Below are 216,167 nucleotides of genomic sequence, written 5' to 3'. Positions count from 1 at the left end.
CCCCAGGAGTCAGAGCCCAGCTATGAGCTAGAGCCCGGCAGTAGCTATGCCAAAGGACATGACCAACAGGTGGGAGCGCATGCGCAGTTGCTCTCACAGTTATATAACTTGCCACCTTCTATATAATTTACTTCAGCAAGAGGGGGTCGCACATGCGTAAATCCTTCTGCACCGTATGAAAACTGGCCTTGAGAAATAAAGTGTATAGCAGCTTCTGTAACTGTCTCTCCCTCATGTCGACTTCTCACGCATTCTTTTCCCTCAGTGCCGCCACACCTCCCAAGGGACCTCTTGACCCTGGCACCAGTTGTCAAGAGTAGCACCAGCATCCACTAGGCATTCAAATGGTTGCCAGGTAACAATGAAAAAAACATCCTCAGAAGGTAGCAGTTACTATTCCTATTTCACTGATAAGAAAATGGAGATCCAGGGAAGTTTTGTTACCTGCCCAAGATCGCATGAGTTGTAAGAGGTAGAGCTAGAATTTAAAAACAGATTTGGCTCAAATCAGCGTTTGTTGGTTTCCTAGCTCTTCTCCCTACTCTCCTCCCCTGTCCCACTCCTGCGTGCACCATCATCTGCTTTGGGACTCCTTGAAAAACCCATGCATCTTGTCATAGGAGCCAAAACAGCAAATGTTTCACCTGTTGTGCACATACACCACACATACAGACCTGTATACTCAGACATGTGCAAACAGACACACACATACACAAATAAAAATCAGTTCTTTTCCTAATATAGGACTAACTGCATTCATCCAGATAGTTGACAAAATACAACAAAATTAACACAGCTATTGCAATAATCGAATGAAAATAATTGGGCTGTAGGTGAAGAAAATGTTCATTCATTTATTCATTCATGCATGCACAACTTATTTATCATGCTCTGGGGGTGCCAATGGCTGAGGGAAAACAGTCCAGGTAGAAGCACTCACCCACTGCACTGAAGCACATCAGGTGTGCTGCACTTCAGTGCTTCTCAGAGTACCACCTGCACCCACTCTCCTGTGGGCGCCACCGTATCCCTACTTGACAGGTGAGAAAACAGTCAGATAGGCTAAGTGAATTGATGAAGACCACACAGCTAAACTGTAGCAAGAACACAGGTGTAACTCCCAAACCCACTTTCTTCACTCAATTTTTATATTTCATTTTTGATCATTTTTAAGTTTTTTCCCTCTGTCCTGGGACATGCAAGGCCTCTCCTTGCTCCTCAAAATGTGGTGTATGGGTCAACATCCTCAGCACCACTAGGGAGCTTGTTGGAAATGCAAGTTCTTTTTTTTTAAATACCTCCACAACTTTTATTTTACTTTTTAGATATTATTTATTCATTTTAGAGAGAGGAGAGAGAAGGGGGAGGAGCAGAAAGCATCAACTCCCATATATGCCTTGACTAAGCAAGCCCGGGGTTTTGAACTGTCAACCTTAGCATTTCAGGTCAATGCTTCACCCACTGTGCCATCACTGGTCAGGTGGAAATGCAAATTCTTGGATTCCACCCCAGACCTACGGTATGAAATCTGCATTTTAATAAGACCCCAGGTAATTTGTGTGCACAGGAAAGTTTAAAGAGCATGCTCAGCTTACTGATGAGTACAAACACAGAAAGCAGAGTAATTTTTCTATCTCCCAACAATTTTCTAGAGTTTTCCTTCTTAGCATCCAGTTAGTTCCGACTGAGAAACTCAAGCACAAATGTGTAATGGGAATAAATCCTAGTGTCTGCTGCCACCTTGTGGTGGAAATTTTCAACCCAGCCAGAATTTGCTCTTTTCCAATAAAAAAATGGGGAAAGGTTGGGAAGCGTGGACCAAGTACTCAACTTTTTTAGCCATGTGCTTTAAGAGTCAATTACAAAGTTCCAAGATATAATAAAATAGTCCTTGGGGTGTACTGTGAGAAGACGAGGTAGCAACTGGCCTTTTCATGTGTGTCCCCAGGACAGAGAGTATCCCCAGCTCTAGTTGAAAGACCTGTCAAAAGCCGGGACCATTGGTATTGCTATAGTTTCTTTCCTCTTTGGACTTCAGCATACACAGATAAATGTGATAACTAATTGGTGTGTGACTATTTTATTACCAACCCAAACGGGGGTGGTTAAGATGATCATGTCAGCTTTTCTGCATTTGTCTTGCTCAGGAAGTTACAACGCATATTCCACAAAGTGAAAAGGAATTTCCCATTGCTCTGCCAAACACGTCATTGGGATCTCTGTGGAATGGTAAACCCGGTCAGTCCATCAAATGGTGTTTCTAATGCCTAGAAGGGAATAGAAAAGGATTTCAAAAAGTTCCTACATACTTATCCCAAATAGCCCAGAAGTTAGAAGTGCCTCAGTCACTGCATCATTTTGTTTTAAAGTTTGTGAGCTCAAGAACTAAAGAAATTCCAAACAGCTACCACAAGTGACATTGACAGCAATGGACCACCCTCAACTCCATCAACCAGAGCCCCTGAGTTTGGGTATGGAAGAGTTGGCCGGTACCACAGGTTTCAGCAGCCCAGAAAGAAAAACGGCTCATTCAAAGGAAGGGGATCGAGAGGTAGGAAATTTTTTTGCATTAACTGTGTTCACTGTGACATTTGAAAAGGCAGCACCTCTTTTTAAGCATTGCATTTGGAAATGAAGGCTCTGTGTGGGTTGGAAGGAGAAGGCACTGCATTTATACATTGGATCAGGAAGCCTCATGATATGATCAGGTAAGTCTTCATTGTAGTGAGGAAAACCTCCCCTTCCCCCTGAATTTGAGTTTGAATGTGGCGTATGACACCAAAGCAAGGACTAATACTAGCTTCAGTCTTAGAACTTGAAACACCACACATCCCAGGCAGGAAATAGTATTTTGAAAATTCAGTAGAACACTCTTCAAGAAAAGTCCAGTCAATGCTGTTCCTTTGCCCATCAATTTTGCTGCTGAAATAGGTAACTAACTGTAGTTCATCTATGTGCATGCTCTTTAATACACCCTGAAAACTGCCTTTCACCTGATATTTCTTGCCAATGGCAAAACCATAAACACAGACATGAAATATCAAAACATGATACATTTTAATTTGGGAAGTCAGGTAGATTATTTGTTTTCCAATTTCTTTGGCTTCTTTCTTACCAGGGTCATTAGCAATAGGTCAGATCGTAGAAATGAGGTGTTTTCATGAGGCTGGAAGAGTCAAAGATTGAACTTATAAATTTTCATGAACAAAATTAAATTTTGCATATTTCCACTTTTAAGAAGAAATAGGGGTTGAAGCAATACAACCAAACAAATTCACTACTAACCAAGAAATTAAAAAACTTAAGAAGGGTAGTATTCTTTTCATAACAGAAATTGCAGTTCTATTCCTAGGCCCTGAAGCAAAATCACCTTTGTTAATTGTTATAAATAGTTTGGGAATGGGCGTGGGGCAGTGGAAGCGGGAGACACCCTCTAGAGATTCAGAGAGACTGCTCAGAGCTGGGCTTTTCACCTGGGGGGTTGCATCAGTGGCCTTCAGGGTTGCTGGACCTCCTAACGTGTATTTTCATTGTTGTTGTTGTTGTTGTTGTTGTTGGTGTGTGTGTGTGTGTGTGTGTGTGTGTGTGTGTGTGTGTGTGTGTGGTAGTAGAAAAAAAACAACTTTTTAAAGAGATTCTCAGTGGGGTGTATGGGAGATTAATCCTGGCCCATAAGTGACCTTTGGGCAAAGAAGAACATGACACTCCTTCTTCATGACACTTTATTGCCATCTGCTGGAAAGTTGTTAGTGTACCCATACACAACTATAACAGCTACATATGAATAGCAGCCCCTAGACCTTGTGTGTGTTAACTGGCAGAACTACTGACCCAGGAAATCTCCCTTCTTGTGACCTCTGCCTTGTGCTTACCTCCTTGCCTTTCACATTTTTCCCACAAAGATCTGACCCACATAGTATGAAAAGCTATTGTTCACCAAATGTTTTATTAGGTTCCAAGCACATAAGTTTTCTTTTATGTGCACATTTCTGAGAGTAGTATACCCATTTTCAAGTCAGAAAACTGAAGTTTACAGAGTTAAAGAACATGCCCAAGATCATACAGCTGGGAAGTGTGGTTCTGGGTTGAGCCAAGATTATTGATCTCCAGCTCCTGGGCTCTTAGACATACTTCTCATGTAAATGACAGAGAAGCTGAATAATTTAGGTCCAGTTTGGAACAGGGTTTTCCTGGAGTATGGCATATGCCAGTGTTTTTCAACCAGTGTGCCACGGCACACTAGTGTGCCATGAGACATGGTCAGGTGTGCCGTGGGGAAATTAAACATGGGTCCCCAAACTACGGCCCGCGTGCCAGATATGGCCCCTGGAGGCTATTTATCCAGCCCGCAGCCAGCCACCTCCATCCAAACATAAACATTCCCCTCACAATCCCTCCAGCTATCAGCAACAGGAAGAGGGGAGGCACAGGGAATGCTCACTGACCAATCACCTTCTAGGATTCATCCCGACCACTAGCGATGAACCAATAGTAGGCCACCTCTCATCCACACCCAGGAAGGTCCCCTCTCGGGCTGCCACGCACTTGTCATTGTGTGGCCGTGGCGAGTAGTTGAAGCTGCTACTCCTCCCCATGGTCCCGATTTCTAATCCTGGTCAGGACTGGAGGTAAATGTTGCCACCACTAGATGAAGCCTCAGCTTCAGCTGGTTATGTCTATCCTGATGGTGTATATAGATATTTGACCTTTTTCTTTTTAAAAGAGGCCCCCGCAGAGGGTGATATACAATGCATCATAATGTTATCTATATTGTATACGGCCTCCTGAAGGGTCATCTTCTTAAAGAGCTCAAATCTCTATATACACCATCAAAACAGACAGAACCAAGGCCCCTGCACCCAGCTGACCATGGGATTTGAACCCACAACCTCAGGGAGAACTCTAGTATTTATCAGAATCCTTACCTAGAAAGCAAACTTCTCAATCTGACAGTAGAGATGCTCTGAGGACTTATGATGTTACACAAGTACCCAACATTCTCTAAAATTAATTTTGTCCAGTCTCTATATAGAGAGTATTTGCCAAATTGATTTGAACCCACAACCTTGATGAAAGCTCCAGTATCTATTAGCGCTCCGGTTTTCAACCACATATCTATGTGAGCTGAGCTTCTCAAGCTTGACTGCGATAAAAACTAAAAACAGAGAGAGACTGAGAACTATTGAGGAAGAGCTTCGTGTGTGTCTTTCTACCATTCCTGCCAGGACATCCCTTTTGTGTTCATCGAAACAGGCCCAGGTTTCACACTGAGTATAAATACATTTAGAAACTATATTTTTAACTATATGTATAATATGTACTGTGTTAGAGTGTCATTTTGTGTCATTTTGGTGGGTGGTATGTCCTAGGATTTTGTAAATGTAAAAAATGTGCCGCATCTCGAAAAAGGTTGAAAATCACTGGCTTATGCTCTACTGGTGGTAAATGAGATACTTAAGGTAGTATATGAAGAATATTTTTAATGGTTATGAATTTATTTATATCTACATTAGAAATACATATGACATGTGTTATACATATAACATGATAGAACATAACTTAATATAAAACCTGGGATTTCACCCAAAGAAATATTTATGTTCACACAAAAACCTATACACAAATGTTTATAGGAGCTTTATTTATAGTAGTCCAAAATTAACAACCCAAATGTCTTCCAATGAGGGAAAGGTTAGGCAAAGCATGGTACATCCACATCATGAAATATCAGTCAGCAATAAAAAGAAACACATTATTGACATAAACAACATGCATGAATCTCCAGAGAAATATGCTGAATGAAAAAAGTAAATCCCCAAAAGTTATATACTGTGTGATTCCAATTATATAACATTCTCGAAAAGACATAAATAATACACATGACAGACAACTTAGTGGTTACCAGGGGTTAAGAAAAATGTGGAGTGGGAGGTAGGTGTGGCTATAAAACAGGAAGGACCCTGGTTATGACAGATGTATATGGACTGTAACTTGATAGCATCAGTGTTAATATCCTGGTCTTGATAATGTGTTATAGTTTTGCAAGAAGTTACTATTGGGGAAACTGGGTAAAAAGTAGCAGAGAATTTATTTATTTAAGTCAGAGGAGGAGAGATAGTGAGGAGACTCTCCCATGTGTTCCAACCAGGTTCCACCAGGCCACTTCCATCTAGGGCCAATGCTCGAATCAACCAAGCTATTTTTAGCACCTGAGACTGATGCTGGAATCAGTAAACTATCCTCAGTGCCCAGGGCCCATGCTGAACCAATTGAGCCACTGGTTGAGGGAAGGGGAGAGAGAAGGAGAGGAAGGGCGAGAGTAGATGATTGCTTCTCCTGTGTTCCCTGGCAAGGGATCAAACCCAGGATGTCCATACACCAGGTGGACTCTCTATCCACTGAGCAAGATGATGAGGGCCAGATAATTTCATTTTTAAATAGGTGTAAAATATTATTTTTTACAACTGCATGTGAAACTACGATTATCTCAAAATAAAAATTTTAATTTTTTTAAATCCCTGGGATTTTATGGATATTATTGCTTTGGATAAGACTAGTAAAAAAAACTGTGTTTTTAAAGATTTTTTATTTATTGATTTTAGAGAGAGGAGAGAGAGAAAGAAAGAGGGTGGGGAAGGAGTAGGAAACATCAACTCATTACAGAGTTGATTCTCGTATGTGCCTTGACCTGGCAAGCCCAGGATTTCAAACCTGTGACCACAGCATTCCAGTTCAACACTTTATCCACTGCTCCACCACAGGTCAGGCACAGAAAACTGTTAATTGAGGAAGAATATTAGGTAGATAGTGGTATCATGGAATGGATGATGCTCACTCTAGCACAGAGGATAACAACACAGAACTTCAGATCCAACTGCCTAAGCATAAGTTATTTAATCTTTCCCAGCTTTAATCTCCTCATTTGTAAAAGGTAGATGACCATATGAGGGTTACATTATGTAAAACACATGAAGAAAAGCACGTGCTTAGCACATAGAGTGCTATGAAGAAACTTTATTTTTATTACTAAAATAAGCCAAAATAATGAAGCTGGTCTATTACTGTTTGGAGTTTTAGAACTATATGTTTAAGATTATTCTCTCTAAATAAATATTCTATGTAAATGCAGCAGTATGGGACCTTGGAGACCACATTCTTTATTGACTACCCTAGCAGACTCTCTTGTCTCTCACCACTATAGTCTTAGAACCACCAAATCTAATAAAAACTATCTCAAGCCATCATTGAAATAAGATTGCCAATTTGTCAATATGAGGTAATATATTGTAATAGTCACAAACCAGGATTAAAATCTGCATTTATTCTTTTTTTTTTTTTTTTTTTATTTATTTATTCATTTTAGAAAGGACAGAGAGAGGGAGAGAGAGAGAGGAGAGAGAGACAGAGAGAGAAGGGGGGGAGGAGCAGGAAGCATCAACTCCCATATGTGCCTTGACCAGGCAAGCCCAGGGTTTCAAACCGGCGACCTCAGCATTTCCAGGTCGACGCTTTATCCACTGCACCACCACAGGTCAGACTGCATTTATTCTTGGTCAATTAATTTAACCTTTCTGTGACTCAGTTTATTCATTAGTAAAATGAAGATAATAATTTAACCTGCCTGCTGTGAGGATTACATGAGATAGTGGTCAGAATGTACTTAACTAGTTAGATGAAAAGACATTAAGCCATTGTTTTGCCTTCATTGTTTGTGATTTGATTCTTGAAATTCTTTAATTTGTTCACACTTGCCACTTGGATTTTATATTTCAATTATTTGTCTTCAACTTTTCAGTTTCCTGATTACAAATTATTTTTATTTTGTTTAGATGGCATAGGACTGTGTCTACCAACTTAGTGGAACAAAATGAACTGGTGCCCAAAGAGGAATCATCTAGTGTTACCAAAGTGGGTCTTCATGAAAACCAGCAAAATCAGAAGAAAGTTTGATGAAGAAAGTGAAGACTTTTGTCGGGAGGATGTTGTACAAGTACAAACACAAGCTAGCAAGTATCAGTGGAGAAGGTGCCACTAACCATGAGAAAAACCTCATTTCAAACACATACGGCCTTCTCCCTAGAGTTGTCAAAGAGCTTCCATTGCCAGAATTATCCACCATGCCAACAAAGAATGAGAAAGCATCACAGAATGTGAACACAGGAGTATATGATTAAGTGTTGAGTCCAACAGGAGTAATGAGTGAAACTAGGGTGGATTTTTCTGCTATGCCCAAAGTATGGCATCTCATAGGAGTTTGTCCGAAATACAGACTTCCAGGCCCCACCCAGGTCTGCTGAGTCAGTATCCGCATTTTAGAAAGATCCTCAGGTACCTCCAATGTATATATGTACATTTTGAAAAGCTCTGAATTAGATTGCCTGTGAGGTCTCTCTCAGTGCAATTAATCAGTGGTTTAATCAAGTTAAAGCCCCTTTTTATTTAAATATGTATGTATGACAGAGGTATATATATGTGTATATTCTTATATACATATAATATACATAAATTAGGAAATCAAACTAAAACGGGATTTTTGTTTTGTTTCTGAGAAAGTAGAGATGCAGTCTTTCAAATGGCTAATTCCAACAGTAGAGGGTGTGGTGAGAATTCTATGAATAAAATCTATGATTGGTAATTCACAAAGGATATTTTATTCTATTTATCTACTTCCCCTGTACTTTATGGAAGAATCAACATTTGAAGAAAACATTTTTCTTTTTTGCAAGGTAGTAATGCTGTTTTAGAGGGTCCTATAAGTGATAATTCACAATACCTCTAATATTTTCATTCTCCTCTATAGCTTTTAAAAATTAGTAGATCTATTTTTAGAGCACTTTTAGGTTTAAGGGAAAAATTGAGCAGAAAATACAGAGAGTTAGTTCCTAGGGACTCCCTCTCCTTACCTCACCCTCACGATTGATGAGCTCATATCAATACAGTATTATTAACTAAAGGTCAGTTCTATGGGTTTGAAAAACCCATCATGTCGTGTCATGTGTTCACCTTACAACATCATACAGAATAACTTCATGTCCTAAAGGGCCTCTGTGGCTTTATAACATCCTTTAGAACAGTGGTCCCCAACCTTTTTTGGGCCACGGACTGGTTTAATGTCAGAAAATATTTCCACGGACCAGCCTTTAGGGTGGGATGGATAAATGTATCACATGACCGAGACAAGCGTCAAGAGTGAGTCTTAGACGGATGTAACAGAGAGCATCTGGTCATTTTTTAAAAATAAAACATCATTCAGACTTAAATATAAGTAAAACAGAAATAATGTAAGTTATTTATTCTTTCTCTGCAGATGGTACCAAATGGCCCATGGACCAGTACCAGTCCGCAGCCCGGGGGTTGGGGACCACTGCTTTAGAAAACAGATACAGCCCTTATGTATATGTAGGAAATCCACATGCAAGTTCGCATTTCACGCAGCTAAGGCTGGAAACCTGGGGGTATTTCTTCAGAAAGAAAAACATTAATAACAAAACTAATGGCTTTGAGTTCACTGTCCTTTCAAACAAACTCTTCTGAAAAAGCCGTCAGTAAGACCAGCATCCAAGCACCTAGCAATTACCTGGTATGGATTGACCTGCCTCTTTCTGCTGAAAATAGCAGAAGACATGCTTCCATGGAGATGGAGTTGGAGAGTTTGGCAGAAAAGAGAACCAAATTCCTTCTCCTCATCTGTGTATATCAGCTAATTTTTGTCTTAGTTGGAGGAACAAATCCCTACGCAAAGAAGAGTCCTGGCTGCAGCTCACGTGTTCTGACCCTGTCTCAGCTACGGCCTAGATGCCACTGCTCTTCCCTGCAGACCCTCAGAACAGTTTTCAACAAATATTTGCTAACTACATATTACATGTCAGTCAACGTTAGGAGTAGAGTAGTAGAGAGAACAGACATCGTCTAGAACTCCATGCCTTCGTGGCGTTATAGCATGGAATAGGACATTCCAGCGTGATACAAACAATTACATCTGATTCAAAGTCAAACAGAGGGTGCTATGAAAACTCATCGTGCATGCTAGCTTAGGGCAGGGGGCTCCAGAAAGGCGGCCCTGAGGAAGTGACCACTCAGTGGAGATCTGAAGAACACAGAGTCACACCAGGAAAGAATGAGGAGAACATGTTCAGGCCCAATATCAAGAGGGTACCAGACGTAATTAAGAAATGAAAGGAATCCTGCCAGGGTTGAGGTGGCAAGGGTGTTGTAAACCTTGTAAAGAATTGTTTTTACTCTTCTCAAGGGTGATAAGAAACCATCAAATACTTGCAGGCTGGGGTTATATAATCTGATTTGCATTTTGAAAGGTGGCTCAGGCTACAGAGTGGAGATTGGATCGGAGGAGGGAAGGAGCGAATGCGGGGGAACGGTAACAACACTTTCATGAAGGCGAGTGATGACCGGCATAGTGAGGGCCGCTGGTGACAGTGGGGATGCGGGTGAAAGGCGAAGTGTTCACAGACATGAGGTATAAGATTTGCGGACGAGCCTGACCAGGCAGTGGCGCAGTAGATAGAGCGTTGGACTGGGATGCAGAGAACCCAGGTTCCAGACCCCGAGGTCACCAGCTTCAGCGCGGGCTCATCTGGTTTGAGCAAATGCTCACCAGCTTGGACCCAAGGTTGCTGGCTCCAGCAAGGGGTTACTTGGTCTGCTGAAGGCCCGTGGTCAAGGCACATATGAGAAAGCAATCAATGAACTACTAAGGTGTTGCAACGCGCAATGAAAACCTAATGATTGATGCTTCTCATCTCTCTCCATTCCTGTCTGTCCTTCTCTATCCCTCTCTCTGACTCACTCTCTGTTTCTGTAAAAATAAATAAATAAATAAAAGATTTGCAGACGAGCTGGATGAAATGGAGGGTGAGGAGAAGGATGAGTCCCCGGGCTGAGCACCTGATTTAGAAGTGGAGCCCCATTCACGGAGAGTAGGAGCATGGCTCCCAGACACACCCTTCTCCACACACCTCAAGAAGGGCCAGGTGCCTTTAGGTGCTGCACACAGTAAAAACACTGCAAACCGCAAACCCGTTTCCCATTGGCCCTATTCGTCCCTTTAACTACCTCACAGAGAAGTCTCATTTCCTGCCTTTTTCTCTGTCTCTTAAAAAAAAAAAAAAAAAAGTAGAGTAGCCTCAAGTTTAGTGCCTTCTGCAGCCAATAACATGGTTTTGTTTTTACCATTTTAATGCCTATTTGTTATACTGGTTTTTTATTTATTTTTACAGAGACAGAGAGTGAGTCAGAGAGAGGGATAGACAGGGACAGACAGGCAGGAACGGAGAGAGATGAGAAGCATCAAACATTAGTTTTTCATTGCGTGTTGCAACACTTTAGTTGTTCATTGATTGCTTTCTCACATGTGCCTTGACCGCAGGCCTTCAGCAGACCGAGCAACCCCTTGCTGGAGCCAGCGACTTTGGGTCCAAGCTGGTGAGCCTTGCTCAAACCAGATGAGCCTGCACTCAAGCTGGCAACCTCGGGGTCTCGAACCTGGGTCCTTCCACATCCCAGTCCGATGCTCTATCCACTGCGCCACCGCTTGGTCTGATTTTTGATTTATACTCGTGTGTTAGTTTTCTTTATAAATATATTTATTGTGTTAAGAATTGAATTGATATAAAAAGATATTAGAGTTCACATGGATCCTGAATTATGGGAAACGCTGTAAGGGTGGTATGTGAATGTCTGAGCCTTGGGCCACATTGTTGGAATACATTTAAACTGCTTCCACCAACAACCAATATTGAAAGGATCATTTTACACATTAGAGGTTGCTTTTTCTAACTTCACAACTGTTAAAGGAAAAAGCAACAAAGGGCAAACTGAAGCCTCATTGATGAAGAGAAAGACAGAGAGGTGACTAACCACTTTGTCAAGGCTGGCCAGTGATCATCGAGATCATGACCCCAAGAAAAAGCAAGTAAGTGCAAGAGAAAGTATATGATACAGAATGGGAAATTCATGTTTAACGTTTAACCCCAAGGAAAAAAGCTACTGAGGATGCATGGGATGCCATCTTTTCAGAATACTTTTTAATGGGAAGAATATGTTTATAACTATAATTATTATAGGTTCTTCCCCCCCCCCCCTTCACTCTAAGCAACTATACAACTTGATGTTGTAGAAGCAGAGACAGAGGAGCTGACCCAAAGGAACACACTCCTCTAGGCCAAGAGGACCACCAAGCGGTTATCTGTGATGTCCCTTCCTTCAGGGCTGCAGAAGGTAAAATACCAAACAAATTTACCTTTAAAAACTTCTGCAGCGTTCATGTTCAGGATGTCACGAACACCAGGACTTCTCCTGCCTTGAGTCCCTCACTTTCAATCTGCTGCTTGGGTCTCCTCCTTGGAAATTTAGCATCCAGAAAACAGGCAAATCTTGTCTGATTCCTCCACTTCTAAGCTCAAACTCTTCTGCTTCTACTATATCTGGGCAACAGTGGAGTTTAGAGCTTTATATTGAATGTTTTAACAGTGGCCAGTGCCACTGAAGAACTGAATTTTTATTTCATTTTACTTGAAATTAAATTGTAAACGGCCACTTGTACAGGTAGAACAGTGCAGCTCTAGACCATCCAGAACTCTCCAAGTCAAAGCTTGTATTTATCTGTTGGTATGTAAATTTGAGCCTAAATTTCTCAGGCTACTTTTAAAAATAGCCTAAACTACTATTATTTTAACTATAGCAATATACCCACATAAAACTGACTGTGTTCCAGGCCCTGTTACATGCACTTTAAAACTATCATCTATCAGATGACTCTTACAACGGCCATGTAAGTTGGCAATGCCATCCTTACTTTAGTGATGGCACAGAAGCTGAGAAATTTGCCCGGATAAGTGGCAGTCAGGCTTCAAACCCAGGAAGATCTGGTTCTAGAGTCCTTATTCTTTAATTACTATGCTAAGTACTAACTGTATTATCCAATAGCCAAATAGCTACATGTGAGCATTTAAGTTAATTAAAATTAAGTTAAAAGTTCAGCCCTTTCATTGCACTAGCTACATTTAAAGTATTCAATAACCACTTGTGGCTTGTGGCTGTTGCATTGCACAGCACAGATAAAACATTACTGTATCCACAGAAAGTTCTACTGGACAGCACTGCTCTAAGGCACCACTTAGTGTACCAATATTAGTTTTGAATCTTGCCTGTTCTGTGAAGGATTCATATTTATTGTACTCCTACTATGTGCTGGGCAAGTCCTAGGTCTGGGGCTACAAAGGTAATCCAATAAACATGGTCCAGCTTTTTGAGATTTATAGTTTACTAGAAGGGATAGAACCTTAAACGATGGCACTGCAGACTAGTGGGGTAAGGATAATCACTAGAATAAATGGTGCTGGGACAAGTGAATATGGGGGAAGAGATGAAATTTGATCCATCTTTCACAATATACAAAGCTTAGCTCCTGTTAGGTTATAGATCTATATGAAAAAGGGAAACCCTTAAAGGACAATAAGCATGTCATCATGATTTCAATAGAGAGACTTCTTAGAGCACGTTGCTGACCATAAAGGACAAGACGGATGCATTTGGCTATATAAAAATTAAGTATTTCTGTTCATCAAAAAACATTAAATCAAATGTTCTCTACTGGATTTTATTTAGCTCTTGGAATGTTCTCAAAAAATATATAAATTAATAGCCCATATTTAAAAACTAGAGTATTTGAAAGAAAAATCTGGAATTTTCAGCTTCCTTTTGAAAAATAGGAAGGTCTGGAAACACAAGGTCCTCAAGTACTCATGGCAGCAATTAGAGCTGTGCAAAGGCTGCCCCTTGGCTGGAGGCACGTTCTCCCCAGTTCACACCAGCCCCAACTGCTTCTGTTTTATAAAGCCTGCCTGGCACTTCTAGGCACTTGACTTTCTATTAGTGGTATTCAATAAACATAGAAATAACTTAGCAGTTACCAAGAATGGTAAGTGCTTAGTAGGAAAAAATACTGAATTTTATGAGAAAGAGGGGAGTCCCACTATAGACAGATTGGGTAAAGTTCTGCAAGTGACACTGGAGCTCAGGCAGGCTGGCAGGGCACAGCAGTCATCCTGCACTTTTGTAAACTTCATCAGGCAACGGCTGGAACTCACAGATGTGATCTCATATTCTACTTTATGTAGATCCACAATAGTCCTAATGCTATTTATTAAGCTCAAGGGGAAGGAAGAGTGAGCCCAATAAGACCAGAAAAGGGCATATTAGCCAGGAGCCATGACCTAGGAAAGATTTTGAATAGCAATATATTGAATAAGTACTTGTAACCAGCACACCAGGGACGTGAGGATAGGTATCAGGCATGCAATGAAAACAACCCAGAGCTCATTTTATGTTTGGAGACATGTCCACCAGGAAAATAAAGAAACCCATAGAAAAAAAAAAAAGACCAAATTAGCAACTGGACCCAGTGATAACGAGCTTTCTGGGGCATACAACAGCTCCACACTCACTGCGCTCAGCTGCTGCCTGGGCAATTCCTCCATCTTCCACTCACGAGTGCCCTGCTTTATTCCTGACATGGTATACTCTTTAGAACCAATCTCATTTCTCTGCAGCCTATAGATCTCTTCAAAGAGAACTCTGGTCACAAAGGAGACACATGGGGCATGGAGAATAATATGAATCCTGTCACCAACTCAACATTGTCATGGGGCAAATGTTCAGTTTATCAGCACTGTCACAAAAATAATGTTGGTACTTCCTAGTCTGATGTGTTTGTGTATTTTTATGATTGGTTCCATTTGCCTCAAAAAAAAACCAAAAAAAAACCCAACAACCCCCACATTTCCCATCACTTAAAAAGAGGAAACACGGCATGGAAACCATCCTCCGAAAATCAGATTTGACTGTAGGAAAGCTTCAAATGCAGGTAGTGAACAAAGGCTTTTACTTTGATGTTTCAGGAGCATCAGAAGGCCAGGTTGAACTGAAGGCACAGCCCTGCTGGTCAGCATAAATGTGGGACAAAATTAATGATTACCATTAAGAAATAATGCTACAGGGGTGTATTTTGAAAGTGGCAAAAGGCTTGCTAAGGGCACCTAGGATGATGTGTGCCTAATAAATGCTGAGTGAATTCAATTAAAATAAAGGCAGGTACACAGGGTTGAGAGGAAATGAGATCATTCTTACCACTGGATGGTAAATGTATGTTTTCAAACTGTGTGCTCTGACTTGAATTAGAATAATGCTTTGGGACTTGCAAAATGTCCACCAATTCCAAAACTCATCTCCCAAGAAAAACCATCATCTTAACACTTGGCTACATTTCTTTGTATTTATCTGTCACAGGTGGATGACCGCATAGAAACAATGGCTGGTAAGTCCATGAAGTTACTGGCCCAGAGACACGCTCAGCTTCAACAGTGTGAATTTCTAGGGAATGAGATTCTTCAGTCAGCTAAGCAGTTCCGGAGGATTTCCAAGAGAACCCTGAGGAAGTATAAACTGAAAAATGTGTGCTTCCCATGTACCTGCTGCTGCTGCTGCTGATTTCATTCCTGACTGCATAGGAGTTCTCTGCACAGAGAGTCTTCACTTTTGTACATAATCATGAATAAATCTCTCTAGTGAATTAATCACTGGGGTAGGGGGATTTTTTTTAATATTCTACTCAATAGTCCTTAAATAACAGGTTTTCAAAAATTGATATTGAATCCTGAGTCAATAATAAGCAAAATTTTCTGTCATAATTCTTACTAATAATGGAAAATAGAAACATTTTTTGATGCAAAAACAATTCTGCAAAAAAAATGCTCCTATGATTTGCCAGATGAAATCAGAGGAAGCCTTTAAAGGTATCATGATACTTTTAATATGACTATAACTAAGTTAATTTTAAATTTTCATTTTTTTACAGATAAGCATTCTTACTAAAATTATAAAAATGTTTTTAAGGGATGATTCATGCAAAATCTCATGTTTCTTTCTCCCCCTCCCCCCCCCCCCCCCCCCCAGAGAGTGAGAGAGGGAGAAGGAAAGACAGGGAAAGACAGGAAGGAAGAGAGATGAGAAGCATCAACTCAAAATTGTGGTATGTTAGCTGTTCATTGCTTGCTTCCTATATATGTGCCTTGACTGGGGGGCGACAGCCAAGCCAGCAACCCCTGGCTCAAGCCAGTGACCTTGGGCTTCAAGCCAGGAACCTTTGGGTTCAAGCCAAAGACCATAGGATTTTAGCGCTCAAGCTGGAGACATTGTTTCAAACCTGGGACCATAGCATCCCAGGTCAATGCTCTATTGACTACATCAGCAACAGTCAGTCTCAACTAAAATAAATGAATAAGGATGGACCCTAACAAGTACTGAAAATGTAATTTCAATACTTAAGAAAATTACAGGTGATTCAGCCTTAGCTTAAGTTTTAAAAAGGTCATGATCCTTTATGCAAAAACTATCTTTGTAGACTATTTATTTCAAACTACTCTTCACTTTATCAAATTTTTTTCCATTGAAAATGATTTCTAAAGAACAAAACAATAGAGAAAACATGAACAAAATATTTAACACTCACATTGCTTAAGTATGAAGGAGAGAGATTTGGACTCGCTTTGGCTCTTATTACCTTTCACACCAGTGATTCTTAGCATCATGGAACCTGGCCCACAATGAACGCACACCACAAACATTTTGCACATAATTTCACAAGTTCACAACCCTCCTGAAGCCTATTCAAGTAATCCATTTTCGAAAGTGATAACATTTCCAGAAGTTGATTTATCTTCTCATGTATATTCTTAGAAACACCACCTTCTCACAATCTTCAACTTATGTAAACAAATCAATGTTATATACTTATGAATACTAGTGAGTTATATACTAATGTTATTACTCGTGAATACTAATGAGCACAAACATCTAGCTTGAAAAAGTTTTATTAAACATTTTTGGATATTGCTTGCTACCTTTTAAGTTTAAGAATGAAAAAGGTATTTCAATAAAAAGAAATCAATACTGAAATCACTTTCCCTTGTGTGAAGAAATATGAATGAACTGTATATTAATATTTAAAAGCCAAGTAGTTCACTGTCAAAACTTTATCTCAAGAGCAGAGCAAGCTCTAAACACATGAAGATCACGTTGCTACTTCGACAGTCTCGGGAATGGCGAGCCTTAGCCTGTCTATGGCTTAGGATCTGCTTCCAAGCTTGTTTCCTGAGTTTCGTCCGCCTCTGAGAGCTTTTCGTCATCTGGAATTGAGAAAGAAACATAAAACCTTAATCAAGTTTGCTTATATTATATGTTTAATAAATACATGAAAATGTTTATCCTTTATTAGCCAATATATTTAAAATAAAGATGGCAAAATGACAGCTTTCAGCACACACAGGTATTTGGTTTTAAAAGTTCTGTTTTGGTTGTTCTTGCGTATTAGATGAATCAAAATGTAAATTTTATGTAACAGACTTCACTACTCCCCCCATCACCTGCTCAAATCTAGCTCAGATAACACAAATTTCCAGTTGGCTACAGTCTATACCAGTGGTCGGCAAACTCATTAGTCAACAGAGCCAAATATCAACAGTACAATGATTGAAATTTCTTTTGAGAGCCACATTTTTTAAACTTAAACTATATAGGTAGGTACATTCCTTACTGAGGTAGCGCCCGCACGTGGTATTTTGTGGAAGAGCCACACTTAAGGGGCCAAAGAGCTGCTTGTGGCTTGCAAGCAGCGGTTTGCTGACCAGGGTTCTATACAATGAGCAAACCTCCAGTTCCCCCAAGAACCCACTGTTTATTAAGTGTGCAAATATGTTTATCCCTAATTACTTCCCTTACTTATCATGGCCTACCTGGGTCTTGAATCGTTACTTTATAACAATAAACTATAATAAACAAAGAAAAACATTCAAACTTATCATCCTTGAATTTCTCCACATAAACTACTGGATATGGGTTTATGCGACCTATTACTACAAATTCAGATCTTTCTGCATATATCCAGAAAACAGAACATGAATACCTTCTAACACCATCCAGCTGTACTGCTGTTCTAAAATTGATGGTGTACTCTCTCTTTAAGATGTGTATTTTAGAAGGCACGCCCCTGGATCATTTAACAATCTTCATTAACATTTGTTATGAAACTCTTTTACTTACTTTCCAGTGTTTGCTGAAGTTCATGAATGGTACTAAGAAGAACATGAAACTGTTTCCGTCTCAGTTCCAGCTGTGTTAACGAGAAAGAATTTAATACACATTGATCTATAAACATTCATATCATGAAGTTTAACATATATATCCAAATACCTTGTCTTCAACACTTTCTTTGATATGTGAAAGATGCTCTAATTCTTTGCCCAGAGCCTCTAGTTCCCTGAAAAACAATAAAATAGTGTTACATTTTGCTAACTGGGGGAACAGAATTCACAACATTTAACTTTCTGGTATTTAAGAAACATTTTAAAAATAAAAAAGAATGAGTTATAACACTATTATGATGAAACTTCTAAAGCTAAGGATGATTTACTTGTAAATATGCACTTATTGTCATTAAAATAAAATTGTTAATTTTTCAAGTATAGAAAAGCATAGATAACACTGGAGCACAATTTTTTTTTTCATTTTCTGTTGCATGAGGTTTTAGAACCGTTTCTATATATTTCTGCATTGCTGATTCCAAATCTGAAATCCGTTTTTTGGTGCATGCTCTAGTTTTTATGCAATTTTAATTTCTTTTTGTTACAGTTAATGGCATGCATTGGTTTTTAAATTGGAGGAGTTAAAGGGCAACGACTCTTGGACTGAACATAACCACAAGGCAATTAATGTTTTACAAACATCACTTTTACATAATTGTAGTTGTTCTTAAATGTAAAAAAGTATTATCTGATAAAAAACAGCCTCTTATTTTAAGATTGAATCATGGCTTCTTCGAGTAGGCGTAAATGTAAGAACAGTCCTGACACCTTCTGTTATTGATATATATGTGGCTGTTACACACTTCAACGTCAAAGGCGCAATATTTCATCATTTGTAACATGTGCATATATTACCTATTTTCAAGGTCCCCTTGGCGATCAAGACAAGAATTGGGCTCGTCAGATTGTGTGTCATAATTGTGAGGAAATGCTTCATGACTGGACAAAGGGAAAACACAAAGGAATGCCTTTTGGTATTCCCATGGTTTGGTGTGAACCTAAGGACCACAGCAGTGACTGTTATTTCTGTCTGATCCATACAAAGGGCATCGGCAAGGAAAAACGGCATATGATCGCATATCCTAATATTCCTTCAGCAATACGACCCATCCCACACTCTGAGACACTCCTGGTTCCAGTTTTCAATGGTTTTATTGCTTCTAAGGATGAAGAAAGTGAACATGGTGATCAAGTGTATTTTGATAAGATGCATGAGGAAATGGCTGTAGAATCTGAAGGGTCTTCTTCTGATGCCAAGCAGTCATTAACCCCTCAGCAGTTTAGCCAACCCGAATTGAATGACTTAGTAAGAGATTTGGGTCTATCAAAGAAAGCAGCTGATTTATCAGCCTCCAGGCTTCAAGAAAAGAATGTACTTCACCAGTCTGCTAAAGTATCCCATTTCAGGAAGCGTGAACAAATTTTGTGGACTTTTCCCCCAAAGACAAACACTTTGTTTACTGTCATGATATCAGTAGTCTTCTCAGCCAGCTAGGTGTTACCACTTACAGTCCAACAGAATGGCGGCTATTTCTTGACAGCTCTAAACGGAGTCTGAAATGTGTTCTCCTACACAACAGTAATGTTTATGCAGCTATTCCAATTGGTTATTCAAATCATCTGCGAAAAGATTATAATGACACAAAAATTGTCCTCGACTTTCTGAAGTATGAGGAGCATAACTAGATCATTTGTGTGGATCTTAAAATGGTAAATTTCCTGCTAGCACAAACAACAGAGAGGTTTCACGAAGTATCCTTGCTTTCTGTGTTTGTGGGACAGCCAAGCTCGGGAGAAACACTGGACACAGAAGGAGTAGCCGAAACATGAAGCTCTGGAAGTAGGGATGCAAAATATTGTGAATGAACTTGTAGTTAATCAAGACAGGATCATTTTTCTCCCACTTCACATCAAACTTGGCTTAATGAAGCAGTTTGTTCAGGCTTTGAATAGAGAAAGTGAATGCTTTCAACATATTATTTCTGCTTTTCCTGCCTTGTCTTTCGAGAAGATAAATCAGGTGTATTCGATGGACCTCAAATTCGAACCCTCATACGTGACGAAGAATTTGCCAGGAAGATGAATAAGGAGGAGAAAGCAGCATGGCAGTCTTTTGTGGCAGTTACAAAGAACTTCCTTGGCAACAAAAAGCAGAAAAATATGAACTTCTGGTTCAAAGGATGCTGTTGGCTTTCCGTGACATTGGATGTAACATGAGCATTAAGATCCACTTCCTAAACAGTCACCTTGATAAGTTTCCCGAAAATCTTGGAGCTGTTAGTGATGAGCAGACTACTGCTGGAGCATCAAACGAGATTGTCCTCAACAAGTACACAAATGCAAGAGCTACAAACACAAATTTTTGCCTGAATAGAATTTAAATAAGTTTTACACAAATTTTATGATTAAAATAAGTGTTTTAATATGTTCTATTTTGAAATTGTAGATAAATTCTGATGCAATCATATCTTTTAGTGTATTAGTATATTTACTGCATTATATAAATTATTATATTTTCACAAAGATGATGCCCAAGAAGACATTCTACTTCATTATGTTAAACTAAATGTTGAAATTTTACAATAAGATGAAAACCTAAAATCTTGAATTGCAAAAATACTGTAGCTTACAGAGAAAAACTAATGTCAGATTTGAGATCAGCACACTTGAATTAGATAGGAATAAGTGTTTTTGTGGATGCAACAAAAACTTTGTCCCCCAGTGTAATAGAGTATCCAACCCCAAGAACTGGTAAGTTTTTGGGGTGGGTTTTCTTGTATGTTTTTGAAGTGAGAAGCGGGGATGCAGAAAGACTCCCACATGCACCCGACTGGGATCCACCTGGCAAGGGGTCCCTCACTCTGCTGTAGTCCCAGCACATATGAGAAAGCAATCACTGAACAACTAAGATGCTGCCCATCTGGGGCGTCGCTCTGTTGCAACCAGAGCCATTCTAGCACCTGAGGCAGAGGCCATGGAGCCATCCTCAGCACCCAGGCCAACTTTGCTCCAATGGAACCTTGGCTGCAGGAGGGGAAGAGAGAGACAGAGAGGAAGGAGAGGTGGAGAAGCAGATGGGCGCTTCTTCTGTGTGCCCTGGCCAGGAATTGAACCCAGGACTTCCACATGTCAGGTCAATGGTCTGCCACTGAGCCAACCGATCAGGACCAAGAACTGATAAGTTTTAACAACATTTTGTCATAGTTATTTTGTCTTTTTTGTGTGTGTGAAAGAAAGAAAACATTGCAGATTAACTTGCAATACACTTTTAACCTTACCCCAGTCCTTTATCCCAAGCCATTTTTCTTCCTTTACCTGTTACTTAGGCAATCACTATGTCATTCCAATTATTTTTTTTAAGAGAGAGAGAGAGAGAGAGAGAGAGAAGGACAGACAGGAAGAGAGAGAGATGAGAAGCATCAATTCTTCATTGCAGCATCTTAGTTGTTCAGTGATTGCTTTCTCATATGTGCCTTGACTGGGATCTACAGCAGAGTGAGGGACCCCTTGCTCAAGCCAGCGACCTTGGGCTTCACACCAATAACTTTTGTGCTCAAGCTGGCAAGCCCACACTCAAGCTGGTGAGCCCACACTCAAGCCAGTGACCTCAGGGTTTCAAACCTGGGTCCTCAGCATCCCAAGTCAACACTCCATTCACTGCACCACCAGGTGGTCAGGCTCTAGTGCTTTATAAATGTATATGTTTGTATCTCTAAATAATATACAGTGTTACTATATAATATTTTGGGGTGCAATAACTTTTATAAATGGTTATAATTCTATAAATACTTTAGAAACTTAAGAATAATTTAACATTTATTGTACTATATGTCTTCTGTTTTCTCTGATTATGTTTTTGAGATCTGTGTTTCAAGAATGTATACCTTCTTCATCTTTTTAACTGCTGTTCAGTATTATACAATACAAGTAGATCATAGTCTATTTATTCATTTTTGTATTAATGCATATTATATGCATTTGTTTTAGAACTGTATGCAGTAAGACAGGAGAAATAAAATTCTAATCAACAGTATTAGAATATGTCACATTGACTATCTGATCCCTCTTTTTGGAACATATTATGTATTCCTGTAAAAATGGAATGCATAGGCCATTATGTAAACATTTATACATAAAGATTAGTTACTTTCAAGTAAAGCTCTAAACTTACTTTAATGTCTCATGCCTGTCTGGATGATGCTGAATCACTTTTGCCAAAGCATCATATTCTGAAAGATATAAAAATATTTACCAAATTAAAGTTTTTTTGAACCTATATATCAAAGCAAAATGAATACTATCATAAATCTCTTCTAATCACTCCCTAGAACATAAAAAATGAAAATACTGTAGGATGGAAAGAGTGTTGCCAGTTTCACTTGATTCAGCCACAACTGTAATGACACATGACTTCAAATGTTACAAACAAGGACTTCAGCTCCCACTGTTTTCCACTTACCTATTCATGGGCAGAATGTAAGAGGCCAGCATAAGTGCTCTTTAGTCATTACTGATCATCAAGCAGACTGATTCTGAAGAGGCTTGTATTTACTATTTGCCCAGCAAATAAAATATCAGCAAGGCATATGTATCATTCCATTAATTTCAGATCTTAGACAATAGCAAATTATACCTGTCACTCATTCTAAAGGTAAAGATTTCAGTAACTTAGAAATGATTTAAAATTCAGGAACCTTGTTTCTGTTCTACTGAGACTTCCAGAATAAGTCATGTATCTCCTGATAACCTTCCTTATAAAATAATAAATGGCTGCATTCATTTAAAGCCTCATTCGTCAACTAAAACAATAGAAAATATTTTAAAATAACTTAGAATTGATATATATTGCTATAAATTCATTGCTGAAACTTGATCACATGCATTTTAGACTGGATTCAAAAAACTTTTAAAATAAACAATTAAATATCATTTAAATTGGTTTATTAAAATGTAAAATTCATTGTTTTGGAATCTGCAAGTTACTTCAATAAAAATGTGATCTTTTATAAAAATATTTTGGATTACAAAATAATACCTTCTGAAGTTAAAAAAAAAAGAAAAAAGATTTTAAGCCATAAAAACTCACAACCCCCACCTAACCATTAACATTTTCCATTTTCTTTTGTTTTTCACATATCACAATTCTAATTATACATTATATTTTTGTTTTTCTTTCAATTTACATTATATGCCATTAGAAATTGTTTTGAAATAGTTTTTATGGAATGCAATAATAACATACCCTAATTTAAAAACAAAGGAGAGCAAAACAAAAGAAAACGTCAGCCTTCCTCTTATTACTCAGACAGGCAGCTTGTAAATGTTTGCTTGCTTCGCACTTAATAAAAACTCAATGGGCTTAAGTTTATTTTTTTAAGTAGCTCGTTAATCAAACAAACAAATGACAAACAAAACCCTAAATCTAGTGTACTTGTGTAAACAGCCTTTGCTGATTAACCCTAATGGTATTCAGGCAAAGGGGTCTGAAGATAAAAAAAAAAAATCAGCATAGCCTTCCTTTTCTGCTATTTTAAAGAATAATATAATTTAGTTTGGCTCCTGGTTATTTTTTATAATTAAGGTTGATTCTAGCTGAAGATTTTACATCAAAACATTAAGAACAGTATGAAAGTACTAGTCAGTATTTGCACACTAAACCCCACAAAATCCTTACCTTGACGATTTTTTCGTATTCGTTTTGCCTGAAGAATTTGCTTTTTGCACTCAGCAATTTTTTCATGTGCTCCAGCAATGCTACATTCTATATAAAAAGGTTCTTTTAAAAGATAGTTGTAACAACACGTATAATCTCCATTTTCAATTTTAAAATGTTTTAAAATTAAGTTCCATTGCTAATAAAATAGATGCTGACATTTAAAAAATAGTTATAACTTAAAATACTGTATCATATTAAAATACATTTTTGTGAGCTATGTTTTTCTATTAATATTGTTATTTTTAATAATTTAATAATATTTTACCACTAATCAGAGAGAAGTGTTAGCAGGTGTTGTTTCCTCTAGGCCATACAAATTAAAATTAATAAAGAGAAACATTAATTACTTTAGCTTTCTTTACCTATTTCTTTATAAATTTTTTCATAATTTTCCATTTCTCTGAGATTCATATCATACACCAGCAAAGTTTTGCCCATTGAAAATTCACATTGGGACAGTGTACTCAGCATACGTTGGTACTGGCTATATCTAATAAAAAAGAGAAAAATAGAATAAAGATTTTTATGAATTGCCAAAGTTGAACTATTTATAGTACAGGCAAAGATTTGCTAATTACATAAAGTTCCAAGAGACTCCTTTGCTTTATTTACTTAAAGTAATTTAGAATATCTGTCTCTTACATTTTCTTTCTCCAAATGTACTGTACTTGAATTCATAAACTGCTTCAGTTAAAAATGCAAAGATGTGATTGCTGTTTCTATCAATATAAGCTTAATTCAAACAGCTACTTGTTTTAAATATATTTTTTAATGTTTAGATCAGGTTTTTTATTTTTTTTTATCTTTAATTCTCAGTGTTTCACTCTATACAATTCAAATGAGAAAATTTTTTTTATTTAAAAAATTATTAAATAGATATAAAGCCGTGCAGCAATCTATTAATTTATTTTTAAAAGGAATATTTCATTTAGATAGTTAAATTCTTATCTGCTAAAACATACCAAATAACTAACCTGGATTTAATTTTCATTTGTTCTTACCACTATGTCTTCTGCATATTTTAATAAACATAAAATAGGGCTCTCCAGAAAGTTAGGGCCAGAAAAAAACTACTCTTGATTAACCAAGAGTTGGCTCAGTTGGACATTGAAGGCAAGTGAGTCTGTGCAGTATTAACAGGACTGTGCACAGTCTAAAATCACATCAGGACACTGGCACAGAAACAGGGAAAAGAAGTACCCCTCTTCCTGGGATCCGGAGTTGCACCATTTAATGAAACTTTTCACGAGCAGATTAATTCTGCGATCATCTCCTGCGCCATCCCCATCAATTAGGAGACGCTTCCGTATGACTTCATCTGGAGGAAAGAAGAACAATGTGAATTAAATGATCATCTGGCTCTTGTTAATTTCAGGAACAAATAATATCACCACTCATTCATTCACCCAAAGAAAATTACTGAAATGTAAATGTCACTGAGCTGTACACTTAAAAAAGTTGTTAAAATGATCAATTTTGTGTTCTGTAGGTTTTACTACTATATATATTACATGTATATATAAAGTTATTGAGTGTCTATTTCTGTCAGGCACTCTTCTAGGGCCTGTGTGGTTATATCAGTGAAAAACCCTGCCCTCACAGAATTGTGATTTTACTGCTGGGTTGTTAAGCAGAAATAATTTTCAGGTCCACCAAGGAAATAAGCCAATAATTCTTGGAGAACTTTTTTGGAAAAACCTGTTCAGAGGAAGACGGATGTGCTCATGTCTCTGACTAGTGTGAGATCCTAGTAAAAGGAATAGAAAGAGAGTGCAAATATTGATCGACTTACGACCTATGCAACTTATGACCATTTGACTTTACGACCACAATCTCTAGCCATGACTGCTCCGCGTCTGGCAGCGCAAGTGTTGCCCAGCTGGTCATACAACAGTGCGGACCAGCTTCTGGCAGCACTACCATCTCCGCATGCACCATTTCAACTGTTATCCCAGATTTGGTACAGCAATTTGTGTTTTGTGTCTTGGATATTTTTCATCAAACCCCTCCCAAGATGTCTTCCAAGAGGAAATTGTCTTTGCAGATATTAAACCAGTTGTACTGGTAATGCAGTGTTTTACTTAAACCTGACGAATGTAAAAATAAGAAACAAAATGGTGTAGAGATGATACAAATGGCATAAAATAAACAAAGAAAATTATGATATATAATAATGAAAGAAAATTATGATAAAATATGACTTAAAGATTTTTATAACATCATTTCACAGTACTGTACATTCTAGCCTACTCAGCTTACGACCCAATCGTGTTACGACCGGTCTGTCGGAACCAGTCGTGGTCGTAGTCGAGCACTAGCTGTATTACAGATGTAGGGGCAGACTAGGAAAGAGATGAGGGGTGGGTCAGAGAAAAAGGGACAGGTTTGTTTTATTAAAAATGTGTAATTCAGTTATTATATCTGAATGTTCTTTTTTTTTAAACAAATCCATCTTGCTTTTGCTCCAAGGCAAAAAGAGGAATTAGAAAAGCAGCATAGATGATTGTGATGAGTAAGATGTGGCCTGGCAGCCCTGAGTTAGTGTTCTGGACAAAATCACGCTGGATCCTAACAAGAAAAAGGCAATTTGAAACCACAATATGATATCATTTTTAGCTATCAGAGTAGCAAAGAGCAAAAGACTTGATAATAAAAGTGTTAGCAAGGTTCTAGAACTGCTCTTCCACACACTGATGGACTGTGAACTGTACACTTATTGTAGAGCATCTGGGAAGAAACAACAATATTTAAAATGCACATTCTAAAAATTCCTACTACAGAAATATGTGCACCCATGTACAAAGATAAATGTAAAGGGGTGTCCGTAACAGTACTGTCTGTAGAGAAAAGGTTGCAAACTGAAACATTCACCAGGAAGAAACTCGTTAAATTATAAAGCATATTATGCAGCCAAAAGAATAGTGTGGGTGTATATACTGTTGCCAAAAATCTACTTAGATGTCAAGTAAAATGAAAATAAAACAGGTGCCGAGAACATAGTTTGTAGCCATTTGTGTGGAAAAGGGGGGAATGCTTGGTGTGTGTCTGTACACATCACACATGTGGTGTGTTTATGGATTCAGAGTATCTTCAGAAGGATATATAAGAAACTGGTAATACCTGCTGTTTCTGGTAAGAGTGATGACAAAGAATGAGAAAAGATTTCATTTTCTAAATGGCTCTGAAGAACTGTGTTTATTTGGTTTTCAAGATGTACATGCATTTTTTATAATAAATTTTAAAGTGTAAATAATTCCTGGAGAGCCTGCCTGATGAATCAACAGCAAAATCTGTAAACAATAGTTCCTGTGTGTAGGCAGAAGTATTTTTAAGTGCAGGTGCAGCGGAGATAAATTTTAGAAGGCAGATGGCTCACTTAAAACTTGTTCTGGATAGTTTGTTTGTTTATTGTTGAGTTTTATGAGTTCTTTGTATATTTTGGATATTAGGCCCTTATCTGAGCTGTTGTTTGAAAATATCATTTCCCATTTAGTTGACTGTCTGTTTATTTTGTTATCAGTTTCTCTTGCTGAGCAAAAACTTCTTAGTCTGATGCAGTCCCATTCATTAATTTTTGCCTTCACTTCTCTTGCCTTTGGAGTCAAATTCATAAAATGCTCTTTAAAACCCAGGTCCATGAGTTTAGTACCTATGTCTTCTTCTATGTACTTTATTGTTGCAGGTCTTATGTTTAGATCTTTGATCCATTTTGAGTTAATTTTAGTACACGGGGACAAACTGTAGTCCAGTTTCATTCTTTTGCATGTGGCTTTCCAGTTTTCCCAGCACCATTTATTGAAGAGGCTTTCTTTTCTCCATTGTGTGTTGTTGGCCCCTTTATCAAAAATTATTTGACTATATATATGTGGTTTTATTTCTGGACTTTCTATTCTGTTCCATTGGTCTGAGTGTCTATTTTTCTGCCAATACCATGCTGTTTTGATTGTCGTGGCCCTATAATAGAGTTTGAAGTCAGGTATTGTAATGCCCCCAGCTTCATTCTTTTTCTTTAGGATTGCTTTGGCTATTCAGGGTTTTTTATAGTTCCATATAAATCTGATGATTTTTTGCTCTCGGATCTTGATAACATTATACGAAGTGAAATAAGTAAACCAGAAAAAACCAGGAACTGCATTATTCCATACATAGGTGGGACATAAAAGTGAAACTAAGAGACATTGATAAGAGTGTGGTGGTTGGGGGGGGGGGGGAGGGCGGAGAGGGAGAGGAAAAGGGGGAGGGGCACAAAGAAAACTAGATAGAAGGTGACAGAGGACAATCTGACTTTGGGTGATGGGTATGCAACATAATTGAACGACAAGATAACCTGGACTTGTTGTCTTTGAATATATGTATCCTGATTTATTGATGTCACCCCATTAAAAAAATAAAATTATTTAAAAAAAACAGAAACAAAACTTGTTCTGTAACATCAGATAAACATTTTAGAATCGGGTTTTTCTCTCAAAGTAATGGCTTTGACAGACTGCTCAAACTACAGATTCAAGAGGTGTTTTAACTTTATATTTTAAAATATAAACTAATGCTTTCTGTCTTTGACCACCAAAAATGTTATTTGAAGAAACAGACAAACCACAGGATATTAAAATGCAGAAAGTGAATTGAGTTTTCAAAAACTAGAATCATCTTTTAACTTTGTTAAAATAAAAGTAAACATACAATGGTTGAGTAGTCTAGTGTTCAATTGATAGTTCAATCTCTTTGCCAGTCTTAACTTTGCTCTTCCAAGCTCTCCCGTTCCCAAATCCCTTCTTCCTCTCATATGCCTGGACATCCTACTTTTTTGTTTTTTTAATATTTTATTTACTGTCTTTTAGAGAAAGCAAGAGGCATGGAGGAAGGGAGATAGAGAAAGGGGAGAAGGAGTAGGAAACATCAATTCATAGTAGTAGTTGCTTCTGGTATGTGCCTTGACCAGACAAACCCAGGGTTTCGAATTAGCTACCTCAGCATTCCAGGTCGAGGCCTCATCCACTGTGCCACCACAGGTCAGGCTGGACATCCTGCTTTATTGAGGACTGGGGATTTCAAATGTAAATGCATCCAGGGAATAGGAAATAGGAATAGAGAAATTGGGAGAGTGACTACCCAGACTAACGAGACGCTATTACCAGAAATAGTTTTTCAAAAGACTTTTTTAAAGTTTGGTAACTAACAAAAAATGTTTCAAATAGATTTTATAATCATTCCACCTGTATATTTAAAATCTGTGTACTTTTGTATATGTAATATCCCAATTATAAAAGTTCTTTAAAAAATTGTTTAAAGCACTGCAAAGGCCAAATAAACTTGGGAAAGGGGGTCATGAAGGCCAGTCCTGTCTTACTTTTTCCTCCCTAGCCTCTCACACTGTGTCTACATTTCTGATGCTCAATCAATATTTTTAAATTGGATTTGTGGTGCCTGCCTGGGACCATCTGCCTTCCAAAGAGAGCTCTGTCTCAATAAAACACTAACAAAAAGTAGCAGGCAACTATCTTATTTTCAGGTCCACAGCAGAGATTTCTCTTCTTGGACAAAAACATGAATATTTGATCAATAAGCAGATGTGTCTCTAAGTTACCAGAGTAAGTTCTGAGGATGTAAAATAAAAGATCTCAGTTCTTTCACTCTAGTTGGAGAAATAACACACATATGAATACACACACACAGAGGAGGCTGTGATTGTTAAATGAGTGACACAGACACACAGTAGAAGAGTAGGAGAGCTCCCTTTGGCTTGGGGCTTCAGGGGAAATGGAATTTGAGCTGCTCTTTTGATATTTAAAAAACACCAATCATCAGAAATCAGAGGCATTTTTATACACTAACAATGAACTTGAATTTCTCAGAAAGAGAAATTAAAGAAGCAATCCCCTTTATCATTGCAACCAAAAAAATAAAGTACCTAGGAATAAATTTAACCAGAGAGATTAAAGACTTGTCCTCGGAAAATTATAAAACATTGATAAATGCCTGACCAGGGGGTGGCGCAGTGGATAGAGTGTCGGACTGGGATGCGGAAGGACCCAGGTTCGAGACCCCGAGGTCGCCAGCTTGAGCGTGGGCTCATCTGGCTTGAGCAAAGAGCTCACCAGCTTGGACCTAAGGTCGCTGGCTCCAGCAGGGGGTTGCTTGGTCTGCTGAAGGCCCACGGTCAAGGCACATGTGAGAAAGCAATCAATGAACAACTAAGAAGTCGCAACGCGCAACGAGAAACTGATGAGAAACTGATGATTGATGCTTCTCATCTCTCTCCGTTCCTGTCTGTCTGTCCCTATCTCTGCCTCTGTAAAAAAAAAAAAAAAAAAAAAAAAGAATCATGTTAAAAAAACATTGATAAAAGAAATCAGGGAAGATACAAACAAGTGGAAGCATATACCATGCTCATGGTTAGGAAGAATAAACATCATTAAAATGTCTATATTACCCAAAGCGATTTATAAATTCAATGCAATACCGATTAAAATACCAATGACTTACTTCAAAGATATAGACCACATATTCCAAAAATTTATATGGAACCAAAAGAGAACACAAATAGCCTCAGCAATCTTGAAAAGGAAGAATAAAGTGGGAGGTATCAAACTTCTGGAGATCAAGTTATATTATAAGGCCATTGTACTCAAAACAGCCTGGTACTGGCATAAGAACAGGCATGTAGATCAATGGAACAGAACTGAGAACCCAGAAATAAACCCACACTTTTATGGACAACTGATATTTGACAAAGGAGGTAAGAGCATACATTGGAGTAAAGACAGCCTCTTCAACAAATGGTGTTGGGAAAATTGGACAGCTACCAGCAAAAAAATGAAACTAGATCACCAGCTTACACCAGTCACAAAAATGAACTCAAAATGGATAAAAGACTTAAATGTAAGCCATAAAACCATAAGCATCTTAGAAGAAAACATAGGCAGTAAGCTCTCTGACATCTCTCGCAGCAATATATTTGCAGATTTATCTCCACGGGCAAGTGAAATAAAAAACAGGATAAACAAATGGGACTGTATCAAACTAAAAAGCTTCTGCACAGTTAAAGACAATAAGAACTGAATAAAAAGACAAACTACACAATGGGAGAATATATTTGACAATACGTCTGATAAGGGGTTAATAACCAAAATTTATAAAGAACTTGTAAAACTCAACACCAGGAAGACAAACAATCCAATCAAAAAATGGGAAAAAGAAATGAATAGACACTTCTCCAAAGAGGACATACAGATGGCCAATAGGCATATGAAAAAATGTTCAACATCACTAATCATTAGAGAAATGCAAATTAAAACCACAATGACATATCACCTCACACCTCTCAGAATGGCGCTCATCAACAAAACAACACAGAATAAATGCTGGCGAGGATGTGGAGAAAAGGGAACCCTCCTGCACTGCTGGTGGGAATGCAGACTGATGCAGCCACTGTGGAAAACAGTATGGAGATTCCTCAAAAAATTAAAAATCAGGCCCTGGCTGGTTGGCTCAGCGGTAGAGCGTCGGCCTGGCGTGCGGGGACCCAGGTCGATTCCCGGCCAGGGCACATAGGAGAAGCGCCCATTTGCTTCTCCACCCCCACCCCCCTCCTTCCTCTCTCTCTCTTCCCCTCCCGCAGCCAAGGCTCCATTGGAGCAAAGATGGCCCGGGCGCTGGGGATGGCTCCTTGGCCTCTGCCCCAGGCGCTAGAGTGGCTCTGGTCGCGGCAGAGCGTCGCCCCTGGTGAGCGTGCCGGGTGGATCCCGGTCGGGCACATGCGGGAGTCTGTCTGACTGTCTCTCCCCGTTTCCAGCTTCAGAAAAATACAAAAAAAAAAAAACTAGATAAAAAAAAAATCAAACTGCCTTTTGACCCAGCTAACCACTTTTAGGAATATACCCCAAGAACACCATAGCACTGTTTGAAAAGAAGAAATGCACCCTCATGTTTATGGCAGCATTGTTCACAATAGTGAAGATCTGGAAACAGCCCAAGTGTCCGTCAGTGGATGAGTGGAATAAAAAGCTTTGGTTTACTTATTTCACTTCGTATAATGTTATCAAGATCCCACCATTTTGCTGTAAATGATCCGATGTCATCATTTCTTATGGCTGAGTAGTATTCCATAGTGTATATGTGCCACATCTTCTTTATCCAGTCATCTATTGATGGGCTTTTTGGTTGTTTCCATGTCCTGGCCACTGTGAACAATGCTGCAATGAACATGGGGCTGCATGTGTCTTTGCGTATCAATGTTTCTGAGTTTTTGGGGTATATACCCAGTAGAGGGATTGCTGGGTCATAAGGTAGTTCTATTTTCAGTTTTTTGAGGAACCACCATACTTTCTTCCATAATGGTTGTACTACTTTACATAAGTAAATCAGAAAAAACCAGGAACTGCATTATTCCATACGTAGGTGGGACATAAAAGTGAGACTAAGAGACATTGATAAGAGCAGGGGTCCCCAAACTACGGCCCGCGGGCCGCATGCGGTCCCCCAAGGCCATTTATCCAGCCCCCGCCACACTTCCGGAAGGGTCACCTCTTTCATTGGTGGTCAGTGAGAGGAGCATAGTTCCCATTGAAATACTGGTCAGTTTGTTGATTTAAATTTACTTGTTCTTTATTTTAAATATTGTATTTGTTCCCGTTTTGTTTTTTTATTTTAAAATAAGATATGTGCAGTGTGCATAGGAATTTGTTCATAGTTTTTTTTATAGTCCGGCCATCCAACGGTCTGAGGGACAGTGAACTGGCCCCCTGTGTAAAAAGTTTGGGGATCTCTGGATAAGAGTGTGGTGGTTACGGGGGGAGGGGGGAGAGGGAAAGGGAAAGGGGGAGGGGGAGGGGCACAAAGAAAACTAGATAGAAGGTGACAGAGGACAATCTGACTTTGGGTGATGGGTATGCAACATAATTGAACGACAAGATAACCTGGACTTGTTATCTTTGAATATATGTATCCTGATTTATTGATGTCACCCCATTAAAAAAATAAAATTATAATAAATAAATAAATAAATAAATAAAGCTTTGGGACATATATACTATGGAATACTACTCAGCCATAAGAAATGATGACATCGGATCATTTACAACAACATGGATGGTCCTTGATAAAATTATACTGAGCAAAATAAGTAAATCAGAAAAAACTAAGAACTATATGATTCCATACATAGGTGGGACATAAAAATGAGACTCAGAGACATGGACAAGAGTGTGGGGGTTACAGGGTGGGGAGGAGTGGGAGAGTGTTGGGGGAGGGGAGGGGCACAAAGAAAACCAGTTAGAAGGTGAGGGAAGACAATTGGACTTCAGGTGATGGGAATGCAGCATAATCAAATGTCAAAATAACCTAGAGCTGTTTTCTCTGAACATATATACCCTGATTTATCAATGTCACCCCATTAAAATTAATTAAAACAAAACAAAACAAAAACCACCAATCAAAAAAAGCTAAAAAGCAGTTCCTTGTGGATTGACTCCATGGTAGAGCATCAACTTGGCATGTGGATGTCCCAGGTTCGATTCCCAGTCAGGGTACATGTGGGAGTCTGTCACTGCCTCCCCTCCTCTCACTAAATAATAATAATAAAACAAAAAAAAAACACCTAAAAGGCATCTATCAAAATTTCAAACAACATATACCCTTTGAACCAATAATCCTAGATATTCTTGCACGCATGCAATAAGACCTCTTGTTAAGGTGAACAACTTTTTTACAATGAAAAGTACAAAAATAAATTGAAAACAATATCGTAAATAAAAGAAACATTGCAACAATACACTATAATATGATAAATGCGTAAAACATTTGTAATATTTTATATTGTAATTATGCTTACATGCCTATTAATTTTTAATAATAATTGTAGGAAAAAAGCACTCATTTAGATACAAATACGTCACATCACACACAATGGATCGACTGCATCAATCGAATAGACATTTACATATGTCTTCCAATATCAAAATGGAGGACATGTAGGAGGACCCTAGAGCAAGGCTTCCCAAACTATGGCCCGCGGGCCGCATGCGGTCCCCCAAGGCCATTTATCCAGCCCCCGCCACACTTCCGGAAGGGTCACCTCTTTCATTGGTGGTCAGTGAGAGGAGCACTGTATGTGGCAGCGCTGCAAAGCGTGGCATCGCTCACGTACAGTACTACTTCCGGTGATGTGGGACACATGCGTCACGGCTCCGGAATCATGTCATATGACTTGTTACGGCTAGCAGTGACAAATATGGAACCGGACATTGACCATCTCATTAGCCAAAAGCAGGCCCGTAGTTCCCATTGAAATACTGGTCAGTTTGTTGACTTAAATTTACTTGTTCTTTATTTTAAATATTGTATTTGTTCCCGTTTTACTTTAAAATAAAATAAGATATGTGCAGTGTGCATAGGGATTTGTTCATAGTTTTTATTGTATACATAAATTTTTATCATAGTTTTTTTTATAGTCCGGCCCTCCAACAGTCTGAGGGACAGTGAACTGGCCCCATGTAAAAAGATTGGGGACCCCTGCTTTAGAGGGAGGACAGTACTTGCAAAAGGAGTATCCTCCCTAAAGGAGGACTATTGGTCACCTTACTTATGTCCATCAAGAGGGGACTACTTAAATAAATTTTGCTACAGGGATATGATTAAGTTCTATGGAGTTGTAAAAAAGCAAAAAAAGTTAATGTACTGATACAAAAAGACCAAGAGAGCAAGATGAAGAACTATATGTTTGGCATGTTTCTCTCATATAAAAATGAGGGTAAATAAGACTATGTATTTGCAAGTGCTTATATTCACAAAGATACCCTGGAATGATACACAAGAAATTAACAGAAGAGGTTACTGAGAGAAAGGGGCAGTATAAGGGGAATAGATGGGGAACAGGCTGGAAGTTGGGGAAATATCTTTTTATACTATCTGACTTTTGAACCATATATATACTCAAAATCTGTTAGCTGTGACTTGAAAAAAGAAAGCAAGCTGTGACATGGTAACGGCATGACAGGTGTTTACATATGTCCAAAATGCAACAAATTGTACACATTAAATATGTGCAGGTCTTTGTAAATCAATTATGCCTCATAAAGCTGTTAAAAAAGCAAACAAGCTCAAGTCCTCTCCCTGCCCCCACTCCAGGCAGGGCGGAAGCTGAGCTGCAGCAGGGGTCGGCGATGTGACTCCACTGCCACCCAAGGAGGTTGGTGAGGAAAGAAGAATATTGGGGCCGTAAGCACAGAAAGGCCGTCTGGATCAGATTGTGGGAGTCTGCACTAGTAAAGGCCATAGTGTAGATTTAAACCTTGCTGGTAGGCAACTGGGAATTCCCAAAGATCCATGGGCGGGACTTTTTAGCAGGATTAGGCTAACAACAGTGTACAAAATGGACTACAACTGGGAAAAGGCCAAAAACAGGGAGGCTAGTTAAGAGGCTACCAAAGCATATGCAGTTAGGAGCTAAAACGGCATGAATTCAAGTAGAGATTAGAATCACAGGTCTTGGAAGGCAGGTTAGAGCTGAGCAGAGACTTGGACAGGTAAAAGGCAGGGGCCAATGCCAACACCAAGAGGAATGAGGAGTCTGGTATTTTCAGTTGTGGCAGCGCAGAGGATTCCCCATCAAGACCATTTCCTGGCTTCAGCCCTAGCCCTCTTTCTTCTAAGGGCAGAGCATTTCTTCACAGCCAAACTCCTGCGCCAGAAGTCAGAAATCAGGGCCAATGTCTGGTTAGACCTCATAGTGTTTACTTTGGGTGTGTGCATGTATGGGACCAATATTCCAATTCATCTGCAGAACAGGAATAAAACTATCCCCTTTGTAGGACTTCTGTGAAACTTCATGGAAATAAAAGTGATACAAAGGAGCATAATTCCTGTTCATAGTAGGAAAGCAGGGGGGGGGGGGGAATCCTTATTTTTATGATAAATTTAATCCATAACTTGTTTTGTCCAGAAAATGATAAAAAGTGAATAAATGTTGAATATATATCTATAGCTGAATCAATATATTTAAATAGATATGTTATGCATTTACACATACAAAGGTTTGCCCAGTTGTGTCTCTCACAGATTGGCTTCTGTGTCAAGTTTCATATTGCAAAGTCATAAAGTTTCTAGTTTAAACTCCATGGAATGGACAGTTGCTGCTTAAAAAAATTCTCTGGGGATAAGAATTATTGAAATACCATATAGAAAGCAGAGCACAGCTCCAACAGCAACAAAATAAAATAAAGTGTCAGTTTGAAAACAAGCTCTATTCTTTTCCAATTTGAAGATGGCCTGCTGCTGACGATTCCTAACACATGGACATGAGCATTGTTATTTTTAATACCTCATCAATTAGTTCTAGATTGAACACACCTAAAACGTGTCTTGTTTACTATATATACATTGACTTCATAAATTATTATTATGCTTGAAGCTCTTTATAAGCAATTTGAATGCTAATATTAATAATTCTGGTGGGCATTGGTCTGCTCTGAAAAAACAGTACAGAAGGCTTAGGAATTATTTTATTGATGTTATCAACCTCATTCCTTCGTTGTCATAATTATTTTCTCTACTGACTATGAGGACCAATGCCAACTGGAAAGAGCGTTTAAACCAAAATGCTTAACATCTTCCCTGAGAATGGTGGTTTTCGCTTGACTTAAGGCTGGATTTCCTACTGCACTCAGTTATAAGTTGTACAATAATTATACCTACAAAATGTTTGGCATTCAAAATCACTTTAAAATCAGTCATGACACCTGTATGCTGATTAGCAAATATTTCCTCACAAAATTGAGATGCATTTTACACCCATTTCCTCTCTTATCTGCCAACCTATACCTAGAAGAAATATAAAATTAAGACACTAAGCTTCACAAAGTCCTTTCAGTGGGTTACATTTTAATACCTATTTCCCATGACCAGAGAGAGAGGCAGGAGGAAATAAGTCCTTTACAGTCACTAGACAAACTCTCCATTTCCAAGCCTCTGGTCAGGTAACACAGCCACTTTAACTATGTTCTCATTTTAATGTGGAAAGACAATCTCTCATAAATCCAGACTTTAATATTCCTTCCAAAGCCAAAGTTATTTCCCACAGTTGTTACTAAAACCTTCACTACATAACAACTTTTCAGAACATCGAAGAGCAAATATTCAAAAAAGGAAAGAGGAAAACAATTTGGAAGATAATAATGGTGGGCCAACTTTCAAAGCACTTACTTCTTCAGGGACAGGTCAAGGCTTGACAACCAATGGCAAGAGCCTCGTTGTCAGGTAACCTCCACCCAGCATCAAGTGGGACTCCCACACTGGAAGCCCGACAGCACTGCAACCTCATCTGCTTCTAGCAAATAGCCATCCTGACACCTACCAATGAAAATTAGCATTTCCCTTCAAAGGCAATTTAGCAAGGAATTCTGTAGGCATGCAAACCCACCACTGGCTCTTTCTTGATGTTCCTAAACCCTCTGGATCCAAACTGAAAACCATTGGAAGAGATAACAATTTGAGACAGGATTACAGTGGAAAAACAGCTGGGACTAAGGCAATGTAGTAATATGTTTCAAAATTAATACATATACCAGCCTGACAGGTGGTGGCGCAGCGGATTGAGAGTCGGACTGGGATGCAGAGAACTCAGGTTCAAAACCCTGAGGTCACTGGCTTGAGCATGGAATCATAGACATGACCCTATGGTCACTGGCTTGAGCCCAAAGGTCACTGGCTTGAAGCCCAAGGTTGCAGGCTTTAGCCCAAGGTTGCTGGCTTGAGCAAGGGGTCACTCACTCTGCTGTAGGCCCCCAGTTAAGGCACATATGAGAAAGCAATTGATGAACAACTAAGGTGTCGCAACAAAGAATTGATGCTTCTCATCTCTTTCCCTTCCTGTCTGTCCCTATCTGTCCCTCTCTCTGACTCTTTCTCTGTCTCTGTCAAAAAAATTATAGCCTGATCAGGCGGTGGCACAGTGGAAAGAGCGTCGGACTGGGATGCGGAAGACCCAGGTGCGAGACCCCGAGCTCGCCAGTTTAAGCGTGGGCTCATTTGGTTTGAGCAAAGCTCACCAGCTTGGACCCAAGGTCCCTGGCTTGAGCAAGGGGTTACTCAGTCTGCTGTAGTCCCATGGTCAAGGCACATATGAGAAACCAATCAATGAACAACTAAGGTGTCACAACGAAAAACTAATGATTGATGCTTCTCATCTCTCTCCGTTCCTGTCTGTCTGTCCCTATCTATCCCTCTCTCTGACTCTGTCTCTGTAAAAAAAAAAAAAAAAATTATATATAATATATATATGCCATATGACCTGCATTCTAGAAATTATTTCCACAAGTGCCCAAAACATATATACAATTATCTCCATTGTAACACTATTTACAAGAATACAAAACTGAAGCTTGTTTCATAGATTAGTTTAAAAATAATAGACTACTACACATTGATACAAAAGAATGAGGTAGAAAGAGCTCCAAGTTCTATCATTAATGATAGAAAACTGTAGAAACACGTATAAAAAATTTAAAGTGTATATATATATATATATATACATACACACACACACACACACACATATTGGCATATAAACAGATACATAATGCTTGCAATAGGCTAAGTACTGCTTTAAGTGGTTTTTACATATAAATACTTTTCATCTGCACTATAACCCTATAAAGTAGAGCTGGGACTCAAACTGAGAAGTCTGGTACCAGAGAAGGTGCTTTTTACCTTTTATGAGCATTTAAAAATCATTCTGGAAAGGCACACAAAAATGATTACGGTGATTGCTTTTGGAGAGTGGGATTAGTAATGGAAGGTGTTTACGCGTCACATTTGATCTTGAATTTTCAAACATGCATTACTTTAAAATATATATATATCACCTGTGTTTACCTAGGTAATGAACTTAATGGTCATTCTGAGGTGTTTTCCTTCACTTCTTTTGTATTAAAAAATTCTAATCAATGTTCTTTAATAGATAAATCTAGGATGTGTTAACAACATGAAGAAAACTGGCTTGACCTGAGCTGTTTACAGAAGGAGAGACCACGGTCATGTAAAAACAATGTGTGTGCAGATTCCTTTCAGATTTACCATTAGCTCACCATTGCTCGAGTTATTAAGCTGAACTACATATATTCCATGTGTCAGATTCCTTCTGGTAAACTAACTCCTAGCCTCTCCTTTCAGGAAGCTTAAAATCATTAAAAACAATTTTTAAGGCCAACACTATTATATTAATGACATAAAAATGGAAGGTGGAAAAAACAGTAACTTGATTGCTTCATGTAAATACTGATCTTTCTTGAGATACTTAGGACCAGTCTAAATAAATTGCTGATGCCAAAGTAAATTACTTAAACCAAAATTAAATTTAAAAAAAAGCAAAAATAGCCCTGGCCGGTTGGCTCAGTAGTAGAGCATCGGCCTGGTATGCGGGAGTCCCAGGTTCAATTCCCGGCCAGGGCACACAGGAGAAGCGCCCATCTGCTTCTCCACCCCTCCCCCTCTCCTTCCTCTCTGTCTCTCTCTTCCCCTCCTGCAGCCAAGGCTCCACTGGAGCAAAGTTGGCCCGGGCGCTGGGGATGGCTCCATGGCCTCTGCCTCAGGCACTAGAATGGCTCTGGTCACAACAGAGCAACGGCCCAGATGTGCAGAGCATCGCCCCCTGGTGGGCATGCCGGGTGGATCCTGGTAGGGCACATGCAGGAGTCTGTCTGACTGCCTCCCCCCCCCAAAAAAAGGAAAAATATTGTGTTGAGGTCTTTTGTTTTTCTCTAGATTTATTAAAATATTTATAGAGTATGGTGCTAATAAAGTCAAGGTTGAAACTCCACTCTTGCTTTGAAAAACCATTTATTTTCGTTAAAGAAACCATATTAAATAGTTGAACTGTAGCAGTAATGCCCGTGCTGGGGTCATAGCTAAGGGAACAAAGTGAGCAAGTTCACTGGCACTAGTTGAGAAAACAAAACAAAACAAAAAAACCCAAAAAGCCCTGTACCCACAAGGGTCTCATTAACATTGGATCAGCAACGGAAACAGGACTAACAGCAGAAACAGATACTTCTACAGTGTTTATACACTCCTATGATTACTATACATCTTGTTTCCTTTTGCTCTGAAAAGTGTCCTGGTTTGGACAATAAAGTAAATGGTCATTCACCTTCAAACTGCTTTATATACAGATTTACTTTTTATGCTTGAAACAACCCTATAAGGGTGTGTATTATCTTCCTTGACAGATAGTGTGCTATCACTTTCAGTCATAGGAAAATGTAAAGTTACATTATTAGAATGTTGTAGTACAGTTCCATTATTTTGTCACATTGTTCATAGGCAGATTTAATTACATGTTCTAATTAAAAAACAACTAAACACTGTCAAAACCAACAAGCTCTATTAAATGGAATGTACAGCCACATCCAGCTCCCCCCCATCTCCCATCTGTTGCTCTGGCATATCAATATATCTATCTAATGTTCTCTGTGCAGCAAAAAGAGCTTCTGAGATGATTCTGAGGGTACTAACATTGTTTAACACCCTTTAAATTAACACATACAAAATACAAACTGTGAACATAGTTTAAATTAGTGGTAATAACATTTAAACTGCTTTTCAGTCAGCCCAAATGCTGGGGTACAACAGGACAAGAGAGATAATGGCTTCACCGATAACTAGCTCTGGGACAGTCACTGACTTCCCAAGATCTCCATATTTCCATCTGCAAAATGGCTGTGCTGGTGACAATATCCACAGTTCAGTATCTGTAGATAACAATATGGTGCTTCTCTTTCCCTCTGAGGCAGGGTAGTTTCTCAAATTAATCACTGTGTTCTTGTGCTGGATGCAAGAAATAAATAGCTGGTCCTCCAAGAGCCCACAGTTCAATTAGATAGACTCATACGTAAGGATCATATGAAGGCACAACACATTGCCAGGCCTCTAAGATTCAGAGTCGTAAGAGGTCATCTACCCTCTTCTCTGCTCTGAAGACTGGCACTAGTACTCCTCCAAGAACCTTCCAGAATGACTGAGATATCGAAGCCGCTCATTTCTCATCTGTCTTCTCCAGTGCCCTCCTTATTATTAATTCAAGCCCACCTTTGTGTCACACCCTTCATGGCCCACCTGGATCCAGACCAAATGCCTCTCTTATCTTCCATAGAGGGAGGAAACCTTGTTCTCACCTCAGGTCTCACATTAAATACCATTTTTGAGAGTGGCCATACCTGATCACCCTGTTTTAACCTAGTTGTTGGCAATCCTTCCCAATTATTCTCTTACGTTCTACCTAGTTCATTCTCAGAACTCAATTAACTTCAAAAAGCAATTATGTCCTTGTTAATAAGTTCTTATTTACTGATTGATTGCACATAATTGCTTCTCTCCCCCAAAGTAGGAATCAGGCCTTCCTTTGTAGCTTACTGCTGTAACCAGCACCTAGTGTTGTACCCAGGTTTGCGATATCGATACTCGTTAGCTATTACACATATCTCTCACTTCTGCTTGATTTTTACCAAAATCTCAAGTGAAGAAAACTACATTCACAGAGAATTTCCTGAAAAAGTTATAGTTCATCCTTTCCTCTATGGCAGTGGTCCCCAACCTTTTTTGGGCCACAGACCAGTTTAATGTCAGAAAATATTTTCACAGACCGGCCTTTAGGGTGGGACGGATAAATGTATCACGTGACCGAGACAAGCGTCAAGAGTGAGTCTTAGACGGATGTAACAGAAGGAATCTGGTCATTTTTTAAAAATAAAACATCGTTCAGACTTAAATATAAATAAAACGGAAATAATGTAAGTTATTTATTCTTTCTCTGCGGACTGGTACCAAATGGCCCACAGACCGGTACCGGTCCGCGGTCTGGAGGTTGGGGACCACTGCTCTATGGTATAGATGTTCTTAAAGCAAACAAGAAAAATAAAACAACAACAAAAAGAAAACAACAAAAAACTTTGTTCTGAAATAAGGAAGACCAGCAAAGCTATTCACCTAAACCATATAATCTATTGGCTTTAGAATGCTTTCAAACTTGTGATTTAGCTTTCTTTGACCAAGTAAGTGATGTGCTAAGAAATGCCCAATGATCCTTACTGCTGAAATGAAGTTATGACACTGGCTTTTTCTGTACAAGCACCCCAAATATAAGCTTTTTAAATCACAAAAAATTGCTTGTCCCGGTTATCTAATGTTGCCTTCTTTCAGACAAACTAGATCACAAAATGGACAGCTTCTGCATCTTAGTATGGACTGCTAGAAAAACGAGAGCCACTGCAGATTTTGTAACAAATGCACCAGACTTTACCCTAGCATTTCCAGGGTCATCTCCACTTCTTAACTTCTGTTTGTTTTTCCTAGTTCCAGGTTCTTTTGGTCCTGCTTCCTCATCCATTTATTTTATGTTTACTCATTACAGTGAGTTGCCTTAAATATTTTCTAGAATAAGCCAAATAAGTTAAGTATTAAGGGATACAGTAGCAATATATATAAATAATATCATTACAGGTGAAAGATTCATTGGTCCTAGGAAAATGAAAAGGGGAATAGATGAGGTAGGTCTTGAAGAAATGGGCTGTCGCTAGGTAGAGAAAAGAAGTGCAGATTAAAGAGAGGAAGAAGGCACAATTCTCATCTAAGAAAAGTGGAGGACTTGGTGAAAAGCACTTTATAACTTTTACTACATTTACTCCTCAGAACCTATGAGGCAGTTATTATTATTATTATTATTCCCACAGAATGAAACTGAAGCTCAAAGAAGTTAATTAACCTGCACAAAGTCAGACAACTTGCAAGTGGCAGTTCCTGTGGTCTCTAAGGATGTGGGGGGCACACCTGACTGTAGTCAGTAACTTCTTTTTTGTAGATTGTATTTTATTTATTTCAGAGAAGGGGGTGGGTGAGAAGTATTTGCCTGTGCCTTAACTGGGCAAGCCCAGGACTTCTAACCAGCGACCTCAGCATTTTAGGTCGATGCCCAATCCACTCTGCCACCACAGTCAAGCCAGTTAGTAACTTTACTAGAACTCATCTTCCCTCATTTCCTATCTGACTAAACCTCTTTCCTCTCTTTCCCCTTAAAGTTCTATACTTCAATAATTAGAAAAGTAGCACTTAACAAGCATACAGTCACTCAACTCAGAAACCTGGGATAATCCTTGACCCCTCCCCCCATATCCACTCAATAACTGAAGTCCTGACACTCTCCCTCATAAATTTCTCTCCTCTTCTCCCCCCCCCCCCCCCACTTCTTTGTGATTTCCTCTTTGTTGGCACCATGAGCTCTTATTATGACCACAGCAGTAGTAGTTCCAAGACAGGATGAACAATGGTGAAGGGCAAGAAATCTAGAGCAGACTGCTTGCTTTGAGCCCAGGCTCTAGTACCTGTGCAACCTTGGGTAAGTTATTTAACATCTTTGTGTCAGTTTCATCTGTAAAGTGGTGATGATAATTAGAACACTGTTTGACATACAATAAATACCATATAAATGTTAGAAATGAGGGAGGGAACTTAATTCCTCACTTCCCCTTTTCTCTTCATTCTTCACATTAGCAGAGTATAGTGGTCACTTTTTAAAAATGTAAATCTGATTACACCAGAACAAGGTTAAAAAACACACACACACAAATAAAACTTTTAATGGTTTCCCATTGCCCTCAGAAATCTCTGGCTCATAATTTTCTAAATTCTAGCCAATATTTGTCATCTTTGAGTTCTTCTAACCCTTTGGAGCCTTTGCACAAGTTGCTTCTCACCTGGAACACCTGTTCAACTACATCTATTTATCCTTTATAATGGATTCAGGGTCACTTTTTCAGGGAGGCTTTCAAATCTCCAAGAATGATTCAAGAAATCTTGCTTCTTGAGTTCCCAACCTTGTACTTCCCCTATGGTGACATTTACCATGCTTAAAACTATCTAGTGTCTTTTCCACCAAATTGTAACATCAGAGGGGCAAATTGTAACCACCAGTTGGTTCTAGGCTGTAATCCCTGAAGCCTACCCCAGTTGGGATGAATAGCTACTGAATCATTAAAACTGGAAGAAAGTTAAAATTTCCCATGAAGTTCCTGAGTCCTTAAGATACCCCTCTCCATTCACTACTACTTATCACACCCACAAATTTGGGTCTATTACCCTTCTTCCCATTGCCTGGCCACTTAATGTGGAGACTCTGTCTACCCCCAATTCTTCAGAATTGTCCTCTCCACAGGTATCCATGGCTACTAGTCACTCTCTTCATATACGCCCAGTGTCCTAGATGTCCCCTTTCCTAGATGTCAGAGAACTTCCTTCCTCCCTAACTAGATACCTTCATAGGATTTCCTTTCAGATACCCATCATGCTTACCCACCTTCCCTAAGGAGTCAAGCTATTTTATTTCTGCTCTCAGACCACCCTCTGGGCCCCTTCTCCAGTAGGTCAGCTTCCTAAATTGCCCTCACAACTTTCCACAAACCTAGCCTCTGCCTACCCCACCCCTCCCTTCCACACCTGCACCAAGCCATACACACACTCAAGCAAATCGCTCATTGTCCTGATCTACCCTAAGGTGGCCCCATTCCCCTACTGGCTCCTTGCCTCATAATCTCCCACGCACAGTCCCCTACTGACCTTCAGATGCCCGGTGCACATCGACTCCGCTCAAACACTGTCCCAGCGCCTCTCCCCACCCCCAAGCCAGGGCCAGTTCTGCGCCTCAGACGAGGCACCCCATTATGCGGGGCCCGCTGCATCCTGCCCGGAGGGCTCCTCCAGGTGTTAACCTGTGTGAGTGCACATCCCCGGGGCACTGGTCCCGGCCCTTCCCGCCTTCCGGGCCGGCCCGAACCCCGCCCCACCCCCGGAGCCCCCGCGGCCCTCCCGCGCTCCAGGCCCCGGTGCGGGCCTTCCCCACCTCCTCCCCGTCGCGGCGCCCCCGGAGCCCAGCGCCCCGCCGAGCGCTCCCTTCGCACGCCCTCCCGCAGCCCGCAGCCCTTCCGGGTGCCGCCCGCCCGCGTGCGCGCCGGCCGCGACCCCCGGCCCCGCACAGCCTCCGGGCAGCGGCGGGGAGCCCCGGGGGCCCCCGGGCTGTGCGCGGGGAGGCCAGCGGCGCCGGGGTCCCGGGCGCCCGGGCTCGGGGCCCGCCTCACCGTCAGTCACAGCTCCCATGGCGTGCGCGGCGGCGGCGGCGCAGGCCAGGCGGCGGTTGGCGGCGGCGGAGGTCAAACTCCCACAATGCAGCCGGGTAAACAGCCATGGAGGAGGAGGCGGCGGCGCCCGCGGCCGCCCGCTCCGACGCCTGAGCCGCGCCGCCCTCGCCCCCCGCGCGCCCCCCGCACTCCCCGGGGGCGCCCGCGGCGGCGCGTGTGGGAGCCCGGCAGGGCGGCGGAGCCCCCCGCGGCCCCGGCCGCCGCCCCCCTCCGGCCCCCGCCCGGAGGCCGCCCGGAGGCCGCCAGCCGCCAGGTGAGCTCTCCCGGCGCGCCCGTGCGGCGGGCTGCGGGTCTCCGGGCTCGGGGCCCCGCGCCTGCCCGGGGAGGGGACCGCGGCCCCGACCGCCCCTGCGGGCTGCCGCGGCCGGGGGTGCGCTCGGCCCCCGGGGTGCGGAGGGCGGCGGCGGCGGCGGCGTCTGGACGCGGGACAAGGGGCGCGGCGGGAGGGACCCCGCGGAGGGAGCGCCCACGCGCGCCCGGGCGGGTCTCGAACGCGCGCTGTTGCGCCGGGCGCGGCCGGCGTTCGGAAAGGCCCGGGGCTCCAGGCGGCGCGGCGCGGGCCGGCGGCCGCCCCCTCCCCCTGGTGCCGGCGGCTGCTGGGTGCGGGGAGCGGAGAAACTTGGCGACCTCTGAGAGCTCGGTGCCCGCCGTCCTCAACCGGCGTCGGGTCCCCGCGCTGATCGGGGATGGGGCGCTTTTATTTTCCTCTTTGATTTTTTTAAAAAAATGTCTATGTGACTGTCCCCATCTTAAGGGGAAGTTGAAAGTAAAGGGGGAGGGAGGTGCTTAATGAGAATCGTTGCCCTGTCTGTACAGTTACACATTTCCGGAGCATGCTGCGGATTATGTTGGCATCTCTTCCCAAAAGTCACTTGGATTCAATTTCGATGAGTTTCTCGCAAAGGGCAACCTTTAGGTGGTGAGAGGTGAGGGGGAGCCAGCGCCGGGACAGCGGAATTGATCTCCAGTGGGATAGACTCAGCCACAAGCAGAATGTCTGAGTTTCTTACACAGGTTTGATATTTTATTGAGCATGGAGTTATTTTCCAATTTTCCTGTCCCCCAAATATCCTGCCTCTTCCTTTCCGGGATGAAGCAATTATATAGGATGGATCTGGTTGTTATAGTTTCCTTACTTGAAGTTGGGTTCATCCTTCCTGTTTCTCCCAGTTCTTTCAAAGGGAAAAAGTTGTAAAAACAAGTGCATGACAGTGAAGTGTTTAACCTACTAGCAAGAAACCAGTATATATAAAATTTTATTCGTGTATATGAGGTCGAAACTTCGACAGTACTCTTCAAGAGTACCCTGAAGTATTAACATTGACTTTTGACACAAAGGCCAAAAAAAAAAAAGTTACCATGAGTGAAGGTTCTGAGGAATAACACCCTCCCCCAGGGTGTGAAACTCCTCTGGCTTTTAAATAATATTGGCCTAAACCCTCTGGCTGCTATCTGCCTCAGTGTAGCTCATTTTCTTGGTATTAGAAAAAGATACCCCAACCAAAAGAATTACTGTTAAATCTTAACTACTACAGATTATAAATTGAAAGTATCAATTGATTGTCTATCTCATGCGGCACTTTGGTGGGCATCGTAATTGTTTAAAGCAGGGGTCCCCAAACTATGGCCGGTGGGCCGCATGCGGCCCCCTGAGGCCATTTATCCGCCCCGCTGCACTTCTGGAAGGGGTACCTCTTTCATTGGTGGTCAGTGAGAGGACCATAGTTCTCATTGAAATACTGTTGTTGATTTAAATTTACTTGTTCTTATTTTAAATATTGTATTTGTTCCCGTTTGTTTTTTTACTTTAAAATAAGATATGTGCAGTGTGCATAGGGATTTGTTCATAGTTTTTTTTTATAGTCCAGCCCTCCAACGGTCTGAAGGACAGTGTACTGGCCCCCTGTGTAAAAAGTTTGGGGACCCCTGGTTTAAAGGGTGATTGTCTAGTGTTGAATTGTTTTGTTGTTGGGTTTTTTGTGTTGTTTTTTTTTTTATATTTCTGAAGTGAGAAGTGGGGAGGCAGAGAGATAGACTCCAGCATACGCTCGACCAGGATCACCGAGCAGGCCCGCTAGGGGGCGATTCTCTGCCCATCGGGGGCTTCACTCCATTGCAACCGAAGACATTCTAGTGCCTGAGGTGGAGGCCATCCTCTGCCCCAGCGAAATTTGCTCCAGTGGAGCCCTGGCTGCCCAAGGGGAAGAGAGAGATAAGAAGAAAGGAGAAGGGGAGGGGTGGAGAAGCAGATGAACACTTCTCCTGTGTACCCTGGCTGGGAATCAAACCCAGAACTTCCACACGCTGGGCCAACACACTATCACTGAACCAACCCTGCCAGCGCTGATTTTTTTTTTTAAGTTATCTGTTACTTGGTCTTATCATCATGGTGCTGATTTTGAAACAGTATCTAGTGATTAAAAATAATTGTTAATGTTGTTTATAGGCAAGTATCACTGTCCCCTGCAACTGTTAAATTTTCATGAGATATTTCTATTCATAGATAGAGACCTTGATGCTTTTTAAAGTTCCTTTTGTAACTTAAACTTTGTTGGACAATGCTAGAAATGTTTTAAAGTTGCAAGACCAAGAGAGATTGAAAAAACTTTATAGTTCGAGATATACCTGAAAATAAACATTTCTGAAAGTTCTTGACTCAAATGCTGGGAAACACATCAAAATTTGAGCCTTTATAAACTTTTAAAAAATCGGCTTTGTCAGATACACAATTTAACTCCCAATTTTATTGACACAGATCTATGTGTTGAACATTTAAGAATTATTCTAATGGTCTTTTTTTCATATCATGTATATAGTGAAAGAGCATCTTTTGATAAATTTTAGAAATGGTCTCTTTTTCTTGTCATCAATGATATATTAACATGTTCATGAACATTAAAGTAGAAAAGACTCAGCTCTAGGCTATACTAACATTTCTTTCTTTTCTAGGGAAATCTCTGAGCAGAAAGAAGTAGCAGATTTTAAGCTATAACAAACTTTGAATGTTGAACTTATATGACCTTAGATTTGTGATTTACTCAAGTCATTAGATTTCCTGGGTTTTTAAAGACTTTGAGAGTCATTAGCTGAGAAAGTTTGAGAGTTTATTTAATTTTAACTTTCTGGAACTCGAAAGAATAATGAGAGAACTAGGTATGTGGTCTTCACCTTGTTTGTTTGGTTTTTTTTTCTTTCTTTTTTTTAACCGAGAGAATCAGAGAGAGGGACAGATAGGGACAGACAGACAGGAAGGGAGAGAGATGAGAAGCATCAATTCTTCGTTGTGGCTCCTCAGTTGTTCATTGATTGCATTCTCATATGTGCCTTGACGGGGCGGTGGTGCTTCAGCAGAGTGAGTGACCCCTTGCTCAAACCAGCGACATTGGACTCTGGCCGAAGACCTTGGGCTTCAAGCCATTGACCTTTGGGCTCAAGCCAGCGACCATGGGGTCATGCCTATGATCCCACACTCAAGTCGGTGACCTCAAGTTTTCGAACCTGGGTCCTCTCAATGCTCTATCCACTGTGCCACCACCTGGTCAGGCTTCACTCTGGTTTTTTAAAGTCAGGTACACATGTCTATAATGTGTTTTTGGAGCAGGGGTTATCCTGGGTTCTGTGGATCTCTAGGGGATCCATTCAGTAGACTTCAAGAGACTTCTGAACCCCTGCCATGGCCCAAATTTTTGTTTATGGGTATTTTTCCGGGGAGGAGATCTATAGTTTGGTTATAAAAGAGATACAGGGCCCCCAAAAGTTTTATATATATATATTTAAAATTGGAACTAAAATTATTCTTAAGAGGAAAAAGTAGATCTTTGTATTCAATACTTGCCTTTTAAAGTTTTCTTTAGCCCAGTTCATGTGGTCTTAGAAGTGTGAAAAAGCACTTCCATTTTGTTCTCACAGAAAAGTGCTGCCAATTAGTTGATAAACCACACACATAAATGGCTTGACATGCTATCTTGAGTGCATTGTGGCTGTTTTTAAATTATATTTAAAAATTTAGAACAGAAAGGTTGATAGTCTGTAAGCAGAAACTTGAGCTTGACTATGAGCCCCTGGAACAAACATTTCATTCAACCATTCAACTTCACTCTCTTATTACTCTCCAGCAGATCTGAAATTTGACTGGAAGGTAATCACTCTAAGAAAATGTGTTTGTGCCTTGGCAAGATAGCAGGGCATGATGGGAAACACACACACACACACACAGATTTTAAATTAAAACAGACAAGTTCAAATCTGGATTCTTTAATTTACTGTGACTACTTAACTTGCCTGACCCTCGAGTTCCACATCTGGATAAAGCTTATTTAGTAGAGATGTTGGGAGGCTTGCATGAGATTTTTTCTATAACCCTCTGAGCTGCTCGGTAGTCCCACAAGAAGGACTTGGAAGCTAGATGTAGGTAACAATAAACATTTGAGTAAACATGTATAAACATATATGGTGTATTTTAAAGTAAATATAATGAAAATATTAACAAATTGGAAGTTTTTAAAAATCAAGTTTTCAAAAATGAGCTAGGATTTAGTTGTCCTTATATAGTGGAAATTTGGGGGGAAATTGAAGGAAAACTGCGGTTCACAAAGCTGAGGACATGGACACTGGGCAGAAAAACAATAGCTGCCCACCAACATATAGCTCTCTCTTTGGGTGAGATTCCATTTACGTTTTGCTCTTCACTTATAATTTAAATGAAAAAAACACATGTGTACTTTCTAGTCCATCACCTCTAAAAAGGTTTGCTCACCCCCTCCTTTATGGGACCCTCGCAGGTACCCCAGGGGTTTTATTAGTGGAAATTACACCTATAACTTTAGCTATCTAATTCTGACATCTTTAAAAGGCCTACACAATTGGGTACCTGTATCAGTTTTCCTCAGTAGGGAAAAAAATATGGAAGAACTGAATTATATTAGGATATGAGTAAAAAGTGACATATATAATGCCTGTGCTTTGGCTATAAAAATATAACTTGCTTGTGCTATTTCTGTGATCTTTCCCTTTTCCTCTCATCTAGTCATGGTGAGCATTTATGCCTTCTGCTTTCAAGTGGGGTGTGGTTATGAGCACAGCTTTAGACTTCTGGGTTTAGACAACCTGGCTTTGACTTCCATTTCCTGAGCTTTCTGGTTGTGTTCAACTTGAGCCAGTCAGCCTCACTGAGTCTGGAAGAGATGACTGTTAAATAAGATAATGAACTAAACCAGGGGCCCCCAAACTTTTTACACAGGGGGCCAGTTCACTGTCCCTCAGACCATTGGAGGGCCAGACTATAAAAAAAACTATGAACAAATCCCTATGCACACTGCACATATCTTATTTTAAAGTAAAAAAAACAAAACAGGAACAAATACAATATTTAAAGTAAAGAACAAGTAAATTTAAATCAATAAACTGACCAGTATTTCAATGGGAACTACGGGCCTGCTTTTGGCTAATGAGATGGTCAATGTCCGGTTCCATATTTGTCACTGCTAGATGTAACAAGTGATGTGACGTGCTTCCGGAGCTGTGAGGCGTGCATCCCACGTCACTGGAAGTAGTACTGTATGTGAGCGATGCCATGCTTTACGTCTTTCACTGACCACCAATGAAAGAGGTACCCCTTCCGGAAGTGCGGCGGGGCCGGATAAATGGCCTCAGGGGACCGCATGTGGCCCGCGGGCCGTAGTTTAGGGACCCCTGAACTAAACTTTAGTTACTAAAGGCTTTGCTCAGTGTTAGGCTCCGAGTAAGTGCTCAGAAGCCCTAGCCATTTTGAGGATGGTTTCATTCTCATCTTTAGAAGGAGATAGCTAATACATTATTTCAAAGAAAAAACCTTTAATTACACTCATTCCTATTTAAACCTTCTGGGACCATCCTACTTTCAACTCAGAAAAGCCTTTACTTCTTTCTGGTTTTCAAGGGCAGGTACCCCCACATTATAGAACCTATTAGATCTGTCCAGTGCATTTAACATTTGGGTTGAGTTCTCTGTTAGACTGGCAGGTTTTGTGTAAATTTTGGTTATATAAGGGGCCAAACCAACAAGAATGCACAGGTTTGAGGCTGTGATTCTTTCAAAACAACATGGTTTTATGGTGCTGAACAGAGGTCAGCAAACTTTATGTACAGGACAAGATAGTATTTTCAACTTTGCAAGCCACACAGGTCTCTCTTGTACTCTGCCAGTGTGTCTCAAAAGCAGCCATAAGCATAAGGGAATGAGCATGGCTGTGTTCCAGTAAAATATTGTGGACACTATGAATTGCATGAAGTTTTTATATGCCATGAAATACCTTTTTATTTTTCAACCATTTAAAAGTGTAAAAGCCATTTTAGGCTCGTGGTATGTGTATGGGCAGCAGCTGGATTTGACCCATAAGCTATAGTTTGCCTAGGACAGGGGTCTCAAACTCAACTCAGCATGTGGGCCGCAGAGCAAGATCACAGCCATTCGGCGGGCCGCACTAGGTCTACAAAAGGCAACTGTTATGCAACACTTTTCTCACTGCAGTTGAAAACAAAAAAAAATCAGTACAACAAGCACAATCGTACATGCAGTTTACTCAGTGTCACAAAACGACCAGAAACTGTAGTTCGCATCACAACTGCTGTTAACTAAGCTAATATCTAGCTAGGATGCTAGAGAAATGAAAAATACAAGTAGACCCCTAGGCTTACTTAATTTTATCCAAAATATTTTGAACTTCGTGGATTAGTCTGCGGGCCGCACGAAATTGTTCGGCGGGCCGCGAGTTTGAGACCCCTGGCCTAGGAGAATGTTAGACCTATAAGTCTTATAGGTTCATGGCATCACCAGGCAACATCCCCCCCCCCCCCCCATACACACACTGCCATTTGCCACTTCAAGTATTTCATGCATAATCTGATGTCCCATGTTCCTCAGTAGGATGAAACTCCAGTAGGTCAGTTAGTGTGTGGCCTACCCTTCTTAGCACACACAATATACTGTATCACCAGTGATTTTATTTATTACTAAATAAATTCTCACCTTGCCTAGTTTTCCATGGAGCTTGATTGAACTCTCCTGTGTGGTGGCTTTGAAGGGAATCAGTGCCTTTGGAGCGGCCTTATATTGTACTTCCAAGTTCCTTCTATTCTCCCCTTGCCCTGGAAGGGATGTAATTGATATTAGGCCCTCAGGTTGCTAACTAGACACTCTTCTGTTAAGGAAATCTGTATCCGGCCTTCCCCACCCCCTTTCTGCATGATGTTTGGTTAAATAAAGCACACAAAGATTCCTCTTGTGCTCTAACCCCTGGAGATTAGCTCTGGGATTGGTGTATACAGAGCATGTAGATGTATATGTCTGTGTGTAATTTCATCCAGCCCTCACTGAAGCTCAGGACTGCTGCTTCTGGTCTCACCTTTAATCTCTCCCTTGACCCTTCTCTCATGGCCATTGTATGGGATGCAGATTTGGTGACCTGGTAATTGCTGGAAATGATTGGTCTATTCGTTCCTGCCTTTTAACATTCTCTACTAATTTGCTTGTTTTGAAGCAAGTATGTTCTTTTTGGAGTTTAGCTTTTTAAAACAACATTATGCTGAAAGCAGAAACACTAGAAGTTATTCGGTATTTTTGAATTTTCCTCCTCCAAATGTAAACCTAATATAATATCAGAGGCATGAATCGATATTTTAGCTAATGAGGAATAAATTGCAGTTTAAAATATTTTTGCTATTTTTATCTAGATAGGAGAAGTGTAAAATATATGACCCTTAACATTTAAGGGTTTCCTCTTTTTTTGAAAAGGTAAATTTGGTACATATTTTCTGGATATACTTGGGGCAATTAAATAAAGGCATAAAATAAAATGGCAGCAAGCCAGCATTTAGGAATTTATTTTGCAGGAACCGTTGGTCAGTTGCACATAGATGTAAGTACCAGACTGCTCTCTGCCCTATTTCTTATCATAGAAAAATGTGGAAAGGAATCTAAATGCCTATTGATATAGGATTAAGTCAGGGCCTACCCATACAGGGACATTCAATGGAGTCTTCAACAGGGATGATGCAGCTGGATATTTATTGACATGTATTTAGAAAAAAGAAGCTAGCATGTGAATATGTGTAATGTGTGATTTTTAAGGTGTATATAGAAACCTAAAAGAGCCTGACCAAGCGGTGGCTCAGTGGATAGAGCGTCAGACTGGGATGCAGAGGACCCAGGTTCGAGACCCCGAGGTCGCCAGCTTGAGCGCAGGCTCATTTGGTTTGAGCAAAGGCTCACCAGCTTGGACCCAAGGTCACTGGCTTGAGCAAGGGATCACTCAGTCTGCTGAAGGCCCATGGTTAAGGCACATATGAGAAAGCAATTGATGAGCAACTAAGGTGTCGCAATGAAAAACTGATGATTGATGCTTCTCATCTCTCTCTGTTCCTGTCTGTCCCTATCTATCTCTGTCTCTGTAAAAAAATAAATAAATAAAAAGAAAGAAAGAAAGAAACCTAAAAGAAGGTATCTGAATATACTACACTGAATAATAGAAACTTGTTATTTCTAGGTAATAAGATTGTGGATGGTCTTTTTTTTAAAATGTATTTCCTCAATTTTTTTATTTGGCATATGCTTTTATAATCAGGAAAAATAATAAAAAAGCTATTAAAGAATAAATGTAGTCATTGAAAACATCCCCTATTTGTTGCTAATTGAGCCCTCATTGCTTAGATGATTAATTCCCTTCACTGTCTGTGCTATATTGAATGAGAAGGTGAAATACATTTTGTCATATCTTTAAAACTATTTTTCTGTTTACTAATAATGTTTTCAGACTCTTCCAACAAAAAAAGAAAAAAAAATCCATACAGAACTAAACAGTTTTCAGAAGAAACTCCCTGAAAACACATACACACACACACTTAGATTGATAAAGTATTATGTTGTGTCTCATTTAGAACATTTTCACATATGTTATTTAGGCTTTAGAACATGTTCAACACTCTGCCTTATACCCTGAAGTACTGATTTAGATACATTTCTGTGTTTTTATGGACTTGGAAATGTTAACCTTGACCCTGGCCGGTTGGCTCAGTGGTAGAGCGTCGGCCTGGTGTGCAGGAGTCCCGGGTTCGATTCCCGGCCAGGGCACACAGGAGAAGCACCCATTTGCTTCTCCACCCCTCCCCCTCTCCTTCCTCTCTGTCTCTCTCTTCCTCTCCCGCAGCCAAGGCTCCATTGGAGCAGAGATGGCTTGGGCTCTGAGGATGGCTCCATGGCCTCTGCCTGAGGCGCTAGAGTGGCTCTGGTCACAGCAGAGCGACGCCCCAGAGGGGCAGAGCATAGCCCCCTAGTGGGCGTGCCGGGTGGATCCCGGTCGGGCGCATGTAGGAGTCTGTCTGACTGCCTCCCGGTTTCCAACTTCAGAAAAATACAAAAAAAAAAAAAAGAAATGTTGACCTGGTTATGAAAAATGAGCAGTGTAACTACACCTGGCTGTGACAGTTATTTGGTGACATTCAGCTTTGAGTTTGTTCATAGGAAATTTTGGGAAGTGCATGGAATAAAAATAAGTAGAAATGTGATTCATGAGGCATGTCTGTCAGTTTATCTATAGCTGAGTAGCAACAACCCACTCCAGAACTTCGTGGCTTAAAACAATGTCCATCTATTTGCTTACAATTAGGGCAGGGCAGTTTCTGAGGTGGTCTTGCCTGCCCTGAAATCTCTAATGTGGCTGTTGTCATTTAAAAGCTCCAGTTGGGGCTTGTTTGTCTAGCAGTGGTCGGCAAACTCATTAGTCAACAGAGCCAAATATCAACAGTACAAAGATTGAAATTTCTTCTGAGAGCCAAATTTTTAAAACTTAAACTATATAGGTAGGTACATTCCTTATCGAGGTAGCACCCACACGTGGTTTTTGTGGAAGAGCCGCATGTGACTCGCGAGCCGTGGTTTGCTGACCAGGGGTCTAGGGCCCTCTGGCTGGGACAGCTCATCTGAGCTCTACTGCATGTCATCTTCCAGCAGCTAGCGCCCATGTGTTCACATGGAGGCACGGTGTTTCAGAAGGGCGAGAGCTTCAAGGCTTCTTGAGACCTGGGCTTAGAAGACATAGTGTCCCTCTGCCACATTCTCTTGGTCATGGCAAGCGACAGGACCAGCACACATTCAAGGGGTTGGAAATAGACACCACCTCTTGCTGGGAGATGCTGCCTTGTGTGTTTCCTGGGTTTTGCCTACAGGAAATTGGGTGGGGTTGGAGTGGGAGTCATTGTTGAGGCCATCTTTGCAAACAGTATGCCCCCTACTTTTGTTATATTTACCAAATTCCCTTTGTTTGGCATAACTGTTAAACTGCTGCGAGGAGCAGTACTGTCTCCCTGTGTTACCTTTTGGGGTAATAGCTGTATGAGGTGGGTACCGGCACAGTTCCCGTTGTAAACATGTGAGGAGTGAGCCTCAGGGAGGTAGTAACTTGCTCTAAATGTTTTACCTAGTTAGGGGCAGATCCTAAAATTTAGGGAAAGTTATCCCTGTACCAGTGCATCTTAAACCCATGGATGAAGGAACATTCATCAGGGAGGAGAGTGAAAAGTAGAGAGAAGCATATTTTTTTTAATAATCTCAGAAAGATATCTGAATAAAAAACTCCAATATCTTAATATTTTCCATGAATTTTATATTCTATTCCAGGATACATTCTTTCTTACCATCAAATTAATTTAAATTGCTTGCTAATCAAATTAAATTTTATTTCCCAAATCTTTGAGAAGATAGATTTTTTTAGACTTGAAAATAAAAGCTAATCAGCTAAAGGTCATTGGTTGTAAGGAGGAGAAACTAAATCTGGCTACCATAAGCCAAAAAGGAGGTTACTGGAAAATGTGACATGGCTCCCAGAAGTGGCAGGGGAGCGGAGGCAGGAGGCCTTGCAGTAGAGCGAATCTGGGGCAGCTTCAGGGGTCCGACTGGCCGCCCTCACAGGTGGTCTCGGGACTGACTGGGCTTCCTGACTTCTCCAACTGTTTTCAATGCACCCTGTACTGAAAGTGTCTCTCTCAGGCTCAGACTGGCCCTTGACTTGTGACTGCCTTGCCCAGAAAGTACCTACTGGGGCACTTGTCATTCCTCAGCAAGGGGAGTGGATGTAGGGCTGGTAAAACCAACAGATGTCAGCTGTCCAAACACTTGTGGGATGCAGTGTGAGAATTGCCTTGTGTCTTATCTATCACATTTAACATTCGCAACCCCCTGATGACTCCTGCTTCACCCTTCTCCCTGCCAACACCACATGCCTCCAAGGTTTTTGTTTCTGTATTTTTCTGAAGTTGGAAACGGGAGGCAGAGAGACAGACTCCTGCATGCACCCAACCGGGATCCACCCGGCAAGCCCAGTAGGGGGCGATGCTTTGCTCATCTGGGCCGTTGCTCCATTGCAACTAGAGCCATTCTAGCGCCTGAGGTGGAGGCCATGGAGCCGTCCTCAGCACCTGAGCCAACTTTGTTCCAGTGGAGCCCTGGCTGTGGGAGAGGAAGAGAGGAAGAGAGAAAGGAGAGGGGGAAAGGTGAAGAAGCAGATGGGCGCCTCTCCTGTGTGCCCTGGCCAGGAATCGAACCTGAGACATCCACATGCCTGGCCAATGTTCTACCACTGAGCCAACTGGCCAGGGCTGCCTCCAAGGGTTTTGAAACCCCAGTTTGAGAAGCACTCTTGTGACTCTGTGCTATCCATTTCTACTCTTGCTGATCAGCACTTAACATAGTAACTGTGATAATATATTCATTTTTTACATGGTAATCTTTTCTAAAGCATATGCATTTCCCTGATTTTCAAAGAAAAGCATAGGGACTGTAATTTAACCATTTATTGGTAATAGGGTCTCGGTTAAGAACATTTTTACCCAGTGCATAGTGATCCCCTTAGGACACAGTGAGATAAATTGGCCCTGGCACTGAACTTCAAACTGCCCTGCATTTATTTTTCTGTCTTTTACTGGTGTCTAGTTGCTTTCATTATAAACTTGCTAATATACTGCTCACAAAAATTAGGTAATATTTCAAAATGAATATAAAGCAACAAAATATCCCCTAATTTTTGTGAGCACTATATTTTAAGCATTTTAGACCTTAACAGCTCATAAGCTAAAGAGCCAACTGACATTAGGTAGCCTTTATTGTGTAAGTTAAAGCATATTTCAAATAGTAAAATGTGCAGATCCAATGTGATTTTATTCAGTGTTTTCACATATTACCGTGTTTCATTTTATACTCTTGAAGTCAGAGAAAATCAGACTTTCCTCCATTTTTCTGAGGAGCATATGATTTAGCAAAGGCAAGCTGTTTCCCCTGCACCGTAGGACTGCTGGCTGGAGGACCTGGGTGTTTGAACAGCCCAGGCCTTTGCTGAGGGAGGCTCTAGAACAGTGGTTTACCAACTGCAGAAGCCCCTTTTCTGGTTTCTCAAGGTTCTGGGTTGAATTGGAGATGTGTCCCTCTGTGTTTGAGCTCTGTCACCCTGGGGAAATTGGGGTGTATCAAGCAGTCACCTTGGTCATGAAGCACCTTTGTTTTTTTTTTCGTTGGAGGCTCAGCATCTGCTCATTTCCCAAGACCCACAGGAGGAGCTGACTTACCCCACCTCTTCTAGCGGTTATTAGCTGCTTTTGAAGCACCTCTTGGAGCGCTTCAGTCCTGCCTGTTTTACTCCCCAGGGTGTAGTGACCACCTTGCAGCATAGGCACTTGTCCTCTCAACCCCTGGACTCTTCTTTTAAATGGTCTGCTGTGTTTTCTGCTGTTCGGGTCCACCACTACAAGAGATGTGGAGTGGAACTCTTTTCACTTTGGTTTAATTAGGGTCTCCAGGCAGTTTTCTGTTAACAGTAGTGTTGTGTGTTAGGCTCTTTCCCCTGTGCTTTTCAAGTTTTCATTGTCGTCTGAAGCATCCAGGTGCTCACAGTGATAATGTGGTGGTTCCATTTGACCAGACTTGATGGTAAATAGAGAGCTTCGGTGCCATCCCCTACCTTTTAGAACCCTGACCCAACATTTAACACTAGTTTTTAAATTGTCTTTTTCAATTTGTTTTAGTTACTAATTTCTACAGCTTTTCACCATGTTCTATTAACAGAACACAAGTTAAAAAATTGCCTTTTTTTTCCTCTTGCATTTCTAGTTTGTCTTGGTCTTCTTATTTTTGCAGACATTTTGAACTCTCAGAATTCTGAACTTAATCCTGAAAAGAGTGCTAGCAAAATTTTACATTGAAAAATGCATACTTTTATTTCTTTATATTTCATTCATTGGTATCTTCAAATTTTAATATACTGAATATAAAGGAGTTCTTGGTGGTCTGGCACATAGCTCCTTTTAGATGCTAGATGAGGAAATATTTAAGACTTCATTCTCTATTCCTTCCCCTCCCCACCCTGTTGTTTGTTTATTTATTTATTTATTTATTTGTGACAGACAGAGGGACAGATAGGGACAGACAGACAGGAAGGGAGAGAGATTAGAAGCATCAATTCTTCATTGCAACACCTTGGTTGTTCATTGATTGCTTTCTCATATGTGCCTTGACCCCGGGGGCTCAAGCCAGCGACCTTGGGCTCAAGCTGGTGAGCCTTGCTCAAACCAGTTGAGCCTGCGTTCAAGCTGGCGACCTCAGAGTTTCAAACCTGAGCCCTCCGTGCTCAGTCTGACACTCTATCCACTGTGCCACTGCCTGGTGAGGCCCACCCTGTTGTTTATTATCATTCGATAGTTATAACTATAAATCATTTGGAAATCAAAGTTGGAAAAGAGACCCTTTGCAGTTACATTAGGACAGTTTAAAAGGAATCACTTGTTCAAATTTACTAGCTCCCTGAAGCTAGTAAAGATGTTAATGGTTTCCAAGATTCCCTTTTAATATTGTACATCTCAATACTACAAGACAGTGAATAACATAGGATTAGCTACCGTATTTCCCCATGGATAAGGTGCACCCTTTTCCAAAAAATTTGGGGTGTAAAAACTGGGTGTGTCTTATACAGTGGTTGTAAATTTTTTTACTTGCATTTCCCACGTTTTGCACTTGTTTTTGTGCTTGTTGTAGATTTTTTTACTTCCATTTTCCGCTTTTTTACACTTGTTGTCTTTGCGCTCATTGTACTTGGGTAAAAAGATCCTGGAATAATATCAAGATTGAGATTGTTGTCAACTCATTTAAAAAGTGTAGCATTTCAGATGCCATAAATGGAACTGAGGACAAGACAATATATGAAGACAGTGATTCATCAGCAGACACAGATGAGGACAAGCTAATGGATGGGAGTTTTGACAGTGATGAGGAGTTATATGAATTTTATGATGAATAAAACTTGAGTCCAATAACTATATAATACATTTTTTTTTCAAATTTCAAATAGAGCTAAACTGAAAAATCAGTTGTCTTAGTAAACAGCAGTCATGAATTGGTAGTAGGCAGGTTTCTTAGTGTGTATGTTGCTTTATCTAATAGCCAGCAACAATTAGCTTTTTCTTCCATAGATCTAGTGTCAAGTATTAATCAACTGTAGACTGGAAAGTTTTTATTGGCTAGCATTTGTAGTGGAAGAAAATCAGTGTTTTTCTGTTGGTTTTTTTGTGTGGTTTTTTTGTATGTAGTCTCTTAGCCATATAACTGCATATGAATATGCCTTTGTGGTGCTCTTACAAAGAGAAACAGTTCCATTCCTTTTCATGTGTATTTGGAGTACTTCAGAGTAGGAAAATAGTAAATTTTGACTAAATTATCTCAGTTTCAGTTGTGATGTATATCAGAGAATAATTTATACATTAAATCCAATTTAGCATTATTATTTTTCATATTTTGAATGATTTCTTAAGTAAAAAGATCATAAAATTATTATATTGCTGAAAATCTTAAAATACACAAAAGCTAAGAAATATAATTTGGATTTTGAGTTTCAAGAATTACATAAATTTGGGTCATATGGAAAATGAATTCCTGAATACTTAGAGTTTTCATTTAATAATTTTTCCCTGATTGCAGAAATTATACATAGGTGTTTGTAAAAAGTTGGAAAATACACAGAAGGAAATGGAAATTACACATACTTCTATTTCCCAGACATACCACTTTTAACATTTGATGTATTGTTTAGCCAGCTGCTTATAGAGTTCCTCAATAAATTATCCTTTGAAATGAATGTTTAGAGTAAGGGTAAAGAGTGGTAGAAATAAATATATTGTGTGAACTCACTTTTGTGAATCCTACTGCCTCTCTCAGGTATTGCTCTCGATTTGAAGAAAAGGGGCTTCCCCACCAGGATGGAAGACAGCCCCACCCAGCCGACCACGGCTGGAGGGGAGTAGAGCATCTTTTCTGCTGACTGCCATTTATCTGCCTGTGTCTTTATTTTAGCAACTCTGTAAGCTGTGAATGCCTGCTGGCTGCAGAGGGAGACATTTGAGTTCTTGTTGGAATAGCTTGTTGACATAAGCCAATTCAGTTCCTATCAGCTCCCTGGAAGAATTCTTTAAATCAGCTTTTGTTTAAAAGACTGCGCCAATATTGAGAAATATAGTCATCTCCAGGATACTTGAGCCAAGTGAAAGCAAGGTGAAGTGTTTAGAGACTCCCAGGTGAATTCCAGTTAACATCTAACCTTAAACCCAGTCACTTCAGTAAAAGAAAAATTCGAAGAAGCTCAGAGCAGATTATGGTATAAGCATGTGCTAGTCCTCTCCTGTGGAAAAGAAAAGTGTTAATCTGTTAAAGAGACAGGCAAGGCTGAGCAAACAGAATTTTCTCATTCTGCTTATCTTTTACCTTAGTGCAGAAGAAAGATTTATTCTGGGATGAAAGAGAGAAAGAAGGAAGGATCACAGGCAGGTGGCTAGTAATAAAAGATGGTTGGCTTTCTGTGTGCCTTGGCTAGTGGTAAGCAGAGGTCCTCAGGTCTGAGAAAGTCAAATGACACAGGGCAGCTTCCCTAGGCAGTGATACAACTTTCTGGTATTGAGGGTGAAAATACCACGCTGACTTTGATTCCAACCACTCAGCACGAGGAAACTTGGAGAAGTAGGAGGAAGTGGCATCTCTTTGTTAACGTTTTATTCCTAACATGTAGCAGACTCCTGCCACTAGAGAGTTGGCCCCCCCTTCTGCCTTTCAGGAGTACCTCCTGTGTTCTCCTGCACTGACCAGGTTAAAAGGTATCATTTCTGCCTGTGAGCTATAAGAACTTACATGCAGTGCTTGGTGTGAAGGAGTTGTTTTGGAAGATGAATAACTGTTGTGATAACTGCTCACAAGCAAAGGAGGGAAATTGGTGATTTTACAAGTCTATAGTTTGAATGCTTAGGTCTGGAAGGAAATGAGTCCAATGCAGATGGTGCAGGAGACTTTAACAAATTATTATCAAAGGAATAGGCAGAGTTAAGGGTGACATGGGGTTCCTTCACCCAGAAACTACCAACAAATAGGAAGCTGTTATTACTGTTAGGTCCAAAGGAGCAAAGAAAAGAAATAGCATTTATTTCTGGAGTCCAGGGAGAGAGCCGGAGCCACTGAGAGGAGGGCAGTGCTGGAGGAACTCAGCCTCTGCCGGAAACACAGCCCAGCCGGGAGGGAACAGGAAGCACGTCCCCCTCCCCTACTTTCCTCCTTTCTCCTTTGACCTTCAGTGCCTCCTCTTGGCCAAACCCATGGGGAGCCTGCCTGCAAGAACCTAGTGGGACTGCCACCCCTAGAGGGTCAGCCTTTGGGGCACAGGTCAGGGCCAGGATGGTGGAAGATTGGTCTGGAATTGAATAGAGGGATGAAACAGAAAATTATTAGCATACCCTAGTATCATAGTCATCATCTCACTTTCATCGTTTTATCTCATCCTCCTCGTCTCGTGAAATCCCAAAACTTAAAGCATGTGAACTATTGATTGGGACTGTTTTAATCTTTTAATATAAATAGTCCAAAGAGTTATCCTACCATCATCAGAATAATTGTATATTCAAAGACGGAATCTGAACAATTCTCAGAAAAATTGGGAAATCATTGGAAGGCTGTCTATTGGAGCAGTTTATTCTTGGTTCTAGTTCAACCAAGATTTTTTTTTAAAGTATGCATGTGAACTGTACAAGTGATTTACCCTAAAATATAAAAATTATACTTTTAATCACATTTGTGAAAGGGTTTTTATTGTTAAGGTGCAGGAGGAAAGTGGAACTTTTTCTATGTCCTTTCATATTATCCCTTCAGATCCATTTAACTGAGGGGTGAATTGGCAAGAAGAGTCTTAGCCAATCTAAATAGAAAAAGAGCTTTTTAGTTTTTAAGAGCAGTCTATTTCAATTCATCACTTTATTGAACAGTTTGTTTTGAGATGGAAAGATAAGACATTTATTCTGCCTTTCAGAAAGTTAACATGTAGTGAAGAGAGGTCCAAATCCAACTGTAATAATTGGTGATGGGTACTTTAATGGAAGCATCAGCTGTGCGATTAAAACAATGTGGTTTAATCTGTCTTTACCAGAGACTCTTTCATATGGCTCTCACATTGTATCAAAAGTCTGCATTTGCCTTGGCCGGTAGCTCAGTTGGTTAGAGCATTGTCTGATAACGCCAAGTTTGAGGGTTTGATTTCTGATCAGGGTACATACAAGACTCAATCAATGAGTGCATAAATGAGTGGAACAACAAATCCATGTTTCTCTCTTTCTCTCTCTCTCTCTCTCTCTCTGTCCCTCTCTTTAAAATCAATAAATAGAAATTAAAAAAGAAAAGTTTGCAAAAAAAAAAAAGAAAAAGAAAAGTTTGCACTTGCCATGCCCAGCTCTGGTCACAATGAGGCTTTGACTGCTGTCAGCAAGGATGGCCGAGCTTTTGGTGCTTTCTTATTACAGCTAGTGCTTGACTGACGACCACGACTGGTTCCGACAGACCGGTCGTAACACCATTGGGTCGTAAGTTGAGTAGGCTATATGTACAGTACTGTGAAATGATGTTATAAAAATCTAAGTCATATTTTATCATAATTTTCTTTCATTATTGTTATATATCACAATTTTCTTTGTTCATTTTATGCCATTTGTATCATCTCTACACCGTTTTGTTTCTTATTTTTACATTCATCAGGTTTAAGTAACACACTGCATTACCAGTACAACTGGTTTAATATTTGCAAAGATAATTTCCTCTTGGTAGACATCTTGGGAGGAGTTTGATGAAAAATATCCAAGATTCAAAACACAAATTGCTGTACCGAGTCTGGGATAACAGTTGAAATGGAGCACGCGGAGATGGTAGTGCTGCCGGAAGCTGGTCCGCACTGTCGTACGCCCAGCTGGGCAACACTTGCACTGCCAGACGCAGAGCAGTCGTGGCTAGCGATTGTGGTCGTAGAGTCAAATGGTCGTGATTGCATAGGTCGTAAGTCGATCAATATTTGTACTTTGTGGATGGGTGACATCCAGAACCTTACCAGTCCCACAGTGGGCCTCCAATTGGCCCACCTCCACTCCTGCCTCTTCTGGCCTCAGTTCCTCAGATTTCCGTGCTTCCTCAGTCTTTCTCTTGAGACTCCCTTTGCCTGAGCACCTGCTGCCACCCTCATCTCGGAACTGCCTCCTGGTCCCAGTTTAAATACCACTCTTCACAGCAGCCTTTCCTGACCTTCCAGACAAAATCCAGGGATCTTGTTACCTGCTCTAAAACCCACATGGGTTCAGGTACCACACTTTTCTTCTGCAAGCACCTTTCAATTTGTGTAAAGTTTTATGTTTTTTTGTAATTATAACTTTTTTTAGATTTTATTTATTCATTTTGAGAGAGAGAGAAAGAGAAAAAGAGAAAGAAGGAGGAGCTGGAAGCATCAACTCCCACATATGCCTTGACCAGGCAAGCCAGGGCGACCTCAGCCTTCCAGGGCGACACTTTATCCACTGTGCCACCACAGGTCAGACAATTTGTGTCAAGTTTTGATGGCTGTCTTCCCTGTCAAAATACAAGCACCACGAGAACCAGATTGCACGTCTGCCTGTTCTCAGCTGTGTCCTCAGCACCAAGCATGATGCTTAATAGTGTCGCTCCACAAAGAATTATAGAGGAAAGTGACCTCTAGCACGCACTCATTAATTCTGTGACCTTTGGTATCTGGCCACTTGGAGTCTCAGTCTCTCATCTGTATAATGGGGGAATAATGATAATGGCACTTAGTAAGTGCCAGGCACTGTGCTTGCCTTATGTAGTCGCTTCAGTTAATCCTCACAGAGCTAAAATCACTTGAGGTCACACATTTTGTAAATAGATAACAGGATTTCAATCCTGGTCTGTTTAATTCCAGAAAGGGATTGCTCTTCTCCAGGCCTTTAAGTGGTTTTTCTGTGGTATAATGTGCAGGGGAGATGCCCATGCTAAGAATGTGGACATCAAAGAGGAAGCAGAGCCCTGGCTGGTTGGCTCAGCGGTAGTGTCGGCCCAGCATGTGGAAGTCCAGGGTTCGATTCCCAGCCAGGGCACACAGGAGAAGCATCCATCTGCTTCTCCACCCCTCCCCCTCTCGCTTCTCTCTGTCTCACTCTTCCCCTTATGCACCCATGGCTCGATTGGAACGAGTTGGCTCTGGTGCTGAGGATGGCTCCATGGCCTCCACCTAAGGCATTAGAATGGCTCCAGCTGCAGCAGAGCAACGCCCCAGATGGGCAAAGCATCCTCCCCTGGTGGGCGTGCCGGGTGGACCCTGGTCAGGCGCATGCGGGAGTCTGTCTGACTGCCTCCCAGCTTCTAACTTTGGAAAAATACAAAACATAATAATAATGATAAAATAAAGAAGAAGCAGGCTGGAGATCTCTCTTTTTTTTTTTTTTTTGTATTTTTCTGAAGCTGGAAACGGGCAGAGACAGTCAGACAGACTCCCGCATGCGCCCGACCGGGATCCACCTGGCACGCCCACCAGGGGCGATGCTCTGCCCACCAGGGGGAGATGCTCTGCCCCTCCGGGGCGTCGCTCTGCCGTGACCAGAGCCACTCTAGCACCTGGGGCAGAGGCCAAGGAGCCATCCCCAGCGCCCGGGCCATCTTTGCTCCAATGGAGCCTTGGCTGTGGGAGGGGAAGAGAGAGACAGAGAGGAAGGAGCAGGGGAGATGGAGAAGCAAATGGGTGCTTCTCCTATGTGCCCTAGCTGGGAATCGAACCTGGGTCCCCCACACGCCAGGCCGACGGTCTACCGCTGAGCCAGCCGGCCAGGGCCTGGAGATCTCTTAAATCATTTTTGGGAAATTGTGGAGTATGTGATTCATTTTATTTAAATGAAGTGACTACTAACCTGAGTAATGAAGATATTAGCTGGGTCTAGAGCAGTGGTTCTCAACCTTTCTAATGCTGTGACCCCGCAATGCAGTTCCTCATGTTGCGGTGACCCCAAACCAAAAAATAATTTTGGTGGCTACTTCATAACTGTAATTTTGCTACAGTTATGATTCGGAATGTAAATACCTGATATGCATTATGTATTTTCCGATGGCTTTAGGCGACCCCTCCGGGGTCACGACCAACAGGTTGAGAACCGCTGGTCTAGAAGCAGCCTGCAGTGCAAATATCCTTAGGCAAGAGCTGGGACCAGAGAGTGAAGAGCCCTGCCGACTGGCTGGGCCAGAGAATTGCCACTTTCTGTAAAATGCTCCAAGGAAGCCATTGAAGGGTTTTATTTATTGGAAATATTGTGGAAGCAGGAAGTCCCAATTTGGAGTTCTTGGTGGGGCAGAAGTGTGTAAGGTCCTTCTCCCAGTTTATATCTGTAGAAAAGGAAGCATTTTAGCTGATTTTTTCTGCTGTAGCACCCAGTGCAAGGGTACAACAATGGATTTACCTGTGTGAGGGTAAGGAAGGAATGGGTGTACAGTGGTACCTTGAGATACGAACAGACAAACATATTTTTTTAAGGTATGAGCTGCAACTTGGTTCATATTTTTGTTTGAGATCCGAGCGAAATTCTGAGATACGAGTGGTGATTTGAGAAGCTGTCACTAGTTGGCACATTGGTGCACAGGTCCAATATCGGCAGTTTGACATACGAGTTGACTGACTAATGAGCTGGGATACAGAACAAATTAAATTTGTATCTCAAGGTACCACTGTATATATTCAGTTGTTTGGTATAATTCTGTTGTTTGTTCTTGTTTTTTGCAAGAGTAGATTGCCTAGCCCAGACGGATAGCAACCTTGCATAAGTTACTTCACCTCTTTGGCCTGTTTCTCATTTGGAAATTAGGGATAATTAAAATCTCTATCTCCTAAACTTGTTGTGCAACATCCATACAGTGCCTAGAACAAAATGAGCATTCCAGCAGTGTTAGCTGTATTGTTGCTATTTCCTGTGCAGTCTGACCCAGGCCTCTTGCATGAATGTTCATTGCTCACTTACCAAAGGCAGGTTGACTGGACTTAGGAATCAACGTATTTTTAAGATCACGATTTTAGGGTTTACAAAGATAGTAAAATTGGCAATGAAAAAAAGACAGTGAAACACTTAAGTGGGGCAGTTCTAGTGTTTCTTAGATGTGTTTATGATGAAATGAAAATGTGAACATGGGCTAATCCTTCTAGAACCATTGTGTGGGCCTGGACTAAGTGTTCCATGTGCTCTCCCTGAGGAGTAGGTTTGGTTTATCTACTTTACAGATAAGGGAGGTATGATCTTTTCTTTCTACAATGTTATCAGACAACTGTAGAGGTTGAGGTTAAACCACATGCTTCTCCAAACCCTTTGTGTCCTCAGCATCTTAAAGGCTTAACTCGTCTTCCATCACCTTTGGCATCTTTGCCAGGATGGAAAAATGGAAATGGGGCTCTTAATTTTTTCTAATCTGTTAGATTAATTGGAAGCACCATAGTGTGTTGCCTAGTACATACTAGAGGCTCAGGAAATATTTATTGAATATCAATATTAATCAATAAAAGGGTGACAGTCTTACCAGGCGGTGGCGCAGTGGATAGAGCGTCAGACTGGGATGCCAAGGACCCAGGTTCAAGACCCCCAAGGTCGCCAGTTTTAGCACAGGCTCATCTGGTTTGAGCAAAGCTCACCAGCTTGGACCCAAGGTCACTGGCTCCAGCAAGGGGTTACTCACTCTGCTGAAAGCCCATGGTCAAGGCACATAGGAGAAAGCAATCAATGAACAACTAAGGTGTCGCAATGCGCAACGAAAAACTAATGATTGATGCTTCTCAGCTCTCCGTTCCTGTCTGTCCCTGTCTATCCCTCTCTCTGACTCTCTCTCTCTGTCTCCGTAAATAAATAAATAAATAAATTGAAAAAAATTAAATTATAAAAAGGGTGACAGAGAAAAGGTGCCAGGCTCAGTTTACTTCCTATTAAAAAAGAAGATCTGAGGTCACTAAAGATTTATTAGCATAGCCCAGCAGTTTTCAACCTTTTTCATCTCATGCCACACATAAACTAATTACTAAAATTCTGTGACACACCAAAAAATACATACTTTTTGATGATCTGAAGAAAATTGGTATAATTTTGATTCATTCACACCAGACAGCTATTGCTGTGTTAACTAAGAGTGCAGTGCCCCTGACTAAGTAGTCATGTATTGCATGTTTTAAAAATGTATTGTGATATACTGGCTGAAAATGGCTGGCGCTGCCTGTTTACCCAGACTAAAGGTTGGGATCTGAGGACTTGGGGTGAAAGATTTTCTTGTGTGTGTTGCAGGGGATTAACTCCAATCTGTGCAGTTTAGTGATGTACAGAAATCTGCTTCCCACTAGGTACCCTCGCTGCCCGAGAGGCTCCTGGCTCTGTCCTTGGGTGGGACTGGTCACTGTAAGTAAGGAGGTGTTGTAGTTGCTGCTCTTAGTCACCACTGTTGGATTTCAGAGCCTGGTCTGACTGATACATGGTTTGTCCTTTAGCTCATGTAATTATGAGTTGGCATAAAGGAAATACATTTAGTGTTAATGAGGGGAGAAGGTAGGAAACTGATTGTATAGGACGTCAAGCATGTGCATTTAATTCCAGATTTTCTCTCCCTTTCCCAAACAACAGAAAAAAATTTATTTCTTCTGGAAGAACTTCATTATGATAAACATTTATTGGCCATATCAAACCCAAAAGATGACCAATTGGGCAGTAGTTTGATTACCAAGTATCTTCTTCATGGTTTGTCATGCCAGAGGATGAAGATACTAGGCCTGACCTGTGGTGGTGCAGTGGATAAAGCATTGACCTGGAACGCTGAGGTCACAAGTATGAAATCTTGGGCTTGCCTGGTCAAGGCACATATGGGAGTTGATGCTTCCTGCCCCCTACCCCTCTCTTTCTCTCTTCTCTCTAAAATGAATAAATAAAATCATATTTAAAGAAAGATTCTTTAGCCCCAGCCGCTCGGCTCAGCAGTAGAGCGTCAGCCCAGTGTGTGGATATTCCAGGTTTGATTCCCAGTCAGGGCACACAGGAGAAGCGCCCATCTGCTTCTCCACCCTTCCCCCTCTCGCTTCTCTCTCTCTCTCTCTCTCTCTCTCTCTCTCTCTCTCTCTCTCCCCCTCTCCCTCCCTCCCTCTCTCTTCTTCTCCCCTTATGCAGCCATGGCTTGATTAGAGTGAGTTGGCCCTGGGTATTGAGGATGGCTCGATGGCCTTTGCCTCAGGCACTAAAAAATGACTTCAGTTGCAACAGAGCAAGGGCCCCTGATGGGCAGAGCATCGCCTCCTAGTGGGCTTGCCGGGTGGATCCCGGTGGAGGTTCATGCAGGAGTCAGTCTCTGCCTCCCCTCCTCTCACTAAAATTAATAATAATAATAATAAAAAGATACTTAAAGAGGTAATTATAAATAAAACACACACTATACTATAAATATAAATAAAATATAAAATGTGCATATATATAATATAATAAAATACAAATGTGAACATATAAAATTATGTACTCTAAATACTGTGTGTTCGTAAAGTCATGGTGCACTTTTGACCAGTCACAGGAAAGCAACAAAAGACGAGAGAAATGTGAAATCTGCACCAAATAAAAGGAAAACCCTCCCAGTTTCTATAGGATGATGTGGCAGTATGTGCACATGTGCAGATGATGACGTAACACCGTGTATACAGCGGAGCAGCCCATGGCCATGCCAATTGAGATGTGGATGGTACAGAGGAAAGTTCAGTGTGTTCTGTGGCTCGCTAAATTTGAATCCGTGACCAAAGTGCAACGTGAATATCGGCGCGTTTATAACGACGCGCCACCACATAGGAATAGCATTACTCGGTGGGATAAGCAGTTGAAGGAAACCGGCAGTTTGGTGGAGAAACCCCGTTCTGGTAGGCCATCAGTCAGTGACGAGTCTGTAGAGCAGTGGTTCTCAACCTTTCTAATGCCGTGACCCCGCAATACAGTTCCTCATGTTGCGGTGACCCCAAACCAAAAAATAATTTTGGTGGCTACTTCATAACTGTAATTTTGCTACAGTTATGATTCGGAATGTAAATACCTGATATGTATCATGTATTCTCATTGCCTCTCCGCCTCCTAGGCTTCTGTCCTCCCGCGCTTGCTGCACCCGCCCACTGATGACGTCCGCACACACGTAATGCGCTGCTATGGACGAGCAGCCGTGCTGCTATGGACTGTGGAGCGTCCAGTCCCGTCCCCCCCCCCACTTCCCCCGCTTCCCCCGCTTCCCCCCCTGCCCCTTAGGCCCCGGACGGATGATGCAATCATGTCTGCGCATGACCGCAGGCATTCAGTTTGGAACGCACATCCATAACGGCGTGCATTCAAACTGAAGAGCGCTGCTGCAGATGGTAGCGCAGCTTCTTAGCGGCTAAAGCCATCAGAACTGTGTATTTTCTGATGGCTTTAGGCGACCCCTGTGTTTTGGTCGTTCGACCTCCGCCGGGGTCGCGACCCACAGGTTGAGAACCACTGCTGTAGAGGCTATATGGGATAGCTACCTAAGGAGCCCTAAAAAATCTGTGCGTGAGCCCACATCGAACTGCACTGAATAGGTATGAAACTGGGAGAGTTTTCCTTTTATTTGGTGCAGATTTCACATTTCTATCGTCTTTTGTTGCTTTCCTGTGACCGGTCAAAAGTGCACCATGACTTTATAGACACACTGTATAATAAAACAGTTTAAAACAAATATCCATGAATCTATACTGATATAAATGATTGAATAAGTAAGCAAATGGAAAAGAATAAACTTTCCATATAGAGGAATTTTAAATGATTTACTTATTTTTAAAAAATTTTATCTATTGATTTTAGCAAGAGAGGAAGGGAAAGAGAGATACAGGAACATCGATCTGTTCCTTTATGTGTCCTGACTGAGGCTCAAACTGGCAACCTCTGCACTTTGGAGCAATGCTCCAACCAATGGAGCTGTCTGCCTAGTGCCTAAATGATTTATGTCGACTTCCTGAAAGAAAGTGAAATATAACTGCCCAGTCCTTAAATGTGGACTGTGCATAGTGACTTCCTTTCAAAAAGTATAGTATGGAAAGGGGAAAAAATAATAAAGTTACAGTGGAGACACCCGAGCCAGATGATCAAGTTAGCACAGTGATAAATGTGACCTTGACGTGATGTAATGAGAATGACTAACTCTGTGGTCTTTGTCCCAAAATCCCATAATCCCATTATAATCATGAGAAAAACATTGAGCAAAAAGTTGGAGACAAAACACCTAACTAGTACTTCTCAAAACTATTGTCAGTCATTAAAAAGTTACAATCTGAAGAACTGGTACAGTCTAGAGGAGTAAGGAGACATGACAGCTAAATGTAATCCTGGAACAGGAAAAGGACATTAGGCAAAAACTAAGGAAATTTAAAGTACGGCCTTTATTTTATAAAAATGTATTGATATTGGCTCATTAGCTGTGACAAATGTAGCAAACTAATGTAAAAGGTTAATGATAGAAGAGACCAAGTGTAGGGTATATAGGAAATCTGAATAATCCTAACTTCTCTGTAAACATAAAACCATTCTAAAATTGAAAGTTTTTTTTTTTAAAAAGGGTGATGACAAAGATAAGTCGATGGTTCAAGTTTAATTTTTGTCATGCTGGGAGCCTGAAGTAAATAAAGCAGCACTTGGTGCTCTGCACTGATTATGGTGGAAAACTGGGGCAGCTCTTCTTGCTGTTGTCTTGTAAAGCCATGGCAGTTTGTTTGCAGAATCAGAGAATGCAGTATTTCTAAATGTTCTCCTGTGGAATTTCCAACTGGCATGACTTTCTCTCCCTTTGCTTCTGCCCAGTAGCAGTCCCTTGAGTTGCAATTGCTGTCCTAGTTAATCAGAGGGTAGGATAAATGAAAAACTCTCCTCTTCCCCCTCCTAAGAAGTTTCAATGGGCACTGGAAATGTAGGTCAAATTGCATCACTGCAGAAAGGAGCGAACAGGAAGGTATGTATGAAGTGCTGCCAACCTCTCTTTAGATTCTGAGTCACAATGAACCGGTATTGAGCAGCTTAGGTGTGAGATACAGGGAACCAGAGGTCATATTTTTTAAGTAGTCCCAGAGTGTTTACATATTCATCAGTGATAAAAAGGTCTTTCTCTAAAGCCTTAGTGAAAATAACTTAAACTGGCTTTGTTTAATTTGCATCTCCCAGTTTCTGAAATTCTTTTTGTTTCTTATGAATTACAGGCATACTGCAGCAGTTTATATGAATTCATCCAGAGAGATGTTTGAATTGTAGAAACTATTGCCACGTGTACATAAAAATATCATTTTTGCTAATCACATAACTCTAATAATGTATTTTACAGTTACATATAATCATACGCTCAGTGGAATTTTGACTAGCTTATATAAATCACAAAATATGTTTTTATTTTAAAGTTTAAAGAATGCTGTTCCTTGGTTCTCTCTCTTTTTTTTTTTTTTTTTGGTATTTTTCTGAAGTTGGAAACAGGGAGGCAGTCAGACAGACTCCCGCATGCATCTGACCGGGATCCACCGGGCATGCCCACCAGTGGGCGATGCTCTGCCTATCTGGGGCATTGCTCTGTTGCAACCAGAGCCACTCTAGCGCCTGAGGCAGAGGCCACAGAGTGATCCTCAGCGCCCGGGCCAACTTTGCTCCAATGGAGCCTTGGCTGCGGGAGGGGAAGAGAGAGACAGAGAGGAAGGAGAGGGGGAGGGGTGGAGAAGCAGATAGGCGCTTCTCCTGTGTGCCCTGGCCAGGAATCGAACCCGGGACTCCTGCACGCCAGGCCAACACTCTACCACTGAGCCAACCAGCCAGGGCGGTTCTCTTATTTTTGATGGCTAAATCTTGCAGATTTTAAGATATAAGAAGTTTCTAAATACTTGTTTTTATTTTTACATAGTTTACACTACCTTACCTTTGTAAGACATCCAGCTATTGGCTGCTCAAATGGCCCCTGTGGCTGACATTGTCATGAACAGTTCATTGTCATGACCGCTACGGCATTTTCTCTCTTTCCTGGCCTCCCTCACAATCATTGGTCATTCACCTGTATACACAATGGGAAGTCATAGAAAATATATTTGTGAAGATTTGGGTATTCTTTAATCTTATGGATTGAATACATTCTGTGAAATATATTTATAATCCAGTATACTTTTAGCTAATTCTAACTTTTTAATTTTGAAATAATTGTAGATTCACTGGAATTTGCAAAGATAGTACAGAGAGGTCCTGGTTACTCTGCAAGTTTCCCCATTGATTACATTTTACCTAACTATAGTACAATATCAAAACCAGGAAATTGACATTGGCAGATAGTAAGTGTTTAATATGTCATTTTATCTTTTGTAGATTCGCATAACCACTGCCATAATTGAGATACAAAACTATTCCATCACTGCATAAATCTCCCCTTTACCACCCTTCTGTAGTTACAGTCATTCCTGTTATCCTCACAGTCCCTAACTCCTGGCAACCACTAATCTGTTCTCCAACTCTATAATTTTGTCATTAGGGGAATGTTACATAAATGAAATCTATTTTATTTTATTTTATTTTATTTTATTTTATTTTAAATGAGATCTTTTAAGATTGGCTTTTTTTCACTCAGCATTTTAAAAAGAATTTTATTTTGAAAATACTATTTATGTTAAACATTTAAAAAGAATATTTTTAAAAGAAGCTGTTATTCAGAGTTTGATTCACTGATTTTCACACCCTCATTTTTCTAGCTTGATGTTCTTTACTCTAACAGCCATTAGAGTTGTATGTGCCGATGTAATATCTGATTATAGCAGTAACCTCTGCCTACTGTTAAGGTTGATACCTGAAGTTAAAGGGAAAATTACCTCAGGAAAGCCATCAAGAAAACAGGTATTACAATTGATTACTGAGCATGAGTAGCATGCCTAAATGTGTATTTAAAGCATACCAAATAAAGTAACTGACCCATATTAGTGTTCCATTTCATCACAAAAGAACTATTCAAAGAAGAGTCTTTTAGGAACATATTTAAATGTGCAGCAGTTACAATATTTACATTAATTGGTTAATGTAAAGATTGTGTCAGAAAATTGTCTGTTATGTGGTTAGTGTGAAATATCAGCATATGAAAGCCAGTGTCTTCATCCTCTTAATCAGATTCTTTGAATGTCTTAGGTAGGAAATGGAGCCCTGTGGTAGATGAGGGTTGGAAACAGCCTCCGAAGGAACAAATCTGCCTCAGATGCCATTGTGTTGTTTTCTTACAAAATATAAAAAAGACTCTAGATGCAGTAGGAGGGCAGTTAGTGTTTGGCTATAAATGCCACTGGTGCTCTAGGGAATCCACGTGGCCAGACCTGCAGAACTGCGTCCCATGGCGCCATTCTGCACCTCAGTAGCAGTGAAGGCAAGTGTGAGCACTGGCTCCTTGGCTTGCCTAGAATCCGTGTTCCTGACAGTTGTGTTAGGACAGGTGTTTATGAATGGGATAATCTTGTAACTCTGTAACTGGCAATTAGTCTTTGCTTGGCACTGGCTCCTACATTTTAGATGGTTTTCCTCACCAATAGTAACATATTCTTTGTAATTAAAATTAACCTCAATGTATAGGCTTAACCTCTTTCTATTAATCATCTTTGTTTTTATTCAAACAGCAAATGATTATACTTGAAGTAGCTATTGGTATAGAGGAAAGGGGAAATGATCATTTATTGATCACCAAATATCTGACAGATACTGTTCTAAGTGTTTAGTATATTCACATCTGTAATTACAATATTGAAAAGCTGCACTAATGACACTCATTAAGTCATGGATCTGAAGTAAACAGCATACTAAGTAACTCTTCCTAGGCTAATTTTCTTGGTTAGGTTTATTTAAAAGGTCTATTTCCCAAAACACTACGTATTGTATATATTTATATATATATAATATATATTATAAATATAATTTAAAGAATATATATCTGTTAATTATTTTGTATATTCATGAGGCAGTGTGTAAATAACATGAAATACAGACTTACCCCTTCTCTTAACAGCTTTCTATTCAGGTGAGGAAAACAAATTACAACTACAAGAAAAATCATCTCACTACAGGAGTGATAACTCCCCTGGTCGGCAAACTGTGGCTCGCGAGCCACATGCGGCTCTTTGGCCCTGTGAGTGTGGCTCTTTCACAAAATACCATGTGCAGGCGCTACCTTGATAAGGAATGTACCTGCCTGTATAGTTTAAGTTTAAAAAATTTGGCTCTCAAAAGAAATTTCAGTTGTTGTACTGTTGATATTTGGCTTTGTTGACTAATGAGTTTGAAGACCACTGGTTTAACTTATCAATGTACTAACAGGTATAACAAGGCAACCCATAATTCATTATCAAATAACTCTTGCAGACTGTAAATGCTGTAAGTGTTCAGAGGATGAAGTGGTTATTGATCTCTGACCCTTGATTTTGTCACCTGCAAAATGCAGATAGTACTTATTACCTCATAGTGAGAAATGAACCAAATATGTATGTGAAGACTTAGTACAATGCCTTTTACTTAGTAACCCTCAGTAAACTACTTCTATGTTACTGATGATGAAAACTTTGATCGTATTTAGGACAAGAGGACTGGACTGGGGTAGGCTGACTGCTGATGCTACCCCAGACCTCAGTGGTTTACACAATCCGTGTTTCCTATTGACTCAGGGCACAGCTCAGCATGGATTGGCAAAGAGGATCTTGCTTTGCTGGTCATTCAGGGGTGAAAATTTGTGACTCTGTCCACCCCTCAGGGCTTGAAGTTCTCTCTATATGACTGGCAGAGAGACTGAGGATAAAGACAAGAAGGTTTGCATGGGCAAAGCCTGGAAGTGGCACCCAACCTTTCTGTTTACATTTTAGGACTCCGTCATAGTACCTTACCTCAATGAATACTGGAAAATTTAGTCTTAATTGTGTACTCAGGAAGATAAGAATTGGATGTAGGTGAGCACTAGCAATTTCTATCATAAATATATTTAGAAAAGCTTAATAGAAGAGAAGGGTTTTTTCTTGGCTCTTTCAGAGACATGAAATTTGTCATTGGTTGCCCATCCTGCCTTTAAGTGGCATTATTGCCCTGGCCATTTGGCTCAGTGGTAGACATCAGCCCAGCATGTGGAAGTCCCAGGTTTGATTCCTAGTCAGGGCATACAGGAGAAGTGACCATCTGCTTCTCCACCCTTTCCATCCCCCTTCTCTCTCTCTCCCTCTCTCTCTTCCTCTCCTGCAGCCATCGCTCAATTGGTTCAAGCGCATTGGCCCTGGGCACTGAGGATGGCTCTGTGGAGCCTCCACCTTAGGTGCTAAAAATAGCTCAGTTGCTAGCATGACCCCAGGTGAGCAGAATATCAGCCCCAGATGGGGGTTGCCGGGTAGATCTCAGTCAGGACGCATATGGGAGTCTATCTCCACTGCTCTCAGTTGGAAAAGAAAAAAATATGTGGCATATTTAAGGTTTTTAAAAACGCTGCAAACATAATTAATCAAATTAGACATTTATTCCCCTAGCCACTGCCTTTACTGTAAACCATTTAAGTACTGTAGCCCTCCATTTCCTCACTTACAAATATTCTTCATAGGGCTGTGGTAAAGATTACCATGTTTTTTGCTCCATAAGATGCATGGGCATTTTCCTCTCCACTTTTTTGGGAGGAAAAATGCATCTTACAGAGTAAAAAAAAAAAGGTAAATAGGACAGTGCATGTAAAGTTTTTTTTGTTTTGTTTTGTTTTGTTTTTCTGAAGCTGGAAACGGGTAGAGACAGTCAGACAGACTCCCACATGCGCCCGACCGGGATCCACCCGGCACGCCCACCAGGGGCAACGCTCTGCCCACCAGGGGGCGATGCTCTGCCCCTCCGGGGGGTCGCTCTGCCATGACCAGAGCCACTCTAGCGCCTGGGGCAGAGGCCAAGGAGCCATCCCCAGCGCCCGGGCCATCTTTGCTCCAATGGAGCCTTGGCTGCGGGAGGGGAAGAGAGAGACAGAGAGGAAGGGGGGGTGGAGAAGCAAATGGGCGCTTCTCCTATGTGCCCTGGCCGGGAATCGAACCCGGGTCCCCCGCACGCCAGGCTGACGCTCTACCGCTGAGCCAACCCGCCAGGGCTGCATGTAAAGTTCTTAACACAGCATCTGGCCCAAAGTAAACACTGAGGAAAAGTTTTTATTATTATTGGTAGTATTATTCATAAATATGATCCCAGAGCTGAACCCTTACTAGCTGTTCATTTATTTGGCATCTTTTTTTTAAAGGACCATATTAGACTAGCAAAGAATGACTCAATGGAGGATGTATATATGAGTTCTAGGATTCTGTAACCCCAGGCCAGTAATAGGAGATTGATGTTGCCCCAGCCGTTGCTGTCTCCCAGGTTCCTCTCCCCTTAGTCAACTCCAAAGACTCAATTTCCTGTTAAAAGAACAGGAGCTCTGCACTTCAGGTTACCTCTCACCCTTCTTCCTCTTTCTCAGTGTTGAAGTCTATAGGTGAGCTTGGCTGGGACAAATGAGAATAAATGCCAGAACAGCTGCTTACTACTGCTCAGGCCTAACAGCAACTCCTTAGCAAGTCAAGAACATTCCACCCCCGATGCATGTTAACCCAGATGAAGGTAGCTGGGAAAGCCTGTGGCTCCATTTAACCCATTTCTGTTAAGCAGGCATTTATTAACCCTGGGGATACAGGGTGAAATTAAATGTTTCAGACACCACCTCTAAGAAGTCCACTTAAGGAGGTAGGTGTGTTGACCTGAAGAGATTTCATCTGAGCTAGGTTTTCAGGGCTGGATGTGGGTTACCTACAAGGTGGCAAGAAGGGAGTTCAAAGCGGCAGAATAGGTGTGCAGGGGTAGAGGTGGGAACGGCTGTGGTGGAGGCAGTCCGGGGAGTGGTTTTATTCAGCTCTAGTATTGACTGCCTCACTTCCGCCCCTTACTGGCCTCATCCGACAAGCCTCAGCTTTCTCTCTGTTAAAGGCCTATAGAAGGGTTTCTGTATCATAGACCTGGGAGGATTGAGACCATGTATGTGTTAATACCCAGTACACAGTAAGTGCTTAATAAATATTAGCTGCTGTTGTTATTAGTGTCATCTGCTTTTGTAAATCAACCTAAAAATGTTCTGAATTGACCAAGGATTTTTGTCACAGAAACAAATTGGAGAACCACTGGGACTTTTAGTATATTTTTTGGTTCTTTTTTAGGCTAATTGTGAAATAGTATACTGTAGCCACACCTGATGAAGAAGTGGCTTCTGACTCCTGAGCCAAAAAGAAAAGGAGCCCAGTTAACCTCAGTGAAGCCTGGGGGGAGAGGATTGAGATGGGAGCGCTGTGCAACCGGAAACGGCAAAGGGGAGGGTGGGATGGCGGCGTCGAACCCTTTGGAAAGAGGAGAGGTGTGAGTGTGTGCAGATAGGGAGATGCTGTCAGGAGACGGAGTCTCCTTTAGAAATGTTAAGACAGGAGTTTAATGTAGTGTTGGGAATGTGCTGAGACTAACTGCAGGGACTAAAAGGTGCCCATGAAACCTAGTCCTTCGAGTAGGTGGTTTCATCTCTCTCTACCAGTTGTTATCAAACTTCACTTGGTGTTCAGTGGCATGACCCTGAGAGCAGTGTCTGTAGCTTGGTAGCAGGTGTAAAAGCTCCAGCTGAGCTTTGAAGAGGGGGATACCCAGTAGCATGACCGAAAAGACAGGTTGTGTCGAGTATAGAAGTTCATTCTGAAATTTGCAAGGTGGAACTTGGGTAGGAGGAGTGTATATAAACTAGGGATCCTGGTCATTCTGATTTCTTTAGTACATGCCAGCTGTTGACATGAATCTAGCTTTTAAAATTTGTGGTTTGTGGTTTTTCATTTGGGAAAAGACGCTTAGGAAAACAATGCGGGCTCAGAGTTGCAGGCTAGACCGCCTGCAGGAGACTGACGGAAGGAGAGTAAGTGATGCAGGCAGGTGGGGGCCTAAGGAAGAAGTGCCCAGTGACGAGAGGCGGCACGGGACACGGCATCCGCTGGGGGCCTAAGGAAGAAGTGCCCAGTGACGAGAGGCGGCACGGGACACGGCATCCGCTGGGGGCCTTCTGCGGGGGAGCTGGCCTTAGTTGCCAGATTTTTGGATATTCTAAGAGAAAATGGGAACATGAAATTTTTGTGAATCTTCTCACCGTTTAAATATTAGCAACAAATTTCAAAGAAACAAAATGGACTTTATAAGGCCTCTGGACTTGCTGTTTGCAGTGAGGGTCAACAATTGGAGAGAAAAATGCATAAGGTGGCTCAGCTGAATACACTGCTGATTCTTGTGCCAGGCACAGTACCTGTCATGGAGCGCATGCTTAACATGGTTTTATAGAGTAAATAAACCAGCTCGGGTAAGCCTTGCTTGGCTTTCAGTTTTTTCCTGTGTCGAGTGGAGTGATAGGCAGTCCCGTTCCCTCAGCCCTAACTTAGGAGACAGAACCCTGTGTGCCCTCCCTGCTGGGCCCAGCTCTCCAGCCCTTTCCTGTCACACCTCTGAGCACCCACAGGGCCATTCTCATGCTCAAGACTCATGGTTTAAGAAAGTTTAAGAAATAAAAGAAAGTTTGTACTGTTGTGCTTCAAAATAAGACTGACTCAGGTTAGCCTGTTATTTTCTTCCCTTTATCATGGTTAGTAAGTTTTTGCATAATTTTTACAGAATGTTTCAAATTATACCATAAATTGCAACAAGGCCCTCATAGTCTTAAAAAACATAAAAATATTACTCCTAGAAAGTAAATAATTTTCTCTGTAAAAGTTGCTATAACACTAACCATGTACCAGTGTGGGCTTTTCTTTGTTAAAGGTAATGAGAGGTTTTTTCTGAACCTTTGGGCATTCCACCAAATCTTTTAAAACACATTCTAGTGTTATCTGCTATTTTATTTTATTTTTTAATCTTGAGTGTTGAGGTATACCACTTATACCTATGCCTGAAATATTTCATTATGGTAACTGTTGTTATTATTATTATTATTATTATTATTATTATTTGTGTGTGTGTGTGTGTGTGTGTGTGTGTGTGTGTGTGTGTGTGTGTGTGTGTGTTTTCCAAAGTGAGAAGCAGGGGGGCAGCAGACAGACTCCCGCATGCGCCCGACCAGAATCCACCCAGCATGCCCACCAGGGGGCGATGCTCTGCCCATCTGGGGCATTGCTCTGTTACAATCAGAGCCGTTCTAGTCCCTGAGGCAGAGGCCACAGAGCCATCCTCAGCGCCTGCGCCGACTTTGCTCCAATGGAGCCTCGGCTGCGGGAGGGGAAGAGAGAGACAGAGAGGAAGGAGAGGGGGAGGGGTGGAGAAGCAGATGGGCGCTTCTCCTGTGTGCCCTGGTCAGGAATCGAACCCGGGACTTCCAAACACCAGGCCAACATTCTACCACTGAGCCAACTGGCCAGGGCCCTTTTATTTTTTATTAAAAAAATTTTAACTGTCTTGAACAAGATTATTATCGTTGCTATTATCAGAAATTAACTCATAAAGATTTAAGTTCAGAAGAGGGGAGCCATTTTTCCTACAGGTCCAGGGGATTCTTGAATGCCCAGGGAAGGAAGTGCTTTGGACCTCTTGGAGACTGGACTTGACCTAGAACCCCTGGGCAGAAACTGTTTTTCATTCTCTCTTGATGCTGCTTAGCCTCTTGCGTCCTGTTCACTCTAAGTAACACATTTTTTCTTTCCTGTTGCTGACTGGCTCTTTCCTAGAGACTGAGAACAGAGGTGCTTGCAGTCTAGACCAGAATTGACCCTCTTTATTCCAATTTCTAGTTCCAAGGGGAACAAATTGAATTTCACTTTGGGTCATGTGTCCAGCTTTGGTCGAAATGGGAAGAGTTTGGAGTCCCATAGTACAAATATGACTTGGCATGGGATTGAGAATTATAAAGTATAAGAGAAAAGAGTCACACTGGGGTAGACAGCAACTCCAAAAGAGTGACATCATCTACAATCTTGCCCCCCCAAAAATGAGTAAATAAATTAAATATATTCTTCTCATGGCTCTGGAGAACATTTAAGTTATATGCTTTCTATTTTTTCCTTTTCCTTCTCTCTCACCTCTGTCATTAAAAAAAAAATCTTTTGGCCCTGGCCGGATGGCTCTGTGGTAGAGTGTCGGCCTAGCGTGCAGGAGTCCCGGGTTCGATTCCCGGCCAGGGTACACAGGAGAAGCGCCCATCTGCTTCTCCATCCCTCCCCCTCTCCTTCCTCTCTGTCTCTCTCTTCCCCTCCCACAGTCAAGGCTCCATTGGAGCAAAGATGGCCCGGGCGCTGAGGGTGGCTCCATGGCCTCTGCCTCAGGTGCTAGAATGGCTCTGGTTGCAACAGAGCAACGCCCCAGATGGGCAGAGCATCACTCCCTGGTGGGCATGCCGGGTGGATCCTGGTTGGGCGCATGCGAGAGTCTGTCTGACTGCCTCCCCGTTTCCAACTTCAGAAAAATACAAAAACAACAAAAAATATCTTTTAAAAAATTATATTTATTGAATGCTGGTTAAATAGTAGGTGGTGAATGAATAAAAGCTATCAAGTTTTATATTTCTATTCTTAGACAATGTTCCCTGTTCTAGCTTTTAAACGCTTTCTCTTTGCAAAACAAAACTAAGTTGCTGTTTAGGCAGTTGAGTGTACTGAAAAAGGAACTAAATAGCACCAAAGGCCTCCCTCCTAGCTCTAATTTTAACTCGTTTATTTGTTGGATAATCTTGAGCAAATTATGATTTCTCTTAGTCTGTTTGCTCACTAGTAGAATGGAGATTATAATAACAGCACTTTTGAGCATGTCATTGTGAGGATAAAATGAGAGAATGTATACAAACGTGATAGTTTTCTTTTCCTATGAAAGAAAGATTTCTGACCCCTATTCTAAGTAAAGAAGTTACTGTTTTTAAATGCTTATTTTTAGTAACTGCCACTACCATTTTCCTCTAAGAAGAGGGTTTCCCTTAAAGCATTTTTAAGGTACGCAGGCTACAAAATGGTGATTTTTTTTTAATGGCAGAGACTATCTTGGGAACAATTTCATAGCACCCAAAATCTGATGACTTCCTTGGATACTTTGGAGATATAGCTGAAATGTCCTGATGAAAAACTGAAAAATAGTTTGACCCAGTGAAATAAGATCAAGTACAGAGTCTAATATTTTTTTTCGTTTTACAGAGACAGAGAGAGAGATAGACACGGACAGACAGACAGGAACGGAGAGATGAGAAGCATCAATCATTAGTTTTTTGTTGTGCATTGCGACACCTTAGTTATTCATTGATTGCTTTCTCATATGTGCCTTGACCGCGGGCCTTCAGCAGACTGAGTAACCCCTTGCTTGAGCCAGCAACCCAAGCTGGTGAGCTTTTTTGCTCAAACCAGATGAGCCTGCGCTCAAGCTGGCGACCTCGGGGTCTCGAACCTGGGTCTTCCACATCCCAGTCCGACGCGCTTTACCCACTGCGCCACTGCCTGGTCAGGCACAGGGTCTAATTTTTTTTTTTTTTTTCACAGAGAGAGAGTGATAGACAGGGACAGACAGATAGGAACGGAGAGACGGGAAGCATCAATCATTAGTTTTTCGTTGCGACACCTTAGTTGTTCATTGATTGCTTTCTCATACATGCCTTGACCGCGGGCCTTCAGCAGACCGAGTAACCCCTTGTTCAAGCCAGCGACCTTGGGCTCAAGCTAGTGAGCTTTTGCTCAAACTGGATGAGCCCTCGCTCTAGCTGGTGACCTCAGGGCCTCGAACCTGGGTCTTCCGCATCCCAGTCCAACGCTCTATCCACTGCGCCACCGCCTGGTCAGGCACAAGGTCTAATTTGATGCTGGCTTTGTTCCACCCTCCACCTCAAGTGTACTCTGAAGGAGTCGCCGTCAGTGAGGTGGATGGTTATCTCCAATGTAACATCTTTACTGGCCATCTCTGTCCCGGGAATTTGTAGCTTCCTTTGAATGATTGTTGCATAGCTATTCAATATTTAGGATGCAAAAGCTCAGGATAGACATATTAAACAAGATTGGAAGTTTTTGTTGGAAATAAGGCAGAAAAGAAACTAAAATGGAAATCAGAAAAAATTTAAAAGATATGGGACTAGGAAGGAAGTACAAATCTGGGGAAGAGAAACATCTGGCGTATAAAGATTGTAGGAATGATTATTGAATGATTACATTACTGGATAACATTTCGTGGGTGAATAAAACTGAAACCATCTAAAAAAGGGAGAATGGAAGGATGTGATCCAGGAATAACTTAAAAGCCAATAAAGATAATTATGAGTAAATGTTCAAAACATGGTATAGAATTTCAGCCACTGACTTTCTGAGATGCTTTATTAGTATCTCAAACCATAGAAATATAAATATTTGGCTTACCATCTCTGTTATGAAAATAAAGAAAAGTTGATCAAAGCAATATTTCTGTCACATGACATTTGCGATAGCCAGTGAGGACTATAGGAAGAGAAGTGTAACACTGGTGAGTTTTTCGTATGAAATTAGCTTGCCTTGTGCTTACTTCAGCATCAGCTCCATAGCTGTGTCATTGCTCATGTTTGCTGTTCTCTCTCTTCTGCAAATGAAATCTGAAGACCAGTTAAATTTCTAACTCTAGTTTGTTAGTCTCCAGTTCCTTGACTCTTTAACTGAGTGATCCTCCCCAAATTAATTTGTATAGTAGCCACATTCTGCTTGAAATGTATATGTACACATTGCACAAAAATGCATAGATAATGGAGCACATAATTTTCTTGTGCTCTTTTGAAAGATGGTTTGAGTTTTTGTTTCCTGTTTGTAGTATTATGAATTGCTTTCATAAACTGTCAGATGATAAAGGCAAAGCGAGCTTTATAAATAATAATCTCATTCAATGTGTGTGTTTTTTTTAAAATCTGTGATTCTGACAGGCTTCATAGGGGAGCAGGATTTTTAAATAGCCATTTTAAAAATTAAGTGAAAACTCATTAGTGGCAAATTACACACAATGACCTGAAGCCCCAGGAGCTTTCTTTGTGTACATATTGAATTGTCATTTGTTCTTAGTTTATTATAAATATAGCCGATTAAGTTCATTATAGAAAAGAAAAACTGAATTACATTTGTTGTAAAATTTAAAGTGCCTCAAGTTTAACACTTTGACATTTCAAAGCACATATAATAATTTTGAAACAGCTGGTAACTAATTGTATATTTCCAGTGAGCTTTACCCAGTGTTTCATCCCTTTGCCCCCTTCTCTGTTTGTAGATCTGATCAGATTTAAGAAGAAAGCGCCTCCACAGTCATAGCAGATGAAGATCCACTGGTAAATCAATCAGGAGTTTTGGCCTACCCTCCCAAAAAAGGTAATTCACTGTTCCAACATAGCACAGCCAAGAAAATGTGACACTTCCGAGTATAACAGAGCAAGTTTTACCAAAGGATGATAGTTTTTAAATTTAAGGTATCTGAGGAGTAAGATTTCGAATTTTAAACATAACTCTGTGTATGATCTTACTAACATGAATGACAGTGAATTTAAGAGTACAGTATTATTAGGTGTTTGTCAAAATAAAAACTGGAAATACTGCTCACCATCCCCATCCTTTAAAATTACAGGGAGACTTTGGAAATAGGGACCCCCTCCCTCAATAAATCCATATTCATTTGTTCTTAGGAAGATGTCCAAGATATGCTCCTGTGTTTCTATCTGACTCTAATTTCTCCAGCTCCTGTTTTTCTCTCTCCACAATTGACAAGGACCTAGCTGCTCAGGGTTGGGAAGATCCTAAGCAAGTTCTTCAGACACACGTTCTGGGCCCAGTGCTTCTGCCCTGCCACCAGATGGCTCTATGCTCACAAACAGTCCCACATCATTACAGAAATAGCAGCCGCCATTAGTTGGGGAGGAGGGGTGGTAAGTTCCACATAATGTGAAAAAGAAGAAAAATTCCTGGAAGAATTTTTTTAGTTCCATAGATTTTTTAAATTTTGTTCTATTTTAAACTTTATGGACACTGTTTAAAAATAACATTAAGCTTTCAACTCCACTTCATAAAGTTACAAAAGCCTGATTTGTAGAAATCCTGTCCAGTTAAACCTTTGTGGACTCCCTCTCGCTAGCCTTGTCCAGTGTCAATCTGTCCTACCCCACCAGACATAATGGCAGTTGAGCTGTCCTGAGCTAGCTATGCACATGTGGAAAACTGTCAGATCAAGTGGCTTTTCTCCTGAAGGGATATTTATTTTAAAAAAACAAAACAAACAAACTTCATCCTCCCATCTTCTAAAAGCAGTGAAGGGCTTACATGTTAAGATGAGGGTTAAGATGGATCATTGAAGTATAAAGCTGAACAGAATCCAAATAGAAAAGACCAAATGATTTTTAGCCTCTGAAATTGATCAGTTTACATATTTAGGCAACAACTGCAATGCCTCAAGCAGATTTTAAGCAACTGTAGCAAAGATGGAAACATTTTGGACAACATGAACATTCATCTGCAAAGACAACATTTTTTTCCCTTACCAGACAAACAGGAGCTTCGGGAAGGATGAGGCAGTTCTAGTATGTGTTTAGAAGAACATAGTACTTAGCAGCTCTGAAGTCTCCACCTTCAAAATAGGCCCTTAACATTTTCTGGCCTAAAGCCAGAAGGCGGCAGTACATAGGCATCCTTCAGTGACCTTCCACCTTTGTGACCGTGACCACAAAGGATGACATTCATTGTGGAGTGTCTGGAAAGTACCAGAGAAGAAGAAGCAGGACTCTCCTAGGTGGTAGTCAGCAACTGGCAGTGGTGATATTTGGGGGGAAAGTAGGGTGAAAATTCTTGAAAGAAATACCAACGGAGCACTGTAATCTGTACCTGTTTATTGAGCTTCTAGTGTGTACGAAGGGATTGTCTTTGAGGAAGAAAAGAGAATAGTAGGTGATGTCCAAGATTATAATTATGACATCCTTTTTTTGAATACTGTTCTGATGAAAAGATTAATATGATACTACTAGGAAGTCAACAACAAGGGACAGGGAAAAAGAAGTGTCACAAATTCACATCTGCAGGGACCAGACAGGTAGAGAAATGAAATGGGCCTGGTGGAATTAAGAAAGCATCAAATTCATGACCAACCTAAAAGGGCTGCCCCTTTTCAACACCAGCCGATTGTAAGCCCAGTATCCATTCAACAAACAGTTACTGCATCCCTACCTATGTCTGTGCCCATCTGGGCACAGGGAATTTAATTAGTAAATCAAAGGGACAAAGGTCTCTGCCATTGTAGCACTTACCTTTTAATGGAGAGAAACAGTTAATAGACAGCAAATGCAGTAAGTAAGTACATTATTTATTATACTAGATGGTGCTAACTGGTTAGAAATAGCAGGTCAAGATAAGGAAAATCGCCTGACCTGTGGGTGGTGCAGTGGATAAAGCGTCGACCTGGAACGCTGAGGTCACCAGTTCAAAACCCTGGGCTTGCCTGGTCAAGGCACATATGGGAGTTGATGCTTCCTGCTCCTCCTTCCCCCTTCTCTCTCTCTCTCTCTCCTCTCTAAAAATTAATAAAAGAAAAAATTAAGTATTAAAAAGAAATAAAATACTAGGTATTAGAAAATATTAATAAAATAAAAAAAGATAAGGAAAATCAGAACAGGTGATGAGGGGTGGGGCTTATAATTTTTAATAAAGGTGGTAAGGGTAGGATTTTGTTAGGTGAGATCATAGCATTAAGAGTGAAGGAGAGGACCACTGAGCTGTCTGGGGTTAGAGTGGACGTCCAGTACAAAGGCCACTGAGCTGTCTGGGGTTAGAGTGGACGTCCAGTACAAAGGCCACTGAGCTGGCTGGGGTTAGAGTGGACGTCCAGTGCAAAGGCCACTGAGCTGGCTGGGGTTAGAGTGGACGTCCAGTACAAAGGCCACTGAGCTGTCTGGGGTTAGAGTGGACGTCCAGTACAAAGGCCACTGAGCTGTCTGGGGTTAGAGTGGACGTCCAGTGCAAAGGCCACTGAGCTGGCTGGGGTTAGAGTGGACGTCCAGTACAAAGGCCACTGAGCTGGCTGGGGTTAAGAGTGGACGTCCAGTGCAAAGGCCACTGAGCTGGCTGGGGTTAGAGTGGACGTCCAGTACAAAGGCCACTGAGCTGTCTGGGGTTAGAGTGGACGTCCAGTGCAAAGGCCACTGAGCTGTCTGGGGTTAGAGTGGACGTCCAGTACAAAGGCCACTGAGCTGTCTGGGGTTAGAGTGGACGTCCAGTACAAAGGCCACTGAGCTGGCTGGGGTTAGAGTGGACGTCCAGTACAAAGGCCACTGAGCTGGCTGGGGTTAGAGTGGCCGTCCAGTGCAAAGGCCACTGAGCTGTCTGGGGTTAGAGTGGACATCCAGTGCAAAGGCCACTGAGCTGTCTGGGGTTAGAGTGGACGTCCAGTGCAAAGGCCACTGAGCTGTCTGGGGTTAGAGTGGACGTCCATTGCAAAGGCCACTGAGCTGTCTGGGGTTAGAGTGGACGTCCAGTACAAAGGCCACTGAGCTGTCTGGGGTTAGAGTGGACGTCCAGTACAAAGGCCACTGAGCTGTCTGGGGTTAGAGTGGACGTCCAGTGCAAAGGCCACTGAGCTTTCTGGGGTTAGAGTGGACGTCCAGTGCAAAGGCCGACAGCAGAAGCCTGCCTTGGCGTCGTCCAAGCAATGGAAGGAGAAGGCCAGAGCTGAGTGAGCTGGCAGGAAAGTGGTAGAAAATAATGTCAGACAGGCACAAGATCAGTGTGTGCTACCTCATAGGCAATCCAGTCCTTGGCTTGTACTTTGGAAGAAGTGGGAGGCCACTGGAATGTGAGTGGAGGAGATGCTTGATCTGATTTTTTTTTTTTTAAGCAAGAGAGAGAGACAAGGAGAGAGATGAGAGCATCAACTCATAGTTGTGGCACTTTAGTTCTTCATCGATTGCTTCTCCTATGTGCCTTCACTGGGGGGCTCCAGTTGAGCCAGTGACCTTGGGCTGAAGCCAGCAAACTTGGGCTTTAAGCTAGCGACCTTCGGGCTCAAGCCAGCTGCCATGGGATCATGTTGATGATCCCATGCTCAAGCTGGTAACCTTGAGGCTTGAGGTTTCCAACCTGGGACCTCAGTGTCCCAGGTCCACACTTTGTCCACTGTGCCTCCACCAGCCAAGCCTGACTTTTTTTTTTCCAGTGCCTCCATGTAGTATTTGTTTAATAAACTAGAGCAAATATTCCTTGGGGAGGGGCATCCTACAGGGTGGGAGCTCAAGGGTTATTATTTGAGCATTAAAGGTAACAGTGGCCTGACCTGTGGTGGCGCAGTGGATAAAGCATCGACCTGGAAATGCTGAGGTCGCCGGATCGAAACCCTGGGCTTGCCTGGTCAAGGCACATATGGGAGTTGATGCTTCCAGCTCCTCCCCCCTTCTCTCTCTCTGTCTCTTCTCTTTCTCTCTCTCTGTCTCTCCCTCTCCTCTCTAAAATGAATAAATAAAAAATTAAAAAAAAAAAAAAAAAAAAGAAAAGAATCTTTAAAAAAAAAAAAGTAACAGTTACTGTGAACCTTAGGAACATCTGGATTGGCAATTTGTTTTCCCAAGCCAGTTTACTTCTATTAGTGGGTTTTGCCCAGAAGTCAGCCTGCAGAGAGGGAAGTTCCTGTCTGAGATGCTAGAGGCTGAGAACTGTGTTTCTGTAGCCTGTTTGAGTTCTTTTTTTTTTTTTGTATTTTTCTGAAGTTGGAAACGGGGAGGCAGTCAGACAGACTCCCGCATGCACCCAACCGGGATCCACCTGGCATGCCCACCAGGGGGCGATGCTCTGCCCATCTGGGGCGTTGCTCTGCTGCAATCAGAGCCATTCTAGCACCTGAGGCAGAGGCCACGGAGCCATCCTCAGCACCCGGGCCAACTTTGCTCCAATGGAGCCTTGGCTGCAGGAGGGAAGAGAGAGACAAGGAGAGGGGGAAGGGTGGAGAAGCAGATGGGCACTTCTCCTGTGTGCCCTGGCCGGGAATCGAACCTGGGACTCCCGCACGCCAGGCCGACGCTCTACCACTGAGCCAACTGGCCAGGGCCTTTGACTTCTTTTTGAATGAAACCATTGTAGGTACTATATTGAGATAGATTGGGGGTGTGGGTGGGGGTGGGGGCAAGGGTAAAAGCAGTGAGACCAGCTAATCTGTGGTTATTGCAATAGCCCAGGCAAGAGATGATGATGTTGCCAGACCTAGATTTTTAAGGGAACTGAAATCTTGACTTGAAGGATTTTCCTTGAGTTTTCAGTGTTAGTGATAATTTAAGAAAAGCAAACAATTTAAGTTAACCTAAATAAGTCTGTGGGATTCTGCCATGTGTTGACAGTTTGCTACCTTGGGTACAGAAGTGGTTAAGGAATTTAGAGAAGGCTTTGGACTTTGGGCCAGGCTAAGTTGGGGAGGGTAAGAGTTGATTTGAAGCTCATATGAAAGTTTGATGTTGATTAGCACATGAAACTGAAGTAAGGGAAAAGTAATGGCATGAAACTATTCTATTCACAATAGCCAAAAGGTGGAAATAACTCAAATGTCAGTCAACTGATAAACGGATAAAAGAAATAAAAAATTAAAAATTGGGGTATATTCACATAGTAGAATATTATTCAGCTGTAAGAGAAATTATAGCTATATGCTTCAACCTAGATGAGCCTCAAAAACATTATGCTAACTGAGGAAGCCAGACACAAAAGTCTACATATTGTATTATTTCAATTATGTGAAATATCCAAAATAGGCAAATACTTTGAGATAGAAGACAGAAATAACTTCTAGGGACTGGTGGAGGGATGGGAGATGGTGAGTAACTGTTTAATGGGTACTGGGTTTCCTTTTGGGGTGATGAAAGTGTTCTAGAATCAAATAGTGATAATGGTTATATACCACATTGTGAATATATTAAATGTCACTAAGTTGTACACTTTAAAATTGTTAAAATGATATATTTTATGTTATGTGAATTCTATCTCATTTTTTAAAAAATGCATGTGGAGCCTGACCAGGCAGTGGCACAGTGGGTAGAGCATCAGCCTGGGATGCTGAGGAGCTGAGTTCGAAACCCTGAGGTTGCCTGCTTGAATGTGGGATCACCAGCTTGAGTGTAGGGTCGCTGGCTTGAGCATGGGATCATAGACATGACCCCATGGTCACTGGCTTGAGCCCAAGGTTACTGGCTTGAGCAAGGGGTCACTTACTGTGCTGGAGCCCCATGGTCAAGGCACATATGAGAAAGCAATCAATGAACAACTAAGGTGCTGCAACTATGAGTTGATGCCTCTCATCTCTCTCCCTTCCTGTCTGCCTGTCTGTTTGTCTGTCTTTCTCTCTCTCACTGAATACACACACACACACACACACACACACATCACATTTATTAATCTATTCATCAGTTGATGGACATTCGGGTTGTTTCCACCTTTTGGCTATTGTGAAGAATGCTGTTAGGAACATTGGTGTATATGTGTCTCTTTGAGTCCCTCCTTTCAGTTCTTTTGAGTATATACCTCGAAGTGGAATTGTTGAATCATATGGTGATTCTGTGTTTAATCTTGAGCAACTACCAAAGTGTTTTCCACAGAGGCTGTACCATTTTACATTTCTAACAGCAATGTATAAGGATTAAGGATTTAAATTCCTCCACATCCTTACCAACACTTGTCATTTTCTGCTTTTGTTTGTTTTTATTTACTTCACAGTCATCATGTTGGTTGTGTAGTGATATCTCATTGAAGCTTTGATCTGTACTTCTCTATAACAAATGGTGTTTGAGCATCTTTTCATTTGCTTGTTGGTCATTTGTATTACCTTCTTTGGAGAAGTACCTATTGAGATCTTTTGTCCATTTTGAAAATTGGATTATTTTTCCTTTTGGGGGGGGATGTTTGCTTGACCTATGATTGTGTTTAGAGATGGAATATTGCTGAGGAGAGTGGGAGGGAAGATCAGTGTATTATAGTTCCTTCCCTCTTGTACCAACACGCCTGCACTGTTAGCTGAGGTTTCAGCCCTCGTACGTTTTGTGGACCAGCATGGGGACCTGCCCTATACAGATCTTACGGTTTGTGGGGAAATGAGTTCCAAGTTCCAATTGACATCCTTGTGTTGGGAATGCAAACTATTGATCCCTGGGAGAATAAGCGTATATCTCAGTCTTGATTTCTGAACATGTATATACTCTTTTATTTCTTAAGATTTTATATATTGAATTTACAGAAAGAAGGGGGAAGGGGAACAAGAAGTATCAACTCATAGTTTCTTCACTTTAGCTGTTCATTGCTTGCTTGTTATATGTGCCTTTACCCAGCAAGCCCAGAGTTTTGACCCAGAGACCTCAGCACCAGTGTTCCAGGTCTGTGCTCTATCTACTGCACCACCACAGGCCAGGCATGTACTTACTTTTAACCCCAATTCATGAAGTCCTATGATTTAGGGGTGGGGATGAGTTTCTATGTGCTTAGTGCAAAGGATCAGGAAAGATTTTGGAAAAGAAATAGACTTTGTGCCCTGGCCAGTTACCTTGGTTGGTTAGAGCATCATCCTGAAGGTTAGAGGTTGCCAGTTTGATCCCTGATCAGGGCACATACAGGAACAGCCAATGTTTCTCTCTCTCTCTCTCTCTCTCTCTCTCTCTCTCTCTCTCCCTCCCTCTCTCCCTTTTTCTCCTCCCTCCTCTGTCTCTCCCTCTCTCTCTTCCTTTGTCTCTTCCTCCTCTCTCATTGATATCAATAAATTTTAAAAAAGAAAGAAAAGAAAAGAAATAGAGTTTGCCGAGGGACTTGATTGAACAGTGAGGTTTCAGCCAAGGAAAAGAAAGTATTGTAGGTGGAGAGACCTGTACGAACAAAGGCTCGGGAGCTGGGAGCTGGAGTGAGGAACATCCCTGAAGCTATGAGTGGCCATTTGGGCTGGACTGTAGAGTGCCTGCTAGAGGGAACACTTACATGTGGCATTGGGCTGGAGCACCCCTTAGGAGCTAAGAGAGAAGTTTTATTGAATTCAGTGGTTATTGGGGAGCCCCCAGAAGTGTCAGTGCAAGGACTGACATAACTAATGCCATGCTTCATGCTGCGAGACTGATCTGGTGTGTAACAGGGGTAGATTAGAATTGGGGCTCTCTATGTGACAGAGGCATGGCACTAATAGCAGCTAACACAGGGTGCTTTTGCACTATTAACTTTCTTAATATGCTCATTAAGTCTGTTTCACTCATTTACAGATGGGAAAACAGGCCCAGAGAAGTTAAATTATTCCCCTAGAGTTATACAGCTAGTAAATTGTAGAATTGGGATGCAACCTGACAAGATTAGCTCTAGAGCCCATGCTATAACTGCTGTGCACATCAGAAGTGATATTTACAGTCACTTCCTGAAGTCTGTATCTGTACAAAGGGTGACATAAGGAATTATTTTTAACAGGCATTTAATTTTGCACCTTATTGTATTTGAGGCAGTGCACTAGAACTCAAAACAGTCAACCTGTCTTTATAGCCAAATGTCGGTCCAACTTTCCATTCCTATTCTATAACTTAATCCTTTCTTTCTTTTTTTTTTTAAAAAAACTACTTTACCTGAAGGCTTTCAACGAAGATTTTAAATCAAGCTTGTCAGTAGTTAATAAAATATAGGCTGGTATTAAATTTCTAGAAACATGTGGGCATTATTCAGTTTAAAGTTACAATTTATTACATTTTGTGTGTGTATTCTTTTTTCTTTTCTTTTTTCATTTTATGTGTGTATTTTTAAGTTTCTCTCTTTCCAAACGTTTTCTATCACTGGTGAATGGTTTATTTTTTGGGGGGGGAGAATTTGTATGTAGCTACACACATGTGATTAAGAAAACTAAAACTTCAAAGCTTGGCACTTTAGGTAAAAGATACAGTATAGAGAATGAATACATGCACATGTTTTAAAGAGACAATTACCCTCATCTTTAAGTCTCCACTTTTGCAGCTACTCATATTATTCACAATTTTGCACTTGATTGTCAGCAATTCCAGCCTCTGAGCTGATGAATTCAATTTCCTTCTTCTACTGTTCTCCCCCTACTAGAATACTGATGCATTCACAACAGTCTGGCAGGCATATATTTCAATACAAGGAGCACAGTTAAGGAGGGCCTTGCCTTCCGTGTACCCCGTGTACAGAGGAGAGCTTGGTTCTTCTGTCTGGAGAAGGAAGAAAGAGGTGTGGGCAGAGGAGAGAGCAAGGATACAAACACAGGCTCAGCCCATTTTAGGAGGAAATAAAACCAAAGCCAACACATTTCTTTTTTTTTTTTTTTTTTTTTTTTTGCGTTTTTCTGAAGCTGGAAACAGGGAGAGACAGTCAGACAGACTCCCGCATGCGCCCGACCGGGATCCACACGCCCACCATGGGGCGACGCTCTGCCCATCCTGGGCGTCGCCATGTTGCGACCAGAGCCACTCTAGCGCCTGGGGCAGAGGCCACAGAGCCATCCCCAGCGCCCGGGCCATCTTTGCTCCAATGGAGCCTTGGCTGCGGGAGGGGAAGAGAGAGACAGAGAGGAAAGCGCGGCGGAGGGGTGGAGAAGCAAATGGGCGCTTCTCCTATGTGCCCTGGCCGGGAATCGAACCCGGGTCCTCCGCACGCTAGGCCGACGCTCTACCGCTGAGCCAACCGGCCAGGGCGCCAACACATTTCTAATTCAGTTTATCTGAGTTTCTTGTTACTCAAATGAAGGCAGTCCTTGGGGATTAATAATGGAGAATATCTGTTACTGACCCTGTAATTTGTACAGATAAATATACTGTAAACATATAAATCTAAGTATGCTGGTTTTCAAGTTTATTAAAATGTTGTATTGGGACCAGTGTTTGTTTGTTTGTTTGTTTGTTTATTTATTTCAATAAAAGGGCTGGTTGTGTGGGTTCTTGCATCTTAGAAATTTTTAAGAAAATTTCAGCCATTTTATATTAACCTGGATTTAAAAACTGGAAAGATCAACTTTTTTTTTTTTTTTGCTTAGTGATGCTTTTGGTGTTTGAACAAAGCATTTTATAAGTGAATCTGTTGTGCAAAGAATCATTCTTGTTAAGAGAGACCTTGTTACCCTTGGCACTCCTGGGAACATCCCTAAATTTGGATGGTGAAGTAAGGCTATATTTTAAATCCATCCCTAGACAGGATGACATGCTCAGAACCTGGCAGCACTTCACTTCTGACGGCCCAGTTCTTAAGCCACAAACAATCTAATTGGTGGTTACATCTTTTTCCATAAGAGTATTTTGATGAATTAAATGTTTCCCCCTACTCCTTGCTCTTGTCATGTCCTCAACGAAATGCGTATATTGTGTTCACCCTGGTGCCTAGCAGAGTGGGTGGTATGTGGTAGGCAATCAGGAACCATTTGATAACTTCAATCCTCATTGCTCAAACCTTATAAAACATACCACTTACCTGTACGGACAGATCCTGAAGATCCTCAGGAGTGCAGACAGGAAGACTGATTGATTGTATGCAAGGCACACTGCTATATTAAAATACTACATTACGTGAATAAAAATTATACTAGATCTTTCTTCTTATATTTTTTAGTATAGAGGAGGGGTATTCAGGTAAGAAGTCATCAGGTTCTTTCTTATGGCCTGGTAGATAAAACCACGTTTAGGTTTCTGTTGTACTTGTTTATAGACAGTGCCCTTTGTGTAAAGAACACTTTTTAAAAATTGCCAAAGTAGGCCCTGGCTGGGTAGCTCAGTTGGTTGGAGTGTCCTCCTGATTCACCAAGGTTGCAGGTTCAATCCTCAGTCTGGGCACATACAGGAATCAACCAATTAATGCATGAATAAATTGAACAACAAAAGCAATATTTCTCTCTCAAATCAATATATAAAAAATAAAATGTTGCTCAAATTTCAGTATCAGAGCACTGTTCTTCCTCAGCTAGTAGTTTTTTTGTTTGTTTGTTTTTTTCTGAAGCTGGAAACGGGGAGAGACAGTCAGACAGACTCCCGCATGCGCCTGACCGGGATCCACCTGGCACGCCCACCAGGGGCGATGCTCTGCCCATCTGGGGCGTCGCTCTGCCGCGACCAGAGCCACTCTAGCGCCTGGGGCAGAGGCCAAGGAGCCATCCCCAGCGCCCGGGCCATCTTTGCTCCAATGGAGCCTCGCTGCAGGAGGGGAAGAGAGAGACAGAGAGGAAGGAGGGGGGGGGTGGAGAAGCAAATGGTGCTTCTCCTATGTGCCCTGGCCAGGAATCGAACCCAGGTCCCCCGCACGCCAGGCCGACGCTCTACCGCTGAGCCAACCAGCCAGGGCCTGTTTGTTTTGTTTTTTACATACAGAGAGTGAGTCAGAGAGAGGGATAGACAGGGACAGACAGACAGACAGGAATGGAGAGAGATGAGAAGCATCAATCATTAGTTTTTCATTGTGCGTTGCAACACCTTAGTTGTTCATTGATTGCTTTCTCATATGTGCCTTGACCGCGGGCCTACAGCAGACTGAGTAACCCCTTGCTGGAGCCAGTGACCTTGAGTTCAAGCTGGTGGGATTTTGCTCAAACCAGATGAGCCCGCGCTCAAGCTGGCAACCTCGGGGTCTCGAACCTGGGTCTTCAGCATCCCAGTCCAACGCTCTATCCACTGCGCCACCGCCTTGTCAGGCCAGCTAGTAGTTTTGATTTTTGTTGGTGACTCATTCAAAACTTTAGGAAACCCAGACTAACTCTGGATATCAGAAACTGCCTGATCTAGAAAAGTAGGGTTTCTAGACGAAGAGAGTGGTTAAGTGTATTAGCTGGTGCAGAAGAGATTGGTGGAAAGAAGTCAGGGATTGCCTGCCATTCTCCACTTGGTAATAAATTCCACATCTTCAACTTGATAATAAATTTCTCAGATAAGATTTGATCTGAATTTCTTTGGTGTGATATAGGACACTTATTTATGGTGTTTATTTTGTATTAAATGTAATACCAAGTGCTTTTTAAAAAATCTTTTCATGTAATCCTCAGACGCATCCTGACTTGAAACTGTGGTAGAGATAAGTTAGGTAACTTGCTCAGGTTACACAGCTTTCAAGTGGAAGAGCCAGTACGTATATGAACCCAGAAAGAATTCATTGGGACTTGCTCTAGAGCCCTCCTTCATCTTCCTTACCTGCAAAACTTAAGTAATACAACTTCTCCGTTACCCTTTTGTAAATATTGAGATGATGCAGTAAAGTACCAGTGGCAATGCTAGTAGGTGCTCAATAATTGATAACCGCTGTTAGTAATAATTTTTTTTCATAACTACCACAATGCTAACAGGATACTTAGTATTTTTTTTAATTTTTAGCCCTGTTGTGTTTTCTTTTATTAAACCAATCAAAAACTTTGGAGGGGGAAAAAAGTTAGCAAGCAGGGATAAGGACAGTAGTTGAAGTATTACATAAATTGCCATGTTGATCCCCATTGGCTAGATATCATATTGGTGAATTTTGAAGTTCTTTTCACATGTAAAAAGGGAGAAATCAAGCAGTGTCTTGAGGAAGTGGGGTTGTACTTCATGTTTGCCATTGTTCCCCTTATTTTCCTTCTCACCCTGTACTCTCAGGGTTCAGAAGGGTTTATCAGTAGACAGGCTCCCTGTGGAGTCCATAATAGTTGGGTGGCCTTAAGCTTTTCTTTTTAATGGCAGCTCCAAATGCCACTCAAATTCTAATTTTCAATTATCTTAAGTGTAGAATTACAGAATTTGGTATAATACATAAACTATTTTACTCTAGGAAAACAGCCATTGAATGTTCTTACATAATTTTACAGTTTTTCTGTGATTTTGGAAGAATGAAAAATTAAGTCTGTGTATTAGGGACATTCAAGATTGAGGTCCTGAGTTAGGAACCCTAGTGTTACCCAAGGCAAGTATGTTTTACTCATGCATTTTCTTTTTTATTGGTAGTCTTACTAGGTAATAGCTTTAGAATTTCAATTGTTTCCATTATTTTTGGTTATTTTGTTTTTACTACTTGTTAGATAAAGACAGGGAACATCCATACTTCACTTTTTTTTTCATAGTTCACTTTTTGAAACTTCTGTTTACAAGCAATCCAGAAAATATTGACACCCTTATTTTTAAATCTTTTTAAAATAAAATAAACGAACATGTAATTTTCTCTAAGCTTTTACAGTTTGAACCTAAAATTTAAAACAAATTCTGTTCACAAGAGCCCTGTGTTGAGTTTAGGTGCAATATAACATTTCCTTACTAATTTTTACTCTTATTTAAACATTTTTATGTTTCTGTAAGTTGGACTTCGTTTCTTTAACAGAGAAGTTGGCCACCTCTATCACACCAGATGTCCTAGATAAAGGGAAAAAAAACAACAAAAAAACCCCCAACAAAACATGAATTAACCCTACCTAGAGAAAGGGCCTGTGAGCAAGCAGCCCAGACACACTGTCACAGGAGTGCTGATATTACAGCCATGTGGAACATGACCAAATCCTTGTTTGTCTCAGGTTTCGGATTTTCACATCTTCATATGCTCTTGTTCATTAAGTAGCCTTTTACTGTCTTTACTTCTCCCTGAAGCAGAGCTTTGGGCTTTGTGTGTATGTGGTTGGGAGGGTTGTTAAGTTTTGTGGGTCAGTGCTTAATTTAGTGAACTAAATCTATCAGAAAACAGTATCTTCTAAACACATTTTCTAGGAATGCTGTATATATCATACGTTGCCTGGGTGCCATCCCTGGCTAAGCAAAGAGGTAGAGACTAATAACTCTAATTATTAATGAATCATGTTTTTAAATTAAAAGATTTTGGGTGATAGGGTGGGGGGCTGAAAGCAATAGAAAGGGAAATAAGAGAAATTTAGGGTAGTATCTCCAGAAAATGTCAACGGATTCGCCTCGGTCTCTCTCTCCTGCACCCCATCTTACACTGATTTCATGGTCTCCTCTTTACTGGGCTAACAGTTCAAGTCCCCCAGGCGCACGCTGTGACCTCCAGTGGTGGGCCACCGGCAGACACCTGGAACGTCACCTGGGCCGCATTTCCTTGCAGGCCAGTGTTTCCCTGCACGCCAGGCGTCCGCTCGGCGGCGGCGGCTTCCCATTCATGCTTTTGACAGCTGCGCGGCCGCCCACGAGCGGGGAGTTTAGTGCTCCCTGCACCCCCCACCCCCCCACCCACCGTCCGGACCCCTGGGCGGGAGAGCCCGACGGCGATGACTCTCGGCCAGGCCGCGGGGTCGGCCGCCCGGCTACTCCCTAGGTGGCTGCGTTTCCGACTTCGCCCTGGCTCCACTCCGGGGGCTTGACGTGCAAACTTAGCCTGAGCGAGCTGAGAGGGAGGGACCGGCGAGGGGGAGGAGGCGGCGGGAGGCGCCTCGGCTTAAGGGAGCCGGCCGGGTGCCGCCGCTGGGACGGACGCGCGGACGGAAGGAAGGAACGGGGCCGCTGGGCCGGGGCCGGGGATGCACGCGGCCTCAGGGTGGGCAGCCGAGGGCCAGCAGTGTGTTTCGGGCCTTTGGGGCGCGGGGCCGGGACCCCTGCGGGCGCCGGCCTCCGCGCCGGTCTGGCGGCAGAGGCGGACAGCAGAGCCTGCGCCGCGGTGGCGGGCCGCCGGGGCTCGTTCCCTCCCCCGAGGGCCGCGGGAGGCGAAAGCGAAAGCGAGCCCGCGCCGCGGACTTTGCGCCCGGGGCGGGGGGTGGCGCGGGAGGAGGCGGGCCGCGCGGCCGGGGGCGCTGTCAGCGCGCCCCACCCGGCCCGCGGGCCGCGCACGCCGCCGGAACTCCCCGGCGCCTCCTTAAAAGCGGCCTCCGCGCGACTCTTTTTCCCCCTTTTTTGTTACATTGTAGGAGCGGAAAGAATGTCGGAGCGGGCCGTGGATGACGTCAGGGGGGAGCCGCGCCGAGCGGCGGCGGCGGGCGGAGCAGCGGCCGTGGCCGCCCGGCAGCAGCCGCCGCAGCCACAGCAGCAGCCGCAACAGCCCCAGCGGCAACAGCAGCAGCACCCGCCGCCGCGGCGCCTACGGCCGGAGGACGGCGGCCCCGGCGCCGCCTCCACCTCGGCCGCCTCCGCAATGGCGACTGTCGGGGAGCGCAGGCCCTTGCCCAGTCCCGAAGCGATGTTGGGACAGTCGTGGAATCTGTGGGTCGAGGCTTCCAAACTTCCTGGGAAGGACGGTGAGTGTCCACGCCCTCCTCTTTCCCACGCCCCCCGCTCCCCTGCCCTCGGCCCGTCTCTCCTCCCCTCCCCGGTCCGTGACCAGCCCCCTCGGGGGTCAGAGATGCCATCGCTCGGCTGGGTAAGGAGCGGTGCCCGCACCTACTCCGTGCGTGCGTGAGCCTGCGTCACACTCCTGGCCACTGACCTGCCTCTCCCCTCCTCCTGTGTGTGTGTATCTCCTAGGGACGGAATTGGACGAAAGTTTCAAGGAGTTTGGGAAAACCCGCGAAGTCATGGGGCTCTGTCGCGAAGGTGAGTCCAGTCCCCTGAAGGAGTTTGTGCAAGCCCCGGGGAAGTTTCCTTGCCGGCTTTACCGGGGCAGGGAACTCGCGTCCACCTTACCCACTCCTCCCCGCCGCGTGAGGATACAGCTGGAGGAGGAAGAAGAAGCAGGAAGATGGATGGAGAGTTTGGAAAATCTAGTTTTCGGGGGCTTCCTGTGATGGGGAGCGTTCTGGAACCCTCCAGTGGAGGCCTGGCTCGGTGAAGTGTGCCCAGTGATGAGCGCTGGGCACCTGCTGTGAGTTCAGGTTTGATTCCCTTGTGGAGAAACCCCAGTGGAGGAAGGAATTCTCCGCTTCCGAAAGCATTTCCTTAAATGCTTTGAGAAAGGAAACCTTGCCACCTGCAATTTTCTGCTGGAAATCAATATGAATTTTGAACTTCGAAAAAGACGCTTTACCTGTGTAGCCTTATTATGGAATTTAAGTTACAAAGGTTCAATAGGATCATCACACCGAGGAGTGGGTTGGTCAGATTTGTTTGTGAGATGCATGTCCCTGAAAGGGAAATCATAGTCTAATTATTGGCCAGTTTTTAATAAAATTGTTTGATAGAAGGATACTCTAGGCTAGGAAAATATCTGTAGCTAAAGGTGTGCCTCCCAATGAAAGGTCACCTATCTAAACTGTCAGACTTTCCTTCAGATTTTCTTTTTCTTTGAAAAGTCACGTTTGCTGTCTAATTTATGCCTGTGCCAGACCTGAGGACACTGTTCCAAAAGGACTTCTGGAGGCCAGTCAACTTCGGGTTCATTTCAAGTCCTTGAGTGAAATTTGGTATCCGAATGATTGAGTTTATATTCCACTATGCAATTTTATTTCTCATGTGTAGCCATTTTTTTTTTTCTGGCATAGTTATTGTCCAGGACCCAAGAATAGGTAGAACTTTGGCAAGTGGAGCATATTAAAGGCTAGAGTTGGCCCACTGTTACTGTCTTCACGTTTATTGTTTTTAGTGCATTTTTTTCTTCACATTCACTGTTTTGGTTTTGTGAATTGGCTACTTGTTAGCCTCTTGGCACTAGGAGAACTACCAATTCCGTTGGTAGTTCTTTGAGAGTTTCCAATTGGAACACATTATAGAGCAAATTAGTTGATTTTGAAAATGAGAATTGCTGTTTGCAAGCAAAGGAAAGAGGGAAAGCACAGGACTTGCTGGTGATGTTGCAATAGGAAAAGTCAGTTGTTAGTCCGGTTTTAGTGTTGAATTGGCAGCTTGCCTGGGCTTAAAAAATTAAAATCACTAGGTGGCAACTCTCATAGGAAGCAGTTGGAGTAGACCTTTAGAGGACCTGACCTGCTCCTGTTCTTGGTTTTCTTTCTCTGGAAGTGGATACGTTTCTCCTAAAAATTTCTAAATCTGTGTGAAAACAGCATGCTGATTATGGGTGATTTCCCTGTAGAGGATGAGTAAGTGTATTAGTGTTTCACTGGGCAACTAGGTCTGGACTGAGACACCATTAATTTAATGGCCTGGACCCAGTTTCTATTGTATTTGTTATTTTCTGCTGGGACATATTCATTAGCAGGTCTTACCATGAAGATTTAAGACCTCTTAAATACCTTCTTGATGCACAAAGGGGTAATAGATTTGGTTGTATGTGCTTCTGATCTATCAATTTATTAGTGATTGTTAGGGGGGTGCCGTTTTTAAAAACTGCTCTAACCATTCAGGGAATGCCAAAGTGGCCAGCGTATCTGAAACTCTGCCTTCTTGTTTGGAGTAGAGTCTGATGTTTTGAATTCTGTGTCAGTTTTTGATTCATTTTTGACTGGATTTTCTAGGTGCATTTTAAAAATCTAAACATGAGAAGGTTCAGCATTCACGCAGTGGACTTTTTGTTTTTGCTTAAGAAATGAAAATACATTTTAGATGTATCAAAAAAATTAGACAGTTATCCCTTTTCTTTGATTATGATTATTTCCTATGAACTAGACTTATTGAATTCCCCTCTAGCTCATGATGTAGGGCCTGAATGTGAGAGGAAGATGTGTTTGTTTTTTTCTTTTTCTTTTTCTTTTTTTTTTTTTTGGTGGAGGATGCGGGCATCGATTAATCATGAAATAGTTATTTCCCGTCTTAAAATCTAGCTTTCCCTCTTTGTTAAAAGAGATGATAATACCTACTTCCTAAGGTTGTTGTAGGGGTTGAAATTAAATTAGGTAATGTACTCAAAATCTACATCCTTCTTTTAGCTCTTTCAGCTGCTGATAATCTGAGACCTGATTTCCTAATTCGATATTTATCTAGGTCAGGGGTTTTTAACCCAGCGCTTGAGTGGGCTTCAGGAGCTCATAGTGCTCCTGGAATTGTATGTAGAACAGTATGTATGCCTGCTTTCTAGGACAGATGACCACAACGTGTCTTGGATTCTCAAGGAAGCTTCACATTCTCTACCCCCCAAATTCAAAACTGCTAACCTCAGAGCCCTGTCTTTTTTTCTTTTCTCTCTTTTTCCTCTTGTCACTTATTTTGGCCAATTTCCTCATGGCAAGACTGCTTAGCAGTTAATGCTGTGGGAGAGGTTGGAATTACTGGTTTATGCAGACGTGAGATTATTTGTGGTTTAGCATAGACAGGCAAATGTCAGGGTAAATTTCAGTTACATCTTAGAGGTCAGGCTGCTTTTTCATCTGCATCGCATACTTTTATTGCCTTATTGTTTTTCTTCTTTAATTTGTAGCATTTGTTGATTGCACAGTTGATTTTGATGGAAAAGATTGGTAATACATGCAACTTCTTTTAATTTCTTTATTTTTATTATTATTATTATTTTTACAGAAACAGAGTCAGAGAGAGGGATAGACAGGGACAGACAGACAGGAACGGAGAGATGAGAAGCATCAATCATTAGTTTTTTGTTGCGCATTGCAACACCTTAGTTGTTCATTAATTGCTTTCTCATATGTGCCTTGACCACGGGCCTTCAGCAGACCAAGTAACCCCTTGCTCAAGCCATTGACCTTGACTCCAAGCTGGTGAGCTTTTGCTCAAACCAGCTGAGCCTGCACTCAAGCTGGCAACCTCTGGGTCTCGAACCTGGGTCCTCAGCATCCCAGTCCGATGCTCTATCCACTGCGCCACCGCCTGGTCAGGCCATGCGACTTCTTTTAAATGACCAAACTCAGAAGATGAATTACCTTTTTGCTGGATGATCTGTGAAATTCTAGAGTTCACAAAATTATGCTTAGATGAAATTGCTGAGTAACTTGATTAGGTTTCCATATTTTGCCTGAACATATAGGGAGACTTTAAAAATGAAACCATTAAATGCCTTAATTTCATGGCAGTCTAAAAAAACTATGGTGTCCCTGTGGGAGTCAACAGTGTAATTGGAAAATAACATAAAAAACATTTTGTTTGGGATGCCATCCCTAACTTTCTTAAGCCTGTTGTATAATATCAAAGTAGCCTGTCCATTTCCTTTCTCCAAACACTCTACCTGTCCTCCGTGTGAAAGCATGTATTACGTGATGTCTTTTCATTAAAGTGTGAGCTCCCAGAGGAGAGAGACATGGCTGATTGACATGTACAGGCTGGGGCAAAAGAAGGTTTGCAGTTGTTCATATGAAAAAATAATACAATAAGAAATACAATACAAAAATAAATTTTGTGTGTGGAATACTCACAGCTGTAAACCTACTTTTGCCCCACCCTGTATTTAGCTCCAGCATACTTTTGTGTTCAGTAAATATTTGCCTCCCAAAACAAATTAATTGGACTATAAAGAAGATTGAACTGAGTCACTCAAAGAAGATGAGGGGTTAAAGTGACCAATTTTCCACTGTATATGACTGGACACAACAAGAAGGAAACCTGCTCCTGGAGAGATGCGCTGTATGTCCCCAGGGAGGCCAGGGGCTGTCTCAGCACAGCCTGTTGCTCTCTGGCCTGAGGTTATCACTCCATCTACACTTTCCAAAAAGAGTGCAGACAGGACATCACCTTTTATCTCCCATATTTAGGCAAGGGTGGCAGCCCGGGATGAGGTCCATACTTAAGGACAGGTGATTTTTTTGTCATAAAAACAGAGACATAGTTGAACCTAGTGCAAGATGGGAAAGAGACTGGTTGGCACCCACAGTCAGTGAAGGTTAGAGAGAAAGACAGGCTAAGGAGGTGTAGGTAGCCTCTATCAACACAGTTCACATAACACTACTACCTCTTTCTTATATTAAAAAGTATTTTATAGTTAACACAAATAGTTGTTTGGGTGAAGTACTATTAAGGGAACTACATTATAGGCATAAAACCCTCCCCCTGAAGTTAAGAGCATTTTTATTTTTCTCTAGGGTTTCTCTCATGTTTTCCCTCCAGCTTTGTTCTGTGTGGAGAATTTGAAATATACACAAGTAGATAAAGTCCTTGGATGAGCGGCTTCCTTGTACCCACCATACAGCCTAAGCAGCCGAGTCCCGGCCCGGTCTGGTTCCATCTCTGCCCAGCTCCCTACACTGAATGAGTTTAAAGCACATCCCAGACATATCATTTCTTTAAGTTTTCTTTTGTATGTTTCCATGAACTGAAGCTTGTCTGCTACAAACAGCTGGAGCCTTAAAGTGCTCCGCACCTTTCGGGGCAAGCCAGGCTGCCGCTCTGATCTCCTTGGTGGGTGCATGAGGGTTCAGTGGTGACAGTGCTTATAGTCTGCCCGCATTGCAAGTGGAGTTGGAAACAGCCTCAGACAGGAGTCAGCAAGATCCACATTCACTGCATCTGTCAAATTAATACACATTTAAGAGATACTCAGGTGATTCTGTTGCATATTGCCCACATTTGATGCTCACCTGGTTGAGCGAAGGTCTACAGTGAGGGGGTAGCATGCTTGCTGACAGTTCCTGTAGGTAATTCTCTACTTGTACAGTCTGCACTAACCCAAGAGTCAAAGCTCCCCTGGAGACCTAGAGACACTGCTGTAGCAGAAGCCTTTCTTCTGATTGTGGCACCTTTGCCATTTTGATGTAGACTATAGTCTGGGCCCAATCCCGCCTGCAGGCTAGCTAAGAAAAGTTATTACATTGTTGCATGGTTGAAATAAAAATTCAGAAGAAGATGATTATTTTCTGAGGTGTGAAAAATATGAAATTCAAATGTCTGTGTCCATAAGTCATGTTTCATTGGAACATAGCCACGTCCGTTCAATTGCTTATTGCCTATGGCTGCTGCCCCCATAGGACAGAGACCATCCCAAAACGGACTGTCTGGCTCTTGAATGAACAAGTTTGCTATCCTTGTTCTGATGGGTTCCTTAGTTAACAAAGGGAAACTCATTCTACAGAATATGATTCTAGTACTTCTTGAACTTACTGTTTTGAGAGGAAGCATCTTTAAAGTAGTAAAATCTATTCTTAAACCAGAAGGTTATTCAATATTGAAGACGTATGTTAGGCTAGAAAGAAATATATGGAGAAAAGGTTTTGTTTAAGAAGGCACCTATCCAGTCTGACCTGTGGTGGCGCAGTGGATAAAGCGTCAACCTGGAAACGCTGAGGTTGCCGGTTCAAAACCCTGGGCTTGCCTGGTCAAGGCACATATGGGAGTTGATGCTTCCTGCTCCTCCCCCCTTCTCTCTCTCTCTCTCCCCTCTCTATAATGAATAAATAAAATCTAAAAAAATAAAAAAAATAAAAAGGAGGCACCTATCCTTGTTCATTTTTGTCATTCACTGCCACTTTCCTGAGCCATATATACTTGTTTCAGGGCAATTTCAAATACGAGCATGAGTGGAGCTGTTACTGTCCCAGTTTCCAAAAGCCTTGGGCTGTGAGGATATTGCTTGGCTTCTATTAAGCTGCTGGATGGTATGTAAATATAGTAGTGTAAGCATCTTCTAGAACTTCTCTGGGCCATTCAAAATTTGGACTCAAATTCTGCCCTTGAGCTGGCTTAGAGAAGCGGAAGCCCTGTTGGAGGTTTGGGAATTCCTACTACTAGGAAGCAAAGCTGCGTTTTGATTGATGAAGCAGGCATATAGTGTCCTTAGACTTGCTGGAAAGTGCCACGCCTGGCACAGTCCATGCCGAATCCCTCAACCCCATGGCTCCACAGTTAATGGAAACCATGCGCTTTACCTGTAGTGGGATGGGGTTCCTAACTGTATTCCATTTAGTTTTGATTAGTTCTTATAAACTAATCTTAGGAGGGAAGTGCAAGGAATTTATGCATCACTATTGAGAATGACTTTCATCTTATGTGGTGATCTCATTTCTTTCTTCTAAGAACATCCTGTTTTCTTGTGTCCACATCTTACAATGTGCCTTCATGTATGGACGGCTCAAATTGGTGAGAACTTTTATTCTGGGCCGGTATAGGATTGCCCTCATGCATTCTTCACAGCCTCCTTTGATCTAAATGGTACAATTATTGCCATTTTACAGAGGAGAAAACTGAAGCTCAGAAAAGTGAGGCACTTCACTAAGAGGCCCCGTCACCCAGATCTGTCTAACTCCACAGCCCACATGCTTACACCTTGCTGGACCGACCCATTCCAGAGTGTGCACCCACTTCTCATGAGCTCCAGCAGTTGCTGTGGCCTTTTTCTTATCCTTGGCTAGAAATGCTGACCTTTAGCAAAAAGCATTTTTTTTGTTAAGTAAAAATATCAGCTGTTTCCTTGCTGTGCCTTACAACAGTCTATACATTGTATTGAGCAGTTCTATTAGAAAATCTTTTCTTTGAGGGGGAGGGGAAGCGTACGGTTTGCATTAGAAGTAATTGGCTTTAAAAATAAAGATTAAATGAAAGCTAAGGTTGCATCAGATAGCAAACAGTCATCTGGGATTTGTGCCATTAAAAATCCTTTAAAAAAGGAGAAGTGAAATTTCACTATTTAAATATCATTTCAGTACAAGATTGCTTTTAATCACATTGATGTTCAAAGTTTATGGCAGTATTTCTAATAAATGTATCCCTCTGATTATTAAAGTATTTTTTGATTCCACTTCTAAGGAGAAAAGGAAGCCTGTGAGTAGACTTAACAGTTGGAGTTACTGTACTTTTGAGAAAAGGCAGAGGATTGCATTTATATTCATTTCGTACAGCAGGGGTTATCATAAATGAACAAGAGACAGAGAAGAATGGCTTATGCATTTCAGGCACTCATAACATAAAACTAGATTAAATGTGCTTGTTTCTCTTCGTAATGAAGACCCGGCTAATGTGAAATGCTTTTTCTCTTACATGTAAGCTTATGGCAAGGAAAAAGTAATAGTTTATTATCAATTAGATTCACAATATTGAAACAAAATATTCCCTCCCAACTTTTTACAGATATTTTTATAATTCTGAACTCAAAATATTGCCTTAGGAAAAAAAGAATTCTTTTAGCCAATAGTCCTTAGGCTTTTATATTTTAAGTCAGGAAGTTTCTGTGACAAATTGAGGACCAAACAGGGTTGCTGGCATTTTGTAGTAAATATAATTAGACCCACATTTAAGTCTTACCCCCAAGGACAGTCCTATAAATGTGAAGTTTAGGTTTAGGAAAGACTCATTGCATTGTCCTGATTTTTCTCTGTCTCTGTTTTTTGTTTGTTTGTTTGTTTGTTTGTTTTGGAGGATTTTCTGGAACTCAATATGTATTTTGGTGTTTGAAAACTACTGCTTTAAATCAGTTTCCCAAAGCATCTTCCATGTAACCCTGCTTCTGAGTAGCTGTTGCATAGAAAAGGAGTTCCATGTGGTAAGTTTTCAAGATACAACTTTAAGAGAGAGGCAGTACTAGTCAATAGGCTTGGGTTCACATCTTCTTTAATAGGTGAATAACTCAAGGAAAATTCCACAGCTTTGCTAAGTCTCAGTTAACCTACCTGTAAACTGGGAATAATGGTGGTACCTCACAGTGTTTGGGAGAATGAAATGATATAATGCAGATTCAGTACTTTGTACTGTACTTAACAGAGTAACTTTAATACATGTTAGTTGCTAATTTTATCATTGTTATAAATAAGAATACAGTGTCGGGGCATGCCTGAAATGCAGCAGTCGGCCAGGACTCTTGGGAGCAGCAGGAATGAAATGCCAGTTTCCCTTTAGCAGGCACTGTGTAGACAGTGCCAGGAACTCAGCATGCTCAGGGCAGTCGAGAGGAGCGAAGGAACCCATTTCAAGCTTTCTTGGATTCTAGTAAAAATGAGAAGTGGGAATTGACATTTTTTATTTCCTTCTGTGTCCTCTGTTTGGATGTGAAGAGAAGCCTGATGTGGATAGTCAGCTACCTTCCCCTGACTGTGGAGTTGCTCTGCTCCTCTTCTGCAAGCCTGTGGGTTGTGTTTCTTTATAGAGAGCTTCTCGTAATGTTTTACAAACATCTTTTCTGGACAAGAACAGTAAATGACAGCCAACAGAGTAAAATCATTCTTACTAAAGTGGGTACTGGGTCGGAGATAACTGAGGCTACTACTGCCATCATTTATGTGACCCATGGTTACAAGGAATTTTCACAAGCAGTCACTGCCTGATGAGGGAATTTAGAAAATTTCCTTTTCAATTCTTGGAAATTTCCATTTTAACATGAAGCAGTTCTCCATTTAAGTGACCTTGTTCTGCTTGGAAACTATATAGATAGGTATGTTTTAGTAAGAAAAAATATTATTAATTATTATTGAAGTTAATACATACTTGTTATAAAGATATTGCTACTAATGGAAGTAAGGAGTATGGAAGCCATCTTTCTCTATAATTCCACTCTGGGCCCATTTAAAATCTTCAATTACAGGACTTAGACTTAGGGCATTTCATAGTTGATCAGGGAAACCCATGTAAATACTTTGAGCACTTGTTGACAAGCAGGACTCAAACTTGCCAACTTGGTTGTTTCAATTCCTGACAAGCTCTGGACCCTGTCATTGGGCAGGCCTCAAGATATTTTGTGCAGTGTGATTCCTGCCTTGAGAATTCTCTTTCTGTTTCTCATCCATTTCCATTCATTTAGATTTTATCCCACAAACATTTGACAGGCACCTTCTCTGTGCTGCTTGCTGGCCTAGAGACTGAGGGCACAGCTGCAAACAGGTAAGAAGGCGCAGCTCCATCCCCAATTCAGGCTGTTGGTTAGCAAATATTTATGGAGTCACCCACTAAATGCCAGGTTCTCTGATGGGTATTGGGGATAGAGTAACACAGGTCAGAAAGAGACGCTGCCCTCTAGTGAAATGAGACACAGTAAATACACAAACTTTTTCAAGGACTTTGAGTGCTGTAAACTTCAATAAATAGGCTAATTATTTGGGAGTGGGGAGGTGGGGTTCTAGCTAACAGGATCAGGAACACTTTTCTGAGAATTAAGTGTTTGAGTTGAGATCTGAATGCTGAGAGAAAAGTGGCCATTTGATCACGTGGAAGAAAGAAAAAGTGTTCCAGGCAGAAGGAAAAGCAAATATTGCACATGGCCTCTGAGATAGGACTGGACAAGAGGAGCGAGAAGAGACTCACTCAGACCAGGACTTCATGATCAAAGGTCAGAAGTTTGGCTTTATGCTAAATGTAACAGGAGCCTGGAAGGTAGGGGTGTGTGTGTGTGTGTGTGTGTGTGTGTGTGTGTGTGTGTGTGTGTGTGTGTGTTGGGCAGGTTGCTTCAGCAAGGGAATGGCTATATCTCATTCGTAGTGTGTGAAGACCACAGGCTACTGGATGGTGAATGGGTTGGGGGGAGGGTATAGAGTCCCAGAGACTAGGTGACAGCTGATGGTGGTTTAGATCCTGGTGAAGGCAGTGGCAGTGCAGATAATATCCTGTTAGAATATGTTTTGGAGGTGGAGTTTACATGATTTGGTGAAAAATTCATGTAGATGAAAGAGAAAGCTAAGGATTGGGATCTAAGGCTTGAGAGCCGACTTGGTACCATTTCATGAGTGGAGATATGGCAGAGAATGTGGAGGCTTGGGGTCAAGAGCTCTATTTTGGCCACACTGTATTCATGTGCAGCTTTAGAGTGGGCATTTGACTACAGTGTGGAACTTGGTGGAACAGCCAAAGACACGGAGTGAGTTTGTGTCATCACTGTACAGAGGGCCTGGACAGCTGTGATAGGGTGAGTTCCTCTAAGTATGAGTGCCAGTGAAGAACAGAAAAGGGCCAAGGCCCGAGCCCTCATTAAGGGGGCTGTGGTGAGAAGGAACCTGCAGAAGAGGTGGGGACTCTCCAGTGAGGTGGGAAGGGAAACCAGGTGGGTGTGGTGGTATGGAATTTGAGAAGACACTGCTTTAAGTGAGTGATTGCCTGTGTCAGAAGCTGTTATGAAGGGACTTGATCTGTGGCTTTGGCAGTGTAGAGGTCATTAGTGACCTCCAGTTGGGAGGCAGATGCCTGACAGGAGGCTGTAAGAGCTGGTGCTGAGGAGGTGGGGAGGGCCTGTGTAGGCAGCTCTTCAGAGGGCTCTGCTTCAAAAGAGAATGGAGAAATGAGGCACTAGCAGGATGGGAGCATGGATGAAGGGAATAAAAGGGAGGTTTGTTTTGTTTTGTTTAATTTTATTTATTTTGGGTAGTATTAGGGCATGTTTGTCTGCTTCGGAAATGATCCAGGAGTGAAGAATAATTGAGCACATTTGTCAAAGTAAGTCGTCAACCACAAGGTTAATACCTTGCTTAGGGAGGTCGCTGGCTTGAGCAAGGGGTCACTCACTCTGCTGTAGCCCCCCCAATCAAGGCACACATGACAAAGCAATCAATGAACACCTAAGGTGCTGCAATGAAGAATTGGTCTTCTCATCTCTCTCCCTTCCTGTCTTTCCCTCTCTCTCTCTGTCTCTGTCACACAAAAAATAAAACAAAAAAAACCCTTGCTTGGGGATAGGATGCAGAGCCCAGGTGAAGTGTCAGTTTGGGGTAGAATCAGAGACTTCCTTTTGCTGTGATGAGAGGCAAGTGTGTGGATCAGTTGCAGGTCCAGGCGGGGAATTGTGGGAAGATAAGGTAGGTAATTCTTTCCTGTCATATCTGTGAACTAAGAGAGAAGTTAGGTCATCAGTTGAAAGAGGGTAGGAGGATGAATTTTGTCTGTCTTCTCCAGACAGACAGAGGGATAGCAAAGTAAACCGGTTGTCATGTACCCTTTAGAGGCCTCCCATTGCAATTAGAAGAAAATGAAAATTTCCTACTAAGGCCCATGAGGCCTTGGATGGTAGTAGTAGTGTGAACCCAGAAAATTGGGGTTCTCGGCAACTAGATTGCTGTCAAGCACAGGAGGGGAAGCAGAGAACAGTAAGGAAGGCCACCTGGAGGAGGTGAAGGGAAAAGTTGGAGCTTTTCTTAGCCTTGGGGACTGTCAGCCAGTGCAGTATGGAAGCAGCTGTGAGGCGGGGACATCTCTGGTGTATGAAGTGTGGTGGTGGCCCTTTGCACTGAGGAGAGGAGGCGAAGGAGGGAGCTGCTTGAAGCAGGAAGGAAATCGTCCCAAAAAGAAGCTTGTGCTTTTGGTGGGTTTTGGGAGGTCACCATGGGAGCAGTGTGAATCTTGAGTGGGTGGTGGCCAGAGTAGAAGCTGGAGGCCAGTGGGACATGTGGCTGCCTCCTTGATGTGAAGCCTTCAAGTGTCTAGGTAACGATAACTGAGGAAGGGAGAGGCCAGTGGGACATGTGGCTGCCTCCTTGATGTGAAGCCTTCAAGTGTCTAGGTAACGATAACTGAGGAAGCAAGGATTGTTTCTTCCTGATTCAACCCTTTCATTGTTTCTGTTTGCATTCATTTATTCAGCATATATTTATTGATCACCTAATTTGTGCTAGGTAATGTTCTAATTTTCAGAAAAACAGCAAACATTTTAGAATTGCCCTCATAGAGCTTCTATTTTAGTGAGGGAGACAGGCAATAATTTGAAAAGAAAAGGGAAATATGTATATATATATATTTTAGTTGGTGATAGGTGATCTGGAGAAAGATAAAAGGTAGAAGAATATGATTTGAAAGTAGAGTGACTTGGTAGTGTCCTAAGAACAGCAGCAGTCGGGCGGCTGGAGAAGTGGAAGGGAGGAGAGGAGCAGAAGTCAGCGCTGCGAGTTTGGGAGTGTGTTCGAGAGGCAGATCGCATAGGGCCTCATAGCCCATTGAAAATCCAGATTCCTTTACAGTGGTCCACAGGCTCTGCTCAGTCTGGCCTCGACTAGGTTGTCCAAGTCGTATTCCCCTTTCCCTCTGTGCCTCAGGCACCCTGGCCTCCTTCCCGCTCTCTCCCCACACTGGGCTTTTGCCCGCTCTGAAGCCTGGCAGGGTTGCTACCCCACCCATTCCTTAGGTCAGATGTCACCTTCTTAAGGGAGTTCTCCACATAGGCCTTATCAAAAATCACTCATTAGTATCTTGTGTCAATGTAAATCAAGCTATCACTTTTGCTAAAATGTGTTATTACTATTAGATTTGGGGTATAAATGCTATAGGCTGGAGGAATTAGGACAAGTTTTTACATAGGTCTTGGCTAAATTTGTGAAATTGACTTGGAGTGGGAAAACAGTATAGGTAACTCCCTAATGGTATTCTTCAGCTTTCTGTTGGGGAGTGGTGGTAGTGTACACTCGTTCACCTCCTTTCTTGTTGGATGTAAAGTTTGATAGAGCATTGTTTTTCTTTGTTTCCAGTGTTCTAGAACCCTCCTTTTGGTTGAGTACCGATGTGCTGTGAAGAGGAAAATGGTTTTGGTTTTGGAATAACTGGTAATGATGTACGAATAAACAGCAATGTGCCTAAATCCCTCTGTTACATCACCGGGGTTTTCTTTCCCAAGATAAACTGTGCATTTTTCAGCCTCTGAATAGGAAATTTATTTTCTCCCTTCCCTTTATTTCTATTTCTAGGCCTTTTTCTGTCTGGCCTGGTGAACTTCTGTACTGGAGGCAGGCTGAGTTTGCTGTGGATGCTGTGTGCTACACTTTCCATTCCTCTCCTCTGCCTTGGCCCTGTGTCTGACGAGCTTTTCACTGTTAACTGACAGCTGCGATGGCTGTTTCTTTAAAAGATCTTGTGTGTGGTTGATTGGTTGATGTTTTCTCAAAAGCTGGTGACTGTTCTGAAAATAATCTTTGTTGTGTGAGTTTATAATCTATCCATGAATTGTAAACTTCTCATTAAAGAGGTAGTTATGCCAGGGAAACAAATCAATCGACTAATTTTTTTTATAATTTAAAAATCAAACCATCCTGATGAATAAAGTTGGTAAGCACAAGTATTCATCAATTGCTGGGTAAGTCTTTTTAGAAATTTCATAAAGATCCTTCTTTTTCCTCACCAATAATTCTGGGATTAAAACAGCTCCTTAATACAGATTTTTTTTTTTTTTTTTTGTATTTTTCTGAAGCTGGAAACAGGGAGAGACAGTCAGACAGACTCCCGCATGCGCCCGACCGGGATCCACCCGGCACGCCCACCAGGGGCGACGCTCTGCCCCTCTGGGGCGTCTCTCTGTCGCAACCAGAGCCACTCTAGCGCCTGGGGCAGAGGCCAAGGAGCCACCCCCAGTGCCCGGGCCATCTTTGCTCCAATGGAGCCTCGCTGCGGGAGGGGAAGAGAGAGACAGAGAGGAAGGAGAGGGGGAGGGGTGGAGAAGCAGATGGGCGCCTCTCCTGTGTGCCCTGGCCGGGAATCGAACCCAGGACTTCTGCACGCCAGGCCGACGCTCTACCACTGAGCCAACCGGCCAGGGCTTTAATACAGATTTTGATAGATGCCATTTAAGAATTATGAAAACATGTCCAATCCTGATAGCTATGTGCTTTGCATACCCTTTTTATTTGAGTGGGAAAATACTTTACTTTGAGTATTTGATAACTTGAAAAATTAAGCATCATAGCCAGTACCTGATAGTGGTAGTAGTAATAATAGTTGCTTTCATTATTTGAGTCCTTCCTGTGTGTCAGCACTGCATGGAGAGGTTCACATGGGCTGCCTCACTTAATCCTTTACTACAATACTGTGGAGCAGGTGCTTATAACATCCCCATTTTAAAGATGAGAACATGAAGGCTAAGGGAAGTCAACTTGTCCCTAATCACACTACTGATAAGTAGCAAAGCTGGGATTTCTGGTCAGATGGTTCTCTGATTTATCCAATTAGCAGCTGCTAATTGCAGCTTGTTGAGCTGCCATATATGAGGGGACACTTTGAATAGGCTTTAATATATTAGTGAATAAGTCAGATATCATCAGTGCACATTCCAGGGAGCAGTGTAAACTCAAGGAAATTGCTTGGTTGATGTTTTAGGGGAAAGCAACAGCAGTGAAGTTCTGGACTTAAAATCCTGGAGCTGTGTGTCTGTGTTTGTGTCCATGCAAGTATTCATTTAAAATCTATAGTGAACATAATTCATAGAATGTATGATGAAGAAATGTTTAAGTCTCAGGAACTAAATCCTAATAGCTTGTTAGCTGAAACAGATAATTTAGAAATTTCTTACACGTAACAGAGAAGCGATATATATGCTAATCTTTTAGCACAGTTTCTTCATTTGAGAAGATAAACATAGCTACCTAATACAACCTTTTATAATAATGCACAGAGATACTTTGTAAGCCAGGATTTTCTAAGAGTCTTTCTTTTGAAAATTGAAGTCACTAACTTTTACTGTCTTAGGTACCAAATCATGTTTTGGTTGATATTAAGTAGCTAAATTGATTGATCTAACCTCTAATTCTTTTTTCCCCATCTTTGCTTGTCTTGGTGGTTGTTCTTCCCAACGGGGAAATAGGTTACAACAAAACTTTCCACCAGATACTTTGCTTTGCTTTGGCTGTGCTGCATGACTCTGGTCTTGTCTACCTGTTAACGGGCCTGGCACAAAGCAAATGGGCGTTTGCTTGAGAGCCAGGCCAGCCTGCACTTCTGGCCATAGGAACCCCGCCCCACATCCCTTCTTTGCTCTGCACATGGTGCGTTTACACTGCCTGTTAGGGAAGCAGCTGACAACTAGTGGAGAGATGATTGGCAAGCTCCACATCCATCCAGAGCAAGTGGGAGTCACCTGCTCAATGGTTATTAGTATTGAACATAATTTCTTTTCAAACAGGAAAAATAGATCTTAATATATATCTTAATGGTTTTTCAAACAGTACTAATTACTTTGAGAGGTCAGACTTTCATGCTTGATTTTGGTGAAATTTAGCAGCCCTTGCTCAGAGCTTTTCCTTCCATTTTTTATTTTTATTTAGTTTTCCTTTTTATTTCCAGATCCCCAGGAAATCTTAAGTGCTGTCAGTTTTACGTAAAGGTAATTAGGGAGTGAGTGGGGAATATATCTTGCAAGTGGTTGGTTTGGCATCATCACTCAAGCTTCTGTTTGCCTGATGACGGGCTCGTACGAAGACCCCTAGTGTGCAGCCCTCTGCAGCTTTCCCTGGAAGACCTTGGCCGTGACTGTTGTCGACGGCTGGGTACTGTCAACTGAGGAGAGGAGCCACAGTTTAAAATTTGAGGTGGATTCTAACGTACCCCTATTGCTAAGGATTTTTGTACTAAGTTTTAAGACACTGGGCAGGTGGCTGCTTCTGTGGAGACATAGTAAGAGCTTGTTTGTGCATTGATTTTGTTATATGTGGCTGTTGAGTATCATATGGGGCTTGAGAGAGTAGAGCAGTGCTATTTCAGAGAACTGCTAAGGAATTAAAGTGCAACACAGGAGTCTAGAACAGGCTGGCCCTTAAAGCTGCATCAAGGGTATGAATAGTGGAAGTTCCAACTTCCTGTTTCCACTGATGAGCAAGTACCTCCCAAAAACAGAGTAGAGGGGAAAGCATGGAGCTCAATTGCTCAAAATTGTAACTTAGCTCAGTAAAGGTTTTGTGAGTAATAGCTGTGGATACCCCACGTGTGGAATCTATATGCTTGTAGGGTATCTGGCCTTGACCATGGTGTCAGGAAGGAAGAGCCCCTGAAGACGAGAGAGGGCGCTCGCAGACTTTCTGTTGCTGCAGGGCACAAGCCCAGCCCCTGCTTGCAGGCTGTGAGGGCCTGCCCCGCGTTCCCTTTTCCTTAGGCACTTTTTGACCTTTTTTTCAGAAAGAAGGTGTATCATTGCCATCTCTCTTTTTGCTTTGTTTCCGATGCCCTTGGTGATATTTCTTCTGGTTTAGGTGGTCTCTTTTGTACACCCACACCTTCTTTATATGGCCCTACCTCTCTTACTCTCTCTTCAGGTGAAGAGTTCACATTAAATCCTGCTCTCTTCTAATGGCTCTTGACCTCAGGCTTTGATATGGGTGATGGATATAAATTGTGACTGTAATGAACCAGGAGCAGAGGAGAGAAAAGCCTGGGTACAGAAGTTGAAGTAGACACATGAAGAATTAATGCATGGGCTTTGAAATCGGGGGTTCTCAAACTAGATTTATTTGAGCAATGAAAGATCCTAGAGCCCCTTCATAGATACATGCAAAATATTGTCTTATTTGAGTAAGTACAGTTTTCTAGGAGGAGGGAATATTCTTTTCAACAGATCTTCAAAGGACTGCATGACCCAAGTGTTCAGCACCACCAGTGAAAATATCCTAAAGTTTTTTACAGATCGTAGCAAGGCTGTTATAATTGTATTTGTAGTTAAAGCAGGTTTTATTGTTCAAGTTCCCATATTGGAGATAAGTAAAAACATTTTTCTATTTATTTTCTAACTTTTTTTGTTTTGCTTAATTAATGCTTTCACAGCAATATTTTCTATAATTTTCATTAGTAATATATAGCATTAAAGGTTAAGGGTTATAAGTGGGCCAGTCTGAGATGACCATTTTTTGTCATAGTGATACCGTGTGGACTTGCATCCTTTCAGGAAGACAAATAGATTAAAAATTCAGTTCTACTTGAAATTTTGCAACTGAACCTACTCATAAATCAAGGACAAATGAGGGGACACATTGGATGATCTTTCTGATACATCCAAAACTATTTATTATTGCTTTAATGACTTGCTCTGGCTTAACTGACTTCACTGATTTCCATAGTCCTTAGGGTAAAACTAAAACTATTTGCCCAAGGCCACCACAGCTCCTTAGCTCTTCCCTTCAGGTTATGTGCTGTCCTCATGGGGGACTCTTTTCCCTAGACATTCACCTCCTCCCCTGCCCCCTTTTCCCCCCAACCTCCTACCCCAACAGAAAGAAAGGTTAATCCTCATCTCTGAGGTGCAGACTTAGACATTGGCTCCTAGGCTGAGTTCCTGGGCCTCTGGTCCAGCTTTCTGTCTGCAGTGTGCTTTTTGTGTTCAGCCCTGAGATCTTCATATGTCACTTGTATAGCTCAGCCTGAGTTTGTTTTTTTAAACTACTGCATAGTATTTTATTTTATTTTTTATTTTTTTGTGACAGAGACAGAGAGAGGGACAGATAGGAACAGACAGACAGGAAGGGAAAGAGATGAGAAGCATCAGTTCTTCGTTGGAGCACCTTAGTTGTTCATTGATTGCTTTCTTATATTTGCCTTAATGGGGGGCTACAGTAAATCGAGTGACCCCTTGCTCAAGCCAGCGACCTTGGGCTTTCGAACCTGGGTCCTCTGCATCCCAGTCCAACACTCTGTCTACTGCGCCACCACCTGGTCAGGCCTGCATAGTATTTTTTATAGTGAATATTACTATGGTTGTTTAAACTCAATTTCTGGGCCTGACCTGTGGTGGTGCAGTGGATAAAGCATCAACCTGGAAACGCTGAGGTTGCCGGTTCAAAACCCTGGGCTTGCCTGGTCAAGGCACATATGGAAGTTGATGCTTCCTGCTCCTCCCCCCCCTCCCCTCTCTATAATGAATAAATAAAATCTTTAAACTCAACTTCTGTGGGTGATTATTTAGGCTGTTGGCACTCTTCCTGCTTTTACCCACCATGCTGCAGTTAAAGTACTTTTTTACAAACTTTTTATCACTAGTGAAATTTTTGTCTGCTTGTTTGTTTTTACATAAGCAGACAAATGGAGGCTATATTTGAGTAGGTAATGCCAAAGTGCCCTCCAGAAAGGCTTTTCAAGTATTGGAGATCCATCTAAGTGACAAAATATGTTGATGGCTGTGGGCATAGCTCTTCCTCTTGGAGTCTCTCCTTCAGGAACTGGAAGGATCCAGCTCTTCTCCCTAAGTTTGGGACTGTTGAAATTGCATTTTTCGCCTGACCAGGTGGTGGTGCAGTGGATAGAGCGTCGGACTGGGATGCGGAAGGACCCAGGTTCGAGACCCCGAGGTCGCCAGCTTGAGCGCGGGCTCATCTGGCTTGAGCAAAAAAGCTCACCAGCTTGGACCCAAGGTCTCTGGCTCCAGCAAGGGGTTACTCGGTCTGCTGAAGGCTCGCGGTCAAGGCACATAAGAGAAAGCAATCAATGAACAACTAAGAAGTCACAACGCACAACAAGAAACTAATGATTGATGCTTCTCATCTCTCTCTCCGTTCCTGTCTGTCTGTCCCTGTCTATCTCTATGTAAAAAAAAAAAAAAAAAAAAAAAAGAAATTGCATTTAACTGCTCTGGAGAAACTTAGAGCCCTTTGATTTCAAAATGCAGTCTGACCTTCAAAGTGTTATTGTTAAAGGAAGAATTAATTATAGGCTTCTTGGTTATAATAATCTTCATTTGAGAATCACAAAGAACCTAGGATATTTGCTCCTTAATCCCCAAAAAGTTTGGCGTACAGCTTTTTGCCACTTTATGGTTGACTTTTCTCTTAACTACTCTGCAAGCCCTGCCCTCCACAGTCTCAGATAAAAGCAAACGCTGTTTCCAATTCCCTGGAAAAAGTCCACTGTGAATGAACTGTACATTTTATAACAAATTTTGGGTTGAATAAGGATAGAATGGTAAGTGGCTGTAGTCTCAGCTACTTTTCTTTTATAAAAAAGCAGAAATAGAATTTTCCTGTGACTGTGGTAATCTCTCTAGACCTCCCTCTTGATAAAATGATAGACTTTATTGGATATTGAAATAAACCTGTGCTAAGTAGATTGTTATCTACTCTTTCTGAGGAGGGAGTAATGGTTCCTGCTGACGGGATAATAAACTTGCTGCCTCACAGGAACCTAGTAGAGGGAGTGGCTAGTTGATTTTTTTACTAGTATTTATTCTTTCAAGATAAAACCTTCAGTTTTCAAAGAAAAATAATTGGAAGTTGGGTGGTTGATTTCATTCACCAATTTTGCACTTGAAAGGCTACTGATGTCCATCATGTTTTCAGAAGTACCAGTTGCCCTTGCAGCTGATGGCCAACATTAATTACATTCATTGGTATTGAGAGGCCAGGATCTGGGGAGTCTGAAGCCTACACCTGGTGTCCTGTCCTCTCAGGCGTGCCTGCCATCTGGCAGCCCTCCTCCCACAGCCTCTTCATCCTGCCTGCTCAGAGGCTGTGATTCAGTCTGGCCTCTTTGGCGCACCATGTGCCCAAGTTTCACCACTTCTAAGAAGAGAATTCTCACAGAGAAAGAATTGCCTGGTCCTCTGGATTGTTGGGAGCAGGGGATGTTTTTGTTTATGCTTAGGGATGCCACTCTGAACAATGAATAGAGAAATCAGACAGTCATCCTACTTTTTTCACCTCTCTCCAGAGGTCAAAAGGGGCTGGGAGGAGCTGGGAAGAGACTGCTGGCCTGTGTGAGAGGCAGAGAGGGAATACTCTGGGCTGAGAACTGAGAGAAGAGGTGTGAAGCGAAACTGTGTGCTAATGACCCAGTTTTTAAGTACATGTCTGGGTCCTTGTACTCACATCCAGAGTTTTACAAGAACAGAGCAGCATCAAGTTCCTGCTCCATCACTTCCCTGCCAACCTTGGTCAAGTTATTTAACACCTCCTAGCCTCAGTTTCCTCACAGGTGGGTGTGTGTTAGAATAGTGTTTCCCCCATAGGGCCATTTTGAGGGTGCTAATGAAAGGATTTATCAACTTGTGTTAGTGGCATGGGGCCAGATAATTCCTATGGTGGGGGGATTTCCTGTGCATTGTAGCATGTTTAGCAAGATCTCTAGCCTCTGTCACTGGATGCCAGTTGGTACCACGCCCTCCAGGTGATACAAGCAAAAATGTCTCCAAATATTGTCAGTGGCCAGGTGGGGCAGGGGGGCTTTGTAAAATTGCTCCCAGTTGAGAACCACCCCTCTTATGTATGTAAAGCCCCTCAATCAGTGCTTGGCCTATGGGAATGTTCTTCAGCGTTTGCATGGGAAGTGCCCGATACGTGTTTGAATGAGTGAATGTTGGTGTTGCTGGTGCTGCCCTGCTGAAGGAGTGCCTGCTCCGCTCGCGGAGTCTCATGGCTTGCAGTGGCTGGGGTCTCACGTCACACAGCAGCACCAGTGCTTGGAAGTGTCAGGGTAGTTATTTCGGGGGTGGGGGTCCTCAGGTTATGACACAGTTTCGTTCCTACAACAGTGACGTAACCTGGATTTTGGTGTAAGTCAAAACACATCCTAGTCTAAGTCACTTCCCTACCCTAATACGGTTGTAAACTCATAATCTAGATTAGAACATAAAAACACAAACATGCCACATTACTGCGTATTCTTCTGCCACGCGCAGCCAAACTAGTTCGCCCATAAGTACAGTGCTAATGGTGTAAGTTGAAACACTGTGTCTCAGTTTAAAGTTTTTATGGGAGTGAATGTCAAACTCAAAACATCATGTATCGAGACTGTCATAACCCAAGGACCCGCGTACTAGCTTTGATTCCAAGATGCCTACTTCTCTCTTGTTTTAATATTTCTGAAGTCAGAATGGAGTATAAAGTTCAAAGGTACATTATTTTATTCTTCCCCAGAGGCTGATACTGACACACACTTAATAGCGACTTTGAAATAAAGGATGGTAGTATTCTGCGAATGTTTGGACTTTGCAAACGGATCAGAAGCTCACTGTCTCAAACATTTGAACAGCCTGCACTTTCCAGTGTTCTGTTATGATGCCCCTAAACTGCCTTTCACAGGGTTTTGAACTTCATACAACTCAAGACAAAAAACCCTGCGGCTTCTCACGTGATATCAGAACCAACAGTGTATTTTTAGTAGTCCCTATTTTGCTCTTTCGGCCCTGTTTCAGTGGCTATTTGACTATTTTATTGCATTATACTCACTATAAATATGAGTGCACAGTACAAACCATTGTCAGAAACACTGGTGACAAGAAACGTGTCTCAGACTTTTGCAGGTCTCTTGCATCATATTTGCTTGTTAATTTACGCAAATTATACTATGTGACGGTACAAAAGGGGAGAAAAATGTGTGGCTATTTTCAACAGTTATTTAACGTATAATATTGCCCTGAAATGTACTTGAAATGGGATGTGTGACTCATCTAAGACGTAAGGTCCACGAGGACAGGATTTTGCTCAGTTCTATCTTCATCCTGGAAGAGTGAACATAGTAAACACTCAAATAGTTAGAAAATAACAATTCTGTGCCTTTTCCTTTATTTGGTCTTAGTTCCCTCAAGTATCCCAAAGTGTAAGCATCTCACTGTCCTGTGATTCTGGTGTTTAATTATATGGATTCTTTTTTATACAAGGCCCCTTAACACACAAGTCAGCTGTTTCATCTAGTAGAAACGGCCATTTGTTCTAACATCAGTGACACAACTGGCTGTGTAGGACTTACTGGTTGAACTCTATGTAGTGTTTGAGAAATTTTTAAGGATGATTTCAGCTGACTTGAGAAACTAACCAACCATATCCTCTCTTAAACTAGAACTCCACTATCAAAATCTAGGGAGTGTTCTCCCTCCTGGGAACACGCCCACCCTTCCCCATGACACGCCCATGACAGATGAAAATCATTAGTCATGCAGAAAGCTATGACATCAGTTGTATATTACGTGATCCTAAACTGATCAAGAGACTGTTGTGTTTACCTTTGAAGTGTTAGAAATATATCCCCAGAGACTGAGTTTCAAAGGTGAGGTCTAATTAGAAATTTTGTGATTTGTGGTGCTGAGTACAGGATCGCAGAAATCTCCTGTTTGAGTTTCTCCCGTATGGTTTTGTGTAGGAATGGAAGAGACTGCCTATGATAGGTTCTAGGTAAATACTTGTTGTTAGATTAGCCTCAGATCTAATGTAATGAAAGAGACAAAGGTCTGTCCTGGAATAAAGCTAGATTTTTTCTTCATCCATAATTCTACTCAGCCCATACTTTGTGCCTTTGACTGGTTCCTCACTTTTCCAGTCTATCCCTTTCCTTCCTGATATGCTATAGTGAAGAATGGAAACTTATCATCTTCTAATGACCTTAATCTGATTTGCAAGTGTTCTACAACTGAAACCCATTTAAGAAAAGCAACAGGCCCCGGGATAAGAAATCTCAAGAAGTGGGAATGTTCCTGCTTTAGTCAATTGTAATTGTTTTTGCTGTTGGGTTGCATAGGCAGTCTGCCAGAAGATAGGCGTACAAATTAATTAGCCAGCTGCAGAGATATGGCCATGTCATTACTGATAAGCACACATGTAAATAAGGTAGTGTGTTAGCTGTTTTTCTGTAACGAGGGCGTACAAAAATATGTTAACTAAAATAAAAAACCAAAGGCTTAGTTGAGGGAAAAGTATAGTTTCTGTTAGTTTCCATTTATTAGTACATAAAATTCTTTTTCTCTGTTGACTTAAGTGATTCCTAGTATGTTGAATTGGGGGAGGAATGAGTGGATTGTCATGTTAGTCTTTTAAAAATAGAGTTGAATGTTTCGTATCTCAATCGAACATGTTTCAATTCCACTCCCACCCACTAAAATAATTTTCAGTATAAATTTTTATACACCATAATTTAGGATAATTGGACTTTATTAGGATAATTGGACTTTATTAGGCCAATGTTGAATTTTTAGTAGTCTGTATAATAAAATAATGTACATGAATCATTTTGCCCATACAAAAGTCTTAAAAGTAAACAATTTTCATAATCTAAGAAGTTGTTTCAATTCTGTAAGGAATCTTTGTATTTCTTGTTTACTCTTCCTCAGAGGTGATACTACCAGGTCCCTTAGTAAATACTTGTTAGAGAAAGGAATGAAGTGACATGTGACATGTCATTGCATGCTGGTTAGGAACTAGAATCTAGAGTCAGCTAGCTTTAACATTTAACCCCAGCCTCACCTCTTGCCAGCTCGGTGATGTTGGGCCAGTTACTTCATCTTTCCACACCCATTTCTTCATTTGTAAACTTGGACTAATAATAGTGCCTATACCACAGAGTTGTTGTAAGTATGACATAACATAAAGCATGTGAAGCAGTTAGCACATTGGTCCTGTAAGTTCTCAATGTTTGATAAGGTGGCTGTTATTAAATAGCATTTTAGACATTCACCTGACCTTTTACTTTAGAAGCACTCAAAAAACAAACAACTGGGGAGAAATGGTGTTTAACCCAGGCATCACTTGGACCTGTGGCACACAGGGAGGGTGCTGTCTGCTGTCACATCTGTTTGCACGTGGTTGTGGTTCAGTTAGCTTTGAGTACCTGGTGCAGCATGTTGACCCTGGAAGGACAAGGAGTGAAACTGCAAAGTCGGAAGAAGTAAAACTGAGATAAGAGAATGTGTAAAACTTTCTTGTGAAAGTATTGCCCATTAGGTCTTCTGGTTATTGAAACAGAAATAAGCAAATGAACTAACAGTCAAAAGAAATGTGAAATACTTTAATGTTTCCCAGTGGTAATAAACTGTACCTAATCTGTTTAAACAGAAAAGGCCTTTGTAACACTGAGAGATTAGGAGAATTAATTAACCAGCAGTCAACAGTCTGCTTTCACCAGTTCGTGTTTCCTTACAAATCTATTTGTCTCCAAACCAACCAGAAAAAGCAGCTGTACAGGTGAGCTTCGTGCATGAAGTGAAGCCTAATGGAAATGATTACAGAACTAAAAAAATATATAAATTCAGAGAAGTTGGTATTAAAACCAAAAAACAATGAACACTTCAGGGACCTATTCTGACCTGTTATTCCAGCTGTCACCTAGGTCTGACCAAGTGCTGTCAACTGGAAAGCACTTGAATATTTATGGAATGAGTGGAGACATGAACGAATCTGATTGATTTGAGTTGTCTTTACAGGAATCAGTGAGAACATTAAGTTGACGTGTGTATGAGTGCAACAGAATCTTTTTAGACACAGAAAGATTTATCTTTATTTTTATTGTAACTCCTCTTTAAATGAAGCTGCCTGTAGGGAAAACTAATTCACTTGAGTGTAAGCAGTGAGTAGTTTTAGACATTTTTGCAGGGTTCTCATTGTTACTGGAACCATGTTTTTTTTTTTTGTTTTTAAAGCATTTTAATTTTAATTTTATTTATTTATTTATTTATTTATTTATTTATTTTGTGACAGAGACAGAGATTGACAAACAGGAAGGGAGAGAGATGAGAAGCATCAATTCTTCATTGCGGCACCTTAGTTGTTCGTTGATTGATTTCTCATATTGTGCCTTGACCAGGGGCTACAGCAGACCGAGTGACCCCTTGCTCAAGCTGGTGACCTTGGGGTCTCAAACCTGGGTCCTCTGCATCCCAGTCAGACACTCTATCCATTGCGCCACCTCCTGGTCAGGCTGGAACCATGTTTTAATTCCTGGGTGACTTTGAATTACTGACACTTAGTATGTATGCCTTGCCTATTTTTCCTTTTGTTATTTTATTTTATTCATATGGAAGAAATAATGTTTTAAGACTTAATTTATGAAGTATTTCTCTGAAATTAGGAGAGAGTTTTCAAGGTGATGGCTTCCTGCGGGATCTTCTGGGAAATCTCAGAGGCACCTGGATTCCAAATGTCCCCATGTGTATTTCTCTTTCTCAGACCTGGTGTTCTTCTGGGATTCCTTCTCAGAGACTTGTACCACCTCTCTATACTGTTCTGCAGGATGGGAAACTTGGCATCATTTTCTGCACCACCCTTTACCAAATATGTCAACAGTTCCTTCTGAAAATCTTAATTTTTTCTCTGCCATCTCCAAGTCCAGGCTACGCCATTCCCCTCACCTGTATTATTGCAAACAGCGACTGACTGGCTTTCTCTCTTCTGCTTTTGAATTGTGAATCTCCCTTCTCCACACTGCAGTCTGAGTAATGTTGAAAATATATAATAGTAATAAGCAATCTGATATTATTCTTCATTAAAATACTTTCAGTAAACATTTCCAAATGGCAAAGTAAGGGCCTCCAAAAATCTTCTCTATAAAAGCAGTGAAAACACTAGCAAGAATTGTCAAAATTAACTTTTTCAGAATTTTGAAAATTAAAGGCTTGCAGGATCTGTTTAGCATTTGTACAAGAAAAATGGGTGAATCTCTGTAAACACTGCAAGCTCTGTGGTGTTTTAAGTCTTCCCTGTTTCAGCCACCTCCCAGCTCCACAATAACTTTTAATAACCAGCAGCCTCAGCCCTGGCTGGTTAGCTTGGTTTGTGTTGCACCAATATGCACAGGTTGCTGGTTCAGTCCCAGGTCAGGGCACACACAGGAACAGATCGATGTTCCTCTCTCTCCTTTCCTCTTTCTCTAAAATCAATCAATAATAATAATAATAATAATAAATGGCCTCACCAACTGTGGTAACTGCAAAAAAATAGCAGTTGATAAGCCACCAGAGCGGGTAGAAGGGGTTTGGAGCTCTCCCCAAAGCCCAGCCCAGATATCTCACCATTTGAACTGCCTGATAGCTCCCTAAAAAGCTCAATTCTCAGAACTTGTCTTCATTTGAGATGGCTTAGAGCTCACTCTGTTGTCTATCCCTAGGGTATTTGTCAAAAAAAAAAAAATAGGGGCAATTATTGAACATTGAAGTTGTAGAAGGTGGTGATATCAGCTGGACTAACAGGAGGCTAACCAAAAAACTACGTAGGAAATACTGGGGAATGAGGTGTTGAGTGGAGGTTTTAAAGAGTTCCAGCACATTACTGAGAACCTAGAAAAGCACATGCATGTACACATGCCCAGGAGTGACCTGAAAAGCCCTTAATTGCTCACCCGTGGCTGACCTTGAGTCTTTCTGCAAGGCTCTAGGAAGTGAAGGCTAAGGGAAAATTGTAAACTGCTTGCTCGGGAAGCTTACCCCAACGGAGACACAGAGCATCTCAGCAAAGGCTGGGAGACTTCCTGGTGCAAGACACTTAAGAAAATCCCTGTGCAGTAATTACCTAACCAAGCAGAGACCTGAGTCAACCCAACATGACAAAGAACACAGATTTTACACAATTGCCAAGTAAATAACTGAATTAACAAAAAGGATAGGTGGATCTGATTTCCAGAATTGGCACATATTATTCATATCCAGTTTTCAACAAAAAAAGAATCATAAGAGGCAAACAGCAAATATAGGTCATATGCTGGGAAAACCATGAGATGAAGTTGTGTTCAAGCAGATCTTTTATATACTGTTGAAATTAAGTTGGTTTTATTCAAACTATGCTGTTTGAAGTTATGCTGTTAATTTTAATCCCCAGTATAACTGCTAAGAAAATAACTTGGGGGGAGGGGAATGTAAAAGAAAAAGTGAATTAAAAAGATGTACTGGAGCCTGACCTGTGGTGGCGCAGTGGGTAGAGCATCGACCTGGAGTGCAAGGTCGCTGGTTCTGAACCCCGGGCTTGCCTGGTCGAGGCACATGTGGGAGTTGATGCTTTCTGCTCCTTCCACCTTCTCTCTCTCTGCCTCTCTTTCTCTCTCTCTGTGTACCTTCTCTCTAAAATGAGTAAATAAAATCTAAAAAAAAAAGAAAAAGATGTAGTAGAATATATCAGTTTAACATAAAACAAGACAGTAATAGAATAGAGGGGAAAAACAAGCATAAAAAGGAATAAAGCAAATCACAGACATAATTCTACCTTATCAGTAATAAATATTTAATGTAAATAGACTAAACACTAAACAACAAGGAAAAATTAGGAGAGTGAATTGAGAAAGGTTATGATCCAACAATATGCTATCAACAGGAGACATACTTCAGGTTTAAAGTCAAAAGCATGTTAAAGGTTAATAGAAAAGATAAACCATGCAAACAGTTATTAAAAGGGAACCAAACTGGCTATACAAATATCAGACAAAATAGATTTTTTAAAACTGTCATTAGAGATAAAGGAGGACTTTTTTTTTTTTTTTTTTACAGAGACAGAGTCAGAGAGAGGGACAGACAGGAACAGAGAGATGAGAAGCATCAATCATCCGTTTTTTGTTGCGGCACCTTAGTTGTTCATTGATTGCTTTCTCATATGTGCTTTGACCGCGCGCCTTCAGCAGACTGAGTAACCCCTTGCTCGAGCCAGCGACTTTGGGTCCAAGCTGGTGAGCTTTGTTCAAACTAGATGACCTGTGCTCAAGCTGGCAACCTCGGGGTCTCGAACCTGGGTCCTCTGCATCCCAGTCCGACGCTCTATCCACTGCGCCACTGCCTGGTCAGGCCATTTTTTTTTATTTTAATAATTATTTTATTGATTTTAGAGAGCGAGGAAGGGAGAGGGAGAGAGACAGGAACATCAGTCTGTAAGGAGGATATTTTAAAATCATGAATGAGTCTATCAGGAAGAAGTAACAATTGTAAGAATACATGCACTTAACCTAATAACAGAACTTTTACATACATAAAGCAAAAATCTGACACTAAAAGGAGAAATGGACAGTTCAACAATAATAGAAGGAGACTTTAATAACAGATATAGAAATCAGGCAGAATATCAAGAGGAATATGGAATAATTGAAAATAATAAACCAACTAGACCTAACCACCAACAGCAAAATATACATTCTTCTGAAGTGCACATGGAATATTCTCCAGAATTATACATTAGGCCAAAATAAAATAAGCCTCAATAAATGTCAAGGAACTGAAATTATATAAGTACAAAGTACCTTCTTTAACCACAAAGAAATAAAGTTATAAGTTAAAAACAAATGTTTGGGAAATTCACAAACATGTGGAAATCAACACACTCCTAAGCAGTGGGTCAGAGAAGAAATCCATCTTCAGAAACTAGAAAAAGAACCTGGTTAGGCAGTTGTGCAGTGGATAGAGTTTCAACCTGGAATGCTGAGGTTGAAACCCCGAGGTCACCAGCTTGAGCACAGGCTTATCTGGCTTGAGCATGGGATCATAGACATGACCCCTTGGTCGCTGGCTTTAGCTCAGAGGTCATTGGCTTGAGCAAGGGGTCACTGGCTCAGCTGGAGCCCCTCGGTCAAGGCACATATGAGAAGTAATCAATGAACTACTAAAGTGACACTACTACTAGTTGATGCTACTCATTTCTCTCCCTTCCTATCTGTCTCTCTCACCAAAAAAAAAAAAATACAAAAAACCCCAGAAATAAACTAAAAGTAAATTAAACACAAAGCAAGCAGAAGAAAGAAAATAATAAGCATTAGAGTTGTTATAGATGAACTAGAGAATACAAAAACAAGAGAGGAAATTGATGAAAAGTTAGTACTTTGACAAGATTAGAGTACTTTGATTTTGATAAAATTGACAAACCTTTAGCTCGATTTTGCCATATTACTCATATTACTAAAGTCAGGAATTAAATAAGTGACAGTACTTACCAACCTTACAGGAATAGAAAGGGTTATAATAGAATACTGTATGCCAACACATTGGGTAACCTAGATGAAATGGACAAATTCTCTAGCAAGACACTGCCCAACTAGCAGACTAACTAGAAAATCTGACTAGAGCTAGTGGAATAATTTGAATTTGTAACTTTAAAACGTCCCACAAAGAAAAGCCCAGGCCCAGATAGCTTCACTGATGAATTTTACTAAATGTATAAAGAATTAGAACCCTTCCTACAGGAACTTTTCTAAAACAGAAAAGGAGGGAACACTTTCCAGCTTATTCTATGAGGCCAGTACCATGACACCAAAGCCAAGGACATCACAATAACTGAAAAAAGCAGACTAGTACACTCAATATATATTGCAAAACATACATTTGAGGCCCTGGCCAATTGGCTCAGTGGTAGAGCATTGGCCCGGCCTGTGGATGTCCCAGGTTCAATTCCCAGTCTGGGCACATGGAAGAAGCGCCCATCTGCTTCTCCACCCTTCCCGCTCTCACTCCCCCCCCCACCCCTGTCTCTTCCCCTCTTTCCTTCCTGCAGTCATGGCTGAATTGGAGCAAGTTGGCCCAGGCACTGAGGATGGGTCCAGGGCCTCTGCCTTATGCACTAAGAAGATCTCGGTTGCTGAGCAACAGAGCAACACCCCAGATAGGCAGAGCATTGCCCCCTAGTGGGCTTGCCAGATGGATCCCAGTTGGGGTGCATGCAGGAGTGTGTCTCTTCCTTCTCTCCTTTCACTCACTGAATAATAAAAAAGGAAGAAGAAAAAATCTATATACATTTGAGCAAATATCCCCAATATTCATTTGATAGATGGGTAGGTTTGGAAGAATCTGGATTACTATGATATGAATAATTTCTCTAGTTTTGGTAACTTATAAGTTTCAGTCTAGACTGTATGAAGCACTGTTTTCAGTGCTTCCTAAATATAGAAGTCACCTGGAAATCTTGTTAAAGAGCAGGTTCTGGCCCTGGCTGGTTGGCTCAGCCATAGAGCGTCAGCCTGGCGTGCGGGGGACCCGGGTTCGATTCCCGGCCAGGGCACATAGGAGAAGCGCCCATTTGTTTCTCCACCCCCCACCCCCTCCTTCCTCTCTGTCTCTCTCTTCCCCTCCTGCAGCCAAGGCTCCATTGGAGCAAAGATGGCCCGGGCGCTGGGGATGGCTCCTTGGCCTCTGCCCCAGGCGCTAGAGTGGCTCTGGTCGCGGCAGAGCGACGCCCCGGAGGGGCAGAGCATCGCCCCCTGGTGGGCAGAGCATCGCCCCTGGTGGGCGTGCCGGGTGGATCCCGGTCGGGCGCATGCGGGAGTCTGTCTGTCTCTCCCCATTTCCAGCTTCAGAAAAATACAAAAAAAAAAAAAAAAAAAAGAGCAGGTTCTGATATGGTAGGTCTCAAATGGGCCTGAAATTCAGTAATTCTAACCAGGATGTTGGTGATACAGAGGCTCTTAGTCCAATGCCTCCCTTCAAGAAAGGCTTTATTTTGAGGGTGAACAGAGTTGGGTGTACCTCCTTTTCCACTGTGACCAGTAAGGTAGAAGAGCTGAAGAGAATTTTCTCTCTGGCTTGGGGAATCTGAACCAAACTCAAGACACTTACTGTACTTTCATTACCTATTAAAAGTCCTGAACCTTCTGGGACATATTTTTGTAAGATATTTAGAGACTTTACAAATATGAGCTAATTATCTCCTCTTAAGGTGCTTATGAAAATTCAGCTCTCTAGTTTGTTACATTCATCACAGCCACATGGCTCGTGAAAAATACTCAGCTATATAACATAAAGCAAATAACATGCTTAACATGTATCAACTGAAGACTAGCCATTTTCTGTTTTCATGTGCTCATTACTAGTGTATAGAAAGACAATTGATTTTGACCTTATGTATACACTGAATATTTGTGTCCTGTCTCCTCCCCCAAATTCATATGTTGAAACCTACTCTAGAATGTGATGATTTTTGGAGACGAGACCTTTGGGAAGTGGTTAGGTCATGAGGCGCAGCCCTTGTGAATGGGATTGCAGGGGTCTCAAACTCGACTCAGCATGTGGGCCGCAGAGCAAGATCACAGCCATTCGGCGGCCGCACTAGGTCTACAAAAGGCAACTGTTACGCAACACTTTTCTCACTGCAGTTGAAAACAAAAAAAAAATCAGTACAACAAGCACAATCGTACATGCAGTTTACTCAGTGTCACAAAACAACCAGAAACTGTAGTTCGCATCACAACTGCTGTTAACTAAGCTAATATCTAGCTAGGATGCTAGAGAAATGAAAAATACAAGTAGGCCCCTAGGCTTACTTAATTTTATCCAAAATATTTTGAACTTCGTGGATTAGTCTGCAGGCCGCACAAAATTGTTCGGCGGGCCGCGAGTTTGAGACCCCTGGATTAGTGCCTTTATAAAAAAGCAGCCCAAATTGGTAACTTTGTATCCTGTAATCTTGCTAAACTGATACATTCTAGGAGGTTTTTTTTGTAGAGTCCTATGGTTTTCTACATAAATCATAAGGTCACCTGAAAATAGTGGCAGTTTTACTTTTATCTTTACAATCTGTAAGTCATTTGTTTGTTTGTTTGCTTGCTTGCTTGCTTGCTTGCTTGCCTGTTTCTCTGGCTAGGACATCAGTACTATGCTGAATAGCAGTGGTGGGACTGGCTATCCTTGCCTCACTGCTGACGTTAGGAGGAAAGCATGCTGTCTTTCTCTGTTAAGTACGTTGTTAGTTTAGGCTTTTGGTTAATGGTTGGTTGGTTGGTTGGTTTTTACCAATTGAAGGAAGTTCCCTCTATTTCTAGTTATCTGGGGTTTGCTTCTTTTTAATCATTAATATTTTTTCTGCATCAATTATTATGGTTGTATGATTTGTCTTTTTTAACCTGTTAATATCATGGATAATTGGTGCTGTCTTAGCTCAGTGGTTCCTTTGAGTCAGGTTTGCTTGTTACCATGGATAATTGGTTATGGATTATATGGAGCATCTTGTTTGGTTTCCAAGTATTTGGAAATTTTCTTGTTAATCTTTCTGTTTCTGATTTCAAATTTGATTCTGTTCTGGTCAGAGAACATACTTGATATGATTTCAGTTCTTTTACATTTCTTGAGGTTTTACAGTATGTTAAAAGGTTAATTTTAAAACAAAAAGGTCACTAGGCAATGCATTCCATAATTAATGCTATTCTTAGTTATATGAGGGCTGTGATTTTTCTGCATATGAGACCTGGCAGATGTGGTGTTGCTGTACTGACTGCCTTTTGTACAAAAGAAGGAATGTTGTGAGATTATAACCATAACAATAATAATAATAATAATAAAATCAACACTACTTTTTATTGAACCCTTATATACACTGTTTACTGTGTTTACACAGAAACTAAACTATTTGTGTGAATTGTGTCCTTCAACAATCTTTTCAATGGAATAACTGGATATTTAGAAGTTAGAGATTAAATACTAAACTTCTTGAGGTTAGTGTACCAGTGAGGTGGTGGACTCTCTTACAGCCCATGTTTTCCCATAGACTCCCTGCTTAGCTGAGTGATAGTAGTCAGTGACTTTGGCAGGCACTTCAGATTTAGGATACATGGCATTTCAGATTTGGCCTCTGACTTGAAAGGCCAGAATTTACTGACAGTATTTTGAGTACACACGAGACAGCCTGTTATGTATAATGCCATGTTTCTCACCTTTACAGCCCTAGATGCCTTCCCTAACCCAGATTCCCTAGGATTTTGAGATTTGCCGCCTCTGTTCTATCGCAGGTGCTGTATTTCAATTTCAGTTTCAGTACAAGCAGTAACAACAACAGCACTTTTGACTTTCACCTGTGGAAAGTCACTGTGAGGTTGGCCACTTGTAGTTAGTGATTAACAAATATTAGACAGGATTGTTTTCTTCTCACTTTTTAGTCCACTGGTATTAGGTTGGTTACTTTTTTGCTTGAAACATCTCATTTTTCTTTTCCTTTTTTTAAGTCCAATTTTAATTGACTACCGGTACTTTAGTTCACAAAAGGCCCCAAACCACATACCTTATTTTTTGCTCCGTAAGACACACGGGCATTTTCCCCTCCACTTTTGGGGGAGGGGGGGAAGGTGCATCTTACAGAGCGAAAAATATGGTATATATTTAGCAGGTTGTTGCTTGGCATTTTTTGTCCCTGGTTTGTTTCATCATTTAACATCTTATAGTCAAAGAAAAACTGAGTTCCCTTTAATTATTGGAGCAGAGGATATGAACTTGGTTGAAATGTGGGTGAAGGGTAGAAATAAAATTCTATTTTATTGAATTGAGATGTTAAAGCTTAACAGCAATTTAAAACTTCTTTGTATCGTTAATACTACTTTTGATTACCCAGAATTGAAAGTTACCATTTTGAAATAAAGCCCAATTACATGCAAACCAGCCTCCCAGGTCCAGCAGGTTACTCAGAAGTGCTTCAGACACCAGTGGGGCTGAATGCCCTGGTCTCGGAGGCAACCTTTGAGTAGCAGTGAGAGCAGAGAGTCTAGGGGTAACCTCAGTAGTCTCCTGGTGATAGGATGTTTGGTTGACTTTGATCAAATAAAGTAGAAGAGGAGAGATTTGGGGGAGAAGCAGTGAAGAGGCTCATGTAGTGAAATGTGAAGAGCATGTACGTTGAGGGAGTAGCCTACCTTCAAATCTCAGCTCCTACACATACCAGCTCTGTAACTTAAATGGTAATCTCCTGTGTCCCACTTGCTTTATCTGTGAAATGTGGAAAGCGGCCTGCACTGTACTTGGAACGTAGAAAGGACTCAGTAATTGTAAACTTGTATTTTTAATATATATTAATGCTTCTCAGGGTTTGTATTGTTGTGATTTTTGTTCACTGATATATGCCAGTACCTAAAATAGCTTCTCAGCACAGCAGGCATTTAAAACATGAATGAATGGCATATATAGTACTTGCCATGATACCTGATACACAGGAAGTACTTGATACCTGGTGTTATAGAAGGTGGTGACTGTAGACAAGCAGAGATTTAAAGCAGCGGCCAGTGTAACCCAACATTTTAAGCCAGGGAGCCATCTGCCACTAAAGGTCACTCGGCATGAGTGTGGACCCACTCAGGTAAGAGGAGGAGGGTGACCCCTACGAGCTGATCTAACGGTCAGGATGACAGAAGTGTCTGTGTGATGAAGATGTGCTCCAGAGGATAGTGCAAAGAGCTCGGGAGACCATGGATGTGGGGTGAGGAACAGTAAGAAAGCCAAAGAGACACAGATGGAAAAACTTGGTTTGCTATGGCAACAGCACCTATAGTTAAAGGCAAAACCTCTGAAGCCACACTGGCTATGTTCAAATCCCAGCACCACAACATACTGTACAAGCCTGGACCTCACTTTCCTCATGGTTAAGTGACAGTGCCTCCCTTATAGGCTGCTGGCAGGACTAATGAATACATGTGCCTAGAACAGTGGAAAGTACTCTGTAAATATCAGCCAGTTTTTATCATTTTTCCCATCACAGTCCTTGCCGGTCTTTAATCTAAACAGTGTCTGGGCTACCCTCTACCTATTGCAACCCTCCCACCCCCCCAAGCAATGATGTTTTTAAATCATAAATGTTACCGGTTGTGACTAAACCCTTTTATGGTTCCCAGTGTAGTTAGAATGAAAACCAATGTTTAGAGCAGGGTTCGGGACCTTTTTGGCTAAGAGAGCCATGAACGCCACATATTTTAAAATGTAATTCCGTGAGAGCCATACAATGACCCGTGTACCTTACGCATTATCCAGTAAAAATTTGGTGTTGTCCCGGAGGACAGCTGTGATTGGCTCCAGCCACCCGCCACCATGAACATGAGCGGTAAGAAATGGATTGTAATACATGAGAATGTTTTATATTTTTAACATTATTTTTTTATTAAAGATTTGTCTGCAAGCCAGATGCAGCCATCAAAAGAGCCACATCTGGCTCACGAGCCGTAGGTTCCCGACCCCTGGCTTAGAAGGTCCTGCCTAGAGGGAGTCTATCTCACTATCTCCCCTTCTCTCACTTAAAGAAGATCCTGCCTGACCTCTGCAACTTCAAGACACAGCTCTCTCTGCATACTTGCCACTCCAGAATCTGATCTCCTCGACAATTACGCCTTCATGCCAATCACTTTTCCACCTCTGGACCTTTGCTAATTCTGTTCCATCTGTACAGAATGCTTTGCCTGGCTAGCTCCAGTTCTCAGCTTACTTCCCATCAGAAAGATCTTCCCTGATAACCCAATTTATAGCAGGACCCTCTCTCTTCAGCCAGTACTCTCACTCCTTAGTTATTTATTACTGTGTTTCGGCTATCTTCCTCACTGAGACAGAAGGTCCATGAGGACAGAAGCAGTGTTTGCATAATGGCACAGTGCCTGCACACAGTAGGTTGTCAATAAAAAAACTTGAAAAAGGCCTCTGGATTAGACCTCCTGAGGTCACATCCCAATGCCATCACTTACTAGGAGTATAATCTTGGACAAGTTCCTCTTCTTGGTATGCTCATTTGTAAAATGGGAATGACCTAGACAGACCCTGTGCTAGGTCTGTCTTACCTACTGTGATTATTTGTACTTCTACAGAGTACTTTCCACTGTTCTAGGCACATGTATTCATTAGTCCTGCCAGCAGCCTATAAGGGAGGCACTGTCACTTAACCATGAGGAAAGTGAGGTCCAGGCTTGTACAGTATGTTGTGGTGCTGGGATTTGAACATAGCCAGTGTGGCTTCAGAGGTTTTGCCTTTAACTATAGGTGCTGTTGCCATAGCAAACCAAGTTTTTCCATCTGTGTCTCTTTGGCTTTCTTACTGTTCCTCACCCCACATCCATGGTCTCCTGAGCTGTTTGCACTATCCTCTGGAGCACATCTTCATCACACAGACACTTCTGTCATCCTGACCGTTAGATCAGCTCGTAGGGGTCACCCTCCTCCTCTTACCTGAGTGGGTCCACACTCATGCCGAGTGACCTTTAGTGGCAGATGGCTTCCTTGCTTAAAATGTTGGGTTCTCCTTGGCTTGTAGGGTATCCCTTAAACTCGAGCATGGGCCTGACCCTCTGCAGGCAGAGCACAGGCGGCCCTCCTCTGCGTCCCTGCCTTGCGTGGCTTCCAGGGAGGAGTCAGCAGGAGAAAGACACTCCCTGAGAGTTCAGCCCACCTTGTGAAATAGTTGCTGTTTGATGTACAGAAGGTACTCAAGTAAGTTTCCTTCAATGGCATTTTGTTATAACATTGATAAAATGCCCTAGGAACTTAACTCTTGTTTATATATTAATTTGTGGTCAAGTCCACTCCATTCTGGTTGTTTGGCCGCGGTTCCAAGAAACTGTCAACAGGTAAGGACTTACAGTATATATCGATCTCCAGTGAGTTTAATCACAGCAGGCACATTAGTGTGTGTATATTTTGTGTTTTTGTTTCTTTTGCTAACATTTAGTGAGTGTTTACTACATGCTCAACACTGAGTTCTCTTCATGGATAAGTTCATTGAATCCTCACAATATAACACTATGAAAAATAGACTTTGGGTGATGGGTATACAACATAATTGAGTGTCCAAATGATGTGGAGATATTTGCCCAAAATCTGTGTACTTTAGTTGACCAGTGTCACCCTGTTAAATTTAATTGTCTAAATAAATTAAAAAAAAATGATTCTGTTCACTACATGTTATGGATGAGGAGAATGAAGTTCATAGAGTTAAATAATTTAACCGTGTTTGCATAGGTAGCAAAGGGAGAATAGGGATTTGACTCCAAGTAGTCTGACTCCAGAATTGCCCTTAGTTACTACACAGCTCACACTAGTAAAAGAGAATTTGCCAGTGTACACATTTAAGAATCAGACCCTGAAACACGAAATTTTACCAGAAACTGCCTCCTAGAATGGGATCATGTGTTCAGGGAAACATTCTCATTCTCACTGAGTGAATTACCCAATTCTAATGGATGACTATATGTCATTAAATGACATAAAGGCACAATTACAACCTTGACTGATGGTGACACCACAGGGACCTAATCTAATACTTCAGTTATTATCCATCAAATAATATTTAACACTGCTGCCTTGTATCGGTCCAATGAGGCATGTTAGGCACTGTCACTAGAGCAGAAAATAGGACAGATGTGGAACCTAGTTTAGTAGGTAGAGATTAAGGCTCACACAGCTAGATGGATACTTACAAACAGGGGATGTTGCCATGTGGAGAGGTTAAGTCAGTGCCCTGAGAGCATGTGACAGGGTCCTACCTGGCCAAGTCTCCAAGGAAGTGACATTGAAACTGAGACTGAATGAAGTAAAGCAACAGCCAGGTAAAGATGTGGAGGAAATGAGTTCCAGGCAGAGGAAAGAGCAAGCACCAGGGTGCTGTGACAGGAGAGAGCATGTTGTGTTCCAGGAACACGATGGTGGCCAGAGGACCAGGTGCAGAGAACCAGCAGCAAGAGAGGCAGATTTGGGCCGTTTGAGGCCTCATGGGCAGGGCAGGAGTCTTGGTTTTACCCTCAGAGCACCTGGGAGCTCAGAAAGAGTTTCAGGTGCCAGTTGTTACTTCATGAACACACAGAGAGAGGGCTCTTCTCAGGATGTGTGCTAGGTAAGGCAAGGAGTCTGCTGCCAGACGGGACTACAGAGGTGGCCGCTTATAAGTTGCCACTGATAAGTCACTAGTCAGTGAGTGAAGGACTGGAATGGAGGTTTGAATGGTATGAGAAGGGCGCAGCACAGAGGACCGTGGAGCTGATTCTTGTTGAATGGTGGGAATTCCAGAAAGCAGAGGGAAGAGCATTTTGTACTACAGAATGGTTCTGCCAGTGGGTTGAATTGGGGGGCACAAGGCAGGCTCTGAGGAGGCCAGGGCAGTATTGAAACTGGAGCGGGTTGATGCACACAGGAGAGATGGGAGGAGCCAGTGCTAGGAGCCTTGATTTCAGAGTGATAGGTCAGGGGTCCTAGCCCCACTTTAGAGCCCACACGGGTCTTCAAGGAGAGGAAGTGCGTTATTGCTTTGTAGGTTGGTGGCTTTGGCAACAGAGTGAAGGAGGCTGTGAAGACAGAAGAAACTCTGGTCCTATGAGGAGATCTGTCCTGGGTATGTAGTACATGTGGAGGCCACTAGGCCCTGACCTCAGGGCACTGGCAGTGGGAGGAGCATGGAGGAGACAGATGCTGGCAGTGGATTAGGGAGAATGTTGGGAATTGCCTGGGCTTGTGAGCCCAGCAGATCTGGGTGTGAGATCTCACTGTCTGTTGCCTTAGCCATACAATGGGGTGCGTGCCTCCTGTCACACAGGCTGTGGTGGGAACTCTGAGTGAGCTGTTCCTAGGGCCTTCTGTGGCTTCGTAGGAATCCATTCTCTTAATCTTTCTGCCCTTTGAAGTGCCTGGTGATTTAGGTACTGTGATCTTCACCATTTGACGAATGGAAGAGACTGGATGTTTCGAAGAGGTTACAGAATTTGCCCAAGGTCACATTGTAGTTAGAGTAATAGGGAGTGGCCCACACTGTTAGCTACTCTGCTTAAAATACTGGTGACACAGAGCAACTAATTGGGGAGGGGAAGGGGGCAGCCCTTTAAAGAGATGACAGCTGAGCTGGAGACCTGATGTGTAAGTGCACCAGGCCTTCTGCAGAACAAGGGCAGTCTGGCTGCGAAAGAGCTTTCAGTGTCTAACGAGAGAATGCAAAACTCATTGTGCCTGGAGCAGCGTGAGTGAGCCAGGGAGAGGAGGAGCAGGGGATAGGCACAGAGAGGGAGAGGAGGAGCAGGGCATAGGACAGAGAGGGAGAGGAGGAGCAGGGCATAGGCACAGAGAGGGAGAGGAGGAGCAGGGCATAGGCACAGAGAGGGAGAGGAGGAGCAGGGGATAGGCACAGAGAGGGAGAGGAGGAGCAGGGCATAGGCACAGAGAGGGAGAGGGAGAGGAGGAGCAGGGGATAGGCACAGAGAGGGAGAGGGAGAGGAGGAGCAGGGCATAGGCACAGCGAGGGAGAGGGAGAGGAGGAGCAGGGCATAGGCACAGAGAGGGAGAGGAGGAGCAGGGCATAGGCACAGAGAGGGAGAGGGAGAGGAGGAGCAGGGCATAGGCACAGAGAGGGAGAGGGAGAGGAGGAGCAGGGCATAGGCACAGAGAGGGAGAGGAGGAGCAGGGCATAGGCACAGAGAGGGAGAGGAGGAGCAGGGCATAGGCACAGAGAGGGAGAGGAGGAGCAGGGGATAGGCACAGAGAGGGAGAGGAGGAGCAGGGGATAGGCACAGAGAGGGAGAGGAGGAGCAGGGGATAGGCACAGAGAGGGAGAGGGAGAGGAGGAGCAGGGGATAGGCACAGAGAGGGAGAGGAGGAGCAGGGCATAGGCACAGAGAGGGAGAGGGAGAGGAGGAGCAGGGCATAGGCACAGAGAGGGAGAGGAGGAGCAGGGCATAGACACAGAGAGGGAGAGGAGGAGCAGGGGATAGGCACAGAGAGGGAGAGGGAGAGGAGGAGCAGGGCATAGGCACAGAGAGGGAGAGGGAGAGGAGGAGCAGGGCATAGGCACAGAGAGGGAGAGGAGGAGCAGGGGATAGGCACAGAGAGGGAGAGGGAGAGGAGGAGCAGGGCATAGGCACAGAGAGGGAGAGGGAGAGGAGGAGCAGGGGATAGGCACAGAGAGGGAGAGGGAGAGGAGGAGCAGGGCATAGGCACAGAGAGGGAGAGGGAGAGGAGGAGCAGGGGATAGGCACAGAGAGGGAGAGGGAGAGGAGGAGCAGGGCATAGGCACAGAGAGGGAGAGGAGGAGCAGGGCATAGGCACAGAGAGGGAGAGGACAAACATATGGCAGGGCCTTGTGGGTGGGGCGAAGGGCTGGAATTTCTTCCAAGAGGAGTGGGAAGCTGCTGGAGAAATTTTAACGGTTGTTGCATGATTTGTTGGAAGACTTCAAAGAATCACTCTAGCAGCTATGTGGAAGGGATTTTACATCACCTGGGAGACTTCTTCCATAGTCCATTGGAAAGGTACTGATGACAGCAGTGTCCAGCGATGGCTGTCCAGCAGTGGCTCAGATATTAGAGAAAAGTGAGTAGGGGTTTTGGAGTAGAGCTGATCAGATCTGCTTGTGGCCTTATGTGATGAGGAACAGGGGAGTCATACATGTCATCTGGGTTTTTAGGTTGAACCTTTGGGGGGGGGGGGATGATTAATGTCATTTACCCAAAGGGGGAAGAGTTTTGGAGGGTGGGAAACAGGGCAGGGTGGAAAGTGAAGTTCTCTTGGACATCCTTGTTCCATTTGAGATGAATAGAAGACATCAGATGGCAGTGTTCAGTAGGCAGTTGGGTATGTGAATCTAGACAGAGCTCAGGAGCCATCCAGTTAAAGAAAGAAATGTGGGAGTTGTTAGCATGCAAAAGTGTGGATGCATGGTACAATAGAAGGGACACAGTCCAGGGTACAGCAGAGGTGACGTGAATTACTATAACACTTAAGTCTTTTTGATGGACACAGTCCTCAAATAGAGAGTAGCACTAAAGCAATTGAATACATTTGCTCCTGCTCGGAGTCTAATTTCAAGACGAAGGCCTTTGTTCTGCATGAGATTGTGCCGGTTCTGCACACAGGTGCTCACACGTCCATGTGCTTAAACCCAGTTCTTTCTACTGTGCTGGCCTGGGGTCTACAAAGTATATGATGGCCTAGATATGGGTGCTGAGCCACTTGCTAAATTGGAAGATTGGGGTGACCTGAATCTTGAGAGATTTAGGGCTTACATACAATAAAATCTAGTCTTTGAAATTAGTTCAGAGTCCATGGGGTCAAGTACAATTTTAAAACTTTTCATTATTTTTAGGTTTAAGTTGTATATTTAAAGTATATTTTTGTAAGCCTTTTTAACTTACTAGGAAGTTGTTTTATCAACTCTTTTTTTTAGAAGTAAATCAAGCATTTCCCTCCTTTCATTTTACCAATGTCCATTTGTTAATTTGTAAGTGTGCTGATTGTGAATTTATGCTTTAAAAATATTTGGAAGCATGCCTGACCAGGCGGTGGCGCAGTAAATAGAGCATCGGACTGGGATGCGGAGGACCCAGGTTCGAGACCCCGAGGTCACCAGCTTGAGTGCGGGCTCATCTGGTCTGAGCAAAGCTCACCAGCTTGGACCCAAGGTCACTGGCTCAAGCAAGGGGTTACTCGGTCTGCTGTAGCCCCCCGGTCAAGGCACATATGAGAAAGCAATCAATGAACAACTAAAATGCCACAATGAAAAATTGATACTTCTCATCTCTCTCCCTTCCTGTCTGTCTGTCCCTATCTGTCCCTCTCTCTGACTCTCTCTCTGTCTCTGTCAAAAAAAATATATTCGGAAGCATATATACTGTTTCTGACAAAAGTTATTTTATTTTCTCTATGTTGCCACAACATTCCACACTCTGTTTCTGTTGTTAAGGCCTCTGGAATGTCCCAGTGCAGAAAAAGGATATAGAAGTTTTTCTTTTTTTCCTGAAAATTACATTTTATTTAAATTATTTTGCATCTTTTAGCTCAGTGGTCGGCAAACTGCGGCTCGCGAGCCACATGCGGCTCTTTGGCCCTTTGGCCCCTTGAGTGTGGCCAGCTTAGGAGTACCCTAATTAAGTTAATAACAGTGTACCTACCTATATAGTTTAAGTTTAAAAAATGTGGCTCTCAAAAGAAATTTCAATCATTGTACTGTTGATGTTTGGCTCTGTTGACTAATGAGTTTGCCAACCACTGTTCTAGCTTACTTCCAGATATGGATATCTGAAAGTAAAGAATTTAGAAAACTAAAAGTTACTTTAGATTTCCATAACTGGAGCTTGACTTCCTAGGTAGCATGGACAGGATCTAAGTACACCATCTTTCTTTCCACAGCGATTCTGTGTGTGCACAGGGCAGGCTTTTTAGGAAGATAGCTGTGCTAGTCAGAAATGAAGAACTGAGCTCACAGGTAGTGCAAACCTGGGTTTTCATTCTGCTTGCACTTTCTTGCTGGGTGATATTAGACAAGTTCACATGCCCATTGGTAAAAGGAGGATTATATTCTATGATGAAACGTAAAAGTGTTTAGCATAGGGCCTGGCCAATAGTCCCACTGTTTTACCATTATGGTTTTCATCATTACTTCATCATCAGTTGCAGATGATCTTAAGTAATTGAGGAAATTGAACTTTTTACAGAAGTACAGACTCCTGGTCCCTTACAGGATGACCCCTACTGTCTTAGTTTTATTAGTGTTTCTGAGTTTAACAAAGGATCAAAAGAATCAGAGCAAAAAAGAACAATTTTCTACATAACCATCGTGGCCAGTTGAATTCCTATGACTTGCAAGAATTTGTACAGGTTTTTTTGTGTGTGTTGTGTGTGTGTGTGTGTGTGTTTTGTGGGGTTTTTTTTTTTTGTATTTTTCTGAATGAGAAGCAGGGAGGCAGACAGACAGACTCCTGCATGTGCCTGACCAGGATCCACCCAGCATGCCCACCAGGGGGTGATGCTCTGCCCTTCTGGGGCATTGCTCCCTTGCAACTGGAGCCATTCTAGCACCTGAGGCAGAGGCCATGGAGCCATCCTCAGTGCCGGGGCCAACTTTGCTCCAATGGAGCCTTGACTGTGGGAGAGGAAGAGAGAAATAGAGAGGAAGGAGAGGAGGAAGGGTGGAGAAGCAGATGGGTCCTTCTCCTGTGTGCCCTGGCCAGGAGTTGAACCTGGGATTTTCACAAGCCAGGCTGACACTCTTCCACTGAGCCAGCCGGCCAGGGCCAGAAATTGCCTTATTTATAAAAGGATTGAGGGGACAGGTTGTCCTCAGAAGTATGTGGTATTTGGCAAAGTGGTCTATCTTAAACAGCATTGTTTTACATTGTATGTGATGGGAAACCATGCCAATCAGCACATTGCAGAGGCCTCAATGTACACTGAGATTACATGATTTAATGCTGTGTTAACTATTTAATAAAACTGATTGAGTTAATATCATTAATAAAACTGGTGATTTCATATTTATAGACATTTCATACTTTTCAGCTATAAATTATGAATATTGTGCCATTTCTGCAATTCAGATTTTTCTTCTTATTTATTCTGTATTGGAGGTATTTAGCTCAGGGCTGTATGGAACTTAAGGTAAACTACTTTGAATTTTTCCTTTATAAACGAAGTGTCAAGAAACTATAGCAATGGAAAATGGCTTATTATATGTTGATCATTGCATGGATGTAACCTTTCCTTTTCTCTCCCATATCTCCTATTTTTTATTCAATGTGGGCATGCCTTCCAAAGAAAATATCGCATTGTTTGGCTCTTATTTTTCATTAAATTACTAAGCGTCGTCACAGAAGTCAGCTGTCTACTAGACTTATGTTTTCTAATTAGTTTATACAGTCAAAGGAGTTCAGCCCTGACATCCCAAATTATTGGAGTTGGAATCTGGAAAGAATTTCTAGAAATCATATTCTTCTGTTCTTCAAGGGACCAAAGCCAAGCCATTGCAGTGAGTCAGAATTGAAACCCAGTTCTTGATTTAAAGTACTTCACCTCTCTGTGAATCAATTTCCTCCTCTTTAGAGTCGGCTTATAATGGTACCTACCTAGGAAGTTGTGAGGTTAGAGTGAGACAGCAGAATGTATACGCTGCTCAATGCTGCCACTGCGGCCCAGAATCATGGTGGTCCCTGGTATAGTTCAGATTAGTAGCTAGCTGTCTGTGCAGTTCACGGTGACAGAAAATGTTTAAGAAAATCTGAGCTTTAGCCATGTGTTGATAGTTGATCAGTAATTTTATGTAGAGATTATCATCACTTTACATCTCCTCAGGACATTTTCTTTTTCCTTTAACACCACCAAGATCACCCAAGCTGGTAAAGTGTGAAATTAAATCTTATGTGAAAGAAAGCAGCCTGACCTGTGGTGGCGCAGTGGATAAAGCGTCAACCTGGAAATGCTGAGGTCGCCGGTTCAAAACCCTGGGCTTGCCTGGTCAAGGCACATATGGGAGTTGATGCTTCCTGCTCCTCCCCCCTTCTCTCTCTCTGTCTCTCTCTCTCTTCTCTCTCTCTTTCACCCTCTCTCTCTCCTTTCTAAAATGAATAAATAAAATTAAAAAAAAAAAGAAAAAGAAAGCAGATGCTGATCAGATTTTTAGATCTTTCCCCCTTTAAACTTGGTCTAGCCTGACCTGTGGTGGTGCAGTGGATAAAGTGTCGACCTGGAAATGCTGAGGTCGTCGGTTCAAAACCCTGGGCTTGCCTGGTCAAGGCACATATGGGAGTTGATGCTTCCAGCTCCTTCCCCCTTCTCTCTCTCTGTCTCTCTCCCTCTCTGTCTCTCTCTCTCTCCTCTCTAAAAATGAATAAATAAAATTAAAATTAAAAAGATAGTTTAAAAAATAAATAAATAAACTTGGTCTAAAGTATTTGCCTAATTGACGTGCTAATTATCTATTCATTGCAGTTATTCTAAATAGGGCATATAGTGTAAAATACTTGGTTAAACTCATCAATTTTGAAATATTTAAAAGATTTAGATCTGGATCTGAACTGTTAGCCCTGTTCCCTAGATTTTTGGTAATTATTCATGGTTAGTTAACCATATAATACCAGTATTGTTACTTTCACTTTTCATGTCTATAGAAGATAATTGAGTTTTATATTTGTCTTAAGTTTAACCTCCTTACTTAAGATCCAACTTGTATTTTACCCTGTTCTAGTAACTGAACTGAGATTAAAGTTTGAAATGCTGTGTTTGTACTGAAGTTCTGTCTGTCTGGTGGCATCACTGTGTAAGCAAAAAGACTAGGAAAAAAGAATATAAAAATAATTTTCTTTGTATTGTATACCAATGAAAACAGCAGTTTTACTCTTTGGAAAGACCTCTGCTTCCTTTCTTAACTGTTCCATAGAATTCAGAGGTCAGGTATGCATAGTTAAACAGATAAAAACCACTAGATGGTCCAGCTCTATAAATTGCTAAGCATTTTATATGGTAAAAATTCTTCCCCATAACTCTTGGTAGAGTACAAATGTATTCATTGTTTATATTTTAATTTATTGATTTGTTAGTTTTACCTCATACTAATGATTTTGGGTGCATTTTATTTTAACCCTTTGTGTTTTTCTAAGCCTGGTTCGATTTCTCTCTTAATAGTCATAGTGTGCCAGCTTTGGTTACTTTTAAACAGGCCTAACACTTATCCTAGTGCACTTTATCTTAAGGCTGCTCCTTTAGAAAATATTGCCACCCCAAGTGGTTTCCTATTGATCAGAACCAGATGAGTGAGTGATGCTCTCTTTCTCTGTTGTAGACATGCCAATATTTGGTCTCTGTCCAGCCCACGATGATTTCTACCTGGTGGTGTGTAATGATTGTAATCAGGTCGTCAAACCGCAGGCATTTCAATCACATTATGGTAAGTGCTTAATCATTTAAAAATTATTATTAGAGGGTAAAAGGTAAAACAGGATTAAACTGAAGGTCATCAGCCACCCAGGTTGGATATAATATTCCTCCCCTTGTCAGGAAGTAGGCTTTCTAATTTATTGAATGGGTTAATGTCTATCAGATGTTGGTGATTTTCTGAATTTTATGGAAAGTGATGTGCATTTTCTGATTTTTATTGAAATTGGAAAATGCCTTTTATAAAATCTCTTTTGAAATTGCATCAGTATAGTAAAAGGTTTGTTTCTTGGGAGTTTAGTGGGTGGTAAAATTATAAATGCACACACAATATGGAGACATGGCCTTTCATTTGTTTGTTTGTTTTTTAAAGGAAATATGATTTTGAAATTTCTAGGTTCAGTGGTTCTAAATCTGTCTTGATGTCATGTCTAATTTGTGAATATGTTGAAACTGCGGCATCTTTCCTGTCAAAATTGCACATGTACTTAGAGTGACGCATTGTAACTGCAGGGGTGTCATGAGCCCCTGAGCCATCCCTGGGCTTTAGCCTTTAGGCCTGTTACCTGAATGTTTAGTCATGAAGGTTCTTTCGCATTGCCATAATGTCACCTAATATCTTTAACATAAAGTTCTGATCATAAAGCTTAGTTTTATATTCAGTTTGGTTCAATGAAAACTCAAAAGGATTTGAATACCGCCTTGTAGTATGATTCTCACCTCCATGAAGTTTAAAATCTAGCTAGAGAAATAAGAAAAACTAATTAGAAAGATTTTCAAAGTGACTGCAAGCTGTTTCCTCATTTTCCTCACTGCCACAAATGTAAGCTTGAGACAAAATACCAGTGGGGTACTCTCTACACCTCTGAGGAGGTGACCCTGGGAGCTGAGCCCTCAGTGATAAGAAGGGAGCCACCCACGTAACCATCTGGAATAAGAGCATTCAATACAGAGAGAAGAGCCGATGCACAGACCTGAAGAAGATAGTTCATGAAAGGAAGCAGAGAAAGGAAGTCTGGCCATGTAGGCAGGGACCCCGATCATACACAGCCTTCTAGGCCAGAGTAAGAAGAAGCTTTTGGGCTATTCAAGGGCCAATAAGGGAGGAACTCAGCCCCACCTCAGTCATACATTTTGGGAGAAGAGTAGAAGCAGGGAGAACAGTCAGAGGCAGGAGATGATAATAGACTAAGGCTTAGGTCAGGCAGTAGTGCTGTGGAGACAGCGTAGCTTTGAGATGCATCTTAAAGCTAGAACCTACAGAGCTTGCTGTCAGGACAAAGTTAGAAGCATACCATCATAGTCAACATCCCACCATTTATTCCAAAGAAATAAATATTCTATATGATCATAAGATGGTTCTTCGAGTGTCTGCTTCCGGATGAGTCCCTGGGAAGGCACAGAGAGTGAGTGTTGAAGATGAATAAGATAGTGTCTTTCTCCTTAAGACTCAGGCAAGCATGGGAAAGCCAGTTAGTCAACTGCCAAGTATTTTGGAGTTAAGGTTTTGAAGCCAGACTAGACAGTTTAAATTTAAACTTGCAAGAATCAGAGGTTAATCCTTTGCTTTGAGCAAGTGTCCCAACCTTGGCTTCCTCTGTTATTCTGTGGGAATGGTAACAGCAACCTCCTAGGTTCTCTGTGAGAATTCGGTGGAACAGCATGGATAAAGCTCCTCATACAGTGCCTGACACAGACTAGGTGTGAGCAAGATGAAGGCCCAGCTGTGTGGGTGCAGGAAGGTGTGTATCTAAAGTCATAAAGAATACAGACCAACACACATGCTTCTCCTTGAGTGACTCAGGGAAGGTTTCTTAGAGCAAAAGCCTTCACCAGGGCTATTCTGAAGAGTAGAATTAATTCTTTGGCTCATGTGCAATTTCCACCCCTAATTTTTAGATATATAATACCTGTTCATTGTGGGAAATGTAGGAAATGCTTTTTAAAAATCACTTATAGCCTGACCTTTGGTGATGCAGTGAATAAAGCACTGACCTGAACTGCTGATGTCACCATTTTAAAACCCCAGGCTTGCTCAGGCAAGGCACATGCAGGAAGCAACTATGAGTTGATGCTTTCATTTTGCGCCCCTTTCTCTCTCCCTCTCTCTCTCTCTTCTTTCTGTAAATCAATACATCTTTTTAAAAATCACCTGTAATACCCTATAATGGGGAGTGTTTTGATGGAGATAGACAGGGCCGCCACATACAGCTACACAGTTTATGCACTGAACAAACTGTGGCCTCTGGTTGGGAGCAGGGGTGACACGAGCAAGTGCAGAAGCAGGAACTTCCAGGCTGTCTGGAATGTGCTGCAGAGACTCCGTGGGGCGGAGCTGACGGACCTGCAGATGCAGGAGCTGTGTGCAGAGGCATGCGGGGCTGGCGCAGACAGCCCGTGTCCATCTGACGCGTCTCTTCCCTGCGTCATTGGGGATCTCTTACCAGTGTTTAGCGCCAGAGTGATGTGACTTAGTGGTCCTTCAGGATTGATGGGCAGAGTGGACTAGGAATGTGAAAAGTCAAGTTTAAGTCAAGGCCCACTTAAAGGTGTATCCTCTTCCAGGTCTTCCTGAGGCAGAAAGGGCACTTCGTGGTCCCTTCTCCCAGAAACACTTCAAGACAGTTGTGACAGCACATCTTACGGAGATGATTTCTTTATCTTCCTCTGTTTCTCTTAGACCATCAGTGTTAGCAGGTGGAGGAGGGGTCTTACAATCATATTTCTCCCCTTTTTTCTACCAGTACCTAATACACATAGTGTCTAAAGATACTCGTTGAATAACAAAGGCATTGTGATAACTTCAAATGTGTAAATGAGAAGGTGTGAATTTCAGGTTTACACACTCAGATGCCTTCTATGGCTGGCTATTCAGGAGATGCGACTGATAAAGCCACTGGGTGGGTGTAATGCTGGTAGCGAAGGCCAGGCAGGTTCACATTGAATTCAGCAGATGGTAGAGGAACTGTGGAGCCAGAAAGCATCAGGCAGGCCATTCCTGTTTAATGGAGGCTCTCAGAGACAGATGAGCAAATAAACAAAGGAAAACCTGCTTTTCACAATGGAGGGCAAGGGATCAGGAAAACTGCACCTCCTGATGGCAGGAGAGGGAATCAGGGAACTGCACTTCACCTCACAGTGGCTGGAAAGTACCCATAGCTTTCCATGGAGACACACACGTGGCAGACCACTAATTGTGCAAAGTGCTTGCAGCCGGGAAACCAGCGAGCAAGCCTACACAGCTGTTTTCCCCACAGTGGGAAACATTAAAGTTGTAGGAGAGAGAAGAGTCCTTGGCAGAAAAATAAAGGCCAAGTGCAGGATTCAGCTGGGAATGTGGAAGGACGTCCATCTCTGAGGCAGCAGCCAAGGAGAAAAGGCTGATGGGATAGAGAGGCAGTTTGGAGATGGATAGGTAGGAGGGAGGGCTGGGACAGATGCTGGAGCGTGAGGCCCTGCAGTGGTTGAGAGTGATTTGCATGCTCCCCAGCACCAGGAATCATTCCAAAGGGGACAGTGTCTTCTTTCTTTGGGGCAGAAAAATGTAGTTTGGGAACCCACTTTTTGTTGTTATTGTAATTTTATTCTTACTTGTTTGATTTTCAAAGTTAACACCAAAAAATTTTTCAAATTCAAACTCTTTCCCAGTGGTCATGGCTGTCCCCTTTTACCATTTTAAGAAAAACCTGTACCTGCCGAGGAAGAAATTCTGCTTTCTTATCTTTTGGTGAAAATGTATGGGCAGTCTTCTGTGAATTCATGCATTGCTGGTATTCACCTGTTGCTTTTAGGAACAAATGAGTGGTTGCTATGAAATCCAACAGGCCGTTCCTTTAAAACCACTTCCTCCAGGCCAAGGAAGGAGGGGGCCGTGGCCACAAGGCTTGTGAGCGGTTCATGTTGGTGGTAGTGTTCTGAATTGGTGAACAGCTTATTATCCAGAGTAAGAAGACGCTGTATACTTTTTTACTAGCCGAGCTGCCTTTTTGGGAGTCCACAATTAACTCGTATTTCCACGTGAGCAATGATGGTAAGTGAGGTAATGTCATTTAGGCATTTCCTGTTTCATATCATCTTGATTGCTTTCATAGTATAGATTGCCTTTTTTCTTGGAAACTGCATAGTTATACCATGCTTTCCTGATGTTGTTTTAATGTTTTGAAATAGTCCAGCATGCCTCAGACTTCCTCTTTTGTTACTCAGTATTTTTAAGAGCAAAGTGTGCTTACTACTAATAATATAATCTGAATCAATGGATCTTAAACCTGCTGTGCTTCTGAATCAAAGGGAAGCTTTCTAAGTAGGCTGCTTCTCCATGCCCATCCTAATTGACCAGCTGACTGGGAGTCTCCCAGGATAGGACTCAGGAATCCGCATTCTGAACTGCTCCTGAGGCTGATTGTGACCCTCAGGCTGGGAGGGGTGGCTTTGTGTTCCCAGTGCCTGGTGTAGTGACTGACGCAGATCAGATCAGCTCTCAGAGATTTGTTGAGTCTAGCAAGGGTGGCACAAAAGGAGGCCCCTATTTTTTTTAAAACTGATTTTTAACTGTTTGTATTATGTGCTGGAAATGTCACATTAATCATCTGTAAAACTTTTAGTATGGAAGAGGGCTGAGATGGTGGCATTCCTAGAGCCAGTAGCACCTTTTTTTGGAGTTGTTTAGTAAATTGGGGGTGTCAGTTGATCAGTTAGTAGTAAATGTGTCCTGAATTGACTACAGAATAGCATAAAATGTGTAGTCCTATTTACATACATTTACTGTGGCTCTGAATAGGTAGAACTAGCTGGTGACTTGTGGATGCCTCCTAAACCACTGGGGGGGGGGGGGGTTGAAAGAATTTCCCAGGTGATTCTGATAAGCTTCCACTGCTCTGTGCTCTGCTACTTCTTTAAGTTTGCTTATGAAGAATACCTTCATCTCTCTCAGCCTGTCTTATGCAGACATGGGGTGGTGGTCTTTACCTAGGTGAAATAAATGCGGGATGTTAAGTCAGCTCAGACAGGTGCCATATTTAGACCCTCTGTGATTAATTTAAAGCCAGCTCGAGTATCAGCCATTGAAATACTTTGCCCCAGATTACTTAGGCTGCCCCACTTGTTCACCTTTTGGCTCAGGCCTGAGTCCCAGAGCAATGCCTCAACAGTGCCTCTGCTACCTTTTCCCAGCGTTAGTCAATTGGGTTCCATTTTTATGATTTGCTTACTTTATTCCACTTAGTATTTTTCTTTGAATCTAATCACTTTTATTTAAATAAGTTTTTGATGAAGAAAACCTTACTAGAACCATCAACAGGAAAATTAATGTTGTTTGCCCTAGATGGTAACTGTAAAAATAAATACAGAGAAAAGATAATTAAATTCTTTGATGCTCTTGCCAGTGCTGGCCCTGAGCCCTGGGGCCTGCTCCCTTTGTTGAAAAGGAGATAACACATTTTAGGCAAGTGTTATCCACATGGTGGTGTGATGTTATCAGAAAAATTGAAAGAAATTTGGAAAGGGAGTCAGTTTTTACTGGCAATTCAATGTTATTGATGTTGGAATGTGCTGGCTACTCCAGGTTTTGGGAAACACCAGTTCAAGCTGTTGGATTTGGTTTCCTCTTACATATAGGGAGCTAGGTACTGAGCCAGCCCTAGCCCTAGCAAATGCCGTCCATACCTAGGAAGCAGAATTCCTGAATCTTATGTTAATCTGCAAAAGGAATACAGATAAACAGCCCTTGCCATTTGTCAGTTGATTTAATGTATCGAGCCCCTACCACTTGCTGTCAGTGGCATGCGAGTGGCCTCAGTATAAAACAGCTGCCCCTCCCTCAGACTTCTGTTCACAGGGAGGGCTGTCTTAAATGTGGCTCTTACGTAACATTGTGACAGAAGCTTTCACAGAAACACTGCTGCAATCTTATAGCTTTCTCCGCTTGCATACACTCTTGTTTTTCTAAAATGTAAAAAGAAATTACTCATACTTTTTTAAGTTAATTAATTGGGTTCAAAGAACATTAGTATAAGAGCAAAAGGAGCCTTAATTCTGTGAGATCCGCCTGCCCAGGCGGTGGCGCAGTAAATAGAGCATCGAACTGGGATGCGGAAGACCCAGGTTCGAGACCCCAAGGTCGCCAGCTTGAGCGCGGGCTCATCTGGTTTGAGCAAAGCTCACCAGCTTGAACCCAAGGTCGCTGGCTCCAGCAAGGGGTTACTGGGTCTGCTGAAGGCCCGCGGTTAACGCACGTATGAGAAAGCAATCAGTGAACAACTAAGGTGTTGCAACGCACAACGAAAAACTAATGATTGATGCTTCTCATCTCTCCGTTCCTGTCTGTCCCTGTTTATCCCTCTCTCTGACTCTCTGTCTCTGTAAACAAACAAACAAACAAACAAACACAACTCTGTGAGATCCAGTGGGCTGGTTCTGGCACAAGTGCTGATTCCCATTGTTGACAACTTCACATAGTTGCCTCTAATTAAGCTCATCTCCATCACAAAGCAGGGGTTTTGTTGTTGAATAAATAACATCCTCTCGTTTTTGCCATCTGATAGACTTAGACATGGAGTAACAGCTTCAGCTATTTTGAATGAGTTATTTTATTTGGTTATTAAGTAACTTTGTTTTGGGATAAAGAACCATTTTTTTTCTCTCCAGTGTGCTAGCTACATTTGGTCACTGAATTTTTATAATCTAGGTATTTTCTACTTGGAAACATCAGTGATAGTTAATCTTTTTAGGATTGCCATTCATTTAAAAGCTTATAGACTAATGATAATTTTTAATAGCACTTGATTTACAAAGTGTTTTGCATGTATTATCTCATTTCCTATTCTTAGAGACCGACTGAATGAATGATTTTATTCCCAGTTTACAGATCAAACTCCAAATTAAATTTTGTTCACACAAATAAAATGTGCCAGGCTGGTTTTTCTGACTACTTGTGTCTATTTCTCTTGTGTATAATAAGAATGTATAGAGTTAAAAGAAAATCTAGAGAGGATATATGAATTCCACCTGTTACAAAACTGTCATTAGTGACATGTTCTAGTTCAGGTAGAATTTTAATTTTGCTTAAAGTAGCTGGTCAGCATTGTAAACCCATTACCTCAGAGAGAACATTTAGTAGCTTGAAGAGGTAATGGTAGTAGGTAATATTTGATTTACAACAGTCCTTGGGTTTCTCTTCAGACTGTTCTCCTACTTTATTTAACCCCAAATCATAGTAGCGAGCCAAAGCCAAACTCCTCGCCTTCTTGTTCCAGCCTCATAATATTTTGTAGGAATTGGTTGGCATATTTATTTCTGCATTCAGTATAAGAATTGAAACTTGTTGCAGAGCCAAAAAAAAAAATACTTCACTCTTCACTTTTGGAGACACATGCCAGGCCTTCCTCCAGCAGGCGGGGGTGGGCCAGGGAAGGGAGCTCCCCAGAGCAGGCACACCAGAACGTGCAGCATGTCAAGGTGGACAGTAGTTTCACTCTCGGAGGAAATTCCCAGTTGGCCATGTGACCAAAGTTTCTTGTCACTGAAATAAATAGCATGATGTAAAACACATGCAGTGAATTCCATTCTTCTTTGCAATAAGCCAAGTAGTGCTAATGTAATTTTATCCTTTTTTTTCTGCTATATAATAGGCACCTTTAAGTGGTGTTATGCCATTTATAGGAGCAGCATTATCATATCTACATAGTTATAAAATGTATTGGTTTTTCCTCATACTTAAATCTGTGCCTTTATTTTTTTATCTTATTTTTATTAATTTTAATGCAGTGACATTGATAAATCAGGGTACATATGTTCCAAGAAAACATCTCCAGATTATTTTGACATTTGATTATGCTGCATACCCCTCACCCAAAGTCAAATTGTCTCCCATCACCTTCTATCTGGTTTTCTTTGTGCCCCTCCCCTCCTCCCACTCTCTCTCTCTCCTTCCTCACCCCCTCCCCACCCCCCCACCCCACCCCCACCCCCATTACCATCACATTCTTGTTCATGTCTCTGAGTCTCATTTTTATGTCCCATCTATGTATGGGTTCGTATAGTTCTTAGTTTTTTCTGGTTTACTTATTTCACTTCGTATAATGTTATCAAGGTCCATCCATGTTATTGTAAATGATCCGATGTTATCATTTCTTATGGCTGAATAGTATTCCATAGTATATATGTACCAAAGCTTTTTAATCCACTCGTCCTGTGACGGACACTTGGCTGTTTCCAGATCTTTGCTATTGTGAACAATGCTGCCATAAACATGGGGGTGCATTTCTCCTTCTGGAACAGTTCTATGGTGTTTTGGGGGTATATTCCTAGAAGTGGGATAGCTGGGTCAAAAGGCAGTTCGATTTTCAATTTTTTTTTATGGATTATATATATATTTTTATTTTTCTGAAGTTGGAAATGGGGAGGCAGTCAGACAGACTCCTGCATGCGCCCGACCGGGATCCACCCAGCATGCCCACCAGGGGGCGATGCTCTGCCCATCTGGGGCGTTGCTCTATTGCAACCAGGGCCATTCTAGCACCTGAAGCAGAGGCCATGGAGCCACTCTCAGTGCCCGGGCCAACTTTGCTCCAGTGGAGCCTTGGCTGCGGGAGAGGAAGAGAGAGACAGAGAGGAAGGAGAGGGGGAGGGGTGGAGAAGCAGATGGGCGCTTCTCCTGTGTGCCCTGGCCGGGAATTGAACCCAGGACTCCCACATGCCAGGCCAACGCTCTACCACTGAGCCAACCGGCCAGGGCCTCGATTTTCAATTTTTTGAGGAATCTCCATACTGTTTTCCACAGTGGCTGCACCAGTCTGCATTCCCACCAGCAGTGCAGGAGGGTTCCCTTTTCTCCACATGCTCGCCAGCACTTATTCTGTGTTGTTTTGTTGATGAGCGCCATTCTGACCAAATCTGTGCCTTTATTAATGTCAGTGTCTTTCAGTGTATTTACACAATAAACTGGCCATGATATTATCCACGGAGTTAATAAGGATTTCTTGAGTAGCTGCTGTCTATACTCTGGGCAGTGCTCTGCACTGAGCTGGACAAGCAGAGTCTTAGATTTCATGCAGCTTACATTCTATTTAGAGAGGGTGGAACAAGAAAGACAAAATCAAATAAAATAAGATTATTGCAGGTACTGATACATGCTAGGAATAATATGAGAAAGAACGGCCAGGGCAAGACATTTTAGATAAGGCTAGTCAAAGAAAGCCGCTCTGAGAAGTTGATACTTAAGCCCAGTAATGAAAAAGAGCCAACCATTTGAAGATCTGGAGAACCAGTGTTCCACACAGAAGTACAGAAAGCCTGAGGGGAAAATGGGTTTGGCAGAAAGGCCAGAGAGGAGGTGGGAAAGCAGTGTGCAAGGAGAAGGGGAGACCAGGGTAAGGCTGGAAAAGAAACGCTGGTGCCAGAGGATTCTGGGCTCTGCGGGCCACAAGAGAAACCAGGATTGGACCATGCAAGCAAGGGGGAGGGCAAGAAAGTGTCCTGATCTGACTCGGGATGGTCTGTGGAACACAGGGGTCAGTATTCCCAGCAGGGAGGCCGGCTGCTGGGCTGCGTAGCACTAGCGCAGGTGAGAGCTGGGTCAGGAGAGAGCTCAGGAAAGGTGGTGGTGGCAAAGGCAGAGAGGCATGGATGGAGTAGGAGTCTACAGGGACACAGAAAGCCAGCCCGCAGCTCTGCTGCTGACCTGGGGGCAAGAGATCTGGGAAGAGAAAGGATGAGGAGTGATTCATGGAGGCTTTGCCTTGGGCAGCTGGATGGATTTACTCAAGTTGTGGATCATGGCCTTGTTCTTTCAATTTGTAATGACTTTTTTTTTTTAAATGAGGTGTCCCGAAGCCTTGATGTATTATATTTAGCCTATAGACATTTTCTAAATATTGTAAGGGTAGAAAATAATTACTGCAGAGATGCCAAAATTTGGGGTCATTAATTCTCTTCAGATTATTTATTTATTTATTTATTGTAGAATAGTAATTTAGTCATATAAGCTAGAAAACAAAAGAGAATGTGTACACTTTTCTGGGACTTCTCATGCTCTCATTTGGGTAACAAAAAGTTACTGATTAAAAAACAAAAACGTGTATTTTAATTTTTTATTAACACTAGTAATATGCATTGTGAAAAAAGTAACCAACAACAAAAGAGGATAAATATGCAATCACAATGAATAAAGTTCCTCCACCTTATTTCAGGGGATACAGTTTGGGACAATCCCTTGGAAGCTTTCTAACCCTGAGCAAAGCAGTATTTGGCTGCATACATCTTGTTTCCTAACACACATGAAAAACTAGATTTGTTATAAACCTACTTTTTAAACCAAATAATCTGCCTTATTGTCCTATGTTACGGTATATTACTCGACTTCCTTCTTAAACTGCCTATTATTCCACTTTATTAATGTATTTAAGTTAATTTCACCAGTCCCTTATTGATGGGCATTTAGATTTTTAGTGTTGCCTTAATACACATGGTGCTTTACTGCCCATTCTTCTTTGGGAGTGTTTATTGGTACTCCGGCACATTGACTCTCCACGTGGAGACGGGTCTCGTCTTCTTTGGGAGTGTTGATTGGTACTCCGGCACATTGACTCTCCACGTGGAGAGGGGTCTCGTCTTCTTTGGGAGTGTTGATTGGTACTCCGGCACATTGACTCTCCACGTGGAGACGGGTCTCGTTGCCTCCAGGTTAGTAGAACTGTGATTTAATGAACTGCTGTAACTTGTGATTTGTGTCACCAGGTTGAGGCAGTGAAAATATGAGTTTGTAGCACCATCATTAAATAAATTGTAAATATTTACCAGTGCCACTCTTGACTTGCCTACTACAAAAAGAAAACATTAGGATGGCTGTGCTTCCAATTTTAAGGGGGACATTTTAGGATATAAACCTGTATTTTGGTAATATTTGGTAAAAGATGTTTTTCCTGACAGTCAGTTCAGAATACTAATTTGTATATTGACTAGTTAAGATACATACACACCTGCTAAATCAACCCTGTTAAGCTGTGGTCTTATATTTGACCAGATGAGGGAAGTTTTATTGCTTCCTGGAGCACGTGCTTGGCTGGGATAATTCCTCTCATGCATACTCTGGACCAGGGGTAGTCAACCTTTTTATACCTACTGCCCACTTTTGTATCTCTGTTAGTAGTAAAATTTTCTAACCACCCACTAGTTCCACAGTAATGGTGATTTATAAAGTAGGGAAGTAACTTTATAAAATTTATAAAGCAGAGTTACAGCAAGTTAAAGGATATAATAATAATTACTTACCAAGTACTTTATGTCAGATTTTCACTAAATTTGGCAGAATAAATCTTTATTTTTATTTTTATTTTCATTTTTCTGAAGCTGGAAACAGGGAGAGACAGTCAGACAGACTCCCGCATGCGCCCGACCGGGATCCACCGGGCACGCCCACCAGGGGCGATGCTCTGCCCATCCTGGGCGTCGCCATATTGCAACCAGAGCCACTCTAGCGCCTGAGGCAGAGGCCACAGAGCCATGCCCAGCGCCCGGGCTATCTTTGCTCCAATGGAGCCTTGGCTGCGGGAGGGGAAGAGAGAGACAGAGAGGAAAGCGTGGCGGAGGGGTGGAGAAGCAAATGGGCGCTTCTCCTGTATGCCCTGGCCGGAAATCGAACCCGGGTCCTCCGCACGCTAGGCCGACGCTCTACCGCTGAGCCAACCAGCCAGGGCAGAATAAATCTTTATAAAACAACTTACTATAGTTAAGTCTATCTTTTTATTTATACTTTGGTTGCTCCAGTACCACCCACCACGAAAGCTGGAATGCTCACTAGTGGGCGGTAGGGACCAGGTTGACCACCACTGTTCTAGTCCAGTCCCATGAAACAAACTGTTTGGGGGCAAGGAGTGGCAGTGTCTGTATCTAGCTATTTCCTTCCTGATTCCAGGTTGTGTCTGGAATCCCAGACACAAAATCCCACTCTTAGCCTGACCTGTGGTGGCGCAGTAGATAAAGCATCGACCTGGAAATGCTGAGGTCGCTGGTTCGAAACCCTGGGCTTGCCTGGTCAAGGCACATATGGGAATTGATGCTTCCAGCTCCTCCCCCCCTTCTCTCTCCTCTCTAAAAAATGAATAAATAAATAAAAAAAATAAATAAATAAAAATAAAAAAAAATCCCACTCTTAGGTTTACTTCTACATTTTGTTTTAAAGACAACAGTTCTCTAATTGAACTTCAAAGACATTGTATACCCTTTTCTCTTGTGTGTTTGAAAGTTGAGAGGGAAAGAGAACAGGGAAGATAATTATCTTATTTTAAAATAAGTTAAAACAGTAAACCCCCAATCACACATGATAGAGTTCTTGATTTATAGTTTTCCTAGGGTCAGAAATAAACTCTTAGACTGAAATTTGTTTCATTGTTTTTTCTTTATTTAAGATTTCATTTATTGATTTTACAGAGAGGAGAAAACAGGGTGGGGGCTGGGGAGCAAGAAGTATTAACCCCTGGTTGCTTCACTCTAGTTGTTCATTGCTTGCTTGTCATATGTGCCTTGACTGGTCAAGCCCAGGGTTTCAGACTGCTGACCTTAGCATTCCAGGTCAACACTCTGTCCACTGTGTCATCACAGGCAAGGCTGTTTCATTGCTTCTTATGCTTGATATTTTTTAAAGATTGTTAGAGTTCCTAATACTAGATTTGTAATGAGCTTTTGAAAGTTAAATAAGATGTTATTTCACCAGCTTGGCTAATAGGCTGTTTTCTGTGTGATTCTTACTGGGCTCAGTTGTGCCAATTGAATCTCTTTTCCTTAGCTGAACATATGAACTGGGTGTCTTAATCAGGATAACTTCTTGATTCAATACCAGAATTACATACTGTTTAAATTGTTTTAACTCCCTTCACAGTGCATTTTTTTTAAAACAAAAACTTGCTAAATAACTTTCTCTATGGATTATTTTTATCGGCACATGAATATATGAAATATATATACCCAACATATATTTTTACATAGATACACAAATAGAATAATCTCAAACATGCTATTTTCAGTTAAGCCTATTTTTTTTCTTACTTCATTGGTCTTTCTGCCACCCCACCTTCTCCAACTATAACAGTCCCTTTTACTGTAAGCCATCTATGTAATCTGCTATATTCTTTTTTTTTTAATTTTTATTTATTTATTCATTTATTTTTTTACAGAGACAGAGAATCAGAGAGAGGGATAGACAGGGACAGACAGATAGGAACAGAGAGAGATGAGAAGCATCAATCATTAGTTTTAAAATTTTTATTTTTTATTATTGTTTTTTATTTTTCTGAAGCTGGAAATGGGAAGAGACAGACAGACTCCCGCATGCGCCCGACCGGGATCCACCCGGCACGCCCACCAGGGGGCGATGCTCTGCCCCTCCGGGGCGTCGCTCTGTTGCGACCAGAGCCACTCTAGTACCTGGGGCAGAGGCCAAGGAGCCATCCCCAGCGCCCGGGCCATCTTTGCTCCAATGGAGCCTCGCTGCGGGAGGGGAAGAGAGAGACAGAGAGGTAGGAAAGGGGGAGGGGTGGAGAAGCAAGATGGGCGCTTCTCCTGTGTGCCCTGGCCGGGAATCAAACCTGGGACTTCTGCACGCCAGGCCGACGCTCTACCACTGAGCCAACCGGCCAGGGCCTAATCATTAGTTTTTAGTTGCGCGTTGCAACACCTTAGTTGTTCATTGATTGCTTTCTCATATGTGCCTTGACCGCAGGCCTTCAGCAGACCGAGTAACCCTTGCTGGAGCCAGCGACCTTGGGTTCAAGCTGGTGGGCTTTTGCTCAAACCAGATGAGCCCGCGCTCAAGTTGGCAACCTCGGGGTCTCGAACCTGGGTCCTCGGCATCCCAGTCCGGCATCCCACTGTGCCACCGCCTGGTCAGGCATCTGCTATATTCTTAATACTTAACTTAATAGACATCCTTCTGTATTTTTTCTCATGCTCATAACTGTATACAGGCATGTATAATCCCAAGTTTTATTAGCAGGGGTTTTGGATCATAATTTTACAAGAAAATGGGTCCTATTATTGCACACTTCTGCTCTTTTTCTATTCAACAATACCACATGGGAACCCATTGACATCCCAGGATAACACTAATACCCTCTTTTTAATGGTCCCTTAGTGTTCTCAGGTGTGACTCTGTGGGACCTTCCTTAGCCAGGCCCTCTGTGACATTAACTTTGTTTCCTGCATTTTGCTTTTATGAACAAGGCAGCAGTAACTAACCCTCTATATGTGTCCTTAACTGCTGGTGGCTTTGAGTCTCAGGTAGGGATTCCTGGATCAGAAAATATTTATTTATTTATTTTTTTGCATTCACAGAAAGACTGTAATGCAGTACCTTTATGTCGCTGTTGGCCGTGTATGAGAATATCACTATAAGGAATAGATGTTCTATTTCTTTTTCTAGACTTCCATTTCTTTTTCTAAAGCTTCTTACATTATTTTACATTTACACAAATGTTATTAATTGTAATCTGACTTTGAAGTAAATTCCTCTAATAAGTACAAACTTTACTATCAGAGTGGCATACGTCTTCTGAGTTTGAGTAACATTAATGATACAAGGCAAAGAGATCTTTCAAAATGAGTGATGATTTTTTTTAAATGTTCATTTAAACAATTATAATCACAGACACATTTCCTAGTATCTGTGGAAAATTTGTATCCATTCTGTGTGGAATCTGCCTTCAGGGAAGAAATCTAGTTGTGTTAGGCTGGTCTGCCTCTCTGCAACATGTGTAGTCTTCTAAACTAAATCGGAAGGACAGCAGCTTTTGGTGAGAATAATTGAAGGGCCAGTGAAAAACTATTGTCAGTTTTATTTCAGATCTCATTATCCTTCTCTCACATTTGATGTGATTGGTCACCTTTTCACAGTGTTCACTTTGCCCTGGCTAGCTGGCTCAGTTGGAGCATTATTCTGACGCACAAGGGTTGAAGATTTGATCCGTAGTCAGGGCACATACAGGAACAGATCAATGTTTCTCTTTCTCTCTGCCCCCCCTCTTTCCTCTTCCCTCTTCCTCCGTCTTTAAAACAATAAGTATTTTCAAAAGTGTTCACTTTGTCTATCAAATAATTACTGGGCTGAGGTCAGACTGTGCTTAACACAGAGCCTAAATAAGCCAGGCGAGGTTACTTGCCTGCCTTTGAACAGTTGAAACAGTTGAAAAGGGACTCTGGTGAAAGGTCAGGTGATGGCAGCAGAGGAAGACTTCTGTGTGCTCTTAGTCTCCATGGGAGTCATCCCCATTTCAGCCTTGTGGCCCGCCTCTCCTCATCCAGGGTGAGGACCTAATGAGCCCCGGGTAATAACATAGCACCACTCTGGATGACACTAATCTGATTCTGGATAGCAGGCTTCCAGGCCCACAGCTGAATGAATTGCTTGGTATTTCTAAGTTTGAAATACTTTCTTCCCTTTCAAGTGCTCCTTGGCAGCAGGTAAGGAATGTTAAAGCTCCTGTAAGTGCCAATTAAGGCCAATTATAACTAGCCCAGCCTGCTGAGGCATGGGTTAGTGGAGATGTGGTATGCTCCTGTCAACTGGAGAACTGGTGCTGCTGCACCAGGGACGGGACTCGGCACTTCTCACTGCCAGCAGCTCCTTTGTTGCCTTGCAGAACTCCCAGTGATGCTACTCCTGGCTTCTCAGGGGTTTGATATAGGAAATCCCAAGATTGCAGGGGAGGTCACTGATACCTGTGATCAAAACTGCTTTCTTTCTCTTCCTCTTCCTCTCTTCACACAATGTCCACCATTCAGTTTCCTTGTTTTTAATCATGATAGCCAACATACTGAGGAGGTACTGGGCCCTGCATCCAGGTGTTACTCCTTCATTCCACACACACATAGCCATGGACGGGAGGACACAGGCCATGAGGAGCCGAAGTCTCTGCCGAGGCTGCAGAGCTGCGAGTGCTGAGACCGCAGATGGGCGGCTGCCCTGCACCCTCCGCCCTCTTAGCTTTGGCTGGTCTGCTCCAGTCCTGTGCTACGAGGGGCTGCATTCACAGGAGAGTTTGTGTCAGTTCAGGACTCCCTTTGTGCAGCCAGAGTAAAACTGATGAGTGCACACCAGCCACACCACAGCCATTACCTGTAATTTTTGGTCTGTAAGGCATGGATATGATTCTATTAAAATGTTATTTTAATCTGTAGTTCTTTTTTAGTCTGTAGTCTGTTTATTTTTTCCACAAGAAATAAGAAATGAGATCCTGTCCCCGGACCTAGACACTTAATATGAGCCATTGATCATTTAGTATCAGTAGAAACTTTATTTGGATGGAATACTGGGAGATGGTTTGAAGAAAATAATAACAGTTCTTTCCAAACAGAACAGAGCTGTGTTTGCTTCAACACTTTACTCAGGGCATTGAGAGAGTTGTAGGGGTACGTGTGTATATTGTACAAAATTATATTTTCCTGCAGTACACTGTCATTCTTCATTTTTTCGATGGAGATCTTAAAAATAAATTTGTTTCTCTCTTGTTTACAGATAAAATTAAATGTAGACATGTGTTTATAGCATTTAGGAACATTTGCTGAAAGTCACCCTGGTTTTCGTCAGGGTTATAGAAAGACTTTGCTCCCAGAACTGGCGTGGATTGGCTGGTTCTTATAATAATTGTTTTCCCCACCCGCCACCATCTACAAAAGGGACCATTAGAAAGGCAAGCATTAGTGCTGGGAGATGCAGGGAGGTGGTGTCAGGTCGAGAGCGCAGCAGTGTGGGACTGAGGCCCTTCTGGGAGAAGCCCTCTGTCACTTTTGCTCTGCATTCAGTGTCAGCAGAGAGACCCCTTAGCTGCCGGTGGGGGTGGATGGGGGCCACCATCAGTCCTGAGACCTGGTGCAACCTGTTAGCACAGCAATGGTCTTTTCCTACTAGGTTGAGAAGACCTCAGTGAATTAACCCCAAATTCTTATTTTTGCTAGTTAACTTTTGAAAGATTTGCTCTTTCTGTCCTTCTAAAGCCTGCTGATGGCTTTGTTCTTATGTTCATCTGGTGTCTTTTAAGAACCACCTTAGTTTGTTTGTTTGAATGTGACTAAAAATTCTGAAGAAAAATAAGAGTATGTTTCAGAAAACCCTCTGGATTTTAGTACTGCCACCGTAGCTGGGGTCGCTGGGGTCCGAGAACTTGCTATGAAAACAGCCGTGTGGCTGCTGTTCTTCTGCTTTTGAGTCAATTTAGACTCGTTTTTGGTCTAAGAGAAGCTGTTTCCTATGTATCAAAAAGTCTTTCCCACCCCTTCCAGGCTAAATCTTTTCCATGCATGTAATTCATGACTTGTTGCCAACTATTCTGCATGGGGTGATGGGATTCTTTAGAGCAAGGGTCCCCAAACTTTTTACACAGGGGGCCAGTTCACTGTCCCTCAGACCATTGGAGGGCCGGACTATAAAAAAAACTATGAACAAATCCCTATGCACACTGCACAGATCTTATTTTAAAGTAAAAAAACAAAATGGGAACAAATACAATATTTAAAATAAAGAACAAGTAAATTTAAATCAACAAACTGACCAGTATTTCAATGGGAACTACGGGCCTGCTTTTGGCTAATGAAATGGTCAATGTCCGGTTCCATATTTGTCACTGCTAGCCATAACATGTGATATGATGTGCTTCCGAAGCCGTGACGCGTGCATCCCGCATCACTGGAAGTAGTACTGTACGTGAGCAACGCCGCGCTTTGCGGCACAACCACATACAGTGCTCCTCTCACTGACCACCAATGAAAGAGGTGCCCCTTCCAGAAGTGCGGCGGGGGCGGATAAATGGCCTGGGGGGGGGCCCGCATGTGGCCCGTGGGCCGTAGTTTGGGGACCCCTGCTGTAGAGGAGCCCCTTCCTCGACATTTAAAAGTGTTCATTCTAAACTATCAGGCATCTGAGTCTGTTTATGTGTGCAGCCTTTACTATCACACAGCTCAGATCAGTTGGTTGTTTTTCCATATCTGTTTGACAGTAAGATTTGGTGATTGACAGGAGGGGAAGTAGTGGTGTGGGAGTGTAATAGGGCCGAGTGAGGAAGCAGCTTAAACCAGGAAGACACTGTTTACAGAGAGCCACTTACAGAATGTTTTGATTATGAATATGAAAGGTAGCCAGCTTAGTCAGTTATCCAGTGATTGAAACTCTGGACAATCAGTTGTATAGTCTTCTGAAGTTAGACATATTTTACAGATATGCACAGGAAATGGGTTCAGATTTTTGTGACTAGATTTAAAAAGAAAGGTTTATTTCAGATATGACACTTTTATTTTTTAAAATATAGATCATGAGGAAGTAAAATGTGGAGGAAGGTTTGCTTATATTGATAGAAATATATAACTTTAAAACTTCTAGGTCTATCAAAGCTAAAATGTAGATTGCATAATGAATTGTGTGAATTTTCTAGTGTACTTGGTAGTAGCAGTATCAGTTTAAAGGTATTCAGAAAATCAGCGTGTGAATAATTCACATTTTAGCAGGTTAAATTTATAAATTTCATCTTCCCCAGTTTTGGCAAATTGCCTTTCAAATAGAAGGATTAATTTACACCAGCCAGGACGCCTTGTATGACCATATTAAATGAAATTAGACTCCACCCCTTGTTTTCTGTTGATCTGCCAGGACCTTTGTGTAATTCAAGTGCTTTTTACAGTAGTAGCAAATGTTACATAAGACCAAACATGGAGCATATTTGTAGTTGGTGGGCAGACCCAAATCATGATGTAAGCCTGCAGTAGCAAGCGTGCAGCGAAGCACAGCCAGATTATGTGAATGGACGGTGACCAGAAGTTTCTCCGGAGCAGCCCTTCCTCCGCACCGGAGCTGAAAGCTTCGCTGGGTAAGTTTTCAGAGCAGTTTTCAGAGGCTGGGCTTGGCTCTGGGCCCAGGGCTGGGAGTGCGGAAGGTGGGTTAGGTCTCTGCTAACATTACACAGAACCAAGCAGAGTGGGGAGAGTTCATACAGGCCTCTTTCCTCCTGGCCTGTGGCCTGGCCTGCCAGCAAGGCCCAGAGCGCTGCGCAAGTGGTGGAGAGTGAGCTCTGCAGAGCCAGTGGGTCAGAGGGAGGAATTGCAACAGGATTAGCTGCTGCTGCCGTCCACAGGAGTGATTCTGAAATGTCATTTGAGTGATCTGGCCAAAGTTCAAATGCAGACAGGAGTTTGCTGTTAACTCCAACAAAATGCTGAGGTTTGCACCAAACAGTTTCCATATCTCAAAACTGAGAGCATCGGTTACGTCCCTCTCTAAAAATGGAGGAATGCTGTAGCATGCTTTAACTGTTTGTTTTTTTTATCTCACTTGTGGTGAGGTTTCATGACAGGCAGTTCACATTGTTTCCTGTGAGAATGTGTTTGAAAGCTGTTTGGTCTGGTACTTGAAATCCACAGCAGAGTTTCAAACAGAACACTGTGTCAAGAGGAAAAACAACGTTGAAATACAAACAGTAACCTGGGAAGTCATTCAGTAACTTAAATTGAGTGTATAAAAATATAATTATTGACACTGCCAGAAAAGACAGTTATTTTTTAGTTGTTGTTGAGGTAGACAGTACAGCTAAGCTGACTGGGTGAGCCGGGAGGGTGCTCCCGCCCCTGGCTCAGGCTCTGCCTGCAGCCGGAAGTGAAGTGACAGGTGACTTTCTTACCTTTCCTGGATGCACATCTCATGCCGTTTGCTGGACCAGATGGTTTTCATTGAGATTGAAATTTAGCTACCAGGTTGGAGGACTTTAAATACAAACAGATCTTGAAATTTTAATCAAATTGCTGTTAATTCTATAAAATTGATTTTTCTAAAAAAACTTTGTTGTCAGGCAGTTTTAGTTTTGCCATTTCTGGTTTTGTTTTTGAATATTGCTTTGGTCTTTATTAGTTGACAGCCTATATAGGTGGGGCGTATACTGTTCAAAAAAAACCAAACACGTGCTGCAAACTTAATAAAGAAAGCTGCATTGTTGAGTCATGAATCACCCATTCCTCACTAACAGAGTGCTTACTGAAGGAGGCTTTCTAAAACTGTTCCAAGTTTGAGGTTTCTGTTCATTTCCATGTTCACGGTCTTCTCTGCACCACCCCCTCCCCACCCAGAACAAAGTGAAATAAAAACCAAGGCAGTGAGGCTGCGCCCTGCCCTGCAACCTTGGCCGGCACTGAGCCGCAGATGGTGCTGGCGTTCTGCTGCACCTTGGGCTGGCCGGGCCCTTGCGGCCTGGCAAGACGGTCCCGGGCCCCGGGGGGCCGGGGGGGTCTGCACTGAGCCGCAGATGGTGCTGGCGTTCTGCTGCACCTTGGGCTGGCCGGGCCCTTGCGGCCTGGCAAGACGGGTCCCGGGTCCCCGGTCCCCGGTCCCGGGGGGGGGGGGGTCTGCACTGAGCTGCAGATGGTGCTGGCGTTCTGCTGCACCTTGGGCTGGCCGGGCCCTTGCGGCCTGGCAAGACGGGTCCCAGGTCCCGGGGGGGGGGGGGGGTGTCCTGCACAGAAGTTTTCATTTAAAAAAATAAAAACAAATAAAAGAAGAACTCCTCTAATCTGAGTTTTACCAGGTTCCTATAACTCTCTTTTCCTCCTACCCTGTATGCATGTGTAAAAACTGGATTGGAGTGGTAGAGATACACTGTTTTTCTTCATTCTCCTTGCATTTTGAGGGTACCTTTATATCTTTTATTTGGGAAAACTCTGACCCAGACCCAAAATATGACTACAGAGATGCTTTTGTAAAGACTTTGTTGATGCTTGAATGGCATCTGGTCTACTGTGAGGCTAAACTTAAAATAATAAATCACTGAGTTTATAGGGTGCTTTTTTCCCTAACAGATAAAGGATTAAATCAAAAAGTAGCTGGAAAGCTGTAGATTTTATATTTTGTCTTTCATTCTCTTCTTACATGTTGGAATACAAAGCTGAGGAATACAAACACCGCAAGTCAGTGATGGGTTGGGAGGGAGACAGAGGAGCGTACCTAGGGGACATGTGTGCATCGCTCAGATAGGGAGGTTATGTTTGTTTCAGGCAGGGTGATGGCTTGCTGTATTCTGTCAGTACCATTTAGGTGACACTGTGCTTCCTGGAGACACCAGGGAGAAGTCCTTATGACTGTTAGCAGAGATGTGTCAGCCAGCATTTTATGATATCCTGTAGCCAGAAGTGGTGACAGTAAGATCACAGAGGTAATATAGTTCTCTGAATCACAGAACCGTTTAGAGGTGGCTGTGTATTGCTCAAAGCAGCAGCAGCCTTTGCTTCAAAGGCACTTTCTCTGAAAACATCTGCGTGAGTCTGAGACCCTGCTGATAACACTCAGGTCAGAGTCTGCACCCTGAACAGGGTTGCAGGAGCAGAGGGGGGGCCACCTTGAGGAAATGAACTGGTTACTCAGACCACTGTTTTCCCTAAACCACGCCTTCTTTTGACCATGGTTATGAAGAAATGACATTATACTTACAGCTGAGATGATCAACTGTTAGACCATTGAGTGCCCCTCATTTCATTTCTTTAATAAAGTATTTGAATTTTTTAAAAAGCCATTTTTAAAATGTTTGCAAAGAGCCAAAGGTTAAGATGGCAGAGGAGGGATCCCCTCCCCCAGACAGTCAGTTTTCCATATTTCTGACATACTTGAAAGCAAAGTCTAGAAAGAACAGCCCCCGTGGGAAGAATTCCTGGCAAGAGAATTGTTTGAGGTTGCCATATTTCTGCTCCTTTCTTAGCAAAATTATTTACAATCCATTCACGCTGTCCCTGCCCCCCCCAGGAGTCTTTCTCCCTTGTAATCTGCCCTTTGTGATCTGTTCTCTTTCATGCAGCCTGTGAGTGGGGTGCTGCAGTGCACCCTGCCCGGAGATGTGGAAACACCTAAAGACCTGGAGTACTTTAGCAGGCTCCGTTTCCGCCCGAAGGCACTGTCTTGAAGAGCTTGGTAAATTGATTATAGACTTTTGGCAAAAAGTTGTTTCAAGTGGCCCAAGTGCTTCAAATGACTTTTTCTGCACTTGCACTTATGTTTTAATTTTAAAACATCTCTGCATTCAGGAGAGGAGAAATGCAGTTGGCAGAAGTCGCAGTTGGAGACTAATTTGTTAGGGCAGCCAGGGTTGAAATCATTCTTTTCAGTTCAATCTCTCTAGTGGAAATGATGCCGAGTGCTTTGTGCTAAAGACTTTTTCTTCCTCGCTGTTTTCCAGTGCTGTTAGTGACCCTCCTAAGCACGCTCTGAGGCTGCCTTGGGCCCTAGTTTTGGCTAATTGTCCTTTGAGGCAGTGCGTCTCAGAGAGCAGCTCTGGGTTCCCCAACTTGTGGTTGGCGTCTTATGGGGACAGTCCCACTCATTTGCTTCCTTGTTAGCATGAGACTACTAATCAAGTGCTTGGGGACCCTAAAGAAATTGGATGGAAGAAAAGCAGACTTAGGCTTGAAAATGTATGTGACAAGAAGGGAGTGGAGTAGAACTACGTTTGCTGGTCAGGACACATGAGTGCGTTTAGAAAAGAGGAAGCACATTCACAGGGAAAATTTGACAGTGAAAGTAATGAGAAGATGTTATTAACTGGATCGTGTCCATGCATAGTTGATGGTATGATTTAAAATGGTATACTAAGTGTTTAACAGTTAATAGGAAAAAAATAGATGACTACTATGTCAAACCCAAAGTCCTGGTTTCACAGATATTGCTTCTAGAATGCCATATTGGGTAATAATCCTTGTGAAAGACAGCCGATGCCAGTTGACATCTCATGACCTGTGTTTGGTGTCCTGAGGGTGAAGTATGACAGTGTGGGTCCACAGGGAGCTCTCTAATAGCACATGGCAGTTATTTTCAACCTGGATATCAAAATAAGCAAGTTAGCAAAATCTGTGAAGGGTTGCTTAATAAATGGCCCAGAGTTTCTAAACTGAGCTTTCTGGTATATGCAGTTATTCCTTGCTGTGCCCAGACAAAGGACCTGTACATTTTTACTTGTGTTTTACATCTTATAGCCATGTGTAAGCTTGATTATTAGAAATCCTTTCTTTAAATGGGAGTAGTTGTAGAGTCTTAGTGAAATGGGGCTGTCAAAGACCCCATGAAATCATACATTGCTTGAAATATGGATTGGTATTTCTCATTGGGCCTTTCCTTACAGAGTATGCACTCTGTATTAACCTTACCTGATCGAATCCATCCAAAAGTGTGACTTTTATTTAGAGAAATATTTGTGAACTTTAGGAATCATTACTTTGATAATCTACCTAAAATTTCTACCCTTGGACTCAAACTTGATCTTCACTTTTTTCCACTTTACCCAAAATTGATTCTTCCAGAGTGACTCAATTTTGTCAAGAAAATGAGCCAATTTTTTATTTATAAAAATACCTTTAGCTTGAACGAGCATCCTTTTTGGTTGGTGTGAATTTATTCATTTAAAATGAATTCTAGAAGTTATTCCTCTAGTTCTTATCTGAGAAGAGCTTAGTATCTTCCTGAACTGACATATAAACTAAATATACTAAATCTGTACCACACTGGAGAAGATAACTGTGTGTGGGTTTGTTTTGTTTTTAAATGATTTCTGCCTGCTCTGATAATCAGCAGGCCTTTCTCACTAAAGTCTGTAACTGGCATCCACTGAACTAACAGGGAACATCTGTCTTACTTCCTATGGAGTTACCAGTGCCTGGTCCATAGTCCGCCTGGGATGCAGGCTTCACAACTGTCATTGAATCCCAACAGCCCTGCAGGGAGGTCTGACAGAGGGGATGCCAAGGTGGATGGAGGCCCTGATCACTCGCTTAGTAAGTTGCAGAGTAAGCATTTAAACTCCTGTGTCTCTCTGACTCCAAAGTTCTTACCCTCGCAGGTGACCTATACAAGAGTATTTTTATTTTACTTTGGATTCTGTGCAGGCTGGTTTCTTAGTCATTCCACGTCTAGACTGTGCCCGACTGCACTGAGTCTTGTGGGAGGGCCACCGGGACCAGACTGGCTGGAGAAGCATGCGTCATTGCGCTGGTCAGCGCAGCCTCATCCCATAGTATGGGCGTTCGCTGTTCCGCCTGGGGCTTCTTTGTAAACATACTTATCTTGGAACTTTGTAAGGAGATTCTTTTTAGTCAAGTCAGAAAGATAGCCCTACTGACTCTTTCAACCAAAATTCACTCTTCAAATCATCTTTGATGTTTTAAGGCCCGTAGGGGAGGAGGGGGATAGCTATACCGACAGCCGTCGCTAATCGTTAGGATACCAACCTCCAGAACAGAAAGGTGAAATCCTGGGGTTTTTACACAGATTCAGACTCTCCACCCTAGATATACCATTCCGTCTCGACCCTGTTTTATGGTCAGCCCGTGTAGTCTTTTGCGCTAATAATTCGCCTGCCTTTGCTGAGCAGTTGGGAAGATGGGCTTCTTACTGATGAGTACGCTCCCTTCCCCCTCCATCCTGCCTGCCCGAGGACCGTATATAAGGGCTTGCTAAGGGCTGGTGGGTTAGAGTGTGGTTTAGCCTGGGTGCTAGAGTCCATCTTCCTGGGATCACATTGCTACTCTGCCTCTTTTAAAAAGTTTGACATAGTTCTTTCTAGATTTTTCTCAACCATGAATGAAGTTACAGTTTGCTTAGACTGCTTTTTATGTTTGTGCCCTAAGCTTGACACGTGTGTATTATAAGTTATTTTTAGTTCATTTCAAAGCAATATTTATTTTTTACTTAAAAAGATCTAAGTATTTGCTTTAAGCTCTTTGCTGAAGTGAGATACGCATTTATATATTTAAATCTCAGCATGATTCCAAAATTACAGGCTTAGTATTTTTTGGTTGCTTTCCACTTTGGAAGACTTAGAGAAAGCTGGCTATCCCTTCCCCGCTGTCGTATCCTGCCCTTGGCTTCAGTGGTGTCACATGTTTAAGCCACAATGGGAAAGAAAGCCCAACGCATCCATACTCGCTCTCCCTTTCTACCTTTATCTCCACATCTGTCTGTCTGCTAGGTCACCCCCACACACACTCACACTCACACTCACTTATCCATGTATCTTTCTGTCTTTCCTGTGCCTTTCCGGGTATGTGTATGTGTTTGTCTGTCTGCTTGCCCGTCTTCTCCCCTTGCTGGAGCCACTCACAGTGCCCTCGTCACTTAGGGACAGAGGGGGCTTTCCCTGGGCTGCTGCCAGACCCAGGAGAGAGGAGTGCTTTGAAAATTCAACTTGAACTCCTCACCAAACCACATTGCAGTTATGCTTAGCATCTGGCCACCAGTTTGTCCACTTAATATAAGTTTCCTAACATTGCCCATAGCTTTCTCACTCCACTTTTGATCTAGGAACACACACTTTTTAAGCTGAAAGCTCAGTTTAACATCTTTTGAAAAATAAGTGTCCACAATGAAAGGATGAGGAAAGTCCAACTCAACTGTAATTAAATTTGGTTTTCCTCTTTGCTCTCTTGCAAAGGGAAAGCAGATGCTGCCCTTTCCGGAGAGGAAGTTACCAGACCATGATGTGAAGGAACAACTCGCTTCAGCACCGGGATAAGGATTTCAGTTGGCACTTTTCAGCCCAAATCTCAGAGAGAGACACACATATCCTGTTTCAAGTTTTAGTAAATGAAAGAAGTTTACATGATAGATTGCCATTATCAATTTTTAAATAACTTTTATTGTTGAAATAGAAAATACAAATTTTTTTGGAAATGCTATTGATACATCAGCTGACTTTTAATGTTTGGAAGCTTTGAATATTGATTTTGTAGTGCAAAATTCCATTTTAAGAGTTAATAGATGCCTGACCTGAGTGGTGGTGCAGTGGATAAAATGTTGACCTAGAACATTGAGGTCGGCGGTTCGAAACCCTGAGCTTGCCCTGTCAAGGCACATATGGGAGTTGATGCTTCCTGCTTCTCCCCCTTCTCTCTTTCTCTCTCTCTAAGATGAATAAAGTCTTTTAAAAAGTTAAAAAGAGTTAATAGACAAGAAAAGCATTAACTAAATAAAAGCACCTTGGCCAGTTGGCTCCGTGGATAGTGTTGGCCTGGCGCATATGGACACCCCAGGTTTGATTCCTAGTCAAGGCACACAGGAGAAACAACCATCTGCTTCTCTCCCCCTACCCCCCTTTCCCTTTTCTCCCTCTTCCTCTGCTTACCCTGTTACCCTCATTTCCCTCCCATAGCCAGTAGTAGCTCAGTTGGTTCAAGTGTTGGTCCTGGGCACTGAAGATGGCTCAGTTGTTCTGAGCACATTGGCCTCAGGCACTAAAAATAGCTTGATTGATTTGAGCATTGGCCCCAGACAGGGGCCGCTGGGTGGATCCCAGTTGGGGCGCATGCAGAAGTCTATCCCCTCTTCAAAGAAGGAAAGGGAAGAAAGAAAGAAAATGAAGAGAATGGATGATTTGACTAGAAAATTTAAAGGACAAGCTCAAAGTTACAGTCAGTTCTGCTATAACACAATGCACGTTCCTACAAAAATTACTGCACTATGCAAAATTATGCACTAAAGACCACATGAGACTTATTGAGAATATTAAATTATGGGCACAACACTCAAAAACTTCTTCAGTGACACACAGAAAAAGATAGGAACCTAACAAAAAAAATATAGCAGTTTTTTTTAGCAGCAGTTTTATATAGATTAAATGGTTAAAAGTACATATACTAGAATAAATACAACAATGTACATTGAAAACTACTTGTCATTTGCTTCTAGAATAGGTTTCAAGAGGATGGCAGCTTGCGAACTGTTGTGTAGTGGTGGGAGGAAGGTGCTCTGAACTCAGTGGAAAGCTATAGTCCCAGGTGTGGGTGAGTGTGGCTCCTTACATGCATGGTAGACTGGGGAGGTAGTGAGTGCAGGAGCGTTCTGTGTGTCCCCACAGGGCTCATTTCAGCCTCGGGGGGGGGGGATGGGGTTCTGCATTCATCTATCTAGTGCTTCTTGCAGATGAAATCCTGCAAAAGTGAATGTAAAATTTCATTATGTTCAAATTGGGGTTTTGTTTATGTTTTTGTTTTTTAGTTTATAATTGGCTTTGGAATAGATTTACATTCTCAAAAAAAGCATTGTAACAGAACTGACTGCATTTAATTAGATTAAGAATGTTATTGATATCATTTGACATCAAGAGAAAATATATCACATTTACTTGAGACAGTTGGCTTGACAACTCTGATACCAGAGGATAGAAAAAGGAGTGTACTTCCTTCAAGTCAAAGTCCTGGGAAGCTGGGTTTCCCCTCAGCCACAGACGTGGTATTGAGCCTTTAGTACACTGCCACAGCCATACACAAGATGATCTGTAAACATGAACATGAACATTTTAAATTTAATATTTAATTATTTTAATGTACATCAGAAAAATATATATAGTAAGCTTACCAGACCTATTGTTTTGGAAAAATATTTCTCAAGCAAGGTACCTTGCTTTAGGCCACCTAAAAATGGATTGGGAAGTAGTTTAAAGTTTGCACCCCTGGTGATGAGGGACGGGAAACCAGGAATTCTAACTCTTGCGAAACCTATGGAAGAATTGTCCTGTCCAAAGTAGCAATGATGCGCCCATGAGAGACTGGTTCATGTTAGACTGAGGAGGAATGGGGAATAGTAGAGTTGATCATTTAAATTAAAATGTTGAGCACAAAGAAGTATTTTATGTGGCTTTGGTAAGAACAGTTGATAAATGTTTGAAAACAGTTGAGAACAAGTAGCAGCCGAGAGCTTTAACAAACCCTCAAATATATATAGTGCCATGTGCCAAGCAGTGTTCTCAGCACTATACAGATGTTAATTTGGCCATGGGTAAGGCTGTTTGAGGCATTAGCCTGGTCTAAGACAGGTTCTCTATCTTGGCTGCACAGGGGAGCTTGTAACAGTCTGGATGCCCAGGCCACATCCCAGATCTGTCCAATCCCAATTTCTGAAAGTGGGATTTAGGTATCAGTATCTTTTAAGCTCATTTGGTTATGCCAATTTATAGCCAAGGTTGAGAACCACTGGTCTTGGACCATTTGAAAATCACTGTTCTCCAGGAAAATCTCTAAGGGTCACGCAGATGCGAATTGGAGGCCTCTGCTGTGCCGTGCCTTACAGGGGATGATCAAGATGTGGCTTAGGGAGCCTTTCCAGCCAAGGCCGGCAGCAGAATGGAGACAGAGTTCTGGCTGGCAAGGGCTGACCCTTGAGAGTCCATTCAGAGCAGGGGTCCCCAAAATTTTTACACAGGGGGCCAGTTCACTGTCCCTCAGACCGTTGGAGGGCTGGACTATAAAAAAAAACTATGAACAAATCCCTATGCACACTGCACATATCTTATTTTAAAGTAAAAAAACAAAACAGGAGCAAATACAATATTTAAAATAAAGAACAAGTAAATTTAAGTCAACAAACTGACCAGTATTTCTTTCTTTTTATTTATTTATTTATTTATTTATTTTTAATAATTTTATTTTTTTAATGGGGCGACATCAATAAATCAGGATACATATATTCAAAGATCAACAAGTCCAAGTTATCTTGTCTTTCAATTATGTTGCATACCCATCACCCAAAGTCAGATTGTCCTCTGTCACCTTCTATCTAGTTTTCTTTGTGCCCCTCCCCCTCCCCCTTTCCCTCTCCCTTTCCCCCCTCCCCCCATAACCACCACACTCTTATCAATGTCTCTTAGTTTCACTTTTATGTCCCACCTACGTATGGAATAATGCAGTTCCTGTTTTTTTCTGATTTACTTATTTCACTTCGTATAATGTTATCAAGATCCCACCATTTTGCTGTAAATGATCCGATGTCATCATTTCTTATGGCTGAGTAGTATTCCATAGTGTATATGTGCCACATCTTCTTTATCCAGTCATCTATTGACGGGCTTTTTGGTTGTTTCCATGTCCTGGCCACTGTGGACAATGCTGCAATGAACATGGGGCTGCATGTGTCTTTGCGTATCAGTGTTTCTGAGTTTTGGGGGTATATACCCAGTAGAGGGATTGCTGGGTCATAAGGTAGTTCTATTTTCAGTTTTTTGAGGAACCACCATACTTTCTTCCATAATGGTTGTACTACTTTACATTCCCACCAACAGTGGATGAGGGTTCCTTTTTCTCCACAGCCTCTCCAACATTTGCTATTACCTGTCTTGTTAATAATAGCTAATCTAACAGGTGTGAGGTGGTATCTCATTGCAGTTTTGATTTACATTTCTCTAATAATTAAAGAAGATGAGCATCTTTTCATATATCTGTTGGCCATTTGTACTTCCTCCTGGGAGAAGTGTCTGTTCATGTCCTCTTCCCATTTTTTTATTGGATTGTTTGTTTGTTGTTGAGTTTTATGAGTTCTTTGTATATTTTGGATATTAGGCCCTTATCTGAGCTGTTGTTTGAAAATATCATTTCCCATTTAGTTGGCTTTCTGTTTATTTTGTTATCAGCTTCTCTTGCTGAGCAAAAACTTCTTAGTCTGATGTAGTCCCATTCATTAATTTTTGCCTTCACTTCTCTTGCCATTGGAGTCAAATTCATAAAATGCTCTTTAAAACCCAGGTCCATGAGTTGAGTACCTATGTCTTCTTCTATGTACTTTATTGTTTCAGGTCTTATGTTTAGATCTTTGATCCATTTTGAGTTAATTTTAGTACAGGGGGACAAACTGTAGTCCAGTTTCATTCTTCTGCATGTGGCTTTCCAGTTTTCCCAGCACCATTTATTGAAGAGGCTTTCTTTTCTCCATTGTGTGTTGTTGGCCCCTTTATCAAAAATTATTTGACTATATATATGTGGTTTTATTTCTGGACTTTCTATTCTGTTCCATTGGTCTGAGTGTCTACTTTTCTGCCAATACCATGCTGTTTTGATTGTCGTGGCCCTATAATAGAGTTTGAAGTCAGGTATTGTAATGCCCCCAGCTTCATTCTTTTTCTTTAGGATTGCTTTGGCTATTCGGGGGTTTTTATAGTTCCATATAAATCTGATGATTTTTTTGCTCTATTTCTTTAAAAAATGTCATTGGAATTTTGATGGGAATTGCATTAAATTTGTATATTGCTTTGGGTAATATGGCCATCTTGATTATATTTATTCTTCCTAACCAAGAACAAGGAATATTCTTCCATCTCATTATATCTTTCTCAATTTCTCTTAACAATGGTTTATAGTTTTCATTATATAAGTCCTTTACATTCTTTGTTATGTTTATTCCTAAGTATTTTATTTTTTTGTTGCAATTGTGAAGGGGGTTATTCTTTTGAGTTCGTTCTCAGTTGTTTCATTGTTGGCATATAGAAAGGCTATTGACTTCTGTATGTTAATTTTGTATCCTGCGACCTTACTGTATTGGCTTATTGTTTCTAGTAGTGTTTTTGTGGATTCTTTGGGGTTTTCGATGTATAGGATCATATCATCTGCAAAAAGTGATACCTTTACTTCTTCTTTTCCGATATGGATGCCTTTTATTTCTTTGTCTTGTCTGATTGCTCTGGCTAGAACCTCTAGTACCACATTAAATAAGAGTGGAGAGAGTGGACAACCCTGTCTTGTTCCTGATTTAAGGGGGAAAGCCTTCAGTTTAGTGCCATTTAATATGATGTTAGCTGATGGTTTATCATATATGGCCTTTATCATGTTGAGATATTTTCCTTCTATACTCATTTTGTTGAGAGTCTTAAACATAAAATTGTGTTGTATTTTATCGAAAGCCTTTTCTGCGTCTATTGATAAGATCATGTGGTTTTTGTTCTTTGTTTTATTGATATGGTGTATTACGTTAACCGTTTTACGTATGTTGAACCATCCTTGAGATTCTGGGATGAATCCCACTTGATCATGATGTATTATTTTTTTAATATGTTGTTGTGTTCGATTTGCTAGTATTTTAGCATCTGTATTCATTAGAGATATTGGTCTGTAGTTTTCTTTTTTTGTGACATCCTTGCCTGGTTTTGTTATGAGGGTTATGTTGGCCTCATAAAATGTGTTTGGAAGTATTGCTTCTTCTTCAATTTTTTGGAAGACTTTCAGTAGAATAGGAACCAAGTCTTCTTTGAATGTTTGATAAAATTCACTGGTATAGCCGACTGACCAGTATTTCAATGGGAACTACGGGCCTGCTTTTGGCTAATGAGATGGTCAATGTCCGGTTCCATTTTTGTCACTGCTAGCCATAACAGTGATATGATGTGCTTCCGAGCCGTGAGGCGTTCTTCCCGCGTCACTGGAAGTAGTACTGTACGTGAGCAACGCCGCGCTTTGGGGCACCGCCACATACAGTGCTCCTCTCACTGACCACCAATGAAAGAGGTGCCCCTTCTGGAAGTGCGGCGGGGGCCAGATAAATGGCCTCAGGGAGCCGCAGTTTGGGGACCCCTGATTCAGAGCATTTGCTATCACAGTCAACAGAGAAACTGAATTTTTCAAACCTCAGATATCAAATTTGGAATATTATTTAAGTTATTTTAGTTTTCCCTTCCTTAAACACGGCTTATCAGGAATGTAAAAGAAAGCCTCTGACACTTATACATCACTATCGATTTCGTCTTCCTCATCTGGTTGTGGCCTTGTGCAGCTGAGTTGGAGAATTTGAATTTTGTCTGTAGAAAGTATAACAATTTTGTCCGGGTGTAGAGCAGGTTCTTATGTACCTCGTAGAGAGAGCATCACTGAGCAAGCATCCTTCCGGAACAAGTCATCACAGCTGCCCAGAGAGGCTGAAGACCTTTGGAAATAAACCATTTAAGTCAGGGGTCCCCAAACTTTTTACACAGGGGGCCAGTTCACTGTCCCTCAGACCATTGGAGGGCCGGACTATAAAAAAAACTATGAACAAATCCCTGTGCACACTGCACATATCTTATTTTAGAGTAAAAAAAAACAAAAAAAAAAAAACGGGAACAAATATAATATTTAAAATAAAGAACAAGTAAATTTAAATCAACAAACTGACCAGTATTTCAATGGGAACTATGCTCCTCTCACTGACCACCAATGAAAGAGGTGCCCCTTCCGGAAGTGCGGTGGGGGCCGGATAAATGGCCTCAGGGGGCCACATGCGGCCCGCGGGCCGTAGTTTGGGGACCCCTGGTTTAAGTGATACTTCTAGTCATTGATTCTAAGGTGCTTAGTTTTTTAAATACTCATAGCACTTCCATATTGTGATAAGTAAATGTTAGTTCACATACATTTTAAAACTTAGAGTTAAGCAAATGTGCCATTTTAAATTACAAGTTTAATTGAAGACAGGCACTTAGCTACCATGGTAAGATACTTAAGTAGATAAAGTTACTTAATAATTTACTTGTTTCTGATAGTAACATTCTTCAACTGCTCTGGATTTATTTAATATGGATTGCCTTGAGCAAACCTGGTTCTCCAGGGGATAGACCTATTTTCCTGTCCACCTGTATAGTCTGCACTCCAGCTCGCTCTACTTCTGGTGGGAACACCAGGCACAGCTCTTCGTGGGGTTTTGTCTTGCGCCTTGGGCATCTGTCTTCACGTTGCGACCTGGAGCTATGCTGTCTGTGCTGAGCGAGATGATTAGAAAAGGGGAATGAGATGATTCACTGGAAAATTTCAGCACAGATCCTTAAGGAATGATAAGATAACCCTAGAAACATTCTTATTTGGTGTCATATGCTAGTGGGTACAGTTTGTTTCTTAACATTTTACTATTTTGAAAATTGGAAAGGTACAATCTAGAAAGGAAGAATGAATTCCATAAGGTGTTAATTAGCACAGTTCTGCAGATGAATGAATAATTTTCTTCTCTTTGAATGCAAGTTGGAGCCAGTGAGGTTCATGTGCAAAACCTAGTGTTCTTGGGTTTAGAATGGCTGTTTAATTTGCTAATGGCTATCTATTAATGATAAAGCTCTTCATGCTGAGACGTGTCCTCAGCAGAAGGATCAGTTCCTGGAATACTAAATAAGTCTGTGGGGCCTAGATAAGCCACTTCTGAAAGCTGCAGCACTAAATATGTATATGTTTACTTAGTGAGGCATCTTTGAACCTAAATATGTTATATTTCAGGGGACTCTTCCAAGGTTTCATTGGAGTCTTGCCTGAAAGACAGTGTTGTTTTTCTTCCTTGTTTTCCTTTTCAGAAAGAAGACATAGTTCATCCAGTAAGCCGTCTTTGGCCGTTCCTTCCACATCATTATTCTCCTTCTTCCCTTCTCTGTCCAAAAGCAGAGGCGGCAGTGGAAGTGGCCGCTCTGCCAGTGGAGGTGTTCTCAGCGCGTCCTCATTAAGTTCCAAGCTGTTGAAATCACCCAAAGAGAAACTGCAGCTCAGGGGGAACCCCAGGCCCATGCATCCTGCCCAGCAGAGTAGAGTCCCCCATGCTAGAATGTGAGTATGGCCAAGCTGGTTCGGGACATGTACCCGACAGAGGTGGAGCTGGGCACCTGGTCGTTGGAGAGTGTCTGGGCATTCTGGAGAAGAGAGCCTACTTTGGGGAAAATTCAAATATATGTCATTTTTTGTTTGTTTCCTGTCATATCTTGGGCAATTTTACAGAGTAGGAGTAACATTAAGTAGAAGGTGAATAATACTTGTTTATTGTTCCTTTACTGTGTGCCACCTATTGGGACTTGGCTCTGCATGTATGTTGCCATTTAATTATCCCAACAGCCCTATGAAAAGGGTATTATTGTCATCGCCTTTCCCAGATAAGGAAAAGGGAGTGTAGTAAGGCTGAAGAGCTTTAGCTGAGAGTCCCTCATTGAAATCCTGGGTTCAAATCCCAACTCTGTCACTTCCTAGCAGTGGGTCCTTGCACATGGCACTGTTTTCCTTGAAGTCTGAAAATAACCACAACTGTGCAGGGTTCCTGGGAGCAGTGGGATCGATATACTAGAGCCAAGCCCCTGGCATAGTGTCTGGCCCACAGGAGAGCATAAATAAGTGGATGCTGGTGCTTCAGCGGCTGCTGTTGGTGATAGGAGGAGTAAAAAGGAGAGATTCCCAGATGCTGTTCTAGGATTTCTGGGGCCTGCAAAGCATGTGGGGAAGCAGTGCTTCCTCCCCTGGTCCTGGGTTCACATCCCAGTGCCGTGGCAGTGGGGGAAGGCTGGAGTGGTCTGCACCCGCCAGACGAGGCTTTGGCAGGGTTCTGCAGAGGCTCTGTGGCTCGGCACGCTCCCTGTGGTCACGTGAGGGAGCTGCCATGCACTCCAGAGAAACATATGCCTCGTTAGGGCATCCCTCAGCCTTGACGGCGGTCGGCTTTTCCCTGGCCTGCCTCCCTCTGGGGGTACGCCACATCTCAATCCCAAGGTCTGATAACCTGGTTAATCTCCGGGCAACGTCCAGCACCTGCTCCTGTTCAGGACTAGCCAGCTGAGAGCAGCGTGGTGTCTCGCAGGGTCCCTGTTTTGTCAGGCTGTCTCAGGTACAGCTGTTTGGGGCTGTTTGTCCTGGGTGCTAAGCCCCAGCCTCTGCTCATCTGTCCGAGTGCAAGTGCAGTGACTTGGCTCTTGTTCCTAGAGCTGTTGGAAAGCCAGAGAAAATGCCAGTGCAGCGTGTCAGTCCCTTGCCAGCTTAGCAGCTGGGCAAGCACTGATTCTGCTCAACAGTTTACAGCCCTCCTCAGCCCAGATCTGCTTCTGCAGAGCCGGGCCACAGAGAGGCCTGGCCAAATGTGCGTCTCACACCAGCATCCGGCACCCAAACAGTGGTGGCAGTAAGATGCCGAGAGAAGCAGGTTCTTTGTGAGTGGCACAGGGAGTCAGCGCTCACAGTGCTGCTGGAACCCTGTTCCAGCCACTTGTATTTCAAGCTTCTATGTTAGAAACCACTTTTAGGGGCTAGAGAATCAGCACTTTAGTGACACATCATTTACTAATTAAACATTGCTCTCGCTCACTGACACAAGCAGAGAGCCTCTTCTCGGAGATACACAGTTAGGTTTCTTTCAGTTCTTGTAAGTCTTTAGTGACATTTCTTGAAAATATTATTTAATCCCAATGTTCTTTTTCCTACTCATTCAGTTTCCTTTGTTTTGACAGATCCTTTCTTAAACATGACAGTTCTCAGAGACATTCCCTACAGGTCCTGCAAATATTCTTCGGTCCTTTTAGACCTTTTCATATTTTGCTTTTTGTCGGAATTGCAGGTCTAGATTTCCCATAAGCTCCTATGTAAGATTGTTTTAGAATGATGAGATAGCAGGTCAATTTGGTGGTCCCTGGAGCTTTTTGCCTGGCTAGTAGGGCTTATAGACTGAATGGATGTGAACCTGCCTGAGGTTTCTGGGCAGTCCTAGCAGACTTCCGTGAGATTCCTGTGGGAGCCTCACTGTGACAGTACACGGGGAGATCGGGCTCCCCTTTTCCCTCTGGGCACTGAGACAGTGACCTTCTCGCTTCCCCTACCCCAGCATGACGCCCTCTGTTAAAGTGGAAAAGATTCATCCGAAGATGGATGGCACACTACTGAAGTCTGCAGTGGGGCCGACCTGTCCTGCTACTGTGAGTTCCTCAGTCAAGCCTGGCCTTAACTGCCCCTCAATACCAAAGCCAACCTTGCCTTCGCCTGGACAGATTCTGAATGGCAAAGGGCTTCCTGCACCGCCCACTCTGGAAAAGAAATCTGAAGATAATTCCAATAACAGGAAATTTTTAAATAAGAGATTGTCAGGTAACTTCACATCTTCTCTTAATGTTTCTCTGTTTCTTAATTGGCTGTTCTTAGGGGGGCGCAAGCGCACTGCTATCCATATGTCCTCTTTTTAAAACTGGTCAGCTTGAGCTCTCAGAGGCATTTCCTGGAGTTGTGTGCGTGACCTCTCACTGTGGTTGAGTTAAAGTGCATGTGTGTGCGTCAAGTACTAGTCCCTCTCAGGCGGTGTTTCTGAATGGAGTGATGCTGACTTCAGCGGTTTCTGTCCTGATCTAGTGGCAGTAATCCCTGCTCTCTCAGTGATGTCACTGTCTGTGCAGGGCTCGCACACTGTGTATTTTATACTTATGGATAATGTGGTTGATTTTACTCAAGTTATAATTTGTCTGTTTTGAGATTTCCTTTTTTCTTATTTAGAAATAAGAAAAGGGAATGTGTGGTGAGCCCATGGTAATGTCTGTGTGCTTTTGACAGAAAGAGAGTTTGATGCTGACATACACTGTGGGGTTGTTGACATTGACACCCAGAAGCCCTGCACCCGGTCTCTGACATGCAAGGTAGGTGCTCTCTGGACAGGGTGAGTACTCGGGGAAGCAGCCCTTGCTCCCTGTGTCTGTCACCGAGGGGATTTGATCTGTGGGTTCTGCATTTTATAAATGAGAGAATACCTTGGTTTTGATCAGAAAGCCTCAGGTTCTGAAAATGTGAAGTCTGTTGTTATAAACTACAATCTTCAGAGAGCTTTTGTTTCCAGTGTGCAGTATCGTGTCTGGGGGATTAGTGCTCTTCCCTAATCAGTCTGTTATTTTCAAAGCCTTTTTTTTTTTTTTTTTTTTTAGCAAGAGAGACAGATGGGAAGGGAGAGAAATGATGGAAAGCATCAACTCGTACTTGTATCACTTTAGTTGTTCACTGATTGCTTCTCATAAGTGCCTTGGCCGGGGTTCAAGCCAAGCCTTTGACCCTTTGCTCAAGCTGGTGACCTTGGGCTTCAAGCCAGGAACCTTTGGGCTCAGGCCAGCGACCATGGTATCGTGTCAATGATCCCACACTCAAGCTGGCAACCTTGAGGTTTTGAATCTGTGTCTTCAGTGTCCCAGGTCAACAGTCTGCTCTGTCCACTGCACTACCACCAGTCAGGCTAAGACTGTTCTTATTTCTTCAGAGAAGTTTCATATGAGAGGCTACCTTTTACTGTTTAAATTATACTTACTTAGCCGCAGTCCAAAAATTTTCTTTGCATATATATATGAATAGATTTAAAATGTATTGTAGGCCCTGGCCGCTTGGCTCAGTAGTAGAGCGTCGGGCTGGCATGCAGGAGTCCCGGGTTCGATTCCCGACCAGGGCACATAGGAGAAGCGCCCATCTGCTTCTCCACCCCCCCCCCCTCCTTCCTCTCTGTCTCTCTCTTCCCCTCCCACAGCCAAGGCTCCATTGGAGCAAAGTTGGCCCGGGCGCTGAGGATGGCTCTGTGGCCTCTGCCTCAGGCACTAGAATGGCTCTGGTTGCAACAGAGCGACGCCCCAGATGGGCAGAGCATCGCCCCCTGGTGGGCATGCCGGGTGGATCCCGATCGGGCACATGCAGGAGTCTGTCTGACTGCCTCCCCGTTTCCAACTTCAGAAAAATACAAAATAAATAAATAAATAAAATAAAATGTATTTATAATTTGTGGTTCTTGAATTTTAAAGAGCCACTTTAATATTTTGTGACTTTTATATAACCTTATTTATTTTTCTGTTTTTTTTAAAATACTAGGTAACATACAATCTGATTTATCTGTAAGCCAAGAAAATCTAGTTTTCCTCCTTTCTGTCTTGAGATTTTCCTTTAAAATGCCAGTATACTAGTGAGAAGGTGGTGTGTTTACTGCAGAATGAGGGTTGTTGATGTGGAGGCGGCTTCCACGCATCAGTAGATCTGTTACCTAAATAAACACGTATGTTTATGTGCATTTCTCTAGAGAGTGCCTCAGCGGCCCTTCAGAGAAACTCAGGAAGTGTTAGGAATCACTGCTTTGAAGTATGTAATTTAAACCCCTTGTTTGGAAGAGGAATTAAAAATTATAAAAATTGGTCTCCTAGAAGTTAATAAAACTGTTGGGGTATTATTTTAAATTTTACCAAAGATTGTGTTTGAATAAAGGACTTCAGGCCCCACCCCACCAACAGTGGAAGAATGTTGTAATTTCCAAGAAATGGGAAATGTTATTTCTAAATGGTTCTTAATTTAAATTTCTAATTTAATTCTTTTAAAGATACCGCTCATTGATTTTACAGAGGGAGGATGGCGTAGTAAATGAGAAATGGTTGCTTCCTTCTAGCTGTTCATTGTTGCTTGTTGTATGTCCCTCGACCGGGCAGGGCCAGGGTTCGAACCAGCAGCCTCAGCGGTCCAGGCTGGTGGTCTGTCCACTGCGCCACCACAGGCCAGGCCTAATTTAATTTTAATGTGTAGATTTTTATCTTACAACAATGATTCTGATCTTTTGGAAAGGAGTTGGTCAAAGGCATTTTTCTTTTAAATCACAGATCCTCATGCCTGAGGGAAAAGACATATAAACACATATATATTCTGAATTTTGCTTTCTATTCCAGGGGTTGTTAGACATTCCCACCACAGGCCCACCCTGAACCTCTAGGTTAAAATCTCCTTTCTCAGAACAGTGCGCTTTTGGTTTATGCAGTGTTAACCGCACACACACTGTGTGTGTGTTCGCTGTTCTTTGCCGAGGCCGTAGGCTCTGCAGGGTTGTGTCCATTGCTGCCCCTCAGGCACTTGTGAAAGCGTGCCTCAGCCCTGCTCCAGATCATCACATGACTTGCCATCCTCTTTGCTTACTTCCTGCCTACCTGACTCAGGAGCATAGATTTCTCAGTATCATGACACCTGTGATCAGTGAAGGAGGCTTTCTTTACCCAGGATGCTCTGTTTTAATCATCTGAGGCAGGCTGGTGACCCAAACGCTTTCCCGACTCAGAATCTGCAGGAGTGTGGCAGCCTTCTTTCTGAACCTTTGTTAACGGTGAACTGACTTCATGTGGATCCTGCATTTTTCTCCCATCTCCCTTTTCAAATTACGTGTGCTCTCCATGTGTTCTGTTAGGGTGCCATTGCTGTCTGGCATGATGCTGAGCCTGTCGCCGCATTAGTAGGTATCTTCGGCTGTGGCACAGAATGAGTTCAGAGAGAACAGGCAGAAAACGCAGCCAGCCTCTCAGCAGGTCTGCCCTCTCGTCCCTCCTGTGCTCTGTCGGTGCGTCCCTCTTTTCCTGCCTCTGTGGCCAGCTGTCCTGCTGCAGTGGTCTAAACATGGCCTCACTTGCCCTGGCCTCGCCTTGCTGCGAGTCTCTCCTGGCTTGGACATAGACCGTTGTCCATTCTTTCTGCTGTTGGGATCTGCTGCTTCGATTCCTGTCGCTCGTTCCTGTTGTCACCTGCCATCCTCACTGTCCCCTCCTCGCTTCCTCATCTGTCCAGCGTCCTGTGTAATGTTCCCTTTGCCTTCCATGCAAATAGATTTTGAGCCTGCTAGCCAGAGCGTACCAGAAAGCTTAACAGAATCAAGGCATGTTTCCTACCCTCCTAGGGCTTGTAGTCTAATAATCTGATAATCACTCTAGTAAGTGTCAAGTTCCCAATGATGAGTAAAAAAATGGAAGGAGGGCTGTGTTCTATACAACCTTCAGTGGGGAGATAGGCCAGGGAAGACTCCTTGGCCTCAGAACGTGGGGCTGATCTTTGCCACAGAGCAGTGGGAGAGACAGGACACAACACATGTGACAGCTCTCTGATGGCAGAAAAACACCATAGTGTCTGAAGGACAGCTAGGATATGAACAGGAGGAAGAAGCAGTTGATATCAAAGATCAAGGGGTATGGGATTTAGACTGTGCATGGCCCACTCTAGAGCGTACAGAAGCCTAGCTACATAGTCAAGCCTTTATCCTGTGGGCCTGAGGCAGCCCCCAAAGAGTTTTGATGGAGTTAGGGGCATCAGATTTGTGTTTGGAAGGTTCTTCAGGACTCAGTGGAAATCTTGTTTATTCTTCAAACCAAGCTGGGAAAATACCAGTCATCGCAGCCTGCTTTCTTCACCTGGCTTTCCTGTGCTAAACACCAGGGAACGTTCAGAGATTAGAAGAGGCTTCTGCATCTGGCTGGAGAGACAGACAGGTGCACCAGTGATGTCATGTACTCATTGTTCATTTGGCACATGGTGGAATTATTTTTATATACTTTTTGGGTTTTTTTATTATTTTTTATTTTTTGTATTTTTCTGACGTTGGAAATGAGGAGGCAGTCAGACAGACTCCCGCATGCTCCCAACAGGGATCCACCTGGCATGCCCACCAGGGGGCGATGCTCTGCCCATCTGGGGCTTTGCTCTGTTGCAACCAGGGCCAGTCTAGCCTGAGGCAGAGGCCACAGAGCCATCCTCAGTGCCCAGGCCAACTTTGCTCCAATGGAGCCTTGGCTGCGGGAGGGGAAGAGAGAGACAGAGAGGAAGGAGAGGGGGAGGGATGGAGAAGCAGATGGGCGCTTCTCCTGTGTGCTCTGGCTGGGAATCGAACCCGGGACTCATGCATGCCAGGCCGATGCTCTACCACATACTTTTTGTTTGAAGCATTTATTGAGTGCCAGATGTTATCCTAGGTGCAAAACAGTTTTTTTTATCTTCATTTAGGTTACTTTCTTGTGGATATATTACATATTAAATAAATTTAAGTCAAAACTTACAAAGAAGCAGAGCACATTTATCTATCTGAGCCAGATTAGGTTTTGGGCATATATATAAGGTCTACTGGAAAGTTCTGTCCGTTTCTATCACAACAAGTTTCGACACATAAGCACGTTTATTTGGCGCATGTGTGCTTCTCTATTTTTATCACTTAATGTATACATACTGACGTAGCAAATTAACTAAAACAAAGTTGATTCACGTTAGTCTTATGTGTGAAGCCATAGTGTACCCATGGCTACTGATAAAGTTCATATACGCCACTGTAATTTTTATGAATTTCAACAAGGAAGAAATGCTACAGAAGCATGTCTGTCACATCCACCATATTCCCCGGACTTAGCACCCTCTGACTATCACCTGTTTTCGTCCTTACAAAATTTTTTGAAGGGCAAAAAATTCAGAAATGAAGAAGATATCAAACAAACACTGGTTCAGTTTTTCGCATCAAAAGATAAAACATTTTTCAAAAGTGGGATATACAAATTGCCCTCACACTGGCAAGAAATCATTAATAATAATGGCAATTATAAATATATTATTTAATAAAGTTTATTGACGGTAAGAAAAATTTGTATTTTGTTTTATTCCAAAAACGGACAGAACTTTCCGGTAGACCTTATAGTTTGTAGTGTGTCTAAGGAGGAGATGGGCTATGTGATTGAATTGCAAAAGGACAATAGAAGCCTAATTCTTCTTAAACCCCTTGAATTGTAGCAAACATGTAAACCTGTAGAGCAACACATTTGTATGGTGTGTAAAGCCATGAACACACATGAAGTATCATTTGCAGTATTTTGTAACATAAAAGAGAGAAGGAACTACATGGATGAATTCACTTCCATGTAGGAATCACTCTACTTTATAACTTTAGAACTCTTCTCCTGTCCACCTCTAAGACTGTACTCTGCCTTAGTAGTCCCTGTCTCAGGACTGTTCTGAGCCACTTTCTTTTTTTTTTTTTTTTTTGTATTTTTTCTGAAGTAAGAAGCGGGGAGGCAGTCAGACAGACTCCCGTGTGCACCCTACCAGGATCCAACTGGTATGCCCACCAGGGGGCGATGCATCTGGGGCGTTGCTCTGTTGCAACCAGAGCCATTCTAGTGCCTGAGGTGGAGGCCAGGGAGCCATTCCCAGCGCCCGGGCCAACTTGGCTCCATTGAAGCCTTGGCTGCGGGAGGGGAAGAAAGAAACAGAGAGGAAGGAGAGGGGGAGGAGTGGGAAGCAGATGGGCGCTTCTCCTGTGTGCCCTGGCCTGAAACTTCCACACGCTAGGCCGACACTCTACCACTGAGCCAACTGGCTAAGGCCACCACTTTCTCTCTTTAAATGACGTTTCCATTGCAATGGAGAGAAACAATTGTGTTTAGTTTTCACTCTGACAATTACTAAAAGAAGACTTTTTGATGCACATTTTATATAATAATTATTTCTTCCCTCTTAAGTGACCCAGAGTGGGGCTTTTCTGATGGAGCTGGTAAGACCCCCAGTAAAGGAATTGTTGGTGTTGCACCTGTTGATTTTGAATACCAGCTTCTTGGCAACAGGCAAGGGCACAGCAAACATTTCTTTTTTCTTGTGGAGGAAATGACATCAGCACACTCTCGTACATGTGGAGTCTTGAATAGTGCCTTTCTTATAGCTAAAGAGTAAAGATTATACTCATGATATTTTTTTTTTAAGGAAGAAGAAGGGAGATAGACTCTCACATATACCCTGACTGGGATCCACCTGGCAGCACCTGTCTTGGGCCAATGATCATATCAACTGAGCTATATTTAGTGCCTGAGTCTGAAGTGCTAGGACCAACCAAGCCATTCTCAGCGCCCAGGGCTGATGCTCAAACCAGTTGAGCCACTGGCTGTAGGGGGGGGGGGGGAGCAGATGGCTGCTTCTCCTGTGTGCCTGGACTGGGAATCAAACCCAGTACTTCCGTACACCGGCATCCATCCACTGAGCCTCTGGCCAAGGTCCATACTCATGATTTTTAGCTTATCAAATGCTGAGCTGCCTTTGACTATGCTAATGCTCCAGATTGCTTTTTTATTGGGAATGGTGTTTTTGGATATATGACAGAAAAAATTACTGAGATAACGTCAGTTTTTATATTTTTCTGGTCGACAGACACATTCCTTAACCCAACGGAGGGCTGTCCAGGGTAGAAGAAAACGATTCGATGTGTTATTAGCCGAGCACAAAAACAAAACCAGGGAAAAGGAATCGATTCGCCATCTGGACTCTCAGCAACCAACACAGCCTCTCAGGGACCTGCATCCCACCCCTCCTAGGACTTCACAGGAGCCACACCAAAACTCTCACGGAGTGATTCCTTCTGAATCAAAGCCTTTTGTAGCTAGTAAACCTAAACCTCACACCCCCAGTCTTCCAAGGTAAGCCAAGTTTTCCAAGTTTTTCCTCCTTCAGAGAGCAGAGTGGAAACACTGTAAAACCCCAGTTTGGTCATGGTGTCAGGAATGTCCATCAGGCTCACTCTGGGAGGATGAGATGCTAGATTAGGTTATACTCTAAAGAAAAAAAATTGTTGAGTTCATCATTGGGCTATTCTTGGCCCAGTGCAAGTAGCAGAATAAAGCTAGAATGACCTGTTCCACCCTTGCGCAATGTGATCCATCTCTTGAGCCCACTGAGCAGGGCTTGCGGGTCCTGCCTGCAGGTTAGTGAGTGGGCATTTCACATGGCTTTGGCAGCAGTTCCCATTCGTTTGTCTCGCTTCTTGCAAAGAGCAGCAGTGGGAATCCCTTGCTTGGGACAGACATTCAGGCTGTTTTTTCAGCATCCATTTATCAACATATTTTTTTCATTCATTCATGTGGGGCTTTGGTCTAAGCATGTATTAGGCATTATAGTCATACACTAAGCCATGGATCAATGTGTTTTATTTACCAAGACCTTACCCTACACGTGCCTCAGAGATAGTGCCGGTAGACTGCAGATATGTATGTCTGTGCTTGTGCACTTAATCAGGTTGAAATAAAGGACTTTGTACTCTATTTCCAGAGGGAAGGAAAAGAACAAGGCATAGAGGGAGGCCTCCAGTGTCGGCCATAGGCATGGAGGCTTCTGCTTAGGCATGTGCCAACCCTGTTGCCCTCACATTTCACACTCACATCTGATCCTTGAAGTTGTCGCATGAGGGGTGGAAGTGCCTCCCTCACGTAAATCCAGTGTGAGCTTGAGCCTCGGCACGAACCCCCTGGCTTCTGAGTGACCCGGTGGGGCCGCTGCGCAGGCACCCAGGGTGTGGCTGAGCCTGCCGTGATGCCTCAGTAAGGCCTTGCTGCCTGTCTTCTAGTTGAAGTTTTTCCATCCATAAAGGAGTAAGCTTAATTCTGGAACCAGCAGACCTTGGTATGTGGGGAAACATACTGCTGTCCTTGAGTCGCAGGCTCTCGGGTCACTTCCCCGTGAAGTAGTGTTGCTGCCTCCTTATTTTATCACCTCCTGTCCTGTTGTGGAGCCTTTTGTCAGTTACCTTATTCATTGCCTTAGTAACCTGAACCCAGGTGAAATTTGAAAAGAAACCAAAGAAAATTCTCTTAAATTTTATATATACATATTTTTCCCCCCTTTGGGGAGACTGGGAGGAGGACCTGAGTCCGCCCCCCCCCCACCGGTGGCTATAGAAAGGAGAGCTAAGTATAGGTCACCGAGCTAGCCCTGGCCGACAGCGGATTTGCCATTGTGCAGTTCAGGGGAGAGGCTCCTCACTCCCAGGCCGCCTGGCTCGGGTCTGCCCGGTGCTAGTGGTGTCCCCGATTCCTCAGTGGTTTTGGATACGTGGTTGTATCTGCATTAAGGCAGCTGATTCCCAGACATGTGATCTGATCCGTGCTGCACTTTCTGCTCACCAAGGCCTCCAGGCTGCCCTGCTCAGCAAGGCGGGAGTGCCCCCCTTGACCCTCCTCCAGTCCATGAATCTGCACACCCCCCCCTGCCTGCCGCTGAGCCAGCTTCCCGGCTATCCAGTGAGGAGGGAGAAGGCGATGACAAAGAAGAGTCTGCTGAAAAACTGGACTGTCATTATTCAGGTCATCATCCTCAGCCAGCATCTGTAAGTTCCACATCTACCCCATGTTGACCCTCCCCACGCAGCAGGGACAGTACACTGCAGGGGGCACGCCAGGGGCCTTGGCAAGCCCGTACGTCAGGCTTGCGAGGTCAGGTGTGAAAGCAGCTCAGAACAGGGGACCCCAGAGGCGCATGCACTGTGTCCGGATGTCTCACGCTTTTCCCTTTCTCTCCATGAAACTCAGGGCCAGGCATTGTCCCTCTCATACGTCACAGCCTGTGTGCTCAGAGTAAGCTGTCTGTCCTGGGAGCTCACTGCCGGAAGGAGAGAGGCCCCCGCGGGTGGGCTGTCCGCATCAGCAAGCACGGGCCTGTGCTCTCTCTTTCAGTTTTGCACATTCGGGAGCCGGCAGATTGGAAGAGGCTGTTATGTGTTTGACTCCAGGTGGAACCGGCTTCGCTGCGCCCTCAGCCTCATGGTGGAGAAGCATCTGAACGCGCAGCTGTGGAAGTGAGTGCCGCCTCTCCGCCTCGGGACGGGAGAGGGCAGGCTCTCGGCCTCGGGGCGGGAGAGGGCAGGCTCTCGGCCTCGGGGCGGGAGAGGGCAGGCTCTCGGCCTCGGGGCGGGAGAGGGCAGGCTCTCGGCCTCGGGGCGGGAGAGGGCAGGCTCTCGGCCTCGGGGCGGGAGAGGGCAGGCTCTCGGCCTCGGGGTGGGAGAGGGCAGGCTCTCCTCCTCGGGACGGGAGAGGGCAGGCTCTCCGCCTCGGGACGGGAGAGGGCAGGCTCTCCGCCTCGGGACGGGAGAGGGCAGGCTCTGGGCCTCGGGACGGGAGAGGGCAGGCTCTCCGCCTCGGGACGGGAGAGGGCAGGCTCTCGGCCTCGGGACGGGAGAGGGCAGGCTCTCGGCCTCGGGGCGGGAGAGGGCAGGCTCTCCGCCTCGGGACGGGACGGGAGAGGGCAGGCTCTCGGCCTCGGGGCGGGAGAGGGCAGGCTCTCGGCCTCGGGGCGGGAGAGGGCAGGCTCTCGGCCTCGGGGCGGGAGAGGGCAGGCTCTCGGCCTCGGGGCGGGAGAGGGCAGGCTCTCCGCCTCGGGACGGGACGGGAGAGGGCAGGCTCTGGGCCTCGGGGCGGGAGAGGGCAGGCTCTCGGCCTCGGGGCGGGAGAGGGCAGGCTCTCGGCCTCGGGACGGGAGAGGGCAGGCTCTCGGCCTCGGGGCGGGAGAGGGCAGGCTCTCCGCCTCGGGGTGGGAGAGGGCAGGCTCTCGGCGCCGCCTCTTGACTTCTCACTGGACTGGCACGGTGGAGATGTGTTTTCCTCAATGACAGTGTGGCCTTAGACTCTCCCTGAGGAAGGGCCCTCATCATTCATTCATTCACTCTTTCAGCAAATGCATCTTGTTCTGGGTGCTGGGGTTCCAGGCACAGATGTGGCCCTCACATTCTAGCTGGTGGAGAAATGGTAACCAGTAAACAAACCAGGGATAGATGATAGCTTGTCACAGGGAGATGGCGGAAACACTGATAATCACTAACACTTACTGAGGGGTTAATTTAATTTACTTAAATATATTTAATTTTCACAATTGGCTTTGTCAGGTGACTTTGATGATCTCCATTTTATAGATAATGAAGTGGAGAAACAAGGTCACCCAGCAAGTTGGTGTGAGGACCGGGATTTGGTCCCACAGGCAGTTTGGTTCCAAACAGAGCTGGCGCGAAGGACACAGCAGGCCAGAGGGGTTCAGGAAACCCTCTCCGAAGAGGGGTCCCTTGGTCCTGAGCTGAGGTGGATGGGTGAGAAAGAGCAGCCATGGGATGGCGGGAGTAACCGGCTAAAGGCAGGAAGAACCACGTGTGTAAGGTCTCAAGTCAGAAAAGAATGAGGTTTGTTTGAGGAAGAGCAAGAAAGTGAGTGTGAAGGAAGGCCCAATGCGAGAGGCCATGGGCCACGTGACCCTGAGCTGGACGCTCTGTGTTGTGGTGCTGCTGGGGGTTTTAGGTGGAGGAGCTGTGTGCTCTGATGTACAGTTTAGATTATGATCATCTGTGTGCATTTTATGTGCTAGCATTTCCCAAGTGGGAGTTTAATTGGAGGAAGAATTCATGGCCATCCCTGAAGTAATAGTTTATATTCTTGCTGCAGGACTTCTCAGACCCTGTAATGGGCACTGTTCACTGTAATCGCAAAGCAAGAGATATGTATAATATGGAATGTCCCCCAAGTTTCATAAACCTGGGAACTTCTTTTAGGGAGCGAACGTCTTGGGTAACCAGTGTTTGGTCGTGTCTACTTAAGGAAATACAGAAATTGTAGAGAATGTCCCTCCGCCACGTGGTGCTAAAGGAAACTGGCCAGTAACCCAGAGGCCATCCCAAATCCCCCATCGGTCATCATTTTCTAGTGCCTTCCTGAAGTAGACTCTGCCAGGGTAACCCTTCGCCTCCCTTGATTGCCTAATAAAGTCAGAGAAAGTTAGTTAGAGGCCACAGTCATTAATAGGACCTGTATTTGTGCGCTTCTGAAAACGAGAGCCAGAGCGGATCACTGCTTTTCTGTTCCATGTTTCTTTCTGGGTCTTACGAGGTAAGAGACCTCTTCCTCTTTTTTGAAGGACACAGACTCAGGGCAGTGGTTTGTAGGGATTCTGGGGTGTGTGTTTTGAGGGGGTCTTCCTATCAGAAAACTCCAAAATACATGAAATCTCAGCTTATTTTTTCATACTACGTGATGGGACTTGGTGAGCTCACCCAGCTCACTCGATTGTGGGTGTTGTTTCCTAGGAGTTGAGAGGGGTCCTCAGAATTTTTTATCCTCATTGTATTGATAGGTGGTTTATGGCAGAAGTGTGCGTGATGGCTTCACTGCCTGGTGGCCTGTGTGGAGGTTTCCTCTGTGTGCTGTGAACTTTTGAAGAAGCAGAATCATGAGTTGGAGCTTGTCCTTCCTCCCTCTTTTCCTCCCCGCTCCTACCCACCTCCAGACAAACATTTTTATTAGTTGCTTCTGCATCTTTACAGAGTTCATTTATGCAAACACAGGTCAATATGATGACATAGTCTTTGTTCTTTATTCAAAAAGTAATGAATGATTTAAAAGAGCTTTTTAGCCTGGCCAGGCGGTGGCGCAGTGGACAGAGCATTGGACTGGGATGTGGAGGACCCAGGTTCGAGACCCCGAGGTCGCCAGCTTGAGCACAGGCTCATCTGGTTTGAGCAAAGCTCACCAGCTTGAGCCCAAGGTCGCTGGCTCGAGCAAGAGGTCACTCGGTCTGCTGTAGCCCCCACCCACGGTTAAGGCACATATGAGAAAGCAATCAATGAACAACTAAGCCTAAGGAGCCGCAACGAAGAATTGATGTTTCTCATCTCCCTCCCTTTCTGTCTCTCTGTCCCTGTCTGTCCCTCTCGCTGACTCTCTCTCTGTCTCTGCCACACAAAAAAAGAGCTTTTCAGAGAGACACCAGTGATGTAGTCCAGAGAGATCTAGGTGCCCCTACCATGGTTGCCTTTTTCGTTTCCCAGGACTTGGTCCAGCAGCTGGTCTTTAGGCTTTGACTTCTTCAGCCCCCTGGTGGCCATAAGAAGCCACTGCATCCAGTGAGTGCAGGGAGCAGGAGCACCTGTACTTGCGAGCAGGGTTCCTCAAAGGTGCCAGTGCCCGTGACTCATCTGGGATCTTGTGGAGACACAGGTCTTGATGAAGTAGGTCTGGAGGATGGCCTAGGGCCTCAGCATTTCTGCTCAGCTCTCAGGCACCGTCACGGTTGTCCTCCATGGGAGCACACGCATAGTTGGAAGCCGGCTTTTCCATCTTGGGTTCACGTGGGAATCTCCTGACATTAGCAGTTACTGACATCTTCCCACCCCACCTGAGGGAGTCTAGTTTCCAGTACAGCCAAGGTTGAGAGGCACTGCTTTAGGGCCAGAGCCACACTCTTGAATGGGAGTTTTAAAACTGCTGCAAATGGCCTGACCTGTGGTGGCGCAGTGGATAAAGCGCCGACCTGGAAATGCTGAGGTCGCTGGTTCGAAACCCTGGGCTTGCCTGGTCAAGGCACATATGGGAGTTGATGCTTCCAGCTCCTCCCCACCTTCTCCCTCTGTCTCTCTCTCCTCTCTCTCTCCCATTCTGTCTCTCTCTCTAAAATGAATTTAAAAAAATTTAAAAAAAAAACTGCTGCAAATACTTACAGTAATGAACTTTTTTTATTACTAGCAATAGTTTTTCTGAAGCACGTGGAAAATGCTTTGGCAACAGCCCGGGCCAGCTCTCTCACTTTAAAAACGAGGGACTGGAGCCCCGGCTGCTGTGGTGACTGGATCAGTCCCACTTCATCAGGAGAGACAGCCTGGGTCCATGCCACTGCAGTTTGTCACCTCCCTGTTAACTCTGTGGAGGGGTTTTTCAAATGTTGATGCTGTCACATTTTAAAATCAAAGCTAAAGTAAATGGGTCATCCCAGTTTTGACTATTTAAATAGCTTCCCACCCCCAAATAAATATCTTGCTGAAAAATCATTAATAACACGTTGTTTCAGCACGTGACTGGAAGTCCCCTGGGACTCAGGGCTCAGGTCCCTTGTACAGTCATTCAGGCCTCTAGTTAAGACCCAGCCGTTGTTACTAATTAGCCATGCCCTTCCCTCTTCCTCACTCATGAATCCTCTCAACATTAAGTGCCTTCAGCGTCCCTGGAGCTGTGCGGGGCTGTGCTGGTGCAGTGGTGAACCTGCTGTGGGGGCTGGCTCTTTAGACAGTGATCAGCAGTCACGGGAAAGCCACCGAGCCCTCCCGAGTCCAGAGACAGGGCCGTGTGAGTGTGTGGGTGGTCAGGATAGATTTCTGAGGGGAGTGATGATGCACTGAAACACAAAGGTGAGCATAAGTTGGGGTAACAGTGTTCTGGGCAAGAGATATATAGGGGGTCTTAACATCGTGGCCTGTTCTCAGAACAGTCCAGCAGCAATTGGCACTGGGGCTGGGGACGTGGCAGGGTGAGGCTGTGCAGCAGCCGCTGGAAGGCCCAGGCCACTGAGCTTGCAGGAGAGGAGTGACAGACGGGCTCTGCATGTCCGTGCTCCCTCTCACAGTGGGGTGCTCGGCGCAAGCAGGGTCTGTCTGAAAGTGTCCCTGAATGGCTTATTGAATCTGACTCCTTTCTGCAGGAAAATCCCACCCGTGCCCAGTACCACATCACCTGTCTCCACACGTGTTCCTCACCGGACAAACTCTGTAGCGACATCGCAATGTGGGGTCAGCTGTCTGGCAGCAGCCACCGTGTCTACATCCCCAGTCCTGCTCTCGTCTGCCTGCATCTCTCCACACAGCAAAGCGGTACCAGCTCACGGAACCACACTAAATGCACAGCCCGCCGCGTCCGGGGCCATGGATCCCATGTGCAGTATGCAGTCCAGACACGTGTCTTCCTCCTCCTCATCCCCTTCCACGCCCTCTGGCCTTTCCTCAGTGCCCTCCTCCCCTATGTCCAGGAAACCTCAGAAGTTGAAATCCAGCAAGTCTTTAAGGCCCAAGGAGTCTTCGGGTAACAGCACTAACTGTCACAACACCAGTAGCAGTACTAGTGGCACCTCAGGAAAGAAGCGCAAAACCAGTTCTCCACTGTTAGTTCACTCTTCCTCCTCCTCCTCCTGCTCCTCGTCCTCCTCCTCCTCCTCCTCTTCTTCTCATTCCATGGAGTCCTTTAGGAGGAACTGTGTGGCTCACTCTGGGCCTCCCTGCCCCTCCCTAGCAACACTTCCCCATGGCTCCGGCCTCAGCTGCATGGCCAGTAGAGCGAACGCGGTGAGCATCCGGCAGGAGCAGTCAGGGAGGGGCGCCCCTGGGGGGAGCCCTGCCGAGGCCATCAAGAGGATGAGTGTGATGGTGAACAGTGGCGACTCCACGCTTTCCCTCGGCCCCTTCATTCACCAGTCCAGCGAACTGCCCATCAACTCACACGGCAGTTACTCACACCCACACACTCCTTTAGACAAACTCGTAGGAAAGAAGAGAAAGTGCTCACCCAGCTCAAGCAGCGTCAGCAACAGCAGCAACAAACCCACAAAGGTTGCCAAATTGCCAGCCATGAACAACGTTCATGTGAAGCACACAGGAGCCAGCCCAGGGGCGCCCGGACTGACAAACAGCTCCTTCCTTCATCAGGTAGGAGACCGTCCGTGAGCCTGCGGACGCCACCTCCCTTGCCTGACGTCTCCCACCAGCTTGGACCTCTGTGGGGGGGTTGAGTAGTTCACCCCCCTTGCCTGACATCTCCCACCAGCTTGGACCTCTGTGGTGGTGGGGGGGGGGTTGAGTAGTTCACCCCCCTTGCCTGACGTCTCCCACCAGCTTGGACCTCTGTGGGGGGGGTTGAGTAGTTCACCCCCCTTGCCTGACGTCTCCCACCAGCTTGGACCTCTGGGGGGGGGTTGAGTAGTGCACCCCCCTTGCCTGACATCTCCCACCAGCTTGGACCTCTGGGGGGGGGTTGAGTAGTGCACCCCCCTTGCCTGACGTCTCCCACCAGCTTGGACCTCTGTGGTGGGGGGGTGGGGGTTGAGTAGTGCACCCCCCTTGCCTGACGTCTCCCACCAGCTTGGACCTCTGGGGGGGGGTTGAGTAGTTCACCCCCCTTGCCTGACATCTCCCACCAGCTTGGACCTCTGGGGGGGGGTTGAGTAGTGCACCCCCCTTGCCTGACGTCTCCCACCAGCTTGGACCTCTGTGGTGGGGGGGTGGGGGTTGAGTAGTTCGCCCCCCTTGCCTGACGTCTCCCACCAGCTTGGACCTCTGTGGTGGGGGGGTGGGGGTTGAGTAGTTCGCCTCCCTTGCCTGACGTCTCCCACCAGCTTGGACCTCTGTGGGGGGGTTGAGTAGTTCGCCCCCCTTGCCTGACATCTCCCACCAGCTTGGACATCTGTGGGGGGGTTGAGTAGTTCACCCCCCCTTGCCTGACGTCTCCCACCAGCTTGGACCTCTGTGGGGGGGGGTTGAGTAGTTCACCCCCCTAGCCTGACATCTCCCACCAGCTTGGACCTCTGTGTGTGGGGGGGGTGGGGGTTGAGTAGTTCGCCCCCTTGCCTGACGTCTCCCACCAGCTTGGACCTCTGTGGGGGGGGTTGAGTAGTGCACCCCCCTTGCCTGACGTCTCCCACCAGCTTGGACCTCTGGGGGGGGGGTTGAGTAGTGCACCCCCCTTGCCTGACGTGTCCCACCAGCTTGGACCTCTGTGGTGGGGGGGTGGGGGTTGAGTAGTTCGCCTCCCTTGCCTGACGTCTCCCACCAGCTTGGACCTCTGTGGGGGGGGTTGAGTAGTGCACCCCCCTTGCCTGACGTCTCCCACCAGCTTGGACCTCTGTGGGGGGGTTGAGTAGTGCACCCCCCTTGCCTGACGTCTCCCACCAGCTTGGACCTCTGTGGGGGGGTTGAGTAGTTCACCCCCCTTGCCTGACGTCTCCCACCAGCTAGGACCTCTGTGGGGGGGGTTGAGTAGTGCACCCCCCCTTGCCTGACGTCTCCCACCAGCTTGGACCTCTGTGGGGGGGTTGAGTAGTGCACCCCCCTTGCCTGACGTCTCCCACCAGCTTGGACCTCTGTGGGGGGGGTTGAGTAGTTCACCCCCCTTGCCTGACATCTCCCACCAGCTTGGACCTCTGTGGGGGGGGTTGAGTAGTGCACCCCCCTTGCCTGACGTCTCCCACCAGCTTGGACCTCTGTGGGGGGGGTTGAGTAGTTCACCCCCCTTGCCTGACGTCTCCCACCAGCTTGGACCTCTGTGGTGGGGGTTGAGTAGTTCACCCCCCTTGCCTGACGTCTCCCACCAGCTTGGACCTCTGTGGGGGGGGTTGAGTAGTTCACCCCCCTTGCCTGACGTCTCCCACCAGCTTGGACCTCTGGGGGGGGTTGAGTAGTTCACCCCCCTTGCCTGACGTCTCCCACCAGCTTGGACCTCTGGGGGGGGGTTGAGTAGTTCACCCCCCTTGTCTGACATCTCCCACCAGCTTGGACCTCTGTGGTGGGGGTTGAGTAGTTCACCCCCCTTGCCTGACGTCTCCCACCAGCTTGGACATCTGTGGGGGGGTTGAGTAGTTCACCCCCCTTGTCTGACATCTCCCACCAGCTTGGACCTCTGGGGGGGGTTGAGTAGTTCACCCCCCTTGCCTGACGTCTCCCACCAGCTTGGACCTCTGGGGGGGGGTTGAGTAGTGCACCCCCCTTGCCTGACGTCTCCCACCAGCTTGGACCTCTGTGGTGGGGGGGTGGGGGTTGAGTAGTTCGCCTCCCTTGCCTGACGTCTCCCACCAGCTTGGACCTCTGTGGGGGGGGTTGAGTAGTGCACCCCCCTTGCCTGACGTCTCCCACCAGCTTGGACCTCTGTGGGGGGGGGTTGAGTAGTTCACCTCCCTTGCCTGACGTCTCCCACCAGCTTGGACCTCTGTGGGGGGGGTTGAGTAGTGCACCCCCCTTGCCTGACGTCTCCCACCAGCTTGGACCTCTGTGGGGGGGGGTTGAGTAGTTCACCTCCCTTGCCTGACGTCTCCCACCAGCTTGGACCTCTGTGGGGGGGGTTGAGTAGTTCGCCCCCCTTGCCTGACGTCTCCCACCAGCTTGGACCTCTGTGGGGGGGGTTGAGTAGTGCACCCCCCTTGCCTGACGTCTCCCACCAGCTTGGACCTCTGGGGGGGGGGGTTTGAGTAGTTCGCCCCCCTTGCCTGACGTCTCCCACCAGCTTGGACCTCTGGGGGGGGTTGAGTAGTTCACTCCCCTTGCCTGACGTCTCCTACCAGCTTGGACCTCTGGGGGGGGGTTGAGTAGTTCACTCCCCTTGCCTGACGTCTCCCACCAGCTTGGACCTCTGTGGGGGGGTTGAGTAGTTCGCCTCTACGCAGATGTCAGCTTCATGGTGTCTTTTAAGGAAAGGAAGAGTTTGTGTCTGTAGGAAGGTAAAACAGGTTCCTCTTCTGCAGAATTCCTCCTGACCTGGAGATGGCCCCTGGGTCAGGAGGCCACACAGTGTGTTCAGCTGGTCGGGCTGTGGAGACCGCAGCAGGACCGCAGGGCCCTCCCCACAGCCAGGAGGTGTCACGGAAGGGACAGTGCTTGTCCTGTGGTGCTGTGTCCTGGGGAGCAGTTTTCTACTACCTTCCTGGGAAGAAAGGCAGGCCAAAATCACATTGATCTAGAAAGAGAACTGCATGTCTTCTGGTTAACTCTTTCCATATTTTCCCTCCAGTTTCCAGGGAGGCAGAAAAAACAGCATAAGTTTGGGTACAGCAGGTGACTAAAGTCCCCTCAGCATAGAGGTTACTATGAAGGAGTGTCCCCAGGTGTGTTCAGATCCTGCGTTATCCCTGCGTTCTCCTTTCTTCTGTGTTTCCCATGCTCCCGTTTCTCCGCCCTGACTTCCTGTAGCCGTTTCTCCCGCTGCCGCTGCTCCTCTTGAACCCTGTTATTTCATTCATCAGGCTGTCTCCTCACCTTGCTTACGAACGGGAATTTCAACAGCATCACCCAAAAGCCCTGATTTAAAATGGGAATTGTTTCTTTTTGTTTGTTTTTCCTTATCTTCAGAACCTGACTCAAATGCCAGGTTAAAACTTTTTCAGAAAATACAAAGAACTTTCTCACTGTCATAATTTTCCTCCAATATCTTTGTGAATTAATACCCAGTGTCAAAGGTATGGGGGAAATAATTACTCACGAATTTAAATAGCAGCTGCTTAAATTCTTCTATTTGAGCCTCAAATACTTATGGGATGTTTGTCTATAGTTCAGCTCTTTGAGCAGGGGGTTCCTGGATAGCTGACAGTGTGCTTTTATTTCTTGGTCTTTAGTTACTGATTATAGGTAGTTTATGATAAGTGCAGAAATGTAGTGCAAACCAAAAGAAATGGCATATCCATCCCTTAAGACTCCCTTCTGAGTGTAGTCTCTGATTCTGCATGGAGCCCAGGAGAGCTGTTCCATCGCACGGACGCCCTTGTGGTATTCCTGAGTGTGGTCTGCCTGCACCTACACGTGGCTGCAGACCTCACTGCTCACAAGCACCGAGAAGGAGAGGAAGAGGCTGGGCGGGCACCTCTACTCGGGGGGTAAGAGTGCCCGGGGGAAGTTGGGGAGTTGAAGCCCCATCGACTGTTCCCACCAACTTCTCATTCTCAAAAAGAAGCTGCAGATCCAGACTTGCATGAGAAATTTGGCCCCCCCCCTTTTTTTTTTTAATTTTTTTTCATTTTAGAAAGGAGAGAGAGACGGGGAGAGAGAGACAGAGAGAGAAGGGAGGAGGAGCAGGAAGCATCAATTCCCATATGTGCTTTGACCAGGCAAGCCCCCCAAAGGGTTTCGAACCGGCCACCTCAGCATTTCCAGGTCGATGCTTTATCCACTGCGCCACCACAGGTCAGGCCTTGGCCCCTTTTTAAAGCTAGAGAGTTTTTTATTGTGTTTGTTTTTTAATCTAATATATAGTAGCTAATAACCTAATACAGGCTGTTTGGCTCATGGGCTGATAGCTTGTTGCCTGATTTCCACAATCTGGGCGACTATGTCCCACTAGGACAGACAGCCTATGTTTTCATTCTTTTTTACTGCAGGGGGATCTTACAGTGTTGATTCTAATCTCAAAGGTACTTATGACTCCAGAATGCTTCAAAGAATACCGCTCTTAGAAAAGTAAGGACCTCCACTCACTGTTCCTCATGGAGCAGACTTTAAAATAGAGTAACTGAGCAGGTTGAAACCCCTACAGCAAGGAATGAATGCACTGAGATGCTGGGATGCCTAGGAGGTGAGGCTGGTCTGCTCATGGCCACAGTTCCCACCCCTGACGTGGGCACTGCTTTCGGTGTGAGTGTCCACACCTGTATGGGCTTGCCCGTTTGACCTTGTTCAGTTCTCAACTAACAGCCTGGAATATCTTCAAGGGAAAAAAAAATTTGTAAATAAAACCAAAAGGCAAATGTAAACTTTTTCTCTATGCTAGAAACTCAGCCTGCATCTCTTCTAGACGGTTTTATAAAACTCGATCTTTGAGAAGGATTGTGCCCGAGAGCAGTGAAGGCTTTGGAAAGTGAGGCCAGATTCTTCGGCTGGCTGCTACTGGCATCACACGTGGCGAAGATTTTGGAGCGCTGTGACCTTGGGTGTTTAGCATGAGGGTGGCACAGCACATGGCTGCTCACTCACCTTTCTCTTGTTTCCCCATTCTTTCTCTTTTGAAAGCCAAAGACACGTCCCTGACAACCGGAAATAGCATGGGGAGGAATAATCTGGACACTTTTGACGACAAGTTACACCTCCACTCAGCACTCTGGACCCCAAGATGCCTTTGAGTCTGTTTTCCCAACCTCCTATGGGCCTCAAGGGCAGAGATCTGCCAGCTGTTGTTTGACGAGAACTTCCCTGAAGCTATGTCTGTAGCAGTGAGTACTCGTAAAGGACACTGGATCAAGTTCAGCCACAGAATTGCTTCTATCAGTGTTAAAGTGGTCTGGACTGCTTGTTACCAATCTGTGAGAAATTTTTGTTTTGTTTTTTAAACTTGCATATATCATGGAGCCACTCTTCAAGCAGACTGGCCAGGGGGAAGAATGTTTTGGCAAGAATATTACTGTAGATTTTTCTCCCTCTCTCTGCTTCCACCCCCGTTCTTTTTACACTGTCTCTGCAGGTCACTCTCGCAGTCAGGCACCTTAACTAGAGCCTCTGGAGGAGGGGCTCTGTCACTGGGGATTTATAGCAAGGTTCCAGGAACGGAAACGGATGCTAGCAAGGCACGGGGCAGAATAGCCTGTACTGTGCCCAGCATTTTGCAATTTTTGGGGGATAGATAGGCTGTCAGATGTTTCTAACTTACAGACTGATTTAAAGCTATTTATGACCAGAGAGCAAGTATACACCACTTTAGAGGCTTACTTTTCATGGTACAAAAGCAATTCTGTGTGATTTAAGAAAAAGGAAAATACAAACTAGTTTTGATAATGAAAAGCCAAATTTGAGGGGGTGGTAGATAAAAATCACTGTATGGGGAAAATTTTTTCCAAGACTTCCAAGGAGATGGAGTTTTTCAGCCTCTTAAGTCTTCATGTTAAACAAGCAGATTGGGTTGGTTGGCCTGCCCAGTCTCCTGTTTTCAAAAAATTGCTTTTGTAAAGTGAAATTATCAGGATGTATCAGAAATTGTCATCAACATACTTAAATGTTTCCAAGGCACTCTTTGCCCTCCCCTTGGTCACCTCTGGTACTAAGGGTGAATTCCCACTCTGAGCACCCTCCCACATTGTGTGTGCACACCCCTCCTGCTAGTGCAGGTGTTTATTTGGTTGCCACTGGGGTAGGAGCAGACACTGGGGAGGGAGGGAGGTGCATTTGTACACGTCTCTATGCAGAGATGACAGATGCACATCTAGCATTTCCCCAACACACCGTCTTTCCCTGGGATTCTGCCAGCCATCTTCCTGAGAGTTTTGGAGACCTCCTAGGGTACTCTGTCTAGTCCCCCATCCCAGAAGAAGGAGCTTAATGTGTTAAAGCATCATGACTTCAGAAGGAATTTGGGGTTTAGAAGAAGGTTTACACAGAGTTGCTGAAGGCGGGTACATTTCTCTGGGCTCCATCTGATGGGTCAGTGTGTCCTTTCTTCCCTGCAATTCTTGGGTTATTTCAGTTTCAGGGAATTTCACGTCAACAACAGGTAGAATGAATGAATACTTGGTTACCAGCCTAATAATGTGAATCGCTACAGAATTAATCTTATTATGTAAGAAAACAAAAACTTTATGCAGATACTTTAGCTATAAATTGATGTAAAATATTGATTTTTTTAAAAGGAAGGGGAGAACAATGTCTTGTTCACTTATTATGCAATCAATCAGTAAATGTTTTTTAAATGATACTATAGGAGAGCTTAGTAAGGAGAGAGCCTGGATGAGTCGGTTTGGTATAGTTAGGGAATCTGTCTGGTGTCCATCTCAGTAGAGGGAGGCGGGGAGAGGGAATCAGAACATACTTAGTTGATTCCTTGGTGACAAGTGCAATGGGGTATGGGTAAAATTTATTTTCAGAACCAAGGGGACTTGATGGTTATAAATAAAGTTCCTTTTAGTGATGGAATTTATAGACAGATCACATTGTTCCAAAAGATGTGACTAGGATCTACAATAGCAAGTTGGTTTAGAATAATGTAGATATATCTAGATTAGCGTTGTTGATCATTTGATTTCTTAGACTGAGGTTTTAATTGGATTTTATCATGTCTCCCAGTAGTACAAAGAGCATCGGGATTAGGAAATTAGCCATTTTGGATTCTGCCTGCCACAAACAGACATATTCTAAACAGTGCTATTAAATTTTAGACTGTTGTTCAAATATTTTATTTTCTCCTACAACTACTTTTTATTACAATGAGCAATTAAGATCATTTAAAACATGGATGTATAGGTATTTTTTTGAATTAAATTAACTTGCAAAAACCAAATTTGCAGTGGTTGGGTTGTTTCTAGACAGACTTTGGTATCAATTTAAATCAAGATAATTTTTGTATTCTTTCCAGTAGAATTTCATGACAACTCCTGCAGTTTTCTTAACCTAAAAAAAAAAAAGTGCTGCAATGATGAACAAAAGAATTATACAAAACCTACTTTTGTACCTTTATTTTGGAATTTCTTGTTCTATTATAAATATGGAAGTATCCCTATCTCAGAAGACATATTTTGTTAAAAATGAATTGTACATATTTAAATATGTATTTTTGCACAGGTCTTTTTTTCTGATATCCTGTTTTGGTACAATTGAGATCATCTAGTATTTATTTATTAATTAATAAAAGTAAATACCTTTTTATAATTTGAAGTGGTTCACTGCCAAGCCAATAGTTCTAGAACCTGCCTCCTTGACAGTTTAAGGGATGGTTGGTTCTGTGAAAGTCTCTTGTCTCTGCCGTCTCGGGAATGGACTCACACAGACGGAGTGGGCATTGCTTCTCCCTGGCTGCCTGGTTTCCCGATAGACGACATGTAACTAAGTGTCACACTGCTTTTCTTCTGTTTTACGTGAGAGCATGTGTGCGCCTGTGTGTGTGTGTGCCCTCTGAGCACGTGTGTGTTGGTATGTGATATGGTTTAAAACTAATGGAGGAAAACTGAAAGTGCCTGAACCTAGTTTTAAGCTTAACCTGATTCTCTTTAAAACAAAAAAAAAAGACTTGAATGTTTAGTTGAACTTCTGGAGTTGCTTTTTTCCACCTAAATACTGTTTCTAAAAATTTAGGGGAGGACTTGAAAACCACCAGTGCTGGTAATTTTATAAGGTATTTTAAAATTAAGGGGTTTTGGTCCACAGTAATTCAGCCAGTGATGGATTGCCCAGCGGCACCAAGGGTTACAGATCTTGTCAGCCAGCAACTTACATGATGTGTCCATTCTGTTATTCACTCATGAAATATTGAGTTTAAAATAGAATATAAATTTTTTTATATTCCAAAAATATACAAAGTACCTCTGAGAAAATTGAAAAAAAATGTATAATTTGAAAATGTAATTTATACAGCAGCTGTCTTGCTGCGCGAGTTCTGTTGCCAAGGAACTTCTTAATATTTCTCATTCTGTCCTGGGGGAGAAATTGGGCTTTGGAAAATGATTGTTAAAAGTGTCATTGTTTAAAAGAAAATCATTTTTACATTTTGTGCAAAACATTTTACGTTTTCAGATCATTTAAATGAGCACTACATACTGTCAGTATGAATCTAGGGGCTTGAAAGCATTTTGCTGTTTTGTTTCTTTTGTTTTTTTTTAGCTTGGTTACAAAAGCAATCTCCTGTGTTAAAATGTGTGACTCGCTGGATAATTTGTACACGTCATCAAGAGCATCTCAGCTGGACTCTGTTGGCTGCTGTATAGAACATGAACAAATGTCAAGGGATAGAAAATTACTTTGGATATTTAAAAGAAAAGAAATATATAGTCTATTTGTTTTGTAACAAGTTTCTGTAAATAAAATAATTTATACTATTTATAAGAAAAAGTTGTGCTTTGCTTTATGAAAAATTAGTCTGTGGAACAAACATGTTACTAAACGGGCAATAAAATTAGGACTTCTCAATAAATAAGGCTGGTTGCATGAACTGTTTTACATGTTTCTGCCTCGTTATGGTACTAAGCCCCGTCTGTTCTGGTCTGACCTGACTCCCCTTTGCTGTCAAACACCTGCGAAGCACCTTCCTTTGGTTCCCTTTCTCTGTGAGCCGGTACTTGTCCGAGCCTTGCTGTTTTCACTCTCGGACATGGAGCTGCGCCTTGGGTCAGTTCATAGCTATCAACAGTGAACAGACTGGGTTTGTGCCCAAAGGGTTTTCAACAAAGGGGAGCTGATAGATTGAGAAACACATTCTACTTGTACTTGTTTATGTGTAAATTTGATAGCACGGTGATCAATTTCGGTTTAGAGGTTAGTTTTCTTGTACAGAGCTGGTCTGGTCTCTACCCTGTTTTCATATACATTTTCATTCCGCTGCATTTTAGTACTTTGTAGAAAGGAACATTATCTGTTATCTTTAGAAATCTGAGCAGTTTTATCATTTGCAAAGAAATCATTCTGATAAGTTACAAATTATTTTTACTGCTTAAAATAGGGGAAGCAGCTGATTTCTGTACTGCAGAAAACGTCCACCCATCCACGAACGGGTCCGGCCGGCCTGAAGCCTCCCTGCCCGTGGGCTTCCGTTCCTGTCCTGGAGAAAACGTCCACCCCTACACGAACGGGTCCGGCCGGCCTGAAGCCTCCCTGCCCGTGGGCTTCCGTTCCCCCTAAACCAGCCCAGTACTCCATTCTGAAGAAGCCCTTGTGGACAGTCCCTTTCACCTCGGGTGTCCTCCTTAAACTTCCTGGGAAAAGATTTAACTACTCAATCTCTTACCTTTTTCTTCTTTTCCCTTCCTTACAGGTGACCTGACTGTGGAAAGCAAGAAACTATCCCAATTCAAGGAAGGGGGCTTGGTAGTTCTGGATCGTGGTGTATTGGAAATCCATAGCAGAAAGGCAGGTGAGGTCATTAGAGGCAGAAGAAGCAAATCCAGTAAGCACAGGTGTGGAGAAATACAGAATACAGAATCATTCTGGGCATAGCTCGCTGGGAGGAGCTCATAGGGTTGGAGAAGTGGGTGCCACATAGTGAAGGACCTTAAATGTCATGGGCCTTCATCTTAGGAACATACAGTTCAAGCAAATGGAACTGTCAGAGCCCAGAGATTTTCATGGCCCAGTCCTGGAATGGTGAAGCTGCTGAAATAGGAAAATCAAAGGAGCGCTTAAATCTCTTTGTTTTTCTTGCATTTTGATTTTTTTGCCTTAAATTTGTTTTTACTTTTCTCTCTCAAGTCCTAATCAAAAAGCTCCCCCTTAACAAGCTGAGGTCCTTCCCCTTCTTACCCCATGCCCCACTCCTGCAGTTGCCTCTTTCTAATAAATTCTTGCTCCTGTTGCTAATGGGAGTTGATTAAACTAGTCTTTCACCTTGTAAGACTGTGATTTTTGGTATCTGTTACTCTTATTTTTCACAACCAAAGCCCAGGGACCCAAGCTGGCACTAGCAGAGTATCATTACAGGGGAGGGTGAGACTGTCAGCCAAAGAAAAAGATTTCAGGGGAAAGGGGGGTATCACACTTAAAATTTAATATTTTTCAAAACCCCCATCACATAGGACCCTCCAGTAAGTATGGAGGACAGAGTGGATGGGTAAGAACCTTGGGATAAAAGTAAGTTACAAAGCTGTTGCTAATCTAGGTATGATAAATTATTTCGAGTTTCCAAACTAAGGTGGTGGCCATGAGGATTAAGAGGGGACTGATTACAGAGATCTTTAAAGGTAGAACCAGTAGACCTTAAGGTCTGATTATGTTGAACATTCAAGGGAAGAGTGAGTCTCAAAGATAATGTACAGATTTCTAGTGTAGCCAAACTGATTGATAAGCTTTAAGTGAAATACATGAAATGGTGACAGAGAAGGAAAAACAATGAAATTGAGTTACTGGTGGGAAATTGAAGTTGAGTAACCAGTGATTATATGCACAGTCAAGATGGAGCTTCAGAGGGGCGTTTAAGGCTATAAAATAGAGTTGGAGTATTCTCTTTCACTTTTATTTATTTAAAATTTTGTATTGAATCTATTGGGTTGCTTTCTGTATGTGCCCTGACCAGGCATTGAACCTGCAACCTTGGTGTTTCAGGGACAACACTCTAATCAACCGAGCTGCCTGGTCAGGGCCTACACCACAGCTCTTTCATCCACTCATCTACTGATGGCACTTGAGCTGCTTCCAAACCGTGGCTAATGCACATAACACTATAGGAGTGCATATAGTCTTTAAAATTAGTGTTTCAGGTTTCTTTGGATAAATTCCCTGAAGTGGAATTGCTAGGTTATAAGGCAGTTCCATTTTTAATTTTTTTTTAAAACTTACCTCTTAAGGTATTTTGACACTTTAAATTATTTTTATTTATTCATTTTAGAGAAGAGAGACACAGAGAGAGAAAGAGAGAAGGTGAAGGGGGAGCAGGAAGCATCAACTCCCATATGTGCCTTGACCAGGCAAACCCAGGGTTTTGAACCGGCGACCTCAGCATTCCAGGTCGACACTTGATCCACTGCGCCACCACAGGTCAGGCCATTTTTAATTTTTTGAAATAAGTCTTTCCATAGTGGCTGCACCAGTCTGCATTCCTATCAACAGTGCACAAGGGTTCCCTTTTCTCTACATCCTTGCCAGCACTTGTTTGTTGATTTATTGATGATAGCCATTCTGACAGGTGTGAGGTGATTGATATCTCATTGTGGTTTCATCTGTACTTCTCTGATGATTACTGACTTTGAGAATTTTTTCATGTCTATTGGCTCTGTATGTCTTCATCGGAGAAGTATCTATTCAGGTCCTTTTCTTAATTGAATTGTTTGTTATTTTGGAGTTGAATTTTATAAGTTCTTTGAAAATTTTAGATATTAACCCCTTATCGGATGTATCTGTGAATATGTTCTCTGGTTTTTTTTTGTTGTTTTTTTTTTGTGGCAGGGACAAAGAGAGTCAGAGAGAGGGACAGATAGGGACAGATAGACAGGAAGGGAGAGAGATGAGAAGCATCAATTATCAGTTTTTCATTGCGACACCTTAGTTGTTCATTGATTGCTTTCTCATATGTGCCTTGACCGTGGGGCTACAGCAGACCGAGTAACCCCTTGCTCAAGCCAGTGACCTTGGGTCCAAGCTGGTAAGCCTTGCTCAAACCAGATGAACCTGCGCTCAAGTTGGCGACCTCGGGGTCTCAAACCTGGGTCCTCGGCATTCCAGGCCGACGCTCTATCCACTGCACCACCTCCTGGTCAGGAGGTTTCACTTTTAGAGGGAAGGGAATGAATTCACAAAGGTAGTTATTAGACCTGACTTATTATTATGTTAAAATAATGCTTATCTAGCTGAGTGCCTGATGTGCCATGTAGTGCACCTTCAGGCATGTTATATGATGCTGGCAGGTAGCACTGCCAGGCTGTGAACTCTGGGCTGTCATGTCAATGGTTCTTACCTTTTTGTTTTGTTTTGTTTTGTTTTTGTTTGTTTGTTTGCTTTAAGAATTCCACTGGCCCTGGCCGGTTGGCTCAGCGGTAGAGCGTCGGCCTGGCGTGCGGGGGACCCGGGTTCGATTCCCGGCCAGGGCACATAGGAGAAGCGCCCATCTGCTTCTCCACGCCCCCCCTTCCTCTCTGTCTCTCTCTTCCCCTCCCGCAGCCAAGGCTCCATTGGAGCAAAGATGGCCCGGGCGCTGGGGATGGCTCCTTGGCCTCTGCCCCAGGCACTAGAGTGGCTCTGGTAGCAGCAGAGCAACGCCCCGGAGGGGTAGAGCATCGCCCCCTGGTGGGCAGAGCGTCGCCCCTGGTGGGCGTGCCGGGTGGATCCCGGTCGGGCGCATGCAGGAGTCTGTCTGACTGTCTCTCCCCATTTCCAGCTTCAGAAAAATACAAAAAAGAAAAAAAAAGAATTCCACTGGATCTTTAGTCAAGTAGGAGTAAATACCCACTTTAAAAAAATCTGCAGTTTGCTCTGGCCAGTTAGCTCAGTCAGTTAGAGCATCGTCTTGAGTCACTGAGGTTGCCAGTTCAATGCCTGGTCAGGGCACATACAGGAAGCAACCAATGAATGCATAAATAAGTGGAACAACAAACAAATGCTTCCATCTCTCTCTGTCTTCCTCTTTCTCCCTCCCTTTCTGTCTTTCTAAAATCAATCAATCAAAAATATCTGTTCCCAGGGTAAAGGGAACAGGTAAAAAAAAAAATAAGAGCCTGACCAGGCAGTGGCGCAGTGGATAGAGCGTCGGACTGGGATACCGAGGACCCAGGTTCGAGACCCCGAGGTTGCCAGCTTGAGCACGGGCTCATCTGGTTTGAGCAAAAGCTCACCAGCTTGGACCCAAGATCACTGGTTCGAGCAAGGGGGTTACTTGGTCTGCTGAAGGCCCGCAGTCAAGGCACATATGAGAGGCAATCAATGAACAACTAAGGTGTCGCAACGAAAAACTGTTGATTGATGCTTCTCATCTCTCTCCATTCCTGTCTGTCTGTCCCTGTCTATCTCTCTCTCCATCTCTGTAAAAAAAAAAAATCATCCAATGAGTGTATAAATAAGTTGAACAATAAATCAATGTTTAAAAAAAAAAGAAGAAACTTTATATTTGCCCCTCCCTCATAAGTTTTCCAAACTGGTTGTAGCTAGGCCAAAGGGTTCAGAAGTGTTTGAATTTAAAGGTCTCTTTATACAGAGAAACTGCTGGCATTGTGTTGGATAAATAAGTTTGTAAAATATGATTTTTATGCTCACTTTGTTAAAAATGGCCACTGCTCATGTGATGGTGCTGCCACGTGATAGTGCTGATTGCCTTTCTGTTCGGGAAAGGGCTTGGTTATGCTAATGTGTGCTGGAGGAGGGATTTTCGTGCCAATAAGGTTTAAAAGGAGGAGCTAGGAGGCCATTTTGGGGGAGACCATGTTGTTGCAGGGAGAAGAGGCCACATGGTTGCAGGAGAAGAAGCAGCCAAGATGGAGGCATGCAGATGGGGAAAAAGAGGTGGGTGAGGCTACCTGGTGGGGCCTTTGATTCTAGGAAAACTCGGAAAAGATCTCCTGGTTGTGGTACCGGAGACTGTGTGAGTGGGTTTTGGTGCCCGAGTGTTTGTTTTTACTCTCTTGCTGAGTGTGAGGCTAGAATTAAAGAAAATGGCCCACCAATTCTTGGCTCTGTAGTTTCATTACCATCTGTCTGAATCAAATGAGAACCTGCACCTGAATGGCAGCCGCCACGGTGGCTGCGACTACTGGGCCTACACATTCTTAATCAATGAAGAATTATATCCAACAAGCCTTTCTTCTCAGTCCCAGACGTAGTCTGAGAAAGCACATTCTGATTGTAGCAATGACAGGTCAACAGGGAGTCCCACTTACACAGTACCTGTTGGCTTTATGTTTCTATTTCCTCCCCTGGGAAAGGGCCACATGTGGCACAGCTGCACAGCTCAAAGCTGACATTTCTCCCTAGTGTAGAACGTCCTTCCTCCTGCGTCACTGAATTCACACTTGATGAATAGAAATCAGTGTGTGGGCCCTGGCCGGTTGGCTCAGTGGTAGAGCGTTGGCCTGGCGTGCAGGAATCCTGGGTTCAATTCCCGGCCAGGGCACACAGGAGAAGCATCCATCTGCTTCTCCACCCCTCCCCCTCTCCTTCTTCTCTGTCTCTCTCTTCCCCTCCCACAGCCAAGGCTCCATTGGAGCAAAGTTGGCCTGGGTGCTGAGGATGGCTCTATGGCCTCTGCCCCAGGTGCTAGAGTGGCTCTGGTTGCAACAGAGCAACACCCCAGATGGGCAGAGCATCGCCCCCTAGTGGGCGTGCCAGGTGGATCCCGGTCGGGCGCATGCGGGAGTCTGTCTGACTGCTCCCATTTCCAACTTCAGAAAAATATAACAACAAAAAAAGAAAGAAAGAAATCAGTGTGCGAGGCTCATCTTGTCAGTCGTCAGTGGTTCACAAGAGAACTTTTTTTTTCTCTCTGTCACAGATTCCAATAATCAGTCATATGAAAGTTATGGGTTCTCTCTGACAAAAGCATGTAACTGAAAAGCCCTGCCTCTGTCTCCATTTCCTCAACCCTCCTTGGTCCCCGTGGCCTTCAGGGTAATAACTGCTGCTTAGTCCTGCATATAGACATGCTAATTGTTAAAGGAATTCTGTGGCTTGAGTTTTACAAAAAGAGTCCTTTATCAGAAAATGCCTCTCCAGAGCAGATAAGGGAAGTGTATACAGAAATAATGATTGTTTATCAGATTTGCAGAAACCTTGTGACAGGACTCACATCAACTAGAGTCAACAAGCAAAGAACAAAGTTTCACAGTCTTTCTCAGACCCCTGTTGGCACCCAGATGTCTGTGGTCATCAGTCACCTCTTGCCCTTTCATTGACATAAAAATAACCCTTGAATTCTGTACTTTTTTTATTTTACTGATTTCAGCTAGAGAGGAAGAGAGAGACAGGAACATAAATCTATTCCCATGTGTGCCCTGACCGGAGATCGAACCGGCAACCTCGGTGCTTCCAGTCAATGCTCCAACCAACCGAGCTCTCCAGCCGGGGCTAAATTCTGTCCTTTCTCAACATGGTTCTCCAGGACCCTACTCCTCCGTCTTCTCGGCTGGCTGGCTTCCTGAAGAGTCGCTCTCCTTACCTCGCACGCTGTCACTCAACAGCGTCCCCACGGCGGGCGGCGCAGCTTGGCCTTGGTCGCACAGGCCACCACGTTCCACTCCATTTCCAGGAGGTCACAGACCTGAGGCCCATCCTCCATGGCCCAGAGAGAAGAAAGCCCAAGATGAAACCCTGCAGAAGAGAATATTAGAGAACCAGGATAGAGTGAAAAATCAGATCAGGGAAGGCAGAGAGGGATCGAGTTGAGGTGATTGTTAAAAGTTTAGGCACTTGACTCCGTCATAATTATAAAACCCATCAACCCACTTAGGTAAGTTTTTTTTGTCCTGCTTCTTTCCTCAGGATAATTTGAACAGCAGGTATTTGAGTGGAAAAGTTGTAAGAACTTATGTAGGAAGATTGCTGAAGAATTAAAGAATATGTGTGAGGGTGTGGCTGGGTTAGGGCGATTGTGTGACTTGGGTATTCGAGAAGACCGGAAGCTGCCGTGTAGAACCTACACAGGCACTCCCAAGACAACTCTTAGCAGCCTTCTTCCAGGTGGCTTGTGTATGATTAAACAAGTCAAGTGATGTGCTCAGGGTCATGGGACTGAGTCCATGATCAATTCAATATGACAGTAGTGAAGAGAGATTAGCATCCAAGGCAGATCTAGGCCCCAGTGTCATGGCCATGGCATAGCACTTTTAGGAATAGGAATAGGTTGATAGAGTCAGAGTGGAACTCCAGGTTTCATTTTCAAAAGGAAAGCTTGTGAGGTCCTGGGTGAGACCTCAGCAGTGGCCGAAGTGACCTGGAGGGCATGAGTTCTGGAGTTAGGCTAAGGACCTGTGAAGCTAGGGTCTTACTGTATAGGTTGTCCGTTTTAAATGAGGTAGAGCCGAGAATATGGATGGAGCCAGCTGCTCGGCTAGGAGGGAATGGGTGGGGTAGCTGAGGGCAGTAGCACAATGCAGTGGTGGATAGCTGGTGGCGAGCAGCTTCAAAGAGAATGCATTCTGCGTGAGGGTGGAAACATGAGGCCCAAGAGAGAAAGGCACTAGGAAACTATGTACTTCCTCTTGGCCCCAAGTTCCTGTGGTGTGTGTGCCCTTTAGTTTTATCAGCATGAATACTCCACTAATTGCAGACACTTGGGAAAAGGTATCTGGTAACCTCTGAGAGGGCTGGCATAGCCGTCAAGACATGACCTCCTGGCATTCTTAAGTGGTCACTTCCTCACGGCAGTCTCAGATTTATGATATATCATAGCTGAATTGAAGGCTGATCATTAATTGGCAAATTGTCCCTTTTATTTCTGATATCCAGTCTGTACAAGGAAGATTATACAATTAAAAGATTTCTAGTAAGGGGCAAACCCCTCCCCTTCACCATGTATTTCAAGGTTACAGGGGCCTGCACCAAACTGCTATAAATTCTTTTAAATTTATTTATTTTTCTTAGAGAGGGAAGAGAGAGAAATATCAGTTTGTTGTTCCACTCATTTATGCATCCATTGGTTGATTCTTGGAATGACACTCTAACCAGCTGAGCTACCCGCCAGCCCACAAATTCTTGATGTCTTTTGTAGGTCTTCAGAAACACAAGAATACTGCAAACCTGTGGTTCTGTGACTTTGAAACTCGAACTGTGATTATTAGAGGTTTTAATATTTAACATTTAGGGATTCAGCTTCACTCCTTTGCCATCATGGAACTATGAGGTTTGTTACTAACAACTGAGTTTGGTAACATTAAGTGAGGGATTATCACAGCCCCTCCTCCCTTCTCCCATAATCATGGGAACAGACAATATGTGTAGTTCAAGTATCAAGTATTAATCCTCTTAAAAATGGGTTAAAAACAGTATTAAGAATTCAGAACTAGCCCTGGCCGGTTGGCTCAGTGGTAGAGCATCGGCCTGGTGTGCAGGAGTCCCAGGTTTGATTCCCAGCCAGGGCACACAGGAGGAGCGCCCATCTGCTTCTCCACTCCTCCCCTTCTCCTTCCTCTCTGTCTCTCTCTTCCCCTCCCACAGCCAAGGCTCCATTGGAGCAAAGTTGGCCCTGGCGCTGAGGATGGCTCTGTGGCCTCTGCCTCAGGCGCTAGAGTGGCTCTGGTTGCAGCAGAGCATCGCCCCAGATGGGCAGAGCATCGCCCCCTGGTGGGCATGCCGGGTGGATCCTGGTCGGGCGCATGCGGGAGTCTGTCTAACTGCCTCCCCGTTTCCAACTTCAGAAAAATACAAAAAGAAAAAAATTCAGAACTATGCACTTGATTTATTAATGATCACTAATCTATCAATTACTACCAATGCTTGGTTAGGTTACTAAGGACTAATTGTATTCAGTCATAAATTAGTAAATTAGAAATTAACAAAAACTATTCTAATATAGGAAATAGATTACTGTAATTTGGCATATCTTTTAAATATCTCAGTGAATAGATAAAATTAATGCACAAATTTTACTAAGAGAAATTGGCATTACTGCTTTAAAAATAATCACAAGCCAGGGCCCTGGCCGGTTGGCTCAATGGTAGATCGTTGGCCCAGTGTGTGGAAGCCCCGGATTCGATTCCCAGTCAGGACACACAGGAGAAGTGCCCATCTGCTTCTCCACCCCTCCCTTTCTCCTTTCTATCTCTCTCTTCCTCTCCTGCAGCCAAGGATCCATTGGAGCAAAGTTGGCCTGGGTGCTGAGGACGGCTCCATGGCCTCTGCCTCAGGCGCTAGAATGGCTCTGGTTGAAACGGAGCAATGCCTCAGATGGGCAGAAGATCGCCCCCTAGTGGGCCTGCCGGGTGGGTCCTGGTCGGGCAAATGTGGAAGTCCATCTCTCTGCCTCCCCACTTCTAATTTCAGAAAAATACAAAAAAAAAAAAAATCACAAACCTGACCTGTGGTGGCACAGTGGATAGAGCACTGACCTGGAATGCTGAGGTGGCCAGTTTGCAACCCTGAGCTTGCTCAGTCAAGGCATGTATGACAAGCAACCAGTGAACAGCTAGAGTGAAGCAGCTACTTCTCATTCCACCCTCCCACCCCCATAAAATCAATCAATGAAAAATTTTTTTAAAAAAAATCACAAAAGCTCATTCATTCCAATGATTCCGTTTCATACTAAGAGACTGTTTATAAAAGTGACAAGAGAAGTTTCTAGCTTTGACTTTAAAAAATTCACCAATATTGAAAGGAACTCAACACAATGAAGTGTTTTAGCTCTATCTCACTTAGCAAATAAAAAATCATTTTAATGATAATCATATTTTCATATTGTGCCCTTAATGACTAAAACCAGAAAATTAAGTCAGGACTTTAAAAAAAAAGAAACAAACTATGTCAATGGAAGCTAACAGATGTAGGAGGACAAGAATTCTTTGGCTAGAGGTCTCCTAGGTTATTGACGCAGGGGGCCTAGCCATCAGCCGCACACACACGGAATGGGGAGTCCTGTGGGGACATCAAACCCAGCTGCAGCTGGGGCCCGCAGGCCTGGAATGGGGGCAGGGCAGGTTCAAGACTACACACTGGAGAACACATGTAGCCATTTCGCTCGACTGAGAATGGAAACCCAGAGTAAGCCTCATCTGTCCATTTTTCTAGAGTTGGGGTAGCTGTGACCATAGGTGACCAGTTTGCAAATTTGTAGTATCAGGAAACTTGGCACCCTGACTTGCTCTAGTTCTCAGCCTTCTGTACCCCTAGCCATCGAAAATAAGGGTCTGGACAAAATTTCCTTGACAGGCCTTTTATCGGGTTTCAAATACTCTACTGGCCAAAATGCAGAGGACCAGAGTTTGAAGTTAGCATTATCTAGTCTCACTACACAACATAAATTTGTTTCTAAAAAATCAATTTAATAAGATCAAATATTTAAAAATTCTAAAATTCTTGGTTTATCCTATACAACTTGGCTTAGGTGGCCTTAGTCATTTTATGTGACAGCTTTCTACTAACACTCATATGAATGCACTAAGAAATGCAGCTAATGTACTGTTCATTAGCTTGTGTTTTCACCTAAATGAACCTCCTAAGCCTGGTTTCTACTCTCCCGGTGAGGAAGGAGGCTCAGAGGCAAAGACTGATGTCAGACTGCTGCTGCAAGTGAGGCTTGGACCTGATTTGTTCTCCTGGCTTCTGTACCCTGTGTTCATTTAAAAAGAGGTTTTTTGGATTTCAATTTTACTTTTTGCCTCCAAACTGTTACTTTGAGACTTAACAGTATTCCACTTGGATCTGTAATTATAGAATGTCTCTTGAGCAGTATATGTATTGAAAATTACACATAGGCCTGACCAGGCGGTGGCACAGTGGATAGAGCGTCAGACTGGGATGCGGAAGACCCAGGTTCGAGACCCCGAGGTCACCAGCTTGAGCGTGGGTTCATCTGGTTTGAGCAAAAATTCACCAGCTTGGACCCAAGGTCGCTGGCTCAAGCAAGGGGTTACTCGGTCTGCTGAAGGCCCATGGTCAAGGCACATATGAGAAAGCAATCAATGAACAACTAAGGTGTCTCAATGCGCAACGAAAAACTAATGATTGATGCTTCTCATCTCTCCGTTCCTGTCTGTCTGTCCCTGTCTATCCCTCACTCTCTCTGTCTCTGTAAAAAAATAAAATAAAAATAATTTAAAAAAATTACACATAGGACTAAACATGGAGAATATTCACCAAAATGTTAACAGTAGCTATCTCAGCAGTGTAGAATTTCAAGGCTGCTTGGGTTTCTTTTGCAATAAGCATGTATTTTTCAGAAAAAGAAAAAATGGACTCCCACTCTTCCAAATCATTTTTTGTTTTTTGTTGGGTTGTTTTTACTGAGAGAGGGACAGACAGAAAGGGAGATGAGAAGCATCAAATCATACTTTCAGCACCTTAGTTGTTCGATTGCTTTCTCATATGTGCCTTGACCAGGGAGCTATAGAAGACTGAGTGACCCCTTGCTCAAGCCAGCGACCTTGGGCTCAAGTCAGCACCCATGGGGTCATGTCTATGATCCCATGCTCAAGCCAGCAACCCTGCACTTAAGCCAGTGACCTCAGGGTTTCAAAGTTGGATCCTCAGCGTCCCAGGCTGACATTATCCACTGCGCCACCATATATCTGGTCAGGATCAAAATTGTATTTACTTCATCATAAGGTAAGTTATTCTACTTGACTTACCAGCAGTCTTGTTTTGTTTCCCCATCTTGCACTGAGAATGGATGGCATGTCTTGTCTCTCAGAAGTGTGTGACTTCCCTCTCCTCTAGATGGAAAAGTCACTCCATGATCAGTTCAAGTGGTTTTATAGGTGGGGGTTGAGGGAAGGGGTTACTTCATGAACTGACACTTTAATCCTACTTTATTCCCCTCTAGAATGAACTGCAATGAGTCAATTTGCTTAAAAAAATTCTAAATCTTAAATGGACACAAGGAGCACAGGGCATTCACGATGACTGCGGTTTAACAGACACCACTGGGTCCCGGGATCATCGGTTTTGTTGAGGGTACTTATAATTTGGTCAATTCATAATTTACAAGTGATCATTGTGAATAAGGTTTTATAACTCAGCAGTTAGAAATCTGTAAATGTGCCTGACCAGGCAGTGGCACAGTAGATAGTGTCGGATTGGAATGCAGAGACCCAGGTTGAAAGCCCTGAGGTTGCTGGCTTGAGCACGGCCTCGCCAGCTTGAATGCGGGGTTGCTGGCCAGAGCGTGGGATGACAGACATGATCCCAAGGTCGCTGGCTTGAGCAAGGGGTCACTCGGTCTGCTGGAGCCCCCCAGTCAAGGCACATATGAGAAAGCAATCAATGAACTACAGTGCCGCAAAGAATTGATATTTCTCACCTCTCTCTGTTCCTGTCACAAAAATAAATTTAAAAATTCCATAAATGCATTAGTGCTTTGGGCATATCCAGCATCTTAACAGCCCCCTGCCCACCATACAGTACCTCATACAACACCTTTCCAAACACAGCTCTGGTCACTCTGCTGCCCTTGGCAAATAACCAGCGGCCCCTTTCAGTACAAAGGGATGACAGCTGCTGTCCTGATTTTGAAGGTGATGCATCTACGACTTCATCACTGTCTCCTCTGCAACAGGGCAGGGTTTCCTAACCTATTATTAGTCCTAATTTACTCAAATTTTTATCAGAAATGAATGGTGTTGTCAATTAACATTGTTTTCTCCTTTTATTTTTTTAAGGTTTAATTGATTTTAAAGAGAAAAGTGGGGTAGTAGCAGGAAGCATCAGCTCATAGTAGTTGCTTCTCAGATGTGTCTTGACCAGGAAAGCCTGGGGTTTTGAACTGGTGACCTCAGTGTTCCACGTCAATGCTCTATCCACTGTGCCACC

At 43.0% G+C, this 216,167-nt stretch overlaps 2 protein-coding genes across 11 annotated transcripts; one reads left to right on the top strand and one right to left on the bottom strand.

Annotated features, from left to right (window-relative positions):
• Positions 1-16,870: 16,870 nt before the first annotated feature.
• On the bottom strand, positions 16,871-45,184 carry THOC7 (THO complex subunit 7). Of its 2 annotated transcripts, none has more exons than XM_066351945.1 (8): positions 44,988-45,184; positions 25,072-25,189; positions 24,234-24,361; positions 23,830-23,916; positions 22,327-22,384; positions 18,265-18,331; positions 18,115-18,184; positions 16,871-17,201 (listed from the first exon to the last, which is right to left on the bottom strand). In XM_066351945.1, the coding sequence occupies exons 1-8, from the start codon at positions 45,004-45,006 to the stop codon at positions 17,134-17,136; spliced, it is 615 nt and encodes a 204-aa protein (XP_066208042.1). In that variant the 5' UTR covers positions 45,007-45,184; the 3' UTR covers positions 16,871-17,133. The 2 variants fall into 2 exon arrangements, with proteins under 2 accessions (XP_066208042.1, XP_066208041.1); XM_066351944.1 differs by lacking the exon at positions 44,988-45,184 and adding an exon at positions 42,161-42,183.
• Positions 44,492-203,211, top strand: ATXN7 (ataxin 7). Of its 9 annotated transcripts, none has more exons than XM_066351934.1 (13): positions 45,182-45,300; positions 83,691-83,788; positions 98,250-98,576; positions 98,803-98,871; positions 143,670-143,774; positions 176,824-177,070; positions 179,100-179,359; positions 179,816-179,898; positions 186,209-186,474; positions 187,958-188,156; positions 188,503-188,624; positions 193,277-194,273; positions 199,332-203,211. In XM_066351934.1, exons 3-13 carry the CDS (start codon positions 98,261-98,263, stop codon positions 199,347-199,349), a joined length of 2,682 nt encoding a protein of 893 aa, XP_066208031.1. In that variant the 5' UTR covers positions 45,182-45,300; positions 83,691-83,788; positions 98,250-98,260; the 3' UTR covers positions 199,350-203,211. The 9 variants fall into 9 exon arrangements, with proteins under 9 accessions (XP_066208034.1, XP_066208031.1, XP_066208036.1 ...); XM_066351935.1 differs by lacking the exon at positions 45,182-45,300 and adding an exon at positions 45,954-46,061; XM_066351943.1 differs by lacking the exons at positions 45,182-45,300; positions 83,691-83,788 and adding exons at positions 97,767-97,882; positions 197,576-197,663.
• The last annotated feature ends 12,956 nt before the right edge of the window (positions 203,212-216,167 follow it).

Source organism: Saccopteryx leptura, chromosome 10 (genome assembly GCF_036850995.1).
Source record: "Saccopteryx leptura isolate mSacLep1 chromosome 10, mSacLep1_pri_phased_curated, whole genome shotgun sequence".
In the NCBI taxonomy this organism is placed as follows: Eukaryota; Metazoa; Chordata; class Mammalia; order Chiroptera; family Emballonuridae; genus Saccopteryx; species Saccopteryx leptura.
Note: the sequence above shows the minus strand (reverse complement) of the source record. Positions and strands in the feature narration are given on the sequence as shown.

Coding starts and splice junctions, on each gene's coding strand:
- ATXN7 (XM_066351943.1), top strand. CDS start 98,261: ATGTCGGAGCGGGCCGTGGATGACGTCAGGGGGGAGCCGCGCCGAGCG. Junction 98,577..98,802: donor CAAACTTCCTGGGAAGGACG/GTGAGTGTCCAC, acceptor TGTATCTCCTAG/GGACGGAATTGGACGAAAGT. Junction 197,664..199,331: donor GGAATTGTTTCTTTTTGTTT/GTTTTTCCTTAT, acceptor CTCTTTTGAAAG/CCAAAGACACGTCCCTGACA.
- THOC7 (XM_066351945.1), bottom strand. Junction 24,362..25,071: donor TCCGGATCCCAGGAAGAGGG/GTACTTCTTTTC, acceptor CTTTTTTATTAG/ATATAGCCAGTACCAACGTA. Junction 22,385..23,829: donor AATACGAAAAAATCGTCAAG/GTAAGGATTTTG, acceptor TATATCTTTCAG/AATATGATGCTTTGGCAAAA.